Below are 239920 nucleotides of genomic sequence, written 5' to 3' on the forward strand. Positions count from 1 at the left end.
GAAGGATTTCCCTTGCCAATCACCTTTTGGAAAAGGCCAGGGAGACACTCCCTGAAGACGTGCGGAATCCTAAGGCAACAGCCTGTGCGTGGAAATAAACAACTAAACTATCCGTATCTCAGGATCTTCCCTTTTCCTGTCGAGGACAATCACTTTAGAGCAACTGAGACACATGCACAGGTGTACACACGGACGTGGATGTACGCACACCAATGCACGCACACTGCCATGTCTCCTCTGTATATTCATTGAAACATGACCATAGTTTCTTCCCCAACTGTGGTTTATGCTTAAAACACTCAAAATATAGACTCCTTTGAGGTAGAGAGGCCCTTAAAATTCATGGTGTTCAACATTCTCATTTTCTAGGGTGATGCGACTGGGTCCCAGTCTCTCCGTTGCAAAGCCTTTAGACGGCTCCAGCGATTTGAGATAAGCCCCAGGTTCTCTGAGCTCTTACAGTAGAGGCAGCAAAGGCTCCGGGATCCAATTTCAGCTCCATTATTTACCACACTGGTGATCCTGAGCAAGTTAATCTGTCTCAGCCTCTATTTTGACATCTGCAAAATGGAGATGACTATACCACTGAGAAGTTTCTTCTGAACTCCCCTGATCTGATTAGAAACAGAGGCCTCCAAAAGCATTTGTTATAAATCCCCTCTGAGGAGTTTGGTAACCAGGCAAGATTGACTCATATCTACAGAGAGTAGAAACCCAGCCCCAAGATAAGACAGCACCTAGGCAGATACAAAAAAAATAAATAAATAAAATAAAAATCCTGCCTATCTATTCTCCAAAGGGTTCATTTTTCTTTCCTAAAAATGCATTTGTTTTTTCATGAACAACTTTCTCCCCCTCTTTCATCTGTTAAGCCCAAATAAGCAACCCCTTATGTCATGCGTTCCTGTGAATGGCCAAGTACGTACGTGAATCAAAAGTCGATCTTTTTCTCCTGCCGTTCTATCTCTCATCAGTATTATTTATAGTACCCTGAAGACCGAACCCAAGAGATAGAAGAAAAGGTTTTGCTGCCCAACACAATTGACACTGGAACCTGGCAGCCTGGCACCAAAGCCCTTGCACTCACTCACTGTGTGGGAGTCATCCCCACCTCACAGAAAAGATACCAACCATTGGGGCAAATGCCCTGCAGATGGCATCCTGCCTGGAGAGAGCTCAGTGCACGAGAAGTCCACTTGTACTATTAGAAAAACCTGTATCACTGTGCTGTTTAAGAAGCAAGGGTGTCTCCCATCTCTCATCAAGGGATTCGAATACAGCAAAAAGTCTCACGTGTAAGTAATACAAGTAATTTGGGGTCTAATTAGCTGTAAACAGTCAGCCTAGAGGAAAAATTCCAGGAAACAAAAGACAAGAGTAAGAACAGCAGAGAAGAAAACTTTGCAAGAGTTACTCAGCACCTTCCAAAGGGCCTCAACATTCCAGCAACCACAGAGTTTTATTTCGCTTGGTTGGTTTTATCACAGACCAGGAAACATGTGTGTCGTCTCTAACATAAGGGGTGAAATATGCCATAACCTTCCTGGTCGCTGCACTCAATATGGTGGTGACAAATTGAACGCTCAGTATACCCTCATCCTGAAAAAAGAGTGACCCATCGGAACAATATCCACACCACGGAAGAGCAAGAGCACTTGGTGAGACCTGGAATTTAGAGGTTAACTTGGTGCTGCAGCAACGCCAACATCTCCTATGACAGCGAGAGTTCTAGTCCCTGCCGCTTCACTTCCGACTTAGCTGCCTGCAAATGTTCCTAGCAATTGCAGAAAAAGCTGAGCCAAGTGCTCAGGTCTCTGCCACCCCCATGGGACACCTGTATGGAGTTCTTGGCTCCTAGTTTCAGTCCAGCCCAGTCTCGGCTATTGTGGCCAAGTGGGAAGTGAAGCAGCAGGGAGAATGGATCACCACCCTCTGGGATTCTGCCTTCCAAACAAGTCAATCTTGAGAGAGACAGAGACCAGAGATTTTGAGTCAACCTATGAACAAACACCAGTTTCACCACCACAAAAACCAACAAAACGCCCGAGCAGCCTTCAGCAAGTTTCTTAAAGTCTCTGAATTTATTTTCTAATGCTGCAAGCAGTAGATGTAATATCCCCATGAAGCCTACCTCGTAAGACAGTTCCAGCCTCATGGCGACTCCATAGTGCTTATTCTTGGGTACAGTCACGAACTCGTGTCTCAGTTTAGCTAGACACGAGTCTTCTTTCACAACGTCTTTCGCTAGAAGTCTTCTTTCACAACGTCTCTCCCTCTTCTGCCCACAGGGAGCGAAAACAACCCTCACTCCCTTCCTGGCTCTTTTATAGGAACAGTTTCCGTGGCTTTCCAGGTGCCTGAACGTTAGGCGCTTTGCATGCGTTTTTCTCATTGACGCCTGATGGCAACACCGGCAGGAAAGAAGTAACCCCATTACTCACAGAGAAGAAGAGTGAGTTGCCCAGGTTAAGCTAGTGGGCTGAGGTTACACAGGTGCTGGTAGTTAAGCTAATATTTGAACCTGCCTGAGCCTAAATCCAGAGGCCATGTTCTTCACAACTTGTTAGTTGCCTGATAGCCATTACCATTTGCATGTCAAGTCTAAAAGGTCGAAATGCGTGCCTGGTGTATCTTTTGACTGAACACAATATGTTGTCTAAATGCTAGTGAGTTCGCGAATGAGTTCTGGTAGACCATAATTCCATTCCCTGAAACCTCATCAGTCATAATGAACCCACACTTTAAATCTGTCTCCTTGAATCCTCCCTGTTGCAGCATCCAAGTGTTATTATTCTCAATGCACAGGTAAGAAAATCAAGGCTGAGAGAGACTAAATGACTTGTTCAAGGTCACAAGGCTACCAAGCGAGGGGAAGTGATGGGTCTTGCATTCACACCCACAAAGACTGAACTGCCTCTGTAGGGCAGAGGCCGTCTCAGCAAGCCACCGGTGCATTCCACAGCCTTCTCAGCCAGCGGGTTCCTCTTTTTAAAAAGTTTAAGCACAGATTGCTTTCTGAAAGAAGTAAGAAGGGCCTCCAAAGGTGAAGCCTTGGGTAAACATCAACGACAATTCAGAAATTTCTTCATCCGAACTATTTGGGAGGAGCCATCTCATTAAAATTAGAAGAGAGAGGATAAGGAGTTAGAGGAAAAACTACAGTGTACTTCAAAAAGTTCATCAAAAAACAAATTCAATGGTAAGTTTACTTAGGTGTAAGCAATGTCGAGATTCATTCATACACGGGGTTTCAAAATTATATGGAAAATATGTAATGGTGAATAATTAAATGTGGTACATGTTAGTGTACAGCATCACTTCAGATGCCTAAATCCGATGTTGGAGTGCCAGGGAGCGTTCAGCCTCACCTTCCAGCTCAGCTCCCAGCTAATGCAAATCTTAAGAGGCTCAAATTTACGGCTCAAGTTCCGAGTCCCCGCTCACCGGGAGGACCTGGAGAGAGTCCTCAAGCTCCTGGCTTTGGCCTGATCCAGCCCAAGCTTTGGGAAGTGAACCAGAAAATGCAAGATTGCGCTGCCTCTCTGTTGCTCTGCTTTTCAAAAATGTAAACTTGAACAGGCAAACATTTAAAAAGGGAAAACATTCTTGGGATTTCATGCACAGACAAATTGCATGTATGTCAAAAATTTTTGTAGCAAGATAAGTATTTTAACGTTCGTTTACTTTCAAATTCCATTTGAGAGTCAGAAGTAGAGATGGAGAGAGAGCATGACGAAGAGGAAGACAGTCCTCAGCCGTTAGTTCCCTCCGCGATGTTTGCCGTGTTCAAGACTGGGCCAAGTGAGGGCCGGGCAGGGACCACGGACTTAATCTAAGTCTCCAATATGGATGGCAGGCATCCAACTACTTGAGCCACTACCTGCTGTTCTCCAGGGTCCAAACCAGGGGAGAGCTTGTGCTCTGACATTCTGATACGAATGCCAATGTCCCAAAGGACAGCTTAAGTACTAGGCCAAGTGCCCACTTCTAATCTTTTCTTTTATTCCCATTTTTCCATGAATGTCCTCAGTCCCTTCATATTTCCATGAGAAGCTTGTTGGTTTTTTTTTTTCAATATCTTTATTTCAATTGATTTTTTATTATTTTTTATAACAAACTTTATTTTATTATTATTATTATTTTCATTTTAGGATACAGTTCCACAGGCTCCTGACATTTCCCTTATCCCCTTCCCCAATTCCACCCCCCACCTAGTTCCTCTATATCATTACTAAAGCACAGTCCTTCATACACAGTCATATGTCCATCATTGCAGGCATGGACAATGGCAGAGTCCAGCATCCTATTGTCAAGATATAGTAAGCAGTTTCATTGTAAGTCCATCTTTGTCTGGAAGTAGAAAGGCATACTACATTGTATCCTCACATCTGGATATGTTAGTCTCCATTTCACAGCTACTGTACACCCCCTCAAATGAAAAGTCATAATACAAAGTCAACAATAGAAAGAAAAACAGAAATTTACAATGCCATGAAGTTAAATCACATGTTACTAGATATGACAGTCTCCATTACACAGCTACTATACATCCCCTTAAATGAAAAGCCACAAAACAAAATCATTAGGAAGAATAAAGAAATTAACAATACTGTGAAGTTAAATAACATGCTACTAAATGACTAACGTGTAGCTGAAAAATAAAAATCAAGAACCTTCTTGCAGAAAATGATGCTATGGTATGATCTATTGGTTTTTAAATCAGATTCCACTAGTATTGCGAGTTGCTCAAGATCTCATATGGGCAGACCCACTGGGATAATCATTGTTTGACCTGAGGGTATATTAGAAATTGTGTGCTTCATGAATATGTACCTAAGTCAGTCTTGTTCCTCATTTTTCAAAAATAATGTTAAAAGCAACCATAAAGTGAAACTGCAAGGCCCGGTGCAGCAGCCTAGTGGCTAAAGTCCTTGCCTTGCAACCACCAGGATCTCATATGGGTGCCAGTTTTGTGCCCCGGCTACTCCACTTCCATCCAGCTCCCTGCTTTTGGCCTTGGAAAAGCAGTACAGGATAACCCAAACCTTGGGTCCCTGCACCTACATGGGGGACCCAGAAGAGACTCCTGGCTCGTGGCTTCAGATTGGCTCAGCTCTGGCCATTGTGCCCACTTGGGGAGTAAACTAGTAGTTGGAACATCTTCCTCTCTGTCTCTCTCTATAAATCTAAAAACAAGACAAAACAACCAGTGAAACTGCGAATCTGTAGTCGACGCTCAGGCACCCCAGCAGTTGAAAGAGCAGCCAACCTTCATGAAGGTCCCGAAGGCCTCCCAGAGCTGTTTGAGGGGCAAGCAGCCACACTCAACGGGAGCTGACTGCACTGTGACGGCCTCAGGAAGAGAAACCACCTTGTGCTCGGGGGCCGGAGGCCTCTAAGTGCAGACGTGATCAGCAACAGGATGATGGCATCATTGTAGACCATTCCCCGAAGAGGTCAGTCCCATGCATTGTGGCAGTCACAAAGGCAAGCATCAGCAGGAAGGATGTGAAAACAAAATACAAAGCACCGTCTTAGGAGTGTTTGCACACACGCACACACATTCACACAGAGACACCAGCATTCATCTGCTCCAGAAATCCTGGCTGCACTTCCAGCCATTTAGCCTCTGAAATGTCCTAATGAAACTGGAACCAAGCCAAAGAAGGTTGCTTAGAATGAATAGGGTTTGCAAAGAAACCAAAGAGACTTGAAAACACCTGAGCCTGCAAAGACAAAAAGAGAAGCGTTGGTGAGCCAGAGTCCGCAAAATCACAAAGGGTCCTGACACAATGAACACACAGATATCAACAATGCAAAGACGCCCTGGTGAAATGAAACTCAAGAGCTTCTGAGACAATTTATTTTTTTCAAGTGCTGCTCTATGGTGCAAGTAATAAACTAGAAAAAAAATCGTCAACTCTAAGTCTACACTTGTGAGCGCATAAGAGCTGATGATGGTTGCAGATATAGCCAGACTATAGGCTTGGTCTTTTGATGTCCATATTGTGAAAGACATGGAGCAAGCTCCTTTACCCACTGTCCTTTGAAGACCCTGAGAGCCAAGATGCTAGATTAAATTAACTACTGGCTTTAATGTATGTGGCATGTCTGGGAATTCCCCAACTGGACAGGTTAAAGAGTTACCTGTGGACCTTTTACAAAAACCACATTCCTGGACCTCATTTCCCAGGATTCTGAACCAATAGGTCTGGAGCTGAGCAATTCCCCCGAGATCTTTCCATAGATAAATCCAGAGTGCAATTTGATTGGCTGGCCCTGAATCATGTTCCGCCTCTGAGCCAACTAAAACCCAAAGATGAAGCACATTTTGACCTGACCTGTGTTTCATCCAGTAGGTTGGGTTTTTGCCCGGAAAACTGCATGACTAGCAGTATCTCCTTTTTCCTGAGTAACAGAACTTTGATTGCATGAAGGAAAGCTGGTGCCCAACCCCTACAGCCCCCAGGCCCTCCAGCTGTGGTCACGTGATGAACCCTGGTCACATAGTACATGGAATACAAATTCTTTTACAGTATTCTCACGTAGCTTCATTAAGGGAATTGACGATGCAAGGAAGTGACCACTGTTTTCCCATGTCTCCTTCCTGCCAACTGGAATGTGAACATGACCCTAACTGGAGTCACACTCTTATGACCCAGAAGATCAAACACAGAATGAACCTCAGCCCCAAGCGATCCTAGGAAATTGCTGTGCCAGGCCGCATTCTCTTACCTCTTGGACATTTACACATGAGAATAAACCCTTGTAAGTTTTGCTCATGTTTAGTTTTCATTCTCTGTTTTGTACACTTCTCAATGTAATCTTCCCTAATTCTGCAAGTAGTTGTAAATGGGAAGAGAGGCTGGGCAGACAAAACCACAGTTATTTCTACACTTTGCAACTTCTCTTTACATTTCATTTCCCATATCCCCAGACATCCTGAGTTTTAAACCTCTGTTCTGCAACCCAAAATATGTTCTTCCCATGCCTTACAAAGAATTACTTCTGTCAAATCCTGGGCCTAATTAATCACCTAAAAGTGACTCTAGCAACATTCCCACTTATCTATGAAAAACTATCCCGTCCTCAAATCTAAGTTCATGATTAATATACCCCAAGGTGCTTCTAGCCCAGCCCAACTGAACCATAGAGAAAGTAGCCATTTCTTTAACTCAATCTCTTTGACTGTTTCTCCATCTGTTTTACAGATTCAACCTTCCTGAGGAAGATCAGAGAATCAAAGTTTGAAAGGAATTGCACTGATAATTTTCAATGTATACAATCAGTAAAAGCCAGTAGTCACAATACCAAGGTACTCTCTATATCAATAGGAAAAGCAGAAGTAACTCAACAAAAAACTTCTCAAGAGACTTGAACAAGCACTTCACAAAATAAAATAACCCACGGCTAATGAACATAAGAAAAGAACCCAACTATATTAGGAACCAGAAAAATGAAAATTAAAATCATCTACCAGGTAGGCAAAAACTATGAAGTCTGAAAATATCAAGGGCTGACAAAAATACAGAACTAGGTGAAATTCAAATACTGCTGGTGAGAATATAAACAGAGACAGTTCCTTCTTAAACAAAACATTGCTATCTGAAATGGAGGATCTACAGTCCCCACTGTACTCTTCTCCATACAGAGGGAACAGGTGTATATGTGGATACTGTTCTAGCAGTATTACCCATAACAGTCAAAACTGGGGAAGATACCATTAACATATGATGACCTACCATAGTGGAATTTGATAAAATATGAAAATAAACCTGTTACACTTTATAACATTGGTCAATCAAACTCAAATAACACATTTTCTTTTCTCTTGCAAATGTAAAAGTATCCTTCTGTACAAAAAAAAAGTGTTGCATCTTTTGTTCTAAGGTTCAATGCAAAAAAAAAAAAAAAGATCTGATGCCATTACTGTGTGTTAACATTAGAAACAGAAATAAAAAGAGCAAGATTAAAACAATAATTACAGGGGCCAGTGTGATAGCATAACTGGCTAATCCTCCACCTGCAAATACCAATATCCTAAATCAGTGCCAGTTCATGTCCCAGCGACTCTACTTCCTGTCCAGCTCCCTGTTAATGGCCTGGGAAAGCAGTAGAGGATATCTCAAAGCCTTGGTACCCTGTACTCATGTGGGAGACCAGAGAAAATCTCCTAGCTCCTGGCTTTGGATCAACTCAGCTCCAACCATTGCAGCCAATTGGGGAGTGAGCCAGTGGATGGAAGATCTTTCTCTGTCCCTCCTTCTCTGTAAATCTGCCTTCCATATGTATGTGTGTGTGTGTATTTTTTAAAGAATAATTACAGCAGTTGGTCAAGAAAGATGGGACCATGAAACTTATCATGCTAAATGGTTTTTGATCCTCCCAACCAATGAAGCTCATTATTTTGTCTCATAGTCCTCAATCAGCTTCCACCTGAAGGGTGACAGTATTTTGTAACGTTTGGAACCGTGTGTCTTTCCAACCCATGTGTCTTTCAGATTCTTGTCCTTTCTCCATCTGCAGGTGGATTGTCATGTCCCCTCATCCTGAACTTTCATATAGCAGATGTAACCTCAGAGCCCAGGTCACAAGTCAATACAACAGGAGACTCAACCACCATGCTCTGAGGAAATTCAGGCTACATGGAGAAAAATAAAAATCCTCACGAGGACTTGGTCCTTGGCTGGGCAGCCAGACAATGCACCATGTTGACCAACATGTGAGCGGGGCATCCTAGCAATGAGGCCCCTGGTCTGCAGTGGAACTGCAGGATTCATAAGCCAGCCATCCCTGCTGGGCCCGGCCCAAAGGAAGGATTAGGAATAAAAGAAATGGCTGTTGTTTGAAGCCACTCATTTGGAGGTGGTTGGTGATGGAGCAATAAAGGACCATTCTTGCCACGGTTGTCCTGCAGCTCTGCATTCCCACAGAGCCTCCCTCCCCCTTCCCTTTCTTCTTTCCTCCTTCTCCTGTTAGCTGTTGCAGCTAGAATTAAACTGGGCGTAATGAAAACTACTTAATGTAATAAATAATTCGATTTTCTCCAAAGTAAGGAAAGGAGGAAATCCAGACCAGTGAGCAAATTTTTTTCAGACTTACTTTGTGTTCTTCAGGTTGTCATTATGAAGGAATGTATGGTATTTTCTTGCTTTCCCTGTGTGTGACTGATGTATGGTGGTTCAAAACATTCCTAACTAAAAACGAGCGATGCTGGCACGATAGCATAGCAGCTAAAGTCCTCGCCTTGAACGCGCCGGGATCCCATATGGGCACCGGTTCTAATCCTGGTGGCCCTACTTCCCATCCAGCTCCCTGCTTGTGGCCTGGGAAAGCAGTCAAGGACAATCCAAGGCTTTGGAACCCTGCACCCGTGTAGGAGACCTGGAGGAAGTTCCTGGCTCCTGGCTTTGGATTGGTTTAGCTCCATCCATTGAGGTCACTTAGGGAGGGAACCATCAGACGGAAGATCATCCTTTCTATCTCTCCTCCTCTCTATATATCTGCCTTTCCAATAAGAAAATAAACTTCAAAAAAATGAGTGATGCATATGCACATCTCCTTTGTCCTGTAAGTGACAAGGTAGAGAAGGCAGTAGGTCCTTTCCTACTTAAAAATAAAATTCAGATCTAAAATGTTACTTGAAGCAGAAAACAATATTTAAGAATGTGGCCAGGGTCCCCGCATTACAGCACAGTGGGTTAAGCTCGGTTCTGTGATGTTGGCATTCTATACCTGAGCAGTGGTTTGAGTTCCATATATTCTTCTGATCCAGTTTCTTGCTAAAGTGCCTGGGAAGACAACAGAAAGTGCTCCAGGTGCTTGGGCCCCTGACACCCATGTGGGAGACTCCGATGCTCCTGACTTTGGACTGGCCCAGCTCTGGTTGTTCTGTTGCATCCACTTAGAAGAGAACCAGCAGATGGGTGATTTTCTCTTCTGGATCCTTGAGGGTCCCTCCGACTTGGGTACTAGAGAAAGGCTAAGCTGTCACATCTAGAAATACAAAGTAGCCTTCAACCTCCGAGGGCTCGTGAAAGTCTTTGATTACCTTTGATTTTTACCTTGTTTCCCTGAACCTGGACAACACATAGCCAGTTCTGGATAAATATTTGTGGATTATTTGAACTTTGTTCTGTACCCTTTTATACCCCCTTAGGAAATCAGTTTTGGACATGAAAGAAGTGTGGAGATTCGTTCATCAAAACAGACTGGTTGAGAGCCATTTGCTAAGTGAGCAGTAAGGAAACAGCGAGTCCGGGGATTTGAATGTTTTGCAGGCCCTTTCGCAACATGAATCTGGCTGTTAGGAGGATCTGCATACAGACTGAGGACTTTGGAGGCACATTTATTGCAAAGTGGGTTTCCAAGGCTATTTCCTCTGCACTGGCTAGCCCACCCTGTGACCTGCCCTTCCTATGTGCTGCCCACCTCCAACCCCATTGTTTGTGCCCAGTGACCTCATTCCGTAGACCTGCGCCACACTCCATGCCCTCTCCCCTCTCTTGCTCCTTGACCCACGCCCCTCATCCAGATTTCCTCCTGGGGTTGGGGTATCAGAGTGAGAAAGTGAACCTCTTTATTGCAGGTTTCCTTGTGCAATCCTGAAAGTGCAATATGGATGAGGTCAAGGCCAGAATCGACAGCCACTAGCCTCCATAGGACTCCTAAGGAAAGTCAGTTTTGTAACTTAGGCCTCAAGGGCAGCTTCTCTGTGAAGGGAGGGCATGGATGCTTCCAGCAGACACCTGTCTGGTGGCAAGCCAGTGAGGGCTTCCTTCTATGACTGGTCTCACTATTGAAGTCAGACTTCATTTGTCAGGTCATTTACCCTCTGCTTCCTTCACTTCCTCGCTGTGAAATGGGAATTTGACTTCCTAGCCAGCATCATGGGACTTTATAAAGTGAAGCAAGTATTGATGACAGGCAGTTCAGAGCAGAAAGCACTAAATCTACAAACTCAGTCTGGTAACATACAGTCGATACACACACACACACACACACACACACCCCTTTAAAATGAGCGGCAAGTGTTAGGCATCCCTTAGGGGTGGCTTTGGGCATGACTGACCTCTCTCTGCCTTAGTTTTTTTCTCTGGGAAATAAATAAAGAACTAAATGAGCTAAAACTGTACTTGAAACCAGCACAAGTTTTCTTCCACCCACTCTGCACCTCATTTTATCATTCATGAAGTCTCGCCAGTTTGTGAGGAGAAGGTTAGAATTGTAAAAGAATCTTAGAACAAGAGGTAGATTCTTTCATTTTACCAAGAAGAAAGAAAACATTGGAAGCAGGGTGCCATGCTCAGGGCTCCCCAACTCATTAGCAAGAGAGCAGGAGTTAAGAGTTCAAGTCCCTTAATTGTCAGGTCAGGGCAAATCTCCATTTTCATTCCTTTGAAGTCTGTGTCCCCCCCAGACAATCCTTTCTCATTCCAGCTCACGCCTTTAACCAGTGCATTCTGTCAGTCTTCTGCAGCTCCCACAGAACCCGCAGGGAACCCCCCTGCCACTAGCCCCCCAGGCCCCTGCTTGAGGCCAGGAAGGATAGCTTTCCCAGAGCTGGAGAGAGAGGGGGAGCCACTAATGGGGACAGCAGGTGAGGAGGGAAGCCTGGCAGCTAAACGGGCTGAAGGTTGCCCTAGTAACCCTGCTGGCCTCCATTCAGGAAGCAGCCCAACTCCAAGATGCAAAATGATCGCCTTCCAGGGCTCCAGCCAGCACAAAGGCTGCACAGGAGTAACGGGAGGCGCTGGGCAGGGTGGGCTCCTCCCCACCCCCCACCCCGGGCTGTCAGTCCAGCTTTCCACCTTGTGCAGGAGCAGGAGAAGCAGAAGCAGGCAGGCAAATAGCTCTTTGAATCTCTGGCCTCAGTGAACCATAAAAACCACCCAGGGAATGTGAGTGCTTTTGTAGAGACAGAGGGCAACAGGCACCCCTCTGGTCAGCAGCCTTGGCAAACAATTCACAGGGGATGCGGGGGAGGAATCCCAAACATGCCAACTTTATGGGGGCCCTAAACTCTTCTTGCTCTCTCTCCTTTTTGGAGACCTGTGACAAAGACTATTCACTCCCAATTTATTGGGACCTTTTTTTTTTTTTTTTTGTGGTCACAGCTTGAGCTGCCTAACCTCTCTCTTCCAAATCGCTGTGAGCCACTCACTGAATGGGCCAGGCTCCTTTATGCTCCCTGCACAGGTTCAGCTCACACTGTGACCCTGCATGGCTTCCTGCTATTCATGTGTGTTACTTCCCCTTTGTGGTAATGGCTTGTGGCACTCGGCCAGAAAACATTATTAATTTCAGAAGTGGACTGACAAACACCCACCCACAGTCGAACGAGAGGAAGTGCTGGGGAGGCCAGCTGTCGGCTGGAACTCAGCAGCAGGAACTCAAACGCATGCAGGTTCTAGGAGGAAAGAGATGACAATCCACAAAGAGGAAATGCACTAAAATTATCCACAGCTCATACTCAAAAAAAAAAATTGAAAAAAAGAAAGAGAAAAGAAAGCGAAGGAAAGAAAGGGAGGGGAGAGGCACCCAGCGACTTGAGCTGCAGCTGGACAGGAAATTGCTAACGCTACTTGGAAATCCCTGCTTTGAACAGGAGGGTTAGGGAATGCCAGGAGCGGAAATGGTTCAGAACTGGATTAGCACAGAGCCAAGTTGAATGGCAAGCCACTTCTCCTTTCTCGATTCCTACTGACTTGGAACACCCAGATGGGAGACCAACTTGGTATTTTTCTGCACTATTTTTCTGTGGGCTTTTATATTTAATTGTTTAAAAAGAAAAAGACAATCATACTCAATGGTTTCATGTGCCTTCTCCCCAAATGTACATTACCCACGTGCCTGACATCTCACCTGTGGTACAGGTGAAGAGTTCATCTCTCCTCGGTTCAGATAAAGGGACTGTAATCCTGCATTCAGCCCAAAATGTAAGGATGTTCAGGTCCATTCATTTGCCTCCTGGGATTTTGGGGGATTTGTACACTTTTTGCTTCAAGGAGGGAAGATCCCAAGACCAACAGTAGGGTAGTGAGCCTCTAGGTTGAAACAAACTTTTCAAAATACACCTACATGCAGGTTCAAAAGGGGTTTCTGGCCCACACAAAGGCACTCCACAGCAGGAACAGCAGTCTAGCCCAAGGGGCAGTGGAAAATTCTAAAGCCATATCCAGTCTCAGTGAGCTCAGCTCTGCCTGGCCAAACGCATGGGAGAGGCAAAAGGGCCACTGGTATTCCAACGCCTGGATACCTTGGCAGGTGAACTGCCAGACAGTAACAGATTTCAAAAAGGATGAGTCCACTTCCTTACACTGTGCAAGGATTCTGAGGTATCAAAGATCAGCATACAGCTGTCACCTAATTATTGTCGTACACTTCTTTATGAACCCTGAGGACAGCCAGATCCCATAACTCTGCAAGGTATGCTCTGTGGCTCCATTTTCCAGGGGCATTACAATCCTCTTAAATAAACCCAAATGAGTACTGCCCATGAACATGATATTCTCAGTCTCTTCTATGATGTGATCTTTATTTGGAGCCAAGAATGAATTTCATAAACCAGTCCGGGAAGACGTGCTAAGAATCATTGAAACTTAAAAGAACTTTGCCCTGCGATTCCTACACGCCAAGCTCAATCCCCAGTTGAAACTATTCCCAAATGGCTTATCTCACATGCAGGTATGATCAAGGGGAGCTCTAAAATTTTTCCTCCAAAAATGCACATTCAATAGCCAAAATAGTTATTTATTAATAATTTAAGATTTTACATTCTTATAATAAATTCCAGCTCAACACTTTACATCATGAACATAATGGAGCAACCGAACTCTCCCTTCTTCATAATCATTGGCATTTCACCTACCAAATGGGTACCCATGCTCACACACTTCCAGCTTTCACTTGTCTAAAAAGGAAAGAAATCAGCCCGAAGTATTGCATTTGAGGTGTCACTCCCTGAAGAATTTTGTACAGAGGTAATGTACTGTTTAGCACAGGTGACGTTCTTTAAAAACAAACAGGAAAAAGAAAAAAGAGCCCATGATTTTGGTGTCTTTCAAAGATATCCCCTTTGAGACAACACAAGCCAAAATATTTACAAAGGTAAGGCATAGTCAACTACATTAAGACAAAAAAAAAAAAAATCACAAGAAAGATACATGAGACTGAAGACTGCACCATAACAAAGTCTTCATGGTAACTGTGTCCATTAAAATGTCATCAGAATTGGTTGGGTAAAGTCAAGCATGCTACAAATAGACCCTTTGGATTAGAAAAGAGCAAAATCTTCCTTTTTCTTGTTGCTGTTGTTCTAAGAAGTGGCACACTGCTCTTTCTCCCTTTGGATGATGTCTTAAACCCATCAACTAAAACATGTTTAACACGACCCATACACCGTCGACTGATTTAAGATCAAATATTTACAAGAATCAAGTGGAGTATCTGAATACTCCTCCCCTCCCCCCAACTTATATACCACACACACAGAGTTGAATCTCTTTGGCTCCTCTATATGCAAAGTTGAGTCAGTCTTCACTGAAGACAATATATATTCGGGTCCAGATGCAAAAGGAAACAGCCAGACGAGGTCCTAAAGAATACATGCTCCAACCCTACACCATTTGGTCCTACCCTATGTACCTGGAAGTCCTCGCATTCCAGTCCCTGCATGGGTAGTGTGTACATATGGGCGTGGAGCAGACCTACTGCCTGTACCGATACAGCGGGTCCTGTTCACCCAAAGAGAACAGAGCAAACCTTTCCCCTTGCAATAACCAATTCCACACTCGTCTGATGCGGACATCTGATGTCATCTGGACACCTGGGGCCACACACAAAGGAGGCAGCCCCGCTGCTGAAGAAATGCACATCTCAGCAACAAAGGGCCTAGGGCCTTTCACGTGGATTGCAGCGAGTCCACCTGGTAGACATTCTGGTTGGAGGGGGTGGTAAAATAGAGTTGCTGCGCTGGCACCCTGTTGTCACAGGGACTGCTGAGGCCCAGGGTCCGCTCAAAGTCCAGCAGCTGGCCCATGAAGTTGAAGTTAGGGGAGATATTGGATTTCTTCATCTTGACAATGTCATAGGCATCATTCATGGACAGGTTGAGCTTCTGCATCAGGTAAGCTACAGTCACGGTGACGGAGCGGCTGATGCCAGCCAGGCAATGTACCAAGACACCACAGTTTTTGCCCCGGGCTTCATCTGAGAACACAGAAGGAACAGAGGTGGAAATTCAGTGAGACTGGAAGGGGAAAAAACCAACCTCCACACCCCACCCCACCCTCTTCGTGAAAGATCAAGTCTAAAAACGAAATTTAAAAAGAATTGTGTGTAAGCCAGCTAAGCCCTGCAGGCAAACAGAAAATGCATCACTGAGATAAAACATGTACACTGGACACAATTACATATTTTAAATATTTTCTGAAAAGGGAGCTTTTGTATTAAGTTTCTGCCAAAAAAAAAAAAAAGCCTCAGCATGTGAATACCAGAAACCCTGCAATATGGTGGTGAATGCCTTTCATACAGACGAGCAGACTGCAAGGGTCTATTAAATTATTCTCCAACTGTTGTGCAGCTAACAATGGAGGTATTCAGGCATTTGAAAAGAGAGAGGGAAGTCACAGGGGACAGCCCATTAGGAGGAACAGGATGTAGACAAGGCCTGAAAATGAGTTCCTTTGTAATAGGAAATGCACTACAATGCCTGGAGATTCACTTCTCCCAGGCTTGCGGCCCACAGCTCTTCCTGCCAGGGTCAGGTTACCCACTCTGTCTCGCTGTCACCAGTGTATCGTAGCATCACTGGACTGGGTAACATTCAGCATTCATATCGTTTTCCAGCTGCTAACTGGATGTCCTAAAGTTAACTCCCATGTCTTCTTAAATTATACAGCACTGTTAGAACCTCAGCCTGCAGCGAGCACTTTATGTAACCCTTCCCCCAAAGCTTTGACTTCTCGAGGGAGGGGAGGCAACACAGAAGAATCTGTTGTCCCATTTCTATGAAAAGTCCCCTTTTCAAAAGACTGAATTAGAAGATTTGAGAAAAGCAAGGAACCCTTGAAATACACCTGAGATCTGCACTCGTATCAAATGGCATTATTTTCCTTCTCCTTAGTAAAAAGATCAACCAGGACTAAGATCCCCCTAGGAACCTTACAGACCTGCAGCCTGACAAATTAGCAAGCAGCAACAAGGGCCAACAGCTTCCCCTAGGCAAGGCTGGGGGAGTTTTGGCATTTTAGTCAGAGCCCCAATTGTAAATTCATCTCACCTATGAAAGAAATGGCCTCAGGAAAAAACTGGGACAAGTTCTGGCTCCAGTGATCCGAGATGGGGATTTGCTTGTATTTAAACTCTCCTGCGTTCTCAAAGAGATTGGGTAAATTGGGGGTGACATTCAGGATGTACTTGATGCCAAACTCCTCCAACACATCCAAGTTGGTGGAGTCCTTGGCACAGCCCAAGTAGAGGAAGGGCAGTATCTCCACGGGGAAGGAGGGCTGGCTGTTGGACAGTGGGCTGCCATCCGAGTCCGTTGCACTATTGGGGTCTCGATCGAGGTCAGATTCAATGTCCGAGGAAGAGTCGGAGCTAATCCGCAGGCCCCCGAGCCCTAACACCGGCAAAGGCGGTGAACTGCTGCTACACGAGCCGTCAAGATTGGTCTCACAGTGCAGGGCGAACTCGGCTTGGAACTTACTGAAGCCACCTGCCAGGACGAGAAAAAGGAGTCGCGTAACCCGAGATGCAGTAGTAGTTTTCACAGCTCGTGAGAACCGCAGCCGGGGGCAGGAAACACCGCAAGCGCCCTTGGAACCCCCTCACGCGTAGGCCCAGATACTAGAAAACACAGTTTAAATGTGTGCCCTCGGAAATGGCTCGAACCGGGCCGCCTCCCCTGGGAAACCTTACTCTTTCGAATCCGGAAATGCGCAAAATGGCAATATTTCTACCATCTCAACTCGCCCCCGACCCAATCTCGCAAATCTTAACTCCAAGAATCTAAAATAAATAAGCAAATAAATAAACGCATGGAAAGTGAGAAGCAAGGGAAGTTGCGGGTCTCAGATCCCCGTGCGGCCCTGGTTCTCCCGTGCGGCTCCCGGTCCCTCGCTGGGCATCCCCGCCAGCGGCCCCGCGTCCTGCCCCGTACCCCGTGTCCCTGGGGCGCGTACCTTCCAGGTAGAACGCCCGGCAGCCCTCGTCCTTGAGCTTCTTGAGCAGGAGCCCGAGCACCGACTCGCCGCCCGTGTTCTCGTTCCAGTCGCTGCTGCTCTCGTCGTAAAGCACCACTGTGTCGGTGCCGCAACGGCGGGTGAAGCGGTCCCGGTCCTCGCTGCGCGTGAAGAGCGCGCGCACCGACAGGTTGCCCTTCTGCAAGCGCCGCAGCATGATGCCCGGGATGGCCACGTTGATGGCCGACTCGATGTGCGACGACTCGTACAGTTCCTGCGGCCGGCAGTCCATCAGCAGCAGCCGCTCGTTACCCAGCTCCAGCTGCTCGTTGAGCCAAGCCACCGTCTTGCTGATCGCCATTTCCGACGCGAAGGGCGCGGGTCTGAGCGTATCTATCATGGGGGTCGAGCTGCAGGAGAAGGCGGCGTGCCTAGCAGTTGCCCCTGGGGGCAGGCATAGGCCGAGCGCGCCGCACGAAGCCGCTGCTCTTGGAGCGAATTTTAATCTCGCTTCGTTTTTCCCAAACCGAGGTTAGTGGTCGGGGAAGGTGATTCAGAAGTCAAGCCGGCGGTTTGCTCTGCACCCAGCCGCAGCTGCTGGCGCTCGGTGTCAGTGAATCTCTGAATGAAGCTGCCCAGTTTTGTTCCTCCCCGGTGAATGAAATCCAATTAATTCGGACTCCGCGCTACGAAAGCAGAAAAGGGAAGGGGGGGGAGTCAAACGGCTGCTAATCCCTCCCTCTAAGGCTGTACCTCAAATCTACCGGAGCGTCTTTCCCCACCGGATTATCCAAGAGTCGGTTTGCTCACAGTCCCTAGGACTCTACCCTCGCACACCCCCAGCGCGAGGCAGCTCTTCAATGGATACAAACAGCAAGCACCTCAATGGATACATTCTCCAGGCCAGCCAATGAGCGCGCTGCGGAAGGGGCTGTTGCCGTGGGGACGGGCCGGCTGGAACAGGTTGTGTTGATGAATTGTTAATGAGTTTGTCATTCACAAAAACGGAAAGGAATTTCCGCTCCGGATAAGCCCCAGTGCAAACAAGCTGCAACTGCGGGCTCGGTGGGAGGAAGGAGAAAGAAGAGGAGGCGGCGGTGGAGGAGGAGCAGGGCACATAAACCGGGGCACTTGAGTTGTCTCGTGTTTCCTTCGGCCGAGACTTCACACTTCGCTACGGAACTTTTGCGCACAAATGGTGCAATTAGTATGCACAAACGCCCTTGTTCGCGACCCTGGTGCTCGCGAGCTAGCTTCAGGAAAACTTGGGCTGACTTTTTTCTTCCCTCTTTGTTCCTTTCACACTCATTTGGACGCGAATTCGCCTTAACCCCCACCCTCCTTTAGGCGGTGTGTGGCATTTGTTTCCCAGTTTTTAAAAGCCCAGCTCTGTTTGCTCTGATGTTCTTTTAGACGAGACTGTGTTGGGACTCGTGAACTGCCTTGGGCTTTAGTGACCACCGAGGTGTTAAATGCTAATCCAACATCTTTCGAAACAAATCGGGATTTTGTTTAAACATTTGCAAGCAAATGCAGTTGGTTTCTTTGGTTGTCTGGATCCTCCTAAAAAAACTATTTAAAAAGTGCTTTGGCTTAAAAAAAAAAACATAGCAGAGAAACTTGCTGCAGCCTATTACTTTTACTCTTCTCCGGCAGTATAGAGCGTTAGGAGCCATTGTGGTCCAAGTCACCACCCATACACAGCTCGGCCCTCACACCCTTCACGACTTATGGGCGAGGAGCTGGATTCCGGGACGCACCGATCCAGAACCTCACTGCAAGTTCAGCGAGGCACGCGGGGGTCCTCAGGGAAAGCTTGCAAGCTCTCAATGGGGAGGGCTGGGGATAAGTCACCGCAGAGGCCGGGGGCCAGGTCCTGGGGTGCCTTTCCAGCCGCCCCTTCAGTGGGTAGTGGATTTGGCGGGGAGGGGGAGAGGGAAGTCCCAGCCGCGCTTGCGCGTTGGGCTGCTCTCCTCCCCAGCCCACTGTCCCGCCGCTCCCGCTCCGCGGACACGGGGCCTCCCGCCACCCGGTGCAGTGATGCAGGGCTGGTGGCGGAACTCCGGGATCCCTAGAGACCGGGGGCGGGTGGGTGGCGAGGACTGGTGCCTGCCGGGACTTCCTGGCTCCCAAAGTGGGAGTCGCGAGGAACGCCTCTGCCCCCGCAGAACCAGCAGGTAACGTGGGGAGGTGCGGGCTAGGCCCGCGAGCAGTGGCTACTCCCCCTCAGCCGGCCGGTGGAGGTGTGGCCGGCCGGGTGGCGGCGACTGGGGGACGCAGTCCCGCCGGCGCGCCGAGCCCCATTGTTATATAAAAGTGCCGAGCGCCCCTCCCCGCGGAAAACCACCTGTGCGCGGCCGGCGGCGCGGAGGAGGGGGTTGCGGCCGGAAGGCGCGGGCTCTAATCCGGCCTCCCCTCCCTAACCCCCGGCGGAAAAGAGGCCGCGCATTGTCCCGCTGCTGTCTGGGAGGCGGAAGCCAGGGCAGGGGCCCGGCGGGGAGTGGCTCTTCCGAGCGTCCTTCGCTGCATTTTGTGCTTGCTCTGAAGGCGGCGAGGGCACCTGAGGTCACTTGGTCTCCCCTCGCCCCGCATCCACGGGCCTGCCTGCTGAGACCTAGCTGCAGGTTTGCGTTTGCAGTCACCCGCATCTCTCCTGGTTGGGGAGACATCTCTCCCCCCACCTCCCCCCCCCCAAAAAAAAACAAGCAAGCAAGCGAACACACACCAAGTTTGTAGCTCTGCAGCGGCAGCCAGCTCCGAGACCAGGAGCAGCTACGACGAAGCCGACCGTCCGTGCCTTTTTTTGGACAACCATTGGAAAAATGCTGTCCTCCCCGACACCCCCTCCCCAGCCGCTGTTTTCTCTGGGTACTCTCCAGATGCGCCTGGGCTGACAGCCCGATCACCCCGCAGCCTTGTTAGACCGCAGTCCTCCGCATTGGTGGGCGGGTTGGGGCGAGGCGCGGTGTCCCACAGCCCAACTCAGCCAAGTCTTTCAGCCAAGGCCCTCCGGCCGCAGGAGGGGAGGAAGTTCCGTTTCTACTTACCTATTTTAAAAGTGCAATTAACTGACCTGAGTCTAAGCCTGGGCTTGGGAGGATAATGTGTGAGGAGTCTGACGGGATAGTAGGCAGTCATGGTTTCTGGTCCTTGGTGAAGTTACTTTTTCAAAAATGTAAAATCAACCGTATTCTATACACCTTAAAATGGCTTAGATTGCTATTCAGCTGTCTCATGCCTATTTTAATTTTAGTCTTTAGCAGTTTATAGCATTGAAGCATGATTTCGCTGAATCTGGCTGGTTTTCAGGTGGTCTAACTCTATAATTCTAACAGGATATATGTCAACAGTTGAAATGTCTATGAAGAAGTCACAGGTTGTGGTTGAGAACCTGCATTTTCCTATTAACATATTGGTTAATCAATACCATGTCAATTAATGCCATAATGTTGTAAATGGTTGGAAATATTATGTTGGGACTTTTAATTGATTGGAATCATACTCTGCCGGCTCTACCTTCAGACCAGAGATGGTCTCACCAAGAAACCGTTGAACTTACCAGGACAATAAGATGCTGGACTATATGCTTGGTAAATACCTCCAATGAAAGAATGTCAACTGAATTTGAACTATGGAAATGCAACAAGGTGGAGCAATCCACCGTGGGGGGAGGGTGTGGGGAGGGGCGGGAGGAATCCCAGTGCATAAAAAAATGTATCACATAATGCAATGTAATTAGTTTTAACAAAAAGGAAATGCAATAAAAATGTTAAAAAAATAAAAAATGTAAAATCGTATTTCTCCACCGCCCTCCCCTTTTAAAGAGCACGTTTCTTTCAAGGACACCCTCTACCCTTGAGGGAGGACAAAGGGGCAAAATTAACATATCAGTTCACCATCTCAGTTATAACAAGAGAGGAGAAGCGACCCACCTAATCTCATCTGTGGGTCACTGTCCAAGAGATGATGCCAGAGTGATCCGTTTATCATTCGAATGGGAGGAGGAAGTTATAACCAGTCCCACCCTTCTGAGGTTTGACTCAAAACCAGATGCAATTGTGAACGATTTTGTCCTTTGAGTAACTCCCCTGAGCTGGCGCATAAAAGACCATCTCCACCATTGTCTCGGGTTTTCTCTCCTTGGATCCAGACCTTGTGCCACGCTATGGCAGGAGGTCTGGGGTTTTTCCTTAGGATACGTGGAGCCCCCTCCTTGCCACCATGGCAGGAGCCCATCCCACTTTTTCACCTAAACAAATCCTGCTTTGCAAACTGGAGTTGTCTGCATTCCTCGTGGGACGAGAAACGAGGTTACTGCCATGTTTTGCGTCGAATACCCTACAACAGTAACACCTCGGAAACCGGGAGATCTAAGCCTTTGGTTTCATGTTCCTGGCATAGTTAATGAAGTGGCATTCTGACGGCAGGATGTAAAGAAGGATGGCTTAGAAGGTATGCTGGAGGTGGAGTTATGCCTCCAGCTCTTCCTAGAAGTGCAAATCCAGTTAAATCAGCTCTTTTCTGCAAGGCAGCCTTTCTTGTCCAAATGATGACAAACACCTGAGCCTCTTACTGGGTGAAGTAGGAGCTCCCCCTGAGCGGTGATAGTGTGGCTATTAGCTGTAAGTACTGTTTTGCTAATTATGATTGAACCTCCAAAAGGGCCCAGTTCCTTTGGGATATTTCTTTGCATCTCAGAGACACCCTTGGAGTCCTGCCTGCCAGCTTGCCAGGGCTCCTTCCCCGGCCCTCCCAAGGACTGGCTGCCTTAACCACTGTAATCCCACCACCTCAGCCGGACGCTTAGACCAGGCTCCACCTTATGGCAGCTGCGTTTCTAATTTCCACCTACTCTTTGCCTTATACCTCACACCATCTGACACATAGAGGTGGGGGGGGGGGTCGTTTACTGGAAGCTGGGTACCACTTTGCATGCATAATTTAGGCCTTCAGAAAACCCAGATAACCCAGATACATTATCATCCCCTTTCACAGAAATTAAGGATGGGAACAGGACGTGAAGCTAGTCACTTGGCAGTGTGCTGTGGAAGCTACGTTCACTTGCACAGGTGGCTGGATGCTTTTGTTTGTTTTTCCGCAGCCTGGAGTGCTCTGTGGCACCTGCCGAGAGAGGGCCAAGGATGGAAAGCTAGGCTTACCTCCTGCTCCTGTAACACACCAGAGCGTTTCTGTGACTGTACACAGCTCTTCACTAGTTGGCCATTCGCTGAAGAAAGCTGCATACTCTTTACTCCTTAGAATATATCTTCCATTCTAATCCACATCCCAGCCACTGCTTCTCTAGTGTGGCAGTATAGCACATGGGGCTGAGACCCAAGGGGAAAGCCAGCCTGTCTGAGGGGTGGTGTCTTTATTCATCCATTCATCCTAGGTGCTGGCAATGCAGCAATGAATGAATGGAGTAACCTACTGCTAGGTTACTGTTAAGGAGAGGCAGTAAACAAATCACTATATGTCAGAAAGTGGTGCTAAGGACATTGAGAAAGTGTAAAATCGGAGCTACTTACACCTGCCCGGAAGGAACATGTGGATTCAAGACAGCCAGGATGACTCAGAAAGTGGGCTGAGCAGTTGAGAAACTGGTTAAGAAACCTACAGCCTGTACTGTAGTGGCTGGGAGGGTGTCAGCTGCAACTGTGGCTTCCTGCTGGTTGGAACCTTGGGAGACAATGTGTCATTAAATCTTGGTCATTCATCCCGAGTTCCTGGTGAACCAGCGAATAGCGGCATGCTACTTGCCTACTTATCCATCATCTGTCTCTCTTCTGCTTCTGATACATGTATATATGATACTCAAGGTGATTAAGAAAAAAAATGATCACTGCATAAAGGTGACTTGTTGGTGACCCAATCTGTAATCATCACTATCACAAGCCTTGTGGCCAGGCTCAACAGAAAAGCCCTTACAGGAACAAGGGTTCCAGTGTTGAAGAACGACAGGCTTCCCTAATACCCTAGGACTCAGTTCCCACTTTAATGATTAGGGACCACAGCAGGTGACTCTCCCATTGTCCTAAATGCAGAGAACCACATTCGCACGTTTAGTGTGTGTGTGTACACGTGTGTGCATACACGCACACCAGGGGAACCTCTGTGCCTGAATGCCTCCCAGAGTTCCCCTCCCCTTTCCTGAAAACTCCTTCACTATTGGCTCTAGAAATTTGGAAAACAGCGGTTTTTTTTCCCCCTGAATTTGAGGGTCCTTTGTGATTTACAAGATTCAAAAGGGCTAGCGTGATCTTTAATCTTCTTGGCATAATCTTCCTGAATATACTGACATTTATTAACACATCATGTGAAAATACTTGAACAGATTATTGTCAGATTAGGAGATGGGGTTTGGGAAGGCCAGCCTGAAAACGCAGACTTGTGTCCGATTGAAGAGTCACTTTTAGGGGCCCCAAGGAGGCCCTCTAAGTGAATCAGAGGACAGCAGAACCAAGTTCAGCTGCTGTTTAAAGACATGTTTGAAATAGTCTTGACTTAAAATGGCATGGGAACGTAAACATTAACCTTGAGATGTCCTTACAGGTGCCTTAAAAAAAATAGTGAGAAATTGTTTCTGCAAAACAGGAACTGAAAACCAAGGGGCTCCAGGGACTGACAGTAGGAACCACAGGTCCTCCCCTTGGTAGTGATGAACCCCGCACTCAGAAGACCAAAGAAAGTTTCAAAGGGCCCCCAGTGGAAATACCACAGGGCAGCCCAAACCCCAGCAAAGCTCCTGGGCAGCTTCAACGCTTTTCAGAGTTCCAGGCAGTTTGCCCTGAGGTAAGGAGCGGCCGGGTCCTATTGACTGGGAGTGCGTTAATGATTTACTCTAACAATGTGAGGGCGGGGGTGGGGAGTAGGGTACTAGGCGGCTAGGTTAGAACACCACCAAGAGGCCGCTGGGCAGCCTCCAAGGCAGGCCCATCTGGTGGGTGGTCAGAGTCGTCCTGTAAAGGAAATATGACTTGTGTACCTTGCTGGAATGATACAGTTGAAGGAAACTATGAACTATTGTGAAACCTCAGACCTTAGACAGTTGGGCTAAGCTTGAAAAGTTGTGGTCTTTGTTAGCTTTCTTGAGTTTTTCTTTCCCATTACCTGTCGAGACGCAGATTTACTTTCAGGATCCTAAGGTGGCTTTACCTGGAATGTTCTTCTGAAGCTAGTAGTCTCTAGTAGAGCAACTCATTTCAGGATAGCTATGTCAGTTAGTTTTCTCCTTTCGAATATTTTAGTTCTTTCCTCCCAGGAGGAAAACATTCATTGATTCTTCCCTCTTTTCCTTTATTTTCACAGAGTAGGAATGTAGAAGTATATTGCAGAGTATATATGTCAGAAGCTGTCAGGAAGTTGACATTTCTGCAGTATTACTGAACTCACTGACCTTTCTGAAAGACGCAATACATCTTTCCTTCCCCATCTTACTAATTCCAAACAAACATTCCAGAGCCTTAGTGCTGGTCTTCATTGGGCAAGTCTGGCTTGAGGTGCCTCCCAGGAAGACAAGGACCATGTGGGTGTATCTTCTCCAGGCCTGCTCGGTGAAGCACTGGGCATGGCGTCACAGGCGGGGCCGCGCTGCGTCTCCAAGCCACAGAGTGCCTGTACCTCTCAGGGTGGGCCACGATTCCTCCAGCGATTTCTCTCCCCATCTTGTGTCCCTCTACTTAGGCAGGTGTGAACAGTACAGTAAGCTGTTGTATAAAAAAAAAAAAAAACACACAACTAATTGTTTTTCTAAGTAGGGACTATTTCCTGCCAGCCTGTTGTTGACTTGGCCATTGCTGGAAATCACTGTTGCATCCACAATACAAGGAATGTCTTAGCTCAGTTTCTCAGACTTAAATTCACAGATCTCCCAAGAATACCTTATAGAACCCCATTTGATGAGTTCTAATAGTTCTCTATTGATATAACATGAAAGTAACAATATGATAGCTACAGTTTATTCTACACCAAAGTCTATACATATAAAATCTATCACAAAGGCCCTGTGAAACAGGTATACCTATACCATTAGCACAGTTGAACAGTGCACAGGCTTGGGCTCAAATATGAGTTAGTTATGCCAGACCCCAAACACTTCTGTTCCCCACCTAATCAGAGCAGCCCTCAAGCATGACTCCTTAGTCTGTGCTGAAATAACCTGTAACACAGTAGCAGCTTCCACATCATATGTTAAATTTTATCTTGATGGTCAAGACAGATCTGTAGTCAGACCAACCTGGGTTCTTAAGGAGGGTCACCTGCTTTCTAGCCATGTGACTGAGGGAAATCACTTAATCTCCCCATGCCTTAGTTTCCTTATCTGTAAAATGGAATCTTGTGTCACAGGGCTATTGCAATCAGTGAGTTGATTTGTAAGGGAATAGGAATGGTACTAAACCAGTACCTCACTAGTTTTTCTTAGTACACGCGCACACACACAGCTTCTAATAACTGTTTATTGCTGGGAAGGGATTATATTATGAAAAAAACACACTTTGTCAATTTAGTTCTCAGGAAGGGAAAAGCAACTCATTTGAAAACAATTATTTTTGAGAACAGAGTAAGTGCCTTTGTGACGCAAGCAGCCCAAAGAGATTGAGGTTTCTGAGTGTGTCAGGAGATCTGCCTAAACTGGAGCCCCAGGGAAATACTGACTGCATCACAGGGCTTCCTGGGCTGTTTAGAGTGGAGGCACTCCAAGCCCTCCATCACCCGTGACCCACAGGTGTTCCTGTGGACTGGCGAGGGCAGCTAGAACCCTGCTCGCCTGAGCCATCTACCCACTGTCTCCCAGGGCTCGGCGGCTGCTGTCGCTGACCAGAGCGCACATTTGAAATTTAGCTCCTGCAAAAAAATAAATCTGTCCCATGGGAATTTCCCTCCTCCCTTTGACTTGATGCCCAGCAGGAGCTTTTTACAGGGAAGTGGGATGGAAGACAGGAAGGGTCAGAGCTGGGGATGAAAGCTGAGCAAGAAACCCCACTGGGAAGCTCAGCCAGCCTTGAGTAAACAGGTAAATGTCCCGACTAGATATAGCCTTTGGTGTAAACCCATCAGGCTTTTCTGGATCCAGTAGCAGTTTTAGCTTCTTTACTCAGACTTGAACACTCTAAACCCTTGCTAGATCATATCCTTGCCTAACCAGTTTCCCAGGAGAGAAATCTTTATGATGGGTTTTCTCTATCCTTTTGCTAGATTGCTTCCATGGTAATTTACTTTTTAAGTAATTCACTATAGCTATTGCAGTACCATAAAGCTTTAGAGATAGCCAGTAACCTGTGACAGTCTTGAATGTGAATCAACTTGGTGACCTGAGGAAGTGTTTTCAATTTAGCATTGAAGATGTTTGAAATATATTTCTGCTGTTGAAACTGATGCACTTGTAGTGTGTGGTTGCTAGAGAAAGTGTGACAGGACTAATGAATCTTTGTATGCCTGAGCTCTAAGAAGCCAGGCAGCCACCTGAGTGTTAACACTGCAGCCTCCAGCCCTGGAAACTGCAGTCCTGCACCTATGAGGCCACGGAACATACTGCTTGGATTTTGGCACACCACTGTATTGGCAGCGGTAGGGTTTGGCAGAGGACGTAAGGCAGAAGGACCCTTCCCCAGCTGTATAGAGCTTGTAGAACTGAGCCTACATACTCAAACACTCTTTTTGCCTAGTGAAACTTTGCTGACATTTATAGTGAGAGAAAGGTGGGGTATGATGCAGACCTTCATCATAAATAAATGTGGGGCCTCTAGCCTATTGGAAAAATGTAGATGCCCAAGTTCCTTCTTCAGTAATTATGATTTACTTGACCCCAGGTGAATCCTAGATGTTGGGGATTTTCAGGAGCCCCGAGGAAATGTTTTTTGTGTGGCTGGGACTGAGAACTGCTGACCTAGGACTCAGCCATCAGTCCCTGGCCTGGATAAAGGTTTTCAATGAGCCTGAGTTAGCGCATCCCTGAAAGATCAGTGGGTCTTAAACAGCCACGAGGTATTAGTTCCCAGCCCACACCTGATTCATCCTGGGAGGGGTGCAGGAGACCTGGTTTAACCCACCAGCCCAGGGCAGCTTGTACATGTGGATCTCAGTTTGGGGAGCTCCAAGTTCCTCACCTGTCAACACTAGTGAACAAATACACAAGCTTTCTTGATGGTTAACTACAAGAATGGCTCAAACACTGGTACCTTCTGTCACAAAGACCAGGATTTCTGATGAGAAAAATGTAAAATTAAATATAACTGGTAGCAACTCTTGAGATGGTGAGCATTCTTTGTTGTTCTTTGTCTTTTTTTTTTTTTCAGGAGCTCAGAAATGGTAAGAAGATCTGCCTGGGGTTTACTTGAAGGATGCTGTCTCTTGAAAACAACATCAAGTTTTGGGGGTTTTGTTTGCTTGTTAAGACCCAAATGCATTTTTCTAAGAAGGAAATGTCTGCTGGGATATCTGAAAATGGGTAAAACTCTAGTTCTACCAAATAAATAAGTCTGACTGGAAATGTCAGCAACATGCCTAGAGAGCACGGATGTAGTCTACACAATAAATGTGGTCATTGTGGTATGAAGTGCCATGGGAATGAGAGGAGGAAATGCTTCATCTGCCATAGGGGTGGCACTCGGAAGCGTTCCAGAGAGGGCAATTCTGATGAGGCCCCCACGGGTACATGGATTTCTTTCTCCCCCAGCACAAGGGGATGGAAGGAAAAGTGAAGACAAAGATTAAGGCATGGAGGGATGGCCATGGAAGGCCGCCGGAGAGCAGGTGAGCCAAGAAGGGAAAGGTTTATAGCCAGGAGGAAATGAGTGTCAGACATCCATGCGAAGGAGTCTGGAATTTTTTCTTTAGGCAGCATGAGCAGCCATGAAGTAAATGTAAACAGGCATGTGGCAGTGATTTCAGAATGAAGTTCTGATAACAAAGAGGTGAGGGGGCTGGAGGGGAGAGGGAAGCTGGGGACAGGAAAACCAATTAGGAGACAGTTGCCATTGTCCAAGGAGATGATGCTGTGACACCACAAAGGTCCTCTTCCTAAAATAATATGCTAATCAACCTGCTGGGTTTTATCCCTCTTATTTCTAAGGCTAGAAAAACCACTTAGCCTTTCTGTGACTCAGAATCCTTTCCTATTAATAGAAGGTGACAAAATACTCATCTTCCCTCATTCAGGGAGGTACTGAGCGATGCTTGCAGTGGTAGCCGGGAAAGAGGGGGAACTGTTATTCTAAATGCCAATGGCATAATTCCTCTCTGGGGGAAAGAAACTGCCTTTACCCCTAACATTTAATTATAAAAGTTTCAAAACTACAGAAAAGTGTTGTCAAAACGTCAGAAGCACACTTTAGAAGGAAGCTGCTGCCCAAATTCCAATACTTACTACCCAGGAAGTGGCACTGCTCATCCAAGGGGCCAGTGAGTTCTGAATAAAGGCAGCACTGCAGCCTGTTTGGCCACAAGCACTGCACTGTACTGAGAGTCTATAAGGAGAGGTCCCTTTCCCCACTGTTTGCCATGACAGAGAAGTGTGCGAAATGTTACTCCTCGTGTGACCCCTGGTTCCTATTGCTGCAGTGGGGGACAGGGTGTCTTGTTCTAGCAGGTGTAATGCTTGCAGGTTGCACTTGTCCCGGCTTGTATCCTCACAGCATGGTGCAGCAGGTTGTATCTTTTCCAACTGCCCCCAGGGCTCCTTCCCACAAATAAGTTTCCATCTCTCCATCCTGTACCTCGGGATTCTGTCCTCTCTTTGGAAAACATCACCAGTGTCTATCACAGAATACGTGGAGGACTGAAACTGCTGTAAGTTTTGCCAGAGGGACTTTAATTTATAACTTTAGAAACATCCAGGCTCAATATATTTGCTGAGTTGGTGCCAAACTGTCTGAAGAATTAAAAGATAAGTCTCATGGAGACAAACAGGTAGAACTGTGACCTAAGAAAGAAATTACAAGGATAGCAGTCAGGGCTCTATTAGAACAGAATGTTCGGGGTCTAAAATGGAATCCTTCCAACCCCAGGATGCAATGATCGGAACTTACAGTAAAGAACTCTGAAGTATCTCATTTGATAGATGAAAATTGAACAGTTCCAGAGTGATATAACAAAAAGACATGTCAGGAACAAATACAGAGAAGATAATAAATGCGACTCTCTGAAGTACAGTGACATAACGATTGATTAGTTCTTTCAAATGAAAGTGTTTAGTGCAATTACTTGCTCACTGTTAACATGCATTTCTTGGGAAATGTATTGGGGAAATTTGTCACAGAGCAACTGAGAGATTGCAGCACTTAGAAGAATAAGTGTTTTTAAGCTTGAACACAAATTAGTTCTTACTTTAAGGACAGCTTAAATATCATGGCATCACGGCCTACATTTGCTTGTACTGTCACATGTGCCTATTAAATTCTTTACTGCATAGAGCGGAAGAAAAACACTTGGAAACTTGGTGTGCCAACGTGAAAAGGATCAGTTTTAAAGGGTGAGCAGTGACAAGTTCTCCATTCACTAATAACGTTGAGGACTACCATTTGATAATTCTAATTTCAGATCCAGTCTTTTTAATTTTTTTTTTTTTTTTTTTTCATTTGAAAGCTGGAGACAGAGATCAGTCAGAGATCTTCTATCTGCTGGAGTGATCCTGGATGCCTACAGCAGCCAGGGCTGGGCCATGCTGAAACCAGGAGTCCAGAACTCAATCCAAGTCTGTCATGCGGGTGGCAGGGACCCAATTACTTCAGTCATCACCTGGTGCCTCCTGGGGTGTTCCTTAGCAGGAAGCTGGAATTGGAAGTGGGGATGACACGCAAACCCAGGGCCTCTGAAACAGCATGCTGGCGTCCAAAGTAGCTGCTGTCAACCAATAGGCCTAACTCCTGCCCCTGATGGGAACTTTAATTGGTATTTATTAATGCCAAGCATCTTTTTGTACTTTTAAAGACTGTTGGGAGTTCTTTTCCAATAAACTATTTTGTCTTTTAGTCATCTTTTGGGTTGATCTTACTTTATTTTATTTTTGTTTTGTTTTTCTACCATAATATCAAGTTCACTATAGCCAGTGAACATATGTGCCATTAAACAATCATTAGTTTCCCACAGAAAAAGAAAGAGAGAGAGAAAGGGAGACAGCGGGGAGTGTGTGGGGGGGAGGCACTTAATCCTAAAGCACATTTAGAAACATAACTCAGTTCTGGCCGTGTGGCCAAGTTGGGGAGTGATTAAGCCGATGGGAGAACTTCTCTCTCCGTAAAATCCGCCTTTCAAATATAAATAAACCTTTAGAAAAAAACCCAAAACCCATAACTCATTGACACCTGACTTTCCCTTCTCAACTCCAGTTGTTATGAAAACCGTCCTTACCCCTTAGCTTGCTTTATGGTCAAAGAGTCCTGAGTTTTGTTTGTTTTATTTTAATTCCAGAGGACTTATTTGTCTTGAGTTTTTGGTTGCAGAGTTTCTGGGGAATTTGAACTCATTAAAACAGCAGTTTTACTGTACTCTTCTAACGTCACAGTTCCTGCCTTCTGCATGTCCAGAAGAGAAGAGGACTACTAAATACCTAAGCTTCTCCATGAGAAGATGGTATCTTGCCCAGTAAATGAAGAAGTGGAAACAGGGCCCAGGGCCAGGTGTGGTAGCCTAGTGGCTAAATCTTTGCCTTCCACAGGCTAGGATCCCATAGGGGTGCTGGTTCCTGTTCTGGCTGCTCCACTTCCCATCCAACACCCTGTATGGGGACTGAGAAAGCAGTAAAGAATGGCCCAAAGCCTTGGGACCCTGCACCTGCATGGAAGACCTGGAGAAGCTACTAGTTTCTGGGCTCAGCTCTGGCCATCGTGACCACTTGGAGTGAACCAGCGGATAAAAGATCTTCCTCTCTGTCTCTCCTTTTCTCAGTAAATCTGACCTTCCAATAAAAATAAATAAATCTTTTTTTAAAAAAGTGGAAAGAGTCCCTATACTTCTTGGTATGGTTATGATTTTAAGTGTATATGTATAATCCCATATATCACATTGCTCTGGGCAGCTGATGTTCCCTTAGCTGCTGATTGAAAAATACGTATCTTGGGGGCTGGTGCTGTCACGCAGTTGGCTAAGCCTCAGCCTGTGGCAGCAACATCCCATATGAGCACTGGTTTATGTCCCAGCTGCTCCACATCGCAGCCAGCTCCCTGCTACTGGCCTGGGAGACAGCACAAATTGGCCTGACTCCTTGGGCCCCTGCACCCACATGGAAGACCTAAAAGAAGCTGGGACTCCTGATTTGGATAGTCCCAGCTTCAGCTTTTGTGACCATCTGGAGAATGAACCAGCAGATGGAAGATATCCCTCTAATTTCTCTCTCTCTCTAATTCTGCCTTTTAAATAAAGATAAAACATCTTTTTTAAAAAAAAAAAAAGATTTACGTTTTTATTTTTATTGAAAAGTCAGATACACAGAGAGAGGAGAGACAAAGGAAGATCTTCCATCCGTCGATTCACTTCCCAAGTGGTCGCAATGGCCAGAGCTGAACGAATCCAAAGCCAGGAACCAGGAGCCTACCCCGGGTCCCCCATGTGGGTGCAGGGTCCCAAGGCTTTGGGCTGTCCTCGACTGCTTTCCTAGGCCACAAGCAGGGAGTTGGATGGGGAGGGGTTGTTGAGATTATAACCCGCACCCATATGGGATCCAGTGCGTGCAAGGCAAGGACCTTAGCCACAAGGGTATTGTGCTGGGCCCTCAAATGAAAATAAAACATATCTTAAAAAAAGATACTTACACAAAATAGAAGATCCAAAATTCAAAGGAATTTGAAAGTTGGTGGAGTCAGCTTTTTCTCCGATGTATACCCAAAATTCAATGAAAGTTAAATGGATGGTAAGGACACAAGAAGACAGCAAGAAATAGCAAGGCAGAAATCAGGAAGTAAGTATCCATAGGCAGTGTGTATATAAGAGGAGGATAACCACAAAGATAAAAAGATGGAAAGGAGGTGGTATGATGTTACATACCTATAAGTAGGATATCGATGTGAATTTCATAATTTCTTCATAATACCCATTTCCATGAGTTTTTTTCAAGATCTCATATTCATGGATTTCAAAAATTTTTTCATGTCAAATTAAACTTTTAACTCTGTTTTTCATGAACTTTTTGAAGCACCTTGGTATAAAGTTACTATGCCATATGGGCAAAAGCAACCAATCTAAGAAAATACCTTCCATAAGAAAGATGAGATCTAGAGACCAGATTCTCAATGCAGAGACCCCGCACTGGGGTAACTCTAGTCATGTTGAATGGGAATCAGTAAGACTCCATTCATTCTTACAAGAAAAAAACAGGGATCAGCATCTGGAGCAGCAGCTAAGACAACACCATGCAGCCTGGATCCTGATCAGGGTACTTAGGGTTAACATCCGTTCTTTGCTCCTTATTCCAGCTTCCTGATGCTGTGCTCTCTGGGAAGTTACAATGATGGCCCAGCTACCCAATGGAGAGATTTGGATCGAGTTCCCAGTCCCAGCTACTGAAGGTATTTAGGTATTTAGTGGTTGAGAGCAAACTCTCTCACTCTCCATTTTTTTTTTAAATGAGAAAATAGGGTAGCATGTTAAAATAAGCCTCCGCGAGCACTGGATCCCATATGGGTACCAGTTTGAGTCCTGGATGCTCCACCTTGAAAAGCAGCAAAAGGTGGCTCACAAGCCTGAGCCCCTGTATCCATGTGGGCAACAGCAAAGAAGCTCCTGGCTCCTGGCTTTGAACTGGCTCAGCCTCGGCCACTGCTAGCTAGTTGGGGGATGAGGCAGCAGATGGAAGATCTTTCTTTCTGCCCTTCTCTCTGTGTGACTCTGCCTTTCAAATAAGTAAGTAAGTAAGTAAATAAATAATATTTATAAGAAGAAACTAGGCTGTAACAGGAGACCAATGAAACAGGATATCTAACATGGGAAGGGGATTTCTTTTCTTTTTTTTGTCTTTGTCACATGCCTTGGAAAAAAAACCTGAGGCAAAATTTACTTGTTAAGACTATGCTGAAAGGTACAATCTTAGGGCTATAAAAAAGAAGAATAAAGAGGTGACGCAGAGAAGAAGGGAATGTGATACCAGGTGGCATGTCAAGGGATTGGCCCATAAGGTGACAAAGATACAGAACCAGATGCATAATCCTACAGGTCACCTTGAAGCAATTCATCCCGGAAGGGCAGAAGGAAGAGGTAGGGGAGAAATGTGGGGCTTATCTTCCTTGATTCAAGATTTAACTCATCTGTACTTTGGGTTATTACTCAGACATTTAAGAGTGCTTTAGAAGGAACTGGAATCCATGTCTCAGTAAACGACTGGACAAGTGGGAAAAGAGCAGGCACAAGGCATCAGATACATGTGTGCCCAGGTCCTGCGGTCTCTGAGGTTCCTGCTGCAGCAGGGGAGCTGCATTCTCACCAAGGCCTCAGACGCCCAAGATGCTGAGATACTAGGCCTTATATGTCCGCTGGAGAAGAGATAAAGCCTTGAGGGCTCAGGTGGAGCCAAGAATGTTGAGAGCCAGGCATACTGGTGTGGTACAGTCGTACCTTAAAGTTATGAAAGATAGGGGCAGATGGTTGGCACAGAGCTTACGTCACTGCTTCAGTCACAGCTGAATCCCATATCTGCATCCCCTACGTTCAAGTTCCAGCTCCACTTCCAGGGCAGCTAGCAGCTAACGCGCAGGCTGGAAGCGGGAGGTGACGGCTGAAGCGGCTGTGTTGCTGACATCCGTGGGTGACCTGGATTGATTCTGGGCCCCCAGCTTTGTTTGGCCTAGTGCTAGCTACTGTGGGCATCTTAGAAGTGCACCAGTGAATACAAGGTCTCTCTTTTTCTGCTGCCTTTCAAATAGGTAGATAAGTATTTTCAAATGATTAAAAATTGTAAAGACCTTTATGTCCCAAGAATGAGTACTTTTGTGGAGATTAATATCAAAGATTTTCAGGTAACAGTTATCAAATCCTTATGATCACGGGAGTTGAAACGATATGAACAAGATTTGGGTTTGCTGAAAAAGTTTTATCATTATTGAGATTGGTTTGTGGATATTTCCTCACATTTAATCAGATGTTTATTATTAAAGATGAACTTTTAGAGGAGTTTTCATTAAGAGAAAATGCTCTGAACTGCAGTGCTTTGTTTTCAGGTGACATAAAATAATGTGTGCCAGCACATGTATTCCAACTTCTAAATGCAAATTGTACTAAATTACCTATTGCACTTTGCGGGGGGAGGGGTGAGAAGGAGGTGGAGATGAAAAACACAACTTTCTGCATATTCATGTGCTGTTGTATGATTTGGAGGGCAGATGGTGGCAATGGAAGTAAGAAAAAAGTCAAAGAGGATCTGTCGATAAAACAAGCTACATGTCTCTAAAAATAAAATAGTAACAAATACTTATGCTAGCATATACTTCAGATGACACTTGGAAATTTACATGAAGTAACAGAAGGGCTGAATGAAGCTTTCTTGGAGTCATGTTTCAAGCCTCATGTGCTCTTGAATTTCAGAAAGTTGTTTCAGTTACTTGAATGAAAATGAGCACAGTTAGTGCCATTTCCCCATCCATAACAGCAGGAAGTGAATTTTGGGAAGTGACACAGGAGTACTTGTCCCTGAGACCGCGCGCATCTTCATGTCCTTTCTACACCCCCGCCCCTCCACAAGCCCCAGCAAGAACAATTTGTGTTTTCCGGTTGATCCGTGTTTTCACCTGAATGGGCAGTCTCTCTCCCTCCTCCAACTTCCTTCCAGGTATCTGCCAGTCCCACATGAGGTCAGCAGGCCTGCACTGTGTCCCTCCTTCATATCCCTCCGGAAAAATGAAACAACACAAGACATTCTGTTGCCACTGACTGAGAGTAGTTTATCATCATCTATTTACGTCTGCTGTCAGAACTTGAAGGAGAGGGTAAAGAGTCCAACTTGGACTCCGGATTGCAGTTTCAATGTCTGAGTAGAATCCAAGTGGATGTGGATTTACATGTTCGTACCTGAACCCAGGTGCAGCCCCCAGCCTGGAATGAACAGACATTTCCAAAAGACTTGTTTTCAGAGGGTGGTGGAAGGAACAACAGACACAGCTAGCTGTGTGCCCACACACTCAACCATCTGCCGTTCCAAGCACATGTCATCTCCCATCCTCCCTCCCACCCCACACTGTTTCCTGGGAATGATTCATCTATTATTTCTCTCCTTGTTCAAAGATAACTGTGTAGGCATTTAAGGAGGGGAAAGTCATTAAGAAAAGTGGAATCTGGAGTGATTAGGATGAAGTAAAGCAGATTAAACAGTCTGGAATTTCACAAAGTAAACAGTGCAGAGTGCCCACTGGGCCCTTGTCTCTCTTCACTGGTGCATCATGTCAACAGGTTTGCACTCATTATGAACAGATCAACCAAAAGGGCTGCGTGTCTGCTCTGAGCACACAGCTGCTCCAGCCGAAGGGCGGCAAGGGAGACAACTCTAGCATTTTCCTACTGGAGCCCTGGCTCTGCCCACCGTCATAGATGGTTCCTGGTCTCTTTAGTGCTGCCAGGGGGTTCATGCCCATGAAAGAGGGTGGGGTCTCTGTGACATCTTCCAATAAGCAGACCAAAAAGCTGCCACTAAAGCAGTCCTTTTCTAGGAGATCTTTATTAATACAGAGGGTGGTGGTGGCCCGCCCTGTCCCAGTGCTAAGGGATTAGGGTGGCTGTGGGCTGTGTGGGAAGCATGGGAGCACACGCACCGAGGGGTGCTTGCTAGATACCTGTTGAGTTGCATCAAATACTGGATTTGTGTCCAGTGTCTGGGACATTAGGTCACTTACTAACAGTAGGGAAGCCTGAGTTCCTGTCCAGTTCTGCTCTAACTTCCAGCTTCCTGCTCATGTGCATTAGAGGGGGCAGGGGTGATAGCTCAAGCAGGCAGGTCCCTGCCGTGCCATGGGCGTCCTAGATTGAGTTCCCAGCTCCTGGCTCTGGATTGGCCCAGCTGTGAACTGGCAGATGAGAAATCTCTGTATCTCTGCCTCTTGATTAAATACCATACAATTTAACAAGTTACAAAATCTTACCAAACCTGTGGATCCTCATGTGGGAGCCTGGTTATATTAGCTAGCAAGATAAGGACACCCACCTCACAGAGTGGCACGGGGCTAAAGATCAGGTATGTAAAATACTTCTGTGATTCTCCGGTAGGCAAGTGTCAGGTAAATACTTTAAATACTTAGCATTCATGATTTCATTTTAATTTCTGCCACATTCCATACCCAAATTTCAAGGGAGAATTGGGGCCCTTCTGGTCCATTCTAGTTTGAGCCCCATTGGCGGAAGAAAGGCAAACTTCATGAAGGAATTGGCAGTGAGACTGTACGGCATATTCTCTCCTATTGGTCCAGGACCCAGGGGAAGTGGGAAGGGGGAGCTAGCAGAGCCCCGGGACTCTCCACCCCAACACACAGCCACTGTATCTCCTGTGGCATGTGAAGGGCTCAAGGAGCCAGGGATCCTACCAATGAACAATCCCAGATCACTTAATAAAAGTTCTAGCATTGATATCTTCTTTCTCATCTGCAAAATGAGTGTTGTGAAGTTGAAATAAGAACATCTACTGAGCTCTGAGCTTCAGACAGTCAAAACATACATGGTAGCTGCTGTTCATATTTTGCATTCCATTCAGATACTTAGCATCAATTGATCTACTTATTACACTTGATCTTAGCCAAAAGACTGAGAAGCGATGATTCATCTATTTATTGACTGATTTTTTTTTTTAAGATTTATTTTTATTGGAAAGTCAGATATACAGAAAGGAGGAGAGACATAGAGGGAGATCTTTCGTCCATTGATTTACTCCTCAAGTGGCCACAATTGTTGGAGCTGCACTGATCTGAAGCCAGCAGCCAGGAGCCTCCCCTGGGTCTCCCACGTAGCTGTAGGATCCCAAGGCTTTGGGCTGTCCTTGACTGCTGTCCCAGGCCACATGCACGGAGCTGGATGGAAGCGAGGCTGCCAGGATTAGAACCAAGGACTTTAGTGGCTAGGCAGGGACTTTAGTGGCTAGGCAGGGACTTTAGTGGCTAGGCAAGGACTTTAGTGGCTAGGCTACTGCTCTGGACCCGATGGTTTTTAATTTAATGGGAGTTTCATTCACCTATTTGTCATCTTATCAAAATTAAATTCTATGCTGGCACCATGCTTGGCTCTGGAAGTGCCAAGGCTCATTGGGCATGAAACACGAAGACTAGGCAAGAAGAGAGACGTATGAAGACAAACAGTGTAAGACAAGGGGTAACAAGTGTTAAAGAGATTGTGTAGGAAGCATTTCTGAAACCAAAATGAAAAGACGCTTTTTGAACTAGATCCTGAAGGATAAGTTGGCTGTGGTTTAGGCTGGGGAATTCCAGGTAACCAAAAACAGCTTGCAGACAGGGGTCAAAGACATTGTGGAGGGGGGAAAAACCCAAAAATCCAGGGCCGGGAATCAGCAGGGATTCAGCCATTCTGCCTGGAGCTTTCTCCTGAATTCAGGCTCAACCTCTGCTGAGGCCAGCGAGACCCACCTGCAGCTCAGCCTTACTGCAGGCGCTGGGCCCACGCTTGTTCTCAGTGAGAGGAAATACAAGTAGCTCATGTAATTCAGTACTGGGTCAGGCAGACTGTGGGCCGTTCTGAGCTCTGCTGCTAGCTGTGAGTTTTCCACTTGATTCCCCTCAAAGGCTCGACCATCTATTCCAGTTCATTAGTTGGGTTTGTGCCTTGTTGCCTCTGCATTCTGTCTCAGCTTTCTCTAACACTGAGATCCAGTCCTTCCCTGGATTGTGTGTCCCTCTGGGAACTGTCCCTCTGGGCTGGTTGGTCCAACCGATGACACTGCTAGCTGGATTGCTCCCTGGGGCCCCTCTCCAGGTTGAACGTAGTCCGATGACCTCTTATAAAAAGTCCCCAGTGGAAAACATATGGCTGAGCTCCCTCCATTGCTGCCTAAACAGAAATGCTCATCTCTAGTCTGTTTCAGCTGCCTGACCAATCTGTGTAGCCAAGTCTGGTTGGACTCATCAGTGATTGCATTTCTAAATTCCATTCTGAATATTGTTAATGAAAACCTTGGCATTGAAAGCAACACCAAGCATATGCTCTTTAGGATACAGGTTATGCCATCTGTTTGGTAAATTCCTCCCAAGCATTTGTACTTAAGAGGTTGCCTGAAAACAGTCACAGAAAAGTAGATGAAAAGATCATTTGTTTTGGTGCACCAAGGAATTGAAATCCATGCATGCAAGAGGTCTCCAAATTTTTATTAAAATGAATTCATGAAAAATCATTCATGAATTTCAAATCTGTTTCTAAATCAAAATAAACTTATCTAGGGCAAGCAGACATTTAGCCTAGAAGTTAAAATGCCAACATTCTACTGTGGAAGACCTGAATTTAATCGGTTCCTGACCCCAGCTTTCACACAAATGCAAACCCTAGGAGGTAGTGGTGATGGCTCAAGTCATCGGATTCCTGCCTCCCATGTTGGAGACTTGAATGGTGTCCCAGCATCTGTATCTAGTCCCTAGACCAGTCATGGCTGTGGGGCCAGTGAGCCAGGACAGAGGATCTCTGCATCTGTTTCTCTCTTTCTGTCTCTTTGTGTGAGTCAAATTTATTTTCTCCTTCAGTTTTCCATGAACTTTCATGAATGTTAATATTTACTTAAGTTTCATCTTGCTTGTTGATTTTCTTCTACTTGAGAGGCAAAACAAAAGATAGACAGCTGATAGAGAAAAAGAGAGAGATCTTCCATCCACTGGTTCACTCCCCAATGCCTGCAGCAACCAGGGTTGTGCTAGGCAAAGTCCAGGATCCCACAAGGGCAGAAGGGGCCTGAGTACTCATACCATCATCTACTACATCCCAGGAGACATTATTATTGGGAAGTTGGATTAGAAAGAGAGTAGCTTGGACCAGAACTGGTACTCTGATATGGCATGGGGTAGTCTAACATACTGTATCATACCACCAGTGCTTTCCATGAACTATTTTTTTTTAAGATTTATTTTGTTTTTATTGCAAAGGCAGATCTATAGAGAGAAGGAGATGCAGACAGAAAAATCTTCCATCTGCTGGTTAACTCCCCAAGTGGCCATAATGGTTGGAGTTGAGCCAATCTGAAGCCAGGAGCCAGGAGCTTCTTTTGGGTTTCCCAAGTGAGTACAGGGTCCCAAGGTTTTGGGGCATCCTCTGATGCTTTCCCAGGCCACAAGCAGGTTGCTGGATGTGAAGTGGAACAGCCAAGACATAAACCAGGGCCCATATGGAATCCCAGCACATTCAAGGTGAGGATTTAACCACTAGGCTATTGTGCAGTGCCCTCTAGCAACTTTTCGAAGTCCCTTCATTGAAAAGGCATTCAATAAAAGGTTACCATTGAGCTTCATTGTGGTGGACCACAGGCCTGGGTGTGGCAATGAGCATTGTATGGCATGTGTCACGTTCCTTAGCATTGCACAGGGAATCAGGACAGAAGTCATATGGTACCAGCCACAACTTCTAAAAAACAGACTTAGGAATAAAGTAACAAGAGGAAATGAGGGTGAGGACATTTGGAAATTTGAGAACCCATATTCTCTGTGTTATTGTTTTTCCTTTTTCAACCTGTTTTACTGCTAGCCCATCTGGCTGCCTTATTAATGAAAACAGCAGTATCTTCTAAAACTCTCATTTGAGGCAACAGTACTTGCCCTCCCCCCAAAAAATAATCACAGAAAGAACTTCCAGATTTGATGTACCATGCTTCATCTTTTTTTTCTTCGAAAAAAAAAAAAATCCCAACTGGAAAGTGTTTCAGAGAGAGTATGTGCATAGAAATATTCAGTGAGTCATGCCTGGCGTTGTAGGTCTATTCCGGTGCGTGGGGTTTCCAGAACAATTACATAAGTGTTAGCAGAGCCAGGAACTTTTGACATTTGTGGCAACTTAATGGAGTTCCTTTCATCATTGAAAATATCCTAATTGTTGTTTCCTTAAATTTAAAATGCATAAAACTGATGAAGCAGTATAAATCGATTTTGAAGTGTTTCTCTCAGGTATGCTCCATTGGCAAAGACACTGAACAAAGTTTATTGGAAGTGATCAGGTGGCAACAGATACAGCGATCCGATAATTCAGCAAAATTGGTTTGAGAACATGAGTGATAAGTGAGACAGTCCTGCTGCTTTTCCTCCAACCACCCATCAAGAGCACTCTTAGAACCTGCAGGCCCACAGCACATTACTACCAGCTCAACCTTCTGTCTGAGTTAGCCAGCACCATGGTCTGGGCAAATCTGAGATTCCAAAAGCCATTAAGACACACCCATCCCTTGCATTTATCTTTCAAGAAGACCACACAGAAGATCACTCAGGAAATAATAATGTGATATTTCAAAGTACCACTAATGCATTGATTAAATATTTTCCTTTAAGTTTCCAAGGTTCCAAGATGTCTTTCAACTAGGAAAAGACCCACCAAATCATTTGTCCCATTCACTTCTTCTATCTCAACAGTGAGATTCCCAAATCCAGGATTTTGGGGTGTTTTGGTTTGTATTCTTGCAGATGCTTGTTTGGCATCTAACAATATTGCTCCTGGCTTATTTTTCTGTAGGTAAGGAGCATAGCTATGGGTGTTATTGTGTTTATTGGTTCAAAATACATGGTACAAAGGACAGAGTGACTGACTCCCAGGAGCTGATGTCAGCTCCGCTCTGCCTGCTCTCTTTGAAGGCAAAACATTCCATTAACTCTGCATACCCAGGTGTGCTGTTAGATTCTTTCCACATGACCACAGATACCTGAACGCTTTTCCTCTTTAGCATAAGGCACTCTGGGAATTCCTATGCAGAAGCTGTAGTGAGGCTGTGTGAACTATGTGGGCTGTGCTCACATAACGATCATGGAAGTGGATCATGAACTTACTAAGTGTGCCTGTGACACACAGTCATCATTAGAACATGCTTGTTTATGTTGGAGTGTTGCACACTATCCAGGATGATTTCCAGGAATCTACTGGAACATGTACCCATGGGCTCTAGGAGACAAAATGAAAACAGTCATTAGGTGACCCTGCCAAGTTTCTGAAGATAATGGAGATAATTTTTTAAGAGGAAGTGATGTATATATCCCAGGGCCGGGAAGGTGGAGGTGGAGGAAGGCAATCTAAGCAAGTCAGAAAGTGTTGTCAAAACCCAGGCCAAGTCACAACATACCTTCCAGACAACAGTAATGAGGTCGGGAGAGTGCTCCTATTCTGTTTCACGTATAAAGTCATCTTGCTTGTGCATATTCCTGGTTTTCTATGTCCAGTACTCCAGCTCACCTGGCTCTCCATCTTCCAATTCGATACCCATTCTCCCTTCTCCATTTCTCCACCATCGAGTTCAGGAAGTTGCTAGCACTTGTCAACAACAGCCACTCCTTTGCTTCTTTTAGTTTCTCTCCCAACAACCTGTATCTCACCAGGGGAGATTTTATACTTATTCTGCTGTCTAATGAGATTTTATTAGGAGGACTTCTATCAGCTCTCATGAAAGCTCAGAAGAGAAACAGATAAAAATTGGTAAAGCAGAGAGACAGATTAGATCAAGAAGCCATTGTCTGGGCTCTGTTCCAGAAATAGAATGACCTTCTACCATTTCCCATTTTTATATTATATTTCTTCACTCTAGCTTGGTGAGCTGCCTAATTTTTTTTTTGTGTGTGTGTGAATGAAGGTTTGGGAGATTTATTTAATTTTAAGAGATTAAAATTAAATCTCTTAAATTTAAAAAAAAATTAAAAAAATTTTTTTTTAATTTAAGAGATTTATTTAATTTTATTGGAAAGGCAGATCTATAGAGAGGAGTTGCAAAGAGAAAGATCTTCCATCTGCTGATTCACTCCGCAAGTGGTCGCAATGGCCAGAGCTGAGCTGATCTGAAGTCAGGAGCCAGGAGTTTCTTCTGGATTTCCCACGTGAGTGCAGGGTTCCAAGGCTTTGGGGGCATCCTCTGATGCTTTCCCAGGCCACAAGCAGGGAGCTGGGAGGAAGTGAAGCAGCTGGGATATGAACTGGCATTGAGGCTCTTAGATTTAACAACCTTACCAGACTATCATTCAGAAAAAAAAGAAAATCACTGTGGAATGGTGAGTGTATTATCAAAAATTAGCATGAGCTCCTGACATGTTGAGAAGAGATATCTAAGAGCAGTAGACAGTGCATTTTATTTCATTTATTCCAATAGTTTGTAAATTTGTCATTCTTTATCAAAATACATTGAAACTCTGAAGGCAGGCCTTCCAAGAACTTTGGAAGGTGATGTCTTATTCATATCTGTATGCCTGGCTTTTCACAGATACTCATGGACATATGCAACAAGCACTCGTTATATGAAGGCATGATTCAATGTCCCTGTAAGTAAAATCTTTGCTTTAGCTAGTCTGTAAACTTTAAAATGACTTCACAGCATTCCTGCCTTAGCCTTTGGTGATCCTTCTTCCTGGTCTAGAATTGGACACTGAGCTCAGCAGGAGTCCTCTCAGAAACACAGGGAGAAAGCCAAGAGACTGCATGTCAGACACAAGAACTCCCTTTCTGCTATAGAGCATCCATTTCTTCCAGCAGAAATGTGACTTTCAGGGACTCCTAGCATGCATTCATTTTTTAAGCGCTTAGCAGCTTGTCTTTTGAGCAGGGAACAAACAAAGTTCTCATCAATTGGTCCACTCCCCAAATGCCTGGAACAGGGCTGAAACCAGGAGTCAGGAATGCAATCCAAATCCCCATGGGGGTGGTTGGAATCTAATCACTCAAGCCATCCCAAGATCTGCATCAGCAAAACTTGGAGCTAGAGTCACGTATTGAGCCCAGTCCTTCCCACATGGGTATCTTAACCGTTGGGCCAAACACTTGCCCCAGTGCTTAGTGGTTCTTAGTGGTTCTTTTCTTTGAAAAAAAAAAAAAAAAAAAAAAAAAAAGCATTTGTTCGTTTACTTGAGAGAAAAAGAAAAAGAAATCTTCTATCCACTGGTTCACTTCTCATATGCCCTGGTAGTTGGGGCTGGGTCGGGCCTAAGTCAGGAGCAGTCACTCCGGTGGGTCTCCTGCATAGGTGGCAAATGCCCAAGTATATGGCCATTATTTGTCTCCTAGGTACATTCAAGGGAAGCTGGATTGGAAGCGGATATAGTATTTGAGGCAGGTTCTCCATTTTGGGCTGTAGTATCTGAAATGTCAGCTTAACTTACTCTGCCACAACACCCACCCTCTCTAACCATCTTATCTGGCATGATACAATAGAATGTGTTTTGATATAAGATAGTTGTGGATTCCAGTATGAACCTATCAATTACTGCTTTTTTGATCCTTTTCTTTTTTAACCTCTCTGGATCTTGTGATAGACAAATATCCATGAAAGGAACTACATGTACAAAGGAAACAATGTATATAAAGACACTTGTCATCGTGCTTGGTAGGTGACAAGTGTCAAATGAATGTTAGCTCCATTCTGCTTTGGTAGCTTATAGTGACTGAAGCCTGGGTGGAGTTTAGTATGAGCAGAGGTTACCAGAACTGAAAGGAAAAATGCCACAGGCAGAAACTGTGTTGTGAGAACAAAAGTCTGCTAAGGCATTCTGCGTGCAAGGCACCAGTTGGCCAAAGCGGAAGCCAGCAGAGGCAGGTGTTGGTCTTAAGATAACAGGTTCAAATGTCGAAGGCCATTAGAAAAAGACAGCCAGAGAAGGAGAGACAGGCAACCGCCAGGTGTCTGAGAAAGGAAGCTGCCAGATAATAATGCTGTGTTGATAAGGTCCATAGTTGGCAGGGCCAGAGCCTCCGGCAGCACATGTTCCTAAGGTACCTGGTTACGTGTTCTGCTCGCCTCCTCTCTGGGCATGTGATGATCCACCTTAGGACCTCCTAGCTGTGACAGTGATTCAACAACAACAACAAAAACCCACAGGTGAATTAAGTTAACATGAAATACAGTGCCTCAAATGAATAAAAGCCACTGGTACAGGCACTGAATTGTTCCTCTCCCTCTAAAAGGAACCCTTTGGTGGTCACTTTCAAAAACTTCTTGTACCTTTCTTTTCTTGTCACGTATTGCCCCCTGTTCAAACCCTGGTTCACACTAGGATGGCTGCAGCAAGACAGAGAAAGCAGATGCAACAGAGTGAGCTATTCTCGCATGAATGAAAGTCAACTATTAACAACTTATTGACCACAGAAAACATACCGAAGTTTTTAAAGTTAAAAAAAAAAGAGAGAAAGAAAAGAAATCTGTAAGCAAGAAACAAAACCATACATTTTCTAAAACAGTGACATGGTCAGATATTTCCCAGACTGCATTATGCAGAAGGATGGTGTTCGATTGGAAGAGATTTCTTCTCTAACAAGTGTTGTTTTGCTCTGTTGTAGGACATGTTTTGATGAACTCCCAAGTACATTCCAGGTGGTTAATTTGTATCCCCATTAGGAGTCTCTTGTGTAAAAATCAGGGACAGAACATATGCAGAATGAGATGAACTCACTACCTCTGGCATATGCATAGGGGTCCTGCCCAACAACTTCCTTCCACTCTCACCACATTTTCTTTTTGCTTGTATGATCAATAAAATGGTAAGTTAAATTGCTATGTGATATGATTTTAAAAGTTTAGAGAGGTCAGTTTCCTAAAAGAATTAAAGAAACATTAGGGGCTATTAATATATCATTGATTTCCCTTCACATTTGAAAAAACTCCACAAAGAGAATGGAGGGTATTGCAGAGGACATACAGTTGGGTTCTATCTAATGAAACCCCCAAGTGTCCTGTCCTGGGGAGGGCTGACTCCAACTCCACAGTTCACGAGGACGGTCTGGCCCCCATTCTCCCTACCACAATGTCATTCTTTTACCAAGTTGCCCCCTTGTCCAATAGTCTAAGCTGTTCATGCATCCATACGTGTTCTGGGTAGGATGTGCGGGGCCATCCTGGTGTGGAAATGCTTGGCACACTTGTTCATCTTTTGGTGGAGATGTCAGATCTGAGATAGAAATGGAAGGCTCCACTTGCACTCTTGGCTGTCCAGCACAGTGCCACACAGCGACTGCTTGGGAAAAGATGGCCTTCATGCTTCATTGGAGACCCACTTTTCCCTGGTAGGAAAAACCACAACCGATTGAGCTTTCCCCTATCCTGGGCAAAGGGAGGGAGGCTGCCTATCAGGTGCTTTTAACCTGGGATTTCAATGGAAAGAGAAGTGATCCCCAAACTGGAATGGCTGGAAACAATTTATTCTGGCAGTAAGAACTGCAGAATCCCTGAAACTTGAATGCCTAGAGCATCCCTTGTTCTATAGAGCAGCTCCCCCTGTTCTGTGAACCACTCCGTGTCCTTCCTATCCACTCAAGTGTTCGCTTCAGTGACTCGGAGCCAGCCTCTGTTAACCTATCACCGAATCTAGACTAAAATAGCTGTTCAAACGCTTCCGACACCCATATGCAATGCTAAAGGTCAAAGTCTGGAGGCAGGGGGAGGAGTTAATTGGTCAAACTTTCACTAAGGCTCCACGTTCAGTGTTTATCACCTGTCGGCTTCAGGCGTTATCCTTCAAGGAATGGTGGCTACAAAGGCTTGAGAAAGAGCTAGAGTCCCAGGGCCAGTTTTCAATGCAATTTCACCGAGCCTCACAGATTCTAGAAAAGTGTCAGTGGTGTTGGTGTAGGTGGGGAAGTGCCTAGGAGTCTTGTAAGAGGCAGAGTCAGAGTTGCACAGCAATTGCATTACAGTGGATGGGTAGCCACTGCAGTTAGACCAAGAGGCACTTAAAAAAAAATCAGTGTGTGGGAACCTTTCCAAACCACATCCCTCCATTAGGAGCCTGCATTTCCCAGAAGATCCTCCTCATTTTGTTAGGCAGCAGTTTTAAGGTCAGCTGGAACCACTGTTTTCTAGCAGCAACAATCAAAAGTCAGGCTATATTTTACTTTACTGTAAGCAGTATCTACGGGTCATGGCCCTTGTAGCCCAAGAATGTCACCTTCTTTTGAAGTTATTTTCAACTCTGATTTGAAAATCATTTTAAGCCAGTCATCAGTAGGCTTCTCCCCATGGACATCAGGGAGCAAGAGGAAGGAGGAGAGGGCAGCATGGAAAAGGATGTCCCTTAACATTAACTTAACCCTCCTCAATCTGCTACTTCTTCTCCCTCCTCTTTGTAGGATTTATTTTAACTGTTTTAAAGGCAGAGTGATGGAAACAAGTAGAGACAGAGAAAGAGATCTCCTGTATGTTGTTCTGAGCCAGGCAAAAGCCAGGAGCTTGTAACTCCATCTGGGTCTTCCACATGGGTGGCAGGGGCCCTAACGCTCGAGTCATCTTCTATTGCTTTCCCAGGCACATTCGCAGAGAGCTGGATTTGAAGTAGAACATACAGGCTCAAAGTAGCACTTATATGGGATGTTGCGGACTGTATCTTAAACCACCTCCTACTCCCCACTTCTTTGTAAATTTGATTTTGCAGCAGGTACCAGCCCAGTAACTTGAGGGGGAAGCCACCTCTGTGTTTCTTCAATTGAACGAACAAGTTGCTGAGTACCTTGTAAATGCCAAGCACTATAGGTACAGGGAAAGAAGGCAGACAACAGTCTAGTCTCCGAGGAGCTTCAGGTCAGATGAAACGAGTCAGAAGAGACATGGTGATTGCAGAACTGCTTGGCTCATGGGACTCCTTGGCTTTAACCAGGAGATGCAGATGCGCTGACTTGCCAGGTGGAAATTCAGCAATTTCGATGGGGAACATCCAAAAAGGAAAGTATTGGTTTTAAGCAAGTCTGAAGAAGGAGGAATCAGTCAGGGAATCATTTACTTCTATGGGCATTATGTTAGTTTTCTTTGTTCTTCAAACTTTGGACCTTTGTGTTTGTGGTGTGCTCTGTGTTGGGGCAGCATCTCTTCCCACACCTGATCTCACTTGGGCCTGTGAGAAGAGCAGATGTTTCCTTTACAGATGGGAAAAGGAGATGCTAAAGACTTTCCCGAGAGCACTTAGGTCCCAGATGTGTGCCTCTAAGACAGCCTGCCCTTCCTCCTGGACGGCCAAGGCCCTCACTTCGTCCCTTCTAACGTACCCTGTCACCATCTTTTTCACCTGTCACTGAATGCGCTCCTGCTATTGTAAGCCAGGGATTAGCTACATGATTTTTACTGATACAGAACCCTCCTTCTTGACATACACATACCTCTAGGAAGTACCCATCCTTTGCAAACATCATTTGACAAAGATCATTATTTCCTAGACCTTTACTTTTGTAATTATGTAAGTATCTGGCTCAGAGACCATTCAGGTAAAAAACCAAATCCCCAGTAGTGTATGTTTCTTAGCACAGATGACCATAGGAGGCGATCCAAAGTGAATATCACACACCCAATCACTTTTTTCACCAAAAACACAAGCAGCAATAATACCGATACCAAATCTATAACATGACCTCTGAATTGGTAACAGTCCTGATCTTTCTTTGCCTAATGTATCCATCCCTATAAAAACCTATCAACTTAGTGACAACAGGATGAAAACCTCATAATGACAAATTTTGCATGTATCTAACACCTACAGGACCTCCTTTTATAAACAAGGCCTCATACTATAGGCTTCATGTAATGATCTCATTTAATTACTACTTTTACCTTTTTAGGTGAGTGCTACTATTATAGCAGTTTCATAGATGAGGAAGGTGAGGCTCCAAAAGATGAAATACTTTGCTCCAAAATACACAGCTACGTAGCAGTGGAGCCGGTGCTTCAAAGCCATGCTAAGTGAATGCGAAGCCTTCTTTTCTCATCGCTGTTCTAACTTGAGGTCACAGGCTATTGGAGTCTGATCTTAGCTCAACTCCCACGGATTAAGGACCTGTTTAAAACCAGACCATATGTCTTTACCAGCAGCCTGGGATTTACTTCTTCATTGACTCTCCAGATCAGAGAAAAGTTAGACTGGGTCTTCTGGTATGCGCCTGCCACTTTGCAAAGGAACCTGCAAGTTAGAGTAGGCTATAGTCATGTCCTGTAAAGTGGAATCTTGACAAACTTGTACTCAAGAACTCAACTATGAGGTTATCAATTCAATCAGAAGATACAGTTCTAAATGACTGGAAACTAGTCATATTCCAGTAGGAGTCTCTAATTCTACCCGGGCCTGTTGTCATAAGACTGGAGAATGACTATTTCAAAAGAGCATATTTATCTCGGGTTTTCAGGGGAGTCATCATTGAAAAGCTCATAAGCAGGAGGTTAACTGTTGTCATGAGATGAGAGTGAAGTTCAGATTTTACCACTTTTGTTATTTTTATATTCTTTGTCTCAAATCCCACTGAATGTTAAACTCCACTAGCTCTAAAGGAAACATTTTTTTAATTCTAAGAAAATTCCCTTTTCATCTTAGCTCAGAACCTGTAAACAAACAAAAAAGCAAACCTGTGTATCTTATGAAAAAGCTTAGCTTTACTTGTTTCTGTGACAGCAGACCTATTGATCTGAAGCACCTGTGCTTTCAGAAAGTCTAGAACATTATCAGGTTTGCCCATTTGTCCGGGAAGCTGAGCTGGGATTGTTATTTACCCAGCTGGCATAGTGACTGGGACAGAGAAGATCAAAGTAGTCAGGGATTGTGTAACATCCAAGATTGGCCCTGATAATCAATCAAGCCCAGAGCATGTGGCCCTGATTACGAAATGCCATCTAATGCATCCCCTTAGGATACCGATAACAAGGCTATGCTGGCTCCGCAGTGGCCCATAAGCCACTTTGAGGATTGCTAGAACCAGTTGAGCTTAGTTTTCAAGACAGTGAGTCCACAGAAAGTAGGAGATGAAACCCCTAATGCCTACTTTGCACTGCTGAGTTCCTTGGGGTTGGTAAAAGAACAAATACAAAGGCATGTGGGAGCAGGCCTGTGGAGCTGTGCACGCTACTCGGAGGAAGGCCTCTCCCTGTGGGAGCCTAGACAAGGCAAAGCCCTCTCTCCTCTGCCTGCACTCACTCTGCTGGCAGGAAGGCAGTGCAATGAGCACAAAAAAGACACTCCTAGGCAGAAACAGCTCTCTCTGTGCCAAGGTTTAACGTTGAGTGGAAGCACTGGGACAGGGGGCAGAAGACCCAACCCGGAAGGATGGAGGGGGTAATACATGAGATGGTTTGACAAGAAGGCTAAACTGGACAGAGGGCCCTCTCCCTCATCCCAATAAAATCAAATAGAAATAGAAATAAAGCAGGAAGCAAAAACCCACAGGCTGCATGTACCTGAGAAGCAAGAAAGAGAAGAAAACTGAAATTAGAATAATGCAACATGGCAGGCCAGGCATTTAAGTGGGAGGATCCACTTAAAGCCAGGCACCTCCAAGCCTGGCAGCGGACTGCTGTCGGAATGACGTCTGGACTCGCCCAGCTGCTTGGAGAGAAGCTGGCACCTAAGTAGAAGGAAAGGGATTGCAGAGAACCTGCTGGCAATGCCTTGTCCCTGTCTGAGTCAGAATGCTACCCAGAGAACTTGCAAGGCTGGTGGCTAAATTTAATCAGGGTTAAATCATGGAAATGAAGATGATGTTCTTATGCAACACAAATGAAAAGTGATTCCTCCAGTGCTTTCCCTACAAGGTAATGAATAGTACAGGCTCCTAGCAGCAGCTCGGTAGCTTGGAAATATTATGAATTCAGGAGAGGCAGGAAATGTGAAAGTCTAGTTCCTTGCTAATATTGTCTTCCGGGGATTTTAGGCCTGCAGGTTAAGCAGGCAGGGTTCCACAGCTGGTATTGGGTAATGACTGAGCACTTGCTTGCTCACTCAGTTCAGAAAAATTCTTCCTATATGGCATTCCAATGACATTCTATATTTAAGCCAGCTGTTTTCTCTAAGGAACTCCAAATGTTTTCAGCAAAGGAGCTTGCAGAAGCCTCACACCCAGGGACTTGTGCTGAATGAAATGTGGTTTCCAACTCCTTTGGCGACCTATTTTTGTGCCACTTTAATCGTGTTAGAAAATGTGCAGGTCCAGTTCTGGCTCAGGCAGATCTTACCACATCATTTGCTTTCTTTAAAACTGAATGTTAGATCAACAGCAGGAAGTCACAGATGCCCGGCAGGGCAGAAAGAGAAGGGCACTTCATCTCTGTAGTTGTCCTTCCAAAAACCCATAACCCCTGCCTGACCATGAGAAAGACATCAGATAAGCCTAAATTGGAAGACATCCTAGAAATTACCTCACTAGTGCTCCTCAAGGTTGTCCCAAAAAGGGAAAGTCTGCAAGCATGTCACAGGCTAGCACAGCCTAAAGAGAAATGACAGCTAAATGTACCGAAGTCTCCTCGATGAGCTCCTGGAGCAGAAAAGGACACTGGGGGAAAACTAAGGAAATCTGAATAAAAGTGTGGGCTATTATCAACCCTAATGCATCAGTTTTGGTTTTTTGGTTGTGACAAGTCTATCTGACTAAAGGAAGACGTTAACAATAGGCAAACTGAATTTGAAATGTAGAGAAACTTTTTGTACAGATGTCACAACTCTTCTCAAAAATTAAACTGTCCTAAAATTAAATGTTTATTTTAAAAAGTATCAAATCGCAAGTGAAGGCTTGTGTCCTGATACGACAGATTAAGCTGCCACCACTTATGAAACCGTTGTCTCTATTCAGAGTGCATGAGTTTGATTTCTGACTGCCCTGCTGCTGGTTCAGCTACCTAACAGTGAACCTGGGAAAGCAACAGGGGCTAGCCCAAGCTCCTGGGACTCTGCCATTCATGTCGGATGGTGTTTCAGGCTCTCAGCTGAGGCTGGATCAGGCTTTGGGGCCACATAAGGAATAAAATTGTGTGTGTGTGTGTGTGTGTGTGTGTGTGTGTGTGTGTGAGAGAGAGAGAGAGAGTCATTCTTGTCTTTTAAATACATGTATATAGTATTTGGAAATATTTGAAAAAAAATTTAAAAATATACTTTAAAGTTAAATGGCTTGGGCCCGGCAAGGTAACTACTAGCTGGAGTCTTAGCCTTGCATGTGTCAGGATCCCATATGGATACTGGATTGTGTCTTGGCTGCTCCACTTCCTATCCAGTTCCCTGCTTGTGGGGAAGGCGGTAAAGGATGGTCCAAAGCCTTGGGACCCTGAACCCGCATAGGTGACCTGGAAGAGGCTCCTGGCTTCAGACTGGCCAGCTCTGGCTTCAGTTGTGGCCAGTTGGGGAATGAACCAGCAGACAGATCTTTCTTTCTGTATCTCCTTCTCTCTGTAAATCTGGCTTTGCAGCAAAAATAAATCTTTAAAAAAAAAAAAGAAGCTAAATGGCTCATAGCTTTGCAATACCCATAATATGAATATATTTTGGGTGTCAATTCATGACTGGTTTAAGCTCCTGATCCCAATGCCTCATTGTTATTATTGGTATTTCATCAAGAGCAAAATTGAGACACAATGATGGACAATGTGATGGAAGAGAATTCCTCCTCTGGAACTTACCTCCCTGCCTCTCTAGCACCTGGCCTAGGGGTATTGCTTGACTACCTTCTGTCAAGGGGCCAGGTATTCCCTGCTCAGGGCTTTTGCATTTCAAGAAGATATTTTGGAGAGGGAAGAGTGGGTGCTAAGGAGTGAGACACTAAGGAGGAAGTTGGGGAGAGAAAATGGTTCCCAAGGTTCTCTACCTTCTCCTGATCATTGGGAAGCCCCTATTCAGATGACACAGGTCACCCTGTTAGTAACAGGGCAATGGCCGCAAACTCTTATCATTAAGGTCATGATATTTCATAGCTAGTCAGGAACAATGTGGCTTCTCATCTCATACTTCCGAGATACAGATAGGGAGTGAGTAAGTGAATCCTAACACCCATGACAGCAGGAGGCCGGCCTCTGAGAGGTGACCTGGACCTTGCACTTTGGTCTTTAATCACTGATGATTGTGCTGCCCGCTACCTAACCAAGCTCTCTAACTGCTGTAATGAGGCCATCGCAGACTTCGGACTCATAAAGTCTTGAATTCAAGTCCCTGCTTCTACCTTGGTCATTTCCTGGTCATTTGGCCCAGATCAGGTGACCTCATCTCAAGTGATCCCGAGGCTTCTCATCAACAACCACAATTCTGATCCTCATCTTGCCTGGAAGGCTGGCTGCGAGGGTTCACCATGAGTGGGGGACAGCCCCTTGCCCAACATCTGGAATACAGTAGATGCTGAACAGCTGTTCTCTGCCCTGGCTGCCCTTCCCTTCTTCCAAAGCTGAGACAGTGGGGACAGGCACAGAGGGCAGCTCAGTCCCTTTCCCAACAGTTTTGCCTGTTCTCACAAGATTAGCATTTCTAAGAAGATCAAGAATTCTTCTAAGTCATTGATTATTAATCCTGAGGTTTGCAAATAATCTCTTCTGATGCATGTGCAGAACTAAGAATTTAATGCTCTCCTTTTTTTTAATGCTCTTTTAAAGATGAATGCTTGTTATGCTTCTGTTCTTATTCGGTGGAAAGAATATGTAATCCCACCTGAAAATATCTGGGTGGCTCTTTTGCTGGACAATTAAGGCTAACTGAACCCAGGAGCTATGTGAAGGAGACACTGAGAGATCATCTAAAGACAGACAGGTACTGTCTGCTCACAGGACGCCTTGCAGAGAAGGCTGCCTGTTTATCTTGGTGGAATCATGGGAACAAGTACACAAGAAGCCAGGTGCCAAAGAAGGCTGAGAGTGGCAGGGGAGACAGAAGCAACACAGCAGCAACACAAAATAATAATAATAGAGAGCAAGGAGCTAGGCAGGGTAAATAAAAACAGATGGTCTGGAGATTAAAAAAAAAAAAAACGTTGAAGAAGTTGAAGGAAATTCTGATCTGAAACCCTGGCGGGAGAAAGGTTTCCCAACATTCAATGACCGCTGCCTTGTGGCACATGTGTGTCTATTATGATCGATGCTTAAAGATGGTCTACATGAGAAGATTGTACTAACTGCATGGCCTGTGGACTGTACAGTGGGCACCCGTCAGGCCTCTGGCCTTGCAGTTCTCCTGCTCCTATCCCACGTCAGAGTGCCTGGGTTCAACGCATGGTGCAGCGCCTGACTGCAGCTTCTGTCAGTGCAGATGCTAGAGGCAGCAGTGATGTTACTTAAGTAAATGCGTTCCTGCCACCCACACCCAAGACGCACACCAAGTTCTCAGCAGATTCAAGCCAGCCCAGCCTCTGCTGTTGTGCACACTGCGGGAGTGAACAAGTGTGTGGAAGCTTTTGTCTCAGTGTGTATTATTTCTTTGATTGTCTCTCTCATTGTCAGAGAAATAAATCCATCTTTTTAAAAAAGGCTTCTGTCTCTGTAAACCAAGCTAGCATAAGAGTTAAATGATTACAATTCTATTTTTCTTCCTATTAGCCACATTCTGCCTTACCATATAGGAGTAATACCTAACAAATAATCCAGCATTTGTTGAACAATTCCACGGAGACTTTTCTTCCTTAAAAAACAAACAAACAAAACCAAAAGAAAAAAACTTTTTTTTTTTTTAAAATTTGAGAGCCATAAAGAAAGACAGTAACAGAGACCTCCCATTCATTGGTTTATTCCCTTCATTCCCAAAATGCCCACAACAGCCAGGTTTGGTAGGTCAGGCCCAGAGTGAGGAGCTGGGTACATAATCCACATCTCCCACATGGGTGACAGGAACCCAATGAGCCATCACTATCGAGCCATCCTTGAGCCGTCACCACTGAGCCATCCTTGAGCTGTCACCACTGAGCCATTCTTGAGCCGTCACCATTGAGCCATCCCTGAGCCATCACCATTGAGCCGTCCCTGAGCCATCACCATTGAGCCGTCCCTGAGCCATCACCATTGAGCAGTCCCTGAGCCATCACCATTGAGCCGTCCCTGAGCCATCACCATTGAGCCGTCCCTGAGCCATCACCATTGAGCCATCCCTGAGCCATCACCACTGTCTCCCAGAGTACACATTAACAGGAAACTGGAGTCAGGAGGCAGCCTGGAATTGAACCCAGGCATGCCAGTGTGGGACTCAGACATCTAAATCATTATGCCAAAATGACTAACCACACAAATATTTCTATATTTGATGAAAGGAGTCTTTCACACTACCAGGGAATGGAGGAGAAGACATAGATTTTTTTTTTTGTTTGTTTGTTTTTGTTTTTTTCTTCTTTTTTTTTTTTTGTTGTTGTTAATTATTTTGCATTATGTGACAGTTTCATAGGCTCTGGGTATCCCCCCCTCCCTCCCCCTCCCCTCCCCCCGGTGGATTCCTCCACCTTGATGCAGTATTACAGTTCAAATTCAATCAAGATTCTTTCATTGCAAACATATACCAAGCATAGAGTCCAGCTACTTATTGTCCAGATTGGTTGAACAGTTTCTTGGGGAGACCTTTTCTGCTCTGAAGTTTGAGCTGGCAGAATATCATCACAGTCAATTAAGAGTCCCAATATAACATCAACAGCAATTTGCAATGTTATGGAGTTGACATGGTTTTGAGTAACCAGTGTATTAAAAAGAAAAAAAAAAAGGAAAACAAGTCCTAGCCACAACCTATGATTAGCTCATTGACATTTCAATTTAGTTCATATACAGGACCGGCTGCTCTATACCTTAAAATGGCCATAAGGCACCATTCAGCTGTTTCGTGTCCATTTCATCTTAGTATTTAGCCAGTTGTTGTGTTGAAGTAAAATTTTGCTGATCATGGCAGATTTTAGGATAATCCAGACTGGCTTGTAACTCTAACAAGATATATGTCAACATTTTAGGTGCAGAACATTTTTTTTTTTTGGGGGGGGGGGTGTGCAGGAAAATCCCCAACACCATGGTGAGGAGTAAAACTAATCTTTGTGACCCACCCAGCGAGGCATGAGCCAATCCATGCCAGCTCTTTCCTGTCAGATTTCAAGTTCTACTTTCTGTTGTTTATTTATTTTCGGGTTTTTTTTTTTTTTTTTTTTTTTTTTTTTTTTTTTTTTTTAGTTTGTATGATTGTTTGTTTGCTGTGAGGGGTTTTCGAAGCGATCCCGATGGTCATTGTGAGGGAGGGGGGGGTCCAGAGGTGGAGCCAGGCTCGGACCAGAGAAAGCTCTCCTCCCTGGTCCCGAAGGACGTTTATTGTTCTTCTGTGTCTGCAGACCACTCAGGGCTTCTGGTTGTCTTTCCGATGACGTTGGTTTCTGCACGGTAGTGTTTGGACTTCTTCCATCCCCTGTGGAAGCTCCGGTTGGGGGTGGGTGACCTCAGAGTACTCGGCCTCCGAGGGCATCCAATTCCCTGTGGCCTCCTTGGCAGTTGGGATATAGTCCTTGTTGCTCGTATTAATAGTTTGTGGTGAAGGTCTGGGAGTCTTCATGGTTGGGATCCAAGCTTCCTCCTTACCACCTGCTCCACTCTGGAGTGCTCCCCTGCTCCACGCACATGACCTCCTGTTAAGAGGTTGTCAGGATCGCACCCGATTCCCCCCTCATGCAATGGTATAGTAGTTTTAGTGTTGTTTAGTGTCTGCCTCCTTAGCGCAGTAGGCAGCGCGTCAGTCTCATAATCTGAAGACATAGATTTTAATGGTTTTACTACCAAATATCCTTTACTCCAATATTTAATAAAACTTTTAAATAAAACAGACATGATAGAAAAGCTTTGTAGTAGCATTAAGTGAATAAATAACACTCCTAATCTCAGTAATCAAGGTAATGCTATTGGCATTGCTCCTTTCTGTTTCTTTTAAAACTGCATTTACATTTTCAGTGTAAAAGTATTATATATAATATGAGAAGCAAAGAAAAAAATAACAGGAAACTGGTTTTCTACATTTGCCTCTACCTACAATGGCATGAGACATATAAATAGCAAAATATTGAACTTGTAAAGGATTATATCAACCTGATAATACAGGACGAAGTGGGGAGGGAGGAATCACTATACCTACAAGACTGTATCACAGAAAATAATAATAATAATAAAGCAGAAAATAGCATTACAATTTTTCTTCCTTAACTTTTACCAGAATTTTGCTATATATTTTTTCACAAGCTCTTTTTCTGTTTAAATAATTACAGTTCTTCTTGAACATGTTTGCAAACTAGCTGTGTGTGTAATTTATTATCAGGATATTTTCACCTGGTGCTTACACAAGCTTTGTCAGGGTTACAAGTTTTCGCTTAAAAAAAAAATCTTCATTTCTGACATCACCCTAATTTATTTATAGCAGTTACGTAGTTATTTATATTAAATCTTTTTTTAAGAATTGAGATTTAGTTTGTTTTTAGATTTTGTTGTTAGCAATACCATTGTGGCAACAGTAATATCATAATTTTTGGTAAGTTCCTAGAACTGGCATGATTTTGTTATCTCAAGTTGTTTCTAGTTATGTAACAGATATGTATCGGGTGTGTAACACATGCAAGGTGCTGGGATACATAAACAAATACTATATAAGGGTTATACTAAGGAGATTGTAGTCATATAGTAGAAAGATGCTTATACAATGCAATTCACCTTAAGAAGTAATATGATTGGGCCCGGTACAATAGCGTAAAGTCCTCGCCTGAACGTGCCAGGATCCCATATGGGCGCCAGTTCTAATCCCGGCAGCTCCACTTCCCATCCAGCTCCCTGTTTGTGGCCTGGGAAAGCAGTCGAGGACGGCCCAAAGCCTTGGGACGCTCAACCCGTGTGGGAGACCTGGAAAGGTTCCTGGCTCCTGGCTTCGGATCGGATCAGTACAACACTGGCCATCGTGGTCGCTTGGGGAGTGAATCACCAGATGGAAGATCTTCCTCTCTGTCTCTCCTCCTCTCTCTACATTTGCCTTTCCAGTGAAATAAATAAATCTTAAGAAAAAAAAGTAATATGATTGTGCTCGCTTTCACAGCACATATACTAAAATGGAACAATACAGAGAAGATTAGCATGGCCCCTGCACAAGGATGACATGCAAATTTGTGAAGCGTTCCATAATTTTTTTAGATTTTTTTTCCCACAACATATGTCATGTGTCCATATGGAAAAAAATCAGTTATTCTTTTTTAATATTTTTATTTTTTCCGTGATATGGTTTTGTATGTATAGGGATTCCATTCTTTTTTTATTTTTAATTCATTAATTACATTGTATTATGTGACACAGTTTCATAGGTACTTGGATTCTCCCCACCCCTCCCCAAACCCTCCCACCATGGTGGATTCCTCCACCTTGTTGCATAACCACAGTTCAAGTTCAGTTGAGATTCCCCCATTGCAAGCGTATACCAAACATAGAGTCCAGCATCTTATTGTGCCGTCAAGTTCAACGGCTTCTTAGGTAGACCCTCTCTGGTCTGAAGACAGAGCCAGCAGAGTATCATCCCGATCAATTAAAAGCTCCAACATACCATCAGCAAAAATTTACATCATTATGGAATTAATTGACATAGTAATGAGTAACCAATATGTTAAAAGTAAATGCGAGTTCTTACTTCACCATGATTAATTCTGTCCTATCATTTGAGAATATGTAAAGGCATAGTTGGGGGAAGGAGCATTAAGAAATAGAGAAATATGACTTTAAATATATATCTATTAAAACTCTTAGCTGAGAAAAAAAGAATATGATTTAAGTAAGTGCCAGGATCTCAGAAATAATATACAAAAATACTTTGCATTGCACTTGACACCTAATAAATATTCCATAAAAAATGACGACCATGATGAGAGATGCACCATCATGTTATGGTGGAGTCGTTTAAACTCTGGTTGCTTTATTCAGTTATAGAAAATCAAATGAGTGACAAAAAACTCTCCATGAGTTATAAAAAGTGATGATAACCACCAGCTGATCGGGGCAATGGACTGTGCCTGGCCCTGTGCTTCCCAGTACATACAAGAATCTGGTCTGGGAACACCTCACACAAAGTTTCTTTGGGGATCCCCCCAACTGAGCTTTGGACTCAGAACCCTAACCATCAAAAGACAGAGGACAGAACAAGTCAATCAACCACCTCAGCTATATGTTGGCAGGGAAAAACTGGGCAAACAGAGACTCTATGATGGAGTATGTTAATCAGTGGATTCTCCAACGACCTCATCGTGCTTGGAGTGGTGAGAGTGGCAGCAATTCAGAACTGCTGAACTATCAAAACCGCTTGAGCAAGAATCTCGGAGCATGCCCCACATCCGGGACCTGGGGTGGGTGGGAGACTGGGTGGGGCTTCTCCCTTAAAATCCCCTTTTACATCAGATATATTAAGGAAACAATACGGAACTAATTGTTTTGCCCATCTTCCTGTAGTGCTTGAGCCTTTTTACCCTAATTATGTCAAGATTGTAAAATAAATAAATAAATAAATATTTTTTTTAAAAAAAAAGTGATGATAATGCATACCTGTGCAGGCTGTGCTAGCAAATAGTAAAGATTATCAATCAAGTCTCTTGTAAACACAAAGACAAAGTCCCTTCGGAACACAAACATTTTCCATAATGATATTCTAAGGCGTAAGGTGTTTTCAGCATAAATGCTGCCACACAGCATGACTTTGCTCGTCTGATCGCCAAACTGGCCAGATAGAGCAGTTTGCAGATAAGTCAGTTAGCTACACTTCTATCTCATACATTTATGGAATACATGGATAACAGCACATATGAATAACAGAGGTGAAGTACAAGTATAGCTATATACATAAAACCTTGGGACCAAGGCGGACAAGCAAACTCTAAAATTTTCCACAGGTAGGATTTTTTTTTTCATATAATTCCTATTCCCACCATGGTTTTTAGTAGCCAGGTCCCCCGACTTGAACAATGGTTAATGTTTAAAAAGGTACAGCATGTTCTGGTTAACAGCCCTGCTCATTTCCTCTTCCTGACGGTGCAGCTGTGGCTGTAGGACCCGAGGAAGGGCTTTCCATCACAAGAGAATACATGAGAAATGGTGCTCAGGTCACAATAAATGTGAGATTAAAGTCCGTTGAAGATAAGGAAGTTGCAGCGTTAAGGAAAACTTGGCTTGGACCTCCGTAAGGGCAATTTACGGCAGTTTGTGGAAATCACCCACAGCCACCACTGAAATATGTGGAAGGATTCAGACAGGAAATGAAGGAAATGCTGCACTCAACTGAAAGCACAGTGGGATTTAAATAAGCTGAAAATAGACTCTGTGAGGAGCTGACAGGGACACTGCTGGCACTGGTTTGCCCTCTCAGCTACCGAGGTGGGAAGAACCATACGGGCTGCCTATCAAATCCAGAATGCGGTGTTTTCAGTCTTCCAACCATGCTCCTTCCTTTTTGTTCATCCCATTCCTCACTAAGTCCCTGTACTACTTCCCCGTACCAGCTCAGTGTAGCAACTGACACATTCAGGACATGATAAACACCAACTTCTTCCTATTACTCCAATTAGTTCTGCTTCCTTCAGTCTGTGCTTAAAACTCAATTTATCTGAGAGGTTTTGCCCGCTGACCTCATGGTCATTCCTTGTCATGACAAATCCTCATTGGTTGGTTGGTCACTGATTGACTTGTAAAGACCGTATTTACTTGTACCAGGCATCGGGCTTGGTGCTGGGGCTACACTGATGAATGTATCTGTCACTGCCCTCATGGAGGTCACAGTTCACACGAAAAAAGAAAACATCATAATAAAATGTGATAAGACCAATATTTGAGATAGGCACACGGAAGCACAAACACATTCATCCTCTGGAGTGTCAAGTGGCTTCCTGGAAAAGCTGATGCCAGCAGTGGGTTTTCTGGGAACAGTAGATGCTGGGCAGGCAAAGGAAACCGGGGGAGGGCACAGATAACAGGAGAGTACTTCGTAAAAGTCTATGGGAAAACAGAATTTCAAAACAAGCTTATTTTTATTGCCAAAAGGACCCTTGAGACTCATGCATAGCTTTTTTCACATTATACATCTTCCATGAACTTTTTGAGGACATCCCACATTTGCCAAGGTGGAGCTGGCCAGGAACAAATGAGACGGCCTTGTATACCACTTACACTTTCACCTGATGGAAGGTGTTTGCATGTGGGGTTCTTTCCCTCTCACTAAACTGCAAGCTCTTCCAAGTACCATGCTGTTTATTTTCTCTTCTTCCTTGTGGGTCTGTTATAATCTCCAGAGATTTTTTTCAAAGCATGTGTCGCACCATTACCAACTCATTGACCACTTCCTTGCCATACTTCCCATCAGTGCTAACGAGACCCTGTGGCTATGGAAAGACATTGTCATGTTCTTAGCAGCAAATCTTTTATCAGCTGTCAGGATAGACTCAGGATGGCATGCAGCTCTGACTCACAGCAGGCACGTGCTGCCACTGGAAGAGTCATCTCACCCACCCAGAGACTTCACAGTCCTCATCCAACACCACCTTTCTTTTTAAAGACTTATTTATTTCAAAGGCAGAGTGACACAGAGAGAGAGACAGAGGAGAGAAGAGGGAGGGAGGGAGAGGTAGAGATCTTTTATCTGCTGGTTTACCCTTCAAATGGCCACAATAGCCAGGTCTGGCCCAGGCCCAAACCAGGAGCCAGGAATTCCATCTGGGTCTCCCATGTGAATGGCAGGGGCCCAGGCACTGGGTCATCAACTACTGCCTTCCCAGGTGCAGCAGCAAGGCTTGAATCAGAAGGAGAGCAGCTGGGATTCAGATACTTCACCATGGGATGTTGGTGTTGAAGGCAGTGACCTGTACTCCCACAACAATGTCTCCAACACCATCTTTCTACTATTTCATTCTTAACTTTTGTTGTGATTGGTTAGCTATTACTCTCCAAAAAGTTTGAAGATTCCAGCATGTGGAAGTTTTGACATTTTCATTCAAAATATAGCTCCTTGTGAGTTTACATATTATACTCCAGAAAGTTCTGTACCAATTAGCCTATAAGATTTCATTGGATAATAAAACATGTCACTAAGCAAATATGGAATGGAAAGACTCCTTCTCCTACAGAAAATGTAATTATATTCCTTTTTTAAAACTATTTTTAAAGATTTATTTATTTGTATTGGAAAGGCAGTTTTACAGAGAGAAGAAGAAAAAGTTCTTTCATCCACTGGTGCACTCCAGAAGAGGCCTCAATGTTTGGAGCTGAGCCAATCTGAAGCCAGAAGCCAGTAGCTTCTTCTGGGCCTCCCATATGGGTGCAGGGTCCCAAGGCTTTGGAACATCCTTGACTGCTTTCCCGGACCACAAGCAGGGAACTGGAAAGGAAGTAGAGCAGCCAGGATGCACACTGGTGCCCATATGGGATCCTGGGCAGATGCAAGGTGGGGACTTTAGCCACTAGGCTACTGCACTGGGCCTATAATCATATTTCTTAAAACTAAAAATTAATGTGGTTGTGGTCAATACTTCAAAAGTTGCCCATGCTGGGTGATTCACTGTCCCCACCTTGATTCATCAGAGCTTATTTAAAGGTGGAAATTTTTGGTAGACCAGCTAGCCAATGCCTATGAGTCTGTATCAGCCCTGAGCCCCTGCTCTGTACAATGAAAAGTTAGGTCCTGCAGGACTGAGGATGAGGGTGGATATGTGAGTGTTGTTTCTGGCTTTTTCTTTGACCCCTGGGTAAACAAACCTCCACATTCCAAGGCTGCCCAATTGCCATCTTTCACAGGTGGATACATCCCAGTATTCCCCCACCGCTGGAAGTCAAGGGTGGAGGAGAGAGCAGAGGTTGAACAACAGCAGAGTAAATGCTGATAAACAAAAAAGAGAGAAAGGAAAAAGAACACCCAGCAAGTTTTCTAGGCTCCACTGCTCCAAAGCCGTAATGTCAAGGTTATGACATTAAAGGAACAGAAACTTCAGGTTTCCACCTGACTCTTCCTTGGCAGAAAGGGGCTAAGACCTAGCCCATCTCTGGGCAGAGGAAAGGTAAATCCTGAAGCTTGAGGTTAGGTGGGGGAATTCTCGTGTTGACTATGAAGCTTTTAGAACTACCAAATAAAACACACAAGTCACGGGAACTTTACTTCTGAAGGCCCAGCAGCCTGGCCTAAGTTATATTCTGATGTAATTACAAAACTAATGGCCTGGGTTAAATTCCCCAGTTAGAATTTCCAAATCTTGGTGGTATTCTAATAAGCAAACATCCTGTGAATAAGATGGTTAGATAAAAACCACTTCCAAAATAGCTGCATTACTGAAGAGGGAACAGAGGCAACCAATGCCTACTTACTCACTAGAGCTTCGAGGTACTAAGGTCAAGAAACCCCTTTCAAATGTATTAGAAGGACTTTTATGGCAGTTCTTTGAGAAAGAACTTACTTCCAGAGTGAGTTTTACTCTAAGGCTGGGTGTCTTTGTTAGCCTAAAGGTGTCAGTACTGGGCTCAGTGTGGTAGTGCAGAGTTTATGGGTGATGGCATCCGATATGGCTCCAGTGTAGGTCTTGCCTGCTCCACTTTCAATCAAGCACCCTGCTTATGACCTGGGAAAGCAGCAGAGAACGGCTCAAATCCTTAGGACCCTGAACCTACATGGTAGATTGAGAAGAAACTCCTGGCCCCCAGCTTCAGATCAGCTCAGCTCCAGCCACTGCTGCCATTTGGGGAGTGAACCAGTGGACAGAAGATCTTTCTCTCTGTGTAAATCTGCCTTTCCAATAAAAAATAAATAATTCTCTCTCTCTTTTTAAGGATGTCAGCTCTCAGAAGATAGCTATAATGGTTACATTGGGAAAGGTTTTTAGTCCCTAAACAGTGGGCACCTCAAGGCATTTTGCTCTCCTTCTCTTCTACAGTTCTCACTCTTTGCCCATCCCATTGTGGCAATTGATGATAAAACCAACACACTGTTTTCTGCTGGACCTTGAATACTAGGGAGGGTGGTAGCCTTGCCTTACAGCCTGTCCTTTGCAGGGAGGATGGCACACAGCAGGTAAGCAGTGGATGAGAGTAGATACTCTGTCCTGTTCTGAAAGGTACTACTTCACTTCCCCGACTCTCCCTTTCCAATCACAGTTCAGAGGAAAGCAGAAATTAGGACATGTTTTCCAGCATGTCAGTACCCTTTCACCATAGGTAAAGGCAGCGAGCTGGTAGGAAGGGAACTAAGGGAAAGTATTTCTTAACATGACTTGGGTTAATTAAAGGATAGTGCCTGAATTTTCCACCCAGCACAGCATTACTGAAGAGAGTACCTGTTAAATGGCTCTCAGTCCCAGGAAAAATGTAAGTTCAAAACAATGATCTGACCATCAGTGCATTTTATACATAACTCTATGGCTTTACTGAGCAGAGCTTTCTGATCTGTTGGGAAATACCAGCATCCTAGCAATAGGTAGGAATTTCTGGGGAGACTTGAACTTCCACCAGTAGAAGAATTCTACAGACAGATACAGACAGATGTAGGAGATTACTCAGTCTTTCAAGATGAGCAAGTGGAGCAAGGAAAGTCATGATCGGCCAAAAATTGTAAGGCGCCTTTAAGAATAAATCAGATGAGTGAACCTGCCACTGAGAGTTTCTAGTCCAAATCCATTTCTTAAAAAAAAAAAAAAGAAAGAAAGAAAGTTTAGTGGATAATGCTGTGGCATATCAGGTTAAGTTTGTGTTGCTGGCATCTCATATCAGAGTTGTGGTTTAAGCCCTAGCTGTTCTGCTTCTCAACCAGCTCCTTGGTGATGTGCTTGAGACAATGACCAGCGATAGCTCAAGTTCTTGGGACTCTGCACCCATGTGGGAGACTTAGAAGAAGCTCCTGGCTCCTGGCTCCTGGCTTTGGATTGACTCAGCTCCAGCCGTTGTGGCCACTTGGGGAGTGAACCAGCAGACATATCTTTCTTTCTGCATCTTCTCTCTGTAAATCTGCCTTTCATATATATATATATATATATATATATTTTTTTTTTTTTAAGAGAGAGATTGGTAGAAGGAAGACATGAGTAAGGAGAGTGAGGCCCCTACTTCTTCAAGCCCAAATATCAAAGACATTAAAAACTCAGGAATCAAGATAGAAAATAATCAGATAAAATATCAATATTACTGATGTTTCCTTTTGTTTAGTCTCTAATGGGGCTCAATAAGATACTATTGCTGATCTTGTCTTTGTCATTTTAATATTCCATTCTTCATGCATGGTTTTGCATTCATTATGACTACTTAAAATAGTGGATGAAAAGTTCATCTCAGTGACTGAGGTTTTTACTGCCTAACCTTCCCAAATTTTGTGCCTTAGGCAACAGCCCATTCCTGTCTCTGGGAGACTCTCAGACACCAGGGTGGGGTGGGAGGGAGAAGAGTTGTGTGTGTTTCAAGGGACATGGAAGCTATTTAGACTGTTCCTACGAAGGCTGCAGAACAGCTCTGCTTTGGCTGGTATTCATTAGCACTTTATTTGTTCGTTGTTTTCTTTGTTTGAAAGAAAGAAAGCCTCAAGTTTTAAAAAGTGTCTCTCACATTCTATAAAAACGAAGCAAGGTTACAGTCAGATGCCTCCGGCCCATCACATACATCATGGGGTTTCAGTGCGAGGGAGAGCTGGAGAGAGGATAAGCAGATGAATGAAGTCAGCAAGGCAGGAAGGTATCAAGTGGGACACCGGATGCCAACTGTCCAACCAAAGGTATAACAAGTTTCACAGCTCAGCTATCTGCTTCCTCCCAAGCTGGCTTTGCAGAACCCTGACAGTGAACTCATTTAACAGATAATTGGTCCTTTTACCAGGCCAATTGGCTTGCGCCCCTCTCAGTCTGCTGGAGAGAAGGACTAACGGGATGATTTTTTTTTTTTTAATAAAATGACTATCACAATAAAGGCTATGTTTATGGGGAGGAAGAAGAACAAAATCAGGGAAAGAAAATACTTTAGAGATGATTCCCAAAATTGAATCCCTTTGGTCAGATCCTTTTTGGCACTATATTGCACAACTTCAGGAGCTGACTTCTCACTGTAGTCGGTGTTATGTGTTACGCCCTTGGAGTCCTACACAGGACAATAACTGCATGTTTGAGACAGCAGTAGTTTATGACAATCCCCTAAATATCCACTGGAGAACCAGAGCTTGACCAATTCACAAATACTAACCCCAAATATTGTGACTATTTAGTTTTAACAAGCTGGTTTCTCATTGCTGGAAATGGTTCTCCGGTAGGAATGTTCGATCGTTTTCTGGTGAAGAGACATTTTTATTCGTGAATCTTTGCAGTTATTTGAGGAAAGGAAATGTGAGTGTGTGTCAAAAAGTGATGAAGATGATGGGAAATTTGGGAAGACACTGAAAATAAAATCTGTCCATGAAGATTTCAGGATCAGACAACATATCAGATAGATTAGATATAAAACTAAACCAATCATGCCGTTAGGGGAAAACACGGAAGGTTTGACTCATACTGCTGATAAAACAACATGGTAGTCCTAAATATGTGTAGCACACATTTTAAAGCAGGTTTTAAAACTATTTATAGAGTGACTCCGCCCAAAACAAGTGCAAACACAGGAGGGAGATCAGCGGAGAAGAAGCTTAGGTGTTTGTCAACTCATCTATGATCCAAAGCCAAGAGACCTAGTAGGATCATGGCAAGATGGGTTCAAACTCAGTCCACACTCTAACACAAAGGTTACAAAGATGAGGTGGGGCCTGCAAGTGTACTGAGAAGGAAGAAGGTAAAGAGGGACTGCAACCCCGTGGGGAAAATCCCTCAGAGAGGAGGTGTGATTTGTGCCAGCGGCTGCTGACTGGATATCAAAAATGGGCCCACAAGTTGTCTACTGGCTGTATCAACTGGAAGATCACAGGTGACCTTGACAGAAGCGGTTTTGGTGGAAAAGTGCAAGGGAACGTCCTGATGGGAATGGACTTAGCAATGAATGGGAAGAACTGGGAACAGTGGAAAAAGACAAATATTTCCATGGGGTTTTGCTGCAAAGAGAAGGGAAGTGAATCTGTAATGAAAAGGGGAAATTGGGCCAAGAGAAGGCACCTATCTGTTTTTAAAGGTGGCTAAAATAAGAGGTTGGTGTGCTGATGACAATGATTCACGAGAGAGGAAAAAACTGACAGTGCAGGAAAGAAAAAGAGACTTCTTGGAGTGGTGTCTTAGGGAAAGTGGGGGTGGGGTCCAATGCCTAAAGGGAAGCCAGTTTTTCCATCTTAAGGAAGGGAGGGTGAGAATTATGCCACAGACAATGGAATATGGGTAGAAGTGATGATGGGTGCTGTGGAAACTTCCAGAGTCATTTATTTTCTCACCAATATAGGAAGCAATGCCATCCGCTGCAAGTGAAAAAGCAGAAGGGTGGAAGGATGAGTTGGCTAGGGAAATGTGAGGCAATTACTGGAAAGCATGAAGGAGCTGAACAGGTGCTACTTAAAGACAAAGAAAGAAAAACATGTGCAAACTTTCACTTGGCAACACCCCATCTAGGCATTTTTTTTCTTAAGGAAATGATTAAGGAACTTTATTAAGACATTTCCTGGCAAAAGTGTTAGGAAGAGCAAGAAGTTAGAAACAAAGCCAACAGCCTCACAGTAACTTACTGGTTACATTTAATGCGCTGATGAATCAGTACAGCCTTTCACTGAATTCAGTGTCAGCACAGATACCAAAAGCATGCTGTGCCACTCCTTACAAAGCCCATCATCTTGTATCAGCATGCGCATTAAAGTCCTAATAGCTCCACTTCTGAGACGACTCTCTGCGTGACCAGCCTAGAAAAGCAGCAGCAGTTGGCCCAACCTTGGGCCTCTGCTATCCATGTGGGAGAACATGATTGGGGTCTGAGCTCTTGGCTTCAGCTTGGTCTAGCCTGCCTGTTGCAGGCATTTAGGGAGTGAACCACACATGGAGGATCTTTCTTTTCCCATTTCTCTTTTTCTATCATTCTGCCTTTCTAATAAATAAATATATAAATCTTTTTTAAGAAAAAAAATTTGCTTATTTATTTATTGGAAAACCAGAGTGACAGAGGAACAGGGAAAAGGGAAGGAAGAGGAAGAGGGGGAGGAAAAAGGAGAAGGAGAAGAAAAGGGGGATGGTAAGAGAGAGAGAGAGATGTTCCAGAAGACAGAGAGTAGCTGGGACTCAAAATGACACTCATATGGGATGCCCATATCTCAGGCAGCGGTTCAACCCACAGCACTACAATGCTAGCCCCTGGAAATCTTTTCTAAAAAAATTATTGACCACATTATTAGAAAAACATTCTCATGCTTACAAAAAGTTATTTTATGCCTATATCTCTGTGTCAATATTTAAATTTGATATTCCTTGTCCATTCCTTTTTGACTGTATTTTGCAATATTTCTAAAATAAGTAGAATGAGAAACTTCTAATGAGAAAACAATACTAAAACTTTGCTCAGTGTTACTAAATTCTGTAGCTCTCCCAGGTTTTCTGTGCCTCTCGGGGTGTCCTATTGCCTGCTATATACAGCATCATCCAGCTCTAAGCTTTTCTATCAATAACAAACCATGGAGCCATGTTGCCATCAGCTGCATCATTACCACTATAAGTAATGTGATATTTTATTTGTGTACTAATTTACTTCAAAATGCTTTAGTATAACTAGTTTGTGGTGGTAGGCATTATCTGTAATCAATGACTCCAGAGGTAATTAGTTAACATATGGAGTGATCCAATCTAAATCATCTTCTATTTTCCCCAGTACATGGAATACACTTACACTAACCCACACCTAGGGGGAGCTAGCTAGCATAAACAAATATTAGAAATAATGTTTTCAGTGAAAGGTGTGTTCTCAGTGCTGACATCCTCCTGCACGGGCAAGGGTATAACTTAGGTAAAGTCAGCCAGCCACGTGCACTCTGGTCCAGGGATTTTAAGTCCTGGGTTTCTCTATTCCATGGAGTAGCCTCTTGCTGGATCCAACTCCAATGGCAATGTGAGTGTATCAACATGTCTATTTCCCACTATGCCTTTCCTGTAAGACACTGGCCAGCAGGCACAGTGGCAAGCAAGGAGCTGTCCAGAGTCATGATGAGCATCTTTGCCTGCCTGCTTCCTGACAGTGTGCTCACGAATGTAATCACTTGTCCTGAGACGCAGGTAAATTGTGACACACCCAGTGGCTTGGGGAAATAACACCCAGTGGCCTCTTAGAGAAAACTACTGGACAAATTGGACATTTGGCTATAAATAAAAATAGTACTCTTGGATATGTATGATGGGAATTGTCTCATTAATATATAAAGTAGATGTAAAATCAAACTTACTTAAAGAGAGTTTTTGCTACCTCTGTTTATCTGTTATACACTATTCACATTTAAAAACTATGCTACCTGGGGCCCAGTGTGGTAGCCTAGTGGCTAAAGTCCTCGCCTTGTATGCCCCAGGATCCCATATGGGCACAGGATCCAGTGTGCATTCCGGCGGCTCCACTTCCCATCCAGCTCCCTGCTTGTGGCCTGGGAAAGCAGTGGAGGATGACCCAAAGTCTTGGGACCCTGCACCTGTGTGGGAGACCCAGAGGAAGCTCCTGGCTCCTGGTTTGGATCAGCCCAGCTCCAAACATTGCGGCCGCTTGGGGAGTGAACCAGCGGATGGATTGAAGACCCTTCTCTCTCTATCTCCTTATCTGCATATCTGCCTTTTCAAGAAAAATGGAATAAATCTTTTTTTAAAAAAAGTATGCTACCTATGACATAGCTTTAAGAGAGCCCCAGCCTTAACTGACTGCTACCGCTGGCCCCTGTTTGGTAGATGCTGCCAGCGGCCCCTAACAGGCACTCCTCAAGCGTCAGGAACAGGGACGTCTCTGCTTGCCTTCCCTCTGAACTGACTCTCTAGAACTTGCATTTCCAGCTCCCAGCTGGCATTTTTCTCGTCTCCTTGTAAAGTCTGCACTGCTACTATTTGGATTGTACTCAGTAACTCAGGAGGTTAAAAGTGATTCATATAAACAGTGTCTGAGTAAGCAATGACAACACGACCAAGAATAATGTCATAGTTTCATACTGTGTAAAATATTTTATAATCTGTTAACAGCAAACTTGATACTTCCTCAATGTGTTGACTGTAACGCAACTTTTTCTGTTAGAAGAAAGGGACAAACTACACTTTTCTTCTAATTCCTCATCAAGGAAATCATCAAGTTGAGAAGATCTGGTTGCCCCCAGAGGCATACTTCGTAGGGCTGTTCTTTTCATCCTGCATTCTTTTCCTCTGTTCAGGGCTGAAGCAACAGCACACTCACACCTTGAATGGTGGCACTTAACCTCCTGTTTATTCCCTTAGGTACACCTGCCTGACTTTGACCAGAGATCAAAGTGAACATTTTCAATATGGAACAAGTTGACCTCTTGTTCCGTCTAAGAAGACACCCTGAGGAATAGACACCAGAGGAATGTGCACACCGACCCAAAGGGAACAACTGTGAAATCCAAATTGAGGGGAGCTCTATAAAATAATTAGTGTGAATTTCTCAAAATTTTGCAAGTCATATGCAAAAAGGAAAGATTAAAAATGCGGGCAGAGGCCAGCATTGTGGCATAGTGAGTAAACCCACAGCCTACAATGTTGGTAACCCATATGGGTACTGATTGAAGTACCGGCTGCTCCACTTCCAATCCAGCTCTCTGCTGATAGCCTAGGAAAAGCATGGGAGGATGGCTGAAGTGTTTGGGTACCCACACCCACACAGGAAACCTAGATAAAGCTCCTAGAATTTACCCTGCCTCTGCCCTGGCTATTGTAATCATCTGGGGAGTGAGCCAGCAGGTAGAAGATCAATCAAATTCTCCATCTGCCCCCCTCTTTTTTTAAAGTATATTTATGTTTATTGGAAAGGTAGATTCACAGAGAAAAGGAGATACAAAGAGAAACATCTTCCTTTCACTGGTTCACTCCCCAAGCGGCTGCAACAGCTGGAACTGAGCCAATCTGAAGCCAGGAGCCAGGAGCTTTTTCCAGGTCTTCCATGTGGGTGCAGGGTCCCAAGGTCTTGGACCATCCTTGACTGATTTCCCAGGCCACAAGCAGGGAGCTGGAAGGGAAGTGGAGCAGCTGGGACATGAACTGGCACCCATATGGGATGCCAGTGCTTGTATGGCAAGGATTTAGCTACTGAACCATTGCACTGGGCCTAGCTCTAACTTCTAAATAAACTGATAAATTAAAAAAGAAGACCATTATAGATTAGAGAACTAAAAAGATATCAAAAGCAAAAACAACACATGATCCTAGATTGCATCCAGCAAAACAGAAGACCATTCTATTTTCTGTATATGTTGGAACAGGGAGGTTAATTTGAATGGCATGAATGGATTAGACAAAGGGTAATACCAAATAAATATTAACTTTCTGCTTTAGATAAACCATGGTTGTGAAGGGAAAATGTCCTCTTTTCAGAAATTTGACTGACATTTCTACTAAGATTGGTATATTGTGTCTCCAAATTCCCATTGTTCCAGAAAACCAGCTGATAGCAGCTAACTAGTTAGCTAACCTTTATCTATGTCTCATCCTCAAACTCTTCTGTGCACTGGAGACAAGAACCTGGACCGCTTGCCCCTTCCATCCCTCCAGCTATTTCATTTTGCTTGATTCAGTACTTTCAAAACTCTTCGGCCATGGGACACTCTCTGTTCCCCACAAAACACCGAGTGTCACGTGTTCTCCAGTTATTTCCTTCAGGAGGCTGTGTGGATCCTTCAGGATGCTGCAGGGAAACATCCAAAGCAGTCAGGCCTCAGGCTTCACCCAGTCTCTTCAAAATCGGGAATAGGTTCTCCCTGTACTGGAGTCACAAAGATCAGGAGATGCCTGAACCGGGCATTGGACCAAGGGGAAGAGGAGCACTTGGTTGGCCAGGAGGGCCATCGAGGCTCGCCCAAAAGGCCCCAAGGGGCTCATTTAGAATGCTGGCCATAGTGTGAAATGAAGCCAGCAGTGTGCATGTCCCTCCCCACTTTGGTAGCCTGTCTGGGGAAGGGAAGGAAGGAGACCCCCGAGTAGCACTGTCTCCTATCTGGAGGGGTGAGCAGAGGGCATGGGCAGACCCCCGGGCACAGCACCACTGTAGCCAGCAGTAACGGTGTATTGAGTAACTTTTTCCATTTTTTAAAATGTTTTGTTCCCCTGCTCTCACACAAATGGATTTTTCTTTTTCTTCAGCTCCACTCCACTTTCCTGTAGGTCCTGGATCCTGCTGGTTACTGTTCATCTCCATCCAGGATGCTTCTGAAATGCACAAAGAACGTCTGGTTCTCTAGCTGGAGGCTGAATTCCAAAGGCTGTTTTCTCTAAGCTTTAATCACAGTCTTCACCTCATAATTTTAAAATACAATCCTTCTCAAGATGACGAGTCACAAGGTGCTAAGAACGGAACAATGCTTCATTATGAAACTTCTGGTAATTTCCAAATAACATTGGTGAATTCAAGTGTCTGTTAAAGTAACTTTGCATGGGGCAGGCATGCTGTGATCAAGAAAACTACAACTCTAGGATAATATTGGAGTTTCACATGGATATAATGCAAACAATAATCATAAACTACAGAAATCAAACTTTCCTGTTTCCTGTGAAATAGTTAATAAGAACGTCAAGTACACCGTGTACGACTGCAGACTTCGAAGGTGGGCTGTCACACACTCAAGTCCCAAAGTGGATGAGAGTCACTAAAGCTCAGACCAGGCTCACTGTAAGGTGCCTCGGACGATGCTTGGCACCTGTCACAGGTGAGAGCTTTCTCCTTCCTACTCCTTCTTTCTCCCTTCCCCCAAAACATTGCCACAGGGGGAAAGATCCAAGACATTACTGAAAATTTATGGACCGACTTAAGCCCTACATTTACTTTTCTATTACCCTTTTTGAAATCATTAGCCACTTGTTACTCATTTGAAAAATTCCAATGTGAGAGAATGTCCCCCACAGGAGACACACACACACACACACACACACACACACACTTTTTTTTAAGTCTTTTTTTTTTAAGATTTATTTATTTTTATTACAAAGTCAGATATACAGTGAGGTGGAGAGACAGAGAGGTAGATCTTCTGTCCGATGAGTCACTCCCCAAGTGAGCGCAATGGCCGGTGCTGCGCTGCTCCAAAGCTGGGAGCCAGGAACCTCTTCCAGGTCTCCCACGTGGGTGCAGGGTCCCAAAGCTTTGGGTTATCCTCGACTGTTTTCCCAGGCCACAAGCAGGGAGCTGGATGGGAAGTGGAGCTGCTGGGATTAGAACTGGCACCCATATGGGATCCTGGGGCGTTCAAGGCAAGGACTTTAGCCGCTAGGCCACGCTGCCGGGCCCCACGCACACTTTTGATGTGAAGTTTCCACTGCCTTGACTCAAAGATCTGACAAGAGGTGAGAATCCCAGGTTTTCCATGATCAACCAAATGTTTTTTGCTTTCTGAAACAAACTTCAAAGGGAAATTGAGTGTGAATTAAAACAAATAGAGATTTATTTATCTGAAAAGCACAGTCATGGAAATACAGAGAGATTTTCTTTTTTTATTATTATTTTTATTTTTAATTCATTAATTACATTGTATTATGTAACACAGTTTCATAGGCAGAGAGATTTTCCATTCATTGGTTGACTTCTCAAATGGTTTCAGTGGCCCAAACTGGCACTCCAGAGCCACAAGACTAGAACTCCATGCCAGGATCTCCCGCATGGGTAGCAGGGACCAAACCCCCACTGATCTCACAGGTAGATTAGCAGGGGGCAGGATTGGAAGTGTAGTGGTGAGAACTTTATTTTTTTTTAAGATTTATTTTATTTTTATTGGAAAGTCAGATATACAGAGAGGAGAAGAGACAGAGAGGCAAAGATCTTCCATTCATTGATTCACTCTCCAAGCAGCCAAAATGGCCAGAGCTAAGCCGATCCGAAGCCAGGAGCTAGGAGCCTCTTCTGGGTCTCCCATATGGTTGCAGTGTCCCAAGGCTTTGGGCCATCCTCAGCTGCCTTCCCAGGCTACAAACAAGGAGGTGGATGGGAAGCAGGGCTGCTGGAATTAGAACCAGCGCCCGTATGGGATCCTGGGGCTTGCAAGGAGTGACGTTAGCTGCTAGGCTACCACACCGGGCCCGTGGCTAGAATTTGAACTAGTCCCATAGCGGATGTTGGTATGAAAGGTGACCCCCTTACCTACTACATCACAATGTTGGCCTGAAGTCTGAAATATTTTAGCGTCACTTTGGGGTGCAAGTGATTCCTAATAAAACCTTTTAATGGTCACATACCTGCTGCAGCGAAGAAAGCAAACATGGCAGTTCTGAGAGTTTTTAAGGACGCATAATTCCTCAGAGCTACCTTAGTCCTTCGATCCTAGAGTTACTTCCATGTTGGCCACGCCAGCAGTTATTCACCACTGGATCAGAGTCTTAATTGTTTTAGCTTGGGGGTCAGTGCTATGGGACTGCATATTAAGATGCTTCCTGCAGTGCTGGACCCGGTTTGAGTCCTGTCTGCTCCACCTGCAACCCTCATGAACCTGGGAAAGCAGCAGAAAATGGCTCAATTCCTTGAGACCCTGCATCTACACGGGAGAGTCGGAAGATGCTTATGGCTCCTGGCCACAGCCTGGCCCAGCTTTGATATTAAAGTCATTTGTGGAGAGAACTGGTAGATAGAAGATTTCTCTTTCTGTGTCCCTTCTTTTCTAACTCTGCCTTTCAAATAAATCAAATAATTTTTTAAACAAATAAAAAAAGCTCACCTTTCTATCTGGGGTGAGTAATCAGTTTCTGCCAAGGGCCCCTGGGATATCTGTAACACCATTTGTGGCCCATACAAAATTATCAACTTAATAATTAGATCCTTTGGGTTTGGAGTCTTGTCTGTGGTTGTCTTGTCAGTGCCACATCCATGATGTCACAGGCCTTATATGGCCCAGCGTGCAGTCTTTCCCCACTCCTGCTTAGTTCAACTTGCTGGGTGGTAGTCTTGCCTCTCCTTAGACACCTCTGGGAACAGGCTACCCTCCACCTCTACAGCAGGTCCGCTTTGCTTTCAGAGTTCCTCATTGCTTCAACATCGTCTTTACCTTTGAGTCAATGTTACCTTTTTATGTAATAGTCACAACCCTTCCTTCTACTTTCTGAAATTATACTTTTTTTAAAAGCTCAGAGTTTCTACAGGGTGGCCTTTAAAGTGCCTGGGCCAGTGATTTCCTATGGAAGATGTGCCTGGCTAAGCAGTGAGGCCTGCTACACTCACTGTTCCCAGATGAGGGATCAGCATACCGCCTTGTGCCTGAGCGGCCATGTCTGTGTGCTTCTGTCATCTTGATCAGTCTATCAGCTGCTCTGTGACCTATGAGGAGACTTGGCACACATGTTTGTCTTCCCAGATATGATAGTGACTACATTCATCAAAGAATTTATAAGAATTTGGGCTAGAAAAGTGGGGACAGGTCAGTTAGTTGATAACTGAGCAGAAGAGAGACAGAACAAAATAGCCAAGTCATGTTCATGATGGAACACTACAGCAGAGACCCTGCTGTTGAAGAGTATAGTATAGTAATCAGGTTTTAGTAGGTTCTCCCAGTACTTTTCAATGTTTTCTGATGGATCACCTCAGGTCCAGGCTCAGTTTGGCCCAGCGAGGCCACTATTCATCCCTTTCCCAAGAAGCTTGATTGTAGATTAGTTCTGGGTTGCCACATGCAAGATTTGTGCCTCCTTTATTTTGACATATATCATTCTAAAATATTACAACCGTATCTGAAACCAACCAATTGAGTTCCTACTCCGTGATGCCACAAGAACCTAACAGTTCTCACATTCTTCAGTTCTTCTTTTCCACATATTGAAACAACTCTGCCGCTCTACTACTCTGAATTTCTGCATTCCACTTCCTCAACTCCAATACGCGGCAACATCAACACAGGAAATCAGATGGCAACTGACAGTAAGAATGGTGTGTGGTTCCCTCAACACAAACAGAACACTTTCCATGGCCTCAAACAAATGCCTTTTCTTATTTTTTGAGTGATCAAACTAAAGGTTCCCTACCATGTGAGCCCCAAGGAACTTGAGGCTTGCTTAGACCCAACTTGTGAAATGAAGTACAGTGGATGACGATCTGCATGCTCTTGAGGGAAGTATGACCTGGAGTCTCCCATTGGTCTCCTTCCCCTCCCCTGGATGAGACGGTCAAAACGATTGGCTCTCATTTCAAATTACATAGGTATGTAGATCAAAGAAGTGAAAAGAATTTCTAGACCCAGATAAGGTGTTTAAATTCATCTGAAAGAAAATCCAGCCAATCTATGCTACAAAGGAAGCATGGAAGTGAGACTGGCAAAGGGAAGAGACTGTTGTAATGAGGCAAAGTGTCTGTTCCAGTGTGTTCTTTATTTCTAAAAATAAAGTTTTATTATAAAAGTTAATATATAATCATTGATGAAAGTTTGGAAAATAGGAGAAATAAGATCCAATAGTGCCACACTCTGAAGACTTTTCTCAATGTATGAACCCTGTCATGATCATATTACACTCAGAATGCCATTTTTCTTCATTCTTCTTCTCCTTAATATGATTTTAAAAAATATTTATTTAAGAGAATTGTTAGTGAAAATGTCATCAAATTTCAGGAAATGTCCTAAGGGAAACTGATTTTTGTCTAAGATTCTCTAATCAAGGCAACCATTTTGCACAGCATTTAATTCCCTGTATTTCATATTGGGATGCTTAGTTCAAGTCCCAGTGCCATGCTGATTCAACTTCCTGTTAATGCGCACAGTGGGGGGATCAGTAACTGTTCGAGCACTTGGCTTCTTGCTGTTTTCATGGGAGACCTTGACGAGGTTTCTGGCTTCCACCTTCATTCCTTCCCAGCCCCAGATGCTGCAGGCATTTGAGGGGTGAATCCATGAATGAGAGGCATTTATATACCTTTAAATTAATTGAATAGTGGGAACTGTCCATTTATTTTTACATTAACTAACTAAATGAAGAAACTCAATAATCCTTAAAAATATTTATTTATTTATTTGTATTGGAAAGTCATATTTACAGAGAAAAGGAGAGAAAGATCTACCATCCACTGGTCCACTCTCCAAGTGGCTACAACAGCCAGAGCTGAGCCAATCTGAAGCCTTCCTCCTGGTCTCCCATGTGGGTGCAGGGTTCCAAGGCTTTGGGTAATCCTCAACCGATTTCCCAGGGCACAAGCATGGAGCTGGAAGGGAAGTGGAGCAGCAGGGATACAAGCTGGTGTCTGCATGGGATCTTGGCGCATGCAAGGTGAGGACTTTGGCCACAGGACCCAATATATGATTATTTTAAACCTCTACTGGTTTTGAAGTTATTTATTGTTTTGAACTACAATATCAAGTACAGGATGCACAGAACTGTGGAAAGTGGACAGGGTCAAGAGGGAAGAGGTGGTGTTATGGTTTCGGGTGAGGTACTAATCCATCGGTTTATTTCCAGGTTTTACCAATCCTCAGTCCACAGGATCAGGAATGCTGTGCCTTGGGGACACAGACATCACATTCTTCAGACACTGACAGAGCTCAGCAGGTCAGAGCCATAGAAAACAAGCAGGTTCAGTGAATCAGAGGTTGTTGACAAAAGGACCAATATATAATATTATATAACATGTAATATATGGCATATAACATAAAATGTTTATCAGTGGAAACTAGAAATCTAGATTTTCATGTAAAATCATTTGGTTTTTAACTACTGGCACATGAATTGAAAATCAAGTCTAACAAAACATTCCAGAGGCCAAACAGAGCATGACCACTGAGTGTCAGTTTGTAGTTGTAGCTCTGCCAGCAACCAATTTGATCAGTGCTGGGTAAAACATGCCTGGAAGGGAGGTCAAGAGGAGCTGCTAATAAGATGTTCAGTGAAAATGACAGCAACTGAATTATTACAATGACTCTATACCACCAAATTATACTAAAGTAAATAAACATGGTTTAGGGTCAGGCATTATACCATCAGTACAATTTCTTCTTCCAGTTGCTAATTCCAAAATGCTCTTCTGCTATGCCCTCTTGAATAAGTATGTCCCGAACCAAGAACAATTAAGTCAGCACCCTACTAGGCCTCAACATTTTTTTTAAATTTATTTATTTTTTTATTGCAGAGGTAGATTTATAGAGAGGAGAGGCAAAGATCTTTCACTCACTGGTTCACTTCCCAAATGGCTGCAATGACCAGAACATCACTGCAAAGCCCATATAGGTGCAGGGTCCCAAGGCTTTGGGCCGTCCTTTACTGCTTTCCCAGGCCTCAAGCAGGGAGCTGGGAAGTGCAGCAGCAGTGCACACACCAGCACCCATATGGGATTCACTGACTGGAGCCGGAGGACTAGCTGGTTGACCCAAAACATCGGCCTTGAAGCTTCGGCCTTTTATACCTATTTTCATCATCTCATCTAGCTTGATATCAAGTCCTATGTCTTATTCCTTAATCACTCTAAGGTGAAAATGAAAATGATGAAAGGTTTAGCCATATGTTCTCTCAAATAAGAACTGCCAGATAAAGGACGTCACTCTTCGCCTCCCTGCCCCCGTCCTCACTGTGGGTCTTTAATCTTTCCTTTTCCAGGAAAGAGTGATCAACATCACCAGATAGTAGATTCTGACTTATGCCCTGAAAGCAGTGCAGAAAGGGGAGTTAACAACTTTGAACTTTTCATGTGATTCTTGCCTTTGACACAGTTGTTTAGGGTACTAAAAAGGCAACAGACCCAAGCAGAAGTACCAGGTTTCTAAATGATTCATCTGGCAGACCTTGATATTCAATACAGGTGTAGGAATAAACATCAGTAGAGCCCTCAGGTTCTCTCCTCCGGACTTGGAAAGGCTTCAGTGAAATTCTATAGCAAAGGACCCAGGCGCTTCCCCGACTGACTTTTCTCTTTGTTCTGCTAACTTTTTATCTCTGAAAAGCAAAGGGATTTCCTCTGGGGATTAAGCAGAGGAAAGAACCCAAGGTGGTGATAGTGTTTCATTAGAATTAAGAGATGGAGAAGTAACCCAAAGCCATCGCAACAAGAAGCCTCTTCCCCCACCCTTATACTCCCGCCCGACCCTCCTAAGCTCCTGCCCGTCTCCCGCAGTGAGCTCCGTAAGTCCTGCCCTGCTGCGGGCTCTTGTCTTTCTCCTTCGGCAAACACTAGTGGTTTCTTAAATAAGATGGAACGGTGTTTCTCCTAAAGTGATTCCTAATTTCTTTTTCTATCTTTCAAAAAATTTGTATAACTATTAAATCAGTTTTTAAATAAAGATTTACGAATTAATAGCTGCCTCTCTCATCCTGTTCTATCTTGGCTTCAAGCTCAAGGATCAGCGGGAAAAGAATGAGAGACCTTAGTTGTGACAGCATGAGGAATGAGATGAAAGCCGAAAGCTTCCCGATTCCCAGGGGCATCCTGCAACCGTACCCTTCTGCAATTGTCCTCCTCACACTCTGCATAGTCACCCAGCTGGCTGCAAGGGGACTGAACACAGAGGGACCTCAGCACGATCAGGACAAAGATGTGAGTCTGTGACAATCTGACATATTTGACCCCTGTCAACCTCAGACCAGATAAAAGCACCATATTCCAATGCTACTCTAAAGCCACTAACCATTCTTGAAACAAACAAGACTACAGATCACATTTCTATTAGATTGTTTTCTCAAATTTCTACATTCTGATTTGTGGCTATTTAATGATAATCGAATGAACAATTTTTTTAAAAGATTTATTTTTATTAGAAAGGCAGATATATACAGAGGAGGAGAGACAGAGAGGAAGATCTTCCATCCGATGATTCACTCCCCAAGTCACAACAATGGCCGGAGCTACATCAATCTGAAGCTAGGAGCCAGGAGCTTCCTCTGGGTCTCCCACACAGGTGCAGGGTCCCAAGTCCTTGGGTCATCCTCTACTGCTTTCCCAGGCCACAAGCAGAGAGCAGGATGGGAAGTGGAGCAGCCGGAATGCACACTGGATCCTGTGCCCATATGGGATCCTGGCACACACAAAGCGAGGACTTCAGTCACTTGGCTACTGCGCTGGGCCCCAAATGACCAATTGTTAAGGTAAATATTTTTAATGATTTCTGAAGTAAAATAAGTTATTTTTTCTTGATTGATAATTAACTGTAGAATTTTCACAGAGCCAATTATTTTTTACTTTTTAAAAATTCAGCTTTGTTCCCCTTTCCTCTCATGATCACACTGCATTCTCAAGCAGCTCCTTGGGTCACAATGTGATAGTCTTGGCGGTGGTCCATCTGATATGATGTACTGCTTTTTGATGTTTATTTAAAAATATTCTTTTCACAGGTTGGAGTTTCCTCTTTGCCCCAAATAATATTTTGTAGATTTTGCATTTTTTTCAATATTTTCTGTGCTATTAGACATTTTGTTATTTCTAATTTTACTACAGTCTACATTCTGGGTAGATAGTACATGTAGTTGATTTTAAGAAAATGTTTATGTTCACCTACTTGAAAGGCAGAGTGACAGAGAACCAGAAAGTTAGCTGTTGGGAGAGAGAAGTCTTGTATCTTTGCGTTCACTGTTAGAATTCATAAACTAGCTGAGATCAGGGAGGATGAAACCCAGAGATTGGAACTCCATTCACGTCTCCCTTGTGGCTGGCAGGGGCCAAATACCGGGCCATCCTCCACAGATCCCAGGCTGCATTAGTAGGACGCTGAATCCGAAACAGAAGGACTGAGAATGGATTCAGCAGTATGATATGGGATGCTGGTGTCCCAAGTTGCTCCCTAATGTCTGCTCTGATCCATAGCCTTTTTTGACCAACTTTATATGGTGTGGGCCATAACCTCGTCAATCTCTGTTTAAGATGCTCTGGACACACATACATACATGTGCACACGCACATACACACACAGCAAATCTGTTCATACATCCATGTAGTCGTCTGCACATGTTGTCTGTCTTGTTAATTTTGAGTATTAGGGGTTAATTAAGTTCTAGTTTTGAAATGTTGATATTAGCTCACTGGCTAAATCCTTGCTTTTCACATGCCGGATCCCAACCGGGTGTCAGTTCCTGTCCTGCTGCTCCTTTTACCATCCAGCTCCCTGCTGGTGGCCTGGAAAGGCAATGGAAGATGGCCCACTGCCTTGCTTGGGACCCTGTACCCATGTGGGAGCCTCAGAAGAAGCTCCTGCCTCCTGGCTTTAGATTAGGTCAGCTCCAGCCATTGCAGCCACTTGGGGAGTGAGCCAGCAGACAAAAGAACTGTCTCTCCTCTTTGTAAATATGCCTTTCCAATAAAAACAAATCTTAAAAAAAGTTGATATTCCCAGTTATATTATGTGTGACACCTTTGCTGATTTTTTCTATTTTTTATGCTCCAGGCTTTATAAGCTTAAACTTATTAAATGATCATAGCTAAGTTATTTTTGCTATTGCTTTTGTTGCGAAATCAAATTATCAGGAAAAAAGTCTCGGATCGGTCTTTCTTTTTCACAAAAACTATGTTTGGGATTGGAACTTCAAAGAAAATGCAGCTGATTTCTGCAAGCAGGAAAGCAGCTGTGTGTTCAACCCTGCCCCCACCCTCCCCATTAACTCCTGCCTCTAATCCATTGACCTATTTTCCAGTGAAGCCTAGGCTGCAATTGTGTGATGTGGCTGAGTCAGTTAGGGCTGATAGAGGCCAACCTGGCGATTACCCTGTGTTCCAGAGTCAATGTACATTCATAAATCCCCTAGTGCATGAAGACTAAGACCTGTGACTTGCTAAGGTACAGAGTTGTATAAGCCAGAGGGAAAAATAAAGTATTCAATATACTGATGGCATAATCTCTCTTAAGAATGTACTATAGACCAACTGATTTTATGAATATATTTGTTCATATACTAATCAAAGCTATTTGTCAGTGATATCCAATTATTAGCATCTTTATTTTTTTCTGAACAGCCAAGAACTTCTATCCAGGGACACACACTTTATCTCCCAGTCCTCTTACATGCATAGAATTTTTTCCAAGTTTGCTGTGTACATGAATGAAGTGCTGGTGCAGGATTTGAGCCTCTGTTCTTTTGAGAAAAGGCAGTAACTAAACACCTGCTTTCCAAATGGCTAAAGGGCAAGGATAATATGAGTTCCAGGCAAGACTTTTCCTTAAGGACAATAGGTTCACATTCCAGGCCACCTCCCCACCTCTGCTTCCCATTTTCCCTTTCCTTTATATAGGCTAATTATGGCATTAGTGATCCCAGGCCGAATTCCACAGGAGCTGCTCAATACCTAGTACTTGGCAAGAACTTTTGGTTTCCTGTGTGAGGAAGGCTAACTTCTTTTACATAATTGTTCTTTATATAAAAAATTTTAAAATCCGACATTAACTTTGGAGTAAATATCACTCTTTGACTTACTACCATTTATTACTAGCTTCTGTATCTCTTCCATATGGTTGAAATCATATTAGTTAGAAAAATAACCTCCAGAAATAAAATGCTTGATAGTAATAATAGTTACCATTTGTTGACAGTATATTCTATGATAACTACTGTGCCAATCATTTTGCCAACATAATTTGCATTATTACTTCCAGCTGCTATGCTCTGAATAACTACCCTAAAGGCTCTAAAGGCCACACTGCTAGCGAACGGCAGAGTCGGAATTTACACCCAAGTCTTGGTGGCATCAAATACTATTTCTGCAACTGCAGTGCTACACAACAAACAGCAGGCTCACTCAGCCCCAAATAACACCATCTAAATTTTTACTCATTTCTTCCAGTCCACTCACCCTATTTTAAATGCTTTGGACTCGAAGAGTAACAATAATGGAAGATGTCAAACTGTGACTGTACAGCAACCTATGTTGGAGCAGGGATAGGCACAGAACATCATGGAAATCCAACAGAAAGAGTATATGCAGTGATATGCATCCAGGAGCTGGGAAGGTGACAGGACTCAACACACTCAAGGTAAGTGGATTTGGCAAATAAATGGTGAATGGTTTAGGATGGCTATGGATCTGAGATGTGGCTGAAGCTGGGGAGCAGTAAAGAATGTAAAGAAGGCACAGACTGGGGATAACACCACGTGAAAGACTTAGATCTCAAAAGCCAGATGGATGACATCAAGCAGTAGAGAGGAGGGTGGACAGTAGGGCGTCTACCCAAGGGTGTCCTCCCCACCAACTCTTGTTCATTGCTCCCTGGCAGCATGCAGGCCCGACATATGCAAATATTCTGACTTGCCTATCAAGCCAGAGAGCCAAATGTTAACATAAACTACCCAAATACTATCACATAACTGAAAAATAAACCACGAGCCCGGCAAGCATTCCGACTCATTGCATAGGCAAGCAGCTTGTTCTATTTCCGCAGATGAGGAATTGCTCAGGTTAGTATTAAGACCAAATCTTTGGTAAAATCCTGAAGTATTACCATATGAATAATCGAAAGTAGTTAAAAAGGGATCTTCCTTCTGCATTGTAGTCTTTTAAAACTTCAGACATGTTTTTACATTATACTTTTCAAATACAATTCATGATGATTATGTAACATGCAACTTCCTAAAATTCTTTTTCACATATTCTACCAGAGTTCACCAATTGAACTTCAAATCATCACCATTTTTTTTCCTTATATCCCCTGAAGAAATTCCCCTCAGGTTAAAATAAGAAATCACCTATTTGTAGCAGACATGCAAACTAACTTGTACCATGTTAGCCTAGTTATTTAGTAGGCCATGAGACTGAAGCAGCTAGTTCTAGCAGCTGGAGTTTCTCTGTGAGCAAAGGGAAGGCAGCTCTGAGCACAGGATCATTGTTCCTCTGAAGACTAACATGCAAGCTTACCCCATCAGAAACCACCAAAGAACCTCTGAACCAGGACTTCACAATCACCCTCCACTTGAACTAAGTAGATTTTTTTTGGTCCTGCTTCTACAAACACCTTCTAAAAATTTTCCCCTTGTGCTGTCTGGGCCAAATGGCTGCAGTCTGTTGCTGCCTGATGCTTCGTTGTTTGCTCAAAGAAATGGTGTTTGATGAGATGGAAATGCTAATTATACTCATGTGATGGTCATACACCGTATATGTGAATCAAATGATCACACTGTAAGCCACAAATATGTGCAGTTATTATGCTAACTAGAACAAACAAAAAGACTTCAAAATTCTAAATTTTTTGCCTCAATTTATCTTTGACCAGGTACATCATAGCTAACTTTTTCTAAAAGCCTTTGAAACCATTAACACTATACTTAACAACTTGAATAGAACCAAGAGAAACATTTTTGTGCCAGAGGGAAAAAAATAAATCCTATCTACAGCAGCCAGCAGCACAGGTTTTGAGAAACGCTATGGCGACAGGTCACATTCTGTTTGGGGTGCCCACAGTCACTAAAGCAGCAGTGACAACATCAAATGATGTGACTGAAGATCAACATGGCCCCCTTAGGTGCTATTCAGCAATTACAGACATCCTGAGGATTTACCTCCATCATCATGCACATGAAATTCCGTTTCTTCAAATGGGCCGCTGAGGCACTGTGCTCAGGAACTAATCAAGGTTGAGAAGCCACTGCAGAGGCAGAAAGCAAAAAGTTTACACCTTCGTGCTTGTTTTCACATATTCAAGAAACAGATGCTGTGTGCCTGCTCTACGTTCGGGAATCCATCAATGACTGATAGGCAGAGGGCCTGCCCTCCACATATATGTGAACCAGTACATCAGAGGGTACTTCAGAAGTTCAGGGGAAAATGAGATGGAGGTTTGTTTTGGTGCCAAAAATTTGAAATCCAATGCATCATGCATGGATTCTTTTTTTTAAAAAAAAATTTATATTTATTGGAAAGGTAGATCTACAGAGAGCAGGAGATAGAAAGATCTTTCAAATGGTCACAGTGGCTGCAGCTGAGCCAATCTGAAGCCAGGAGACTGGAGCTTTCTAAGTCTTCCATGTGGATGTAGGGACCCAAGGCTTTGGGCCATCCTCTGCTGCTTTCCCAGGCCACAAGCAGAGAACTAGATGGGAATGGAGCAGCCAGGAGAAAAAACAGTGACCATATGGGATGCTAATGCTTGCAGGTACAGGATTAGCCAACTGAACCATAGTGCCCACCCCTTCATGAATTCTTTGAAGACCTGCCCTCTTTCAAAAGCTCATGTCCAGAAGGTAGTGAGTGGTTTAGAGAGACTGAAGTCTGGTCAGGAGCACAGAGGCTCCAGGTAAGGCTACTGTTTCACAGAGAATAGTGTGTAAAAGTCCAATGTTGTGAGAGCTAACCAAGGGAAGGGCATTCCAGACTGAGGAAATGGTTAGTACAGCTGCCCTCAGAAGAGTAAAGGGAAGCAAAAAGAAGGAAGCGAGGGCAGGGGACAGCTGGCGTACTGTCACAACTTGAGTTCTTCCTGAGATGGGAAGCCCTGGCTTTGAGCTGAAGTGCCGCTTGATGTGATACAGACGAACCAGGCAGCTCTCTGGCCTGACGGTAGACCAGACAGGAGACATAGGCAGTCTTTCAGGCTGGAGACCATGCAGCTTGGCTTGGCCATAGGTGGTGGGGAATGGCCCAGTATTTCATACTATGGGACAAAATTCACTGGAGGAGCGACTGTGAAGGGTGAGAGAGAGAATTCAAGGATGACACCAGCCCTGAGAGCTGGGCTAGAAGGCTGACTAACTGCGACCACCAAGACAAGCCCTGAAGTTCCAGGGGGACCACGGCTGGGGCTAAGGAGAAGGCAGAATAACTGGTCTTGGATGTATTTAGAAATGTCTTTAGGGTTTCCCAGTAGAAATGTTGATCAGAAAGTTGCATATTGAAGTTAGAAAAGCAAGGGGCTGGGATCAGGTGAAAATCAAGGAGACTCCTCAAAAGCTGAAAAGCAACTGATAAAGTTTGGGGGGGTGGGAGAGGGAGGGAGGGGTTACAAAGTGTTCCATCCATCCTCTTGAAGAAGTGTCAGGGAATTTTAATCTATATCACGATTTGATATCACTTATGGCTCTGAGAAGGCTATAAAAATATGTGGCAACATCATGTTATGAGGAAGGTCAAAAGCTAGATCAGTGTTGCTAAAGCGTGGGCCTCAGGCCAGCATCAACATCACCCGTGTGCTTGTCAGAAACGCAAGGTGTGGGATCCCACCCAGCCCAGTGAGTCATCAGCTCTACAGATAAGGCCCGGAAACTGCTTGGACAAGCTCTTTAGGAGATTGCTACGCTCATTAAAGATTCAGTGACCTGGTAGATAAGAAGTTTAGTATTTCCAGGTTTTAAACATTGTTAAAGAAAAAGAACAATTTTTTTTTTTTAAGAAAAAAATGCCTTTATTGTTTGAAGCATAAAAAAAAGCATAAAACAAGATTGGTATGACATTTCATTTATAGTTTTCTCAAAGAGATCATAAAAATACAATGTCACTTTGACTTTATAAGCTCTTGGAAATGTTTGGAAATTCATCATTAGTATGATATAAAAAGGCACTTGTAATACACATTAAAATAATAATAATAAAAAACTCCACCTCATAGACACAATTGCATTACTTTGAAAAAAATTTCTAAACATAGACTCCCACATAAATAGGGCTTCATTTTTTCTTGTTTTCCAACACACGGACGGTTTTCCCCAGTTACTCATGGACATCATAAAGGTGAAGTGCCTGTGAGCCTACTACCTTTGCTCTGAATATAGCTTGGCATTAAAAAAGAAAGCTAGTTTGTTTTGACATTTTGGTTGTTTTGTAGCTCTTTGTATATTCTGGATATTAGCCCTCTATCACCTATGTCGTGTGCGAAGATCTTCTCCCATTCTGTGGGTTGCCTTTTTACTTTGTTGATTGTTTCTCTAGCTGTACAGAAGCTTCTTAGTTTGATGAGGTCCCAATTGTTTATTTTGGTCTTGATTTCTACTGCATCTGGAGTCTTTTTTAGGAAGTGAGGGCCTACCCCTAAGTGTTCCAGTGTGTTTCCAACATTTTCTTCCAAAAGTTTGAAGGTTTCTGGATGTAGGTTTAGATCTGTTATCCATTTAGATCTGATCTTAGTGTATGGTGAGAGATGTGGATCTATTTTTTTTGTTTCTGCAGGCTATCAACCAGTTGTCCCAGCAGCATTTATTGAACAGACCTTCCCATTTGCCTGGGTTGTCGTTTGTCTTTTTGTCAAAGATTATTTGGCTGTATCTGTGTGGGTTTCCTTCTGGCGTTTCTATTCTGCTCCATTGATCTTCCTCTCTATCTTTGTGCCAGTACCACGCTGTTTTGATAACCACTGCCCTATAGTATGTCCAGAGGTCCGGAACTGTGATTCCCCCTGCTAACTTCCTGTTCTTTGTGGCCAAATGGGCCAAACTGGAAACCATAATGCTAAGGGAAATGAGCCAATCCCAAAAGGTTAAATACCACATGTTTGCCTTAATTTAAGATGATATGATGTTATGTATAACATGTTATGTTTTGAATGTTATATGTTGTGTATAAACTAAAATTGAAGTATAGGTGAGGTGGTCACAGAAGGTGGCTGGGAACCCGCATTTACTTTTAACATATTGGTTACTCATTACTATGTCAATTAATTCCATAATGATGTAAATTTTTGCTGATGGTATGTTGGAGCTTTCAATTGACTGGGATGATACTCTGCTGGCTCTGTCATCAGACCAGAGAGGGTATACCTAAGAAACCGTTGAACTTGACGGGACAATAAGATGCTGGACTCTATGTTTGGTATATGCTTGCAATGGGGAAATCTCAACTGAACTTGAGCTGTGGTTATGCAATAAGGTGGAGGAATCCACCATGGTGGGAGGGTTTGGGGAGGGGTGGGGAGAACCCAAGTATCTATGTAACTGTGTCACATAATACAATGTAATTACTGAAGTTAAATAATAAATAATTAAAAAAAAAAAAAAAAAAAAAAAAAAAAAAAAAAAAGAAAGCTAGCGAAATTTACCTGGCTGCTTTCCTTTTCACTTTAATCTCCATTTTGTTTAAGATGAAACAAAATTTTTAATTTGTAACCAAGATCTTTGAGAAACCGGGCTCATTTATTTCAAATCATAATTCATTAAAAAGATGAAGACAATAATAAGATGGTCTTATTTTAAAAGTACCTATTACTTGGCTGCCAAAACAACCATACACAACATTCCTGAAGCATGTGCACACATGTGTGTATCTTTTAAAATGGACCTGTTGCATCACTCTGTAACATAATCTTAGTGCAGTGCGATCACAGGTTCCGTGCAGCCCGAGCCACTGTGGCAATCGTCTGTACAGGAGGGGGTCGGTGCTTCCTGTGCTCCAGACGCCTCATTTTCCTGCAGGCTGGCAACAGGATGTTTACCACGGGTACCGCAGGTTGAACAGAAACTCACTGTCATGCATATGCTGCTGCTCATTAAAATACATATATTCGATTTTGGTGGGGGGAGTCAAAATGAGTCTGAAGCTAAAAGTACTCTCCTAGCTGTATGGCTGTGCTGGGGGAACCTGGGCCGAGTCAGGCTCAATGCGTGGGATCCTAGTTCTGGCCACCACTGCCAGGCGGTGGGCAAATCCCGAGCTTGTCCCGAGAAACCCCTCCCCCATAGTAATTACACTGTGGACGGATCTTGGGCAGACCTGGGCAGATGCAGGACCCTATCTCTGCCCATCACTGACATCTTGGTGAAGGGAGCCAAGGTGAGTCTGAAGCTGGAGGTCGGGTACTCAACTCTCCCAGCCACATGGCTGCACTGAGGGAATCCTGGCCAGGAGGCCCAGGCACCAATGGTGCCAGGTGAAGCCCATGGGCTGCCTGGAAATGCGCTCTGGGATTGTAGGGGTGTGGGCTTACAGGGAGTCTGACAGATGACACAGGTGGGGATCAGCAAGGACCTTAGGGTTCAGGTCCAGGTGAGGAATGGCTTCTCTGGAAGTTCCATGCACAAGGACACTTTACCTGAAGGGCTACAACATAGAACCCACTGGAGTGTCAGAAAAGGAAACAGGTTCTATGAGGTTGGGCCATGAAGTCAACAAATACATGAGTGAATCAGATCTGGGGGTAGAATCTGTAGGGCAATATGTAGGCTCACCCACATAGAACGACAATATCCATTGGCACACAAAAGTACTGTGGCTGAGAACAGGCCTGGGTGGGGAGCTAAGGGGATGCTGCAGCTGGGCTGGAATTCCCATAGGTGAACACAAGTGCCAGAATGAGTACATTGTCCCAGACTGAACATAGCTTCAATCTCCCTTGGCATGGATGTGGCCTGGGTCTGGTGGGGGCCGGGCTGGGCTAGACTACAATACCCACTGGTACTCAGGAGAGGCAGGGTGGGTATAGAATGGGCTGGGCTAGGTTTCAGCTCCCACTGAACCATTTGAGAGCTGTGTCCAGGTATGGAGCAGGTGTGGATGGGCTGCAAAACCGAGGCTGAGTCGGGCAATGTTACTGGCCAGTTCACACTTGAGCCAGGATTGGGGGCTGACTCTGTAGCTGAAGTACCCAAGGTGGATGCCAAGAAATGAGCCATGTCAGTCTGGAGGTGGTGGGTGTTGAGTCCATGAGCACCAGGGGTGGAGGGTCCGGCATAGCCCTGGATCTTCTGGTCCAGGTCTTAGGGCCCACTTATGTAGTGGGTGTCAGGTCAATGAGTCCTGGGGACAGAGGGTCTAGTGGGACCTGGGTTTCCTGGTCTAGGTGCTTGGACCCACTGTGTGGTGGGTGTCAGATCCATGAGTTCCGGGGATAGAGGGTCCAGTGGGACCTGGGTCTCCTGGTCCAGGTCACCAAGCCCATCTGTGTGCTGGTGGCCAGGTCCGTGAGTCCTGGGGGTAGGTTATCTGACATGGCCCAGGTCACCAGACTCAGCTATATGAACCCACCTAGGAGAACTGGTCCTCCACAGTGTAGAAGACGGAGTGCTGGACTGCACACCATGGTGCACATGGAGGACATGGTAGCTCATTGGGCCCTGTAAAGGACATCTGGTACCACAGCAGAGAATGGAAAACAGAACATATGAATTACCTCAAGCAATAAGAGCAAATGTCTGGGCAATTGGGGATTATAAGGTTGGTGGTGTCAGCCAATGGACATTGGGATTCCTCATCCACAGATAGGCGAGATTGACAACATTTCAAAACTATCACATTCACCTGGGCAGAACCTTCAGAACATGCGCCATTGTGACTCTGGGTTGATACAGGGTGGCCCTTCCACATCCTCGGGTACTGGGATGGTTGGGAGGCTGGATATGGCATATCCCCCTATCCTCTCCATACCCACCAGAAATGGGAAGAAGAGATAGAAAGCTTAGAAACAATGATCACACCCACTTCTCCCTAACCCTAGATCCTTCCCACCCTGGTTGACTATGTAAACATCATCTAAAATTTTAAAAAAAGAAATTTTTTAAAAAGTATACTCTTGCTGTGGAAATTCTGTAGTTTGTGAATTTTTATTAGCTCTGCTTTTGAAGGTATGAGCAAGAAGATATTTTTTTTTCTTTTTCAAACTGGAAGGTATCAGAGCCAGACCACGAATCCCTTCTGTGCATACAGGATACTGTTTAAGAAGTAAGTGAACTACTTCACCAACGGGCATGTGAACTAAAGAGATGATTTACTTCAAGAAACTGCATGAACAAGGTCAGTCAAATAATTTAACAATGAAATCCAGAGATTTGATGACCTTCTTGGCAGGATTAGAACTCTAAATAAAAACGGATCAACTTTTTTGCTGGGTAGCACTGAAAAGCTTTTGCTGATTCTCCAGGCACTCTTTCAGCTTATCCTCTGTCACAGTTAGTCGCTGCTCCAAGATAGAAACGGTCTGCAAAAGGGAGGATGAAATAATCAGTGCTGGTGACCTGGTGGCAAGACACAGGGCTGGTGGTCTCTGCGTGGGAGAGGCTTTTACAACTGGGTCACCCACCTTTCTGCTCAGATGCCTCAGAAATGAGCCTCACGACTGGCCTTGCTTCTGGGCCTTACGACAAGGTCAGGCACTCTTCCTCAGAGCAGACTAAGTGAAAAGTGAAAATGATGCATTCGAGGAAGAAGGAACAAAATGTCAGACCTCTGTGGCCAGCCCGTGTCTCATCTTCCAAAGCACCAAGGCCAGGTGGTAGGCCTGTGTATCATTTGAAGTGGTACCAAAGCCACGCAGCACTGTGGGGATGGCAGTGAAATGCCATATACCTGGTCCAGGTGCTACTGAAATGTCGCCACTGCTCACTCTGCTACAATCTAGCCATGGCACACCATCCCTAGAGCAGCCCAGATGGGTGAGTGGCCAGATGACTTTGAAAATATCCTAAGAGGGCCCGGTGGCCTAGCGGCTAAAGTCCTCGCCTTGAAAGCCCCGGGATCCCATATGGGCGCCAGTTCTAATCCCGGCAGCTCCACTTCCCATCCAGCTCCCTGCTTGTGGCCTGGGAAAGCAGTCGATGACGGTCCAATGCTTTGGGACACTGCACCCGCGTGGGAGACCCGGAAGAGGTTCCAGGTTCCCGGCTTCGGATCGGCGCGCATCGGCCCGTTGCGGCTCACTTGGGGAGTGAAACATCGGACGGAAGATCTTCCTCTCTGTCTCTCCTCTGTATATATCTGGCTGTAATAAAATGAATAAATCTTTAAAAAAAAAAAAAAAAAAAAAGAAAATATCCTAAGAAGCCGTTGAACTTGACTGGACAATAAGATGCTGGACTCTATGTTTGGTATACGCTTGCAATGGGGGAATCTCAACTGAACTTGAACTGTGGTTATGCAACAAGGTGGAGGAATCCACCATGGTGGGAGGGTTTGGGGAGGGGTGGGGAGAACCCAAGTATCTATGTAACTGTGTCACATAATACAATGTAATTAATGAAGTTAAATAATAAATAATTTAAAAAAAAAAAAAAAGAACCTTGTCAGATTCCTGATATGGTTCTCTGGCGGGTACCGAACGTCTCCAAAGGTGGACAGGTCTGTTTATACTTTAAGAAGCATCCTAGAGTGACCTTTCCAATAAAGATAAATAAATCTTTTATTAAAAAGAAAAAAAAAAAGAAAAATATGCTAATTCCAGAAGATGGTAAAGTCTTGATGGATTGTTCAGAGAACTGAGTGAAACGATGCATGGAAAATGCTTAAGGAGGCATTTGGTCTAGGGGTTAAAGTGTCCACACCCCACATCAGAGTCTTGGAATTCAAGTCCCATCTCTGGCTCCACAGTCTAGAAGTTTCCTGTTAATGCACACTCTGGAAGCAACAGTGACCAGTTCCTGTCATCCACATGGGCGACCTGGGTTTAGTTCCTGGCTGCCATCATCTTCCTGGTCCAGTTCCCATCACTGAGGACATTTGGGGACTAAATCAGCAAACGGAAGATCTCTTTGTCAGCTCTCAAAATTAACTACATAAAATGCTTAAAAATTAAAATGATTAATCTAGTACTAAGCATACAGACTTTAATGAGTTATACATGATTACTTACTCATCTAGGAGCAAGAAAGCACACTACATATACACGCCTTTTACAATAACCACTTCCCTGTGTTTCTCTATGGCTTCATTTCTTAGACGAACATCTAAAGCTCCCTGCTTGTGGCCTGGGAAGGCAGTCGAGGACAGCCCAAAGCCTAAGGACCCTGCACCTGCATGGGAGACCTAGAAGAGGCTCCAGGCTTCTGGCTTTGGATCGGTCCAGCTCCTGCCATTGCGTCCACTTGGAGAATGAATCATCATATGGAAGAGCTTCCACTCTCTCTCTCCTCCTGTCTGTATATCTGACTTTCCAATAAAAAAAAAAAATAAATCTTTAAAAAAAATTAAAAAGAGTTCTCTCATCTGCTTACTGTGTCAAAAATTTTAAAGCTAATGTGTTATTTTTTATCATTCTCCGAAAGTAACCAGATTTTAAAATGCCATTTAATAACTCTCGCTTTCATATTCCATAGTATAGATCATTACTAATTAAAAATGAATGATGCTGAGGCCAGCAATGTGGTGTAGCAAGTCCCAGCAGAGGACGGCCTGAGTGCTTGGAACCTGCCCCTCGCGAGGGAGACCCAGAAGAAGCTCACGCCTGACTTCGGCCTGAGCTAACCCTGGCTATTGTGGGCATGTGGGAAGTGAACCAGCAAATGGAGCATCTTTGCCTCTCCTTCTCTCTGTAACTGTGCCTTTCAAACAAACAAAGAAATCTTCAAAAAAATATAAGTTACACTAATAATACCTTCTATCATTCATTGAGTACCTTCTATGTCTGTCAAGCATGTTGCCAGACTCTTTACACACTTTATTACGATTCCATGTGCTGAAGTTGTTGACATATAAAGGTGTTTCAACACATTCAGGGAAAAGGGAATTAAGTTTACTTTTGTATAATCCATATATAGCTTTACAATACACATTCTTCCACATGTTTTGAAGTATCCTCATATATGTGTCAACAACTTCAACACTGGCTATCTGCATTTATCTACCATTTAAAATGTAATTTCATTTTAATTTACTTTTAATTATAGCTCAGTAGAGATATAAACACACTGCAGCTTAGTTAGGTGTTGTGAAATCATGTGTAATTAAAGTGAATCAGAACACACTTAGTGTACTCAATAGGCCCAAACTCACTGTTCCGCCTCTGCCATGTCTATTTTTAATCTCTTTAATAAGTAAAAGAAATCTAGCTTTCACAATTAAAAATAAACATTAACTTAATAAAGCCTAATGTGATTTATTTAACTCTATATCAGGTAAAGAAAAGAAGAAATGGGACATGAAGCTGAAAGAGTAGGAGATGACTGGTTCATGTTGGTGAGAGCCTAACTAGAACCCAACATTGGAAGACAGATGGCTTAGATGGGAAAGGCATGACCATATGGAACACAAGTCAGTTAAAAATCAATTTAGCATGAAGCTGAGCAGGCAAGAGCCTTTAACGGAAAGAGATGTCTGGTAAGTACCAAGAGAAAGTCAGATTTAGCACAGTATTACAAAGTAAAAATGGGTGACTTTAATGATCATTGATGAATTCCAGAATGACTCCCAGGTTCTTGCATGGCTCTTTCCCATGCAAGAACTCAAAATTATCTCACACAGGAGCTGCGTTTAGGCTAGAGGTTAAGACACGAGTCTCACACTGGAGTACCTGGGTTCATTGCCTGGCTCTGGCCCTAACTCAGCTGCCTACTATCACAGGCTGCATAAGGTGGTGCTGACAGCTCTACCTGGGTTTCCTGAACCACATGGGAGACCTAGAGTGAGTCTGCACTTTCTCAGTTGAGTACTTGGTCCAGTGCAGGCTGATTTGGCATTTAGGGAATGAACTGCTGGATAGGAGTTCTGTCTTTCTCTGCCTCTTAAGCAAATGAATGCTTTAAAAATTATTTTTTAAAAGAATACACAAGCCTCTTAACTCCAAGGGCCCTCAGATGCTATGCACAATATTAAAATGCTCACTGAACTAGTGATTCTCAAATTGTCTGTAAACAGAGTTATATGGGGTAATGAAAAGATTGATATGAAGCCTTATACCAGAACAATGGAAGTGGACCATCTGGCGGTGAGAACTAACAGTTCTTAGCAGTTCTGATGATTACAATGCACAGCCCTGCAACAGCTACTCCAACTTGAAATATTTACTCAAAGCATAATTGACATCCTTCTTGTTCACACTTAAACCTTTCTGTATGATTTGTGACAAAGCCCACTTTGACAAATGTTGGTATCCTCATTGTGCACATCAAAATAGGACAACAGAACACATCTTCAAAGGGAACAATGGGCAGAACTGGAAGGGAAAACTTTGGCATATAACCATTTCAAAGTACCACTTCCCCTTCAATACAATCGCATCTCCCGACCGAGAGTTGGAAGGCTTTTATGACATTTGTAAAGAGCCACTGTATTTTTAATTTGCAAAAATAAGTTAGCCTCAAACAAATACATAATAGACTAAAATGAGAATGAAAAATTAATCCTAGAAATAATGCCACATCCATGTAAGAAGGCTTTGTGTAAAGTAAGTTATATATTGGACCATGAGAATACTTTCAGGGTGAGGAACTATAAGTATGGTAATATTTCATACTAACCAGAAATGGCTACCCCTAATACATTTTTTACAGCCCTAAATATTTGTTTATGAATGGCACAATCAGATACATTGCATCAAAAATTCTAAGGGAAAAATCCCTACAAGCTACAATAAACTTATGGCAGTGGGCATTCCTTGTTACTCTTTGAAGCCCCCACTGCTCCCTTCTGGTCCCCAAATGCCAGAGTTGGCACTGTGTGTGTGTTAGCACACACTCATGCTTACGTGCACAAGGGCTCTGATCTAAGAGACCTTAGAGCAGCCCAACCCAGCATGCTTTGATTGCACTTTGAATTCACCTTGCTAGTAAAGTCTTCCCCTGCTCTGCTAGCTCTTCAATCAGCTATAACCAGGACTGTTACAAAGTGCAAAGCAGACCAACCTACCTGTGTCAAAACATGAAGCTGTTCCATGACATGCTCCAGGACATTGGCCAACGCAAGTGGGATGTTTCTCTGACTTTCAGAGGGGAAGTCACTCGTGTCCTCTGCCTTCTTCTTCATTATTGTTGCTGAACATTCTGGTGACATTAGGGAAGGGTTCAAGAAGTATCCACAGATTTCTTCACCCTTTTCTGGGGGAGTTCTGCCATTGGTCTCTGTTGTCTTCAACACAGAAAAGTGGAGTGAGTTATATTTCTTAAACTTCAAAATGATATAATTTAACAAATATTCTTGTTCTATAAAGCTCAGTCTTATACTTAATTCCTTATTCTCAACTGTAGCAAATTATTGAGATCACAGCTATAGGAAGGAAACAAGGCTAACACTGAAAAAATAAATTTTATAATTTCTCTAAATTGAAATGCATTCTCTTGCATAGTGAGGGATCAGATGCTCTATCATTAAACAAATCGCTGGATGAAGTTTAATCCATAGTTTAAAAAAAATTCCTTGCCCATTAGGACTATTATAAACAAACACTGAGTATTGGTTAGAATGTGGAGTAACTGGAAGCTTTATACATTCTTATAGGAATATTAAATGGTACAGTTGCTATGTAAAATGGTTTAACAGTTCCTTAAAGTATTTAACACAGAATTATCATAAGATGCATCAAATCTACTCCTAAGTATGTATTCAAAAGAACTGAAAACAGAAAATTAAATACTTATGCCCCTCTATTCAGCATTATTCCCATAGCCAAAAGGTGGCAACAACTCAAGTATCTATGAACAAATAAATTAAAAAGGTATGGGATTTTGATACTAGTTATCAAATGTATAAACTTTGAAAACATCATCCTATTAAGCCTGTGATTATAAATTAAAAATATGCCACTGCAAATACTAAAAGAAAAATAACAGGGGGCACCGGATAGCAAACAGAGTTCTTTTCCACCTGTGGCGCTGACATCCCATGTGGATGCTGCCTTGTCCACTTCCACCCAGCTCCCTGCTTATGACCTGGGCAAGCAGCAGAGGATAGCTCAAGGCCCTGGGCTTCTGCAGCCACAAGGAAGAACTGAAAGAAGCTCCTGGATCCTGTCTTCAGATTGGTTCAGCTCTGGCCATAGCAGCCACTTGGGGAGCGAACCAGCAAATGGAAGACTTTTCTCTGTGTGTAACTCCTTTCTCTGTAAATCTGCTAAAAGTGTTATTTGAAAATAATAACTTTTATTTAAAAAAGAGAAATGAAAAAGGAAGAAGAAGGGAGGAAAACATTACCCTAAGTGAAGTAAGCCACACACGAAAGGACAAACACTGCATCATTCCACTTAGGAGAATACAGAAACAGAAAGTAGAGTAAAGGTTACTCCTTTCTTGTGGGAAGGCTAATGAAGAATTACCGCTTAATGGCCATAGAGTTTCTGTCTGGAATAATGAAAAATTCAGCATGTAATGGTGAATGTACTTAAGGGCAGTGAATTACACACTTAAAAAGGCTAAAATAATATTACCACAATTTCAAAAATCCCACTAAACATGTATGAAAATAAAAATTTTACACTGACAATTCTAATTAAAAAATTAGAATACTTAAGAATATCCATTGTTGGTAGGAATGTAAACTTGTACAACTTCTTTGGAAGCCAGTATGAAGAATATTCAGACACAACTGAGAACTGAGAACTGCTCTACCATATGACCCAGCCATCCTACTCCTGGGAATATATGTAAAGGAAATGAAACGAAATATGTATTCAAGAGAGTGACCTGCAACTCTACATTTATAGCAGCAATTCACAAATAACGAATCAACCCAGATGTCTGTCAAGAGAGGAATGGATAAAGGAATTGTAGTATATCTGCTCAATGGAATACTACTCATGGAAGGCTTAAAAAATTTTAAAACGATTTTAAGTTTCTAGTTATCACTTAGAACATGAAGATTCACTTTCTAGGATACTTTTTACCCCTGACATTATCAGATTTTTAAATTGCTATACACAAGTACACATAAAACACCTGCTTGAAGTAGACTGGGAAAACAAAGACAGCAAATAACTCCTTTTCCTTGAGGAAAAAAAAATCTAACATTTAAAAAAAAATTTGTTGTTATTATTTGAAAGGCAGTGTTAGAGAGAAGGAAAGAAGAAGAAGAGGAGGAGGAGGAGGAGGAAAAGAGATCTTGCATCTGCTAGTTCACACCCCAACTCACTGCAATGGCCATAGCTGGGCTGGTTTTAAGCCATAAGTCAGGAGGTTCTTCCAAGTCTCCCATGTGGGTTTGGAAGGCACTTGGGCCATCTTTCATTGCCTTCCCAGGCTCTGAGGGAGGTGGAATGGAAGTAGAGCAGCCAGGACTTGAACTGGCACCCATTTGGGATGCTGGCACCCCAGGCAGAGGATTGGGTTGCTACATCTTGGCACTGACCCCATAACTACTACTTCTAGAGAAAGAATGTATGTGTAATACAAGATTTAGCAACTTCAATAACATCTCTGTGAGGTGGATCTAAGACAATAAAGACATATCATTCATTCTGACAAACTCGCCTATGGTTGTATCACTCCAATCTTTGCTGCCATTGTCATATCTTCTCTCCTGAGGAAGCAGGAATGAAGGACAAATGACAATGTGGCTTTCAGTGGTGGTAAACATCATGAGTGTGTGCTGATGGAGAAGATCAGGTAGGAGAGCACTGGCAATACAGGATGGCGAGGGGACAACTGCTCAGTCAAGGGTGGGGTCCCTGAGCTCTAACTGACTCTGAGGTGACACCAGCCTGCAGAGTTGTGCGGTCACATTCAGGTGCATGTACACAGATGAGTAGGCAGAGGAATCAATCTAGCCCAGGGTGGTATGTCGGATGAGGACAGAGAGGACAGGAGACAAGAGCATGGCTCTAGCAATGGACCACAGAATCTAAGCCACTTGCAAGAGAGCAACACAGACCCAAGGAATGGGTAGTGAAAGGGCAGGGCTCAGAACTGGCCAGTGACCCTGCTGGGATTGATGAATTATCAAAAAGCAAAGACTAAATAAAGTGGTGGCCAAATGACAGGGGGTTTTACACTGTGTTTCCCATCAGCCATGGAGTTCTCTTGAGAATCCTGACAAAGAGCATACTGTCTCAGAAGGGATTCATGGCTCTGTTCTAGATTTGGCTATTTGCCTAACATTACAAACCAATGTTGACAGAGGAGGATGGACCACTCGAGGAAACAGAAAAAGGTACCATAGGGTACCCTAGATGGCAATGCCACTGAATTCACTTCCAGTTTCTAAAGTTCATAATGCCATTGATGCCTAAAGAGAAAACCACACTTTTCTTCCTATCTTACATACTTTCACAACCCATTAAATATCCTGCAAGAATTTTTCCAACATTCCTACTCTCATTAATTTAAATGGTTCAGATAGAAGCACACAGAATACCCAATGAAATTTTGTCTCCAAAACTAAATAGATCAGCTAAGAAAGGTTTGCTTGTTCCTTGGGAAACTCATCTACACACCTTTTCCTCAAGGAAGAACCTTCAGCATTTTCTTCTTCAAAAATTGAAATTTTATTTGTAATGGAAGATTGGAAAAGCACTCCTATGGAACTATCAACTTGAGTATCTACGTGACCAACTCAGTCCCAATGGAAAGATTGCTCAGGTCACAAGTCTACTGCTGTCGTTGTCTTTCATTTTTATTCTTACCTCTAGAGAAACATTAATTTTGAAGTTATGAATAGGAAGACACAATTAGGACAAATAAATCCAACATAAAAATTTCCTTCTATGTTTCACTTACTATATGATAAACACAGAGGAGTGGCATTTGGCGAAGTGGTTAAGTTGCCAATTGCGATACTCACATCTCCTATCTGAGCGCCTGGGTTTAACTCCATGCTCTCAGTCCTAACTCAAACTTTCCTCTAATGCAGAATGTAGCAGGCAGCAGTGATGGCTTAAGAAATTGGGTTCCTGTCACCCACAGAGAGATATAGGTTGCATTCCAGCCCCTGGTTCTATCCTAATCCAGTTCTGGCCATAGAAGGAATTTTGGGGAGTCATTCAGTGGATGGGAACCCTGACTGAATGCCTCTCTCCCATCCTTCAAAGTCAATCAATCAATCAAGGGACATTAAGGGACAGATATCTGGCCTGGTAGTTAAGATGCTGGTTAAGACAGATTGCCCATATTGAGCGCCTGTTTTTTTCCAAATGTTTATTTATTCATTTTAATCTACTTGTTTGGCAGAGGCTATGTGTGCAACAGAGAAAGAGATCTTCCATCCACTGATTCATTTCCCAAATGCCTGCAACAGCCAAGGCTGAGCCAGGCTGAAACCAGGAGCCTGGAGCCTGATGTCTCCCATGTGGGCAGCAGGGGTCCAAACACTTGTTCTGGCACCTGTTGCTTTCCAGGATGCACCCTTAGGAACTGGATCAGAGTAGAATAATCTCACCTTGACCCAGCACTCTAATATGGGAGACAGGAGATCAAAGTTTGGGCCCAATCTGCTGTGCCACAACACCTCCTCAAGTGCCTGGGTTTGACTTCTAACTCAGGCTCTTATTTCTAGCTTCCTGTTAATGCTGGAGGTATTGGGGATGGCTCAGGTGAATGGGTTATTGACATCCATATGGAGATGTAGATGGAAACTGGGCAGAGAATGAGTGGAAGGGAATTCATCATTTTTTCTGTTTCTCTCTCAAATAAATAAAAAAGGATTTCCATTTTCAGACTGAACTATACTTTTAAGAAATACGTGGACAATGATCTAACACCTATATGAAAATTCAAGTCCCATCATCTTAGTGCTTGAATAGACTTCCTAATAAATAATATAAATTTAAGAAGCTAGTCTAACATCAAGCAGTTTAATAATGCATCTATAAACTTAATTTAGGATGCTTTACCTGTTGGTAATGAATATTAAATTAGAATTTAAACACTATTGCACAAAAGTCTCCAGGAAGGAGCTGGCATGGTGTAGGTTAAGCAGCCCGCTGTGACATGAGTACCCCATACAAGCACTGGCTCCAGTAATAGGTCCGTCACTTCCGACCTAGCTCCCAGCTAAAGTGCCTGGGAATGCAGTGGAAGACAGCTCAAGTGCTTGGGACCCTCCCACCACATGGAAGACCCAGATGGAATTCCAGGTTCCTGGCTGCAGCCTGTCTCAGCACTGGCCATGTCAGCCATCCGGAGAACAAATCAACGCATGGAAGAGTGCGCGCACTCTCTCTTTTTTACTTTGCCCCTCAAATAAATAAATCTTTTATAAAAAAAGTGTCTCCAGAAAAAATAGCATTGTTAAGTTGCTTATATGTTCCTTATGAGATTAATAGTAACAAATACTTCGTTACAAGCAAATGAAAATCCATGTTATGTAACAAGAGGCTACTTGATAGAGAACATTTTTCCTCCACACATTTTTGCATGAGAAATAATGTGGGGTTTTTCCGCCTCTCATATTTTGCTGGCAGACTACATTCAGAAGCCAAAGACAACAAAATTAATGATTTTATTTATAAAAATAGGCTTTTTTTTAACAATCACTATGGGGGTGGGGTAGCACAGGAAAAATAACATTCAAAATTCAAATACTACCACACACAACTCAAAAATAATTTTCACAGATGCCATGAGTCAAAAGAGAAAATGAACTAGATTCTATAATTCTGTAAAAAGTGTAGTTAAGAATCACGATAATTTATTTTCACTCTTGTGTGGGTGACAGACACACACATGGACAAGTAAGCAGGAAGTTCTCAAACAGGAAGTCGTGATAACACTAAAGTATGTCCACAAGTCAGACATTAATATAATGAGTTTTATCAAATTTATATTTCAGCCAAAGAACTTACCAAATAACGAGCAGTCTTGGAATGACAGTTCCTGATAAAAGGAACACAACTAATGCACATAATGTATTTATCAAAATCACAACCATGGTTACTGTGCAGTAAACGGCAAAATGCGAGGCAGTAAACCCCCTTTAAGGGTCACTTTATGTCTGCACTAGAGGCTTCACATCTAAACCTGTCTCTTCCCGTCTTAGGAACATTTCTGTCATTTATTCAGTAGCCTTCGGTATGGGAGACAGTCTAGACGTTTCCCACATCCAATGCATGAAGCAGAGCCTACTCAGTCTTTGTCTCAGAACTCTCACAGCCAGCTGCTCTTCCTCCCCCATGTGTTGCTGCTCCAGATCAGGCATCATCACCAGGCATCTGGGTCAGGACGGGAATGGCTTCCGAATGTATGATGCTTCCAGTCCCACCTGCCTCCTACCTTTCATTTTCACATCCCAAATTTGACGTTGTTACCCTCCTGGCTTAAAATCCCTCCGTTGATTATCCTCTAAAGTTCTCAAGGTAAATCAATACAAACATCTAAGTGATATTCAAGGCCCCATCTAGCTCCTCCTGTTTCTTTTGGTATCCTTCAATCCTACCCTAATGCCATCTGTCATCAGCTGAATTCACTTCCAACTCAAGCCTTCTTGCTTTTGTCTTTACCTAACTCTGTATATCCCCATTCCTCTTAAAATCAGGCACATTCTTAATGGATCAGCTCAAGCATCACTCAGCATCTCTTACTGATTTTTCTGTTCCCTAACCTAATTCTCTACAGCACATGCAAGCACACATCCAGTCACATTATACATTTTCTTTAATTACCACATAATTATTCCTCTGACAATTCAGGCTAATAGTACTATTATTAAATTTAGTTTTTTTTTCTTGTAACTTCCCATTGCTTGGCACATAACAGTTACACAACAAGTGTGCTGAATAAAAGAAAAACAACTATTCTAGCTCAATCTTTTGCTTACTCTTCACTCAGTCTACTCTTTAACCCATTTCATACTGGCTTGAATCTACATTACTCCATCAAGGAGCATCTTTAAAAGGTTAACAATAATCCCTGTAGTTTATCATGCATTTTAAAAAATATTTCTTCTTATTTGAATGGCAGAATTACAGAGAGAGGTCTTCCATCTGAAGTGGCCACAACAGCAGCGTTGAGCACATCTGAAGCCAGAAGCCTCCTCTAGGTCTCTCACATGGGCACAGGGGCCCAAAGACTTGAACCATCCTCCACAGCCTTCCCAGTCTGCAAGCAAGGAGTTGAACTGGAAGCAGAGCAGCTGGGGTACTATAACTGACGCCCATATTGAATGCTGGTTACTGTGCAACACTGCAGGTTACTGTGGTTAATGCAGCACTGCAGGTTGGCACCCATATTGCAGGCTGACACAATAGGATTAAACCGTTGACTCGCTGTGTTGATTCCCAATCCCACTCCCAATCAATTTGGACATTGAGCAGTAATGAACTCCATCTTCCTCTTAAAATACTCCTCCTCCCTCAGGTGCCACACCACCACTCTGGTTTCCTCGCTTCTGGCTAGCCTTTCTCTGCTCCTTTGCAGAAGCAAAATTTTTTCAGATGAATTTACTGAATCTTTTCTCATTGCAATCTTCATGCAGGCCACCTTATCTTTCAGTTACTACATATATGCCACATATACATACATTTTTATTCCTACTCCAAACACCTGCTTTAAGCTTCATGTGGAGCACTCTGTTGTATACCAACCATAGCCTTGTGGATGTTTCAAAGATAATCAAACTCTACATATCCAAATTTGAACTTACAATTTCAAATTTGGTTCACTTACAAAATTCCCCATCTCTATGGATGGCATGGCATTATGCAAGCTAGAAATCCTGACTCCCCTTCACACTCTCAACTTATTACAAAGTCTGTCAGTTGCATCACTTAATGTAGATCTTGAATGAATTCTATCTCTTTATCTCCACTAACCTAATCCTAATCCTAGCCACCTTCTGTTTTGTCTGGACAACATGTTCACAGTCAGTTTTCCTGTGTCTTTTCAGGTGCCAGCAAGATTACTTGCAACATGCAAAAGGGCAAAGTCATGAAAAGACTGCATGCCCAATACCTACAATCCTCTCCAAGCTTGGCCATCCATGGACCCAGACTTTCTTTTCAGTACTTGAGTACCTCAAGCTCCCTCCCTAACCACAACTTTCCATAAACTATGCCCTCTGCATGAGACATTCCAGTAGTTCCACTCTCTCACTTCAACCTTTTGTCTTTTTTCTAACATTCACTTACTTATTTTCACTTTCTTGAAAGTTACAGTGACAGAGAAAGAACCATCTGGCTGGTTCACCCCACCAAAGCCTGCAACAAGAGGTGGGCCAGGACAAATTCAGGCACCAGACACTCTATCTGGTCTCCTATATGGGTGGTAGGGACACAAGTACTCAGGCCATCATGCGCTTCCTTCCTAAGCATATTAGCAGGAGCTGGATCAGAAATAAAGCAGTCAGGATTGCAACTGGCATTGTGACTGGGGGTCCAATCAGCATCACAACGCTAGCCCCTTTAACTGTTTCTGACACTTTAGCACTTCAAGTTTGCAAGCATGTAATTCACCTAGAGATCTTACTGAAAACAGGGTTTGGCTTGATATCTGTTTAAATGTGCCCTGAGAATCTGCATTTCTAAGCTCCAAGGAGATGTTCAAACAGACTGTTCAAGGATCATGTTTTTAGTAACAGGGTTTTAATCTTAGCTCAGAGTGGGCTTATGGCACCATGGGTTCTGTTCCCACTAGGGACTCTGCATTGCGTATCAGAGTACCTGGGATTGACAGCCATCTTCAGTTCCAATCCAGCTTTCTAATTCTTGGGACACAGTTGATGATGGCCAACATGCTTGAGTTCCTGCCAGTCTTGTGGGAAATCTGGATAGGGATTCTGGATGGTATTCCTGGCTTCTGTTTTGCCCTAGCCTTGGCATTTGGGTAATGAGTCAGTGGCTAGAATAAATTAATCTCTCTTCTCTCTCCCTTTCTTCCTCCCTCCCTCCCTCTTCATCTCTTTTCTTCATCTCTATGCCACTCTATCTTTGAAATAATTATCTTAGAAAAAATTTCTGACTTCAATTGCCTTTCTCAAAGGAACTTCCACCTCACACATTCTACTGACTTAGATGCTCCTATTTTGTATTTCAGTGTACCTCCTAACTCTCCATGATGGCTTCTGTTTACCATTATTACTCCTTCAACACACACACACACACTCCCCTAGTGCCCAGGTCTTACCCAACCTCTGCAGCATTTGTCTTGGGAAAATGAATGAACACTGTTCACTGACTCAGCCCCTGACTTAGGTTACTACATTTTTCTTCATGCTGCCAACACAAGATTCTAACTCAACCACAGAAGTCTAACTCAACTTTGGGTAGCATTCCAGAAGATTTTCTATTCTTGCTGTGATTCACTTATGTGGAACCTGTGGAGCTATGGTTAGAAGGGTAATTGATTCCATGTGTCCCGGATTTTCCATTCTGAACTGGTTGGCCCTAGTCTTTACACACAGACTACTGGTATTCCAGAATGTTCTGTGCCAGCTATTTAAGAAGCAGGGGGAAAATAAGCAAATCCTAATTCATGTAGTTAGATCCAAATTTTCCACCCTGGTAGGAGGAATAGGTTGGGGAGGAGCTGAGGCAGGAGGAATAGACACAAATTTTTAGTACATCCTTTATTATTTTAAATTAAAAAAAATCATTGTTTAACTTTTCCTTTACTTATGTAAGAAAAATTACATAAGAGTTAATGGCTACGTAGAACAAGTAGAACATTTACATGAAATAAATTGTATGGGGAATATAACGGAAGAACTCACTTGCAAAAGCAAATGACTGGGAGAAGCTACGTCACTGTTGCCAAAAGAACTGCCTGGAAGGAGTGCTCAAGCAAAAATGAATAATTAACAAAACATACTCACAAACTATATTCATCTTTGGGATATGAACTGTGGGACTGTCATCTCCTTTGACTAATAAATACACAAAAATAGTTATACCAATTAGTAAAAATAAACACATTTTCGTGCTTAAACATTAATAATATCATATCTTAGAGGAGACTGCTACTTACAAAATCAACAGTTTTAAATAGCATAAGATGAATGATATTTTATTTTTAAATAAAAATTTTCAATCCTTATTATTTGGCAAACTTATCAGTACATTCAGTTTTTAAAATAGTAACCTGGGGTCAGCATTTCAGCATAGTGAGTTAAGTCACCATCTGCAAAAATGACATCCCATGTGTCCCAGCTCATGCCCCAGCTGCTCAACTTCCAATCAAGCACTCTATTAACACACCTGGGAAGGCAAAAAATGCTCCAATTCCTGCACTCAAACTGGAAACCTAGAGAAAGCTCCTGACTCCTAGCTTCTGGCTTTAGCCTGACTCAGCCCTGGCTATTGCAGCTATTCTGGGAACAAACCAGCAAACGAAAGCTCTTTTCTCTCTCTTTCACTCTCTGTTTGTAACTCTGCCTTTCAAATTAAAAAAAAAAAAAAAAAAAAGGAAAAAAGAAAAGAAAAGGTAGCAGAAGCTCAACAATTGGAGCCAACTTTTTCCTTCTCAACATGTACCTTGGCAGGTAGCTGAGCCAGGAGCCCAACCCAGACACTCCAATGTGGGATGTGGGTGACTTAACATGCAACATCAAGTATCTACCTCAGAATCTGAAGCTTTTAAAGAAATAAATGAGCTACAGCATTCCACTGGACAGTCCACCTATAAGGACAAGGTACAATCTTGTAGTACCTGAGTACAATCGGCCTAAGGGATGTGGACCAAGGTAGACAAGCTGGGGAATACATAGCAACTGAATCCCTGATAACACAGACAAACATGACTGGACCAATAATAAGACATGCCAAGAGAGGGAGAGAAAGGGCAGGGGGATGGCCTGGATTCTGTGATTAGCTGCATAGTTGTAAAACACCACAAGTCGCCAGGAAAACAAACAAAAACAGAACAAACACTACGGACGTGGGCATGTTTTTGAGCCTTGTCCACAGGATTTCCAAAGTGACAAATTTAAAATGTTTATCATGACAAGACACAATACTTAGTCAAAACAAAAAGAAATAGGATTCACTTTATAAAAATAACACTAGTTAACCCTGATGAAAAGTGATGTTCCCATGTGCCACAGAGGAAATAAAATCTACCCCGATACAAAACTAGCAGCACTAAAACCATCAATGAGAACTCCTGCCAAAGAATATCCTTTCTTACATAGGAAACAAAAACAAAAACATCCTAGAGGATGAAAATTAGTGATGGGCAGCAGTGGGGACCAGGGTAAGTAGTGAAACATAAGCCCCGTCAAGGCAGGCACAGCCGTTACACCATCAGGAAACAGGCTGGAAGACAGAGATCAAACAACTATTCACATCAGGACACCGTATCCACACGATCGGGCCGGAACAACCCCTGATGAGCATGCCATCTGGCACACCTTCTAAGAGACCAGTGTGTCTTACATAAATTCTTCTCCATGAGGGATCTAATACTACGTAACAGATTTGTGCTCCTTTAAGTCTGATACTGCCAAGAATTTATGTACATGCCAAGTGGGAATGGGGTGATGTGTAAAATTCCAAAGAAACCACTACAGCCAATTCATTACAAGCATTGATTGTAGGATCTGTTTCCCAATTTGCTCCCAAAAAGGAGTTCCTCCACGCATACCTGACTTCCTGTCTTTTTCACAGACACTGAGTGGGCCTTTTTGGTTACTGTACTATCATGAAGAAACACACACTTAAGTAAAACAAGGAAGCCAAAATCAGGATTCAGAATAGCAAGACATGTAGTCCTCGCAGAGGAGGGGACCACGTGGTATGATGCTCAAGAGCGCGGGCTTGAACGTTAGCACAGTACAGACCCTGCTTCATAGCCGTGTGATTATGAGCAAGTTACCCAATCTCTTTAAACATTTGTATTAATATAAGGAGGACAGATTTTGTGCATTCCATAGGTACAGTTCTAAGAAAATGATCACCCTTCATTCCCCTCCCTTCCTTTATCAGGTTTTGCAAAGACATTTTTTAAACCTACTGTATATTCACAAGATTAATTTACCTCTAATCATAATAGTCAACAAATAAAAAGTAAGAAGACAACAGTTCCACAGAAGTATAAACTTGGGCTAAAAACAACAATCAAATTCCAAAGTTCCTACATTTTTTGTATTGTATATTAGCTGCTGCATATCAGAAGAAAATATATATTTGTTTTTTTGAGGCTTATTTCACTAGGCATAATGGTTTGCAGTTGTATCCATTTTGTTGCAAAAGACAAGATTTCATCTTTATGGCTGAATGACAGTTCATAGCGCATATATACCACATTTTGTTTAAAGACATCTGGGTTGATCCAGTAGCTTAGCTATTGTGAATTGAACTTCAAGCTGTAATAAATATGTGGAAACAACTGACTCTGTCATATGCTGATTTCATTTCATTTGGGCAAATTCCAAGGAGTGGGGTGGCTGGGTTATATGGTGGATTCAGATCACTGAGGACTCTTCATAATGTCTTAATCTTGAGCCTTTTTTTGTGTCTATTGGCCACTTGTATTTCAGCCTTTTAAAACTGCCTTTTTATGTCCTTTGTCTATGTCTTACTAGCTTATTTTTATGTAATTGCATTTCTAGAACTCTTCTTAGATCCTAGGTATTAATCCTTTATTAGCTGCATAGTTTGCAAACGTTTTCTCCCATTCTGTTGCTTGGCTCTCCACTTTCCTGATGATTTTTTGCAGTGCAGAAGCTTCTTAACTTGATGTTATCCCATTTGTTTATTTTTGCTTTAACTACCTATGGTTCTAGTGTTCTTTCCAAGAAATCTTTACCTATGCCTCTGCTTGGGAGAATTTCCCTTAATCTTTTCTTCTAGTAATTAGATGGTATCATATATTTAGATTTTTGATCCATTTGGAGTTGATGTTTGTACAAGGGTAAAACTGCAGTCTGTTCCACACTTCCACAAACATAGATCCAATTGTCTTAGCATCAACTATTGAAAAGACTATGCTTTCTCCAGGGACTGATTTCAGTTCATTTGTCAAAGATTAGTTGACTCTAGGTGTGGATTAATTTCTGGGGTTTCCATTCTGTTCCTTATAGCAAATCTTGAAGTTGGTATAGTGATGACTCTGGCTTTGTTTTTGCTGTTTAAGATTGCTTTAGCTATTCGGGAACTAATGTGCTTCTATATCAATTTTAGCATTATTATTTTCAAGGTCTGAGAATTATGTTGATATTTTGATTGTGATTACATTGAATTGCAAATTGCTTTCACTAGTATGGACATTCTGATGGTGTTAATCCTTCCAATTCACAAACATGGAAGGCTTTTTTCCCACTTTTTGGTGTTTTCTTCTATTGACTTCTTTAAACTACTATAATCTCACTGTCGAGCTCTTTCATGTGCTTGGTTAAATTTGTTCCTAGACATTCACGGGTTTTGTTTTGTTTGTAGCTCTTGTGAATGGGACTGACTTTACAAGTTCTTTCTCAGCCAGGGAAATATTTACACAAGTACTATCAACTTCTGTGTATTGCTTTTAAATCCTATAACATTACCAAAACCTCTTAGGAGTTCCAACAGTCTCTTAGCAGAGTTTTTGGTTCCCTATGCATAGAATCATGTCTCTGCATACAGGAATAATTTGACTTTCTCCTTTCCAATTTGTATCCCTTTATTTCTTTTTCTTGTTTAATGGCTCTGGTTAAAACTTCCAGAACAATGCTGAATAGCAATGGTATAGCAAGTAGGCATGTATGTCTGTTTCTGGATCCTAGTGGACAAGCCTCCAGCTTGTCTCCATCTAACGTGATCCTGGCTAAGGATTTGTTGTTTACTGCCTTTATTGTGCATTGAAGAATGTTCCTTCTACATTCCAAATTGATTAAGGTTTTTATCATGAAATGATTCTGTAATTTATCAAATGTCCTCTCTGCAACTATTGAGGCAATCATATGGTTTTTATTCTTCATAATGTTTGTGATATATTTATTTGCATATGTTGAACTATCACTTGGTCTGAGAGAATAATACTTTTGATGTGCTAGTTTATTAGCTAGTATTCCATTGAAGGTTTTTGCATCTATGTTCATTGGGAATATTGGTCTAGAGTTCTCTTTCTGTGCTGTATCTTTTTCCAGACTTGGAATTAAAGGGATGTTAGCCTCATAAAAAAGTGTTTGGGAGGATTCCCTCCTTTTCAATTATTGTAAGTAGTTTGAAAAAAACTGAAATTAGTTCTTGAAAAGCCTAGTAGAATTCAGCAGTGAAGCTATCTGGTCTTGGGCTTTTCTTTGTTGACACTCTATTACTGATTCAATCTCCAATTTGGTTATCAGTCTATTTAGGTTTTCTGTCTTCGTGGCTCAATTTAGGTAGATTGTAAGTAAGTGCCCAGAAATCTACCCATTCTTTCTAGATCTTCAAATTTGTTGGCATATATAGCTATTTGTAGTAATCCCAGAATTCCTGATGGCTCTATTTATTTCTGATATCTATTGTAACACCCTTTGTTTCATCTCAATTTTATTGATTTGGATCTTCCCCCTCTGCTGTGGTTTCTATTTGATGTGCTGACTTCTTGATTTCTAATTTTGGTTTGATTTCTTTTCAAAATTTCAATCTCTCAGCAAAAATTCTACCCCCCAATATGTATAGATTTCTTTATGTCATGAATTTGTTTCCCAATGTTTCTCAGTCATCTTTTGATCATTTTTTTAAATTCATTTTCAGACATTTCATCAATCTTATCACCTTTACATTCTAATATTGAAGTGTTGTTATGTTTCATGTAGGGGGTGGTATGTTTTGCTTATTCTTATACCTTGTATTTCTGTATTTATTTTTAGGTATTTGTGGGAATGTTTGCTTGTTTGCCCCTCTGAATGGCTTGTATCATTTGCCTATGCCTCCGTGGCTTTGTAGCGTGTCTGCCCCTTCAGTGAGTATCCAGAGGCATACACTTGCTCTCTGAAACTGGGGCCTCCTCGGGCTGCAGCAGTCACAGGTGGAGCATCTGCTTCCAGCTGCATGTATATGTACAACGTCTCTCCTCCTAATGCAGAATTTCCACTGCAAATTTCTCTCCAACTCTGCCCTGAGAATGCACCTCTTCCACCTTTCTACTGTTATCTTCCCCTGGGCAAAATCAGTACATCTTTACCCCACTCAGCCATCTTGGTATATGTCTACCCTACCTCTTTAAAGTTAACTTGTACAATGAGAAAATTTAGGTATATGTTTAACTAAGAAAGTAAAATGATTAGCAGTGCATAAAAAATGGTCATTATTTTTATAGTGACCACAAGTAGGTAATGAGAACTCCCCAGCTAAATCTGACTCAGTTTAGCTTTAATGTACTTATCTGTAATATTTCATTGACAAAGAACTGAAAGTAGCAGAGCTGACAATTCTCCTCAACTCATTGTATAAGACTCACACAGACAATCAACATTCCAATGAGATGTTCTTGGGCAATGGAAAGAATTCTAAGGTTCATATAAATAATAGAATTTCCAAGTAATTTTTAATGAAAAAGCATGTTTTAAAGTATTTTTAAAACTATAATAGTTTTTAAAAGAACAATTAACACATCAAGAACAGGATGACAGGAAGAGAGTAAATGGAAATCTAAATGTGCATATATATTCTAAAGTAAAATTTGCCTTATAAAATTTAGTGTAAAAGTTTCTACTCTTTGGGGTCAACATGGTGGCACAGCACACTAATCCTCCATTTAAAGGGCCAGCATCCCATATGGGTGCCAGTTTGAGTCCTGGCTGCTCCACTTTTGATCCAGCTCCCTGTTTATGATCTAGGAGAGCAGCAGAGGATGGCCTAAGGCCCTGGGTCCTTGTGCCAACTTGGGAGACTCAGAAAAACCTCCAGTCTCCTAACTTCAGACTGGCCCAGTTCCAGCCATTAAGGCCATTTGTGGAGTGAACCAACAGATGGAAGATCAACCTCTCTCTCTCCTACTTCTTCCCTCCCTAGCTCTGTAATTCTTTCAAGTAAAATACATAAATCTTTTTCTAAAAAGTTTCCCTTTTAAGTAAAATACATAAATCATTTTCTAAAAAGTTTCTACCCTTTAATATAATAATTCCTTTTATACATCATGTTCCGTGGCTCCAACCTCACCTACTGGAATTCTGCTTTGTGAGAAAGACACCACAAACTGGCTTTCTCCTGCTAGCTGATTCCCTAGCACATTGTACCAGAGAGAGAGATGGGGAGAGCAGAGGCCAGAGAAGAGAGCCGAGACTTGCTACTCCCTCCTGGCTATCTGTAACTTCCAGTCTCGTCTCATATATACTAGTAGTGGACTGGTGTGCCCTGGAGGCCCTCGGCTCTTTGCCAGGCTCTCTTCCCTGAGCTCCTGAAACGAGTTCATAAGGCCTATCTGCTAAGCTTCTAGGATCTTCAACCTCAGCCTCTTCCGGGGAGACTGATGGTTGTCTCCTGACAATATTCTGTGTTTTGTATTAATTTATCTTTTCTATTTTTGGGTGTTTTTAAAAACTATTATTCATTATTTAGATAATTAAAAAACTTAGTGCTGTAGAAACCCAACCATACTACACAATAGTTAATACATTCTGAAGCTTGACTTGCTAGATGTGTTTAAGCAAATTCCAAAGCCCAGAGTAACACATGAGACATTCAGAAGGAATTCTGGTGAGTGAATAAACACACTTTTCCCCTTTACAAAATTAGAATGATGTTAGTTGAAAGGCAGAGATATAGAGGGAAAATGAAAGATAGAGATACAGACAGAGAGAGACACATATTTTCCACTCCCTGGCTCACTACACTAGGCCAGGTTGAAACTTGGAGCCTAGACTTCCATCTGCATCGCCTTGTGAGTAGGATGGCAGGAACTCAATGCTTTGGCCTCCACTGCTTTCCCAGACACATTAGCAGGGAGCTGAATCACAAGTCGAACAGTGAGAACACACATCAGCCCTTGCACTGGTCAAGAATGCGAGCTTTGGTTTCACACTTTTTAATATGTTAAATGGAGTACTTTTATAATATAGGAAAAGTTAATTAAAATAAAAAGAAACAAAAATTATTTTAAACTTAGAGAGAAGTGGCAAAGAATGATAAAAGACTACACACATATTTCATCATCCAGATTGACCAACTACTGCATTTTGTCATATCTATATATAGCTAGCTGATCAGTTCATTTTTTTCTGGATCTTTTGAGAAAAGTTATACTTACCATGTTCTCTTTCCTCAATTATTACAGGAAGCATACTCTAAGACAAGACTATTTTATCACCTCCATATGATTCTCAAAATCAGGAAATTTAACTCTTATGCCATTTCCTAATACCCAGTCCATTTTCAATTTTCAACAATTTTCTTAAAAATGCCCTATAAAGCAATTTTTCTACTGGCTCAGATAAAGTCCAGAATTGGATATACTGCATTTCATTGTCATTAACATGGAATGGGGCGGTGCTTGGCTTAGTGGTTGAGGGATCAACTTAGTGGCTGAGGGATTGACTGGTCAAGGTGCCCACATCCCACAGTGCAGTGCCTAGGGTTAGCTCCTGGTTTTGGCTCTCCAGCCTCCTATGACTGCAACTGCAGGCAAATGGCAGTGACAATGCATGTCCACTACGTATCACTTAGGGTCCAGCAGGGAAACAGAAATCACAGGCAGCCTTAATTCAATGAACTGGATGAAACATAAAGACGAAAGGGGAACTGGAAGAAAGAGGAGACAGTAAATGCATGAAATGGCTACCTCCTCAGGGCTGGGAAATAAAAGGCGTTGGATTGTTAGGAGCTAAGTACACAGGGGCTCTTTGTTGAGCTGAGATGGTTGCTCATAGGGAGGAAAGAAGAGCGTTCATTAAGAAGACATTCTGTAAAGGAAGAGGAAATGCCTGGCATTCCTGCTCCATCTCTCCTTCAACATAAAACAAACATGGAACTCTTAAGTGCTTCAGCAAAAATCATCCAAATAAATACATGAAGAGTGGAAGAATTTAACCACTATAAACACTGAAACCTACCCAAAAACCCTGCAGTTTGAAAACAGTCTCAGAAGTATATGCGATATAAAGGCTTAGCTTTGTAATGGCCACCATTACTCTGAGCAAGAGAAAAAATACTAAAAGAATAGGGCAGGGCCCGGCGGCGTGGCCTAGTGGCTGAAGTCCTCGCCTTGAATGCCCTGGGATCCCATATGGCAGCAGGTTCTAATCCCGGCAGCTCCACTTCCCATCCAGCTCCCTGCTTGTGGCCTGGGAAAGCAGTCGAGGATGACCCAAAGCTTTGGGACCCTGCACCCGCGTGGGAGACCTGGAAGAGGTTCCTGGTCCCGGCTTCGGATTGGCGCGCACCGGCCCGTTGCGGCTCACTTGGGGAGTGAATCATCGAACGGAAGATCTTCCTCTCTGTCTCTCCACCTCTCTGTATATCTGACTTTGTAATAAAATAAATAAATCTTTAAAAAAAAAAAAGAATTAGGGCAAAAATCAAGAAATCAAAGTATACTGAAACATTATTCAATTAAGAGTCAATTTAAATCCATCTGAAATTTAACTGACAGGAATTGGACTGGCATTGTTTTACTTACGCTTGAGGATGGATGACTGTGTGCAATCTGGCATCATCTACTGATGTCAATCTCAGAAAGTAAAAGCAGGAACTGCGAAGACTCGGCAGAGCCAGGCTAGGACCACTGGGCCAGAGCAGCCAGTGCACCTCAACTCTGAGGCTCAAAATCTCTGAAGCACTGCACATTTTATATACTTGGGCTTCTTAGAAGCACAAATAAAATGACTACTCCCACCAAATAATTAACTGCCCAGTGTCTAAGAGAGGAATGTGGTCAACTAGCTTCACTACCTTAGCAGCACTAGCTAACTCAAATTCACATGAGAGGGACAGAGGAGCAGAAAGCAAAGCTATTTTCTGTGAAACTCCCACAGCCCCGCAAACAGCATTCAACTAAAAGCATCCTGGGTCAGCAGGAAGCTCATTACAGGCTGACAGTCCGGGAGACAGGCACTTTTCAGAGTGCTACCCTAGTAATTTCCTGTGCGAAAAGCTTGCTGCTGTTCTTGCATTCCTCGGGGCATATTTCTCATCTCAGAGGATGTTGCTCTTCCTCAGGAAGAGGAAGGAGCCAGTTGTTACAGGCTGAGTGGGCTGAGAGCTGTCGGGCATTTTCGGCATGCCTCCGGCTCAGCTGTGGGAACGGGGAACCGGGCTTGGATTCCCAGGCCTGGGCAAGTGGGCACTGCTGCAGGAGGAAGGAGTCACTGGTTAGAATCGTGGGATTCTCGGGAAGCTGCAGGGCAGAGATCACACCTGGGATTTCGGAGCCTCCAGTTCCCAGGGCAGGGCTGACTTTCTAAAGCATTCTAGAGTACTTACATAGGTGAACTCCCAAGAGTAGTGTGCTTTTATAACCGTTGTCTTTATAAAAAACACATCGCAGAAAAGTTTGAATCCCAAATTACTTCTGGACATGGTAATAAGGACCAGGTTCACTACATAAAGGATTATTTAACTAAACTAGTGACTTCGAAATTTAAGGGCAAAGATCAAATTAGTAAAAATTTAGATACATCTTAATCACTTGGGACTTAGTGATTATTACAATTTTTATTTATTATATACTTTTATTTAGAGGGAAAAAAAGAGGCACCCAAATTGCATGCACATTATTAGTCTCTGCAGTGATACTAATATAGTAAACTTTACAAGCTGTCCAGATTCTGTCTTTTAAAAAAATGCCTTGTTTCTATAAAGGTTAAAAGTTTTACTCATTAATTTTTGCTTTGTGTTGTTTACAATCTCAAAGCACAATTTCATTGCCAAAAAAAAAAAAAGGTCAGCCATCACATTGACAACTGTTACTTGTTTTCCCAACATGGTTCATGGTGCACTGCAAGAGCAAGCAACCAACGGGGTTGGAAATCTCTCCCACCTTTCATCTTTTCTCTCCCCACACGGATTCTTGTGCAGTACTTTTTAAGGCTTTTGACAAATATTTCCATTTCAAATGGGAAAGTTTATTGTGCTTAATTACTTAGCAAACCTTACAAAAATTCCTTTACTTCTAATTAAGCATTTTAGAGATTCACACTTAACTTTCTGAGTTACTGCATAAATAATTACTGTATCTCACTTACCATGTATACTGACATTTGAAGCAAAGATTCTATGGGTTTTAACAAAATGACTATAAACTGAGGGAGGGACTAGCAGGCAAGTCCAGAGACCTGAGTTCTGCAAACGCCTAAATTCATTTCCTTTGCACCTCTTAGAGCAGGGGCAGGAGAAAGACAATGCAGGGCCCCTGAGCCAGTGTTTGAAGATACCTTAAAACTGCCCATTTCCTAAAGTAAGTTACCACAAAGTTACAAACACCTAGTTTCTGAAGTCATATGCACTAAACTTTTAATCTAAATGCTATCTTGTAAGTTGCTGTAAATTTTTTAACTTTTAAGAGAATTTCAACTGCCCTGCATTTAGGGTATGCTTGCATGTAAATCCAGTAAAGTCAAGCAAAGAGAAAATTAGGGAAACAGTACCTCCATGGGTCTTCCTAGGAAAGGAACAGGGAATCTTGGGGTAACACACTGCACAGGACCATACTACACTTTTTAAGTTACGAATATTAGTTTTGAGACATTTAGGTTTGCATACACTGTGTTCTTTCAAGCAAGTCTTTCCAAATCTTTTGCTTACATAAGCAGTTAGGAACTGAAATAACTGCACTAGTTATGCAATGTTGTCTAGTAACCAGGATGAACTGTTGCCACAACATCCAGGCAAACACTCTCTCTGTATTTGAAAGTTTACTCTTTGTGTGTCCACATGTTTTGTCAATACATTAATATTTTTCGAGCATTAGGTACCAGATGCCATATTTTACACACATATATACATGTATTTCAAATCTCCATGAAAATGTGCAGCCTTTTTCTTCCTAAATATAGGCTGATGCTGAACAATCTTTTCAAAAGGGAAACAAATACACTTTGGCCAAAAAAAGAAAAAAAAAGAGAAACCAAAAACCTCCAAATCTAAATGACACTTTGGAAGGACTGCGTGCTTCCCAAAGGAAAGGAAATGGCAGAGTGTCTCCCCTGATTCAGCCAATTTGTTTCCTGATCCTGGACCATAAGACAGGAAAATCACAACTCTCTGCCCTCAGCAGCGCCTCTGCCAAGACGATGCCAAGCCAGGAGGTACTCTCAGCCACCCTGAGATGACTCAGGGCTACACCTTACTGTCCCTGGGGAAAGGAGATAGGGAATCCCACAGCTGACATCCAAGCCCTCAGGAAATCCTCTTGGCTCTGCCTTCAAAATCTATCCAGCATCAGATGACTTCTCGCCTCCTCTCCCGCCCTGGGTCAAACCACTAGTGCGTCCGATCTGATTATTTCATTAGCTTCCTAATTAGCCTCCTTTTCACCCCTCTGTCACTACCCCCAGTCTGACCTCCAACGGTGGCAGTGGTAAACAGATCATGTCCCACTCCTGCAGAAAACCTTCTGGTGTCTCCGCTGTCACTCGGATCTGGCTTCTCACACTGCTCCCACATGCCTGGAGTGCCCTGCCCAGATCCACATGACAGGCTCCTTTCATTCCTCACTTCTTTACTCAAATGTCACCTGCCATGTGATGCTTATCTTGGCTGTATGATCTAAAACTGCAGTCCTCTTCCTCTCCTCTTGCCAGCCTGCCTTCAGTGCTGTTGTCACCTGTGTATTTTTTGGCTCACTACACAATGAAGTTTATTTTTTTTAACCTCTGAAATGCCTGTTTCCTCTACTGCAATAGAAAATGTGGACTTTTATGGGGCAGAAGTCCTTGCTTTGTTCAGATTCTTTACAGTTTAAAAAAAAAGGGTGACAGAGTGATTAGTCAGTAAATAGCCACTGAGAGGCACACATGCATAGGAGTGGGGAGGTTCCCTAGATTCCACCACTTTACCAATGATTTAGGAAACTTAAAATCCTGGACCCAAAGCTAGACTAAAGCACTTTTATTATCATGGCTTCAGCTTCTCTGAGCATTACTTACAACTTGCCTTCCCTACCCAGAAGGTTCAGCTCTGAACCCTACCTACTGAGGCAGGCAATTAGAACAGTCAAGACTGCTCCAGATGCTCACATTTCATATTGGAGCCTGGGTTTGAATCAGGTGACAGCTCAAACAGGTCGATCCTTGCCACCCATGTGGGAGACCCAGCTGGAATTCCTGGCTCCCAGATTTGGCTTGGGTTAGCCCTTACTGTTGCAGGAGTTTGGGAAGTGAGCCAGCAGATCTCACTCTCTTTCTCTCTTCCTTTCCCTCTCTCCTCTCCCTTTCAAATTAATATATATATATATATATACACACACACACACACACACACACACACACACACACATATTTTAATTGGCTATACCAGATTCAAAAAACAAAAACTCTTACCTATTGCGAGTCAATTTAAGAATTTGTCGGGCCCGGCGGCATGGCCTAGCGGCTAAAAGTCCTCACCTTGAAAGCCCCGGGATCCCATATGGGCGCCGGTTCTAATCCCGGCAGCTCCACTTCCCATCCAGCTCCCTGCTTGTGGCCTGGGAAAGCAGTCGAGGATGGCCAAAAGCTTTGGGACCCTGCACCCGCGTGGGAGACCCGGAAGAGGTTCCTGGTTCCGGCTTCGGATTGGCGCGCACCGGCCCATTGCGGCTCACTTGGGGAGTGAAACATCGGATGGAAGATCTTCCTCTCTGTCTCTCCTCCTCTCTGTATATCCGGCTTTCCAATAATAATAAAATCTTTAAAAAAAAAAAAGAATTTGTCAAAGGTTTTCTTTTAAAGAAGGCCTACAGTGAAAAAGTAGCAGGAAGAAGCAGCCCCCTGAGAATCAAGATGATGGAATAGAATAAGGACATGATTAAACAGATGAAAAATTGGTAGCCAGGGTGAAGCAGAGAGGCTACAATCCTGGGAAATAGGAGAGGATAGGCCAACAGCAGACAGACACCTGGAGATCCGTGGAGATCCGTGCACACGAGGAAGCAGTGGAGACAGTGGAGCAGTGTTGCAATTACCATATACCCTAGCACTGGTTGGTGATCAGTGACAGGAGCGCCACTAGTGGCCAGCTGGGAAGGGGAGTTCACCAGGAGTTCAGAAAGTGAACCAAGGCATCAAACTGGCCATCCTATTGATTCACTTGATTTGATCACAGGTAGAAGCAGAGTGGGAGAGCCCAAGCAAGCAGGTGCAGGAACAGGGTGGATTTCATGGTTCAGATGCCCACTAGTGCCACATTGGGCGCCATTTTGTATACTGAGGAAAAGGCTGTGGGGCTGGTGGGCCACCAGTAAGCTGTGCATGCACTAAGCCAGGAACGAGCTCATTTCCAGCTTGATGCATTGCACTGGTCCCACAAGGAAAACAGTACCAATTTGGCATAGCACAAGAGCCCAGGACTGAAACCTGCTGGATGGAGCAGTGGGAGAACCTGCTGATGTCTCAGAGGAAACTCTACGGGCCAGAGGAAAATGGAATGACATATTCCAGATTCTAAAAGGAATTCTAAAGGATTCTAAAAGGTCAGACCAGAATCACTTATCCAGCAAAGTTTCCCTTTGTTTTTGAAAATGAAGGAAAATTCTTCCACAGTAATCAAAAACTCAGAGAACACGCCTCTTCCAGAACTGTCATACAAATGATACTTAAAGATGTTCTCTTTGGGCCCGGCGGCGTGGCCCAGCGGCTAAAGTCCTCACCTTGAACGCCCTGGATCCCATATGGGCACCGATTCTAATCCCGGCAGCTTCACTTTCCATCCAGCTCCCTGCTTGTGGTCTGGGGGAGCAGCTGAGGATGGCCCAAGGCTTTGGGACACTGCACTCGCCTGGGAGACCTGGAAGAGGTTCCTGGTTCCCGGCATCGGATTGGCGTGCATCGGCCGTTGCGGCTCACTTGGGGAGTGAATCATGGATGGAGGATCTTCCTCTCTGTCTCTCCTCCTCCTCCTCTCTGTATGTCTGACTTTGTAATAAAAAATAAAATCTTTAAAAAAAAAAAAAAGATGTTCTCTTTACAGAGAAAAGCAATAGCCCCTAACAAAACCAAAGGCAAATGTGGAGAATATCTCAGTAAAACAAGGGAAGACTAAATTGCTAAAAGGACAAGACAAAATTATGTAAATGGATTAAACTCATCAATCAAACATCATAGATTAGCAATATGGATCCAAAAACAAAACCCATCTATCTGTTGCCCACAGGAGATGTATCGCACTAATGATATGCGGAAACTAAAAGTGAAAGGATGGAAAAAGATATTTTAACCTAATGGAAAAGAAAAATGAGCTGGGGTAGCTATTCTTAAATTAGATAATATAGACTTTTATGTGAAAAATATTAAAATCAATGAGGAAGGATACCACATAATGATCAAAGGATCCATTCAGCAAGAAGAGATCACCTTACTAGTTTCTTAGGATGTTTTCTTTTTCATCTCTTGTTTTACTTGTTTTTCTCTGTTGCTTTTCCTTGCTAGTCTGGCTAAGCTTGTTTTGCTCATCTTCTTAAAAAATGGCTCCTCTTTGCTACAATTTGTAGGTTTTTGGTTTCAATTTCACTTATTTTTGCTGTGACTTTTATCGTTTCTTGCTTCCTCTCTTTTTTTAAGTTAGTCCGTGAGATGCATTATTAGATCATTTATTTGAAATATTTCTATTTTTGGTATGCACCTGATGTTATGAATGCCCCTCTCAATACTGTTTTGCTTCATCATGGGTTTTGATAATTTTGCTTTTACTTTCATTTCTTCAAAATAACCCTTTTTTCTGATTAATTTCCTCACTGACTCATAGGTCATATAGTAGCATCACTTACTTAAGAAGGTTTCTGATTTTCTTTTTCACTTCTTCAGTGGCACACTGGTCATTCAGTAACATGTTATTTAACTTCATGTTGTAAATTTTTTATTTTTCTTCTTGTTGATTTTGTTTTATGGATTGTCATTTAAGGGAATGTACAATAACTGTGTCATAGACATTATCACATCCAGATGTAAAGATACAATGCAGTATGCATCTCTACTTTCAAATCAAAGATGGACTCCAAATGCAATTGCTAAATGTATCTTTTTTTTAAAGATTTATTCATTTTTTATTACAGCCAGATATACACAGAGGAGGAGAGACAGAGAGGAAGATCTTTCATCCGATGTTTCACTCCCCAAGTGAGCCGCAATGGGCCGGTACGCGCCAATCCGATGCCGGGAACCTGGAACCTCTTCCGGGTCTCCCACGCGGGTGCAGGGTCCCAATGCATTGGGCTGTCCTCAACTGCTTTCCCAGGCCACAAGCAGGGAGCTGGATGGGAAGTGGAGCTGCCGGGATTAGAACCTGCGCCCCTATGGGATCCCAGGGCGTTCAAGGCGAGGACTTTAGCCGCTAGGCCATGCCGCCGGGCCCCTGCTAAGTGTATCTTGACAATAGGATGCTGGACACTCTGACATTGTCCATACCTACAGGATATACTTAAATACAATGATGGACTTATAACTGTTTATGAAGGATTACACTATTATAATAATAATATAAGGGAAATCAGTGAGGGGGAGGGTATTTAAGGAGAGTGAGGGGAAATCCCCATCACCTATGGAATTGTATCATAAAATAATAATTTAAAAAATATGTAAAAAAAAAGAAATACTGTTCTTCCACCCCATTAATGATTTGGATATTTCCATATACAATCTTCAAATATAATCATGCATACTTACTCTCAAATATATTCTAATTTACATTTTATTTTTAAGATTTATTTTATTTTTTATTAGAAACATAGATCTACAGAGAGAAGGAGAGACAGAAAGATCCTCCATTTGCTGGTTCACTCCCCAAGTGGCCGCCATGGCCGGAGTTGAGTCAATTCAAAGCCAGGAGTGTCTTCCTTTGGGTCTCCCACGCGGGTACAGGGTCCCAAAGCCTTGGGCCGTCCTCTACTGCTTTTCCAGGCCACAAGCAGGAAGCTGGATGGGAAGTGAAGCAGCCAGGGCAGGAACTGGCGCTCACATGGGATCCCAGCATGTGCAAGGTGAGGATAGTTACTGAACCATTGTACAGGACCCTGACATTAATTTTTGACACAGCTGTTTGGATCTGTTCAGGTCATGTGTTTCTTGAGGTTGGGCGGACAGCTTGATGTTTCTCCTCAGGTTTGCACCAAATGTCTTAAGGCAGAATATCTTTGCTTTCAGATGCAGACTTGGACTTTTCTGATATGTAACTACAAGATCTTAGTTTACTGCAAGCAGTACATCTGACATGAAATACTATCCCTAAGTCTAAAGAATGCCATTAGGTTCATATTTTGCACAGTCGACAGGATGAAGATAATGCTGCTGTTACTTGGAAAATCAGAAAAACAACAGCAAGATTAAGCAGCTTCATTCTGTTCACTGGTAGAACAAATAATAATAAAACTAATGCAAAACTTAAGAATAAAATTTGCCTAAAGATAACAGAAGATTTTAATCATGCTACACTTCTTTAAGAGTTACACTTAAAGAATTCTTCATGTTGGGATACAGAAAAGAAACTGCCATCTTGCTTGCCTTTGGAAGGCTCCATGGAACAGGATTCCACATGCTTGTGTAAATGCTCCAGTACAACTCATGACTCAACTTATTCTCTCCCTCTTGCTCTCTATGTATAACTAGATCAATGAAAAAAATGGAAAGATTCAAATGCAAACTTGAACCACATAACCTTCAGAGAATTACCATATAATGACTTCATAAAATCAGAATAATGTTTCAGGAACTTAAGATGAGTATTTTAAAACTATATGTATATGATAGCCAGTGTATCTCTCTCTCTCTCTCCTTTTTTTAAACGACAAAGCTTTAAAACTATAGACAGGTCATAGTTCATTTTGACGTCCAGATATTGCATAGTATTTCTTGTCATTAGAGATGTGCAAGCCACAAAAAACCAAACCAGTACATAGTATGCCATGATCTCTTTGTCATAAGAAGACATGAGAGTGTAGATATCCGTACACTTAGCTCCACAATTCATCTTTAATAGCAAATTCACAGAAAGAAGTAGAAGCCAACTATTTCTTACAGCACACACACAAAAATATTGCTTTTATTCTAGGCCATTTGATAAATTAAGATCTAAATGATAATCTTATGTTCCATTTTGATGAAATCAATTTCCAAGGAAACATCTTCCAGTCTACAAAAACCAAACTACCACATACCCAAAAGAAACAGTAACTACAACAGCACACACGGCTACCTTTGGTTTCTGTTTTGACTGCCAATATTTACCTGGGCTTTAAAATTAAAATTACGTGGAAAAATCACACCAAAAAATAACTGCACTTCACACCAAAGCAGAAACAAACTTCCTTTACAGTAATATAGTTTTTCTGCAGAAGCAGAAGAAAAACAGTGCATGTAACGAGAAGAGTAGGGATTAAGTATCATAGGTCACTATAGTAATAGAAAGATAAACAGTTTTAAAAAGAATTACACTGGAATATTATAACCAATTAGTTTACCAATGAATTAAAAGAAATAGGTAAACACTAAAAATTTAAAGCAAAGGCCCTAGAGACATTCTTTATAAAAATCTAAATGCTTTATGGGCATTTCTGTCTTATACATAGCAGTATCATAGAGTCCTTTAGCCTTGTCAGGGAGCATGTAGCTGTTTTCCAAACTGTAAAAAAGTCTAGACAGGACTTCATTAGTCTAATTCCAAACCAATTTATATAAAACAAGATGGTGTTTTCCTGTCCATGTTTTACGTGGCATCACGTATACAACTCAAACAATGGAAGTTTTCTTTTAATGCTTATACCTAAAAATCAGGTAGAACTATGTAAGATCACTGACATTAAACCATTGTAGCCTGAAAAATGACAATTCCATATAATTCAACCTAATAGTATCCCTGATGTGTATAGAAAATTGTTACTTCTCAATCTTATTCTGCTTTACAGTACAACTATGAAACTTGCTAAGTACTTGTTACACAGAAGTGCCCTCTTAAAGTCCCACATATGCCATAATCCCTAAGTGAATGCCCCATGATACAGACTCATTGATTTTGGCAACCCTATGGTCATCCTGATAATTCTAATAACTCCCCACTGTCCCTTGTCAGGTGGCACCTATGCCCACCTCCACAGTGCACTACTGCGAAGGACTGGGCTGATTAAGTCATGAGGGTTTGCAAAGCTTGCAGGGTGCTGGTGGGAGGAGTAAGTGCCAAAAGATGGGCCAAGGTGTTTTCATGATGTGTGATTTTGGGGGACAGGGCCACTCAGGTTTGGTCTACTGATAACTCCTTGTGAGTCATCAGTTATCTCATAAACCACTGATCCTTTCTGCTTCCTCTCACTGTTGGGCAAAACTCCAGCTCTCCATAATCTGCAAGTTCCAATGACATGCATTTGGATAACTAATAAAAATTAAATGAACCAAGCCCAGCATTCTGGCCATTTCCAATCCAGTTATATTTTAATTCAATAAGTTTTTACAGAAATGCTGTAATTATTTTCTAAATATGAGTGATAAGATCACAGACCAGGGCCTGCTGCGGTAGCCTAGTGACTAAAGTCCTTGCTTTGCATACACCAGAATCCCATATGGGTGCCGGTTCATATCCCAGCAGCCCCAGTTCTCATCCAGTTGCCTGAGAAAGCAGCTGAGGACGGCCCAAGGCCTTGAGACCCGGCACCCATGTGGGAGACCCAGAAAGAAGCTCCTGGATTCTGACATAGGAATGGCTCGACTTCGTCTGATGTGGCCACTTGGGGAGTGAATCAACAGATGGAAGATCTTCCTGTCTCTCATCTCTATACCTGACTTTCAAATAAAAATAAAATAAATCTTTAACAACAACAAATCGCAGACCATGCTGAGGCGATAGCCCTCATCAGCAACACCTTTGCCCCCTTTCGCCATCAGCCCTTCAGCTGCCTTCACTCGGTGCCAGTCACCAAGGCTGAGCCCTCCCAAGTGATGTGGGGGGCCTCTGTTGTGGCCTAAGCCTGAGGGAGCCTTTGCTAACAGTGCTTTCTAGGACAGCACAGCCTCAAAGTGGAACAGACCTCTGCAAAGTTCCTCCATCATAAATATTATTCCTGAGATCCACTGGGAGTTTGTAACGTCATCATGTCTGGGATTTTGTTGCTGTTGTTTTCTTTTCTTTTTCTGGCTACCCATGAAAAACTACCCAAATATTGAATTAAATCGACAACATAACAGTAGTGTTGTCAAAGACCGTGTTGTTCTTCGGATTTGTTTTTACGAGGTTCTCGCCGACTAGCAGGACCAACTACAATGATTTGCCCTGACAGACTAAGCAAACTCCTAAACTGAAAACCAGAACCTCTCTCTTCATTCTGAAACCACCGCATACACTGAATGAATAAAATATATGTGTGTATGTATGATATTTAAATAAACATTTGAAATATATAAAACATTCCTCAACTTTCATCAGAAGAGATTAACAGAAAGATACAAAAGAGAAGCTTTGAAGAAGTAAGCTTAGCATCTCTGAAAGACGAAGATAGCAGCAGGAGGTCTGCTCTGTGATGGAAGTAAAATGCTACTTGTGTCACACCTTGACAAATGAAACAGTGACTGTGGATTAGACTGAACTCCGGATTCTGGAAACCAAAGCATTTCTGGAAATGGGCACAGCTCCTCCTTGTGGCTGTGTAGGCACAATGTCTGCAGGGTTTTGCTACAGTATTAGGTTATCCATACAAGTGTTGAAGCATTTACCCCACATTTTATCCTCTCCCCTTGACACTTTTCCAAGAAAATGGATTACACCACATAACTAGATATCATCTAAATGCTAAAAAAAAAGAAGTCACAACATAAAAAAGCACACTTACTGTAGCAGAATCAAAAGAAAGCATGTCCACAACAGGGGGAGTTGAAATCTGCAAATCGATGACCTCAAGCTTTGGATTAATCTGTGTAAATGCATAAAGCAGTTAATGTGAGATTTTTATATCATAAGAAATTGGATGCTATTTGTAAAACCCTAGAAGGTATTTTCTTAATTCATTCTTATATTCATTGCAGTAAATACATTAATTTTATTCATTAAAATACATACAAACAGTTCACACTGCTTATTAGCCAACAGCTACTGATGTCAGTGAGGAGGGAGGATGAGAGCAGGGGTGGAGGAGATCCCCTTTATTATTCGCATGACAATAATATGATAGTAATAAAATATATTTTTAATTTTTTTAAAGATTTATTTATTTTATTATAAAGTCAGATATACAGAGAGGAGGAGAGACAGAGAGGAAGATCTTCCGTCCAATGATTCACTCCCCAAGTGAGCCGCAACAGGCCGATGCGCGCCAATCCGAAGCCGGGAACCAGGAACCTCTTCCGGGTCTCCCACGCGGGTGCAGGGTCTCAAAGCTTTGGGCCGTCCTCGACTGCTTTCCCAGGCCACAAGCAGGGAGCTGGATGGGAAGTGGAGCTGCCGGGATTAGAACCGGCACCCATATGGGATCCAGGGCGTTCAAGGTGAGGATTTTAGACGCTAGGCCACGCCGCCGGGCCCTATATTTTTAATTTTTAAAAAGAAAATTGTGACACAGTTGAATTTATCCAAGGATCAGTATAATTTACCTGTAAATGGATATCAAAAATAAAATGAAGCCCATCTCAAATATGCAGAAAAAAATCTGCTGCTCATTAAGACAAGAGGATGTGACAACTGGGGGTTGGTACTGTGAGGCAGTGTGCTGCGCTGCCAGCCGGCAACAATGGCATCCTTGTTGGATGCAGATGTGAGCTGCAGCTGCTCCATTTCTGATCCAGCTCCTGCTAACACACCTGGGGAAGCGGCAGAACACTGCCAGCCTTTTCCCCTCTGCCCAACTGGGAAGCCTGGATGGGGATTCAGGCTCCTGGACTCAGCTGGCCCAGCGCTGACTGTCCCAGCCACTTGGGGAGTGAACTGGAAGATAGAAGTCATTTCTTTCCTTGTCTCTCCCTCTCCAATTTTGCCTTTCAAATAAAGAAATTTTAGGGAAAAAAATGAAAATTGTCATTTATATATCATGTACTTAATCTATGGAGAAACCCCACAAGATCTATTGCCAAATCATTAGAGTAAGAATTTAGTAAAATTGCTAGATTCAAAGTCAACACACAAAACCTACTGCATTTGTAAATTTCAGCACACATTTAGAAGATGTGAATTAAACAAACAAAAACCACACATGGATTATAATACCATAAAAAATTCAAAAGACGTCAGAATAGCTATATAAAAATGTTTAAGGTCTTATTTTTAAAAAACGCTGGCAGGGCCCAGCATGATAGATAGCATAGTGGTTAAAGTCCTCGCCTTGAACCAGCCCCGGGATCCCATATGGTTGCCGGTTCTAATCCCAGCGCCCCACTTCCCATCCAGCTCCCTGCCTGTAGCCTGGGAAAGCAGTCTAGGACAGCCCAAAGCCTTGGTACCCTGCACTCGTATAGAAGACCCAGCATAGGCTCCTGGTTCCTGGCTTCAGATTGGCTCAGCTCCAGCCATTGCGGTCACTTGGGGAGTGAACCATTAGATAGAAGATCTTCCTCTCTATCTCTCCTCCTCTCTGTATATCTGCCTTTCCAATAAAAATAAATAAATCTTTTTAAAAAATGCTGGCACTAAAACAAGGTTCAAGTAAACAAGAAGCTAGTTATGCCTTAAAGAGCTCAAAAGTAGAGCACTTTATATATGAAAAATAAATAGAAAAGTGACAACACAAATCCAAGGAGGAAGGATGAAAACAGGCATAGCATCTGGGTCCCTGCTGAATGCTAACACAAACGACGACGGGGCAGGTAACTGGAGGATCTGAAAGCTACGCCAATGCCGCAGTGAAGGGCAGTCCATGTAAGGACATTTTGTAACCAGTAGTGAGAAAGACACTCCCAAACCACCAAAGCAAATTGGTAAGACAATAAACTGATGCATGCAACGGCACCAAAAAGCAGAATTTCTTTTTAACCATAGTCAACAATTAGCTAATGATGTAAGAGAAGTTATTATGATGTTTAAAATGGAAAAAGGACAGAATACTAAACTATATAACAAGATCCTACAAAACAATATGACAAGGACAATTCTCTCAAGAAAAAAGTTGCAGAAATGAAAACCTAGCAATTAATAAGTATATGAAGAGATGGTCAGAAATATTAGTCATGAGAAAAGTGAAAATTAAAGCAAAACATCACTCAGCACCTATGAGACTGCAAGAAGTTGAAATCTCAGTAATACTAACTTTGTTTATAGAAACATTATCAATAATGGCCAAAAAAAGAAAGAAATACAGCCGAACACATTAACAACAAAATAAGCTGTGGGGGAAACCACTTGTTACATTCAATAGACTATGAAGCAACTCTGAAAACAGCACAGTGATGTGTACCAACATATGAATACACAAATTCAGATGAATTTCAGGATTTTATGTTAAGTCAAAAGAAAGCAATTCATAGGAACAATTATTCAGTATGATTTATGTATATGACGTTCAATGTTCAAAAAAATAATAATTACTGCTTCAAGCATACAGAATAAAAATAAAGAAAAGCAAGAAAGGAACTATGTGGAATCAGAGAGGTCATTTCAGAATTTTAAAACTGAATCAGTCAGTATGCAATAAGGGCAGTGAAGACAGCAGAAAACTATCAAATGAATGGTATCAACCATAAGTGTATGCAAAAAAGCTCCGGAAGTGAGAAAGGCTTCCCAAGGAGAAAGCACAGCTTAACACAGATCCTTTAAAGGAAAAAAAAAAAAAACACGAAGATTTGGAAAAATCACAGCAAAAGCAGAGACATGGCCGTGAGTTGGCACACGGTGCTCAGCGTGGGTTCACCAGGTTGGTGCTGAGGTGGAGAGACAGACAAAGGGGGCAGGCACTACGGCGAGCGGGTCAGCCTGCTCTTTAGGGCAGCTGCACCCCACAGCAGAATGCCTGGGTTGGAGTTCTGCCTCTGTCTCCAGCCCAGCTTCCTGCCAATGCCCCAGGGAAGCCGCGCACGATGGCCCCATCACTCGGGGCCAGTGGACCTGCTGCTATTGCCTCAGCCTCACCCGTGCTGGCAGCATCTCCAGGCAGTGGAACAGCAGGTGGATGACTATTCTCTGTCTCTCCTTTTCATGCTGCCCTTCAAATAAATAAAGAAAAGGAGGAGGAGGGACAATTACAGTGGCTGAGAAAGGCCTAATCCTCAGGGCACAGAACGTTAAAGGCGAAAGTGTATTTTACGAAGTAAATCTGCTCCCAGAGACAAGAAGAAATGGAGAATTAGGAAACAATGATTTCATCTACTTTTCCCTGATCCTTGATCCTTTCCACCCTGGTCAATCCTGTAATCACCATCAAACAAATAAAATAAATTTAACATAAATAAATCTGAATCCAGTTACAAGGTGAAAAATGAATTTGACAGAGACAAACGGTGGCACTGAACACATCACACTGCACGGGGCCGAGGCCGGGGCGGCGGGGGGGGGGGAAGGGAGGGGGGCCGAGGCCGGGGCGGCGGGGGGGGGGGGAAGGGAGGGGGGCCGAGGCCGGGGCGGCGGGGGGGGGGGGGAAGGGAGGGGGGCCGAGGCCGGGGCGGCGGGGGGGGGGGGAAGGGAGGGGGGCCGAGGCCGGGGCGGCGGGGGGGGGGGGGAAGGGAGGGGGGCCGAGGCCGGGGCGGCGGGGGGGGGGGGGGGAAGGGAGGGGGGCCGAGGCCGGGGCGGGGGGGGGGGGGAAGGGAGGGGGGCCGAGGCCGGGGCGAGGGGGGGGGAAGGGAGGGGGGCCGAGGCCGGGGCGGGGGGGGGGGGAAGGGAGGGGGGCCGAGGCCGGGGCGGGGGGGGGGGCGGGGGGGGGGCGAGGCCGGGGCGACGAGGGCCGAAGCAGTGGCAATAGGAGAATGACTTTTAAAGTACTCAATATGCTTGGTAGTTATAGCTAAAATTTTAGAAATAATAACATTTTATGATTACTCAGCCAACTGTGTTAGCAATTACGATAGCCATGTCCAGCAACTGACACGATGCAGTAAGGAAGGGATGAACCTGTGCAAGGTGAAGCTGCGGGACTGTCAGCTCTGCCAGCCAGCACCTTTGCTTTTGCCTGACAGAGCCATAGAGCAGGGAACAAACACAGCCTCCTTGTGTCACCTCCCAGTCCATCCAGAGCAAGGCAGATGAAGAAACCCCACGTGACTAGTTTTCCTTCCAGGCCTAGGCTGGTTGTCCAGCTTGCAGATTCTATTCTCTTTTATCTACTGCCACCTAGTGTGCACATAGGGAATTGTTTCCCAGTGGAAATACAATAGGGTTTCACCATCAGATCAAAACTGCTAAACCATACCCACCGAAAAATCCCAGACTCTGCAAGAACTTGGGGAACTCATGATGAAGCCATTAGTATTTTCCTGCATTGTTGCCCAAGTTACTGGCACCTAAACTAAACACAGTTGTTTGGTAATGGAGCATTAAGATACTGAACAGGGAGCCTAAACTTGGATTTCTCAAAGGTACTAAGCCACATCCCACTCTTGATATTCTGTGTGGCCTTTACATAGAGAAGTTTATGAACAATCAACACCTCTACCACTAAACTCCATGTGACTTCCCTGGACTACAAGCTTCGGAAGGGCTAGGAATAGGCTAACTTGGTTCACTGCTGCATTCTTTAGAGCTAGGCAATGTCTAGCCCGCAGAAAGACTAATATCTGTTAACAGAATAAAATTTAAACTTCAGTTATATTGCAGCACCACATCAAAAATGATTAAAACTACAGAATGGAATTGGAGTGCCTAAGCTGAAATTCTAGTTTCAAGGTTTGACTTACATGAACCAATTTCTCACATGGATAAAAATTTCTAGGCAATGTGTGAATAATATGCAACTTATTTACAACATTTACAATGGTGTAGTATAAGCATTACTTTTACTACAATTACCATCATGTGATCTCTAAAGATTCAAAGGAACAGAAATACATACAGCATCAAGAACTGAGATATAACAGACAGACAAGTCATCATATTTGAAGGTGTAAATGGTAGTTTCCAATCTTATAAGATGACTGAGATAAAAACATATTTGAAGACGTAAACTGATCACCTGAGGTTTTCAATAATGATGATCAGACTACAATATTATAACGTCATATATAAATATCCAGTTAAATGATGTGTTCCTTTTGTTAAATACATAGAATTTGTATGTAACTTCGATACAGGCAATATCAAATGGCCACCAAAAAATTTTAAGCCATCCTAACAATTATTAATAAATTCTATTTAATCATAATCCCTTCTTCCAACATGCTTCAGTTCTCCTAGAATAACTGCTTTAATGCCTCAGTGTCACTAGGCTTCGTCGCCGTCTCAGAGAATGGCTCAGCTACCTTCCCATCAAAATGTGACAGACGAGAGGGACCTCTCAGGAGAACCACAGAAACGTATACAGATTTCTTTTCACAGACATTTTCCATGAACTTTCTAAACACTTCTTGGAAGTATGTACATTTTTTGGCTCTGTAATAGATTTGTTCTTTCATTCCATTTTCCAGGAGCTTTTTGAATTACCCCATTCCTTAATCAAAGCAACCATGAACACTAACAGAGAATTTAAATGGGTTTCATGGGACTGACTTCTGAAGAAGTCATTTATAATACCCAACAGTATATTACTAACTGCACTGTAACTCAATGATGAAAAATCAGTTTTTAAGAGAATTTTTTTAAGTGCACATGTGAAAACTATGGTTGAGAATGGTCTTGCCTGGCCTGGGTCATTCTGACCTAGCAACACAAAGCAATCTAGCTGGTTTTACAGCTTCCCGGCTGTACAGTCAGAGCACACAGGTACTCAGACAACTTGTTGACATTTTCAAGAAAGTCAAGCACTTCAAGCGGAAAGGGGCTGACAGCACATGGCTCCACCAAATACATCAGCAGGCCCAGGCCCAGCCAGCAGCTCCGCCCATGAGCAGAGCCTCCTCCTGCCCTGATCAAGCCCAGCAAAGCCACAGAGATGCTAGAACAGAAGCAGCAGAGACAGTAAACACAAGGGAAGGACAATCAAATTAAAACTAATTTCACGTAGATTTCATATGGACAGTCACACAGGGACTTCGAAACACGCATGGGGAATTCACGTCATCTTCTAATTCCGCCTTCTATGACCTTTGTGCCTTTGTGAAGCTCCCTTGTATGAGCATAAGGATTAACACACATCTGTAACTGTAGAAACAACAAATGTGAAGAGCATTAAACAAATATTGCATTCTTTTTTTTCAAAGAAATAAGAGGAAAAAAATGCTGATACTGGAAGCAGCATGAAACATAATAACACGTCAGAAGAACTAAAAGTTAGAAAGGATAAACTTGTAACAAGGAATAAGAAATCTACACTACCAAGGAAGAATTACTGCAAAATCCCAAGATACAGCTGGATTAAACAAAACCTAAGAAATGCTCCAAAAACAAAAAAAGACAAAGAAAAAAGGCATATACACACATGCACAAACTGAGACTAGCGGAAATACCTGAGACAATAGACAAGACCATGACAAAAGAAGCCAATATTACAGAAAGTAATTGGGGTGTTACAAAAACACAAAACAAATAGATACATAGGTAAGCGAGTATATACATATATTCTCATAGATAAACCATATAATAGAGACCACATACTGAGAAGCAAACTCATGTTGCAGGACACATCTCTGCTCCAAATACAAGGATTCCCAATGAAAATGTTAAATATGCTTTGACAGCATGACATTGGACTTTCTACCTTTGCCTATACCTACAATGCCATGGTGTACTTACATAGCAGAATGTTAAACCTGTAACTGTTACAAAAGGGCTATAGTACCATGATAATATGGGGGAAATGGTGGAAGAGGAGAGTGGGAAGACAGGAAGGGGAGGGGAAGGGAGGCATACTATACCAACAAAACTGTCATTAAAAACAATTAAAGAAAGAAAAAAAAATGAAGGTAACTGGGGTATAGGACAAAGCAGACCACAGAGGGGTGGGCCCATAGTCTGAATAAAAAATGTGGTTATAGTGCATTGTCACCCAGAACTCCAAACAGCTGCTTGAAAAGCAAATAAAGGCTCTGCTATGATTAAACAAAAAGTACTAAGTTTGAATGAACAGATTAACAAGGGAGAGTGATTTCTGATGTCAGCTCTTGGAAGAGAAAAAGTCTTAAAAAATCAGTGGAGACAGATTCATTTCAGAGAAGCATACAATAAAGATGAATTTTACTTGGGAGTCTCCTAGACTTAAATCTACAGGACAAAAGTAATCGTCAATAAGATGTACAGGTCCCCATTGCTAGGTTCCATGCCCCAAATCTGCTCTTTCACTGCCCAATCGGTTTTGTATTTTAGGGGCGGGGAGGGAGATGAGGGTGAAGGGACTACAGAAGGGTTTCAAAGTAGCTGACTCAATAACCAATATAAAAATCTTTACCCTGGGGCTGGCCATGTGTTGAAGTGAGTTCCACTGGTGACCTGGGACACTGGCATCATCATATGAGTGCCACTTGGAATCTTGGCTGTCCCACCTCTTATCCCTGCCAGTGCACTTGGGAAAACAGCCTAAGATCCTCCAAGTTCCTGGGCCCATGCATGCACTGGATGCAGTTCTAGGCTGCTGGCTCTAGCCTTGCCTATCCCCAGCCACTACAGCCATTAGGACAAATAAGCAAGTGGAAAGTGTGTGTGTGTGTGTATGTGTGTGTGTGTGTGTGTGTGTGTGTGTGTGTGTGTGTACAAATTCTTGCCCTCAGCCCTGTTCTCAACATAGTCATCATCTTATTTTCCTAAACATACTTAGATTATTGAAGCTAGTTCAGATTGCAGTCACCAGCAGCCTGGGATGTAAATTTCCATTCTCTATTACTTTCACCATAATTTTAAAGTTTGATTTCTAGGCCCATAAAAAATTTTAAGAACTTTATTACACACTATCTTGTGTGTGACTGTATTATTGGAAACAATTGGCTTGTTTCTTGATGTTCTACTGTTTTAAAGCAGAACTAGGTTTTGTATAAGTTGGAATAATTTCAAGCACCCAGTCGATAGAGTCCCAAAATAGGCATACAATGTAAGACAAACACACAGAAGCACTTACCTCAACAGTTTCAGTTCTCTCATGGGGATGTGGTGTTCTGGGGTAGATATCAAGAAGATGCGGTGTTGAATCCAATTGTAATCCTTTAACATTTCTTTTAGTATCTTTAGACTTGAAATCATCAAAGTTAGTTCTCCATAATAAGACCTATAAAAAATGTCAATGAAATTGGCAGTTATTGACCTGCATGTACGAAAGAACTTAGAAAAGCTCATGGAAAATGGAATTAAAAGGTTTATTTTGCCGCAGAATATTTCTAAATGTATGCACAGTTTTTTAAAATTTGAGGCACAGAGAGAAAGAAGGTGGAGGATTAGGGAGGCAGGGAAGGAAAAAAAGAAAAGAGGAACATGAAGAAAGAGGAGGAGCAGGGGACAGAGAGAAAGAGGGAGTAGGAGGAAGAGGACAGGGAGAAAGGAGAGAGGGGAAGGGGAAGTAGAAAAGAGAGATGTCTCGTCCGCTGGTTCACTCCTCCAGTGTGCCAGCGCCGCAGGGAGGCTGACCAGGGCTGAAGCGGGGAACTCAGATGAGGCCTCCCGCAAGGTGGCAGGAATTCAACTACTTGAGTCCTCGTGCTGACCTTCCAGGGTCTGCATCACAGGAAGCTGGTGTAGGGCAAACAGAGTGAGTACTGAACGCAGGCACCTGAAAAGGAGACTCAAGTGTCTTAGCCAGCATCCGAGTTGCTAAACCAGATGCCTACCCCTTGTGTGTGTGGGGGGGGGGGGTGTATAAATGGCAGTTTTCTTCCTTTTTTTTTTTTCAAAAATATGTATTTATTTATTTGAAGGGGAGAGTTGGAGAAGCGAAGAGCCAAGCAGCTTCATATAGTTCTCCTACATAGGTGGCAGAGGTTCAAGGCCACCTTCTGTTGATTTCTCAGGCACATTGGCAGGCAGCAGAATCAGAAGTGCAGCAGCTGCTTCTCACGCCAGCATCCTTACGGGGTGCTAGCACAGCGAGGCAGCTCAACACACTGTAAAACAGCACCGCCCTGATAATACGCATTTTTCATGAAACGTCTACAGATCCCTCATATGCATGAATTTCAAAAATTCTGCAGAATTAAACCACAGCCTGCAATTCCAGCATTCCACAAGGGCAATGGTTCAGTTCCTGCTGCTCCACTTATGATCCAGCTCCTTTTTAATATGCCTGGGAAAAGCAGTGGGAAGATAGCCCAAGTTCTTGGGCCTCTGCACCAATGTGAACGACCCAGATGTCCTCCTGGCTGCTGGCTTCCATGGAAGATCCTCTCTCTGTCTCTCCCTTTCTCTGTAATTCTGCCTTGAGAATAAACAAACTCAATTAAAAAAATTTTTTTTGCACCAAAATAAACTTGTAATTCCATTTTCCACAAACTTTTAAGTACCTTTGGTCAAGCAACAGAAGTGATTTTTAAAAAAATCTATAGAATGGCTATCAAAACAGAAACACTAGATGTGAGGTTGTTTTATAGAGTTTATTTAAAAGGTGAGCAATTCGCAGATACACGTGGGCCATCTGCAGGAACCGAGTGGGCAGGGAGGGGAAAGGTGGGAGAGAGAGATGGCTTCACCTTCACCTTGATGACCTCCCTGTTGCCAGGCCTCTCACAAGCCTGGAAAGGGTTACACGATATTACCCCTAAGTCCTGGATTAGAGCAAGTACATCCTAGGCAAGGGGACATTTGACTGACACAAACGCAAACAGCATTACCTAAGGCAGGGAGATACGGCTTCCGCTTCATGCCTGTCTCAATTCATTCTCTCCTCAGAGATGTCTGACCTTTATTCTTCAGGGCTGCTGACAGATGGAGACTCAATCCCATCTTCCATAGTTACTAATTGCTGGTTAGGGGCATAGGACTTGCATGTACAAGGTTTGGAAATCTCTCCTTATGTCATCTAATGGGCCATTTCATGAGCCAAAGTCACTAGACATGTTTAAACAAGGTTTCTATTTCTCAATACTTCATTTAGGCATGGAGATTCAGCATTTCAACTAACCTCCTAATTTGGCTTAAGATCTGTATTAAGAAAATATCTTTTAACTCCTCTTATTCAAAGCCCAACAAATCCATTATCTACTTTATTCAATAAATTTAGTTACAGGTGATTTTTAGTCATTTCAAATACAGATTTGCTACTATGCAAGTTTTAAAAACTATCAAAACTGGCACCATTCCAGCTTTCAGATAGCAGACTTCCTGGCACTGAACTAACATGGAAACTCTATGATAATCATCTTATCAACATAGACCAGCTAGTTGTAAAAAATCTTAGCTGAGGGGCCCGGCGGCGTGGTCTAGCAGCTAAAGTCCTCGCCTTGAACGCCCCGGGATCCCATATGGGCGCCGGTTCTAATCCCGGCAGCTCCACTTCCCATCCAGCTCCCTGCTTGTGGCCTGGGAAAGCAGTTGAGGACGGCCCAATGCATTGGGACACTGCACCCGCGTGGGAGAACCGGAAGAGGTTCCTGGTTCCCGGCTTCGGATCGGCGCACACCGGCCCGTTGCGGCTCACTTGGGGAGTGAATCATTGGATGGAAGGTTTTCCCCTCTGTCTCTCCTCCTCTCTGTATACCCGGCTTTCCAATAATAATAAAAAATCTTTAAAAAAAAAATCTTAGCTGAGGTCAATAATTCTTTTATCCAGACTGACTTAACAGGAAGTCAAATGATTTACAAACCTGTGTGTCTGCACCCCCTGATGAAAACAGCTCTCCATTTTTTGAAAATGAAACAGTATAGACAGGACCCTGTGAAATAAATAGATAGCAAATTAAAAAGTATTTGATAATGCCTTCTCATTGTTAAGAGAACTAAAAGTACCAATTGCTAACTTCTGGAATAAATCTGGTTTTAAATATATGTATAATAAATATACGTGTATGTATGTATCTAAATACATACATTTAAATATATATAATATTTTTTAGTTGAGTTAGTGTTTATATATTTATGTATAAAATGTATGATACATATATGTGTACATATATACATTTAATGCATGCATACATAATACTTGTTATCAACTAATGTTGGCAGAATAATCAAAAAATCAAACAAATTATACATACAAATTATGATTACCATAAATACTCAACACTAAATGAATAAGAATACCAAAAATTTATTTTTTTCTTAAAGAAAAGTTCGCCTATGTGCAAGCCTTAAAGAATTTCTGTTAAGATTCTTCTGGGTGTGAGCTATATTCAGCAAACCAATTACTAGCAGAAACTGTGAGATAAATATGTAAGTAATGGTGGCTATCTAAATAAAGGCCATTTCCTGACTATGATTGAGTTCACCAAGCCTCCTAACATGTAGGAAGAGATCAAGTCCTTCAAAATTTAATAGCATGGCCTGACACAATGGCTCAATTGGTTAATCCTCTGCCTGCAAGCACTGGCATCCCATACGGCTGCCAGTTCATGTCCCAGCTGCTCCATTTCCCATCCAGCTCTCTGCTTATGGCCTACGAAAGTGGTAGAGGATGGCCCTAAACCTTGGAAACCCATGCCCATGCAGAAGACCTATAGGAATCTCCTAGCTTCAGATCAGTTCAGCTCTGGCCACTGAAGCCATCTGGGGAGGGATGAAGCAGCAGATGGAAGATCTTTGTGTCTGTTCAAACGCAGAGCATAGATGAGAGGGCTGTAACTGATCACAGCTACAAGCACAGTGAATCAGAGGAAGAATGAGTGACGGGGGGCCAGTTGGAAAAGTGCTGCCAGCCCTAGCTGAGAGTCCAGAAGAAGCTGAAATTGAACAACTGCTGCAGCCTTGGACAGGCCTGCACCTGGCACAGTCACAGCATGGACAACCTTGAGCTCCCTTTTTCAGACAGGGTAGGAGTAGTATTTCTCATCTCAGAAATATAAAGAGTTTGTTTTCAGAATGGCATTAATCTATGCAAGAAAACTTTTAGGAAAAACATTTTGTGTTTTTATATACAGCATCTGTCACATTTAAGTTACTACAGCTTCATAAATACCTTCACCCCCAGACTGTGACAAATTCCATCTTCATGTGTAACATTTTCTTCCTAGAATATTGCGTTTATTTTTTTTAATTTTACTTCCTTTGTGGAAATGTTTCAATCCTTGGTCTCTTCTACAGGCTGAGTTGATTCAACCTACAGTCCAGGCCACGTACGTATCTGAGCTGGTTAGTAGGTACTTCGGCTGCACCCAACACTGCTATGGGGCAACTGATAAGCAAAGGAAGGATATACAGAGGTAGAAAGAAACCTGACTCTCGTAGACCACAACACCGATTCCATTTCTACATCAAAAAAAAAAAAAAAAACCTCATACTTGGATAACAGGAAGCATCTTCTGCATCATTCTGAAAAAAATGCATCCTAAAAATTTTTCAGAATTTTGAATATTTATTCAGAAGGGGGAATAGTTATAAACGTATGTATCTGTCTAATGTATTCTACAGCAGGTGGGAGTGAGGATGGTAATATTTTTGAACAGGCTCAATAAATAGCACACTACTTCTTTGGGTTCCTAAACCAGTTGAGAAATAACACAAAGGTATAAGGCATTTAAGGGCCCAAATATCACATTCTAGCTAATAAATGCTTACAGAAAGCCAGTGTGCTTCTATCTGTAAAGCAAATGGGCTTTCAAGAATGGACATGCTGAGCTCTACATCATGTTTGCCAACCTCATTACAGGCAACTCTGGACCATGGCAGGTTTCCCTGCATGAAGTGTCAGCAGAAAGCAGTAAGGAATGGGCTCTGGCGAACGGGTTGTAAAACAGAATACACAGGACTATGCATGTCAGATTTTTCTGAGGCCAACATTGTGGCATAACAAGTTAGGCTGTCACTTGCAATGCTATATGCCAAATGGGTACCAATTCGAGTCTTTGCTGTTCTGGTTCAGGTCTAGCTCCCTGCTAATACATCTGAGAAAGCAGTGGAGGATGGTCCAAGTTCCTGGGCCTACACCACCTACACGAGACTCAGACGTGGCTCATGGTTCCTGACTTCAGCCTGGCTCACCTCTAGGGAATGAGCCGACAGAAAAGTGAGGCTCTTTGTCACACACTCTCTCTGTGCAACACTACAGAAACTAAATAAAATAGATCTTAAAAAAGTATCTCCTTCTAACCTCACTAACTGGATCAAAGAAAAGAGCAAGTAAGGCTAAGAGAGGCTGAGTGTCAGAGCTGTTAAGATAGACTCTATGTCGGGGAAAAGTCAGAAGTGGGGCGAGTTCACCCATCACCACTCAGCCAATCTTCACTACCCACCAATGAAGACAGCCATGGCGGTGATGAGTTTAATGGCCATTAAAAGACATATGGGTTTCAACAAGAATTACAAAAAATGGTATTTCTATGAATTACCTCCAGAGAAAGAAAACCCAGCCTTGAAGTAAAACATTTTAGTGAAATCACCGATGTTGTGCTGTTTGTGAAAATAATAAAGGAAAATAACAAAATGGAGCAATTAAACATATATATGTAATATAAAAAATATAAATGTTAATGTTCCTACCGTATGCCCTTGAAGTGTATATATGAGTCTTCCTTCCAAGAGGTCCAGAATCTTGAGTGTGCCATCTGAAGAAGCAGTGATGAGGAAGTTACCCGAAGGATGGAAGGACAGGCAGTTGACTCCACCACTGTGAACTAATTAGTAGAAAACCAAAGCAAAGATTCAGGAGCCAATTCTTTTTTACAATGACACATGACCTTAATATTTAACAACTGCTCAGAGAGCAAATAATTTTAAAGATGTCCCTTTGCCTTATTAGCAATGTTACACTGAAAATAAGAATCTGTTAGAGGAATGTCTCAAAATTATATGCAGATAATTAAAACAAACATTTTGGTGTCATACAATAGTAACTTTCAGTTCACGAAACCAAGTAACTTGAACATTAAGACAAAGTCATGCTTAGTCTTTCTGATCACTGAACTATGCAGTGCTAAGATATACTGACACTATAACCAACAGCTAATTACTATCAGCTCATATAAGGTATATAACAATCTAACCTTAAATTAGATTGAATAACTAATTAGCAGCATGGGATTAACAAGTAAGGAGTTTGGAGGTACATTGGGAGATGGGCAGGTCCTGCCATCAGGTTTGACAACTCACTTCTGGACACCGTCCTTCCAGTAGGAGACAGTACAACACAGTGATCAAAAGTGCACATTAATTTCTGTATGGTAGACATTCTTATGGGAGTTAGGTGGAACCTCACTGTGGGTTTTAATTGCATTTCCCTTAAGGCTAGATGCTGGTAACAATGTTGCTAAAGGACTACACTACTGAAATAATATGGGAAAAAATGGTTGGGAGTGGCGGATGAATGGGAGGGTGGAGAGGGGATCCCTTGTTGCCTATAAAACCACACCATGAAAAAAAAAGATGTAAAAACACAACTAATCAAAAGTGATTAATGTGCTATTATAAAAATTTGGAAAATCATAAGGGGGAAATAAGGATATAAGGAGGAGAAAGGAACCCCTACGCTTTTAAATCTGTACCATGAAAAATGTGAACTTGGGCTGGCTCCATAGTCTAGTAAGTTAAACCTCAGCCCACAATACCAGCATCTTCTATGGGTGTCAATTGTGTCCTGGCTGCTCCGTTTCTGGACCAGCTCCCTGCATATGGCCTGGGAAAGCAGCAGAGGATGGTTCAGACTCCTGAACCCAGGTGGGAGACCAGAGGCTCCTGCCTCTGCTTTCTGATTGACTCAGCTCCAGCAGCTGTGGCCACCTGGGAAGTGACGTAATGCATAGCAGACCTCTCCTTCTCCTGCTCTCTGTACATTTACTTGCAAATAAGTGAATCTTTTACAATGTGAAATCTACTCATTTTGTACAATTTTAAAAATAAATGCAAAAAAGTGTTCTTTCATGAACTTTGTACATGAAAATCCACAAGTCAATTTTGTCAAGTTTTTGAGAAAGGAACTTACCTTTCCTAAACTTCAATTTCCCTATCTTTAATACTGGGGTTATTATAATGCCTATTAGCCATATTCTGAAGATTTATCACAATGTCTGCTATACATTAAACACTGAATAAGTGATAATGATTATTGTGGATTTTATATAAATCCAACAAAATCAAAGAAAATCATGTCACTTTACTTTCAAATATATAGGCACAGCAGGAAGGTTTTCTCTAGCCATTGTAACACTTGAATCTGTGCTTAGTTTACCCCATGATGCAGAATTCAGTGTGTCACTATCCTTCATTTCTCACACAGTGCAGACAACTAGCTTGAAAACCTCAGAGCGACTATTTTTTTAAACAGTTATAACATCATTGTAAGAGTGTTCCACATCTTTCCTCCCTTATTTTGCTGCTGATGGATGCTAACTGTACTATTCTCTAGTCAGTTAAAAGACTCATGGACCCTCACCAGGAGAGCAAAACCCAGCAGTTAAGATGCTGATGAACAGTGACAACACCCACGTGCCATACCATAGAGCCTGGGTTCCATGCCCACCCTTGACTCCAACTTCCTGCCAATGTAAACAGTGATGGCACAAGCAATACATTCCCACTCCCCACACGGGAGACCTGGGTTGAACTCCCTAATCCTGGCTTCAGCCCAGCCCTTTGCAGGTCTGCGAGGAGTGCACCAGATGATGGGAAACCTCATTTTACAACTTTCCTCTTCACATCTTAAACAAAAAATCAAGTCAAATCAATAACAACAAAAGACAGCCAAACCAGCCCAAGAAAAACTGGCCATTCCCAAAGAGGACAAGTTAACAATGAAATGTGTGTGTCCAGGAAATTGTTACCTTGATAATGCTGCAGTAGTTTATTCATCCTTAAATCCCAGATTTTCACAGTGTGATCAGAACCTGCTGAAGCTATGCACGTACCACTAGGGTTAAAATCCACAAAATTTGCAAACCTAGGGAAAAAACATAAATCTTGGCTCAGTATTTGAATTTTTCTTTCATTTGTTATAATTCTCCTTAGAAAATTCACTCATAAAAATAAAGAGAATGAACTTACCCCACTGAGTCTGAGAAGTTCTTAACACACTGCTTATTTGTACTGTCCCAAATTTTAACAGTTTTATCCTCACTACATGACACAATTAGCCTTCCATCAGGTGAAAATCTGGAGAGCAAGACAAAGAAAGAGTCTCATTGTTAAAGGGTCTTGACAATTATCACTCTCACTTCCAGTTCACATATAAGTCAGTATGCATTAATCACCCAAGGCCTACTTTTACTACATCGTAAAGTGACAGTCCGCACCCAACATCTTTTCAGCTAAACATCATCATGACAAAAACAAATCACACAAAGATCAAATACACTATAAAGCCTGGCCCTGTGTGAGCTGCAGCGTGCACCCAATGGACATCTGTTCTCGAATCTTCTTCTGTCCATTTAGCCAAGAAGAATGACATACCAGACTTACCAAAAGTGGGGAAGTTTGATAAGTCAAAATTGAAGAAAACCAATACTTAAGAAAAAAATATTCTTCCACTAAAGGAAACTATACAGCAGGAGAGTCCATTCAAACATTGTAAAATGAGAATCTTCCAAAAGCAAATTTCAACACTGTCTCAGAGTCCTGGCTTTGGGCTTCTCTTCTGTAAACCTGTCTTCCTAAAATGTAAGGCATACTCTATTTCTTATTGTCTATATTCCCTTGCAAAGAGTTCAGGAGTATTTCTTGTTCCATGAAGTTCATTTTACACTTCCCATTTCCAAGTGGTACATGCTGTCAGGGTCACCACTGATGACTTCCGTGTGAGTAGTCTTTGTGTCCCTTTGGGATAAACCAGTTTAACCTTCCACAATGGATACTTCCAGTGCTCACACCTTTCACAGTCACATGGGTTTACAGCTTCTCAGGGCTGGTTTCGTTTCTAATGTAAGAATAAAATTCTAACTGTAAGTACTTAAAACACACACACACACACACTATGGAGACTAATCAAAGTTTCTGTTTTTCTTTTACTCTTCCATTCAAATTTTTAGTTGTATTTAGTGCTCTACGAAGTTTTTGATTCAATTCTGCACCAACTACTTTATTTGTACTGTCCCAAGTTTTAAGTTTACTTTTCCAAACCAACTACTTTAAAAGCATCTATGTGATCTGTGTGAAGTATTTTATTCCATTTTGTTTCAGGATTCAAGAGAGCCTTCATTACTCATCCTACCAACCCTATGGGGAAGCATTTTTTCTTAAGAGCTGGTGTGCTAAGAATTAAAGTTAAGTTAAATCACCAACACAAAAACCTAACTTTCCAAGTCTCTAGCTTCTTAGGCTTTGGGAGTCAGAGCGCTCCAACGGGCTGAAAACAGGACAGTTTGCTTACACAGAACAGAAATTCCTTCATGACACTACTATCACCCCACTAAAAAGCAAGAGAGAAATCTCAGACATCATTTTCACTGTTTTATTCTTTTTATTCCCTTAAGAATAGAATCTTTTCAAGGATCTTTTATAACTCTAAATGTTCAAGAGCAAGTCATCACATAGAAAGTGAAAAACTAGACTATTAAGCTATAATTAGTATTTTTATTACTAATATCTTAGCAATAACAAAACCAAAAAAAGACATATCTAGGTCACAGGCTAAAGCTATTTGATTTTACTTCTAGACTCCCTCTATGCCCAGTCAAGATTACTTTAAGTGATCAACTCAGGGTGTGGAATAGAACTGAATGCTTTTCTTTTTGTTTTCCCTCCTGGCAAGCCTGGCCTAAAAATAACTATTATTTACAGAAACTATGAATATAGCATTTACGGACTCACCACATGAAAAACAAAGAAACCAAAAAAAGACACACAGGTGCTTAGTTAAGTCCTGTGTGAAATACTCTGAAAAAATTCTAGAAACTAACTTTGCAAAGGAAACCTTCCCATGGCAGGTAGTTTATTCTGATCTTATAATAACAAGTAATATTGTATTAATCCTGTCCTCCAAAAAATAAGTGAGGAATATTCAAATGTAAAAGACAATATCATAGAAAATGTTTCAGATAGAGAAAACTTACATTAAACAGATTCTGGGTAGGAAAAAAAATCGATTCAGTATCCCCATGAAAATAAAGTTTTCCTAATAATGATAAACAGTTAATACAGTAGATCAAATTATGTTTCATACTAAGCCTAGATTAAGATAATCACTTAATGAGAATATTTTGAATAACAAAATATTTAAATTTCTAGATGATTCTTCAATTTGAGAAAGCAAAGATGAAGCAAAATAGTAGAATAATTCAATGATTGTAAAGTACAAAAACATTCCACATCATCACCACACCATCAGCACATCCAAGTTTTTGAACTTTACGTCCTACAGCAGTTCTTAATGCTTTACTTTCTAGAAACCCATTTATTCTCCAAAGGAACCATATATAAAACAGCTCTTACTGTTTAGTTCAATTTCAAGAAGAATAACTAGAGGATCTGTAATTGTCAGAGTCACAGTCATAGGCGAGGGCTGGAATTGAGCCATGAAACATGTGGCTTAAGACTGATGAAAAGGAAGGTTTCTTCTGCTGGTCAAATGATTTAGATCCCAGAAGGTTCTGTGTGGTTTCTGTGGTTTCTAAAGCGAGGGGAACTAAGAGGTAGGACTCTTACAAGGCTACTAACCATTCTTCAATTAAAAACTCATGTGTACTGCTACGGTCCCTAAATAAAGCAGACATTGTTCCCAGCCTTGCAAAGTTTGTGGGAAGACACATGTTCATGGATTCATTCAATGATTTGCTGAGTAACTGCCAGGATTCAGCACTGGGCACTGCCCTTGGTAACAGGCATATAGGAATATGGATATAAGAACATGGAATATAAAATATAAGGAATAAAGTAACAGGAATAATCTACCTGCCCTCTGGCTGGCAGGGTAACACAGCAAGTTAAGGCACTGCCTGCGATACCAGTATGCCATAGGTGTGCTTAATCCTGGCTGTCCAGCTTCTCATCCAGTTCCCTACTAATGTGCTTCTCTGTCTTTCTGCCTTTCAAATAATCTTTTTTTTATAAGTTTATAAGAAAAATATCTATCCTTATTAGATTTTTCTTGTAGTGAGAAGGAAGGAAACAGGGCTCAAAAAATATTAACAGTTTTGATTGAAGAAACATTACAAAAACCTGGCATTTCGCTAGCAGAAGTTCCATAGAATAAAATTTTAAACAAACTTACAAATAAGGAAAAGCACTAAGTTATCCTGGGGCAACCTAAAAACTCATCCTGAGCGGGAGGGTCCACAACCTAGGAGAAAACCCCAGTGCTGAAGAAATGAAAGGGACTGGCACAAAGCTGGTACCAGAATTGGAGAAGTTTGTCACCTCGAAATTCACACAACCAACAGGACTCAAGGTTAAGGGCCTCCAGCCCAGGGCACTACATAATAACTACTGCATACAACCTGACCCTGAGAATGGCAGTTCCTATTGCCTCCTCCTCCTTATGTTAATTAGATACATGAAAAATGGCTTAGCACTAATTGCACCAGCTTCTTTTTGCCCTATCTTTGATCAAGAAAAGACTCCTACTTGTTACGGTTAAATAACACCTAACTGAACTGTTAATTTTAAGGATGTTAAGAGGATTTAAAAAAATACCAAGACATTAGTAGATTTCTGATTCTATCTCAGTACCACCCAGCAAGCCTTTGAAACTTTTAAGAGTGTGTGGTCAATGAGACAGACTTTATTTCAGTCAACAGTGAATCATGGAGTTGGCAGGCAAGGATTCTCTGTAAGGCAATTGGGAAGCTAACTGAACTACAATAGAATCCTTTAAAATGCATTGGTACTCATTCAAAAGAATGAAGAAATTCTAGAACTTCTTTCTTGAAAAACTGGTTTATAAGAGCCCAGCGCAAAGGTCCAGTGGCTAAATCATCACTTTGCACATGCCAGGATCCCATATGGGTGTCGGCTCATGTCCTGCCGGCTCCACTTCCCATCCAGCTCCCTGCTTCTGGCTGGGAAAACAATAGAGGATGACCAAAAGGATGGGACCCTGCACCAGCATGAGAGACCCAGAAGTTCCTTGCTCCTGGCTTCGGATCAGCTCAGTGGCCATTGCAGTCAACTGGTGAGTAAACCAATGGGTGGAAGATCTTTCTATCTCTCCTCTCTGTAAATCTGTCTTTCCAATAAAAATAAATAAATCTTTAACAAAAAAAAAACACTTGGGCATGGTGCAATAGCCTAGTAAAACTCCACTTTGCAATTGCCAGGATCCCATATGGGCACCAGTTCGTATCCCGACTGCTCCACTTCCCATTCAGCTCCCTGCTTGTGGCCTGGGAAAGCAGTAAAGGATGGCCCATGGCCTTGGGACCCTGCACCCACGGGGGAGACCCGGAAAAAGCTCCTGGCTCTTGACTTCAGATCAGCTCAGCTCCAGCTTTCTGATCTTTCTCTCTATCTCTCCTCCTCTCTGTAAAATCTGACTTTCCAATAAAAAAAAAAAAAACTGTTTTACAGGTCATTGAGAATAAGACTAGATTATATAACTAGAGTTTTTTTTTTTCACTTGAAACCCAGGAGTTCCTAAAGTATATAAAGTTCTAAGCCTATATGCACAATCAGTGTTATTCTGATCTTTGTTTCAGAAAACCAAAAGGGTCCATGAGCCATGGAAATTTCTAATATGCTTTCAAATGCTCCTTTGGATGTTTCTTATTAAATATTCTATTAAAAATATATTTTCAGTGCCCAGGATTGAGATCAAACAGGGTAGGTACAGTTCCATGGCCAACCCAAATCATGTGTAAGAGAATTTCTGCAGTCAACAGCTCTTCAACAGGAGAAAATGCAGTAAAAAGATGGAAACGAGACTGCCTTGTAAGAGCAGAGCACAGAATTCTAGGGCTGATTCTTCAACTGCCCTGCTGTTAAGCTCAAAACTGTACTGGCCACCATTTTTTGCTTATGTAAGGAGTTGGTTTCATTCAGATGTAATATTTTTACTGAGCAATTTAAAAACCTGGCAGTCTCAGAGTTTGCTTTGCTTTAACATACTAGTAGTAAAGTTCAATCAAATGAATACATATTTATGCTGTTAAAAGTATTGGTTAGCATTGGAAGCAAAACCATCTGTTGACTGTAATAATAGGATACTTTCCTGCAAATGCTGAGAGCTAAAAAGCAGATAAAAGAAAATAAAAAAAATTAAGTTTGCCATGAAACATGCCAACTTTGCATTGGGCCTTCACATATCTCCTGGGATGTCCATGCAAAAGTTCAACTGCCTACTGGGCATCTTGCCTGTTGGCACCTCCAAGTTGAAACTTATCCAAATCTGGTCTTATTTTTCTCCCCAAAGTACTCATTTTCCCATAAATGGTTTTTCAACCCTGAAGCCTAGGAGTTTTTCCTAGTGGTCTTTCTCTTATACTTCTCCACATTCAACCTGTTACCCCTGGTAACCCATCTCAAAGAACGACTGACCTTGCACTCGTCCATTCTCCACAAACTGCAAGTGATCATTAAATTTTAAATCAAATTGGATCACTTTTCTGCTTAAAACCCTTTGGTGCTTTCACATATCCCTTGGATGAAACAATCTGACATCCTCGCCTGTGTTTACAGTGAGCCCTCCAGTACCCACGCCCTTGTCTCCTGTTCCTCATTACCTCATTCTTCGCCCATCATTTTCTCTTGGGTCCTCGCTCTTAACTTTGGGTCTTTCTTTACACACTGTTCCCTGTGTCTCAAAACCTGCCACCTACTCATTAACTTTGTTTGAAATACATAAAAGGATTTTGCACACCCTTCAAAAGGTCTCCTTAGGAAAAGCCTTCCTCAAGCATCTCTCAGTTACGTTAGTTCCCCATATACTTTAGAGCAGCCCATGTTCACAACAGCCTCACCATTACACAAAGCATTCTACATTTGCTTCCCCAACATGAACAGGGAGCCCCATCTCTCTCATTGACTCTCTCTTCCTAGGCACAGTGCCTATCTCAGTAGATATTAATGTAATTAAAATTAAAAAAAACTTTTTAAGGGATTTGACACTAACATTACATGTAACTAATGACAGTAGATGTTTGAAATCTTAGCAATTTGTTGTAGCACAAAAGCTTGAATGTATTTTGAAGTCACAGACTAGCTTACACAGTTAGGGTTACAATGGTAAACTGTATGTTATACACATGATCCTTGACTTAACAGTTTCTGAATTTTACAACAGTATGAAGGAATAGACATCTAGTACTTCAGATTCCGGATTCTCATCTTTCTATGAACTAGTAAGAAAAAAAAAAGGGTTGTCTGACGTGCTTTCTCATCCTAACAGGGCCAGTGAGCCTCAGCTCCCGGCCAGCACCACCATCAAGAGTGAGCAGGTGACAGTCTTTGGTTGCTGTGTTACTGGGATAAGATGTTCAGTCAACTGGCTGATTTCAATGTATGTTTTACTCACAAGCCTGTCAAATTGTACTTGGCTTATTATGATGCAATCCCATTGTAAATCAAGAGTATCTATTACCAACAGGAAAAAAAAAAAAGCTTTGCAGTTCTAATGATCAAAAGCTCACTCATAACACGTCAAACGACCAACAGTTAAAAGCAAATGGTTCCCCCTCAAAATTAACGTCAGAAAAGCAACATGACTTGGAAAGTTCTGTTTATTAGCTTTTATTTATTTTTGATGGAGGGCCTCTTAAAGAAACACAAGTTATCCTACAATATTGATCATTTAAAATATAGATCTACAGAAATCTTACATTTTATAATTGTTTTCCAACAAAAACAATACATATATTGCCCATTTTTTTTCAATCAGAGAAAAAATTACTTTAGCACAGGGTGACAATGAAAATTTTTAAAGTCCAGAATCCCATTATTCAAAACATAATTAACATCTAAATTTCTGTGTACTCTTTTTGTTAATATATCATTCCCTTATACTAAAATCATGTCCCATCTACATTATATTCCTCTTTTAACATCTACATAAATAAATTTTTAAACCACTTTTTTAATTTGGGAAATTGGTTATTTCTTTCTACCCCTAGAAATTATACTAAAAGCAATACCTCTGAAAATATTTTGAATATATTGTATTCAAAGCTTTATCCTTTGAATACAAAAGAATATTTATTTAGAATAAATGACAGGTCACGAAATCACTGAAGAAAAATGTTTGATATAGCTTGCAAACTAGTATCTTAAAAGAAAAAAAAACAGGGCCCGGCAGCATGGCCTAGCGGCTAAAGTCCTCGCCTTGAACACCCCGGGATCCCATATGGGCGCCGGTTCTAATCCTGGCAGCTCCACTTCCCATCCAGCTCCCTGCTTGTGGCCTGGGAAAGCAGTTGAGGATGGCCCAATGCATTGGGACACTGCAGCCGCGTGGGAGACCTGGAAGAGGTTCCAGGTTCCCGGCTTTGGATTGGCGTGCACCGGCCGTTGCGGCTCACTTGGGGAGTGAAACATCGGACGGAAGATCTTCCTCTCTGTCTCTCCTCCTCTCTGTATATCTGACTTTGTAATAAAATAAATAAATCTTTAAAAAAAAAAAAGAAAAAAATCAAATTTATATTTTAAAATAAGGAGTATAGAGGCTGGCGTGGTAGCTCAGCAAGCTACTCCTATGCCAGTAGCACTGGCATCCTATAGGGGCATCAGTTCAAGCCTGGGCTGCTCCACTTCCAATATAGCTCCCTGTATATGGACCACAAAATAAGCCAAGAATGGTGTAAGTCTTGGGACCCTACACCCATGTGGGAGACTTGGAAGCAGCTCCTGGCTCCTGGCTTCGGATCAGCTCAGCTCCAGCCACTGCAGCCATTTGGGCAGTGAACCAGTGGATGGATGATCTCTTTCTCATTCTCTCTCCCTATCTAGCCCCCTTCTCTCTCTAAGTTTGCCTTTTAAATAAAAAAGGAATTTTTTAAAGGGGGGTATATCTTCCAATAGATGCTTTATTATAGTATTCTGCAAATTTGGATGCATGGTGATAAATAAATCAGATTTGTCCAGAGATCTGAACTATTAATTTCCCCTTACACCAATGGACACATCCCTGTGTCACCTGCAGTAAACTTCGGCTCCAGGGACAAACTCATAATATGTTCTGGGTAGGGAGACAAATACTGAGTTTAAATTACTTAAGTCCGTGGCATACACTTAAAGTTCAAAAACCAAAGGGAGGAGAAACATGTATTCTACTTATCCTGTGTCTATGAATTTAAATATACTATCCATGCATTAAGAGAAAAAGCATATTGTTATTTACAATGCTAAGCTGCTTAATTCTCCTACAATTTTTAAAAAATATATAGCATTGAAATGAAACTTAAAGTTCTTTTTTCTGAATATAAATCTTGCTTTCTTACCTTCATAAAATAGTCCATTTATTTCCCTACTGATTGGAAACATCATTTTTATCAGAAAAACAACCTCTCATATATATATGATTCCTCTTCTCTTCTTCTGAACTATTTCCTTAATGTTGTATCATTATCATATTTTAACTAGTACAGTTTTATACTGTTTTGAGAACTGGGTAGACTGGTTTCTTGTACTTGCTTTTTTTTTTTAGTTACTTTTCTCCTAGCAATCTTTATGCATTATTACAGCCATCTGAACGTGAGATAAGCCTGAAGTCCACCTGATTTCTCCCTAGGAGCACTTTGCAAATCCTAGCGCAAAGATGCAGAGCAACCAAGTAATCAGTGGGCTCACTGGGCAGAGCAAACAGAAATCAACAACCAGAGCTGCTGTAGGGATGGCGTTCTGAGAACATGAGGCTTCCTTTGAGGTCTTTCAATTGGAACTGAGCTCTGCTTCTAGCACTCCAGGTCTTCAGCCTACAGATGACTTGCTAAGATCACGGGAGCCACTTTTCTAATAAATCCCTTCTTAAATATCTGTACACATAACCTACTGGCTCTGTATCTTCAAATGCTAATACATAGACTATAGAAAATGATATCTTTCATTTTTATTCACTTATTTTCATTTTTTTTAATATGTGAAAGCCAAAGACAGAAAGAGTGATAGGTATTTTGTCAGTTGGCTTACTCCTCAAATCACTGCAACAACCATGGCCTAGCCAGAGCCAGGAGCCTACAACTCAGTCTCAAATGGATGGAAGGGACCCAAGTGCTTCAGCCATCAGCTGCTACCTACCAGCAGGAGCATGAGCAGGAAGCCAGGAAGGGAGTGGAGGAACCTGGTTCAAACCTAGGCATTTCACGATGGGCAACCCGACTGGCATGTTAGCTTCCATGCTGAATATTTACTCATCAAATGACATCTTCCAATCTAAAATTACACATGTCTCACCAAAAACATCCATTTGAAACCTGACAAAAGTCATCACCAGCAGATGGCACTGTAAGGAGAGGTAAGTGAAGTGTTTTCAACCTAAAGAAATGATACTAGATGGAATCAGGAATCTACTACACCAGGGATTACACAATGTCAAAAATGGTAAACGTGAAGTTCAAAATAAAATTTCTTTCTTATTTTCTTTCAAAGAAAATTGGCTGCTTGATGTGTTGTGGACTTACATGTGGGAGTAAAACTGCCAAGAATTTGTTAAGTGGAGATACATTTTCATTAAGTTCTAACTTAATATAAATATATGAACTATCATAATACAAATTTTATTGTTGCCTCTAGGGGTTACAACTGAACAAAAAAATGAGACAATGTAGGGCTAAAAGGCTAGTAATGTTGGGGTAGGAAGAAACATTCAATGACTAAGAAGACAGAAAGCAAGTCAAACAATAAGATGGCAGACTTAATTCGAATCCAAGGACTAGTTACACAAATTTAAAGGATCTAAGTATACCAATTAAAAAGCAGAAATGTTTATATCTAATCTTTTAGCAATAAAGTTATCCTCTAATAATAAAATACATAAAATACATTCAGTACAGGATAACAGTTACCAGTAGTCACAACCCTCTAAAATAATGTGTAAATATGTAAAATTACATCTAATCTGCACCTAAAGGTGACTTCCTGAGGAGGAAGAACTGGAATAGGAAAGCAGTGAAAGTTGACACTAGGGCCAGCATTGTAAAGAAGCACATTAAGCAAATAAATGCCTGCGATACCAGCATCCCATACGGGAGCCTGTTTGAGTCCTGGCAGATTCGGTTCCAATCCAACTCCCTGCCATTGCACCCTGGAAAGCAATAGATGATGTCCCAAGTACTTGGGACCCTGCCACCCACATCAGTGACCTGGATGAAGCTCCAGGTCCCAGCTTCCACCTGACCCAGCCCAGGCCACCCTGGCCATTATGGTGTGAACCAGCGGATGCCTGATCTTTTTCTCCCTCACATCCTCCCTCAAACTCCGACTTTAAAATAAATAAATCATTATTTTTAAAAAAAAGTTGACATTCATCACTAATTGACACTTTTACGTTCGTTAATGGTTAAGCTTCACAAACACAAAAAGAGTAAATTACCTCCATGTGACCATTTTTTAGGGAGGTAGACTAAAGCCCCAGGTTTTGTGCCCAGGACTCCATGCTAGCGAGCCAATGCTCTTAACTCCTCTCTACTGAAACTACCCAACTTAACTACATCATCTGAAGGATACTCCATCGAAAAGGGGAGGTATGGAGCAGCAGAATGAGGCCAAGAGCAAGAGCCACTGAGTCTCCATCACGGTCCCAGCAAGTTCCTTACCAGTAAAACTTATTGTGCACTTTCCCTGACAAATACACGTATGTGGTGAAGATGGGCGCACATTACTATCCCATCCTAAGAAAATGAACCAACAAGACTTTTTGGGACAAACTTCCCTTGCTGAAGATACTCTGTTTTAGACCCCGACTAAAACACTCAGATGTCCTAGGCTCTTTGGTAGTTAGTATTCTTACAATAAGTTAACTGGCATCTGATTTATATTCTAGATGCTTCAAAATGTGTAAAACCCTCCCCTGCCTCAAGTTTCGTCATGTCTAGGAACAGAGGGAAACCAGGGCTTCTAATCCTGCAGACCTTTGGGAGAAATCACAGGAAGATGCACAAACACTGGGCAGGCTGGGCCTCAGTGGTCAGTCTGGTCTCTGCTGTTCAAACCCCAATGAGTCAGAATATAATAAGCACATCAGGTAGTGTCTGTCAACATGCCAGAGAGCACAGACACAGCAAGTTGCCAATAGTATAAAATTCTTACTCATTAAATTTAACCAAATAATTGATCAAAGAAGTCTCCTGCAGGAACATCTCTGCAGAGTTACACATGAATCACTCCAAACAATAAGAAAATAACTGGGCAAACCCCCTGGGCAGTGTTGTTACACAGCAAGGTTGAGTTGCCACCTGCAGTGCTAATATCCCATATGGGCGCTGGTTCAAGCCACAGCTGCTCCATTTCCAATCCAGCTCCTTGTTTATAGCCTGGTAAGGCAGCGCAAGATGGAAGAAAAGCCTGAGCCCTTGTACCCACGGGAAGGACCTTGCAGAAGCCCCCAGATTTGGTCTGGCCCAGCTTAACCCATTGCAGCCATTGCGGGAGTGAACCAATGGATGGAAGACTTGTCTCTGTTTCTTTCTTGTTCTCTCTATCCCTCTTCTATGACTCTGCCTTTCAAACAACAGAATAAATCTTAAAAAAAAAATGTCCCTCAGGCCCAGTGCAATAGTGTAACAACTAAAGTTCTCGCCTTGAACATGCTGTGCTGGGATCCCATATGGGCACCAGTTCTAATCCCGGCAGCCCCGCTTCCCATCCAGCTCCCTGCCTGTGGCTTGGGAAAGCAGTCGAGAATGGCCCAAAGCCTTGGGACCCTGCACCCACGTGGGAGAACCGGAAGAGGCTCTAGGCTCCTGGCTTCGAATTGGCTCAGCTCCAGCCACTGAGGTCACTTGGGGAGTGAATCAATGAAAGATCTTCCTCTCTGTCTCTCCTTTTCTCTGCATATCTGCCCTTCCAAATAAATAAATCTTAAAAGAAATTTTAAAAGTCCCTCAAAAACATAAACACCAGCAAGATAAAGGTGTTCCACTATGAACAGTAATCATTCATCAAAAGGGACAAAGAAAGTGAAGCCACATACACACTGCTATGAGTGTGTAATAGCCCTGGATTTGCTACACAATATGCCCAATCTCTGCCGGATATCTGCACCTTAGAGGACAGTTTCAGCCTGCTCATCACCCTTTCATTGTTTCACTTAACCGCAGATTTTGCACAACTTCACAGAGTCTTCTCCACCCTACAGCTAATATTTCATGTGCTTCTCACACTCCATCCTGAACATTCTTCTCAGTCAGGTCTTGGCTCATATATGACCTTGCTTCATACATCTCCCTGACCTGTACACGCAGCACAGCACTTCCCAATACTCTCAGTCTCTGTCTTAATTTCTTCCCCTCGTTTGGCTGGCTGCCTTCAGTAGAGATGGCGCCTAAGAGTTAAGAATTCTCTGCTCTACTTTCTGTTGTATCCATAGAATTATCCTCTTGCCTGGCAAGAGGATCCAGCATGAATGAAACCCTTCAAAGTTTAATAAGGAAGACAGGCCTAAGAGGACAAACAGATCTCATAAACAGCACAATGTGGCAGCAAAAAGAAATCATGATCGGCTCCACTCAAGAGGGTCAGCAGCCCCTCCGAGGCAGAGCTGCAGGGCAGCATTGTAGAGGCCAGGGTGAGAGCAGGGGGCAGCCCAGACACAGGAAGCAGTGTGTAAAAGGCGCAGAGTGACTCATTGCACACTTGAGGAAACCTAAATAGCTTCAATAAGGTGAACAGTGAAAGGAAGCCAAGTTAGGTTATAATTGGAAGGCAGTGCACACAGGCCAGAGGCAAGGAGCCATGGAGCGGCTCTGATCTGCAAGAGCAGCAAAGGGAGTGGGAGGATGAGGCAAACCTGGAACAGAGAGAACATATGCATCTCCACAAAAACCAAACTCATTAAACTAAGCAGCAGGGTTGAGGTTGGGACTAAGATGTGTGTCTTAATTGAATACAAAGAATCCACTATTCCAGGACTTCACATTGCTTCAGCATGACATTCTAAGAAAGCAACATTTTGGGAATGAGGAAAAAAAATGGAACACTAAAAAGAATGACATGATTTCTCCTTCTAACACGCACATACACGCAAGTGTTAAGACTTGCAGGTTTGGCAGTGTCCAGAAACCAAATCTCGCGACTTAAGGAGACTGCTGTCATCTCACAGCTTTCCTCTCTAAAATTATATCATGGCCAGGGTGATTCTTTGCTCACAGTGTCCCAAAAGTTTAGGAGGAAAAGCCTGCCACTCCCAAGATTCCTTTCTTGGGGCTGTAATACAGCACAGTGGGTAAAACTGCCACCTGCAAAGCCAGGTCCCACTTCCAATCCAGCTCTTGGCTAATAATAGAAGCAGTAGAACTCAGTCCAAGTACCTGGGGTCCCTGTCACCCAGATGAAACTTTTGGCTGCTGGCTTCAGTCTAACCTGTGATTTCAAGCTTGATTATCTAGCTGGGATGGCACAGCCAGAAAATCCTCTACCTGCAGTGCCAGCATCCCACATACGCACCGGTTTGAGTCCTGGCAGCTCTACTTCTGATCCAGATTCCTGTTAATGGCCTGAAAAAAAGCAGGGTTGGCCCAAGGCCTTGGGCACCTACACCCACACGGTAGACCCAGAATAAGATCCTGGCATCAGACCAGCTCAGGTCTGTCTATAGTGGCCAGCTGGGGAGTAAATCAACAGACAGAAGATACCTCTCACTCTCTCCGTCTTTCCTCTTAGAGTCCAGTACAACAATTTTTTAAATTACTTAATTAAAAGAGAGAAAGACTGACTTCTCTGGGAAAGAGATGCTCAAGGTGAATGCCTACTACTGAACTGGAAATAGGGCCACTCCAGCACTTACAGAGGGACAATGGCAGATGACTGGTCTATCCAGGCACCACTATCAAGAAACAGAGAATGGGTGCAAAGCAGACAGCAGTGCCGAGCTCGGCCATCACTGCCTTCTCTTGGACTGACAGGAGAGAACCACATTTTCAGTGGCTCTGCACCAGTTGCCCTAACTACTGGAGGCGAGGCAGTGTGACATCATCACAGAATCCTGGAGACCGTGACCTTAGATCTCTCATCCTCATTGTCCAGAGGCTGAAAGCAGGAAACTTTTTCCTGGGTAACATTCCCTGCAGGTAGGTATATGAACACTATCTTACCCTACAGGTCTGGTACATCCTGTGTTCCAATCAGAACTGAATAATTAGTGTCCATTGGGCTGCACCCACCAGAGAGACCTAGAAGAAGCTCCTGACCTAGTTCCAACCATTGTTATCATTTGGGGAGTGAAACAGCAGATGGAAAATGGACAATCTCAATCTCTCTCTCTCTCTCTCTCTCTCTCTCTCTCTCTCTCTCACTCTCTCTCTCTCTCTGCTGCCGCTTCTTTCTGCAACTCTGCCTTTCCAATAAATACATCAATCTCTTCTAATTTTTCTTTTGGTAAATTTTCTTAAAAAAAAAAAAAACATGAATCTTACAAAAATTTCCTCTACCCTTTCCCCTCCCAGGTCCACATCTACTACTTTCAATGACAGTGTACACTAAGAATGTAAGCTATGAAAATCCACCTTCTTTTTTGGAAAGGAATGGCCCATAAAACATTCTAGACAAATAACCACAGGCAAAGGAAACATTCTTTCTATTGTTCAATGAAATTAACACTCAATGTTTTTTAAATATCTATTTTATTATTATTACTATTGGGAAGACAGAGTTACAGAGAAAGGAGGTAAGACAGAATATTCCACCCACTGATTCACTGCCCAAAGACTGCAATGGCTGCAGCTAGACCAGCGCAAATCTAGGAGCTTAGAGCTTTCTGTGGGACTCCCACAGGGATGCAGGGGCCCAAGCAATTGAGTCATCCTCTGCTGCCTTCCCTGGCACATTAGCAGGCAATAGGATGGAAACTGGAGCAGTGTGGACTCCACAGGTACCCATACAGGATGCTGGCATCACAAGTGGTGGTTTAACTTGTAACACTGTAGCACTAACTTTGGCTTAGTGTTGAGCTTACTAATGAAGGCGTTGCTTCTCTGGCTAAGCACACCTTGAGTGGGCTCATCACAGGATCCAATAACTCTCCTCAGTACCTGACCCACATGCCTACACCACTATCTGTTCTCAGCCTCCAATTTACATTTAAAAAATTACTTATTTTTGAGAAGGGGCATGGAAGGGATAGGAAGAACCACGCAGAGCCCGCCCATCCACTAACCCATTCTCCAGATGCCCAGTAGCTGGGAACTCAATTTTGGTCTTACTTGTGGATGGCAGGGACACAACTACTTGAGCCATCAACTGTTGCCTCCCAGAGTGTATATCAGCAGGGACTGGCAGCAAAGCTGGGAAGGAGACCCAAGCACTCTAACACAGAACACAACCATCCCAAGCAGTGCCTAACCACTGCACTGAACACTCACCCATGCCCATCTCTTCTTTACAGCATTACCTTCTAAACAAATACAAATTGCTTCAACCACTTCTTCAGGCTATCGCTCACATCATCTCTTCAGTAGGAAACAGCAAGTCAAGTTTCAACATTTATCAAGGATGAGATGTCCAGTGATGGCAAGCAGGATGCTGGGTCGGATATTTAGAGTAACTACTAAGTGGGAGGCACTATTATAAGAGCTATCAATACACAAACTGACTCCATGCTGATATCTAGATAGAAGGTGGTATGATGCTCCTTCGCTGACCGAAACAGATGATTTTAACCATGCTGGGGCAATCACTGACAGGCCAAAGAATGGGCCAAGACCCAAGCCGGGCCAGTCACGCCTGGGGACTTTCCTAACTGGAGCAGGGGGACAGAGGCTTTCCCTCTCTAGTCAGAGTTGTGGGGATGGAAGCCTAGGGGGTATGGCAACTCAGTGCCAGCATGTTTGAGAGAATGTAGCCAGCAGACAGAAGACTGGAGATGAGACAGAGACCGAATAGTATTAGAGCCCAACTCCAAGGCTATCAAGTGCACAAGCCAATTAGCTGCTTTGAAGGGAGGAAAATAATTTGCTTGGGATTTTGTCACTTTCCATGAAATGAGCCCTAACAAGTTCTTAGGCTCATTCTTCTCCTCACAGTGCCAGTCCCTTCCTCCCAGGTTGTTCTGACCAGGAAACAAAAGATGCATAGGAGACTCGAATTGTGTGTCTTTCAACTGGGGCAGCCCAACAGTTGTCGGCTGACAGGAAGCACAGACACTTGCAGGCGCATGTATATGCCAGCAGATTGCAACCAGACTGTGCAGTCTGCCTTGCCCTGGCTCTCTGTCACATCCGGCACAGCAGCAAGCTCTGCTGGCTTTAACTCCGAACTCAGTCAGGAAACCAATCACTTCCCACAATCTCCACTCTCACCTTGGTCTGGCCACAGCTTATACTGCAACAACCTCCTATCACTGTCCCCTGCTTTTAGCCTGACTCAGCACACAGCAGCACAATCACCCCCAGAAAATGTAAGTCAAGGGTGTGTCATCTCATGCAACGGTTCACATCAGAGCTGTCCTTCAGCTGCTTTAGCCTCCTCTGGGTCGCTCCCACTCTGCCTCCACAATCTGCTTTACCTCATACAGCCTCCAGGTTCCCACCTTCTTCCACAAACTTCTTCAGCCTTTTCCAGGTCTCTGTGCAGAGGCCTTCTGGTGAGACAGTGCTTGAAGGCCTGATTAAAGCTCCACACATGACCTGCCCCAGCACTGCTTTCCTCCATCACACTCTCACCATTTAATTTACTCCACTGATTTTACCTTATCTGAAAAGCAGAGAGGGGAAGAGAGGAAGGCAGGGAGAGGGAAAAAGGAAAAGGGAAAGGACGAGAGAGAGAGACAGAGAGAACCTTCCATCCATTAGCTTACTTCCCAAAAATCTATCAGAGCCAGAGCAGCAGTAGGCTGAAGCCAAGAGGCTGGAACTCACTCAAGGTCTCCTGTACAGATAGGACACAAGCCTGAGCATCAGCTGCCTCCTCTCAGGGGGAAGTGGAAGCAGAGCCTGGCCTCACACTGGACACTCTAACATAGGATACAGTATCCCAAGGGCACACTGACCACTGACTCAGATGCCAGCTTCAATTTTCCTACATATTTATTGTCTCCCTAGAATGTTGACTCTGACTGCTTATTACTAAATATCTGCCGAGTGAAATGAATCCAGACTCAAGCTCCTGTTCTGAAGCTTGGGAGGCAACTGTAAACTACAGCAGAAAAAGAAATGCAGAAAACATTTTGTACTTACTTGGCACATCGTACCCAGTGTGTGTGTCGGTACAAGGAATATAAGAAGCGCTGGCGATATATACTCCATACTTTTATGGATTTGTCTTCTGAAGCTGTTGCCAGTAATCGGCCATCAGTTGAAAAATCCACACTTCGCACTGGAGCTGTGTGAGCTTTAAATTCTGACGATTTCCCTCTCCTAGAAATGAACAGTTTAATATTTATTACTCGCTTGATTTAACTGACCAATACCTAAACAGATTTGATGGTTCAACTCTTGAAAAACTTAACAAACTTATGAAAAGACCAAGCTATGCTGTGTTTATCATCAATCCTGTTTAGAAAGCTGATATCTAACTGGAAAGAGCCTGTTCTCACCCATGAAAGGCATGTACCGCTTCTTTAAAAATCAGAAGCCAGGGAAGTATTAACAAATCTTTAACAGACATTTCCCATGCCTACCATTCCTGTGAGGATGGCAGTTTATGAAGAAGTTATGGCCGAGGAGAAGCCAGTGACTCCAAGGCAATGTTTTTGAGTGATCACAAGGGAGTAGTGTGGACTGGCACGCCAGTTAGGAAGAGATATTCTCTGTGTCATCTGCCTCTACACAGGATGTCCTCAGGAGACCTGACTTTCCTGCTCTACCCTCGCTTTCATCCACCAGTAATGACAACAGACACTTGTGGTGTGCACCAAAGGCCTTGCACATCCTGTAGGCTGAATCTCACATTCAGCTAAATGGTAGTAACAATACTTCAGGCCTCAACACTTTGAAATGACAGGTACATTTTCCCCTTAGCTGGGACTGAATAAATATACCAGAAAAATAAATAGAAAAAAATTATGTGAGACCTTTAAAAGATATGAAACAGAAAAAAAAATGCTTAAAATGATTTGGAGCAGGTTAGCCAGAGTTGCAGTTCCTGAGTGATATTTGGGAAATACTATATTGTCTCAGTGTTTCCAGGTCTTACAGGCACATTCACATTACACGGTGTCTGAGACCAAGCACTTTTTCCATTTATAAGGTCATATTTCTAATGGGGAAAATGGCCATAATTTCTAGACAAAGGTCAGACAACAGAATTTAATCAGATACAACACATCTGTTATAGATTTTCCAGTGTTCACACTGACCTCCCATAGACCCCCACCTCATTCAGTATTGGTTGCCTTGGTGCTTTAGAACCAGAAGCCCAGGTCACACTTCACCTCACCCCAGGCCCAGCACCAATTCCTCTTCTCCCACAGTTAGTACTCGACAAATCACATTGCCTACGCTTTCTAAATATCTGTTGACTTTCCCTTTTCCTTGTATGTCAGCTCTGCCTGCTGCAAAGTGGATATATCCTCAACATCCTTCACCCCGATTACTGTCGAAAGCCTCTTAACTGGTCTTTCTACTGTAATCTTTTATCCCCTCTAGTTACCTACATACTGTACTTATTACCCTTCTAAAAGTCTATCTCCAAACAGACAAAGCCCAGTGTCAACCTGTCTCTGGCTTCCTTCAACTGAAAAAAAAAAAAGCCCCTCTCTTTGGCAAGACACTCTGCTACTGTGCTGAGCTTTGTACTTACAGCAGCACGCAGCTCCACCTGTGCCTCTCACTTAGCTTTCTCAGACTACATTTTATGCCCATCCCCCAGAATATCATGACTAAGCTACAAAGGCTTAATTGCTTCCTACCTGCTATAATAATTTTACTTACTACACTACAAAGTAACTTAAATACAGGCCTTTTTCTCTGCTACTGTGAGGTAAGTTTCTTGTGGCCAAGAATGACCATGTATTTATCTTTATACGATCAGCATCTACCACAATGTCAGGTACATAAAAAGAGCTGGATATATTTTCCTGACTTCCATCAGTAGAATCAATATTTAAAGGTTCTTAGCACCAACCTGGCTTATCCTCCTAGTAGAAGTCTAAGGTAACATTATCATTAATCTGTTATTACCTGTTTGATGACACCCTAGCTGTAAGAACGGAAATCAATATTTAACAAAATTCAGGAGAGACAAATCACGGATCAGTTTGTGAGATTTCAAGGGAGATTTCAGTGAAGAGAAAGGAGGAGTGTGGTTTGGCCTGAATCTGAGTATCAGGCCTGAAGAATACAAAGAAAAGGCCTGGGATCTACAATCACCAGGAAGCCAAGAGACAGGTGGTGTCCCGGAACACCTCACACCCCAGCAGGATCCTCTGTGAACCTTTACCTCGTAGGCCCGCCTCTCTGCAGGCTGGCCTCACCACTGAATCCTGTCTCAACAGGAAGCATACAGGAAACCAAGATAGGAGTGCCCTGTGTTTGCAGAGCTGCAGCTTAACTGGTTTCTAGTTCCTCATCTTAACATAAGCTTTTAACCTCCCAAGTATTTACTCGCTCTCAGCCAAATTTTCTTGACTGCCCAACATGACAAGTGAGTGCAGGACCAGAAGTGCCTCCACACTTCTCTCACCTTTTCTTTCTCAGCCTTCTAGTCACCACTGTGGTGCTCACCCACAAACATGGATGCTAATATTGCCCTTATCCCTGTAGAGGAATGTATACTGCCTTTTACAGGAAGTGGATCTATTTATTCCCCCCCTTTTTAATCTGTGCTGGTGTTGTGACTTATTCTGAGGTCTCAGGCAGCTTGATTCTCTGGCTCTGCCCACCACTGCCATCTTGGTGGGAGGGGCCCAGGTGAGTTCTACCTTGAGGTTTAGGTGAATGGATTTCCTGGCAGCGTGGAGGCTGCTGGGGAGCCCTGAGCTAGGTTGGATTCAATGCTTGGGACCCTACCCCCAGCCACTGCTGTCAGGCAGTGTGCAAATCCTGAGGCTTTGTCTGCTAAGCCACCCAGCAGTGAGCTCTGGGGTCTTGGGTGTGTAGAATTACTGCCTAGGGTCATCCATGTATAAGGCCACTGTATATGTAGGTGTGGAATGAATCCTGACGGACTCGCAACAACAAGGCCACTGGACTGGCAGGTAAGCAAAGGGACTGAGACTTGGTGGTTTGAAGGAGACAGACTGATGCACCAGCCAACAGGGGAGTCCTGAGTTGGGCTTATTAACTTGGAACATTTCTGACCACCACACACCAGTCCACACAAAAACTAGGGCTGGGGATCAGTCTAGCAGGACTAGATTCCAGTACCTGACTGAATGTTAAAAAAGGAGATGGGTCACAATAAGGCAGGGCCATGACACTAACCAGCACATGAGAGAACCAGGTCCAGGGGTAGATTCTGTGGGGGATTTGTGGGCCAAATCCTGTGGAAATACGAGTCCTGCTGCTTAGCTCAAGATTTGGGGTGGTGATGGGCTGAGATAGATGTGACCATGAAACCTGCCAACCAACACTCATGGGTACTGGGACTGAGAATAGTCTGGGCAGGTCCAGGCTACAGTACCAGCATGCGCATTTTAAAATGGTGTGGGGGTGAGCTGAGTCGCAACATTCACCAATTCATACAAGGCCAAGATGGAGGGGAAGGCCATGCCAGGCAAGAGCAAGATCTGGGTCTGGGAGTGGACCAACCAGGGGAACTTGGGAAATTCCTCTAGTGGGTTATAGCTCCCTCTGATCTAGGCCTGGAGATCAGACAGGTTGGGCAAAGTAGCTCCAATCATTGGCTAATGTGTGGGTCAGCTTTGGAAGGGGGCAGACTGGGCAGGGCTGAGCAAACCTTAGCACACTGGCAAGTGCAGAAACCAGGTTGTAGCACAGGTCATGCTGGGCTAGGCTGTCACACCTACCAGTATGCATGTACCAGGGATGGGAGCAGACTGAGCAGGGCCAGCTGCCAGCACCCACAGCGAAAGTTGGACCTGGCAACAGACCTGGTCAGGCCAGCCTACAGCATCCAAAAGCAAAGTCCAAGATAGGTATTTTTCTGGGGGAGACGGTCTAAAGTTTACATCAGATTTTCAAAGGGACTGGAAACCTCCACCATCATTGCTGGGAGACACTGAAGTCACAGGGCATTGTGGCATGATGAATTAAGTCCCTGTCTGCAGTGCTAGCAAGCCATATGGGCACAGAACCAAGTCTAGGCTCCTCCACTCCTGATCCAGCTCCCTGCTAGAGTCCCGGGGAAAGCAGAAGACAGTCCAATGTCTCAGGCCCTGGCACCCACGTGGGAGATCTGAACAAAGTTCCTGGCTTCAGCCTGGCCCAGCTCTTGCAGCCATTTGCGGGGTAAACCAGAGGATAGCAAGGTCTCAGATCCCCATTTCTCTCTCTCTCTCTCTAACTCTGCCTTTCAAATAAGTAAAATAAATCTTTAAAAACAAATCAAAAACATGTAAGATATATCAAGCATATTTCCATGGTTACAAGCAGTTTTCAAAGAGATGACATAATTATGAGTTAAAAATAAGGGGAAAAATTGCTTGAAGATGCCTGACTTCAAAAGGTCAGTACAGTTTACATGGAACCCAGACTGAGCACAGCATACGAAGGTATTTGGGAGCAGAGGCACCCCCAGGAAGAGCAAGGCATCAGTTTGCCTTCACATTGCTAAACCCCAAGCATATCAGGTGTGCAGGCATTCGGTGGTTTCTCTTACTTATCAGGAATCCAGAGTCTAACGGTTCTGTCTCGTGAGGCAGATGCCAACAAGTTTCCGAGGGGAGAAAACTGCACGCTGGTTACGACATCCTTGTGACCCACATATCTGAAAGCTCTAGCTTGTGGCTTGAAATTCCATAGCATGAGAAATGTATCCCAAGAGGTAGTAGCTATCAGGAAACAGAAGAATAAAACCACTGTTTGTTAAAACGCAAACACAGGCATGTTTCATTACAATGGGCAGCATATCTAATTACAAGGTGTTCAGGTAATAAAGAAACTGGAGGTTATAGGATCCACTAGGTAACAGCAAAACTACTTTTTAAAGACATTCAAGGCTACACAACTAATAAGTAAGCACGTCCTACATAACCACACATCAGGATAACTGGCCCTAGTTTATAATCAGGGCTCGATAATTATTTATGTACAAGGTGGTAATGGCAAAGGATAATAGAAACTCAGTTCTTTAATTCTCTAGGTGACTACAGATAAGTTATTCACAAGGACTGAATGTTTTTTTCTGAGAGGATTTTTAACTGTTTATTTGGAAATAAGAAAAGTTAGAATAGTAAAAAGCAACACTAATACACCCTTTAACCAAATCCACTTGTTAATATTTTGTCAGTTTGTTCTATGAATTTGTTCTTGCATTTACACAATACTATATCTGTACATGAACACACACACATGCTCATGGACACAAACACATACATAACTTTTTTTTTCTTGAACTCTCTGGAAGTCAGTTGAATAGTTTACGACAACATATTCAAAAGTACTTCAGTGTGTTTTTCCAAAGACTACAGATATTATCCTAAACATCCATAGGACAATTGTCATCTTCAGGAAATTCATAATAGATGGATCCAATACTTTACTCTTTCAATCATACTGCAGTTGTCTTGATTGATCCAGTGATGATGTTATAGATGAATTAGATAAAAGTCACTTGGTGGGCCCAGTGTGTGCAAGGCTAAACTCTTGCCTTGCAACTGACAGGATCCCAGGATCCCACATGGGTTCTGGTTCGCATCCCAGCTGCTCCACTTCCCACCCAGCTCCTTTTTGTAGCCTGGAAAAGCAGTAGAGGATGGCCCAAAGCCTTGGAACCCTGTACCCACATGGGAGACCAGAAAAAACTCCTGGCTCCTGGCTCTGGATCAGCTCAGCTCTGGCCATTGCGGCCACTTGTGAACCAGTGGACAGAAGATCTTTCTCTTTGTCTTTCCTGCTCTCTGTAAATCTGCCTTTCCAAGAGAAAGAAATAAATCTTTAAAAAAGTAAAAGTCACCCTCCTTTTTTAAAAGCACAGTTAGTATTTCACTACAGTTCATCCAAACTACTGAATATTTACATCAGGGGCTCAGTGATCTGCAGCTGATGTAAATTGAACAAGAGAAGCAATGTATACTCATATGCAGGATACTTGGGGATCCTTAAGTTCTATGTATTGTGCTATAAAAAAGATACACAAAAGTCTTCTAAGAATTACAGTGACATAGGTGACATCAATCATGATACATACATATACAGAGGGCATTATATATTATTTAATCATTAATGTTATGGGAGGTGATTAGATGATCCTTTGAGGAAAGACATTTGAGCAGAATGCAGAGGGATATGAAGAGTGATTCAGGCAGATGTGAAAAATGATCAATCTCAGCCCAACAGCCTGAAATAATGGCACACTTGGAAGACTGAGGATCAGCAGAGAGGACACTGTGCCAGAGTAGACAGGAGAGAAAAGAATGGTAGGAACAGAGCAAGGAGGCAAGCCTTAGGCAACAAGAGATGCTGAGGGCGGTGTGCATATTTTATTGTGTGAGCAATGGAAAACCATTGTAGCAGGTTGAGTAAAGAGAATATCATGATCAGGCTTAAGAAAACTGCCACTCTAACAAAGGGCAAGGGATGGTATTTTCAAACAAAATCTGGATATCCATAAAAGAAGATGGTCTTAATTTTTACTCTGTATCTTGTAAATAAAGATTAATTCCATATGATTCATACATCTAAGTATAACAGGTAAAACAGGAAGTTTTTAAAAGGGAATATAAAATACCTTGATAATCCTAGGCTAGGCAAGGAGTGATTAAATAGGATATAGAAATTGTTAACAAGAAAAGAAAAAAAAAAAGAAAGACTTTTTGGGCTACAGTAAAATTAAGTTTTGCTTGTTTAAAGACACAACTAGCATAGTGAATAAACAAGCCAGCATGGGGAGAAGATATTTAAATACACATACTCAACAGAAAATGAAGTGTGTGTGTGTATATATATATATAAAATCTATACAGGGGTCCTATAAATAAATTAAAAAGAGATATACCATGCAACAGGAACATAGGCAAAAGACATTCAATAAAAGAGATTTATAGGCAATACATATGACAAGGTCCTCATTTCCATTGGTTATCAAGATGAAAATTAATAACTACAATGAGATGTCACTGCATATTCACTACAGTGGTTACAACCAAAAAGACAACAACACTACATTTTGAAGTTGTGGAGCAACTAGAACTCGCATATGCAATATAGTTCAACCCCTTTGGAAGTGTTTCAAAATCACTAATGAAACTGAATATATACTTAGCATTTACCTCAGCAACTCCACTCTTAAGTGCACATCTAACAGCAACACTTAACGTCTAATAACACATGTAAAATAACAATTCAAAACAGACCACAACTAGAAACCCTACTGTCCAGCAAAGCAAAATGTATATGCAAATTGTGATACAGCTGTGTTGTATACCTACTGTGTAATTATTTATGTTATGAAATTTAGGAAGAAGCAAAATTAATCTAAGAAATTATCAGTAAGCAGAGAGATTATCTGGAAGTTAAGGAAGATGATATCTGGAAGGGAGAACAGGGGAGATGGGGAGGCATTGCTCTGGCTGCGTGCAGAAAGCAGGGATCAATAGGAATAAAGTGAACTCAGAACTCAAGACAAAAATCAATTTGGAGCCCGGTGTGGTAGCCTACTGGCTAAAGTCCTCGCCCTGCATGCACTGGTATCCCATATGGGCAATGGTTCGTGTCCCAGCTGCTCCACTTTCTATCCAGCTTTCTGTTTGTGGCATGGGAAAGCTGTAGAGGACGGCCCAAAGCCTTGGAACGCTGTACAAGCATGGGAGACCTGGAAGAGGCTCTGGGCTCCTGGCTTAAGATAGGCTCATTTCTGGTGTTGCAGCCACTTAGGGAGTGAACCAGCAGATAGAAGATCTTTCTGTCTCTCTCTCCTTCTCTTTGTAAATCTAATAAAGATAAACAAGTCGTTTTTTAAAAAAGTCAATTTGGATGTTACCACGAAAATCCACCCAGAAGCAGGCAATGGTCTGGACTAAGTTGGAAGCAGTTTGAGAGGGGAAGATACTTATGGTAAAGGTACGGCCATAAAGGTACAGACAAAGGGAATTGTCTATGCATTAAAAGTGAGCAGGAGAAAGAGCAAAGGTATCGGGCTGTGGACCTGAGCACCCAGATGAATTGTGGTGCCATTTAACGAAATGAAGAAGAGCAGAAAAGGAGGTTTGCAGTGAGGAAGTATAGGATGGAAAAAAAAAGTTGCTTGAGCTTAGTAAGTATGAGGTGCCAATTGGACTTGTAAACAGATCAAGGAGGGGGTGAGACCCAGAGAGGTTCTGCCTGTCTAGTATGGTGGCCATAGGATCAGACTTCTTGGGCTCCAATCCAAGCTGTCATTTACCGCTTGGCACTTGGACACATCCGAGCCAACTTCTCTGTGCCCTGGATATTTCGTCTGTAAGGTGAAATGCTGAAAATATTACATAACTTGTAAATCATGCTTGCCAAAGGGGAAATATTCAAACATAATTATTACTGCCAAAGTGGTGATGGTCTTCTCAACAAAAGCAGTAACTTAGACGAATAAACTTGATGATCCCTAAACTGGATGTGATCACTTAACGAGTGGGTGAAGAAGGTAAAATTACTCAACTTTCAGATAAGGAAGAATAAGGTCACGTGTGAGGTAGGGAGACAGGGTGTACAATTCACGGCATATGGGAAGACAAAGTATTCCACAAAGTGAGCTGCATCAAATTCTTTTTATTCTACTTTCTAAAATATTCAATTCATTTTAAGGGCAAAGTTATAACACACACACACACGGGGAGAGAGGAATGAAGGAGGAAGAAAAAAGGAGAGAGGGAGGGAGAAAGGGGGAAAACAAAGTGGGAAAGGAGAAAGAGAGAAAGGAGTAGACACAGAGATCCTTTTATTCACTGGCTCACTTCCCAAATGGCCACAACAGCCAGGAGGGCTGGGAAAGGCCAAAACCAGGAGCTTCATTCAGGTCTCCTACGTGCATGCAGTGGCTCACGCACTTGGGCCATCTTCCTCTGCTTTCTAAAGTATTATCAGGGGGCTGGATCAGAAATGGAGCAGCCAGTTCCTAAACCAGTGCCCACAGGGAAGACTGGCATCACAGGTGGCAGTGTTACCCACTACACCACAACACTACCCAGTTTCTGAAAATTCTTTTTTTCAGAACTCCTTATACAGTATGCCATATATATGTAGATAGATAGATAGATAGATAGATAGATAGATAGATAGATACAGATATAGATATAAGAGAGAGAGAGATAGCAGGCCTTTTGTAAAAATCTTAAGAATTTCATGACAGCAACAAGAGAATTTAAAGAAGGGTGAGGTCTTGTGCAGCTGAACAGGTGATATGCCTTCAAAGTTGGCACACTGAGGATGAAATGTGGGCTTGGCAATAAGAATTATTCAGTGAAGCAGTGGGAATCAAGCTACAATGACCCCAGTTAAGGAGAAATGGAAGTGAGGCAGTCGAAACAGTAAACACAAGGATATAAAATCCACTCATTAACTCATTTAAGATTTAAAGTCGCCAACACTCAATATGATGTGGGCCAGAAAAATCACACTGAAATCATAGGATCACAGTGCAACAAAAATTGTGTCAGGAGGTGACAGGGAAATGCTAAGAATGGGAAACTCAACCTCAAGGTGACAGACAACTTAGGCTTTAAATTCTGTCAACAGAAAAAGGAAGGGCATTTTAACCCAGGAAAGACATTCTCCTTGTATAATGCCTGGGATTGTGTTTTTGTATACAATGCAGCCTCAAAAAGTATAAATTTGGAGCTTCTGGCTATGTAGCCACGTTAAAGCAATACACAATATACATCAGCATGAGGCCTTCTCAGAAATTACTGAGAGAGCATAAGAACAGATGTTTTAAAAGACAAGGCAGCCTATTTGGAGTGAGGCAACATTCCAGAAGCTTACAAGTTATGAGACACCAGAAGCAGACATGTTCCAGTGTGGCTCATAGTACACTGTATATTTTCTTCGACATTTTAGGAAAACAGAAAAAAAATACTAAAAATATATTAAAAATTCCATGAATGTATTCATTAAAAACTATCAAAACACTGACTTTCTCTTTAGCGTATTTTTCTTGGGAAAGAACTGCCTCACCAAAAACTAACACCATTATAATAAAATCTCTTTGGCTAGTGATGTCAATATTGTACTGTGTCAACTGGACTTTGCTTTCATATATTTCCATTGAAACACACCCAATATAAACATTACCACGTCACTTGAAATGTCAGCATTTATACTAATCATTATTCCATTGGTTTATTATGAGATTAGAAAGTCAAAAAGAGGAAGTTAAAAGAAAATGTTAACTGGTAAAACATACCAATTGAAAAGCAGCTTATTTATGTTCGGTAACAACAATCCATTGTTTCAAGAAACCCTTGCTGGGATATGCTAAACCAGGCCAGGGTTTCTCTCTGGAGGCAAACACAAGGAATATACTAGTGAAAAGCACACTTGCTCCCCAGAGTAACCAAAACGCCCAAGTTTTTGTCTCATTTTCAGGAGCAATAACTTCTTGAGTCAATCCAAGCTCCTTTACTCACCAACTGAATCCGAATCAACTACTATGTCAGGAATTTTACATCCAGTGTTTATTCACGTTAAATTCTCTTACTCATCTTTCCAGCTGGTAATGTACACACGTGATACAGAATTCCCCTCCGATCCATGTCCACCCAGATCCCCCTCCTAGAAACTACCAGCATCGCCATCGTCATGAGGCTCCTGTGTACTGAGAGGCATCTGACTGTTCTCATTGATTTTTCATATAACACCTACTCTTCTGTATTTTGTTCATCTGTCCTCATCATGCTCGGCCCACTGAGTTTAATAAACTTTGGATTTCAGGTTGTGTTAATACACTCACCTACCTTATTCTTTTTTCTCCTTTATTTTTAGTAAAGTTTTGTTTTGATCATTTAAAGCCTACCAAAAAAAGACAAGTTAGTTTAAGAGATTAGCTTTTGTGCTTCATTAATCACAGCCTGTCTGGTTTCCTATAGGTAAGTAAAATTGACACGCTGTTCTTTGTCTTTTTGTACCTTCATACTTTGGGAAGATGGCACATCTGTTATTTTACCACCATATTCCATAATTTTTTTCTGACATGTCAATTCAGCATACACTTGATGTATCTTTATCAGTACATGCTAGATGGCATAAAACATCTCTTTCTCCTAATATTGCTGATGGTAAACTTAATTTATTTCAGTGATCTCTACTATGTAGTCAGTATTTTTTCCTTTTGTAATTAATGAAGTATCTTGTGAAAACAAATACTTTAAAATTATTTAAATATCTTATTCTTCATCAAAACTATTACATGCTAATTTTACATTCTTTGACAATCTTTCAATCTACTGCTTTCTATAATTTATTAATGTTGAACTACTTATTTGTAATTATATGAGGAAGAACCATTCTTCCCCATTTATCTTATTCATTCATTTGTTTATAACACTAGCAGATTAATCTGTGAACTAACAGGTTATTTCATTTAACAGGTTACAATTCATAACTATCAGCTATTTTAATTCAAATTATTTCAGATTTGGCTAGTGAGAGCCCTTAAGTCAGCCTCTGTGTCTTTCTGATATGTCTATCAATCTAAGAGCATTTTTTCACCTTTTAGGATTGCAAGGTACTATGATGTTTTACTTTTCCTGCCTGTGCAATATAACTGGCTTTTTTGCCCCAAGAAACTCTGCTTTAGTATCAGTAGAGAATAGTATTTGGAAACCAAGATGTGGTTCCTGTATTTTCTAAGTGGTTATGTCAGCAAACAACTAACAAGTAAGAAATAAACAGAAATTTCAGTGTATTGAACTAAGAAATGAGCTCTAGAAAGCTGTATTTATCACTATGTAGATACAGACCTAGACATTAAAAAACATGAGATGTAAATCCACAGACTACGCTCCTTTTTAAGATTTACCTATTTATTTGAAAAGCAGAATGACAGATAAAGATATATAGAGAGATGCGGGGAGGAGAAAAGGAGTGAAGAGAAATGGAGATTTCCTACAGGTTCACTTCCCAAATGCATTCAGCAGTGAGGTCTGGACCAGGCTGAAACCAAGAGCCAGAAACTCCACCCTGTTATCCTACGTGGGTAAAAGGGACCCATCATCAAGATCATTTGGGGAGCAAACCAGGGGATGGAAGCTCCGCCCCATCTTCCCCCCACCTTGAAACTATCTGTCAAAGAAATAAAATATTGGCGGGTTTAACTTGTGATTGTTTGTAGGTGACACTCTTTCAACCCAAGAAATAAAATAAACCTTCAAAAAAATTTAAAATTTTTTTAGAAAGAGGGAAGGGGATGATGCAATCACTCAATGTCTAAATCCTCTTCTTGCATGCGCTGGCATCCCATGTGGGCTCTGGTTTGTGTCCTGCTTGCTCCACTTCCCATCCTGCTCCCTGCCTATGGCCTGGGAAAGCAGTGGAGCAAGGTCCAAAGCCTTGGGCCCTTGTTCTCACGTGGGAGACCCAGAAGAAACTCCTGGCTTTTGGTTTCAGATCAGCTCAGCACTGGCCATTTATAGCCACTTAGTGAACTAGCTGATAAAAGATCTGTCTCTCCTTGTTTTCATAAATTTGATCTGCCTTTCCAATAAAAAATAAATAAATCTCTCTCAGAAAATTTTTAAAAATGAGGTGGAATAGTAGGAACTTGAGCCAGCACTCTGATATGACAACATGCAAAGAGGCAGCTTATCACACTACACTACAAAGCTTTCCCACAAAGCACATCATTGTCATCCATGTTTGTAAATCTTCTCCCACCATAAGAAACCTGGCTTTCACCATGCCCAACATGTGTTTGCTCTAACCTGGAACAGACTATTAGTAGTTTCTGAATCACTGACACCATCGTACCCAGAAATCCCACAAACAGAAGTTCAGGAATCAGATTTTTTCCTGGGAGATGATTTTGGCAATAGCTCCTTTTTTGGTCTTGCTACACTTCGTCACGATCTGTTAAGGCAGGTTTACTTTGGTTTGAAATCTGTCCAAGGGCATGCCCTTTGTTCAGGGGTGGGACTGACTCCTACATGACCTTTCTGATGCTTTAAACACCTAGGGTGTTTTGAGAGATTTCTCCTCTTGGCCACACCTAGAGATCTGGTGACAAACAGCGCTCTGGTCTCTAAAATCCACCATCCAACTCTCAGATCAGCACAAGCAAACATACTTCCCAGCCCACAGGAGACTCATAATCTCACCCATCACATGGGCTACTTGGTCCTCAACCAAAGAATGTCTCACGACTCCAAGCACAAGCTCCACAGAGCCCTGTCCGTCACAGGCCAGACCTCCTGAGGCCGGTCTCGTTAACTCAGCCAGGATCCCATGCTAACTAGGTCTATGTTCACAATACAGTAGAGAACTCCATATATCTTTATTATATCCCTTTTCAGACCTTCCATTGCATACTCAAGAGATTCCTAATAATGCAGATTATCCTCATTAAAAATTTTTTGAATGTTTCAATTATTTCAGATATCATTTTGCATGTTTTCCACCTCCATTATGTCTTACTAAGAAAAAAATCAATAATGGGATTTTTCTTGGCTTTCTAGTTTGGCACCAGGATTTTGTACTTTTCATATCATTTTCAGGTGCACACAAAGGAAACACTACCCTGTTTTCTTCAACAAAAAACAGACAAGGAAATCTAAAGCAATCTGTGAGAATGAATGCTGAATATTTTTAAGAAAACTAAACTTTAACCCCAAGGCATATATATATATGCCTAGATGCACAATAAAAAGACAAGGTTTTAACCTGCACTAGAAAAATTCCAACATTTCAAGAGGATGAAGATTAGCTCGTCCTATCCAAGCACTATATAGTACTATAGTCTGTGCTAGTACTAACTTCAAATTCCTCTGCCTGAAATGAAGGAATAACCAAGCAAGTTTTCTTTCCAGCTGATACAAAGGAATTAGCCTGCTAGTCTAAGAAAAGTCCAGGGCCCGACACAATAGCCTAATGGTTGAATCCTCCCCTTGCATGAACCAGAATCCTATATGGGCACCTGTTCATGTCTCAGCTGCTCAGTACCGACCACTGCTGCCACTTGGAGAGTGAACCAGCAGATGGAAGATTTTTTTTTCTTAAAATCTTAAAAAAACAAAAGTCTAAAAGAGCTGTGAGTGCTTTAAAAACTCATCTTTACTCAAGACAATCAAGAGAAACTGAATTTATCAAACTCTACTTGCCTTTGAGGTCTGGCAATAACAACACACATCATTACTGAGGGCCAAGTAATTTTAAATACTTTTAAAGTATTCTATTTAATCTTCAAAACAATGCAGCTAAATACCATTATCCTTAGTTCATAGATGAGAAAATTAGGCTTGGCGAAGTTAAGCAACTTACCAAAGTCATGCAGATAGAAGATGGAAGAGCCTGATTTTTAACCAAGTTCTAGCATACTCAGAGCCTCAACTTCTAACCAATAAGCCCATGTGCTTCGTAAGGCACAGGACATTTAAGGATTTTTAAATTTTCATTAGAACTATGCAGACCTTGTTAAGCAAGAACATTTCTGGTCATACTCTTTGGCATAAAGCTCAAGACCATGAATTTTTGACAGGGTTTTCAACTCTGATATACACTGAAAAAAAAAAAAAACATTGACGTCTCTGTGTACAGTAAATTACTTTAGTACCTGCGAGTGAATTTGTAAGCTATAGTAAGAGATGCTCAAAGAAGCTACTATGTGGCTTGCTATCAATTTTCAGCAAACTGTTATCATGGGATCAGACTCCCAACCTGGCTCAACTGCTAAAGAGTATACATTTTGGGGAAAGTTACTGAACTTCGTTTCTGCATCTATAAAAAGGAATGACAACAATTCATAGGCTACAGTTTTGTTTTCCTTCTCCCTTCTTATCACAGCCCAGCTCCAACTGCATGATACCAAGAACTTAGACCTCAGGGCATAGCACATTAAGCTGCTGTCTGCATCTGAGGACTGGTTGGCATCCTGGCTGTTCTACTTCTAATCCAGTTCCCTACTAGTGCACCTGGGAAAACGGTGAAGCGTGTCCCAAGTGTTTGGGCCCCTGCCCACCCAGATGAAGCTTCAGCCTGACCCAGCCCCAGCCCCAGCCCCAGCCCCAGCTGTTGTCATCATCTGGGGAGTGAACCAGCAGGTGGAAGATCTCTGTCTCTCCCTCTCTATATAGCTGATTTTCAAATAAATAAAAATAAACAGTAGAAAGCAAAGCAGAGAGAGAGAAAGGAAGGGAGGGAGGAAAGAAGAGAGGGAGAGAGTGAGGGAGGAAGGGAAGGGGGCAAGGGAGGGAAGGAACACACACACCTCCACAGAGCCTATCAAAGAGATCCACCATGCTTCCCATTCTGTTTCCCATGGTCATGACCAAACTGTTTAAGCCTTGAACAGCTGCGGTCATTTATCAGCTGCAAACTGTTACTGTTTAGGAAACCCTCTCCCTGGCAGCTGCCCCTCCTTCACCAAAGCTACTACTCGGCTAGAGGGATATCCACTAGATGATCGTCCATATATTCACATCCTCCTTTCAGAGTCCCTCCTCTCCAGCCACTTACACCCAGACTCTGCTGGAGAAGTCAAGTTTCCCGAACCCTTTCAGGCAATTATTTTGCTGTTTAGACTCTACTTAGTTTAGGTCAGTCTTCCTCTATATCCTACCCCTACTGTCATCATTACTTCTTCTAATAGATATGTGACCCTCCCCGACAACAACAGCACCTGAACCACTGTGGCAAATACAGGAGGGTGAAAGGACCTAAGAAAAGCAACAAAATCTCTAAATGCGGAACTCAAATTCAAGTGTAGAAGCATGGAAACACATCCTTTGCAGGCAAATATACCACTTTCAATTGTGCCTCAGGCATGAAAGAAAGCAAGAAGTCAGAAGATTTTTTTGTGTGGGTGGAATACTTTATTTCCATAGAGTGATCAGAGGCATTTTAAGTGGAGGTGTGAAGGCCCAGGAGGCAAAGACCGAGGTGCTTGGTAATATTTCAGACCTGTAGTACCAGCCAGGGTCTCTCCTTATCACTCACTCAGTCGATTCAATTTCATCAACAACTCCAGGAATGAAACTATGTTCTCCACTGAGGCTCTCTTCTCAACATCTTCATTTCACTCTCCAGCATATGACATTTTCTCATCCAATGTATAACACCACTTCTATGCATTCATTTCCTGACTCACTCTCATTTCTTCAGATTGACATGGAAAAACTCCAGCCACTCTTTCTGCGACTTTCCCTCTGCCAGTTGCAATTGCCGGACACCTCCCCTACTCCCTCCAGAGAGATTGGAAACAATAATTCATGCTTGCTAATTTCATTTTCATCTTCCACACTTGGAAGGTGTATGCAACTCTTCATTAATTCCCTTGTCCACTCTCTTTAATGACTAGTATTTCTCTTCCTTATTCAACATTTCATCCTACTCACAATTTTGACTTTTCCTCCCAACTTCCTGATTATTCCTTCATATAATCTCCACAAGGACACAGTAATATATCAGATTACCTCATTCACTTACTTAAAACCTTCAAACTTTCGAAACTCTCAGAAGTTTCCTGTGACTGTTGCAAACACACACACACACTCAGAAGCCCGTAACAAGGGAAATCTATTCTCACCAAATCGGAATCCAGAAATCCAAAACAAAGGTGTTGGCAGGGCCACATTTTCTCCTAAACCTCTAGGCAAGAACATGCTTTCCTTCCCTATTCCAGTTTTTAGTGACTCCAGGCAGTTCTTGGTTTGGGTTACCTGTCTCCAATCTCTGCCTCTGACTTCCGCTCAGCTCCTTCACAAGCTCCCTGTCCTTTGTGATTGGGTGGGGTGGAGGATCATCCAGACAATTCAATCACCTGATTTTAACAGCCCAAATTGCATCTGCCAAGACTTTCCCTCCAAAATCATGTCGCATCACACATTTCGGGGATTAGAACATGGACATATCTTTTGGTGGCCCCTGCTTATTCCACTGTGGCCTCAAAGTCTTGTCTCAGCTACGACTGTCTCCTCTTGCAATTTCATCTCTTTCTCCCTTTGTTTAGCAGCTTCTATCCATTCTGGCATTCTTCGATTTCCCTGATCTACAAAGAACTCTCCTCTATTTTTACTCTTTATCTATTCTACCTTCCCTCTAGCCTTCACCTAGCTAACTACTCCTTCAGGCCTGCCATTAAATCGAACTTCCAAGGAGATGCCACCCTTCACACATAAATCTGTTTCTCCCCCTCAGAGCACCCTACTCTCCCTCACCACCTCTAAGAGTTTTCCTTTGTTTCATCCAGTTGTACTTACACACGGACTGATGTGTACACATATGACAACTCTACTCTTGGCGCATAAACGCTTCCCACCATTTCTCGAGCAAAAGCTGTGTGTTCACCCTCTGCATGTATACCCAGAGAATAGATCCGCATCTGGCACAAAGCAATGTTAATTCAATAAAGGAGTACTAAATAAATAGAGCGCATCCCTTTCTGAACCGAATTAGACAAGTACAAATAAATGGGCTGGAATAGTGCCCAGATAGCCAAGGGCATATCTGGTCTCCGGTCTTTACCTCTCCCAGCTCTGCCTGGCATGAAAGATAAAGTAGAACTCAATTAAAAAGTTAGAAGGACTTCCTTCGTTTTCATTTCTGCTATAGACACCTTACATATTCAGGAACTCATTATTTTCAATAATCTCTGTATCCTGTTCCCCCTAAAAACAGGAGATGTCGCTGAAATTTTAGGAAAATCTTCAAAGTGATTTCCAAGTTCCACCTAATAACTGAAAGATTCACAGCTGACGGGGCTCCAGAAAATTCAGGGAAAATGAAGTAAAAAGATACTTATGTAAAAAAAAATTCTGAAATTCATAAATGCAAGTTTGCAAAATAAAAGTCATAGAAGGCCCAGAACAGTAGCCTAGTGGATAAGTCATCACCTTGCAACCACTGGGACTCCACACCGGTGCCAGTTCATGTCTCGGCTACTCCACTTTCCATTCAGCTCCCTGCTTGTAGTCTGGGAAAGCAGTGAATTTGGCCCAAATCCTCAGAACCTTGCATCTGTGTGGGAGACCCACAAGAAGTTCCTGGCTCCTGTCTTTGGATCAGCTCAGCTCTGGCAGTTGCAGCCACTTGGGGAGTGAACCAACAGATGGAAGATTTCTCTGTAAATCTCACTTTCCAATAAAATAAATATACTAATCTTTAAAAAAAATTCATAGAGCATGTCTTATGAAAAGACCATGCATGAATTTCAAAAAAATACTTATTCTTTAATTCTATTTTCCACAAACTTTTTGCAGTGCCCTCAAATATATCTTTTTAAATTTTAAAAATTACAAAGTATTAATAACAAACCCAGCTGGCTTGCCCGAACATCTATCATGCGTAAACAGGAACACAACAGCCGTTTTTTCCCTAAGTTACATTTAAAAATTGAGACAGAATCCACATATTATAAAAGTTACCCTTATAAAGCATGTAACTCGCCCTTTCACCTGACCCACTGTCCCTAATTACAGAACCTGTTTCTCCCACTCCTACAGGACCCTGTCCCCGTCAGGAATCCTCCTCTCCCTCCCTCCTGGCAACTCCCGACATACTGTCACTCGGGAGTCTCTAGTCACTTTACTTTTACAAAGCTGACACAGAAAGATGAGGGGATTTGGACACGATCTCCAGTCACTTTGGAAGAAAGTGCCTATTTTTCAGTAGCTTAAAAGTATACACAAAATAAGAGGCAAGTAAGAATATGTTTAGCTTTCTTTACAAATCCTGAATGTGGCTAAGAGGCTTCTGATGAAAACGGCCGCTCCCGGGCCAGGCGACTTCCAGGAAAAGGCAGGAGGGTGTAGTGAACTGGCCAGTCAGGAGTCACAGACCACGTACAGCACCAGGTGGCTTACAGGACACGTTTCTTCCTGGCCCAGGGTTTGGAAATTGGTACTAATGTGACGAAGGGCTCAGCTGCTCCTTCCTTTTATGGTAGCCACAGTGGGGATCAGAGATCCCTGGTCACCTCCAGGTTGTCCCTGAGTAGTCAATGAACAGTGCAAATAGCACAGATGACACTTCGGAATATTCAGTCATTGATGACAGCTTGCACAAACTATGGGAATCGACTTTTTAATATTTGACTGTATTTTCAATGAAGTAAGATAATCAGAAGTACAAAGGCATTTTGTCCTTTAGCCTCCTAGTAATATCACGTATGTGTACACAGAAGCAGTGTCCTCCTAGGCCATAATAAGCAGAAACCATCTGTAAAACTAATTCAGCAGACATTTTATTTTACATTCTTAATCAACATTGCAAATACCATTAACAAAACGAAAAAAGATAGAAACTGCTCATTACACAGAAAAAAAATTCATCATTCAAAGAGATATGAACTTCAACATTCTTTGTGCTTATTTCAGATATTTTCTTAAAACAGTAATTCAAAAGAACAAGTAAAAACTAAAAAATTTATTAATTAAAATCGAGATCTTAATCAACTAAGACTATAAAATCTAAAAACAATTCCTGTCTTCAATCTAGAAAAGCCTGATTTATATTTTATGAATATGCGGGCATCAACTGTTGAATAAACAAATTTTCTTTTACAAATAAGTTACTTCAAGCTCTAGAGATCCTTCTGGTGACTGAATTATGTTTTTAAACATTGACTATGACAAATGCCTATTTGTTCAACCTATTTATAGACTCGATTGAGTGCTATACAACATAGTGGATATTCAAAGTCCAGAAACTCCTGTCCCCAGCAAATATTTTCCTGAAACTGTGATTAAGTATGTAAACTAACTTACATGGTCAACTCTTAATTGTCTACAGCAAAAGGGAGCTTTGGTACAAAAAATATTGGAAGGACTCAAAATATATTTTGTAGAGTTACATTTATCTTAACAAATTAATGTGCCTATGTTCCAATAAAAATGTCGAAGTCGGCCTCTGTGTTAGGAACACGGCTGTGAGATATTAGCAACCTCACCATTCTAAATTATGGATAAGTAAAGCAGCAGCCCAAAACTTCTTTCCAGGAGACTGCTGACGCATACTCACCAAGACAGGACAAACGGCAGATCAAGAACTAAGGAGTTTTAAAAGCCTCACTTCCCTTTTGGGAGCTGTCATGATATAAAAACAAGAGTATTTCCAGTAAGTATTTCTAGAACATAACTTTAGTTCTCCCATATGACACAGGGCTAGGAAGGACTTCAAAAAATTGATTAAAACAGAAAATTCATGTGTCAGTAAAAATGAAACAAATTTTAAAGTAGAGTAGCCAAGAGGAAAAGACAGGTAAGGAAGATAACCCTAGAAAAATTCAGAAATTATTAATTCTTTTAAAAATTAAATCCAGGAGTCAAAAAAAAGTGCACATGGAATCTGGATTATTCTTTGATAAACTTTAAGGCTGCTGAACAACTTGTAGAAACCATCAACAGCTTTACATTTTAAGAGGCAAAATATTTAAGCTTATATAGCAACTTTATATTGTGAATGGTAATCCTAAACCATTAAATTCAGAGTTTTGTAAAGTTCTTACTCATCAAATCAACATGTAAATACCTTTCCTTATGACTAACAGATTTATTTCCTATGAACATGTATTTTTCATAAATCTAAACCAAAAATTGAGATTTTATTATAACCCTGTCATTTCTGGATTAAAACATTGGTATTAAACTAGTTTAAAAAATTAACACAGATTTGCTTCTCAAGTTAATGAGTTTAGAAAATATTTATATTCTTAGTCAAAAGATTACTTGTAGAGGTCAAAATTTTGAAGTAAAAGTTGGCTCAACAACTGTCAAAATGAAAGCACTGTGAATAAAATACTTTCCACCCATAGAAATAACATGTGAGGTGAGGTCAGCTCACTGAACTTTCAAACCACTTCTCTTTTCCAGATTTATCCCTGTTGAACATGCTGCTGAGCTGCTCAACAGCACCTGCAACAGAAAATGTACGGAAGACCACCCAGTGCGTGAAGGTGAGCCCCCCCCAGAGCTGGGAAGGACCTCCCAGATCTAACCCAGCACCCACATTTCACGATAAGGAAGCTGTGGCCCAAGCATTTCCAATGATAGCCCAAGCTGCATTCCTTGGCTGAGCTAGCTATCCATTTAGTCTTTCATTCAATGGCCAGGCTGGGAAGTGCCAAAAGCAAGCCTGAAAGCAAGTTCCCCACTACCAAGGCTGACTTTCCCCCTTGCATTCTTGAGATCAATCCTGACATTTCTTGATCAGCAAGAACTCTTGGGAGAGTTTCATAGCCTTTGTAGTATGTGGCCCACTTTCAGTTTCACACATTTCAGTGAAGCCTCAACTGTGTTGACTTCAATTGATTAAGCATTAACAAAGGGAGGCACTGAGTTCGGGTGAGTCCCCGGCTAGGATATTCATAACTTAAGGAAGTGCAAACGGAAATGCCCTACACACAAAGCAAACAGGACTGCTTACAAAGCAAGAGCACCCTGAGGTATCCATGTATGTCAGTGAAGATCAGGTAAGTAAAACAGCTCAAGTTTACAAGGTCAGGAATGTTACGTCTTCCCCAACTTCATTCAAATGTGGGTAGTTCTTCAGAGACATCTGTATGTTAAAAAGACCTCCAAACTCACATTCAAACCAATGCCCTCTTCCAATGACACAGCAATAATTCAGGCCTTTCACCTTAAGAATATGATTTTTTTGTTTTCTGTTTTTTACTTTCTACCTAATTAAAGGAAAATTAGATTTAAAATAAATAATTTAATGTGCTGGCTAAAAGAAACTCAAATCCTATGTCATCAAAATAGAATAGTTTAAACTGCACATCTGGGCACTTTGCTTCAAAAAAAAAAAGTGCAGTGAGTTTACCTATCAGTATAAATCATATCTCATTTGATTTGGACTTTTACATTCTGTAATATTAAGTCTGGCACTTAACTGTCTTATATATCTCAATTCACAGTTGACTTCTTTAAGAAGTAAGAGAACATACTAACAAAACGCCTAAATAGAACACCCCCATAAGGCACTTTGAAATATTAAACAGCAGCACTCTATGCACGGGTTTCAGTGGCATACACCAAAATACACCACAGCTACACGGCGCTCTCCAGATGGCCACTGGGTGACTTTGGATAAAAGAAAATCTTCACTAAGGCTCTCAACGCTCCCCGGCTTTCCGGAAGCCAGGGTCAGCTCACAAGGGAAAGTGCTGTTGGACTCCTTTATTTCTCAAAGCTCCAGAGCTGATTTGTATCTAAAGCATCGCAAGCTCTCATGCGCACGCCAGGGCGGCCCTCGGGTGTCCGATGAGCACTAAGGCACAGGCCCGAGTGTGGGTGGAAAATGGTCCCGTCTTCTTGAAAATGCCAAATAATGTTTCTTGGAATAGGGAACCCATCTTTTGGGCAATTTTGCATTCCTACGTTATCTTTTTTCTCAGGAACCACCGCACACAACTCTGTCACAGAATTAAACCTTATCTCTTTGTTCGAAGTGTATTCAAAGAATTGGTTCCCTCCTTGGCCATGGCACCCAAAGAGTGAAAGGTTAGCCCCCGTGGGATTGTTATCCGGGGCGTTGTAATCTAGGCACTCCGAAGAGATGCCTTTGCTACGGATAGCCCCGTGCCAGCCGGGCCTGTCCTCCGGAACGTGTAAATTGGAAAACACGTTCTTCAGATACCAGTCGAAGCTCTTGCATTTCAGGCGCTCCCGTAGTAATTTTCTGTCGGAAATGTCACCGTAATCTTCCTTTCTGGCTGGAGGGTTTCGGTTGTAGAAGTGCTCTTTGTACCCGTCCATCCACACTTCCGCTGCCCGAGCTGTGTTCTGCAGGAAGTTGGGGCGGGCGTAAGGTGCCCGCTTGGGGAACACGTGGCCCACGTGAGAACACGGGTGGATCTCCAGTTTCCCACCGCACTGCCACACCCGGAAAGACAGCTCCAGGTTCTCACCACCCCACACCTCCATTCCAGTGTCGTAGGTCCCAAGGTACTGAAAGTACTTCTTGCTCACAGCAAACAGCCCTCCGGCCATGGTGGGAGACCGGATGGGGTCAGTTCTCGACCTGCGCCTTTCCCTCTCCTCTTTGGGGACAGATTGCCACTGGAACGTTAAGCGCCAGTCAAACCCACCAATCATGGGCTCCCCCGTCTGCATATAGAACTCAAACGTATTCCAATCAATGGTGTCGATCACAGGGCAGACAATGGCCGTCTCATCTTCCCCGATCCTTTCCAAAAGGGGCTCCAGCCACCCGAAGTTACACTCACAGTGGCAGTCCAGGAAGGTGAGGACGTCGCCCGTGGCAAAAGTGGCCCCGATGAGGCGGGCCCTCACCAACCCCTCACGCTTTTTGGTCCTGATCAGGCGGACTCTCTCAAGATTGCTGACGTACGTTTCCAGCTGTGCCTTCAGATAAACTCTGTCGCTCAAGTCGTCGACCAGGATGATCTCCTTCAGGAGGACTGCGGGGGAAGTTTCGAGAACACTGTGGATGGTGCGGAGCAAGGTGGACCAGGCTTCGTTGTAGAAGGCGATGATGACCGAGGTGGTGGGAAGTCTCCTGTAGTCGAACTTCTTGGATTTACACTCGTACATCCGTTTATCCTCGATGTGGCGGTGCAGGGAGATCCTGTCACTGAGGTAAATATTGATGGCGTATCTCTCGATGAGTTCTTCTTGCTGCTTCCGTTCTCCCTCGCTCAGCTGCAGCCTGCCGGCTCGGCCCCACTCCCCCGGCGCCTGGGGGTCGGCGGGGGGCTTCTGGTACAGCGGCCGGGCCAGATCCTCCTCCCGGCCACGGTCCTTCCCGCCCGCCGCCCGTCGGGCCGCCTGCCCCTCGGCGCCACTGCCGCCTCCCGACGCGGACTGCGACGCCGACACCGAGAGCTCCACGAGCAGGTAGGCCGCCGTGAGCAGCGCCAGCAGCAGGCAGCTCTTGCCGGCCCAGGTCCACCTCGCGGCCGTCCGGATCCTCATGGCTCGGGGAGCAGCCGGGCGGAAGGGCTGCTCAGCTCCCGCCGCAGGTGCAGCTCCCGGCCCTCATGCGGCCGCTCGCTCGGACCCTACGGCTCCCGGGGCTCCGCGGAGGTCCCCGGCGACCCCTGGGACGCCTCGACGCCCACTTCCTCCTGCTCGCCTCAGAACTTTCCACAAACTCTCCGGCCCACACCCCGGGGCCTCCTCCTCCGCCGGCCGCGCAAACCCCGCCCCTGCCCACGCGCGCCTCCTGCTGGCCGCTGGGCGAGCGGCTGGGCGGCCGGGGTGGGCGCGGGGTGACCGGTCCGGGGTGGGCGCTTGGCCGGCGGTTCGGGGCGGCTCGGGGCGGGCGGCTCGGGGTGGGCGCATGGCCGGCGGCGTGTCGGGGTGGGCGCTTGACCCGCGGCGGGGGACTTACCGAGCTGTTTGCCCTGTGGGCTGAAGTCCACCGAAGTGACGGCCGCTTTGTGCCCTTTAAAGTAGCGCTCCAGGACGGGGTCCTCCTGGAAAGGAAAGGGGTTCGGGCTCCGTCGGCGCCGGGCGGCCCTCCCCAGCCCTGGGGCTCCCCGCAGCCGCCACCCCGGGGGCCCAGCATCCCGCACCAGGACGCCCCGAAACCCCCGGGGCGAGGGGCGGGAAAGGCACGTTCCCAGCAGGCCCCCCCCCCCCGGACGGAGGCGACTTCCTAACAACGTAAATAAAGCGCCCCAAACTCCGGGGGTGACTGTGAGGCAGGCCGTCCGGGGAGTCCCCCTCGGCGAGGGGCGAGGGGCGAGGGGCGGCGGCTCGGGACCCCGGAGCTGACACCTCCCTCCATCCCGCCGCCTCAGGCCGCGGGCGCCTCCTTACCGGCGAGGACGCCATGGGCCAGCGCGGGCCCCGGGCTCTCCCGGCCGGGGGAAGCCGGGCCGCGGGGCAGGGGGACCGCGAGGCGCACGGAACCCTGGGCCCCGAGCGCGGGCGCCTCCCGGTCACTCCGACGACGGCGGCCCAGGCGTGGCCAGCCGAGCCCCGGGGAGGCGGCGGCGGGGTGCGCCGGGGGCCAGCGCGCCTGTCCAGCGAGGCCGCGGCTGACCAGCGCTCGTCGCCCCTCTCGGCCGGACACCCCGAAAAGGCGGTGGGGCCGAGGGGGGCGGGAGGCAGGGGCGGTGGGAGGCGGTGATCGATGCCATCTGAGTTCTATTGCGTGTTAAAGAGACAGCGCCCGCGGAGTCGCTGGGCTGGGGGCGGAGTTTTGACTCCTGCAGGGACACCTGCTGCTGCTGAGCGTCGCATTCAAACCCTGCAGGTTGGAGGGGGGTTTTGGAAGCCCTGTCCGCCCAACAGCGTCAGGCTGGATGTAAATGCTGCAGACTCGTCCTGCCGCGTGGCTATGTGTCTGCCCGTTTGCCTGTGATTCACAGCAGTCCGTTTACCACACGCGCACTGGACATCGTGGGGAAGGCTTGGAAACGGTAACTAGGAGCTTTCACACAGTAGGCTTTCTGGCTTCTGCTGCAGCAGCTCTTTGGAGTCGGTAGGAGGATGACCCTGTTCCCACTTTACAAACTGCTCGTCAGGGCTTAGTCTTACAAGTCAAGCAGAGACAACGCTTTCAGTTTTAAGACCACATCCTTTTGTTTTTTTGTTTTTAAAAAAAATGCTTCTTTTGGGCCCAGCACAGTAGTTAGCGGCCAAAGTCCTCGCCGTGCACACTCCAGGATCCCATATGGGTGCCGGTTCTAATCCCGGCAGCTCCACTTCTCATCCAGCTCCCTGCTTGTGGCTTGGGAAAGCAGTAGAGGACGGCCCAAAGCCTTGGGACCCTGCACCTGCGTGGGAGACCCAGAAGAGGCTCCCGGCATCTGGCTACGGATCAGCGCAGCTCCAGCCGTTTCAGCCACTGACACCTGGTCAAATTGCACACTGCTCCTTCATACGGATGGGAGCTAGGAGCAAGATCAGTTTTTGACAACCTACAGGATGTCATTGGCGGCCAAGCTGAATTGATCATCTGAGTGCTAAAAAGAGTTAGGTAGCTTTCTGTTGGTTGCCTTCAAGTATGGACATTTGGTCACAGCACCGAAGTGCCACCTACTGTTCACATTGCTGTATGACATCTGAACCGAACACTGCGGCTACTGTACAGGGGGTGGAATTTTTTTTTTTAAGATTTATTTATTTTTATTGGAACGTCAAGTATACAAAGAGGAGGAGAGACAGAGAGGAAGATCTTCTGTCCGCTGATTCACTCCCCAAGTGGTCGTAATGGCCGAAGTTGCGCCGATCGGAAGCCAGGAGCTCAAGGCAAGAACTTTAGCCGCTAGGCTACTGCACCGGGCCCTGGAACTTTTTTGATATGTGGATACTTCAGAGTTCCTGGAAAAAAATAGAGTTAAAGAGTACATTTATTTTCGCTCAAAAAAACCCCTTGTGGTGAGGGGTGAACATTGTAACAAATTTTATAAATTGCAACTTGGGACACCCCATATTAAGTGTCTGGGTTCAAGGCCAGGCTCTGCTTCCCATCCAGGATTCTGCCAAAGCATACCCTGAGAGGTCAGAGAGGATGGTTACAACAGCTGGGTACCTGTCACCCCTGTAGGAGTCCAGGTAGAGTTCAGGCTCCTAACTGTTCTGGGCATTTGAAGATGAAAGAATTCTTTGTTGCTTTGCTTTTCAAATAAATAAAACTCAAAAAAAAAAAAACAACCCTGAAATCCATGCACAGTGTTTTTATAATATGCATTTTCCATGAACATTCTGAAAACCACTTAATCAGCTGCTCCAAAGTGTAGGAGAGTGAATGGGAAAGAAGACTAGGCCAGGTTGGGCCGTGCAAGCATTGCCACCAGTTTTGAAGACCCACATGAAGCTCTGGCTCCTTGCTTCAGCCTGGCCTTAGCCTTGGTTATTGCAGCCATTTGGGGAGTGAACCAGCAAGTGGAAGCACTCTCTCTCATTCTCTCTCCCCCTCTCTTTCTGCAACTCTGCCTTTCACATAAATTGAGAAAGAAAAAGAAACATGGGCCACAGACGAAATGGCTGAGACTGAGAGACTCCGCCTGTCTGGTGACTGCCTGTGGCACAGCCCCTGGGTCAGACAGGAGAGTTTTCATGACCAGATCTTAGCAGCCACCAAGAAGACAAAGGTGCATATCGAGAAAAACTACCTACTTCATTTAAAATTATGTTTGGACTTGACAAAAATGTGTACAAATGTTGGGCGATAGCAGAAAAATTGTTTACATACTTCTGGAACAATAGGCATGAATATATGTGCCATTTGGGAACAAAAATTAAGTGTGATGGGAGACAAGAATATCTACCTAAAACAATTAGTGAGATCAATTAACAAAAAAATATTAATGTAGGTGAAAACAGTAGGCCCATGGTAACCATTAAAAATGTTCCCAATACACTAAACGAGACATTACAGGCCTGCTGAAATCTTGGCCACACCTGCAGGTGGACAGCACCAGCATTGCCCATCCATTTCCTAACTGGTTAAGAGACCACCAATGGGGAACATCTTACCTGTGGATTCCTGCCCAATAAGGAGGGGTCAGAGACGGTTTAAAAGCCACAGACCCTTCCTCAAACCCCGCACCTCCCTCTTTCCTTCCGAGAGGCACCCCGCTTCCTGGCTCGCTCTCCTTGGGAGATGGTTTTCCTTTCCTCCTCTCCCCATTCACCTGAACACTTCTCAGATAAACTTCTCTGTCTCCAACTGGTTCCTGGCTTTTCATGTCTATATTAAGCTGAGGAAAGAACCCACTGGGCTTTTCTGGCAACACTGAAGACCTGATGGGTCCTTGGCGATGTTCTTGTTGTTGGAAATCTTTTCTAGAAGAGACCTTTAATCAGGATTTTAAAGGATAGTTTGATGAATGAGGTTGTAGTTGCCAGGGACTAGAGTGGAGAGTGAATAATTATCAGTGAGAAAGGGACTTATTTTTGGAGTGGTGAAAGTTCCAGGAATTAAATAGGGATGATGATTTTACAGTTTGATGCAAGAATTAAAAGGCACCTTTTCACATTTTAAATGACTAGATCAATGGTTCTCACTGTGTGGGTATTAGAATTACTCAGAGGATTGTTTTAAATGCAGATTTTTTTATGGTTTCCTCCCTTGAGTTTCTGTTTCAGTCCATCTTTAAAAGGGCCCAAGAAGTTACATTTATGTAAGTACAAGTTCCTAAGGGTCATATTTATGGTATGGGTGAACCATCTCTAGATCATGAGCAGGTTACATAAAAAGTAGGGAAGAGAGACAAGTAGAATAGTATTTACCAGGGGCTGAGGGAAGGTGGGAGATGGATGGCCATGATGGTTATAAAACAGTGTTAGAATAGTTAATGTCACTGAAATACACGATTTAAAATGGTCACAATGTGACATTACGTGTAATTTATACAATAAAAAAATGTTTGGGAGAGGTGTTAAAAAGGAAGGAAGTACACAAAGATTGATGGGGTGAGCTTCAGTACAATGGAGAGCAACAGAGGAATGAAGGACTGGTAGTGTAAAAACTGAATGTAGGGCCCAGCGCTATGGCCTAGCGGCTAAAAGTCCTCGCCGTGAACGTGCCCCGGGATCCCATATGGGCGCCGGTTCTAATCCCGGCAGCTCCGCTTCCCATCCAGCTCCCTGCCTGTGGCCTGGGAAAGCAGGCGAGGACGGCCCAAAGCCTTGGGACCCTGCACCTGTGTGGGAGAACCAGAAGAGGTTCCTGACTCCCGACTTCGGATCGACGCAGCACTGGAAATTGCGCTCACTTGGGGAGTGAATCATCAGACGGAAGATCTTCCTCTCTGTCTCTCCTCCTCTCTGTATATCTGACTTTATAATAAAAATAAATAAATCTTAAAAAAAAAAAACTAAAAGCTGAGAGACACAGTTGTGCTGGTGTGACAAAGTTAAAATGAAAGGGGCTCTCCTTGGTGCTGAATCAATAGTGCCTCTGGGTAAATGATTGTTTTACCTAGCCTAGGAAACTGGTAACTCCATTATGGTTTAGTATTTCTTTTATGTTATCCATACATCCCTCCATTCATTCATTTGAAAGAAAGGGTGACAGAGAAAAGGGAGAGAGAGAGAGAGATCTTCCATCTGCCTTTTCATTCCCTACATGGCCACAGTGGCCAAAGCTGGTGTGGCCCAAAGCCTGAAGCCCAGAGTTCCAGCTTGGTCTCCCACTTGGGTAGCAGGGACCCTGATATTTCGCTATCTTCTGCTGCTTTCCTACGCCCATTAGCAAAGAGCTGGATCAGAAACAGAGCAGACAGAAGTTGGCACCAGCATTACAATATGGGATGCCAACAATGCAGGGCATGGATTAACTCACTACACTACAGGGCTAGCCTCATGTGGTTTAGTTTCTTAATAATTTACCAAAACATGATATAGATTTTATTTCTCAGGAAAAAATAAAGCATGATAATAACTCAGCGTTTATGTATCCCATTTCGTACGTTTTGACAGTTGTAATAAGTTAAGCATTTATACGAATTTCTCTCCCTTTTCCCAATAGGAAAACATAAACCCTTTCTCTCCATTCTAACAATAAAATGATGCCTTGGGAAGTCAAATGATGTGAAACATCACAAGGACTCTTCAAAGGACTGTGTAACAGAGAGGGGAGGATGGGGCAGCACTGAAGACGTGGGTAACTGCAACCCAGGTAGAAGACTTTGATTGCATTTCCAGCTCCTGGCTCCACCCAGGGGCTGCTGTACGCACTGGGGGAGTGAATCTGTGAGTGAATTCTCTCCTGTCTCTCCACTTCTCTCTGTGTCTCTCAATTTCTCCCCTCTCTGCCGGCTGGGCAGTTGCATGTGCACCTACTCTGATGACATCATCTGCTCTCAGTCCCACATCAGAGCTGGCCATATGCTGGTGCCACACTCACAAACCTCCAGAACCATGAGCTAAAAATATATCCACCTCTTTTTCTTATAAAGTACTGGGTTATGGGCATTCTGGTACAGTAACAGAAAACACACTAATATGCCCACATTGAAACATGGACACAAACGTTGAAGGCAGCGTTGCTTATTATAATAACCCCTAGCGGAAACCTACATATCTGTCAGCTGATGAATGAGCAAGCAAAATGTGGTCCATTCATACAGTGGAATATTATCTGGTAATAAGAAGAAGCAAAGTGCCCATTTAGGCTATAAGTGGAAATACTGTGCTAAGTATAGAAGACAGACATGAATGTATTCCTTCCATATGTGCATTCAGAACAGAAAAATCCACAGAGAAAATGAACTTGTGCTCACCAGAAACCAAAGGGAGAAAGAAGTGCATTGTGAGCAGTAATTAATAAGGGACTCCTTTTTGCTATGATAAAAATATTCTGGAATTAGGCCATAGTGACAGTTTTACAACTTGATGAATGTACCAAAAGCTATTGCTTTTAACATGTAAGATAACAAAATTTGACTTTTTCCCCCTTTAGAAACACAAACCTACCACTTGCAGCTCAGTCAGGTGCATTGAGATGAAGTGCGTCCCCGTTACTTGTGGGAGCCTCCCTAGAGCAAGGACATCACCTGCCTTCTGCCAGCACATCTCCAGTGTCCACCACTGGGAGGAACCCAGTACAAAGGTGTGACTTGAGGCAGAAGTGGGACAGGAGGAGATTCACCTGCAATGAAGAACAAGGTGGCTTTTCTCGTGTATGTGTTCTTAATTGTGTTTTACAAGAGACTTGTGATTTTAAAAGAAGGAAACTCTACTCTTTAAAAGGTTGGTTTTTCTGGGCCCGGCGCGATAGCGTAGTGGTTAAAGTCCTCACTTTGCACATGCTGGGATCCCATAAGGGCGCAGGATCTAATCCTGGCAGCCCCGCTTCCCATCCAGTTCCCTGACTGTGGCCTAGGAAAGCAGTCGAGGACGGCCCAACGCCTTGGGACCCTGCACCCACGTGGGAGACCCGGAAGAGGCTCCTGGCTCCTGGCTTCGAATTGGCTCAGCTCCAGCCATTGCGGCTGCTTGGGGAGTGACCCATCGGATGGAAGGTTTTCCTCTCTGTCTCTCCTCCTCTCTGTACATCCGCCTTTCCAATAAAAATAAATAAATCTTTTTTTAAAATGTACTAGCTGACTTTTTAAAAAATTGCTAGTTACATGATCAAGCACTGGTTGATTTTTCTCCTCCTACTGCTGATTGCCTCTATCATTAAGTTCTACACCTGCTCATCTTTCACTGTGGTGAATGTTCAGGACAGCAGAATCATGTTCACATTGGTACAAGTGCTGGGGAGCAAACATTTCAGTTCCTACCTCGCAGAGCCTGTAGGTCCAGGGAGGCTCAGTGCCATGTCCAACTCTACTCGGCTGCTCAGGGACAGAGCCACGCCTGCAGGCTGCTCCTTGAATGATGGCACAGCTACCATCCTCCTGTGTGATTGGCGACTCATTCTCTAGCAAACATCATTTCAGTCCTCAGGTCTGTTGACGGAAGAGGATACTTCAGGATGTTTGTGGAAAATGGCAATAACAAAAAGAAGAACGATGGAGTTCAATTTTTTCGACACTAAAATAAGCCTATCTCTTAATTCCATTTTCCGTGAGCTTTGGAAGTGCCCTTGTATTCGTTCTACAAATATTGAGCAGCCTACTGTGTAGTGCATCAGATGCTAGATAGAGAAACATAAGGAAAAATGGGACAGAAAACTACTTCCAGACCCAAGTGGATAACAAAAATGAAGTAGGGAAGCTAGAGGCATCAGAGATGGCCTGAGTTACAGAAATTACATTGGACATACTTATACTAGAAAAGCCATAATAAAACCACTGCCTATCTGAACTTCACCTTGAAACTGGATGGCCTGTATTTATATTGACTAAATGCAGCACCTGTGAGCAGATTGGAACTAGTGAGGCCGGGCTTGCTCAGGCCTCATGTACAGGCGATGGCTGCTGCTTGGCCTCTGGACTCGATGTCTTGGGAAAGGAAACCCGTGCTACTAAACCTCTGAGGAGGTAAAGCTCCAAGTCCAGAACTATAATTATACTCTCCCTAGTATTACGTGTTGCAACTTACTTTGGAGAAATGTTCAAGCCTATGTGGGGCAGAGAAACAAAAGGAAGTCATGTCTGTGGATGGCGATCATGTGTACATGAGCTCCAAACGGCACCTCATCCTCCCCTCCCACCGAGAACCAGCTGAGCTGTGGAGGCTTCACGCAGTTTGAGGGCAAAATATCAGCCCTGATCTTGATCATGGGAAACTAAAGAACTTAGCTTATGTTTAAAAAAATAATACAACAGATTCACAGAAGATGGAATTAAAAGATAAATGTATTTTTACGCCAAATGTGTTGAAGTCCGTGCATAATTTTTACTATATATATGTTTTTAAATTATGGAAACCCCTCATATGCATGGCTTTCAAACAATTTTTCAACAAAATAAACTAATCTTCTAATCTCATTTCGTTGAGTGAAATATTTTAAAATATCCACACATAGCCAAGTAGGCTTGCTAGCAAGCTACTGAATTGCTCGAACCCTTCTCTCCTCCAATCCAGCCCTTCGCCTCAGCTTCCAGTGGCTACAGTCAGAGAAGAGAAGCTTCAGGTTGAATGGATTTCCAATGTTTGACCATGACATAGAAGAGGAGAACTTAATCACTAAAATAAAAGGTTTTCATTTACGGAGGTGACTGGAAGGTACTTTAGATTATCAGCCGAGGAATAGATGTGGCCTCTCCTCAGTGGTAGGAACTTCATCATGAAGAAGTAACATTTCAGGTAGGCTTCAACAGAGTGAAGAAGAAAAGAACTTGTTTTTGTTTACATGGTTTAAGAGGGAAAGAGAGCGAGAAAGAGAGTATATCCTAGTCTCTCTGTTGATGCACTCTCCCATATAACCATGATCACAGCTCGGAAGAAGGCACTCAACCCGGGGCTCCCACATGGCTGCCTGGGCCATTCCCTGCCACCTCTCAGGGGCCACGCCAGCTAGAGAGAGGCAGGACTCACACCCAGGCACTCCAATATGAGATGCCAGCATGACAACCGCCAGGCCAAACATCCACGGCAACAGATATTTTCTAACCGTACTCCGTGAAGTTGCTGTTTTTGTTAACACAAATGCTACCTGTATGTTTAGTTAGTGTAAAGGCAAACTCATCTCAGATTAGCTTGCCTAACAGATCTGGGTATCCCTGTGCCCAGTGGTCCTCTTTCCAATGCCCTTCCTCCTTGTTAATTTATTCCTCAGAATGGAGACAAGAGAGCTTTAAATGGCAGGTGCAACTAACTAGCTCCTCCGGTTCATTCCTGAGGGAACAACATCAATTTGCACAGAAGCACAGAACACAACTTACGTTTCCTGCTGAGTGTAAGCATTGTAAAGAAATCCTTATGTCCAGGGTAATGTCATGTCTGGTTGGATTATGTATGTAATAATTAGTCCATGGAAGATAATTCAGTTACCCGAACTCCTCCAGACACACTAGAAGACAGGTGAAGCCAATCTAAAGGAAATGCTGCTGCGGAAGATGGTAAAAATGGCATGGATGTTGCTGAGACAACAAGAAAGACGTGTACCCAAAAGAATAGGAAGGACCGAATAGAGGATGGAGCCGCTGAGCTAAAGAGCTTTATAAGGAAACAGGAACGGGATTGGGTAGGAGCAAGCGTGAGAATGGCCTAGGTAGGGGCTGGACATGGAGCACAGAAGGGCACTGCAGTTGCTAACGTTAGTATCAACACCATGGGGCACTAACTAAGCAGCTTGATGATGCAAGGCTACTTTAAAAAATCATGGAGAAATGTAATGAAAAGAAGTTTACTTTGGGTAAACAGCTTTTTAAATGCATGACATATGCAAGGCAAAAATACAAAATGTATGCATTTGAACAGACAAAAAGATTCATGGAAAATGCATATTATCACAAACTATATGGATTTTTAAACATTTTGGTACTAAAATACACTTATCTTTTAATGCCATTTTTCCATGAACTTTTGAAGTACCTGCATATCCTTGGAACCTGGCAGGAACTAAACATACAACACCACAGAGTCACTGAGAAGAACTCAGTGGAAAGATTGTTTACCAAGATGTGGGGCAGGATGGAAAGCCAAACTGGCCTGGCGCTGTGCTGCTAGAGGCTGCCGAAGAAGGGAGCCTTTCCTCCTTTAGGCCTCAAGAGGGCATACGGGAGCCAACAGGGAGGGACGAGCTTGCTACCTGCTGGGGCCTTGGGTAACAAAGCATCGCCTAATCCAGGAAGCCTCTTTGCGAAGGGTCTGAGGAGGGACACCTCAGGCCCTTCCCGCCCCTCAGTACACAGGTGGAAACGAAAGGGAGCCCACTCCTCAGAGTCTACCGTCAGCAGCCGGGAGCTCAAAATAGGAAGTAGTGGAAAGTATCTCCAGAAGGAATAAGGGAAAACCACAGAAAACTGAAGAGAGACTTTGGTTAGGACAAGCAGAAGATGCTAGAAAGGTTCCCCTGAGCCTGGGGACTTTAACCTTAGGAGCACTGCCAGCCTCTAGAGGGCACGCTAGGATATCTTTCCTCCTCCCACTCCCCAAGCAGAAGACGAGGAGAATCAATACAAGGATAAAGCCCAGGGCTTGAGGGACAGAGCCAGGAGGAATAAAGGAAAACCTTCTTCATGCATTTAGATTTACTATGTCTGGGCTGATTAGTAATAAAATAATCAAAGCTAGCATTTGCTACCTAAGTATTTGCTGGGAGCACAACTCTTCAACGTAAGCACTATTGTAATTCTCTTCTAATGCAAGGGTTTCTTAAACACACACACACACACACACACACACACAGAGTTTAAATCCAGGATCCCATATGGGCGCCAGTTCTAATCCCAACTACTCCACTTCCCATCCAGCTCCCTGCTTGTGGCCTAGGAAAGCAGTTAAGGATGGACCAAACCTTGGGACCCTGCACCCGTGTGGGAGACCCGAAAGAAACTCCTGGATCCTGGCTCCAGATTGACACAGCTCTGGCTGGCCATTGCGACTAGTTGGAGAATAAATCAGCAGACAGAACATATTTCTTTTTGTCTCTATTACTCTCTGTAAATCTGAATTTCCAATAAAAAAATCTCTAAAAATATGTTTGTCTTGATACAAAAACATTTTAAATTCCTCCATAGCTTTTTAAAAAAATTATTTTATTTGGGGCCCCGGCGGCGTGGCCTAGCAGCCTAAAGTCCTCGCCTTGAATGCCCCGGGATCCCATATGGACGCCGGTTCTAATCCCGGCAACTCCACTTCCCATCCAGCTCCCTGCTTGTGGCCTGGGAAAGCAGTCGAGGACAGCCCAATGCATTGGGGACCCTGCACCCGCGTGGGAGACCCGGAAGAGGTTCCTGGTTCCCGGCTTCGGATCGGCATAGCACCGGCCCGTTGTGGCTCACTTGGGGAGTGAAACATCGGATGGAAGATCTTCCTCTCTGTCTCTCCTCCTCTCTGTATATCTGACTTTGTAATAAAATAAATAAATCTTTTTTAAAAATTATTTTATTTGATAATCTTTACATAGTTGATTAGGGCACAAAGGGTCAAGGGCTACAGGAAAGTGGGTAAGAAAGTGGAAACATTGTTTCCACGTTCTCTCTCTCTCTCTCACTTTTTCTGTAATCTGGGGTAAGAGAGCATCCATAGCTCTTTAATAAAACACATCTCCACAAACTTCCTGCAATGTCCTCAGTGCTTAAGTGATTAATAGAGCCTGGATTCGAACCTTTCCTGCTGCAGCCCTCTGCTGTTTGTCTTCTGTTCCGCTGAGCTTACGGAACTAAGTCAAAAATTATCTGCCTGGAAGAACAAACAAAACCAAGAAAGGATCTGTGCAAAAGGCACAAAAAAGGAGCTTTTTAAAATATTTGCCTTTCTTTAATATCTTTAAGCTTCTATTCAATAGCCAAGTACTGATTACCTGCCAAGCTCTGTGCTGGGTGCCAAGGATATAGATAATAAGGGAGAAGCATTATAGTGCAGGATTCCAAATCCGGCAGAGTAGATTTGAGTCCTGCGTCTGCTCTATACGACCTCTTTGACCTCTGAAAAGTCACTGAACTTTGTAAACTCTGTTTCCTTGTCCCTAAAGTGATGGTGGTGACGAAGTCCTTAGAACAATGCCTAGCCTGGCATTCCAGCAGAGGTCAGTGGATTCAGGCTTCCAGAACCACTGCATTAGGAGAGTCTCACACTGCATGCAGAATTAATGAGGAAGAATACCCTGAGAGATAAGTGGTGTCTGCCCCCGATGGAGGGTGGGGAAGAAGAGGCCGTCGGTTCTAGGACAGTGATCTGTAGTCTAGGATGGCCCTGCAGCAGGGGTGGCTGGGCACGGTCCAGAAGTCCTGAAGACAGTCACAGGTTATGACAACCAACTCTCCTGGTTTGTAAACTCTCCTAATTTTAGCACTGCTAGTCACACATCCTGGGAAAAGCTTCAGTGGTAAACACCTGCCAATTACTTACCCAGGCACTTTCCACCTGACAACAATATTTCCAAAACCAGAAACCTCGGAGTTTCAGCTAATACAGAGTCTTATGTTTGTCTTGGCCCATTTCAGCCTTATTCAGGTCTATGATACCATACAGCCCTCATGGCCTCCCATTTCCCTGCGCTTCTCAGTGATCAGCCTCAACAGCTCTCTCCTTTCTCAGCTAATTTCCCTGCTACATCCACTGAAGTCTTAGCAGAAAACAGATGGCACCCTCCAAAGGGCTGAAAAGAATTGCATGTGGGGATTATTTACAGAGGCGTGGGCAGGGTGAGTGGAACCAACTAGAGCTGGGAATACACTCAGGGATTAGTTCTTACTATGAGAGGTCCGTGGAGACAAGAGAAGGAAATACTGTCACCGGGCTGGTAGTGGCTGGGGCTGTGTGGGGAAGGGGCGGGGCCTCTGCTGGAGCTGCGGAGAGGCTGGGGAGAGAGGAGGGGAGTGACACAGTGTAGCAGGAAACAACGGAAGGATGAGTCCAGTCCAGGTCAATCTCCCAGGCCAGACGGCCAAAGAGGAACGCACGGAAAACCGTAGGACCGGGACCACGCTGTTACCCTCAGCTGCCATTCTCATCCCTTTCTTAGCTGAAGAATCCCAAGTCACTGACACCCTGAATCCCTTGTGCCAATCATGCTCCTTCCTGGCACGGAATGTAATGTGAGTGAATCACCCCCAGGAGGCAAGGCAGTGAAGAGAGAGGGAGCAGAAGCCACATTTACAAGCAACCAAGTCACTACTCCATGGGGCAGAGGTGAGGGCTCTGGGTACCCGAGCCACGCCTCGGGGAGTGCCGTTTGATATCCTGACGTGATGACCCTCACGGAGTGAGCATCTTGGCAGGCAATTTATTCTTACCTGATGGGCTCAGCCAAATCTGCATTCCCGCAGGACCCAGGCGCTGAGTGGTTTTATTTTGGTTGAGTTGCTGCTCTTTCCCGTTGACCATTATTATTGGTCAGGGGAATATGATGAAGCCCATGGGCTCCAGAGAGAGTGCTGTTCCAATACCTCCTACATAAAATCACAACCAATCATGCTGACCCATAGTACTCTGTCCTTGGTCAAGGTGCATTGTCAGTGTTTCCCAGTGGGACTGTTCTTAATTTGGCCTAAATCCCTCAAGCCCAGCAGATGCAGTATTTCAGAGATAATACTTGTGGAGAGGGGTAAGTTTAACAGGGAGATAAGCCACTTCCCTGTTACTGCTTGGTTCCCAGAGCCACTTTTTTTTTTTAAAGATTTATTCATTTTATTACAGCCAGATATACACAGAGGAGGAGAGACAGAGAGGAAGATCTTCCATCCGATAATTCACTCCCCAAGTGAGCCGCAACGGGCCGATGTACGCCGATCCGAAGCTGGGAACCTGGAACCTCTTCCGGGTCTCCCACGCGGGTGCAGGGTCCCAATGCATTGGGCCGTCTTCAACTGCTTTCCCAGGCCACAAGCAGGGAGCTGGATGGGAAGTGGAGCTGCCGGGATTAGAACCGGCGTCCATATGGGATCCCGGGGCTTTCAAGGTGAGGACTTTAGGCGCTAGGCCACGCTGGGGCCCCAGAGCCACTTTTTTTAGCCTTGTCTGTCGACCACTGATCATCTCACTTAAATGACAGCAGCCTGAGTCACTAGATGCTATCACTCCAGGGTGACCAAAGTGACCCTTCAATAGGCCAATCCATCGTCACATCAAGATAGCTACCTCGGTGGTGTAACAACACTAAAGTTCATGAGGTGAGCCCAATAACAAGTTGTTTCACTGTGATTTCCTTGATTAGTGGCAATGACGTAGTAATACCAAGGGGAGTGCATAAGATGATCTATCAACCACATTTGTTTGAAAAACATGTTGAGGACAGTAAAGAGAAGTCAGTCTCCAGAACATGCAATTACTCCTATGAAGAAAACTTATTATCTCTTCTATCAAGAAACAGGACAACACGCTCAACAAGATGGGGAAAGGGAGACAAATAAGGGCTCATGGTTGGTTCTGTTTTAGAGATTTGAGCACTCCGCAGTGGTTGTGACCAGAGCCATTACAGTGAGGGGAAGTCCAGGTATTTGTTCCCATGTATTGCCTCTGTTCTGGTCCCCACAGCTATTTATAGGGCCCATTTGCCCAAGCACAGATATAGCCAATGCCTTGTTCTGTTTCAGCTGCTATAACAACATATCACATGCTGCCAGCATCCTCCCCGGATCCTGGAGCGTTTAAGGTGCCTCGTCTGGTGAGGATTCATTTCCCACTTTCTAGATGGTACTTCTGTGTCCTCACATGGTTTTAGGAGCCTGTTTGCCAGGGCACTAATCTAATCCATGAACTCATTTCCCGTATAAACTAACTTCCTGATTCTGTTTCCTAACATCACCACATTGGCGAACAGATTTAATGGATGAGTTTTGAGGGGACTCACTATTCAGCCTAGCATAGCCAGGGAAAGAAGGTCCCTGGCCACCATGTGCAGATTGTCTTGTCTCTGAGCTTATTTAGCCTGTGTACAGTAGAGGTCTCCTGGGGGAACATTTATATGGTACTCAAACAGCCTCAAAATCCATCTTAAGAGATCCATCACATATTTGCCCTTGAGATGATCTTCTAACTACTCCTAATCCCAGAAATTCCATTAACCAGTCTATTAATGTTCTGCCTATGAGTCTGTACTTCAGGGAGTCTCAAGTTATTTCTTCACTCTTGGCAAATGGCCAACCACGTGTCCCCAGGAACTTGGAGAGTGCGGGCCTCCCTTGGCCTTCATAGGGCTCAAGGTGGTCCCTGTGAGGCCAGGGGCGTGGTGTCAGGGAACTGCCGGGAAGCAGTGAGATGTCTGAGTCATCTGCTTATGCAGAAAGGGAAGCCTGAGAATAGATGCGGGGAGGTGAGGAGGTGAAGAATAACAGCTTCCCCACACTTGCGCAGTTCTTGAGCGAGCTTCCTCTTCCTCGGAGTCAGGAAACCCCAAAAGCGCGGCAGCAATACTACAGACTAACCAGGTAACAGCGGAGTGTCTGAGCACTTGACGCATTTCTGATGAATAACAGAGTTCACATTCCTCCTTTAAGTGTTCAGGAGGTGGAGTAGACCTATCGCACAGCAAGAGCAATTGTTCTTTGTCTGAAAGCTTATCTTGAAACGTGAGTGTCTGATAAGTCACTTCTGTTTGTTCCTTTAAAAACACATTCCTTTTCAAAATGTTCTTTGGTTGGGGGGGGAGCAGATCAAATGTAGAAAAGCACTGATGACTGTGCTGAAATCGCTCTGTGGAGTTTTTAAAACCGCAGGTGCTTAGGCTAATCTGTGCTGTTAGAAGTCAGGAAGGAAAGCAGGGGAGGGGCGGAGCAGCCAGGAGCTGGGAATGCTGCGTGTCTCCCAGGTGACTTCACTTAGTGAAATGACCAGAAGCTGCGTGCGCGTGCGTGTTACAGCGGTCATCGTTCCATGGGGGAGAGTTCTTCAAAGAGTTTGGGAAATGGAATGCAAAGCTAAGCTTCTTTTGGGCATGAAAGTTTTCAAAATTCCTTTTTCTCCAATACAAATTTTCCATGAGCTTTTTTGAAGGGATTTGTATGGATGGACATTTTGTATGCAAAATGAACTTAAAATTTCGTTTTCCATGAAATTTTAAATTGCTCTTGTATTATACTCAAAAAGAAAAAGCAATTTAAAAATGCTGTCTATGATGATGATGGAAAGTTTTCATCAACGAGAAACTAGAGGAGAGAACTGCATGTAATAGTGCACATGTAATATATTCTTCCAGATAAACAAAAGCGTGTAATAGACGTGTGGAATCTGAGGAATTGCTTTTGATGCGGGCTATTGTCTAGTGGGGAAAGCAACATTTTGGTCAAACCAGTGTTTTTTGAGCACCTGCTAGGACAAGGCAGTAGTCTGGACAGGAGATTTCATGAGAGAGAAGAGGCAGAGCTGCTTGTCTTTGTGGAACTGATGTCTAGTGAAGGGATACAGTCAGCCAATTAGCAAGTTAGTCAGAAGCTAGTCAGTGCGTTAGTCAGGAACAGGTTAGACAAGGGTAAGTGTTACTCAAGAAAATACAGTAGGTAAGGGAGAGAGGGAATGTTGTGTGGAACTTTGGAATTCCAAGCAGTGGCCTGAGAGGTGATCCTGGAGCAAACATGAAGGACGAGCTGTTACTCACATGCATGGCTTGGGAAGAGAATCCAGGCAGTGGCAACCACGAGGCAGGAGAATTTGGAAAAGTTCAAGGCAAAGAGGCCAGTGTAATTAGGACTAAGGTCAGGGAACCAATGCAGGTGAAGATAATCGTGAGCTGTTGCAAGAGTTCCTTTCATATTTTTAATGAACTGAAGCACATTGCAGGAATTTGAAGACGTGAGTGATGTGAACTGACTTGGAGTTTCCAGATATCTTGCTCCTGAGGCTGGGAATGAGGGTAGAGAGACCAGGAGGCTGCTGCAATAATCCAGGGGAAAACTGATGAGGAGCTGAACTCAGCTGACAGCAGCAGGCAGGCCAATAACAGAGTTTGAGTATATTTTGAAGATTGAACTAAGAGGATGTGTTGAGAGATTGGATATGAAATTCAAGGAAAGAGAGAAGTCAAACATGAATGAAGTTGAAGCTGTCATCACGCAATGAATGGAGGATGGCTGGGAAGGAAGACTGGACATTCAATGTTGGACACACTGGGTTAGAGACAAGATGTTTATTGGCTTAAAATGCGAAGGACGAATAGGCAGAGAGGTATACGAATTTGGAGTGCCAGAAAAAATGTGTGGATACATGTGTAAATTTCACATTAATGCACGTAGAAATTATATTTATAAGGCTGGATGAGATTATAAAAACAAGGACAGACTATAAAATAGATAGCCGAGGACTAGGTCCTAAAGCATTCCAAGAGAAGTACTAGAGAATGCAGAAGGAACAGCCAGTTCCTTCGGAGCATATTTCAAGGCAGCACCAGAACGAGTTGACTTAACACCACTTACCATGGTAATAATTACCTCCCAGGAAAAGAAGGCCAAGGACATTTTTCCAGCTTTTATGCCAAGCCGTGATCATGAGTAATTGCAGAATACCTGGGACTTTTTAATTATTGCAAATTGTTGATGAATTATTTCAGGGTTCTGGGGGCAGGCCAAAATATCTTGAAGCTTCAGCTGATATCCAATTGCATTTAGGCTCCCTCCTCTTTAGGCCCTTTGGGAATATTGACTATAAAGGTACCAAGGTGATTTCTGCTTGAGATAAAGCTGGGAGCCAGAAGGCTGCCTCTAGCAAACCACCTGCCCTCCTCCTCCTCGATAAATTCTGGATCCATTCTTTTTCGTCCTTTAACATCTGTCTTTGGGGCTGGCATGGTGATGTGTAGAGCTAATCCTCTGCCTGCAGTACCAGCATCCCATATGGAAGCTGCTGGCTGCTCCAGTTCCAATCCATCTCTCTGCTTACGGCCTGGGAAAGCAGTAGAGGACTACTCAAGCCTTGAGACCCTGCACCTGTGTAGAAGACCTGGAAGAGGTTTCTGCCTCCTGGCTTCAGATCGGTTCAGCTCTGGCCATTATGGCCATTTGGGAAGTGAACCAGCAGACAGAGATCTTTTTCTCCGTCGCTTCTCTCTGTATATCTGCCTTCCCAATGTTAATAAATAAATAAATCTTCCAAAATACAAATAAATACATATCTTTAAAAACAAAAAAGAACGAAACCATGTATTCTGCCTCCGAACCTGGCCTCACTGTGTGCTCCGTTGGGACCGTCTTCCCTTTGAGTGGCTTCCTGCCACCCTTTGTCAGAATCTTCTCTAAAAGTCACCTCTTCGAAGAATCCCACCTTCATCACTTGGCATCATCCATACTTAGTTTCTTACTCATCATTTTCTTTCTACTATTCTCTGCTACCTGCCCTTATATTTATTTACTTGGTTGGCCCCCTGACTTTCACATTCAAATTTAGTCTCTCTGGGCTAGCACAATGACTCAATTGGCTAATAATCCTATGTCTACAACCATCCCATATGGGTGCCAATTTGTATCCCACTGCTCTGCTTCCCATCAAGTTCCCTACTTCTGGCCTGGCAAAGCAGAGGAGGATGTCATAAGCCCTTGTGACCTGGAACCCATGTGGGAAACCCAGAATAAAGTTCTAGCTCCTGGCTTTGCATTAGCTCTGCTCCAGATGTTGTGGGCATTTGGGAAGTAAATCAGTGGATTGAAGAGCTTTCTCTCTGTCTACCTTCTCTTCATCAATCTGCCTTTCCAATAAAAATTACTGTTAGTACCAGGTGTGAAATATGGCTTTTTGTTATTGTTATACTTTTGTTTTCAAAAGATTAATTTTTCTGGCCGAAAGTCTTAATTATTTTAGAGGTAATCTGTGACTACTTTGCCATGTGTGTGTTTTTCCTTTCTTCCTGCGTGTTCCATGAGGAAGATATTCTGACTTTGTAGATGAAACATGCTTATGCTTTATTGTACAAGAAGTCTTATGTTTTTAAAGCAAATAAAGGCGTTAAAAAATCTTAAAAATATAGTAATTTACTCTCCTTGAGGCAGAAATTTCTTTTGTCTTTCTCAAGCTCAAGTGGTACGGATCTAGAACAAAGCCTCACTCATCCAAGGCAATTGTATACATGCTCGTTTATGGAGCGAGCATCATGGTGCAATCGGTTAAGCCGTGCCTGTGACATGGCATAGAAGTGCTGATTCAAGTTCTGGCTTCTCCACTTAAGATCCAGCTCCCTGCCTCCCTGGATGGCAGTGTAGGATGACCCGAGTGCTTGGGCCCCTACCACCTAATTGGGAGATCAGAGGGAATGCTATGTTCCTGGCTTTGGCCTAATCCAGACCCAAGAGTTGTGACCAATTAGGGAGCAAACCAGTAGATAAAAGATCCCTCTCTCCCTATCTTTCTCTCTCCGTCTCCCCATCTCTATAACTCTGACTTTCAAATTAATAATCTTTTTAAAATAACAGTGACTTTAAAAATAATTAAAAATGTTGACTTAGGAGTGAGTCAACTCTATTTGATCAAGATACTCATTAATTAGATTAATATCCTGGTCTCCAACACTGGAAACGTTTATATTCAGCATGATTACAAGTGAGGCACTTGTCACCCCTGACCCACAGAATGTCTGCAATCTGGTAGTTCTGGGTTAGAGCTGTCAAACTGATACCAATTCACTCGCCTCGATCCCACATGCTGCCTCTTGCTGAGTTCCTGAGAAGAGAGACGCTGCTCTTGCTAATCACACTATTCATCTTAGCAGATGTCCCCAGCGCTTCCTCTGCACGGCATCTCCAGACAAACAGAGCCGCTTTCAAAGTAAATTGGAGTTTCTCATTTTGGATGAATAGCCTCTATTTTTGTCTTATGAATTATATCCAACAATCCTTTACTCACCTTAGCTTGTCTAGAATAGAGGAAATTCTTAGCCCACCAGTAATAGACAGGGAGTCCATTGCAAAGGTATTTATTAGAAAAGGTTTGGAGAAAAGCTAGATTGTCAAGAGACTCTCAATTTGGAATATTATATCCTTGATTAAATGCTAACCTTCACAATTCCCAAAGTACACACACACACACACACACACACCCCTCATCAGAAGCAGCCAGCACAGTAGCACTTTCTGTGTCCAGGTGGTTCTCTATGGTGCCTTAACTCCAGGGACATGGAAATACAAGAACCAGATTCTGGTATTTGTGGGGCCAATGGTAAGAATGTTAGGGAAACCTAAAGATGTTAAAGAAAAAAGAAGATAAAGGCAGGAAGAAAAGCTTTGGGAATTCCACAGCTCAGGGCTACGTTAGGAGGTAGAAGGGTTTATTTCTGTCTCGAGCGTAGGCTTGGGCAAACCCAAGCCCTGCTCTTTGTGGTGGGCTTGTGAGCAGGCTCACTGGAAAAAGGGAAATTCCTGGCAAGCTCTGGCTTGGAGATCGTACAAAAAAACCTCAGGAAGTAGAGTGTATTTCCTTCTTGAATCCATGCTAACTTGCCCTGTAAAACTTTTCTTTAGTCCTTTATTGATTCCAAAATTTATTTTAATTTTTGCCTTTCATTTCTTATTTCCTTTCCCACAGATGGTACTGGATAAAATAGAAGCCTGTAAAAGCAAGGCTTAAAAGACTTTCTTTCCTTTTTTTGGCATTGAAATGTTTCACATGACTACATGATAGTCCCACCTCATCCACCCACACCTACATTTTTTCTCAGCATTAATAGAGCTGAACACTCAGGCAGGCAGGGCATTTAGAATAAGAAATTTCATCCTTTCTTTTTTTTTTTTTTTTTGTTCTTAAAGGAGGTTTTAGAAAGATTGGAGTGTTCTTACTGCAGATACAATGGAGTAAGAGTCCTCATTCCACCCTGCTTTTCCCTCTAACACGGCTATAAAACCTGGAAGGAAAATGTGGAACATCTGAGACGCTGAAAAGTAAACAGTAACCGGCAGATTGGAGAAGACCAAAACAATGAGTTTATCATTTCTGAGTCCATTAGGAAGGAGTTCAAGGATACCAGACCCTCAGCGAGCCCTGCGGCACAGAGAGAGGTCAGGAAAGGCTTTTAATTTTGACTCAAAGAGGGAGAAAGAGAACTCCTAGCACTCAGCAAGGCTGCAGGAAATTGGTCACTGTTTTTTTCCTGTTTTCCAAATTTTTCTTTCCACTTTCGCCCCCATGATGTTTTGCTGTGGTGCAGTGACAGGGCTGACTTGAGTGAGATTCGGAGAAAGAGACTCGCAGCTCTGCAATGGGAAGAGCAAGCTCTTGTGATGTTTTTCATTCGGTGTGGTCTGACATGAGGGAACAGTTGAAAGAACTTCTGTTGACTATGCCAATCTGAAGCCAGGAGCCAGGAACCTCTTCCAGGTCTCCCATGCGGGTGCAGGGTCCCAAGACTTTGGGTGCACATTCAATGAATTTGAAAAGAAAAACAATAGAAGAATCCATAAAATGACAGAAGTTAAAGACTATGTTTCTTTCAAAGAATATATGATAAGGTATTAACACAGATTGGATAAAAAAACAAAAGTAGCCAGTATCAGCTATGAAAGGGGAAATCGCTACCGCTTCCGCAGCCATTGAGAATCGTAAGAGAATACCATAAACACACCTAAATTTGGAAAAACTGAACCAATTCATATTAAAAAACCGTAAGTTAACAAGATTTACCAGAAATGAAATAGATTATATAAACTGTCAGGCAGCTGTTAAAAGCCTTCAAAAAAGGAAACTCCCAGGTTTTCAGAGTTACCAAGCATGTAAGCAAGAAATAACACCAATTCTACAAAATCTCTTCCAGAAATTAGAGGAAGGAATGTTGTCTAACTTGTTTCATGAGGCCAGAACTACCCAGAAGGAGAAGCTAGACAATGCAAGTGTGTAGAAATCATTGTTTCACATGAAAACAGATGCAAATTGTCCCCCCCCCAAATCAGATTCAACACATACAAGAAATAGTATACCACCCCAGAGTGGAATTTGTCTTGTAGATGAGTCAATTATCTTTGGTTTAATATCAGTCAGTGTAATTCATCTTGCTGTCAATCTAAAGTTTTTTTTAAAGTTCCTACATGTATCACAGATATAAATACAAAATTCACATCTGTAAATCTTTTAGAAGAAAACATGATAAAAAAAAATCTTCATGACGTGAGGCTTTTAATCACAACACCAAAAGCATATTCCATAAAAAAGAGAAATTGATAAATTACACTGCCACAAAATTTAAAACTGCAGCTCTACTGTAAGATCAAGCGTACTGTATGAGCTTTTCTCTACTACAGCCAAGTATCTACAAAGGAAGGAGGGTTTGTTTTTCTCCCAGCTCATGGCTTTAAAGGTTTATAGTCCAAGATGAGATGAACCACTGTGGAAGCACAGCCTTCAGTAAACATCTGTGAAGAAAGGATCACCTGGGCAGCCAGGAAGTAGACTGACTGGGCCCAAGTCCATTGTTACAACCAACGCTCTAATGAAGATGTCCTTCTAAGGGCATGCCTCCCACACCATGCTCTAAGGACCTCCCACTAGACCTACCCTACCTTACTTCCCTGTGTGAATCTGGGGACTGTATCCTATTCATATCATGGCATCTGCAACAGACAATGGGAAGAGCATGAAAACAAAACAAAAGAAGAAGAGTTGCAGGCTTGGAAGAAAATAACTGAAAGTCACATTCCCAACAAACGCCTTCTATCCAGAATGTATGAAGAATCTTCAACTGTCAACAATAAGCAATAAAATTTTGCAATGATTGAAGAGTTGAATCAATATTTCATCAAAGAGGATGGGTAGATTGCAATATACCCTTAAAAAGATACTTAACATCATTGTCCATTAGGGAAAGGCAAACTAAAAACTGCAATATACATCAACTAGAACGTTAAAGTGAAGAATAGCAAAATATGAAACCATGCCAGGAGTGAGAGTAACAAAGAACTCTCACGCTTCACTGGTAGAAATGCAATGATACGTGCACTGTTGAAACAATTCATTTTTTGATAAAGTCAACCACACATCCACCACCATTCCCAGCAGTACCTCTTCTAAATTTGCCCTAAACAAATAAATAAGTTGACAAATGCCTGTATACAATATTTATGTAGTAGTTCTATTCGTGATCACCAAAATTTGATAATTTAAATGGCCTTCAGCTAGTGAATGTATAAACAAACCATCACATGTTTAAACAGCATAATGCTCCCCTATAACGCTATAAAGAAACCAACTAGTAAATCATGCCACAACCTGGACGAGTGCCAAAGGCGTTAAGCTGAGAGAAGAGACACATTCTAAAAGGGTTACATACAAAAGATGCCATTTAGGTGGCATTCTCCAAGAAACCGGACCACAGTGATGAACAACAAATAAACTTTAGTGATGTGTCAGGCGTTGGGGCTGGTGGGGGGAGGGCCATTTGGGTCACAAGGGGTGAGGGCAGTTTGGAGTGATGATATAGCACTGTGTCTTGACTGTGGCAGTGGTTACGTTGATTTATACAGAGTTGAACACACAGAAAGGGTCAATTTTACTCTACGATGTTTTACAAATAAGACTAGAAAAAAAAAAAAAAAACCACAGAAGGCTGCCCAGACAGACAGGAGAGGCAGAAAAGCACTGCGTTGCTGAATTTTCCTCTTTGGTTTATCTAAGGTAGAAAACAGTTTGGGCCATGTCTTTTCAGATTTAATACTTGACATGCTGGCTCATTTCTGACTCTCATCAAAGCAGCGGCGAAACTGGAGTCACCAAGTACAGATCTGGAACAGATAGCTGGGGGAGAGGACAGGCCATCGAAAGTTAATGACTTGGCTGGATGCCATAGGGGAAAGGAACAAGGAGAACATTCAAACCTTAATGGAAGTATTCAGTCCATGAGACAAGGAGACAGGCTTTCGTTTTAATCAGCTTTTTCTGCCTTATGTTCCAAGAGTTTGCTAGGTCAGCAAATGACCAACTTCATGCCCTTAAGTTCTCAGGAAAGAGCAACCATTACCTTTCATGTTCTTTAGAACAGAACTTTCTGTACATAACAGAACAGTGACGCCAAACTCCAGTAAGACCACACGTTTGTTTATTTGTATCATTTTGCTAAACTCAAGCTTCCTGAGGACTTATTTGCCTTATGCACAGCTCTTCCCAGCACCCAGAATAAAGAAGACAGTTAGCACTCACTAGATTGAATTGAACATTAGAATGTGGTTTTAACTTGCTAGGATCATTGTTAGGCTTCCTGATTGTTAAACCCAGTATACTAAAAATAAGAGAAAGATACATCGTAGAAAAGAATCATCTCTTTGTGCAGAGCTTATAGAGGCTGGAATTTTTGTATTCCAGATCAGAACAGGGAAGCATCTTTTGGAACCTGCTGCCACCAAGCAGAACTGTCCTTGACTCCAGCCTGGTGACTGGTTCTCCAGGACTCACAGAGATGACCACACCCCCCCCCCCAAAACCTCCCAGATAGCATGGGCAAGTGGAGACTGGTGAACTGCTGTGCCATGGGGAGAGAAGGCAGTAACTTTTGAAAGCATTGGATGTGAGCTGAGATCTCCCTTTAGTTTCACTTAGTTTCTTTTCAAGATGCCTCAGGAATAGCAGGGGCAACCTTATGTACAGGAATTTCTTTGGGAAAGAATTCAGAAACTAGACCAGCCTAGACCAGCCTAGACCAGCCTAGACCAGCATTGCCCCAGAATGTCTGCTGCTCACAGCCTCTTGTGCTCCACTTTTCTCTCTCCACCCACCAGTGTCTGCTGCTTAGGCATTTGTTCCTGTTTCCCCATCTAACATCAGATCTCTGAGGATTTTCAAGTCCTAGTAGGTTGGAGAATCATACTTGACCATGGTGATATGTCACGGCCCAGTCAATGAATGGGTTACTTGAGACGCCATTGATGCCTGTGGTTGGTATCACAATATACAGACATGTCCACTTACACAACTGGGGGATGAAGTTAAGGCAGTTCCTTTCATGAAGGGTATGGGCAACAGGGTGAACTGTCAGCAACAGCAGTTCCTCTAGAGATGGGGGCTTTGGTAACACCCCTTTCCAAAACAGATTTATTTATTCAAAAGGCAGGTTGAGAGGGTGAGGGGAAAAAAGAGGGAGGAAAAGAGAGGAAGAAAGAGTCTGACCTTCCATGTACTGCTTCATGCTCTAAAGGTCTACAACAACCAGGGTTGGGACAGGCCAAAACCAGGAGCCAGGAACTCCAGCTGGGTCTCCCACATGAGTGGCAGGGCCCAAAGCATTCGGGCCACCCTCCACTGCTTTTCCAGTTGCCTTAGCAAGAAGCTGGATTGGAAGCAAACAGCTGGAACTCAATTTAACAATCTAATGTGAATGCTTACATTGCAAATGGCATTTTAATCTGCTGTGGCCCAGTGTTGGCTCCTTGTAACATCCTTCTAATTCATCTATATTACACAGCAGATGGAAGGAATTGGCAGGGGCAGTGGCTCTCGTTAGGGCACATTGACAAAGAAAACCTGTAGAGCACATCTTGTATTGCTTGATGGGTGGGGGCCCTCCAGAGATGGGATGAATGCTGCTAACAGAGGATTTCTTACCTAGAATCCAGCATGGCTTCTCATGCATGCCTAGGAAGGAAGCCCCAAGCCATGCCTAGCTGACAACAGCTGGCCATCTCCCCTGCTGTGCTCTCTCCCCACCACACTGGCCTCCTGGTTATTCATTGTTCATGGCAAACCCCCTTCCACTAACCCGGGCCTTCTGCCTGAAACTGTCTTCAGCATGCATTCCATGATTTGTTTCGTGTGTGTGCACATGCCACAAGGCCTACCATCTTCGCAAAGTCCGCCCAGACTACATGGCTGAAATTTGCCATCACTTTCCCCTCTCTGAATTCCAGACTCCCCTTGCCCTGCTCCACTTTCCAGTAGCACGGATCCCTTTCCAAGCCAGGACATAATTAATTATTGATTTTGTTTGTTTCCTCTCTTCCCCAGTAGCATGTAAGTCCCAGGGAATGGAAACTTCTCCTCCGTTCCCTCCCCTCTCCTCCCTACCCCCCATCAGCTTACCTTCAGCACCTAGAACAAAGAAGCCACAGAGTGAGTATTAAAGAAATCATTTTAAGGGGCAAACATTTTGTCACACGCTTTTTCAACTGCCTACATTCCATGTCAGAGGGCCTGGGTTGGAGTCCCAGCACTGTCCTTGGCCCCAGCATCTTGCTGATACACACCCTGGGATGTAGCAGGTGATGGCTCCAGTAGCTGAGTGCCTGTCCCCAACTTTGGAGACCCAGCTGAGATCCATCCAGTCCCCTGGCCTCACTCTGGTTCAACTCCCTGGCTGTTGCAAGCTTTTATGGGTGGGAATCAGTGCAAGGTAACTTTGTCTCTCTCTCTCTCTGCATTTTCAACAATATTATAAATTAAGTATTAAGAAATAGCTTTGAATGAATGAAAAGTAGATGTCAGCTCCCTCCGGCTTCATTTCACTGCAGTGCAACATTTGCTGATGCCTGAACTGCCCACTCACTCTTTATTTTTACTTATTTATGTGTTTGTTCAATAATTATTTACATGTCTGCTCCATACCAGGCACTGGAATTAGAACAGTAAACAAAATTCAGTCACTGCTATCTTCCAAGGAAGGCAGCCAATAAACACATAAGCAAGTAACAATGCACTGTAGGCGCATGGTTTGCTAATGAGCTTATCAAGCAGGGTGAAGTCAAGGGCTACTGGAGTCAGCTGGCATGGGCATGTCCCTTCAGAAGTGACATTTCAGGGAGAGTCTGAAGGAGGAGAGAAGCAGAGCCACATGGCTTTGTGGGAGATAGTGCCCTTGATGAGAGAAAGGCCCAGGCAGATCCAGCAGCAGCAGGATGGTTGGCAGGTGGCTGTGCTCACCCAGCCAAACATCTGTTGGTACGACTGTCCTCAATACATGTAAACCCAACCAGCCCAGCCCTGTTGGAAGAGTTCCCATCCCCTGGACAACCGTGACACTGTAGGTTCACTGTTTCAATTTCCTCGTTGGTTCTCAGCACCGCTTAGCTTCCTCACCCACTCACCTTGGCAGTTCTCCCAAACATTCACAACTCACTTACAGCACAAATAATAATCGCAGCAACAAACATTTATTCACACTTTGTATGGCCCAGGCCATATGCCAAGTTTTTAAAACTTCCTGTCTCTTACACATTTATCTTATGCAATCTTCACCTCAAATGTGTATGGTAGATACTGATATTTTACAGATGAGAACAATGAGGCTTACAGAGAAGGAGAAAACTGACCATAGGGGCTGGTGCAGCACAGTGGGTTAAGCCATCACCTACATGGTGTCCTTCCATATCCCAGGACCAGTTCAAGTCCCAGCTGCTCTGTTCTTAATTCTGTTCCGTGGTAATGTGCCTGAGAAAGCAGTGGAAGAAGGCTCAAGTACTTGGATCCCTGCCTCCCACGTGGAAGATTTAAGAGGCATTCCTGGCTTCAACACGGCCCAGCCCTAATTTCAGACAATTAGGGAGTGACTCAGTGGATGAAAGTTATCTCTTTTTCTTGCTCTCATCCTCTCTTTGTCACTCTGCCTTTCAAATAGCTGAAAATAAATGCCTTTTTTTTCTAAGCCTAAAAGACTATAAGAGGCGCCATTATATTATATAACACTAAGAACAATTCCTGCAATTAAAATTATCAATGTTGTTATAATTCATGTATACGAGAGTTCACAATGAAAATAAACTGTGTTCATATATGATGACTTAATATTATTTTGTTTATTTGAAAAAATAGAATTACAAAGTAGAGGGGAAAAATCAGAGAGAGAGAAATAGATATCTTCCATCCACTGTTTCACTCTCCAAATGGCCGCAACAGCTGGAGTTGGGCCAACCCAAAGCCAGGAGTTTGTTCTGGGTCTCTCATATGGTGGCAGGGGTCATCTTCACTGCTCTCTCATGTGCATTAGCAGGGAGCAGAATCAGAAGTGGGTTAGGTAGAACTACAAAAGGCATTGCAAACAGAGGCTTGATTCGCTGCACCGTCATGTCAGTCCCAGAAAGTGGATGCTTTTGAAGTACCGTGCACCCATACTCATCAAAACCTTCTTCCTTCCTGTGTCAAAATCCGAAACGCTTCCTATGTTCTTTTTCCATTTTCCTCTTTGATCTTTTTCCATTGATTTCTTTTCTTTCTCTCCAACATTTGTATTTTGCCTTCCTGATCCACAAAACATCTTCAGGTTTCTCTTATCCTGGAAACCATCTGCTTGGTTCATCCTATGTCATCCTCTAGCTGTTAGTACATCTTGACTTGTCTTTTCATATCTTCTTCCTGTTTCCTATTTCTCCTGAGATCTGTAAAGTGTATTATGGAGATGTCAGATAGTTTAGTCCTAATTACAAAGCTTAATATTAATTTTATAGCAACTGTGTTGTGGGCTTATTTTGTAGTGGCTGTTCCTGCCAGCAAGCCTTCCCCTGGGAATCCCAGTGTCCCTGGAAATCCTGTTCCGTGGATGTTGGTTCAGGAGGACCAGTTCTTCCCATCACCTCTTCCAGGACAAGGCATGAGATCCAGGCCCGGCCAGAGACTCACATCAAGTTTGCTTGAAACAAAGATGGGTGAATCAAGCCAGCCAAGCCGATCCCGCCCTGAACTTTAGATATTCTCAGGAAAGATATATTCTTCCTGGCAAGACTACCCTTGCACTACTGTAGGTACCCATCCTGCCCACTACCTGGAAACAGACTATGAGATGGAAAAAGGTATGAAGGCCTGGGCTCATTATTTGCTTTCTAATGCCATTGTCTGCAGTCAAAGATGTCCAAACCCAAGGTCCTGATTTTCAAGCATGCGAGCTAACACAGTTCCTTTGCTTCATACTAACTGATTGACAGTCTGTCACTTGCAATCAAGAGTGCTAAGGTAGTCTGACAGTCTGTTTTACACAATCCTGTGGTTTTTGATGACAAGGCGTATGTTTGTCTTGCTTTTGATGAGCTTTCTGAGACAGGGCTGAGCATATAATAATTTGAAATATTTGCTGAATGAAGTGGGCTGAGCATGTGTGATTATTAATCCCGATTTCATAAAGCAGGATGCTGAGGTCAGAGAGCTTGTTGGGTAGCAGAGCCAGGGAAGAGAGGACTGGGGTAAGGGATCATGGTAAAAGCCAAAGCACAGAGGGGCAGTGGAACGAGATGGATTTGATTGATGGTATGGGTGTGTACGTGTGTCTAGTCCATCTTCCTCTTTGTTGTGAATCTTTACAACACCTCACAACAATCAACTTTTACTCCTCTGTGAGCCGCTCTCCACTCAGCAGCCAGAGCGATCCTATTAAAGCTGCATCGGATCCCATTCCTGTTGTGCTGTAAACTCTCCACCGGATGCCTTTCCTCTCTGAGATGAAAGGCTAATCCTTAACATCTCCTACAAACCCCTTATGCTCATACTGTTTTTTTCCTTCCCTTAGCTTGCTTCTGACTTCCTTATATTCTTTCTGCTCAAGCCACAACAGCTGTAAAAGTGTAGCTCTGTCCCACTCAAGGCCATTGCCTAGAGCACTCTTCTTCCTCCATTTTTCAGCTAATTAATTCATCCTTCCTATTAAGTTCTCAGCCATCAAGTCATTTCTTCCACTGCCTTGCCCAGGTCATCACTCCTCATCCTTATTTAAGATTAGGCACCCTGCTCTCCCATTTTCACCCCTGTGAGATTCTTGCAGAGATCATGAGATTTGTTGTTGATTGTGTTTAAAACTTAGACATGTCTTGTGGGGAAATCAGGAACTGATGCATAAGACTTTGAAGTCAAAATTCAAGGTCTAAGGAGATCTGATTGAGGCTGTGACATGTTTATATAACAATCTTGAAATGGTGAAAAGAGTGAGGCGAGAGTTTGAGGACAATCTTGGTCAGTAAACTGTTGTTTGATCCTTGAGCAGTTTTCCAGGAGAGTAATCTATTGTCCTGAGAAATTGGCTATTTGAGCAGCTGAAATTCAGCTAGATTGCCTTTTTAGTGATTCCAAAAGTAAATCATGAAGTTATATATTGGTGTACGGCTTTAATCTCCTTGGGCAAGAATGACAGAACCAATGGTGACGTGTTGATGTGGGTTGGATTTCTTCCCCCTGAGGCAAGGTGTGCAGAGGGAGGCCGCCCCAGTCCTCCTGGTGCTCCTTACTGACACCAGCCCTCGCCCAGGAGCTCTTTGGCAAGTGGCTTCACCTTTACACTTATCTGTCTCTGCCAGTGGCCTCTCTGCTGTGTGAAAAAAGGACTCAGGTCTGGTTTGTTTGCTGTTTTATCCCATACTGATCACAGTAGTTAATACATAAGAATAGTTAATGTACTGAGTGGAAAGTGTCAGATGTTGGGCAAGAGCCCAGATGAAATGATTGGGAAAGAAATCAGAAATTGTCTCCGGTCCTGTGCTACAGCGGTTCCAGCAATGCCAGGGGAGTGCTGGCACAGCACATTCAGCAGGGAAAGATGAAAAGCTCCACTTCAGGGAAACTGAGTTTCACTCCCAACAGGAAACACACACCTGGAATTCAGGAGGGTCAAAATTTAGGGCATGAGATGCAAATTTTCTAAATTTTGTTTATTCAGAATGGCTAGACAAACCAACGATATGTGTTCATAATTTTTCATTAGTCAGCTTGGGTTGTCATCAAACAGCGAAGACAGGCTAACTGGAACAACAGACATTTGTTTCTTTCACAGTTCTGGGGTTTAGAAGTCCAAGATGAATGTGTTAGAAAATTCCCTTTCTGGGGCTGACTCTCTTCTGGATTTGCAGGTTTTTCTCTGGCTTTTCATGACCTTTCCTCTGTGAGCTCATGGTGAGGACACCTGAAACTTTGGGTCTCTTCTTTTTCATAGGACGCTAGTCCTATGGCATTGGGTCCCACCCCTATGATCTCACTTAACCTTAAATGGTCCCCTTAAAGGCCCTATCCTTCAAAACGGTGATCGGGGTTTGGGACATGAGTGCATGAATTTGAGAAGAGCAGAATTCAGTCATTTTGCTGCAGATGCAACTGTGCCAAAGCAACGTCCTCAAAATTCATTCCAACTAACAGTTCTCCACTTGGTGAGGGTAAGACTTACTGTCAAGATGATTGTAAATTCACACATGGCACCTTCTGCATGCCAGTCACTCTTTTAAGTGCTGTAACCTCCATGAACTCATTAAACCACATAATAACTCTATGAGGTCAGTGCTATAATCACCTTCATTTTACATATAAGGTACATGAAGAACTAAGCAAAAACTGCTTGCCACTACGTGAAACAGAGCTGGTTACATTGACATAATTTTACCATTCTGGAAAGTTTGTGCCCAAGAAGATTAAGCTGCCAAATATTTGCTTCAAGAACATCCGGAAAATTCATTTATCTAAACAATAGACGTCAACTGAGCAAACAGGTTACTAACCACAGGGCTGTTTACTCACCAAAACCCGTGTTTTGTCTTGTTTATCATCCTGAACTACTTTGAAAATTGTATGTATTTATGTTGTTTTTAAATTTGTGTTTGTGTGTGTGAGGGAGAGAGCGAGGGAGAGGGAGACAGAGATTGAGATTTTCCTTTGTTAGATCATTCCCCAGTTGCCCACAGCAGCTGGGCCTGGACCTGATTGAAGCCAGGAGCCCACCCGTCAATCCAGGTCTCCAAGTAAGTGGTAAGGACTCCACTCCTTGAAACATCACTGCTGCTTCCCAGGGTGGATATTGACAGAAAGTTAGAGCTGGGAGCTGAGTAGCTCGGATTTAGATTGGGTCCTTCAGTCTTGGACATATGTGGATCCCAAGATTCAACCTGCCTGCAATGCCATAATATCACAATGCCATAATATCACAAATCTGACCTAGTCAAAATTAAGTCCCCACCCCGAAAATCCAACCTTGCATCTCATGACACAGCTAAGATTCTCCATCTCCCTTATGACAATAAGAACAAACTTGGCCTTGTTGGCCAACAGCTTATTTTTTATTATTATTATTATTATTATTATTATTATTATTATTATTATTATTATTATTATTATCTTGTGGAGCCACAACAGACTTGAAGGACATATGCCTTATATCGATTGCTTTGCTGTCTGATCACTCATTTTGTATGGAGAAGAAAGTATTATCCAAATAAAGACACAAGTCCCTTGGATGAAGAATGGTAAGCTTTAGCAAAATTAAAGGCACAATTATTTGCATCAGTTACAGAGCACAGAACTAATTTGGTTATGCATATGAGCTTTGACTAAAGAGAAGCCAGGTACTTAAGTGACAGTAGCCAAAAATGGCATCAGAACTAGCCAGGTGAGAAAGATTGGAGTGGGGGAGGCACTGTCAGGCACAGAGAGTAAAAGCACTGGTTTTAGATTCAGAAATAAGTTGTCTTCATCATTTACCAATGATTTGACCTTAAGCAATTAGTTTGCCTGAGATTTAGTATCTCACCTGTAAAATGAGAATAATATTACCATCTACATCATAGAATTAATATGAGGACCAAAATGGACAGTGTATGTCAAGAGACTGTCACGGTACAGTTGGTGGTATTCATGTGATTGCTATAATTTGATAGAGAATTTTAGGACATGAGTCAAGATATGAATAGTGGGTGGGTATACTTTGAGTGGAAAGGATAATTCAAAAATAAGGAACAAAATTATATCACTAATTGGGAATTCAGAATTTTTTAGTACTAAATTTTGGTCTTTTTCCATGAAGACTGGTTACCAAAGCCAAGGTGGGGAGGCGTTTATTCAGTAAAGCTCTCTTCATTCACATGAGAATGCTGTTTCCTTAAGAGGGATGCCCAAGACTACAGCCAAAGCTTCACCTTAAAAGGTTAAGAATTTGGAACCTTGAGAGATGAAACCTGTCAACAGACTACCCAGACCTCTCTGTGGGGATGTGTAGGAGGTGGCTGCTGTTGTTTTCCAAATCATATCACCGGTGATGCAAAAGAACATGAGCTCACCGAGCCTAGGATCATTCCCTTACACATGTGCTTATTCACCAGCCTGGCAAGTGCTGCCCAAAAGTATGGAGAGCTGAGGTTAAGTGAGTCCAATGTTTTTGTTGTTGCTGTTGTTCTTGTTGTTGTTTTTGCATACCACCTCTGTCTCATGTCTGATCCTTAAAGACAAACAGTTTTGGGAAGGGAAGGCACTCTATTTTTCTAAAACTATAGAACTAATATTTATTATGTGCTTACTATGTGCCTGTAGGTACCACACTTTGCAAGTATCGCCCTCTTTAATCCTCCCAACTTTTCAAAAATATTATTGCATATCTTTACATTCCTGCTTGATTTTTTTCTTTCTTACCAGATTCACAAGAGTTTTTGAAAGAATCCTGAAGTCAAGGATTTCTTGACTGATGTTGTGGCACAGTGAGTTAAACCACTGCTTATAATAATGAAATCCCGTATCTGCGAGGAGTGATTCGAGCCCATCTTGGACCCTGCTCCATTTCCTGCTTCCCCTTCCCCACAGCTCGCGAAATTTGCGCTATTCTAGTTATCCACCAATCAGATGTAACCTTCTGGCCTCTTACCTGAAAATCCCACTCCCCAATCTCTCCGGCCCCTGCCATAGTCCCCACCCACTTACCTGTGGCTCAGATAATCTCAGTCACCAGTCCCTGGAGCTCACACGCAGCCTACAAGGCTGCTCCCTTCTCCCTCCCCCTCTCCCCTTCCCTTCTTAACTGGCTCTTCCCCGTCCTCCTCCATCCTGCCCTTTCCCGTCCTCCTCCATCCTGCCCTTTCCCTTGCCCTGGCAGCCCCCACCCTGCCACCATAGCAGGAGGTGTGTTCCTTCCCCTCCACCCCTGTTCCCGTTCCTACCCTGCTGCAATAAAGGACCTACTAAGCACCTTGTTGCATCGAGGAGTTTGGCTTGTGGCAAACTAATCGTGAGAAGAGGACTTAGCTGTGGGAATTGGCTGCGTGTAACAACGTAAGAACCGTAAGTGCATGTAAAACCTAACAATATCCAAGAGCCAACTCAAGTCCTGGCTCCTCTGCTTCTGATTCAGCTTCTTGTTAATGTGCCTGGGAAATCACCACTTGACGTTCCACGCTGGCAGGCTCCTACACCCACATAGAAGATCCAGATAGAGTTCTGGGCTCTTAGCTTCTGCCTGGCGCAGACCTGGGTGTTTCCATCATTTGGGAAGTAAACCAGTGGCTGGAAGATCCCTTTCTCTCTCCTCCCCCTGCCCTCTGTCTATTGCGCTGCCTTTCAAACAAGTAAATGAATCCTTTTTAAGAATTAAGAATTTTTAAGTAGACAGGAAAGATGGGGTGTATAGTTTGATTAGATGAGCAGAGATAAATATAGCAGATCCACAATAACAAGTAACAAGTTCAAAGTGAAAAGGACTAGCTGAAAAGAAGACAGGCTGAGCAGGGAAAGGGCTAAGCAACCTCTGTTTTGATGCTGTGGATTCAGACAGTTGCCACACACCCAGGGAGGGTCTCCAAAAATACAGACAGACATCTGAAGAATGATCTGGAGATTGTGAACCCGGAGAAATTGGAGTTGTCTCTTACTGATGTCCCACTTGGAAAATTCGGTAGTTTTCAAGACGGGAAGAGAACTCTAGGGATAAGGTGAAAAGTCATAAACTAGAACATTTTATGTATACTTAAAAAAAGATTTATTGGGCCCGGCGGCGTGGCCTAGCGGCTAAAGTCCTCGCCTTGAAAGCCCCGGGATCCCATATGGGCGCCGGTTCTAATCCCGGCAGCTCCACTTCCCATCCAGCTCCCTGCTTGTGGCCTGGGAAAGCAGTTGAGGACGGCCCAATGCATTGGGACACTGCACCCGCGTGGGAGACCCGGAAGAGGTTCCAGGTTCCCAGCTTCGGATCGGCGTGCATCGGCCCGTTGCGGCTCACTTGGGGAGTGAATCATCGGATGGAAGAGCTTCCTCTCTGTCTCTCCTCTGTATATATCTGGCTGTAATAAAATGAATAAATCTTTAAAAAAAAAAAAGATTTATTTATTTATTTATTTATTTATTTATTTATTTATTTGGAAAGGCAGATATACAGAGAAAAGGAGATTCAGAGAAAAAGATCCTTCATCTGCTGGCTCACTCCTCAAGTGGCCACAACCAGCCAGAGCTTAGCTGATCTGAAGCCAGGAGCCAGGAGCTTTTTCTGGGTTTCCCATGCAAGTGGGTACAGGGTCCCAAGGCTCTAGGCCATCCTTCACTGCCTCCCCAGGCCACGAGCAGGGAGCTGGATGAGAAGTGGAGCAGATGGGACACAAACTGGCACCCATATGGGATCCCGGCAGTTGCACGGCAAGGATTTAACCATGAGGCTATTGCGCTTGAATACTTTTATATTCATCTCCAATCTTATTTTTATGTAAGTTAATTTCTAAATGAGCACCATCTCAAGATGTAATCCATATAGGATTTAAGCAATTTTTATTTTTAAATTTACTTTATTTTCAAGGCAAAGACAGAGATAGTGGAGGGTTTTTCATTTGCTGCCTCAAGTTCCAAATGCCTGTGACAGCCAGGGCTGGGTCAAGCCTAAGTCGGGAGGCAGGGACTCAAACTGGGTCTCACATGTTGCTGGAGGGACCCCACTGCCTGAACCATCATGTGATGTCTCCTGAGGTGCAGGTGAGTAGGATGCGGATAGAGAAATGGAAACAGGACTTGAGCTCAGGCACTCTGATGTAGAATGTGGGAGCTAGGCGTTTAGAATAAGTAGAACGGTTTTTAGCCTGTTTTGATTCAAGTGGGGATTAAGGTTTTGGGGTTCTAGCAGTGGATGCAATTGTACAATTCACTGATATGCTTTCTAAAGAAACCTATTAAGAACTGAGTAGAGGAGTGATTCCCGTTTCTGTTACTGAAGATTGTGGAAAAAAATGTATACCAGATACAACCCTCTCTCTGCCTTCCAGTACACCCTGCCCTTCTGCTCCCTGGCAGGTCTGTAGAGGCTACCAGGTCAACGATTTTCCACTCTCTCTTGTTTGGCCAGTGGAGTAACTTACATGTGATCCAGGGAGGGAAGTGGGTGATGTGAGAGAATTTCTTTTCCAGGCTGTCTCGCTGTGGGGGCATCTTGGGCTGCCGCAATCTACACAAGCATTTCCCAACTTCGCTCAGTCTTTGAGATCCGATGACCACTCCTTTTCACTCCCAGTTGGGTGTAGCAGTAATAACAGATTGGCTCGGGTACTGCCCTTTCATCCCAACACCCTGGCGTGCTTTTGTAAATAACCTTTTGTGTTAAACCATCCTCCAGTCAGTCTAAGGTGCTTGCGTTCTCTTTCTCTTGCTGAGTGCTCCATCAGTGTGGCACTGAGAAACAGAGGGCATCTACACTACACACACAACAGGGGCTCCGAGCCCCCTTTCCAGGCCACTTGACTAAAAAAAAAAAATGGTTTAGCCCTCTGGTAGAAATTAGAGATTCTTTTAGGAAATCCTCCAAATGGACTGTAGAGAAGGTGACTTTCATAAGGTCAGAAATTACCGTGCGCCATCTTTGCCCACAAGGTGGTCTAAGAAGCACAAAAGATTGATCTCAGAAATTGACTTGTTGAAGTTGTCTGAATTCTGAATGCCTTTTCAGCGCTCAGTTCCAGTCTGTGGTGAAAGCCAGGTAAATTCTTATGCTCAGGTCTCACCTGATAACTCCGTCTTCTTGTAATAAATGCTACACAGATACACATATATGCAGACACACAATTATTGCTGACTCAACATGCGTAGGTTATTTTATGTTACTTATATCCAAAGATCTATCACAATACTCAATACATATACCGGGTTACCACTTATGAAGTCCTTACCTCAGGTGATTTTATCTTGGTTTCATCCTCTCAACTACATGAAAGAGTAGTTTATATGTGGCTCAAGTACTTACTGTCTGAAAAGCTCCTCTTAGTAAATCCAAGTGTCCCTCAGTTTTTCACTGTGTCCCAAAGGGGATTTGTCATAACTGGTGTCAGCCTCATCTCCACATAATTGTTCCTTCTAGTTAACATAACTGTTTATGGATTTCACTAAACCATGAGCGTGACACTATCAGCATTCCAGGCACCACCTGGAAATACGCCAAACATTTTTCTAATCTCTGAGTTTGGTGAGTAGAAAGAAAATTTGTCTCCTTTCTAACCATATCAACTCATCTTTTTAGCAGGTCTTCACTTAACTAGCATCCTGCAACATCTTGTGATGAGATCTGTGTGCTTTGAAACTGTGGTGTACCTACTGCATGGTTGCAGGAGTGCCAGGATGCTGACTCCCTAGCTCATGGGGCATGCCCTTGGGTCCTGTATGACTTGAGACATAGCATTGCCATCTGGTCTTGAATAGTGTTATTTTATCAATCTAAATGAGGCCTACAGATAGTATCACGTTATAGAAGTATCATTCATGAGAGAGAAAGAGAGCGAGAGAGCACTCAGTGCTATAATCATCCACACAAATCCCTCATCTTGTAGCAATCACAGGGATACACATTTATTCTGGAGTTGATCAACAATGGACATCACAACTCTCACTACTTGTATAACTGCCATCCCAGTTTTCTAGTGTCTTTTCTTTGTTAGAAACCACAATTTCAAATGGATAAAAGCAGATTGTGGTGTGTGTTTGTCTATTATTTGGAATAAGAAGTTGTATAGGTATCTCTCATCAGTCCCAAATGCATACATACATACATCTGCTTCTGTGTTTACATAGAATCCTTCTCTGTCCAATGACGATTCGGTCTCAGATAGTTAGGTCATAACATGAAGTAACAGAGCTGTGATCCAACCCAGGTCTGTCTGGCTCCAGAGTCATGTGTTCGATTCCTCATTCTTGCTACATCTTTCATCCCTAACCTTCCATTGCTTAAGAAAAGGCCTTGAAATCTGCATTTAGGGCACAAGTGTTGGGTATCCACAGAAGTGCACCTCTGCAAGCTCCCTTCAAGAGGAGCAGCCGCTCGGAGGGCAGTCAAGTGACAATATCCAGCTGCAACAACTCTAGGGTCTGATGTAATGTTTGAGGCAAGGACACCAATAGTTCTGGTAACCCCTAAGACTGAACATGACTCAGGTACCAGGGTTTGGCCATCTCTGTTCAATTTAGAACGTCTATGCATGAAATCCATACTTTGGAGCTCTCCATTGAACTGGTCAGGATGGTCTCCAGTCTCACTGTGGCTGCAGGCTCTCTTTCTCCTTGGCTCCATCCTTCCTTCTTTCATAGCTGTCAGACCTGCATTGTGTTCCAAAGGTTCACCTGTTTACTCTTGCTCCTTTATTCCTTTGGCATTCAAAGACACCACACCCAATAGATTTATCTTTTGGGCTCCCAACTGTCTCGGTGCCTACTTCATCCCAGAGATAGGTCTCTGAGACCAGAAGCCAGGCACATGAAGCTGTTCCTCCACAACACTGTGCCCAATACTGTGCGTATAAGCCTCTTGATTTTATTTGAATGAATAAGCAATTTTTATGTGGTGACAAATGAATAGCTTCAATGTCTTCCTGTACCAGAAGCCCACATCAGTTTATTCCAACTTTGCCCCTTTATTTTTCCAGTAAAAAATCTTTTATTCATCACTTATCCCTTCTTAAAGGCAACTTCGTAAATTACACACCCTAGGACACAACCTAGAACACACCTTCTGCCAGGATCCCATTGTCTCCACACCTCTTTCTGTGAAGGTACACTTACATGGCTTCTTTCATTTATTAGCCTGAAAATTCACTGGCAGTGAAATTCATTTCTATCCCTTCACTGCAGTTCCTGCTCCGGTATCAAGACTATGGTCATTCAAATGATCACATGAATGAATGGGTGGAGGGATGGGAAAAAACAAAGGACGGAAGAATGGAAGCTGTGACAAACTAAAGATGACTGGACACCTCTCCAGAACCACTGCATTTCACGTTCACTCCCATATCCACACCCAACATCACTTAAAATAAATGGTGATGACACAGAAATATATATGTATTTCCTCTGTGGTTTCAACCAACTCAAATGTACTTTATGCATCAAAAATATTTATGAGAACATTTGAATAGAATGAATTTTTTCAAGCTGAATATATATTTGACAGAAAGAGGGAAAGAGAGCAGTTCTATTTTCTGGTTCATTCTCTCAAATGCCACAGTAGCTGAGATTGGTCTGGGCTGAAGCTAGAATCCAGAAACTAAATTCAGGTCTCCTAGATGGGAAGCCATCTCTGCCTACCAAAGTCTGCATTTCAGAGATCTGGAGTGAGGAGCCAGATCTGGGTGTCAAAAAACATGCCCTGCAACACAGGATGTGGGCATCTTAACTAGTAAGCTAACTGGGTACCTCAGCCAAGGGCCTGGCTCATACTAGAGGCTAAACAATTATTTTATTTTTTCCTTTTTGGCCAAAATGTAATCTTGTACTTGAAGTTCAAACTCACAGCATCATTTTTTTTTTAAATAAAAACTTCTAACTACACAGACATAGATTGCATGCTCATAAATACATGTTAGATGAATGAGAAAATTGTTTCATTGCTTCTGACTCATTTTAAATTCTAATTTTAGTTTCTCTCAGTGTTAGGAAGCAAATTTAAAAGCATGGCAACATGACTCAAAAGATTAAAATCTTCTATCCAGAAATCTTGATTTAAATTTTTAGTGTGTGACTTTTGAGAAGAGTGCAAATGTTGGCATTATCTTCTTTATTAACAATTTGTAAAGAACTGGGATTTCACACAGCTGTGTGCAGCTCAAAGATGTACCCGGCAAAAAATCAATTTCTTGCCCACGCAAACTCTAGGCAAAAAAAACCCAAAAACCTCAAGCTGTTTTATATGAGTCTGACAGCCTGAGCAAAGTTTCTTGTTGTTTTCATAAAAGAGCTTGACAAAATCATAAGAATTCTTCACTCTCTACAAGTTTTACCTTATTGGATTGTTAAAACTGATGATGTATTTATTTCAGAAGAGAATAAAGACTCAGAGTTGCAGAATTTTATAGGATTTCACTCTAGCCATTTAGCAAATAAGGATTCTTCTTAGCAACAAGCTAACTAGTGGTATGACTTAGACAGAGTTTACTCACACCCTCTCAACTAGATATTCTGATAGGTACAAGTACTTCAAAAACTGTGGCATAGAGGCCCAGCACTGTAGCCTGGTGGCCAAAGTCCTTGCCTTGTATGCACCGAAAACCTTATGGGTTCCGGTTTGTATTCCAGATGCTCCACTTCCCATCCAGCTCCCTGCCTATGGCCTGGAAAGGAAGTCAAGGATGGCCCAAATCCTTGGGACCCTGCATCTGTGTGGGAGACCCAGAAGAGGCTCCTGGCTTTGGATCCACACAGCTCCAGCCACTGTGGCCAGTTGGGGAGTGAACCAGCAGATGGTAGTCCTTTCTCTCTGTCTCTCCTTCTTTCTGTAATTATGCCTTTCCAATCTTTAAGAAAAAGGATAAAACTGTGGCAAACACACAATTGAGGCCCAGGTCATCGTGGACCAGACCTGCTTGAGCTCCACTATAGCCTATCTCTTATTTAAGCTAATTAGCAATGGGAAAAGGTTATTTAGCAGAAGTGGTTTATTTGGTTATAGCTCCATTTACTAGGACCCATCAGCATCAAACTCTGAAAGAGAGCAGTGGAAACACAGTACACTTCAGTTGAGCTACCTGCTAGGTAAAGACAAAGGAAACTAACTTACTGGGCAGTAATTATGCAAAGGCACTTAAAATGATTGCACACTTGTTTCCACAGTAGGTATCTGCTAGCAGTTTGGTTTTTGGATAATACCAGATTTCTGCAGCCCTCACTCAGCCTCTCTCAGCATTCTGTATGGATAGACTCCAGTCAATGGAGCAAGAAGCACAACTACATCTGTTGAATTCCCATTTCCATTGCTATGTAAAAGAAATACTCAGGCCCGGCGCCGTGGCCTAGCAACTAAAGTCCTCACCTTGAACTCACCCTGGGATCCCATATGGGTGCCGGTTCTAACCCCGGCAGCTCCACTTCCCATCCGGCTCCCTGTTTGTGACCTGGGAAAGCAGTCGAGGATGGCCCAAAGCCTTGGGACCCTGCACCTGTGTGGGAGACCTGGAAGAAGTTCCTGGATCCTGGTTTCGAATCGGCGCAGCACCGGCCGTTGCAGTCACTTGGGGAGTGAATCATTGGACGGAAGAGCTTTCTCTCTGTGTCTCCTCCTCTCTGTATATCTGACTTTCCAATAAAAAGCATTTATTGTTAAAAAAAAATACTCATATCAGTCTACTTAGAGGAAGACATTCAGGATAATTGAGGGATATATCATACTGTAAAAAATGAAGATGACGTCAGAGCAGGCAGTTTGCATGGCACCTGACACCCTGTCCACTTGCTTAGTAGCAGACTGCAAGTCCAGTTTAGGAATTCCTTCCGGTCAATGCATGTTGCCTTCACACACTTCACAATGGTCAAAAGCTGAAAGCAACTCTGTTGCTATGAGACATGTAGCAGTTCTTAGTATTGACACCCAAGAGAGAGATTCTCTTCCCTGTGATTTTGAAGATTAAGGAATTTTAGTGCATTATGGAGCTAATATTAAAAAACTTAAAATGTTTGAATATGCCACTACTGTCTCTAAGATCATCTTTCAAACTCTGTGTACAAAAAAGAGAGCAGAATCAAGTAACTCCTTTTTGCATTTTAATGTATTTGTTTTTGTTTACCTCAAAGTCAAAACAATAAAGAGACAGAGACCCCGAGAAAGAGAGAGAGCAAGAATGAGAGAGATCTTCCACCCTCTAAAGTTCATGCAACAGCCAGGGATAGGTCAAGCCAAAGTCAGAAGCCTGAAACTCAGTCCAGATCTTATATGGGTGGTAAGGACCCAACTACTTGAACCATCAGTGCTACTTTGCAGGGTACACATTAGCAGCAAACTGGACTGGAAGCAGAGGAAAGACTCAAACCAGACACTCCAATATGAAGTCTCAATTGACAGATCACCCTACTGCACCAAAATGTCTACCCTCAACAACCTCATGACTAATGGATACTCAGCCACTCAATGTTTTCCCAATTCCAGGATGTCTGGTAAAAGTCAACTTTTACCATGAAGCCAAGGCTTTATGCAGAAGTGGATTGTCTCATGTCTTATTGGAGACGTACATGAGGATGTGCCAACTAATGAGTGAGGCACCCCCAAATTGGGGGCCCTGCTTGATTATCCTCTTTGTGTGCTATGACAAAGAACATGGCATAAATGATTTGGAAAGCAGGGTACTGTTATAGTGTAAGAAGCCAGCTCAAATGTAAAGGCATAGAGTAACAAGGCTCGTTTCTATTATGTCTCATAGTTCTGAAGGGATGACAGGACTCAGCTTGCTGGTAGGCTCTCACTCATTTACAGTCAACATAGCTGGGACAGGAGCATGCCAAAGGCTTTTTCAAGTATATCTAGTGACTGATGCTGTTCATCATTTGGGATTTCAACTGCAGTCACTGTCTGGAGTGCAGCTCACAGGCCTCACCATGCATACTGCACTTTGTCACAGCATTATGTCTGGGGCTCCAAGAACAACTGTTCCAAGAGATTGAAAGATGAGGGTGGATGGGTTGTTAGGAGACAGGAAGATGGAGAGAGGGAGCAAGGAGTGATTGAATATTTGGTAATCAAGAAATAAGTTGATGTCTATTCTTTACATTTTCTTTGTGTATGCAAAGTCCAGAAGAATGAGGAGGGGGTGAACATGTAGAGCCTGTATCATATTTTGATTTTTAAAAAATTTAAGAAGATTTATTTATTTTATTGGAAAGGCACATTTACAGAGAAAAAGGAGAGACAGAGAGAAAGATCTTCTATTTGGTAATTCACTCCCCAAGTGGCCGCAACGGCCGGTGCTGCGCCGATCCAAAGCTAGGAGCCAGGAGCTTCTTCCAGGTTTCCCACACAGGTGCAGGGTCCCACGTTGGGCCGTCCTCGACTGCTTTTCCAGGCCACAAACAGGGAGCTGGACAGAAAATGGAGCAACTGGGACACAAACAGGCTCACATATGGGATGCTGACATGTACAAAGCAAGGATTTAGCCTAGTGGGCCCTCTTTTATTTTTGAACAAATTTTATATTGGAGTAGTTTAGACTTAACAGAAAAAGTTATGAAGAAAGTACTGAGATGTTTCTACATCCCTCATCCAGTTTCTCCTGACATTGGCATCTTCCTTGCCAAGGTACATTTGTCAAAACTAAGAAACCAGTATTGGCTTATAAACTACCGAACTCTAGATTCTTTCAGGATTTCACTAGCTTCTCTACTAATGTCTCTTTTTTCCTGTCCCAGGATCCAAACCAGAATCCCACACTTCATTTATTTTCCTGTCTCCTTCGTTTCTCGTGGTTTATGATCTGAACTTTGCATTAAGCAATCTAGGAGTCTGGATTGAACAATGTAGAATCACTGGTTTTTCTGAATCAGCCATTTAAATGGAATCAAGGGGGCAAAAGGCTAAAGGCAATGGTTTCAAAAGAGAATGTGAGGAGAGGAATTGGAGATAGTATAGATGCTTTTTAAGGAAAATCTGGGTGTAAAAAGGAATTTTAAAGATGGCATGATAAGAATTGAAAGTCAGGGGAAGGGGAACACATTCCAGAGAAGGGTTATGAAAAGCAAGAGGCTGGAGTCTGAGCACGGAGGTGGAACCTGCTGAAGTGATGTCCTGTTGTACGGTGTAAGGCCATGGGGGCTGGAGCTCAGGGTGTTAGAAGGAGCATGTGGGATTCCTCACACACCAGAAGGAAGGCAAGGAGGATGGGTGTGGACGCTACCACGGTGATGTGGTAGTGAGGCTCAACAGAAATTCTCTTCTGATAACATCTCCCCCACACCACAATGAATCAAGAAGCAAGGTCATCAACTTAAAATAAAAATATGAAATCTGATGAATGAAGAAAAAGGTTTGGGACACACTCTTTACATAGTGGGAGAATGAATGGATTAGGAACATGCAGCATGAATTCCAGGTGACAGTCCTGAGCCTGCCTGAGGGTCACTACTCTACTAGAAAACGAAGTCAGTTGGCATGGCTATGCTTTTCGCCATCCTCACGGGCTGGTGCCAGGCAGCAGACGGACAGAACCAAGGAATGATGAAACAAGAGATGGTTCATAGAGCCCAGGAGCAGGCAAGGGCGTGGCTGTACGTAAGGATTGATGATGACAGATCTTCATAACAGTTCATGGAAAATGTGTATTACAGATTGATAACAAGTTTTGTTTTACACAAAACCCTCCTCTCATCTTTTAATTACATTTTATTTGTCAGGGTTTTTTTTTTTTGAGATTTTTAAGCAAAGAGAGAAGAGGTAAAGGACACAGGAGGTGGGTAAAAGACAATGAAGAGTGTGTAGGGCCACTGATTAGAATCTTGCTTTCAGTGAGCAAAACGCAGAAGTGCGTTAGACCCGAGGGCTAACTCTTACATCGTGTGTCCCCTAATAAAATTAAGTTTATAACTATACTAATCAGATGGCCTGCACCTGCTCCTTCAAGCTGGAAAACTTTCTAGGAAATAACAGAGATAAATCTAGGGTGGAAAGGAAGAGGAATAATCCCTTCTGCAATAATATTCATAAAACTTTGGCAGGGCAATAAATGAAGTCCTTTTTGTCGCAAATGCAATCATGATTTCCATAATTTTTTTTTTAAACAGCCTCCAGTGAAGGCTTCTGGCATCTTGCTAAGGAGTGTGATGTTTACATTAGGTGGTTGTCTTGTTGGGGCGAGGATCAGCACATTTTGTCCACAAATTTGTTCAAATGTTGAGACAGTTGACGCCACATGCACAATCAAGTGAGTACGGGGACATCTATTACACTTTGGGGATTTCTAGATAAACCAGGATAGTCACTGAAGCTGGACTGAAAATGGTAGGTGAGACAGGAGAGATGAAGGGGGCACAGGGTGTGCTTAGGAGACGGGGCACAAGGTAGAGCAAGTGTCTCTGCCCCCGCCCCCGGCACTGGGAGGGAGCACGTGAGCTCTTCCGTGTGTTTGCTCAGACTTGGGGGCAAAAAGAAGGGAAATGTGTGGAAATAGAAACTGTCCAGGACTAGACATCAAAAATAGAATTCAAGCCTTTACGATAAACAGGTGGCATGGTCTCTGAGTTAATAAGCACCGCATGTGATTAAAACCTCATGATGCTTCCGAGTCAAGCTGGAGTTTAATTCCTAGATCTTCAGTGGTGTGTTCCGGATGGGCTCTTTGACCTTGGGGAAATGATGGAGTGCCTCTGCTGTGTCCTAGTTCCCGCCTCTCGGAGCGCAGCGGAAGTCATCAAGCTCTAGCTTGTGAGGCTGCCTATGGCTGACAAACTGCACCATGGTACACGTGAGCAGGGCAGGCCATAGACTCATTTCTAGAAACTCTGACATTGAGGTTTCCATGTTAGACATGCAGTATCTTCTTGGCTACGCCCTGGCATGTTGACAACGGCTCAGAAAATATTATTTTTCAAACATCCTTTAATGTTGAAAGCATCTCATATGAGAAGTATTCCAAAATTCACAGAAAATACATATTATGAAAAACCACGGTTTTATGCATGACATCGTGCACCTAAATAAGCATATATTTTAAAATTTATTAATGTATTCATTCAAGAGATAGAGCTCCAAAGTGCTGGTTCACTCCACAAATGCCTGCGGTGGTGGGGGCCGAGCCAGGCTGAAGTCCAGGCCTCCCAAGTGGGCGGCAGGAGCCCAAGGAGCCCAAGCACAGGTGCCATCATCGACTGCTTCCCAGAATGCACTACGACCATGCTGGACAGACAGCAGACAGCAGGGACACGGCACTTCCACGTGGTAGCTCAGCCTTCCCAAGTGGTGGCTAAACTTGCTGCACAACCATCGCTACCCCCTTAAAAACATTTTTTTTTTCAAAAACTAAAAACCAAACATGCAACATGTACGGTGAAAAATCATGCATAAATTTCTATTTTGCAGGGAGAGCAGGGAGAGGCACAAAAAGAAACATCCTGAAATTCTACTTCCCATGAACTTACTGCAGTTTCCTTGCACTGCACATACAAATCACGGGAGGAGTTTGTGGAAACGACCATTTAGCTTCCATGGGTCTGGAGTGAGGCCTGAAAGTCCGCCCTTCCAATGAGATCCCAGATGCTGCTGCTGTTGCCACCCGAGGATCACACTTGAAGCAGAGAGGCGATAACTGTGCTGGTGGCACAGTAGCTACCCGCCCCCAGTGGCCTCTAAGTTCTTCAAGTGTGGCAAGTGCAACTAAGAAATAAAGTTTTTACTTTTGTTGAATTTCAATTCATGTTTCCAAACAGATCTTTGGCTCAGTTATTGGAAAACAACTTTAAGCATACTTGGAACAACTTGTGACTATCTTTTCAGCTGTTAATTTTGTGAAATTTAAATAATCGAACATGTATCTCCAATGAAAATGTAGTATCTGAATGGGGATATGCTCTAAGCATAAAATAAACACCAGATTTTGAAGACTTGGTTTTGAAAAAGAGGAGTGCAGATTTTCTTGTTAATTAATGTTCTAATTGATTGCATATTAAGATTCTGAATATGCCAGGTTCAAATCAAATATTAATTTCATCTGTTTCTTTCTACTTTTAATGCAGCTACTAGAAACTGCAATTTCCCTTGTGGTTTGCATTAGACTCTCTCGGCCCGATCAGGCACAGGGCAGTAAGTACAGAGCCTGACTCCCCCGAACCGCCTTTTCTTGTCTGAATTTGGTGGACGACCTGTTGCTGGAAAGAGGAAGTGAGGCAGTGGAAAGACACAAAGTCTGTTCCCTTACTATAGGAGGCTGTGGCCAGAAGCCAACGTCCATAGCCCGTGCCTCTGCTCATAGGTCGTTCCTTCCGTGGGCGGTTCTTGCCCCTGAGTGCAGGCAGGCGCTGCTGGTGAGAGGGGCGAAGGATCAACATGTCAGCAGTCTGAAGTGAGCTGCGCAGAGCTGGCTCTTCGAAGAAGATGCTCACTTTTCAGGAACCAAGGCTTATGACACAGGACTCCATGCTGCCTCCTTGGTGACATGAAAGGCAGTTAATGAAAACAGCCTGGCTCCAGAACTCCTCCTGGTCAACTTGGCGATTGCAAAAGAGGCTAAAAAAAGTTCATGACACACAGTAATGAAGACAACTGAAAACACAACACTAAGAGATCAGCAGAAAGAACTCACAGATTATATTATGGCAACCTTATTCCTGCACTCTTGTAAAACATTTTTTTAAGGGGGGATGGGGGGAAAGCCCAACTCAGTCAAATATTTACATGTAGAATCAGACCTGGCAACAAATTCAAGGAAATCTCTAAAAGTAGGCAGAAGTTGCTTCTGTGTCTGAGGCTTTCACAACCTGGGTCTCAATTAACCTTTCTAAATAAGCACTGACAGCTTGGATGGAAAATGTGGGGGCGGGTGGTGAGGGCAGGCGCCCAGCAGAGGGGGCCTCAAGCTTTTGAAGAATGTTTGACTACAAAGTAAACAGCCCAAATAGAAAATATTAAATCAGATGCTGCCTAGATGTTCCATAAAACAGTATGCAGTAAAATGAACTATAGAGCTTAAGAGCTTCGAAAGAAGAAATATGAGGCAATTCTGAGTTTGGTGGTGACCCAAACTTCATGGAATTAGTCATGTTGACCCATGACAGAGTATTCCTTTTTTCTGTTAAACCTTGACATGAAGTGGTACAGCTGGCACTGAAGAAATTTTAGAGCTATTTATCTTTTTTTTAAAATTTATTTTATTTTTATTGGAAAGTCAGATATACAGAGAGAACGAGAGACAGAGACAAAGATCTCCCGTCCATTGATTCACTCCCCAAGTGGCTGCAACGGTCAGAGCTGTGTGGATCCAAAGCCAGGAGCCAGGAGCCTCTTCTGGGTCTCCCACATGTGTGTAGAGCCCCAAGGATTTGGGCCATCCTCTACTGCTTTCCCAGGCCACAAGCAGGGAGCTGGATGGGAAGTGGAGCTGCCAGGATTAGAACCGGCACCCATATGGGATCCTGGCATGTGAAAGGAGAGGACTTTAGCTGCTAAGGCTACCGTGCTGGACCTGAGATACTTATCTTTAAGCCTTTTAAATTTTTTGTTACTAAATCAACCCATGAGGAAATATTTGCTGTGTTTTTCATTTCAGAGTAGAACATTCTTTTGATAACCAAAGTATTATTTAGCAGTGTGTGTGTGTGTTTTGCACTGGGGACTAAGCCCTATTTGTGACACTGGTACCCCACACTGGAACACACTTGTTTGACTCCCACACGTTCTGTTTCTGATTCAACTAATTGCTAACGTAGCTCAAGATGGCCCAAGTGCTAGAGTCCCTGCCACCCATGTGGGAGATTAAGATAGGGTTCCTGGTCCCTAGCTTTGGCATGGCTCAGTCCCATCATTTGTGAGTATTTGAGAAATGATCCAGGAGATGGAATATCTGTCTTCTCTCATCCTACCTTTCAAATAAACAATATTCTTTTTTGAAAATAGTATACTACTTTTCATTAACGCAGTATTATACATTTCCCTTCAGATAGAAGACAAAAGGAAGTGAACTTAGAAAAGTCATATCAGAGTCAAAATTGTAAAATAGGCTTAAATACTAGAAATCAACGCATTAGGAGCACTCTTACAAGCTGGTGTTTAATGACCAATTTCCCACTTATCACTCAATACAACACTCATCCTAAGTCCTTACTCACACACTGTAAAGCAACACGACGAGCCTCAAAGAGTCTCATTCTTTTCCAGTAGTTTCAGACAGTTAAAAAAAAAATCTCTCATTTTAAATATCTGCAATTCAGTAAACCTTAAAGATCATGTCACCCCCGTTCCTTTGTGGTGCTCTTCCTTCCTCGGCTGGCAAAGCCTCATCCAGATCTCAGCTTCTTGCTCAAGGTTCTTTAACCCTGGCTTAAGCCCCAGCAGCCCCGACCTGGCACTGTTGTTATGTCATCATCATCACTCCTGTACCAGGCTCAGACACCGGAGCTTGTACCTTTTTTCCTCTTGATGCCTTGTGTACCTGTCACCTGCACAGCGCAGATGTGCAGTGGAGGCTTCTGGGACAGAGCTGAAAGCTTTGCTTTGAGTTCTCAGTGTAACAAGACTGCTTGCTACTGTCATGCTGTCTTATTCTGGTCTTCCACACTAGCCAGGTGGAAAGAACTCTGGTTATTTGAGGCTCTTCCTGTAGCCTACGTCCTGTCCCTCCTGCTGATCGAGAAGTGGCCTCCTTGTGTGTGTCCTGTCACCTTCCAGGGTCTCAGAGCACAGTCGCTGGAGAGGCTGGGGGTGCTAAGGCTTCCTTTTATGGTCCTCTAGGAAGGGAGCCAGGCTCTACTGCGCAGCCGCTGGGGAATGCAGTAATTTACAGCAGAGCCCCACTGTGAACCACAGTTATCTGCTCTCCTCTCCTGAACTGGCCTGGACACTGAGAAGGATGGGCCATGCCTTACTCTTTCTTGCAAGGAACCTTCAAAATAGTCACAACGCTTTTTTTTTTCAATCTACTCCCTGCTTTTTTTTGGCCAATCAACATGTTCCACAAGCTTTCTGAAGACACCCTAAATATATGCCAGATTATTTTCTATTTGAAGCACTCCTTGTCCCTTAGAATTTGGACTGCAGTGCACCAGTACTAAACCTATCAAGTCACCTCAAGTGTGTATTAGCTCCAAAGGCTTGGCTAGATATGGGGCGGTATTAACAAACAAGGGAAAAAAGCTTCTAAATCAATAAATATATAAACAAATGGGTTAAGCTGAAGTGTTTTCTAGTCAATAGCTCCAGCTGCTCCACCTTCCATCCAGCTCCCTTCTAATGTGCCTGAGAAAGCAGAAGATGTCCCAGGTGCCCAGGCTCTGATTCCATGTGGAAAGACCAGGACAGAACCCTAGGCTCCTGGCTTCACCTGGCCTAACCCATCTGGGGAGTGAACCTGCAGATGGAAGTTCTCTTTCTCTTCCTGTCACTCTTTCAAATAAACAAATAAAATCTTCAAAAATAATATGCCACAATTTTTAAGTCCAAGAAAAGGGATTAAGCATGGCTTCCCTTGTGATAATATGCTTTTCTAATTTAATAACAGATTTTTTCACATAATCTGAAATTAAAAACAAGAAAACTTGTATTGTGGGAAAGTTCCAAAACAAATATGACACAGAATCTCCCACATAAAACTGTTTCCAAGGACAGGTGTTCATTCTAGCAGATGCCCACGTCCTGCACTGGAGTTTCTAGATTCAAAGCTGGGCTCTGGCTCCTGACTCCGTTAGCTGCCTAGCGGACCCTGTGACGCAGGGCGGATGGCTCCGGTGACAGGATTCTTGCCATCCACCTGGGAGCCTCGCTCAGCCAGGGCCATTACGGGTGCTTAGGGAGTAAACTGACAAATGGGAGCTTGCTCTCTCCCTCCCTCCAATCCAACGACAAAAGTAATGTTCCAAAAGGGGAAGTGTAGACAGCCGTTTTCCTAGTTAAGCCACTAGCCATCATTCTTTCTTGTGATATATTTAAATTAACTGTCACATGATCAATCTGAAGAACTTTGTGTCTACACCTGCTAATAACAACTCATTTAGTACACATCCATATTGTGAATTATCCAAGTCACCTGGTGTCAACTCATCTGGGCTGCTTCCCTTACCAGAAACTGAAATGGTGAAGGAACATATGAACAACAGGGTTTAACTCAGCCATTTCCTATTGGCATTCAGTACTGTTTCTGGAGAACTTGAAGGTGACACAGAAATAGAATCTGTAATTCCCAAGTCCTTTGTCCCACAGGCAGCTGAGAAGCACTGAGTCTCCTCAGCTACACCGACCAGCAGCCCAGCCAGCTTCAGCCGCACGCTTCAAGCTTGGGCAACTTTGGGTGGACCAGTTCTGCCTGGTTTTTCTTTCTTGAAAACAGAAAACACTGGTAACACAAAACTCAATACTATTTCAGCAATCTCTTCCAATTTGTTGCAAATCCTGTAGAAAGCAAAAAGCTTAATAGCTGCTTAAATTTGTCAGAAAGTGCTGAAAATGTGCTTTTAGAAAGTTGTAATTTATCTATGAGGATATTTCAAAATGTGCATAGAGAATACAATTTTCTGAAAGTAATTCTGGTACAAAAAATGTTGGGATCCATGTGTGTGATGGGTCTTCAAAAAGATAATGGAAATGTGTTTTATAAAAACTATGCATACACCTGTGTAATAAAGAGGCATTGCACGGCAATTAAATAATCAAGTTTCCATTAGACTCTAAGAACGTAAAAATCTAAAAAAGCCTAATTTAAACACAAGGGGCAACATTCTACATTTAGGTATTTTCAATTTTGTTTCTAACTAGGGCTTTGGGCAAGCCACAGGCTCTCACGGGTCTCAAATCACTCATTTATATATGTGAGTATGATTATCTGGTCCAAAGTTCTGGTTTCTTCAGTCTCTAGAATTTGAGAGCTTACAGGTTTCACATAAATGTTTACAGGCCCAGGGCAGTAACATGTGAGTGAAGCTGACCATCGTGAAAATTTTTCTTAAATGGACTATTAATTTTTCATCATTTCAGATTTAATATCCACAGTTCATTTCCATATAGCTCCGCTGTGAGAAACAATAATAAATGTACTGATGGTGACAGATAACAGGGCTATAGAGAATGCAAGATGTGATAAGAGACTATGGCCAAGTGAAGGGTAGGAAAAACCCCAGGCTATTGTGGCTGTATGTCCTAATGTCACCAGATTTCAGGAGTCCTCGGGCCTGGCACGATAGCCTAACGGCTAAAGTCCTTGTCTTGCACACACTGGGATCCCATATGGCGGCTGGTTTGTGTCCTGGTGCCCCACTTCCCATCCAGCTCCCTGCTTGTGGCCTGGAAAAGCACTGGAGGTCGGCCTTGGGACCCTGGATCCGCGTGGGAGACCCAGAAGAGGCTCCTGCCTTCTGATCAGCTCAGCTCTGGCTGATGCAGCCACTTGGGGAGTGAATCAATAGATGAAGACCTTTCTCTCTGTCTCTCCTCCTCTCTGTATATCTGACTTTCCAATAAAAATAAAGGAGGTCTTAGTGAAATCGACTTTTCAATGCAGGCAGTTCAAGAACTTATGTTTATGTTTTAAAAGTGTGTCTATTTTCATCTACTTGAAAGGCAGAGTGATAGATATTGTGCTGGTTCACTCCAGAAATATGTGCATCATAAGGTGGGCCCCAGGCTGACAGCAGGATCCATTCAGATCTCCCAGGTGAGTGGCAGGACCCACACACTCTATCTCCCAGGATGCATAAGAAGGAGCTGGCTCCTAAGTGGAGTAACGTGGATTCAAACCAGGCAAATTCCTTTCGCAGGTTCTGAGTACTCTATGCTACAAATTTTATTCCTCACTTGATCATAAAGAAAAAAAGAAAAGTCACTGAAGGGCCCAGTGCGATAGCCTAGTGGCTAAATCCTTGCTTTGCAACTGCCTAGATCCCATGTGGGCACCGGTTTGAGCCCCAGCTACTCCACTTCCCATCCAGCTCCCTTCTTGTGACCTGGGAAGACAGTGGAAGCTGATCCAAAGCCTTGGGGCCCTGCACCTGCACGGGAGACCTGGAGGAAGCTCCTGTTTTCTGCAGAGCTCAGCTCTAGCTGTTGCAGTCACTTTGGGAGTGAGCCAGGTGACACAGGATCTTCCTGTTTCTCCTCTCTGTAAATCTGCCTTTCCAATAAAAATAAATCTTAAAAAAAAAAACCCAAAATGAATAGTTGAGCAGTTCTAATTTTACAGGTGAAGTAAAGCTGATATAGAATAGGTACTCACACTACTAAAATTTGCAGAATTGAGTATAGAATATCATCATGGAAATATTTACAGTATCCTAAGTGAAAAAAGTAGGCCATAAAAAGTAGGCATGATTTTTGAACTACACATTTTAATTAGATATTATTTCATAATCATTTGTTATAAGCAAGCCTCTGTACATGATCTACTTTTAAAATCCCGCAAAAAGCATTTCTTATTTGAGACAGACATTGCCTGGGGGAGCTCCTGTGTACTGCTCCACTCCCCAGCCAGGACCTGACAACGCACACAAGTCTGCTATGTAGGTGGCAAGCACCCAAGAATCGGAGTTGTCACCTGCTTTTACAGTGCACATCAGCAGGAAGATGTTGGTGAACATTTGGAATATGAACCAGAGGAGGGAGGGGCTCGCTCTGCCTTTTGAATATGATGAAAATACATTTTAAAAATGAAAGGAAAATAACTGCTTATATGCTTGAAGGACTGTTTGAAGTTTCCACTTTCCAGTTGTCACAGCAGAATTGCAAATGTCATTAAGTTCAAAACAGCTGGTACGCTGTAAAGGCAGAGGTCGTAGACACCTTGGGGGAAAGGGGTCAGGAGGGTGCTGCGACTTGAAAATACGTCATCTTGGCCATTCAAATTAGAGCTCTTGTGAGGGAAAGGAAGGGGAGTTCTTCAAAGTACGGAGATGGCAAGCCTGTACTTGTGCCTTGAAAGTGGGCCATGTGGGCACACCGAGAAACAGCTGCGCCAACGGGAGACAGAGCACAGAGATGTGGATGGCGTCTAGGACCTGGGGGAGGTTCGGGCATGTGCGCCTTCCTCACACACCTGAAAATCCTCATGAAGAACTGATTCAACACTCTACCTAAGTGAAGGATAATTTACTAAACCAGATGTATGCAAAATCATTTCTGTTTGTGACTGATTTGAACTTTCAGATGCTACTAACTACTTGTATGACCATAGGTAACTTTCTTCATTGTAAGTAATGACTTACCAGTAAGATATGAAAGCCAGTGACCCAGCATGACAGTTTGAAAGTGTGTACACTTCAATTCTTGCAGAAAAAACTTCAAGCCATTGAAACCCATCACCAGGGAGCCATGCAATGGGATATTTTAAGAACTAAATGGATGGCTGTAACCAAATTTCTTTTTTGACTAATTCAACTTTAAAACTGCCGTTAGAAAAACAAAACAAAACAAAAAACAAAAAAACCAAGCTATCACTACTTCATCTGGGTATAAGAAAAGGTGATTTTATGTAAAAATTTTTATTTACTTTTAGGAATATTTTAACATTTGTAATATAATAAAATTGGACATTTCGCTGTCAAGGTATACATGCTATCTATTTCCAACCATGCAAAAAGCATAATATGCTTGAAGTACATTTATAATATAGCATTTTGCTTGCTTCTGAGATTGCATTTTTATATAGACTAAAATTCTAAAAACAAGTAAGCTTTCATTGATCTTTGAAATCCTTTCATTTTTCTTCTCAAACCAACGGATTTTAAATTGGTCTTCTTATAAACAAATGACAGAGGATCCTGAATTAAGTAGGCAAATTTCCACAAAAATATACATTTCATGTTTTAAATGACAATAAATTAAAAACAAACCCTGACTTTAATACAATGATCTACAAGTGTTCCAAAAGGTTCAGATAAATGGAATTAAAAAGTTTACCTTGGTGCCAAAAAATACCGAAATCTGCGCATTTTTATTAAAAATGCATGGAAAACATGTACTATGAGAACTACACACAGCTTTCAATGTTTTTGTGCAAAAATAAACTTACCATTTGGTTCCACTTTTCCAAAAACCTTTTGAATGTACCTCTGTAAGTTCTTTCTTACCACCGATGATCTTGTTTTATGAAAGGCAGAGAGCCAAGCAGAGAGAGAAGACAAGAGCGCCCAGGTGGAGAGACGGCCAAATGCCATCAACACTCAGGGCCAGAAAAGCAGGGAGCCAGGAACTCACGCCAGGGTTGCCCAGTGGCAGTCAGGGAGCTGTTTGTTGCTTCCCCAAGTGTGCATTAGCAGGAAGCTGGAATCAAGAGCAGAGCTAGGACTACAAGCAAAGCACTCCAACCTGAGATATCAATGTCTCAAACAGCAGCTTAACTGCTAAGCCAAGTACCCACCCTAACACTAACTCATGAAGTTGAGACAACCTGGTTTTAAAAAGGCATTTTCATCAAGTAAATAGAATTTCTGAAACACAACATTGGAGGGGATTTTTTTTTTTTTACTAAATTATTAGTTTTATGTTCATTAACACTCTGTGTTCAGCATTGTGGTTCCCAATGCTTCTTTCAACTAAATCATAAAGAGCAAACACCAGAGTGATTTGGTCAAGGTACTGCGAGTTGGTTCAAGACACAGTGGGACTAGAAACCAAGTCGGCTGACTGCTACGTATATGCTCTTCATATACAACACTGGCGCTTCCCCGGTCTCTCAGATCCACTCTGGCTCCTAGCACCCTCTGCCAAAGGATGACCTTCCTCTGAACAAAAGTACTCTTAAGCAGTCTTCCTTACTAGTGTCCTGCTAAGGAAGGACAGGAGACATGGCATGACACCTAAGGGGCGGGAACATGAGGAGCTTAAGGACGGACTTACAGAAGAGAACACTGGAGGACACACGTTCCTGGCAGCTGAGAAGGAGGCAGATTCCAACTAAGTGAGGTTAGAGAGACAGTAAGAAGCCATTCAGAGCTTTTGAGGGTATCTGCTTAGCTAATTTTTGGAAGGATGATGTGAGCAGAGTGGTGTTTTAAGAAGATTTTGGATGGAGTAATGAAGCATTACGTGTATGGACAGAATTAGGAAACCTTGTTGTACAATCCCAAAATAGAGGAACTGGACTACAGTAAAGAGTGAAAAGAGACTAAAGATATTTGAAACCAAGGAAGAAGTATTTGTAGCCAAACAGATGTAGTTAACAGCATTTCAACAAGGTATTCTCTACTTTGGAAGCTGATCGGTGTTTTAGATTTAGGATGATGGCACATTTAATTAGATGACCCTTATTGGTTGAATTAAACAACATCCTGGCATTGGCTTTGGAAAGTGAAGCAATGTGGCTTGTGCGTGCCTTTCAAGGTTTGCCATGAATCAGTTATTTAAACAAAGCAGAAGAAAAGCTGTCACAAACAGTACCAAGCTGAGAAGGGTTGAGAATACACTAGATGACAGAATCAGGAGTCCAAAAAATTGAGCTACAATAGTTTAATAGAGACACTTTTAAAATCCTGCTTTTAGGAGCCTGAAACCAGTAACAAATGTCAAGGAAGAAACAGTTGTGGCAAAACGTGAAAAAAAAACTCTGGTTAACAGCAGACACACCAGGTCTTGAACCCTAGGTCTGAGGGAGACAAAGGTTTGAAATAAACCCAACAATGGCCATGTAGAGAATAGGAGGTAAACCGGAATGGTTGGGCATAAGTAAGGAAAACCGCTGATTTTGGTTCCTAGGAAAAGAATGTGAGCGTACTCTACTACTAAGGAGAGGGATGAAGTAGAAGGTGGTTCAGGTTTAGGTGTGATCACAGTGGAGCCCCAAGCAGGCAAAGCCATCTTGTTCAGCAACAGGGCACCACCAGCTCAAGTGTCTTGGTCGAGAGGCAGATCAGGAAGTGGGTAAACCAAGAGACTGGTTGCCCACAAAGCCTCTTCCTCTCCTTCACTACCCAGACTGTCTGACCCCACTGCAGCACCTCAGGCTCCTTGCTGTTCCCCAAACCTGCCAACCATGACCTACTGAAACTTCGGCTGGAACGCTCTTTCAGGCCAGTGGTAGAGTCCTACATTTTTCAGGTTTCTGCTAAAAGTTGGTGTGGCTTCACTGTTATATCCACACCTCTTACCGCTTTCTGGAGGTTGAGACCTACTATTTATGGTAAGTCCGTGGCAGAGAATAAGACTAAGGCTACATTACAAATTTTTCTGTCTCAGAGAAACAGAAGCTGAGAATTAAAAAAATTAGATTTAAACATTTAGAACATTAAATAAAGAGTATCCCAATTAAAATTTTTAACTTCAGACACCACTGACTTCCTTCCCTGAGCTTTTTATCTTTCTTGCATTCATTGTCAGTCTATTCATTAAGATACATATTAGGTTAAATATTTATGATCCCAGAAGCAGTTTTATTGAAAAGGCCTTAAAACACTTTAACAAGATTTTGACAATTATAAAAATTAGCATCAGGGGATGACCTATTGACTGTTCACAAACCACAAACATTGGAGTGAAAAAAAAGTTATAATTATTCTCACTTTAAAAATTCACCTCAAACTGATGTGTAGTAGAGTTATTGCCTAGGGCTAAAGGCTGGAGCATTAAGAATCTTCATCAAGGACATTATGAGAACGAAGTTCCTCCTCCTCAAAGTAAAGCACTTTATTCTTTAGGTATTTCTTGCAAAAAAAAAAAAAAACCACTTCAAAAAAATCAAATCACAAAAATTACAAAAAGTCACACAACAATGCAGATTTCATTAATAGCATAAATCTCACTCTAATTTTAGTTAATAAAATAAGGCTATTAAATAGACTAGTCATGAAAACTGAACACATGCCCTCTTAGTAGATAGCTATAAAGCATGATCTTATGAGTTTATCTTTTTCAGCTAGAAATCTGTGAGAAAAGGTGAACTACACAAATCAATCAATGACTTGAGACTTTTGAGTGATCTTCTGGGAAGCACATAAATATTTTTAAGAGTGTCCTCGAAGCACTTGCTATTAGAAATAGAGGACTAAGATAAAGAGAATATTAAAGAGCTATGCTTAGAATTTTCTAAGCTGAGCCCTGGTTTACGTTTAGCAGGATGCTAGCAGTGCACTGGCCCCCAGCGGAGGCTCTTGTAGAGTGTGAATCCCAGCTCTACCAATGCACGCGACCCAGAGCAGCTGATGCTAATGAGCTCAGCCTCCGCTTCTCCATGTCAAGTGGCAGGCATGTATCACATACTAATCCATCTCAGGACAATATTCTTTTTAATAGTGGTCTGAAAGTGACTTGGAAAAAGTTTTTTGAAACCCTGGTTTAAATTAAGAGACATTTAATCCTTCATGGAACCAGAGACTTGCATATTACTGATTTAGGAACTAGTTTTTGTAGAATCTAATATAAGTTAAGAAAGCTGGTCCAGGGGTCCGGGGCAGTAGCCTAGTGGCTAAAATTCTTGCCTTGCATGTGCCAGGATCCCATATAAGCGCCGGTTTTAAACCCAGCGGCCCCACTTCCCATCCAGCTCCCTGCTTGTGCTCTGGGAAAGCAGTCAACGGCCCAAAACCTTGGGACCCTGCACCTGTGTGGGAGATCCGGAAGCTGCTCCTGGCTCAGCTCAGCTCTGGCTGTTGTGGCCACTTGGGGAGTGAACCAGCGGACAGAAGATCTTTCT

General features: G+C 43.1%; 3 protein-coding genes, 1 long non-coding RNA gene and 1 other non-coding gene across 9 annotated transcripts; 2 read left to right on the plus strand and 3 right to left on the minus strand.

Annotated features, from left to right (window-relative positions):
• Nucleotides 1-14863: 14863 nt before the first annotated feature.
• On the minus strand, nt 14864-18052 carry DUSP6 (dual specificity phosphatase 6). The gene is made up of 3 exons (XM_004583083.3): nt 17187-18052; nt 16283-16720; nt 14864-15210 (listed from the first exon to the last, which is right to left on the minus strand). The coding sequence occupies exons 1-3, from the start codon at nt 17584-17586 to the stop codon at nt 14903-14905; spliced, it is 1146 nt and encodes a 381-aa protein (XP_004583140.1). The 5' UTR covers nt 17587-18052; the 3' UTR covers nt 14864-14902.
• POC1B (POC1 centriolar protein B) lies at nt 17737-182361 on the minus strand. 5 transcript variants are annotated; one of them, XM_058673564.1, is made up of 11 exons: nt 182161-182360; nt 162347-162518; nt 157804-157983; nt 140603-140710; nt 140383-140498; nt 138107-138240; nt 135280-135348; nt 132609-132755; nt 124326-124406; nt 94483-94701; nt 17737-17872 (listed from the first exon to the last, which is right to left on the minus strand). In XM_058673564.1, exons 2-11 carry the CDS (start codon nt 162490-162492, stop codon nt 17747-17749), a joined length of 1326 nt encoding a protein of 441 aa, XP_058529547.1. In that variant the 5' UTR covers nt 162493-162518; nt 182161-182360; the 3' UTR covers nt 17737-17746. The 5 variants fall into 5 exon arrangements, with proteins under 5 accessions (XP_058529547.1, XP_058529546.1, XP_058529544.1 ...); XM_058673561.1 differs by lacking the exon at nt 17737-17872 and adding an exon at nt 27827-29106 and having other exon boundaries at nt 182161-182272; XM_058673562.1 differs by lacking the exon at nt 17737-17872 and adding an exon at nt 83182-83596 and having other exon boundaries at nt 182161-182272.
• Nucleotides 57034-57139, plus strand: LOC118757652 (U6 spliceosomal RNA). Its single transcript, XR_004995310.2, has one exon. It is a non-coding gene; the product is annotated as a U6 spliceosomal RNA (small nuclear RNA).
• Nucleotides 85054-87095, plus strand: LOC131482076 (uncharacterized). Its single transcript, XR_009246751.1, has 2 exons — nt 85054-85738; nt 86965-87095. It is a non-coding gene; the product is annotated as an uncharacterized LOC131482076 (long non-coding RNA).
• Nucleotides 179453-181753, minus strand: GALNT4 (polypeptide N-acetylgalactosaminyltransferase 4). The gene has a single exon (XM_012926332.2). The coding sequence runs from the start codon at nt 181740-181742 to the stop codon at nt 179985-179987; it is 1758 nt and encodes a 585-aa protein (XP_012781786.2). The 5' UTR covers nt 181743-181753; the 3' UTR covers nt 179453-179984.
• Nucleotides 182362-239920: the final 57559 nt, after the last annotated feature.

This window comes from Ochotona princeps, chromosome 15 (assembly GCF_030435755.1).
Source record: "Ochotona princeps isolate mOchPri1 chromosome 15, mOchPri1.hap1, whole genome shotgun sequence".
NCBI classification, from domain to species: domain Eukaryota; kingdom Metazoa; phylum Chordata; class Mammalia; order Lagomorpha; family Ochotonidae; genus Ochotona; species Ochotona princeps.

What these genes read in the sequence shown, in the direction of transcription:
- DUSP6 (XM_004583083.3), bottom strand. Translation starts at nt 17,586, where the DNA reads ATGATAGATACGCTCAGACCCGCGCCCTTCGCGTCGGAAATGGCGATC. An exon ending in CCGGGCGTTCTACCTGGAAG is followed by an intron (nt 16,721 to 17,186) that starts GTACGCGCCCCA and finishes TCGTCCTGGCAG; the next exon opens with GTGGCTTCAGTAAGTTCCAA. An exon ending in TGAGGCCATTTCTTTCATAG is followed by an intron (nt 15,211 to 16,282) that starts GTGAGATGAATT and finishes CTGTGTTCTCAG; the next exon opens with ATGAAGCCCGGGGCAAAAAC.
- POC1B (XM_058673564.1), bottom strand. Translation starts at nt 162,492, where the DNA reads ATGCTATGGAATTTCAAGCCACAAGCTAGAGCTTTCAGATATGTGGGT. An exon ending in CACTGGGTACGATGTGCCAA is followed by an intron (nt 140,711 to 157,803) that starts GTAAGTACAAAA and finishes CTTGCTCTCCAG; the next exon opens with ATTTTCACCTGATGGAAGGC. An exon ending in AACTTCTCAGACTCAGTGGG is followed by an intron (nt 140,499 to 140,602) that starts GTAAGTTCATTC and finishes TTTTTTCCCTAG; the next exon opens with GTTTGCAAATTTTGTGGATT.
- GALNT4 (XM_012926332.2), bottom strand. Translation starts at nt 181,742, where the DNA reads ATGAGGATCCGGACGGCCGCGAGGTGGACCTGGGCCGGCAAGAGCTGC.